At 38.3% G+C, this 248,536-nt stretch overlaps 3 protein-coding genes across 4 annotated transcripts; 1 reads left to right on the top strand and 2 right to left on the bottom strand.

Moving 5' to 3' along the window:
• Nucleotides 1-28,965: 28,965 nt before the first annotated feature.
• On the top strand, nt 28,966-49,208 carry fbxl4 (F-box and leucine-rich repeat protein 4). Of its 2 annotated transcripts, none has more exons than XM_036556397.1 (8): nt 28,966-29,031; nt 31,457-32,081; nt 32,303-32,645; nt 35,983-36,227; nt 37,155-37,368; nt 41,723-41,794; nt 43,720-44,032; nt 46,869-49,208. In XM_036556397.1, the coding sequence occupies exons 2-8, from the start codon at nt 31,573-31,575 to the stop codon at nt 47,030-47,032; spliced, it is 1,860 nt and encodes a 619-aa protein (XP_036412290.1). In that variant the 5' UTR covers nt 28,966-29,031; nt 31,457-31,572; the 3' UTR covers nt 47,033-49,208. The 2 variants fall into 2 exon arrangements, with proteins under 2 accessions (XP_036412290.1, XP_036412291.1); XM_036556398.1 differs by lacking the exon at nt 28,966-29,031 and adding an exon at nt 29,049-29,183.
• An 8,642-nt stretch (nt 49,209-57,850) lies between these two features.
• Nucleotides 57,851-59,386, bottom strand: pou3f2b (POU class 3 homeobox 2b). The gene has a single exon (XM_036556466.1). It carries the CDS (start codon nt 59,384-59,386, stop codon nt 58,319-58,321), a length of 1,068 nt encoding a protein of 355 aa, XP_036412359.1. The 3' UTR covers nt 57,851-58,318.
• A 15,131-nt stretch (nt 59,387-74,517) lies between these two features.
• LOC118797500 (PC3-like endoprotease variant B) lies at nt 74,518-245,439 on the bottom strand. The gene is made up of 20 exons (XM_036556873.1): nt 245,332-245,439; nt 239,837-240,012; nt 215,798-215,881; nt 200,125-200,206; nt 197,407-197,513; nt 189,268-189,367; nt 138,929-138,966; nt 137,077-137,156; nt 136,705-136,793; nt 135,890-136,062; nt 131,422-131,637; nt 129,661-129,764; nt 120,750-120,863; nt 95,256-95,366; nt 95,075-95,168; nt 89,785-89,970; nt 82,627-82,750; nt 78,769-78,941; nt 76,253-76,423; nt 74,518-74,709 (listed from the first exon to the last, which is right to left on the bottom strand). The coding sequence occupies exons 1-20, from the start codon at nt 245,357-245,359 to the stop codon at nt 74,518-74,520; spliced, it is 2,442 nt and encodes an 813-aa protein (XP_036412766.1). The 5' UTR covers nt 245,360-245,439.
• Between the last annotated feature and the right edge of the window lie 3,097 nt (nt 245,440-248,536).

The raw sequence follows: 248,536 nt of genomic DNA, 5'->3' as shown, positions 1-248,536 counted from the left end.
GCAGTGATATCCATCACAAAGGCATGCTGGTTTTTAATGCAGTGCCATCTGAGGAGTCGAATATCATAGGCATTAAGTTGTTTTTTTGGCGTTGCTTTTTAAGCACAGATTTTTCTGGATCCCCTGAATCTTTTGAAGTTATGATGCAAAGTAGAGGGTGAAACACCTAAAATCCTTGCAAACACTGGTTAAGGAACATTATCCTTAAACAGCTAATGCATTTTTTGGCAAGTGGAGAAACTCAAACTATCCTTGCTCATAAAGGCCTAGGCCTTTCCCGAATGTTCCTTTTATACTCAAGCATTATACCATTACATTACCTCTTTTAAAGATTTATGTTTTCTGAACATTTAACAATGTTCCTAGTCTTAAATTATTCCTTTCCCAACTTTTTGGAATCTGTTGCAGGCATCAGTTTCAAAATAAGTGTACATTTACAATGAAGTTGATAAGGTAAAACATTAAATATATTGTAATTGTATTTGTTTAAATACAGGTAAAAGTGAATTTTACAAATCACTGCTTTCTGTTTTATTTGCATTTTATGGACTCTCCGAACTTTTTTGGAATTGGGTTTGTACAAAAAGACCTGTTATGGACACTCTAGGATAAACATAAATGCAGAAAATTGAGCCCTAAATCTGGTTTTAATAAAACAATTCATGAAATTCAGGGGTTAAAGCATTAAAATTCAGGGGTTAATATCTAAAACCTGACATTTTCTCTTCTACAAAAATCAGATTTGGTGTGAATAGGCCTTTAGAAATACAGTACAGTAAATTTCCCACTGTCTCTTCTCAGGGTTTCCCAGAGGCGACATACCATCTGAGGAAAATTCACAGCATTTTTAGTACATCTTAAATGTCCTGATGGTTCAGATGAGTTCCTAATGGGAAGGAAAATATCATTATGATTATTTTTAGATTAGATTAGATTAGCACCCAGGCCTGCACTAGAGCCCTGACAGCATTATCCCAAAAAGCGACTGGGTTAGAATGCCTGCAAGAAATAAAAACATAGAAAGAAAAAGCTTAGGGCCATCTGTGCCGGTGTGCCCCATTTCTGGTGGAGACTTGTTACTACGCCTCACTAATTCACTTATCCATCTCCCACTGGAATGAACCAGACAGCTCACAAAAAATATTAAAACTAAAGTTCAGTTTCTAATTCTGAAATGTAATGGAGCTACATTTTTTGAATAACGGCACATAAAGTGTAAGTCTCAGTAGTGTTTTGTACACTTGAGACATGAACTTATCGATTTAACACATGCACACACACATACACACTTACCACATTTTTGATTCCTTTCAACCGATTCCAAACAAGATGCAGTCTCAAAATGTGCAAATAGGGAGAGACAGAATTTGTGTGCGTGGAGAAGCTGATTTATTCTTATGTTGTGTCCCAATTGTACATTGAACACTAATTCTGTTTTGAGTATATAGTATGTAAGTTCCAAAAGTGTTACTGAGTGTACTCAATAAAACCAACAAAGAAGTTAATGAAAACCCAAAACAAATTAATAAATCAGTGATAAAATTTTTATTTTGTTTAAACTCCAAAGTTCCAAAGTAGCATGCAAGGCTGCAGGTTGATATATAACATACACTGGCATAGTAATTAGTCCTGATTTTAGCCGACTATTAATTGCCATATAAATAACTGTTACTATTTGTCTTTTTTTGTTCATTTTATGCAACTATTAAAGTACAAGCATGAAGTGGCCATATTAACTTATTAGTCTCCTAGCTGTTAATATATCCCAACTGACATCAGAAAGAGCTAAAGCTCTAACAAACAGGCATCACCGCTGCCCTCTAAAGGTGGTATAGCACCAGTCAGAAGTTAGAACTTTTGTTATTTTCAGAAGACTCTTGATGTGCCTCATTTGACGTTTTCTGCTTTAGTTTATGTGCATGTATTTGCCTTAATGCATGTAATGAAAACCCAACCAATTCACTGTTTTCATGATGTAAACATATGATTTTGAAAGCTTACAACAGTGGAAAATAAGTGCAGTCAGCTTAAATAATTTTGACAGGCCTAATAGTAATATCACTTCTTCCAGTTTGCTTATGGGTATATATATGATTAATGTTTATTCAATTGGGACACGTTGTGTTTAGCTGGACTTTGTGTTCTGCTGTGGTCAGCCACATTATTGAAGCCATATTAGACTGGAATATGGATAGATGACTATGATGTGTGTGAAGATCATGATGTGTGTGTGATTTCCTGTATGTAAGAAACTCTTCATGGACTGAATCTGATATTGTGTACTTACAGTCATTTTCTCTGAGTGTGCAATAGTAATTCTGAAAAAGAGTGACTAGCAATTAAAAAAACGTGACAGTTTTAGTGTGTGTGTGTGTGTGTGTGTGTTCGATGTAATACTTTCTCTGAAACAAGAATGGTGTTTTACATTTTGAGAACTGGTGAACTACTTTTTTCCTGCTAGATGGCACCATTAATGCAGCCTTCTGCTAAACACTTTATTGTTATTGGCCTTCAGGTCCTGGAGGGCCGGCATCCAGCACCCCTGCACTACACTCTTAAAAAAATAGTTCTTCAATGGTTCTTTAGTAAAGGCAATGCTTTTATATAGAACAATGAACATTTAAAGATTTGAATACATAAATGGTTCTTTGCACGGTCAAATGGTTTTCACTATAATGAAAAAAACAGTTGTATATAGTTCTTTAAAAGAGACCTTTTAAAATGGTTCTATATAGCAGTTTCCAATCCTGGTCCTCGACATTTTAGTATTTGCCCTGCTCCTAACACACCTGATCCAACGGAAATATGCAGGGCAGGGGGTCTTCCAGGATCAGGGATGGGAGCTACTGCTATATAGCACCAAAATAGGTTCTACTGTTAGAAGCCAAAGAACCCTTTTTGCTAAGAGTCACATGATTATATATCTTTTGACAAAAGCCTTAATTACTCAGTAGATTTTTTTTTTCAGGAATCAAGAAATAATGTCTTCTCCAAACTGTTGCCACAAAGTTGGAAGCTGTAGCATTAACATTACCCTTCACTGGAACTAGGCTAATCAAAACTCTTAAAACAGATCCAGACCATTATCTCCCTTCCACTAAACTTTACTTTTAGCACTATGCATTCTGGTAGGTAGTTTTCTCCTGGCATCTGCCAAACCCAGACTCATCCATTAGACTGCCAGATAGTGAAGCGTGATTTGTCACTCCAGAGGACACGTTTCCACTTTTCCAAAGTCTGGTAACAGCCTGCTTAACGTCGCTCCAGCTGCTTGGCCATGTAAATCCGTTTCATGAAGCATCTGATGCACAATGTTGCTTCTAGAGACATTTTGGAACTATGTAGAGAGTGATGCATCAGAGCATGGTAGATTTTTTGTGCTAAACACGTCAGCACTCAGCAGTCCTGCTTTGTGAGTTTACATGGTCTACCACCTCATAGCTGAGCTGTTGTTGCTCGTAGATGGTTCTATTTCACAGTAATAGTTTTTACAGTTGACCGGTACAGATCTGATAGGGATCTGATCATTTCAAACAGGCTTCTGGGAATGTTGGCATCTTATGACAGTGTCACACTTAAAGTCACCAATTTCTTCAATACAACCTATTCTACTGCTAGTGTTTGTCTATGAAGATTGCAAGGCCACGTGCTTGCTTTTGTACACCTGTTAGAAATAGGTGTGGCTGAAACACCTGAACTCAATAATTAGGAGAGGTGTGTCCGTGTACTTTTGGCCATGTAGTGCAGCATTTGGGGTAAAATGCTCCCTTCATGTATGAGTCAAACACCTTCAAGGTACATGTACATTCAGTATTTAAACCCCTAGCCAGCTAGCTAGCATTATAGCTGTAGTTATACAGCTAACATAGTTTTCACATTGCATTTGTTGACATTCAGACATGATTTAGTGCTTCAGTGGTTTATTTTATCTTTATTCAACACAGAAGGGACACTATTGGAAAGTTCTCAGCCAGAGTAAAGGATCCAAACTGACGTAATCTATCTAGCTAGTTAGGTAACATTTCCTGTTAGTTTGTCCTCATCACTTGAGTAATCCATATTGCCTATTGTGATGATGATTTGAAGACAGCAAAGTTATACAATTGCTAAAAGATATAATACAATTGCAAACATCCAGACTGGATCCAAATAAGACTGAGACCAAGACAAGATGAAGACACAAAAAAATCGAGCCTTAACTGAAAGTAAGATCAAAGACTAAATTTGGCGAGAACAATAGCCAAGACACAGACAAGTCCAACTACAAATACATATAAATTTTTTCCTGCTGGAGCACCAGTCAACTGTAAGTGCTTCTAGGATGAAGTGGAAGTGTTAAGGAGATACAACTGCTCAGCCGTGAAGTGATAGACTTCACAAGCTCACAGAACAGGACCGGTGTTTTAACTATTTGTTCTACCCATCAAACAGTCCTACTGCATATAGAGATTTGCTACAGTAGGACAATACGACAAAATAGGACAGTTCATTAGAACAGAACACCAGCAAGTGCTGAAGTGTGTAGCGTGTAAATATCGTTTTTCATCAACACTCACTAAAGAGTTCCAAACTACCTCTAGAAGCAACATCAGCACAATAACTGTTTTTCAGGAGCTTCATGAAATGAGTTTCTATAGCTAAGCAGCTGGACACAAGCCAAAGATCTCCATGAGACATCAAGTGTCAGCTGGAGTGATGTAAAAATCGCAATTGGGCTCTGAATCATACTTGACCATCTGGCTAATCTGGGTTTGGTGTTCCGATATCTAGTGGAAGTCTTCCCATAAGAGTGGAAGCTGTTATAGCAGGAAAGGAGATACAAACTCCATATTTATGTCAATGGTTTTGTAATGAGATGGTCAACAAGCTCATACAGATGTTCTAGCGTCCAACTATTTTCCAACTAGACAAGTTTTAAAAAATGAAAGAGAAAAGAAAAGAGAGAGAGAGAGAGAGAGAGAGAGAGAGAGAGAGAGAGAGAGAGAGAGAGAGAGAGAGAGAGAGGGGGAGAGAGGGAGAAATGTTCTTCAGGGATGTAGCTGAGCAATCTCAACTGAACCTGCCTTTTATTTTCACACTCTTTATCTATCTGTCTCTCTCATACATCCCTCTTTCTTTCTCTCTATTTCTGTGTCTACTCTCTCCATCCATCCCCACTCACTATCATTGCTGTCCTTCTCTCTTTTTCTTTTCTTTTCTTTTCTTTTCTTTTCCTCACCTTCTATTTATGTCATTTCTCTCTCTGTTTTTCTCTCTCTCTCACTCTCCCTCTTGCGCTCTCACATATGCGCATCTCTCTATCTGTCTACTCTCATTCCCTCCATCCCTGACTATCTCTGTAATTTCTTTCATTTTCCTCTTTCCTTGCTTTCACAGTCATTTTTCTCTCTGCTCTCTCTCCCTCCATCCCTCCCTGTCATTTCTCTCTCTGTCATTTCTCTGCTTTTTCACTGCCTCTTTGTCTCAGTCTTTTCTCTCTCTCCTCTCTCTTCCTCCTCTCGTCTCTCACACACGTACATCTCTCTATCTCTATCTCTCACCTCTCACATACATAAATGTCTCTCTCTTTCTTTCTTTCTTTCTTTCTTTCTTTGTAATTTCACTTTTCCTCTCCCTTTCTTTCTGTCATCTCTCTGTGTCATTCCTCTATTGTCTCTCTCTCTCTCTCTCTCTCTCTCTTTCTCTCTCTCTCTCTCTCTCTCTCTCTCACACACACACACACACACACACACACACACCTTTTTCTCTCTCTGTAGCTCTTCTCTATCTTATGCTCTCGTTCTTTTTCTCTTTCTTCGCTGCTCTCTCTGCCTCCATCCCTTTCACTCTGTCATTTCCCTCCTTCTGTCTGTCCTTTTCATCTCTCTCTCTCTCTCTCTCTCTCTCTCTCTTTCCTGCTTAACGGATCTGTGCCCTGCTAAGAATGTAAACAGAGGGAGAGAAAATTAAAAAGGGAACTCCCCTGACACCCTAAAACAAATTAGAGCAAACAAATTACACAGAGTCAACACACACACACACACACACACACACACACACACACACACACACACACACACACACACACTTTGCAGCATCTGTGATTTTGCACTCAGAAAACCAAAGCTAACTCAGTCAGGCTAAAGTGCAATAAGTGGTGAGGCATGTGTTGCTTCCATGTTCTTTTGTGTACATGCTGCTAAACTCAACTCACCTAACCTAACTCAACCCTAACCCTGAATGTGAAATTTGATTATGTAAACTTACATACTCTTTACAGTGGTGGTGATAGGTACCAGGGATCTCAATGTCTACTATACAAATAATCATTCTATTTACTATCCAGAATCATTAGTGAACCTGGCATGTGTCTTGACTTTTATACATAATGCTAATAATAGTAAAATAGTGGTAAATTTGTCTTTTTTTGCTCTGCTCTACTATAACGGCCTGCATATACCTCTCCATCATGAATGTATTTTAAAAAAGCCAAATCCTTTGCAAAACTATCATAAAATTGTGTCTCAGGCACGGGGCAGTGTGCTTGTCACAATTTCATGTAATAACTTTCTGTGATGTAGTGTAGCTTTTAGAGATAATAAACTGTTTCCTAACAAAACCACTTTGTAGGTTTCTCTTGAATGGCACATTTCACATTAAACCACTCTGAATCACTTTCTTTACCTCATGACAATGAATAATACAAAAATGTAGAAACATGTGAAATCGACCTCTTAACTTCTGCAACCGAAAGATCAGCTTTAGCCTGTTTTTTACTTTACAGTTTTTTGGAAGGAAAAGCACTTTTCCCTGTGGAAAGCAGCCAAAATGTCCCCACAACTACAAAATGTTCATGTTTTCATCACTAAGATAAATACATACATAAAGAAACTTTTAAATTTTAATTTTATATGTTACATCATCAAAAAGAAATATTCGTGGAATTCCCCTTTTACACAAACCTGTAATTCTGCTGATAAAGTTATCATTTGTTCCAACAGAAGATATGAGGATGTGTATTTTAATTCTGTATGGTTTTATGAATGAATGTTGTTTGTTGGTGTTTATTTACCCATTTCTTATTGTGTGTGTGTGTGTGTGTGTGTGTGTGTGTGTGTGTGTGTGTGTATTTTTTGGCCTCATCTCATGGCCCTCTGGCCACCTGGCAGAGACTGTGACCCCTCCATCTGCCTATGTGTGTGAGTGTCTCTGAGCCCAACTCTCAGTTTGATCTGCCTCCAGGTGCGCAAAAAACAAACACCCACATGTTGGTGACTCCAGCAGGTGGCGCTGTTTTCTATTTTTTATTTTCTCTTTTCTTCATTACCGAATGCTGTTTGTCCATTGGCATGTGTCACTGCTCTCCAGATGATTTTGGCTGTACAGACTGAACCAAGACCCAGTGTGTGTGTTTATATGTGTAAATGTGTATCTTTATGTGTATATATATATATATCAGTGGCAAACTGTGACTATTAGAGCAAGGCTTTCAGTTAGGGGGCATAAATATCAAAGCTCTGTAGGAAAAATGCTAATTTCTGCTCTGATGCACATTAACATTTTTGCCACTATAGATTAAACAATGAAATTTGAAGCTTGTAAAAGACAGATTGACATATATTTGACCTTTTAGCAGTTTTACAATGACTCTTTCAATAAGGAGTCCTGACATACTGTAGGTCAGGCTGCCACACATTGGTCAGGCTGCCATTCAAGTCACAATCCTTAGAGTGCCATTTTTTCTCATGAAATTGGTCTCATCCATTGTAGATTAAAATATGATTCGTTGATTTCACTGTCTGTTCCTAATTATGTCAGTAGTTAATCTTAAACGCTAGGCGTTCAGTTCAGTTCCTGAAGTTCTAACCAATGGGGTAAAATGTTCTGAGCAAAAGTCAGAGATCACCCTTTATTTGTTTAATTTCCATGAAGAACAACCATTAAGTACAAGTTATTCATTTTTAAAGAGACATTTCTAAAGAAGTGAACAAACAGGAGTTTCCCAAATGGTAGTTTAAAACATTAATCAAAGATGGAGAAAATGGAATCACACCAAAACTGTCACCATCAGATAAACAGAAATAATCCACAGGTGTATCTGTTCATCCTTCCACTGTGAGAAGAGAACCCAACGCTATGGATCTGAAAGAATGTGTAGCTGTCAAGAAGCCCTTACTGACAAAAGGAAATAGACAAAAAAGTAGAACATCTGCAAATCAAACAAAGAAGCTGCTGGAGTTTTCGGTACAATGGGTTGACCACCCCAGAGTCCAGACCTCAAGGTCTTTGAATGTTTTTAGGATTAAACACATCCCAGTAAAACCGAAACTCCTCCCCATGCAGTATGTCATTGGACACATAATCCATGTTTGCAAGGAAGATAATCATGGAGGACGCACATAGTTGGGGACCAAAACAAAATGCTTAATAGCAGTATGGACAGACATTATTTTGCAAAACAAACTACAGATGAAGAGGCTGAATGGATAAACAATTGGTAATTGGTTGCTGCATAAAGAGCAGATTTGAATATTCTGTCCCACACAACAATCTGATTGTCTGACTGTTAGAGGTGTGGTGCCATCCCTAATGTACTTGCTGTGTGCTAAATGTACAGTAACATTTCCTTACTCTCTGCACATAATGTGTTTTGTAGCATTTTTAAATTATAAACTGTACTGTATTACTGAGCTTCTGCTGCTCTTGTAGGTTTGACCCTGTTTGTCTGGGTCTGGATTAGAGCAGGTAACGCTCTGAGGAGCAAAATGTAAGGAGTGTGTGACTGAAGGAGTGTGATATTCCTCCTTTTCTTCGCTCTTTCGCTCTGGTGCCATTATCTCCCTCCCCAAGCCACTTTCTCTCCACCTCTGGATGCTATCTGCTCGGCTTAAGGCCTAATACTCAGATTGTTGGGCTCTAAAAACAATCATTAGCAATCCCTACGAGGCCAAGAGGGAATTTAGCATCTTTTTTTCTCTTTCTCTTTATCTCTCCTTTGCTTTTTTCCCTCAAATTCCCCAAGACAGAAGGGATAGTGCCAAAGCTTCTTTAACCTCTGCTGCATTAGGCCGGATTATTCACTGCAGAGACCCCTGGATGTGGCTTTTTTCTTTTTTTCATTCCTTTTTCTATTATTTTCTTCACTTCATGGTTGAGGCTCACATGCCAGGTGTAAACACGCTGGCGTCACACTTGATTGGGTCTCTGAAATTAAAAAAGCCAGAAACAATAGTGCCAAAACCTCAGCACTGCTGGGGCTCGGGGGTGAAGGCTCGACCCTGATAGGGCAAACAATGCCCAGCCTCGTCCTTGGGCATATGTGTGTGTGTGCGTGTATCTGCACTGAGCCATCTGTCTCCCCCTTTCCTCCTTATTTGAGGCTCGATTATTCATCTGTTTCCACAAACACAACCACTGCCGCTCAGGGAGCTCTCCCAAAAGCAGTGTTCTTTGTGTGTGTGTGTGTGTGTGTGTGTGAGAGAGAGAGAGAGAGAGAGAGAGAGAGAGAGAGAGAGAGAGAGAGAGAGAGAGAGAGAGAGAGGGGTGGGGGGGGTGTAGGGTGAATGAAGAAGCCAATAGACACACTACCTTCAACTACAGCAACATTATGAGCTAACTAAAACTTTTGGGCAGGGATAGATACAATGATTTTATTGTAGGGACAATGTTAACAAAATATGACTCCATCAGTTACAGTAAGGATGTAACGGTTGACTTTACACAGTAAAACTTCCATGCAACCGTATGGAGGTTGCCAGTTGTGTGAAACACCATTTTCATAATTGCAAGTTGCGTAAAACTATTAACTATTTAAAAATAACCAGTCATTTGAAACACATTGGATTATTCGTCTGGTAGGTTAGTTTTTTCCCTTATACAAATGTGTGTCATATTTGTAATATATTTCCATATTTGTTTGACATATATGTATAATATTAAAAAACACTCATAAGCACTTTCAGGAACACAATTCCAATAACAGAAATATTCCTTTGAGATTCTGGTTCATGTTTATGTATTTTTCAGGTGCACTGGGAAGGGCACTAAGGAACACTGAACTCATTGTTATGTTCATGAAACCAGTTTGAAATTAATTTTGCTTTGTGAAATGATGCATTTATCATGCTGGAAGTTACCATTAGAAGATGGTAAATTGTTGCCATGAAGGGATGCATGTGGTCAGTAACAATACTCAAATAGGCTGTGGCATTCAATCAATGATTGATTGGTATTAATGGGCCCAAAGTGCACCAAGAAAACATTCCCCACACCATTACACCACACTCACGAGCCTGGACTATTGAAACAAGGCAGGTTGGATCCGTGGATTCATGCCATTGGTGCCAAATTCTGGGCTGACAGAAGTGAGACTCCAAATGGTTTTCTGCTGTTGTAGCCCATCCACCTCAAGGTTAAATGTGTTGTGCATTCTGAGATGCTTTTCTGCTCACCACAAGTTGTCAGAGTTACTCAGAGGGTAGCCTTTCTGTCAGCTTTAACCTGTCTGGCGGTTTTCAGTTGACCTCTCTCATCAACAAGCATTTCTGCCCATAGAAACGCCACTCGTGGATGTTTTTTTTTTAATGCTCCATTTTGAGAAAACAGTAGTGTTGTGTGTGAAAATCTTAGGAGATCATCAGTTATAAAAATGATTAAACCAGGCCGTCTGGCACCAACAATCATACCACAGTCAAAATCACTGAGATCACATTTTTCCCATTCTGATGATTGATGTGAACATTACCTAAGCTGCTGGCCTCTATCTGCATGATTTTATACACTGCACTGCTGCCAAATGATTGGCTATTTAGATAATTGCATGAATGAGTAGTTGTATAGGTGTTCCTAATACAGAGCTCTGTAAATGTGCATTTCATTTACACATGTGCATATATTTCAACATATTGACTTATGTGTGCATTTTTGTGGGCATATATTTAAGTGTTAAAATGACACATATATTCTTTCAAAAAATAGTTGAATAGTCGTTACTACCACATATAAAAATTGTGCGTATTCTGGATATCTGTGACAAGTATTTTGTTAGCAGCTTGCTAATAGGGGCTGGGGTGGGAGATTCTGCAGTTTGAGGTGTGATATATGCTCTACAGAAATGTTGTTTGTTGTATTTCAGTTCCAGCCTCAAGCATTCTTCCCATAGAAGTACACAGACTGTTTGATATAAATTGCACATTAAAATCACCACAGCATTCAGACATTCACCTCTCACAGAGCATCTAAACTGGCCGTGCACTGTCTGATGAGAAAGAAATGAATATTTTTTAAGTTAAATGCTAGCAGCATGCAGTCACATCTCTACTCACCAATAAGCCTTTTAGAGCGAGATGTATGCTGCGTTCAACTTGATTTGCAAGCGGGAAGTCAGAGCTCAGAATTACATCATATTTGATCTCCATGCGATCAAGCTTCAATCTCCTCAAAACAGTGCTGTCATAGTTTAACTCCTTACATGACCAGGGCCCAAAGTTTAAATACACACTTCTATTACCTAAGAATAGCTCAACCAGGTTGCATCAAAGTTCCTGTAGTTATTCAATAATAAGCATTAGTATGTATTAAGCCTGAGATTTTAAGGGGCTCACCAACTACTTTGTCTGTATGTTGACTGAAGCAAAATCACATTAAAAGTAGTATCACCATTGACTTTGTTGCATTGAGTAATGCAAATGCAGCATTAGGTCCAGTCACTGAATCAGGAAACATTTATGATATCCCAACGTTATTCCTGAACAGATGGCAAGTGACCGTGATATCCTCGTATGTTTGCAAAATTTGTTCGTGTTGTGCATGTGTGCGTCATGCTAATGAGTAGATCTATGACTGGATGTTTTACATTTCAGTCAAACGGCCCTTTCCTGTCACGGTTCTCAAAACCTACCCAGTCTGTCTTACTAGTCTGTATTTCAGGGCAGTCCTAGCAGGGTTCCAGTAGAATTGCTTTCATTTCATGTGCCACACTAGTGTAGTACTTTGGGCTTTGTGTTTAGCAGGAAAAAACTTGTGTTTTCTCCTCCTGTGTCTTCACTGAAGTTTTTTTTTTTTACCACTGCTGTATTTTTTTAAACACTGTCCTCGACTAGTCGTCTGCTGACTATGCAACCCCTAATGTCCACATATATTTTTCTTCCATATTGGTTATGTTGTATCACTCTGGCTATATAAAATTAACTGTGACTGTACTGGTTGCACAAAGTATTTAATGCAAGGGTGCCAATAATTGTGACACATGGTTTTGCTGAAAAAAAAAGGGCTTAGACTAAATTACTTTCAATGATATGTTATAATGATTTTCTCATATGTTCAGTGTGAGACTGAGCTTATTAACCACAGACATTTTATTCATTACCTTTTTTTCACTCATCTTGACTGACTGTATCTATGTACCAGACAAAGCAACAAGCAACAAAAGTTGCATGTATGTTTCACTATGTAAAGCCAGTCTAAGAAAGCCAGTCTAAGAAAATTATCACCATAAGCCAATATACTACAATTAATATTTTACATAAGTGCAATCAAATATGACTGGTTAGACTGAAATGTGGCTGTTAGTGTTAGTTTGGTCATCACATCTAATTTCTTCACTAGTGCTTTTGCCCTCCTCTAAAGTATCTTCTGATTTTTGATTACTTCACTGTGTGCTAGCGGACAGTGAAAAATAACGTTAACCAATATAATCATGTTTCACCTCCCCCGCCACTCCCATCCATCATCAAGCAAAGACAGTCAGCTAGCTCATAGTTGCTAAGCAAAGTAGCGTTCTTTTGTAGAGGGTGTGTTTAGAATGGTTTACTTCATTTCTGACTTGCTGTCCTGTATTGTGACATCACAAAAACAATTAATTAAAATTTTTAATTGATTTTCCATGATACAGGTCTTTTAATACTATACCTATTGTGTTGCTTAATATTAGCATTAAATAGTAAAAATATTGTAATACACTGGGAAACAAGTCATGGCCACAGCTTCCTTTGGTTGAAACACTGATATCCAGAGCTTACTTCTTATTTCTGTACTTTTAAGAGCAACAGCAGTGGTCAGTACAGTTGAGCTTTTAAACACTGTAGTGTCACTGCTGGATTGAGAATTGTCCACCAACCAAAACTATCCAGCCAGCATCCCTTCAGAGGCATCTGAATACTAGAGCCAGATGTGCTCCAGCAGTAGTGCTGTGTGCAATTCACACTAACATGCCACCACCATGTCAGTGTCATTGCATTGCTGAGAATGATCCACCACCCAAATAATACCTGCTCTGTGGGGGTCCTTACTGTTGAAGAACAGGGTAAAAACAGGGCTAACAAATTATGCACAGAAAAAGATGGACTACAGCCTGTAATTGTAGAACTACAAAGTGCTCCTATGTGGTAAATGGACCAGATAAAATGGACACTGATACCCATCAGTGTATGTTGTCAGTATATTCCAACGTATACAGAATATATTATATTAATAATATATATATTATTAATATATTATATTAATATAAATATATATAAAAATGTTTCGTATGGATATTTAAAATCTCCATTCTGGAGTTTTTTTGTTTATTCACACATACAAAACACATTTTACTCTTCACACTGCTGGTCGTAACTTTGGTCCCCCCTCCCACAGCCTGAGGCAGGCAGGCAGTGGCCCTCTGAGAGCTGATAAAGCTCATTAATCTCATTAAATATGTCTCATTGTGTGAATGAAAGGCTGAGTGGCTTTGCTGCAGGAGAAATGTGAAGGAAAAGCTTGTTCCCAGAAGACGCGTGAAACGTTGAAGTCTCTCTGAGTGCAGCACGCTTCATCACATGCTTAATCACCTACTGTTTCCCACCACTTCCTGCTGCTTTAATGAGAATTTACAGGCACTTCGATGTGATCTGAATTTTCTAATCTACTGGTCCATTACCAGGTCAAATATTACTGGTTTATTAGTAATCAGACTTTTAAACAGTGCAGATACAGCTTCCCTCAGGGAATAATCCTAATGCTAATGCTGTGACTGACTAGCTGAATTCTGATCTAGTGGAAAGAAAGAGAGAGAGTAAAGCAGAGATGGGGAAGAAGAAAGGAATAAGAAAAAATGAGGAAGGGAAAGAAAGATAATGATAAAGGAGGGGTTAAGAAAGGAGAGCAGGATTACGAAGTGAACATGAAGAAAGAAGACAGATAAAGCAGAGAAGGAGTGGGGAAGAAGAAGGGAGAGTGTGATGACAAAGCAGGGATAGAATGAAGAAAGAGGAGAAGGATGAAGAAAAGTGTAAATAAGGGAGAGAGATGAAGGGAGGGAGATGAAAGAAAAAGTGCAAAGAATGGAGAGAGATAAAGAAGGGAGAGAGAGATGAAGAATAAAGATAGAAATAAAGTGAAGAAAGATGGAGTAGGGAGAGAAAGATAAAGAAGGGAAGGAAGGGGAAAAGGATGAAGAGTGAAGGATGAAAAAAGAAGGAGAGAAGGATGGAGTAGAGACAGAAGGATGAAGAAATGAGAAAAAAGACAAAAAAGGAGTGATGAAGAATGAAGAAAGATGAAGGAGAGAAGTATAAAGAGGGAAAAGAAGAACAAAGAAGGGAGAGAGGGATGAACAAGTAAGACAAAGATGAAGGGAAGAAGGATGGAGTAGGGAGAGAAGAATAAAGAAAGGAGAAAATAATTGAAAAATTATGAAAAAGAAGGAAGTGAGGGATGACCAATGAATGCGAGATGAATAAATAAAAGGATGAAGAAATGGGTGAAATATGAAAAATGAAGAGAGAGATGCAGAAAGGAAGTCAAAAGAAGAGGGATGAAGAAAGGAGAAAAGAATAAAGAAAGGCATGAAAGATATAAAGATAGAAGGGAAAGATGATGGAGAGAAGAATCAAGAAGGAAGAGGAGAATAAAGATGCGAGAGAGGGATGAAGAAGGGAAAGAAGGATAAAGGGGTGAAGAAAGGAGAGACAGATGAAGGAAGAGGATGGAAGAATGAAAGATAAAGCAAGAGGGAGAGAATGAAGATGAAGAGAGGGATGAAGGAGGGATAGAAAAAGGAGTTGATGACTGAGTAGATGTTTGCAGTGGTGTTTTTGTGGCTAAAAATTGAGAGAGAAAGAGGAAGAGAGGGAAGAAAGAAAGAGAGACAGAGAAAAAAGGAGCTCGAGCAAGTGAGAAATCAACTGAGAGTGAAAACGAGACATTTATTTGCGTTTCAACTAATTTAGTTTGCTGTAGCTGAAGTTTTTGCACTGTTTTAAAAAGGCCTGTGACTCTGTGTGTGTGTGTGTCTGACCTGCTGCTGCTGCTGAGTAAATCTATCATCTGTTGAATTGCCATCGAGTGTCGCCGCAGAAACGGCAGCGATATATTCTCATATGAAAGTGCTGGAAGGTTAATGAGAGCCAATTGCGGAGTGAAAGCTAAATCTATTAGCCGCTCGTGGAGAAAATCAATCAACAATCGCGACGCGTGCTGATTTGTCATTCTGAAGCATTGCCTGTTTGAATTTAGCAGCACAATCATTCAAATGGCGTAATCCGTTATGATGTGATTGGCCCTTCATTAAGATTCAGTGGTGATTAAAGCACGTTATTCTGATTCTGTACAGAACTGACCTCAGACCAGCCTGAGAAACATACACAACTCAATATAGCACACAGTCAATATAGCTTACAGCAGCAGCCAGACATTCTGACCCACCTGTCTGAATGCAGTGGTGGGCGATAGGTTGAAAATATAACATCAGGATGCTTCACCACCTGCTATATGTTTCACAATATTTCACAAATAGAACATTAGAGCAGAAAAATGCATCAGCAACACAGTAGTGATTGTTTAAAAAAAAAACCTTGAAACACTTTCAAATTGAATATTCACAACCTATTTAAGAACAAGAGGAAATATTAAACAATTAGTACCAACAAATACATAAGTAAATAAATGAATAAGTAAATAAATAAGGTAATTGTATAATGGCCTACCATCCAATAAGCTACTTACTTACTGAGGAAAATGATATTTTGACATGTGAAATCTATTTAATGATGTTGACATAAAAATAATAATAATCAATAAATGTATTACATGCAAACCTTTTATTAACAATTAATTAAGCAATTAATACAATTTAAACTTATTATTATAATACAGCCCTGCGATGGACTGGCGAGCTGTCCAGGGTGTTTCCTGCCTTCCGCCCAATGACTGCTGGGATAGGCTCCAGCTTAGCAAATGTGTGTGTCTGTGTGTGTATTATAATATATAAATGATAATATAACAGTATGACAATGGAAAATGGTAGATACATTATTTTGCTTTATTTTGTAATAAGTGAAAGTGAAAAATGTCTAGCTATAGGTTGAAAAACATCAACCTATAATCTTGCCGCAATCTCATAATGAAATATTTTGTATATTCTTACACATCTATATTTAAGATGGCTTTCATTTGCAAATGATATATTCCATGATATATTCAAAAAGTGTACTGTGACATGATTTATCAAAGAATTCCACAGATTTTTAAAAATTCCTGCATAATTAAATCGTTGAGATGTAAACAAAGTCAATTAGCATGGTTGGATGTTTTCTTTGGGAACTATTTTGCCTTACAACTCCCTGCATGTGCCTATCCACCATGAATGTACTTTAAATGTTTTAGGCCAATATCTTATCTCAAAACTATTGTAATACAATGTCTGAGGCATCAGGCAGCATATTAGTAACCATTTTTGTGCAGTAACTTTCTGTGAAGGGGGCTTTTAGAGGTGGACGTCTGGTTCCTATCATCAGCGCTGTGAACAATTCTGACTCTGTAAGTTTCACAAAGCATTTCATATCAAACCACTCTGGATGACTTTGTTTACATCTTAGCAACTTAATTTTGCAGAAATTTTGAAAAATTAGTGGAATTCCCTATTAATTGAAATGTGCTTCTAGAACAAATACAAATAGTTAAGATGTTACCAATTAAATTCACTTGTGTTATATAAAGGTTCTATAAAAAGGATAAAATTCAGGTTTTAACATGGCTGGTACTGTTGTTTTGTACTTGTACCAATTTTTATAGATAACAGAATGTCATACAGGGTCATACTGCTGCTGTCAGGCAAACTTTTAGGTCAAGCCACCTGGTAGCATACAGCACTTGTATTAACAGACAAAAAATTAAAAGCACACAGAAGAGTCCATCTGAAAACATTTTATTTCTCAAAAATGAACTGGCTTTACAAGATGTTCAGTGCAGACCTACACATGACTGTAGACCAATTTTGGTCTGGTTTATGCTGGTTTATGCTGGTCTAAGCTGGTTTATGCTGATCTGGTGTTGGTTTAGCGGGTCATCCAGCATGGAAAAAAACACAAAATATGCTGGTTTAGCTAGTGACCAGTTATGCTGGTCCATGCTGTTTAGCTAGCTAACTGAACTCAACCAGTGGCACAGGCAGAAATCAATTTTTGGGTAGGCCTGGAGAAAAAGTGGGTAGGTGGTGGGTATGTCTTGCAATGTCAGAGCATCAGACTATATCCTATTCCAAGGCTTCTGCTCTATTGTGGTACAAAACGATAGCAATACTGTGTACACATCAACCAGAATGCAGGACTCACATAAACACAACCAACTCTTCATTTCACTAACCAACAGCACCCTTATCTATACAGCAGCATCTGCTCACCTCAGGCACTTTTGCCCAATGAAGATGACATAACTGAGTCAAGATCAGACATGTGAGATGTGCAAAGATGAGGAAAAACAACACAGCAAACTTACAACCTAAATCATACATGGCTAAAGCATACTGCCATGGCAAGTATGAAAAATGTTTAAGGACCGTTTACTGTTTTACCTCTGTTGACTTGCATTAAAGTAGACGTTTGCTTTAACATTTTGACACAGCCCATTTTAGCTTTTGTAGTAAAAGATTACTGTATCAAAATAGCAGCCATGTATGCAGACATGTATACAGTACGACAATGTTTTTTTATTTTGTTTTTAGATTTGGAAATGGGTAGAAAATGACATAATCTACTCTACTGGGGATGGGTTCTCACTTTTACCTGCCCCTCAAGTACATCTTTTGACCACAGCTGGAGAAAATTCAAGTGAACTGATAGCAGAGAGCAGCAGTTGCCAAGGAGGAGAAAGAAAATAAGGCGAAGCTTGGCAGAGAGCATAATGATTTTGATTGGCCATGATGCAGTGACAGCCCACAAATCAAAACATTTAGTCTTAAAAATGTACTTCAGTAAATATTCCGTCCCCATTTGGTTGGGCTGGCCTGTGATCGATTTAGGTAGGCCTGGGCTACACCTATGATCTGAAATTGCCCTTTTACAAAGCTTAATCTGAAATACATACATACATACATCAACTAAACCGCTTATCCTACTGGGATACGGTGGGGTGCTGGAGCCTATCCCAGCTGTCATTGGGCGGAAGGCAGGATACACCCTGGACAGGTCGCCAGTCCATCGCAGGGCAGACAGACAGACATACACATTCACACACACAATTTAGCATATCCAATTAGCTTAACTGCATGTTTTTGGACTGTGGGAGGAAACCGGAGTACCCAGAGGAAACCCACACAGACACGGGGAGAACACGCAAGCTCCACACAGAAACGACCCTGGTCGCCTGGCCGGGAATCTAACCCAGGCCATTCTTGCTGTGAGGCAACAGTGCTACCCACTGCGCCACCGTGATGCCCTTAATCTGAAATATCATATTAAAATTAGTGTTAGTAACCTACAGTGACCTACATAAAGTTTAGCTTAAAGCTGCTTCTTAAGTTTCAGTTTTGACATTCAGTTTGACATTAGACCCTCCAGACGGTCAGGACAGCATGTGTCTGAATCTCAACACCTTTTCAGCATCTTTTAAATTGGATTAAACTGCTGTCACTGGCTTTCTCACTCCATGTTTGTTCTGAGTTTTCTGAAACTTTTTACAGAGGAAATAATGCTTAGAGACAGTTGTGAGAAGCATATAAATTACTATTTTGCAAGCATTCAATTGCTGGGGTTTAAGCTTCGATTTCCCATTAGCTACATTAGCCTCATAGCTCCAGCATAAAACTTTAGACACCAAACATGTCTTGGATGTCTACATTTGGGATATGGGGAAAATTATTGCTTTAACGCTTTTTCCCTTTTTAAATATTAAATATTGCTTTTAAAGACTGTCTCCTGTCTTATAATATCTCCTTGTACATCAGTGAATTTATTTCTTTTGATTCTAACTTTCCAAAATTGATGATGGTATTGAATCACCACTTTCAAATCAATGCTTTACATTTGTTAGAATGCTTGATGTTTTGATTCTTCTATTCTGGAACTTTAGAAATGATTATTATTACATTTTTACACTCATTATTTTTAACAAAGTGGCTGGTGAGCATAAATCCTACAATATTTCTCGGTGTGTTGTGGTTGTTAATGTCTGATGATGCATAACAATATTGTTATCCCTCATCGCAGTTCTCTAGTCAGTTTTGACTGATCTTTGCTGATGTTAGCTGAGCTCCGCTGTGGGCCTGGTTTCATATCTCTGCCCTGCAAAATGACCTCAGACTGACAGCAGTAGAAACGCTGCCTCTGCTGGATAATGAGGGTAATTACTCAAAGTCCTGCTCTATTGTCACTAAGCCCAGGCCTGCTTCACTCACTGCTACAGATGGAAGACTGAGTTAGGAGAGAAATCACACATTTGTTTCACATTTGAGCCAGATTAAGCCCAAACCTAGACTAAACCCAGCCTAGTCTAGTCCTGCACTGCATTCTCCTGTTAATGGAGAATCTCTACTCAGAATGCTAAGTAATTCAAAATGTGAATTCAAATGCTTGATGTAGTATTTGGAAAAACACAGCTACAACTATTTAACTTCATGACTTTGTGTGGTTACTTTTTATCATATAATCATGGACTTGCTCCAGTCACACATTTCATTCCATAATTTAAAGAAGAAGCATTCCCTTAATGAGGATGTTTTCCCACTGCACAAGAACTGAACATGAGCCAACTGAACTTACAGTTCTACTTCTAGTTTGATCTGCTCAAGAGACACCTGCACTGTTTATAATAACCATGATTAATGTTTTATTGCTTTTTTGGTCATTTTATGTCACTCTAAATGTCTAATTTGGCTAGTTACTTACCTTTTTGGCTGAAATGACACAATGCACTGTTCTGCATGCACTGCATCTCAGAGATGTCTACATGTACACAGAGTCATGGGCTAGAATCAAACAAAGCTTAAATTTTCTTCTCCAAGAAAAATGTGAGTAAGATTCATTACATATCTGTTATGTTTTAATTCATTGTAAATTGTGCTGTAAACTGAATTGAATGAATGGTTTTAGTTACAGGTGTTCATTTGATATAAATCTGAGATTATATACTCTGAAAGTGTTCCTTTTAGTATTTCATTTTTGATAGATAGATAGATAGATAGATAGATAGATAGATAGATAGATAGATAGATAGATAGATAGATAGATCACATTATTAATCACAGGGAAATTCTTCAAATTCTTTGCATTATCAAAAAGATATCATTTAGGAATTGTGGGTATCAGAGTCAAGGTATCTGTTCTTCAGTGATGAACCATGACTATTATAGCTAGGCCTTAATTCAAACCTTAAATCTCAAAACCTGGTCAAAACATGAGGAAAAATCCACTTTTACAATAATACTAATTTCTGCTAGTATCCATATGGGTTATTTAGACATTTAAAGCTTCTACTGAACATTTTATTTGAAGCTTGTGACACATTAGCATATATTTTACCTTGTAACAGTTTTACAGTGATTCTTTCAGTGACATTTTTTCATGAAATTGGTCCTGCCTATTTGATTAAGTTCTCTGTCACTTTGTAATGAAGCTAATGGTTAGCACATTAGGACTTCAGTTCAGCTCTTGAAGTGCTAACCAATAGAAGAGCCCGTCTAGCTATATCTGCCAAGATACCACAGAGAAAAACTAATTTCTGATTGGCCAATTTTCCACAACATGGGTCAAGAAAATAACCCTTTTGTTTCCATCCAGAACTTAACAAGGAAACATGAGCAGTACTGTAATACTTATAGTATATAAATACAAGCATGATTCTTTTTAATAAAATGGACTAGAAATTACAGAAATATCTTTTAGTTCCCAGAAATTATTAGGTCTTCTCTTGATAGCCTAGAAGGCTTTGAGGGTTCCCCACTGCTGTAACTAAATAGATTTTTTTTTAACATATCTAGCCCTAGTAACAGGCCCTTTTTACTCAGTCACATCTATGTTAGTAAAATGCATTGATTTGTATGTTTTTAGGCATTGTATTGAATGTACTCATATTTTTATTCAACGACAAGACAAAAGGAGTTTAGTGAGAAAGCCTCAGGGTCAGTGAATCCTCTGAAGACTTCTTCTCTGTAATTAATTACTCAAACTAATCAGAAGTAGAATAAAATAATGTTTTTACCATGTGTTTCTTTTCTTTGCAAGGCTTGGAAATTTGCATGAATTTTATGAAGAAGATAAATGTTGTATCTAGGGGAAAGATCAAGGTTATGAGCTCCTGAAGCCAATTAGAGAAAGAGTCGCGCCAGAGGACAGAAAACACATACACACACACACACACATACACACACACACACACACACACACAGACACACACACACACACACCGCTATCACCGCTACGCTAATTATATTTGCAGATTCTGTCATTTAGACAAAAGCCGAAGAACTTTGGTAATCAACACAAAATATTTAACACGCTCTTTAGGCAGCAAGCGATGGCGGCTTTTCCAAATGAAGTCAACGGAAAGATAGGTGAAGCAATCAAATATCAGTGTGATAGCGCCTGATGAATTATGAATAATTAGTAATGTTTTATGGATAATTAAAGATAGGTATGATCTTTGTGGAAAAGGTAATGGGAATATTTTTCTTTTCTGCTACTTGAATGGCAAATGTATGCTGTTGGATAAACTGGTCTTTATTATTTGATTGTCATTTGAATAAATGTGAGGTCAACAAGGTCAAAAAGAAAACAGGAAAACTAGTAATGGGCTGTGGGTTCTTACAGTAGGCTCACTAGCCACTTTAATAGAAATGCTGAAATTTGTCTGGTAAAAAAGCAAAAAAAGGACACAAAAACATGAAAAAAGAATTTCGCTTCCAATAGTAGTTAATTTTATTTAATGGCGAGTTTATCCAGGTCAGGGCTGCCTAAACTGTGGCCCGCTGGTCAATGTTGGCTGGTAAGGGTGTTTGATTTGGCCTACCAACCCCAACCTACTCACCAAATGAGAGGTACTTGTATACTTCATATAGCTCTTTATAATCTGTTTTCCTTTCAAAATTGTATTTTTGAAGTGTTTAGTAACAAAATAATGTGTAAAGTTCTAAAATACATTTTTAAAAACTCGATTTGAAAAGGACCTTCTTTATTTAATTTTTACTTTTTGGCCCTTGGCTAAAACATTGCTCTAGTGTTGTAGTCTAAACCACTAGAGGCGAGTCAGAGTCAAGGTTGAGACCAGGACACATCAAGTCTGAGTCAAGACCAAGACCAGGAGTGACGAGATCAAAACAAGAACGATTTACTAGATTATGATTTTTTGAGGTTATAAAAAAAAAGGAGAAAGGCCAAAAAAACCTGAAATTAATTTGTAGTTCATTATACATTCGTTATTGAAATGATAGAGATGGTGTGGCAAGTTCAAGTTTTTATTTAAATCAGTAGCTGAGGTAAGTAGTGGAAATGTCCATTGTGAAACAGAAGAACAAAGGGAAAACAAACAGGAGTAAAACAAAACTAATCACAAAGGAAGACAAACTAAAACCCAAAACGAGACAAATGAAAGCTAGAAACACGCAACAAGAACAAAGGGGTCACATAGGCACTGCAAGACAAAGGGATTGAGCAAACACAGCGTTATAAATACACTAAGAAACAAGAAACACTTGGGACTAATGAAAGGGGGGAAAAAAAGACAGAAAACGCACAGGTGAGACAGATAACAAGAAGGCAGGACAGGGGAGGAGACAGAAACAAAAACAACAACAACAAAGGCACATGACGAGATACACGAGGGAAGGTAAAGGCAGACACAGACAGAAACAGAGCAAGTATGTTGTAATTATACATAAAATTTATTAATACATAATATTATATTTTATATTTTGTAAAATACAACTTTATATAATATATAGCCTAAATATATTATTGGTTATTACAATATTATGGTCCAAATTTGCATTGTAACTTTCAGAAGCAAATGATGGTGAGGTTATTCTTTCTCCCTTCTTCTCTAAACCTTATTTAGAATCACTACCTAAAGTGAACTGAATATAAACCAAACAACATACATTTATTTTTATTTTTACATGAAGTAATACAGAAATAATAACAGTCTTATGTTTGAACTTTAGAACCAAAAAATCAATAAACAAATACTCAGATAGACGGCCGTGATGGAAAGAATCAACGCGGTCTTCAACTGGCAGTGAACAGATTTTACTGAAACATGCAGAGATGGGACTGTTATATTCTGTTTGAAGGTTCTGGTAATATTCAATAAAGATTCCATGTTCCATTTAACTTGTGCAAAGGCATCACACTCGGCTGGTCTCGAGAACAAGTTCCTTACTCCAAATCTGAGACATGACTGGGTCCAAATGTTGTCAAGACAAGACATCATTAATTTACGAGACTGGACTACAACACTACATGGCAATTTGACCTCCTTACGGGCACCACTCATCTAAGTGAACATCAGCCCCCTGGAAGTGTGAGCCAATAGAAAACAACAGGTTAGCGCTGGTATTCTCTTATTGAGAAAAACTAAATGGAGGAACTGCTCCTCAGTGAATATCACACTGCTTGTCACTCACAGTTGCAAAAAAACAAACTTGTGAATTAGCTAATGTTCCAACTATATGTTCCATCCAGAGCCACATCACATCAAGACCACCCATATTCATCAGATTCTTGTTCCACTTCAGCAATGAAAATGGTGAGGTGACAATCTGGTGTGGCTTAAAAATGTAAAAAATGATCGATTCTAACTTTCAATGCAGTTGAATAAAATAATTCTGGAATGTTATATTTGATTATAGTTATCCCATGTCCAAAGAAAATATATTTCCATATATTTGTCAAAATATGTGTCAAGTTTGTAATATATTTCTGTGCATGTTTGAAACGTATGTAAATATAAAAAACACAGTATTACCTATATTTAATCTACATATGTGCATGTATTTCAATATATTGCCATGTATTAGCATATATTGGCGTATATTTAAATACAAAATGACACAATTAAACATATTTAGCACACATATTTTTAAAGCATCTCATGTATTATATGTATGCCATATACAACTGGTGAAAACACTTCTATTTTACATTCATTCATAATTTAATATAAGTTGTGATTACAAATGATTCCATCAGCATAATAACTTGAGTGAAAAGTATAATCTTTAAATATTCACATGAATTTCTTATTTTGTATGTTTAAGAATTTTTACAGTATATCCCTCTTTTGCTTTTGTGACAGCTGCACTTGAGCTGGCATGTACTCCACAAGTTTGTGCAAAAAAAATCTGACCTTTTTTACAGTGGCTTTAACATGACCAGTATCACAAATTTGCTTACATTTGAATAGTGACCAAATAGTAGATAAGTTTGAATATTTATTTTGTATTTTAGTTTGAATTTTTAAAATGTTCAAGATTATAAAACTTTCTGTTGTTTATTTTCAGGTTTAAATGAAAAAAAAATCAATGTGGTTTCAGAATTTTGGACTCCACTGTATGTACACTCCTGGGCAAAAAAAAAACAAAAAAACAAAAAAAATGGCCAAGCCCAAAATCACAAAACATTAAGCTTTTCATGGTCTTTAACAACCATCACTAAACAAATAGAGTAAGTAAGGTAATATGGGATAGCTTTTCCCTTTGATGTGTTTAAATGTTGAAGTTTTTTGTGCAAATTTGTAAATTTGCAGACAATTTTTTACAGAAAGAAGAGTCAGTATTTTTCCAATCAGCATTGATGGTTCCAAACATTTGAAAAACTTTGCAGAGCTAGTTTTAATTTTTTAATTAGTGTGAGACCAAATATTCTTCCCAGGGTTTAAATCTGGACTCTGACCAGGCCAAAATAATCAGAAAAAACTATTATATTTTGGGCTCGGCTATTTTTTTGCCCTGGAGTGTATTCTTCGTATGAAATATTGTTTTTGTTATTGTTTTTTGGCCAAAATAAAAAAAAAATTCAAGCATAAAATTTGGCATACAAAAATACATACATTTCTCCAGGAATATTTGTGTATTAGTCTTTAGACTTTTATTAAAATTTATTTTCCATCTGAGACAAGCATTTATTTTGCCTGGAAAATGAAATCTTTATCAAGGCTTCATGTAGACCATGTTGTTATTCAAGTCTACATGAATAATAACACAAACATTTGGAGTGTCCATGAGTGTGAATAAATGTGATGTGTATAAAGTATGTAGACTACGAAAAATGTGCCACTAACCATTCTCTTGCTATAGAAGACCCATTTTGGTTACCCAAAATAACCACGATTAAAAAAGAGATGTGTTAATGTAAAGAACCCTTTAAAGTTCAAAGAACATTCACATAACATAAAGGTTATAGTCCAATTTTAGGGATAATAATAATCATAATAATATAACAATACATTTTTATTAATGTAGCACTTTTCATGCCGGTGGCACCTGAGACAGGTGATAAACTAAACAGTTATACTAGATATTATAAGCATTAATTTAGAATAAGAATTAGAATAAGAAAACGACACAGATCAAATTAAAAGATAAATACCACAAGACGTTAAAGAGATATGTTTTTAGATGCTTCTTAAAAGTGAACACTGAGCTTCACTGTCTAATAAAAGGTGGAATTGAGTTCCACAGCTTAGAAGCATAACAACTGAACAAGGCTGTTCCATGTTTTCTGTATTTTGCAGAAGGTGTCCACATGGTGTACATAATGTATCATAAGAGTACATGTATATGAATAGTAAGCAATGAACTATACAACCTGTAACATAAGTGTATATCACTGCATTTAGTGTTATGCAGGTTCTGTAGATTACAATTAATAATGCTTATGCATTTATCCTAATTATTCTATATGTCCAGGCATCCATAATAAAACATAAATATATTATTATTGATATGTGGCATTATATTTAAAAAAAAAAAAGACTATAATATGTTTTTAATTCATTACATTCTTGTATGAGCTGTTTTATTACTGGGATATTGGCTCACCATCAACACCCAAGCAGTGCTTTTCCTGAACATATTAAATTTAAGATGGCTAAATCAAGTTGAGTAAAACAAAGATAGAAAATGAAAGTCAATCTTTGCCACCTTGTCTAGGTCTCTCTTGTGTTTTGGTTTAGCAGTTGGGTTGGTGATGGTTTAATATATGACCTCTTTTATTTCAGGCCTAGATTTATCCTGAGGTTTTAACAGCCACTGCTATTTGGATTAATGCTGCAATGAAAATGTTTAAAGGATCTATCACACTATGGAGAAATCCACACAAATGATTCAATGTCTATGAAAATTATGCATTCATGACACATAAACAGACTTTGTAGTGAGAACTAGTGTGATTTTTTTTTGCTGGTGAAAGAGAGAGATGGATTTAGTGAAAGAAAGCCCTGCTATTTAAAGACAATTATCCTGCCCTGTTCTCTTCACAGTTCGTCTGCTAATGAGTGCTTGGCCCCCCGGACAGTCACTGTGGCCTCCGCAGAGACCGGCTGCTCTTTATATGACAATGGACCCTCAATTCATCAGAGAGACAAAGTGGCTGGACAAGTCATTCAGCGTTGAAAATGCCAGCCAAAATGCTTTTTCTCCTTCAAAGCGCTGTGGCCTGGAGTGTGCCCGGGATGAACAGGCGTCCATGGAGAGCCCGGTCAGGTGGGAACGGCCATTTATGAGAAAATAAATGTCACAATTATCACATTCTCAGTTAATTCTAGTGGACAAATGTTTTATTCAGCACATCAAATAATGATATCTCTCTTCCTGGCATGTGGTGGGCCACATATTAAGCTGTTAGCATAGCCAAGAGACATTTGATTGAAAAAAGTTGTTGTTGTTGACTCTCTGTGTGTGTTTATCTACATTGCATGAACATGTTGATGTGGTGGGGACATTTGGCAGAGGATAAACCTCCAAAGGTTTTTAGATGCTGAGGTTAAATTGGCATCCCAGCCTAAAACTAGCAGTTAATGTTATTTGTCATTTTATGCAGTCTTCCGTAGCACAGCGCTATGTCCCTAAGCCTCATCTCCTGTAGGCAGAAATACATTTGTGAGTAGGCCTGTAAAAAAGTGGGTAGGCCAACTTGGCAGTCAGCATTATACTTTTTCTAGCACCTCCATCCTGATACAAAACAGCAAGACTGTGTCAACTGACATCAACCAGAATGTTCCATTCATATAAATGAAACATTTCCCTTCACTAACAAACAGCACACATCAGAATAAAGCATGGGCTCACCACAGACACAACATGTGCCCGGTGAAGATAACATAATTAGTATGTTAAAATCAGACAGCTGAGATGTACAAAGGCGATGAAAAACAACACAGCAAACTTGAACACCTAAACCTAATCATCATATGCTAAAGCAAGTTGCCACAGCAGGCATGAAAATGTTTTCTGAAATACAGAAACTGCTACTATAACTACTGAATCTGATAATATTTGCACATTTATTTTATTTACTTTTCTGCTTGTCTGTTTTTTTTTTCTCTTACTTCATGGTCTTCCTCAGTGATTACTGCAGAAGCATCAGAGTTTGTCTCTACCAAAACCCAGCTAAAGGCAAGGTAAGCTACTCATACAGTTAATGTAACATGATACAGCCTAAGTACCAGTTGGTTTCTGAATTATGTTACATTATCATGTGATAGTTAACAGTGAATCTTCTTATACTGGTTGAAACAGGTAATGTGTTGTCAACACAGTATAAAACCTTTTAACTACTATTCATTCCTCACTCAACCGCTAAAAAAGTCAACTAGAGAGCTCTGCACATTGATCTGTTAATTATTCTCATAAACTCTCATGTTTATATTTCACATCTATCTTGTATGTTTGCCTATAGTGTGCGTGCTTCATACCTGAACATCTTAAGAAGTCAAAGTCACTCTGAATGACCTTAGCGTAGTGTCTTGCACAGAGGTATAACATAGCAGGCAGTCCAGTCTGTGGTCAGATCACAGCAGTTCATTGTGTAGTCTCTTTGCTGTTACCACAATTGAATCTCAATTGAATCCTCATGCTAGTTTTGGTCAATAATGTACTGAAGGCTTGATACAACATGGATAATCAGCTTAGAGCGGTATGAAACGCTTGCTGGTCTGTGCTGTTTTTTGTGCAGGGTGTCCAACACAGTTGGGTAGTTCCCCTAATAATACACGCCTACATACATACCAGCCCTCCAGGATCTGCTCTAGAGGGTACAGCAGCACCACTATAGGATACAATGTAGCAATGATCACATTTTTCATTTTGGCTAGAGTGTACACCTTTAAGGTTATGGTTGGGCTAGATAGAGCAAAGCAGTGTTTACTTGAAGAAATACAGAAAACCATGAAAAGATCACATACACACACCAATACACACTAGAGCGAGTAGATGGCAGAAACCAACTTGAGCATTCATTTTTAAGAAGCTAGTAGCTATACATTTAAACCATGTACCATGATTAGCCTATAAAACTCCTACCAGACCGAGGAATAATTTGTCTATTTTCTTGTTTTTCTTGCTAAAACATTTCAAACTAACTAACTGTGAAATATCACCCAGATGTCAGGTTTGTTAACATTAAAGCAGACTAAAGTGCAAAGAAACCAACCGATTGATCGCTGTTTCATTTTTGTAGTCTCACGTTCTACAGATGAACTTCAATACCCACAATGCCCTGTAGCCGGATGTTGCCGTCCAGAGTAAACACACACTCCGATGGCCGCGGGACGGTTTCCTAACACACACTCGCCATCTGATCCTGTGTAAGTTGTTGTCTTGTTTCTGTAAATAGCTGTGATTTCATTCTGCCTGGTGTGAGAGGTTGTTTACTGAGATTCTGCTGTGTCTGCACTCCAAAGCTGCACAACGGAGACACAAAGGCTGCGGATATCTTATATTTTAACCTTGTAGTTAGGTTTGTTAACATTTCAGGATTCGGTCTATTCGGTTGTTTCAGTATTTCAGCAACATATCTAGCTACATGACAACATGTAGATTCGAGCCTCATCGCCGACTCCTGCAGTCTCTCTGTCTGTGTGTTTGCGGTAACGTTAACTCAGCTTAGCTTTTTTAACTAGCATAACAAGCAAGCTAAAGGTGCTGGCTGCGTTTGTATTTGTATTTTGCGCTTGACACCTTGACATCTAACCAGTCAGTCAAAGTTTTAATGCTTTTAATACACTTGCTCACCCTGTTTGGCAATGGTGGTGCTTGATGGTTTTTTAAATATTTTGAAAAAGCTCCAACAATTTCATACTAGCCAGCTGTCCTCATATCTTGATGTGTAAGGCACTTTATGCTGAGCTAGCTATGGCTAACTGATGTAACGTTAGTTAAACTAGCCACATAGTTATGTGAGCTGTTATGTGAGCTGTCTGCTTGACTGATAAATAGCCAAATAATTCCGTGTCCTTTGCGTACATAAATGACCTTAATCTAGGTAATCTAAGTATTATAAACAGTACATCATGCTGTATTGAAAATCACCTCAGAGCTTAAAGAGACTTAAAGCAACACCTTTGTTTAGCCAGCTAGATGAACATTTGCCTTTATAGCCCCAGAGTTAAGGGTGTTTTGTACCTTCTGTGGTAGTACTATAGAAATGCCACACCAGATTCTTTCTGCCATAACTAGATTATTTACTTATTAGTTTCATAGAAGGTACTGAATAGTTTCTGTTTTGTTCTTTTGATGCTCAGTAATACATATCAGCCCAGCCAGATTCAATGACATAGTTACACATAATGTATGATTGTATTACAGACATAAAAGTCTGGATGACCAATAACTTCCTCCTGATAAACTTATTATAAAACAGAAGAATTGCTGTCGGGTCCTGAAGTCCACTTCAAATAAGGCTGCAGATTTTATTATTTATCTTAATGTTTTTGAAAGTTTAAACATATTACTCCATTATTCAGTTGGCCTATTACAGTGGCTTCCTATTAAGTTTTGCATTGACTTGCTTATAACGTTTAAAGCTTTGAATGGCTCTCTATATTACTGATCTGTTGAAGCTTTAAAGCCCATTCAGACCACTGTGGTCAGCTGAGGCAGGTTTATTGCAAACTCACTAGAATCACTTATGCCTCAGTTTTTTAATCTTTCCAAAGATTTACTACCTCTTTACTTCTACTTTAAGGTAACATTTTAGTTAAGATAACTAAAATGGAAAGTGCTACATAAATTATTAGAAACTATATAAAGTATTCTTATTATTATTATAGCATAGTTTTACACATATTTGAAATTTTGAGTTTGAGATTTTGAGGTTTTCAATTTGATTTTCGATATTTTACATGTTTAAAAATGTCTTTATTCTACAGAGCGCAGTAATTATGTGCTACACAAATTGATTTCACTCCACGGCAACTGAGAGCAGTTTTCGGTTATGAAAATGCATATGAATGTGATTATTTGGCGGTTACCAAAATACAGTGCTGTGAAAAAGTATTTGCCCCCACCCATTTTGTCCTATTTTTGCAAATTTGTCACATTAAATGTTTCAGATCATCCAACAAATTTTAATATAAGATAAAGACAACACGAGTAAACACAAAATACAGCCTTTAAATGATCATTCCATTTATTGAAGATAAAGATTTATTCATAACCTATATCACCTGTGTAAAAGTAATTGCCTCCCTAAACCTAATACCTGATTGTGCCACCCTCGGCAGTAGCAGCTGCAATCAATTTCACGGATTTACGTCAGGACTCAACAGGTCTGGCAGTAATCATGCCTGAATGTGGCTAGTGAAATTGAACCCAAATAGCAAATTAATTTGGTAATTTGGTTAAGTGATTAGTAGCTAAGGGGGTATTCACTTTTTTATTGTCTCATATTGTCGCTTTTGGAACAAAACACTGCATCCCCAAAATGGTTACATTATAATAGGAAAAAACATCCTTAAATTTTAATTCAAAGCAATTTTGCACCACTTGTATTTGTCCTTTCTTTTCCTCTTGAAAGTTTCACACAGTGTGAAAGCTATACAGCATTTTCAAATGATGTAAAACTACAAAAATGGTGATACAGGGTTTTGTCACCGATGATATACAGTGTTGTTGTAAATTTGATTTTGTAGATGCAGGGTGATGCAGTAGGTACAGTTTTGCCTTTGTTTTGTTGCAATGTTTTTGCCAGTCTAACTCTGTTTTGTGTGCTTTCTCTTTTTAACCTCGCAGGTCATGCATGTGGCTCGGCCTGTAGCCTGTGTGGTGTAGAGTGCCCCATATAGTCACTAGGGAGTGCTGTCTGACCCTGAAACCTCCCCTCACCCCCACCCCGGCCCCCAGCACCTATGTTCCCTATGCTAACTCTTCTCAGCATGTTTTACTATATCTGTCTGCGGCGGCGGTGCAGGAGTGGGTCGCGAGCAGAGTCGCTGGGTGGCCGCCGTGCACTCGTCGATTTGGGCCAGCGTTCTACCTTGCCAGTCACTGTGGAGGTGGAACAGTATGCTAAAGAGGTTCTAGACTTCAGCTCGCACTATGGCAGTGAAAACAGCATGTCCTACACCATGTGGAATCTGGCCGGGGTGCCTAACGTCTACCCCAGCACGGGAGACTTCACCCAGACGGCAGTTTTTCGGACGTATGGACACTGGTGGGATCAGTGTGTTAGCACTCTAGCACCGTTCCGCCGCACACCGCCATCCTTCCACAGCCGAGACTTCCTGGAGCTGGCCTTTGAGGAGCAAGTCTACCCCACTGCTGTGGAAGTGCTGGAGACCTACCACCCCGGCGCTATCGTACAAATCCTGGCCTGCTCGCTAAATCCTTTCACACAGAATCCACCTGCTGATGTCAGGTAACCACTACAGGTCTGGGAATATGCAGGCCAACATATGTCTGTATATGGAATATATATTTAATAATATAATTTCATTAAGACAAAATGTTCTTTGAATGGAAGTTAAGTGCACAAGATTTTGTTTTGTTTTTTTAATTTGTCCATTTATCATCAAATTTTTCACATTGTTATTATTACAAATAAAATGTGTGTGTGTGTGTGTGTTTGTGTGTGTGTAGGTGGGAGGTGTTATGGTCAGGGGAGCCCACCAAAGCCCTGAGCCCCCAGGCACGTCAGTTTTCCCCCACAATCCGGCCCATTAGCTTCCCCACCAACTTGCTGCGTCTGGAAGTGAATAGCTCTATGCTGGATTATTACACTGAGCTTGACGCGGTGGTCCTGCGAGGGGTTCGCGAAAGGCCCATCCTTGCGCTTTATAAGATGCCTATGATAGACATAAGTGATCTGAGTGACGGTGAGGAGGACCTGAGTGAGACCGGGGGGGCGCTGTGCTGCAGGACGGCCACCGCTGACCACAAACACAACCTTGGCAATGGCTACTTTGATAAACTACCTTATGAGGTAAATGCAGCCTCACTCACACTAATGCCAATATAGGACTAATCACAAGTAAGGATTTTGGTAACAGTTTATTTGAGGCTGTCTGCATAGGGAATACATGCATAAGCACTGAATAATGTATTTCCAAAGTAATAATTGGATAATTATAAAAAAGATGCAATATTATATGTAACTGCAATATAATGTAAGATGTTTTGAGAAATTATGCTACATTGACATAAAGCGTCTTAAAATGAAGTGACAGACATTTGTTGTATCTATAACACTCTTATCAAGCATCATTCCCATTTTTGTTTAAACCTGAATACACTATAAGAACTTCCTATCCAAGTCTGACCCCAACCACATCTTCAAGTTTTGTTGTCCAGAGTTCTGTCCAAAACCCAAACTGGCTCATAAACATCTAAAGTTACTAATAAAATTTCACGTTTCTGAACTTGAAAGCGCAGATTAAACTGCTGTGTAGTGACATGTACAGCTGTCATTGCATCACAGATAACTACTCTAAAAATAATTTAAAATAATGATAATAATAAAACAATCAGTTGTCTCAAATGTTTTTAGTCTGGATAAACATGCTATGCAATACTGATATAGTGAGATCCTACTTCTGTTTAATCCTAAAATGCTGTCTCTACATAGAACCTAAAACATATACAGTGAGGGGAGACAAGTATTCAGAGACTTTTGTTTTTGTTATTTAATTTACTTCCAGTGTGAAAGTGTTATTTCAGATTTACACAGATCATGTTTTTTGACTTTATTTTTTATAATTGAGTTTGTCTTTTTATTTATAAATATGAACAAAACTGTATGTGTTCATAGCTCATAAAGGTTTAAAACACAAAATTGATAGAGGAAACAAGTATTCATATATGTAAAAAATAGAAATAAATCACACAAATCAGAACTCTTTTGGAAATATGTACACTGGTCTCACAGAGTTCTTCGGCAATAACTCAGCCAGTCATGTTTGGAGAAAGATGGGTGGCACTTGTGATCTGGTGGGAGCATCATGTTATGGGGATGCTTATCTGCAAACAGTATTGGGGCATCATATGTCATCGAGAATTGATTTTCATCAGCAGAAACTGAATGTTTCAACAAGACAATTACCCAAACATACAGCCAAAGTAACTTAAGACTTAAGACTAACTTAAGAACGGTTAAGGTACTTGAAGGTGCTTGAATCCCAATGAAAATTAATGGGTTTTTTTGAAGTTGTGAATCCAACAGAGGGACTCTCTTAACTTTGGGGAATTGAAGATGGTTTACCAAGAGGAACGGGCCAAAATTCAACCATAAGTGCTATCAATTTTGTGTTTTAAATCTTTGTTTATGCCTACAAATACATACTGTATTCCAACATTGAAAAAGAAAAAGCTAATTACTGCTTACTGTAGACTTCTCAAAGCTGCCAACAGCAGCTTTGCTACAAACTAATTTTATTCATTTGTAATGTCTGAGTACTTTTTTCCCCAAACAGTTTAGTTTTTTAAGCCCATCTTTACTTCTTTGCTTATACTTATTAACACATACTGTTTTTTAGTATTCATAAATACGAAGTCAAAAGACATCTTGTGTAAGTTTGACATGGATAAATGCACTGGAGGTATATTAAATAACAAAAACAAAAGTGTCTGAATACTTGTTAGCTGCGCTAACTGCATGTATACCCTTCCTTTTTCTCACAAGCATGGGCCTTGTGCTAAATTTTGTCAACAGCATGAGTGGATGATTCAATATACCACATTAAAAACCATGAATGTGAAATTTGCAGCCAACCCTAGCCTGACACCTATTTGAGAAATGATATCCAAATTTGACCAAAACCGACATGAGCAGATGGGTCCTGTTGGGTTCGGACAAATATATCAAGCTCAAAGCCGCAGTTTTTAATTGTAAACCAGTAATGTGCATGTATATGTTGTTTCTAATAAAATAAACAATGAGTGTAGGTACAAGGTAGCAATATCTAATAAAGTAGCTACTACACTGTAATATATAGTACAGCAGAATATAGTAATAAAGTAAAACTAAATATGTTACAGACTCTCATTATGCAGATCACACAGAAAAAAGAAGCCAGATCTCTTCTTTTCCCAGACAAGTATTAAAAGAGTGCCCTTGTACATCTCTCATAGATGTTTTTGACATGAAAGGAGGAATCGTGCTTAGCTTGAGCTCTTCAGATATCTTGTTTGTATAATTAGAGTGTCATTTTGTGGTAGAGTAATTTAGAAATACCTGTGTGATGTGTGATGTGTTATGCTTGCACAGCTCTGATGTCTTTGCCAAACCACTGCATCTCTACCATGTCAGTCAGACTCTGAGCGTGCGCACACGCGTGTGTGAAATGCTATACAGCCATTATCTGCCAGCTGATATTCAGTTTGACACACTCCCACTCATTTTAAAGGGGACACACACATAAACAACATAAACACTACACCTGGAGGAGATCTGAGTGTGTTCTCTCACATTGCCTCTGATTTCTCATTAATACTAAGCCATAGTGCTATAGTCAAGTTTTAGAACACCTCCATTTTTCCAGTTTTTATTGAGGTTTAAGCAGTGGTGAAGTGAATAACTTGAAATGGTACAAAGGTAAGTAGTAAACTACCAGAGGTTAAAAAACTGAAAAATAATGTATATTTCAAACGCGTTTTTCAGGGAACAAGTCATTGTTTAACAACTTTCAGGTGTTCTACAGTAATGGAAGTAAGTTAAGCTTTGAAAGTTGATGGAAACAATTCCCAACGATGTCCCAGCTTTTGTTGATCACTTACAAGCTCTCTGTGTGTATAAAAGCAGTGTTGGAACAGATTAAGCCCTTAGGGCAGTATTTGGACAACATTGCACTGCAGGATGTAGTATATTGCTATTGTAATGATGAGAAAAAGACAGATAATAAAGGAAAACAGGCAGACCATTGTAACCCTTAAAAGCGTAGGTCTTTCCCTTAGAGAAATTATGAAGAAAACCAGGGTGTCAGTGAGTACAGTTTCCTCCTCTCTCAAAAAACATGGTTCTTCAATGGTTATTTAGTAAAGATTAGAACCATGAACACTCAAAGAACCATTTACATGCTTAAATGGTTCTTTACATGGTGAAGACTTTCTTTAGATTGTTGGAGAATACATTGTATATGGTTCTATATAGCACCAAAAGGGTTCTGCTGTTGTTACGATGTCAAGCTTGTAACAAGCTGCCTCTTCTTCCCTTCTCTCCCTTCCATGTCTTTTTACCATGTCATTTACCTCTCACACTCTGTCTCTCTTTTCTCTTTCTCTCTCTCTCTCTCTCTCTCTCTCTCTCTCTCTCTCTCTGTTTGTAGTTGATTCAGTTGATTGTAAGTCACCTGGCTGTTCCTGATCTTTGTCGTTTGGGTCAGTGCTGTAAGCTCCTGCAGCAGCATTGTTCTGACCCACTGCAGTATGTCCAGCTCAGCCTACAGCCGTACTGGTCTCGCCTCAGCGATGCTGCGCTGACACACCTGCAGCCACGCTGCACACTCCTTCAGAGGCTTAACATGTCCTGGACTGGAAACAGAGGAGCTGTGACTGCTGCAGGATTCTGCAGGTGAAGGCTCGACACAATCAATGACCACCATGTATCATATGGTCATTATCGAGCATTATTAAGCACTTTTCTTTTTAAAAATACAATACAGAGATAGCAACTCACACTTGAGTCGCATGTTGACTTGCAACTCATGACTTGACTTGGACTCGCCCTTAAATGACTTGTGACTTGACTCAGCTGGCACTTAAGACTTGCAAAAAAAAAAAAATACTACAAACAAAATTGATTGAATTAGCCAATCTTAATTGAGTAAATGAATAAAACCTTTTGTTTTCAGTGTTACGTGTGTGATTTTACCTTGGAGTTTAACTGCAATCATGCGTAGGGATTTGTTGGTATTATGGGTATTGTAGTGAATTAGTGTTATTAACTTGTGTTATAACTGTAGTCACTGCTGCGATGCAAAATGTTCTACTTTTTTTTCTTGTTGGCACTCTTGTTTTTTATTTATTTACTTATTTATTTACTTTTGTTTAATAAGTGCACTAAAATAAATGCTGAATAGTTTCTCAGCATTCCAGTCCAACTCATCTTTTCAGAATTGAGAAAGTTCAAGAATCTTGGATATCGTCCCAGAGCGGCGTGAAAGTTAAACTTGCTATGGTCCTGGTGCTAGTTAAAGGCTCCACTGAGCTGTCATGACCGTGGCCTGGAGACAGAAATCAGGAAAAGTAAACAGCAGTGAGAATGTAAAGCCATTCTCTTTGCAGCTTGCATTGACGTCAGGTTGGATTATAGAAAAACCTTTAGTCTGGAGGAAAGAACGAAGAGCTACATGCAATAAGCCTATAGTTTATTATAAGTTATTACTTGAATTCACACCTATAAATCTGGTACTGGTTTATTATAGTGTCAGCGTGTGTGCATGGATCCCTGTAGTGCACAGTTAAATCAATGTGTATGTGTGTATTCTTCCTCCCGCAGCTTCATTCGGGCATGTGGGATGAGTCTGGTGTGTTTGCAGCTGTCCTGCTGTCACTTCTTGAATGAGGTGTGTTTGGAGGTTGTGTGTGTGATGTGTCCGCGCCTTCAGGAGTTGGATCTCTCCTCATGTGACCGGCTACAGCCTCAGGCCTTCACCCACATCACCAAACTCGCACACCTCCGCCGACTCATACTCTACCGCACCAAAATTGAGGTGAGAGGGCAGGGAGCTGCTACTAGTTTAGTAATCAATTTGTTTGCTGACTTATATTTGAATAATTGACTATTCTTCCAAGGCTGTCTTGGTAGTGGTTAACCAAGTTACTATGGTAACATCATTAAGAAAATGTTGTTCATTTACTGATTTTTTTTTTTTCATGTAAACCACAGCTGCTAAGATACTAAGATTCCCACACATGAACATTTTTAAATTTAAAACATGAAGGGTAGTGTGATATCTTACATTAATGTTATATTTATTGTTTATTCATATTTACTAGCAAGGAGATTGTTGTTGAAATGCAGCTCTCAAGCTGCACTAGATGAACCTGCTGAGTGCTGCAATCAGATTTAATGCCTGTACAAAAAGCCTGTAAAACAAATGCTATGATGTACATTTTACAGTATTCTCAGATTACAGTGTCAGGTTTAAGACATCGGGTTTCGGGGGGTGTCAGGGAAAACACGTCAAGTCTCAGCTCTTATATGATCAGGTTTAGTGATGGTGGTCCCTTTGTATGACATTTGCAATTCTGTTCTTCTTTTTTTCTACATTTGTTGCCCAATTAACAATGACAATATGCTACAACTTACTGATTTGAATTGTCCTGGAAAAGTCTTGGAAAACACAGTGGGAACCTGTGTTCATTTATTTGACAAAGATAAAACTTCTACTCCCTTATGATCACTGTTTGCTCCCACAGCTGCTTCAAAGTTTGAAACCATCTCAGAATTACTGGACGAAAAGTGTTGCTATTATTATTATAAATATTATTATTAGTAGTAGTAGTAATAGTAGTAGAAGTAGTATATATATAGTAATATATTATAGACTGTTAGGTTGTGTAGAGTGGGTTGTGTAGAGTGTATTGTGATTGGTATTTTTTTGTGTTATGAGTCAGTACTGTGCAAAAGTCTTTTGTGCCCCCCAACACATTGTTTAAAACCACGTATCTTGGCAATAAGTCTCATTTTGCCTGTAAAATCAATATTGAATAAATGCACATAACATAAACACAGTAAAAAGTAACAACAATTCCTTGTTTTCAAAAATGTTTTGTTTAAAGAACAAAATTTAGCTCCAGATGGCTCCTGGGCACTCCTAGCAATCCCTATATTGATTTATTTCATTCTATCTACTGCTCACTTGATTTTGTTTAATAAGGGATTAATTGAGACAAACCAGGTACTGGATGATGAATACAAATAATACTGGGCTTCCTCAAGGAGAGGTTTTGAAATGGTTAAACATATACAATGACATATGTAAAATCACTACTTATTGTAGTAAATAGCTTTTTATATGTATTTTTCTCAGGTGCCTAAAACTGACAGCGCTGGACAGTCCTATGCAAAGTTTTGAATAGTCAAATTTTTAAGAGAAGTAAGTTAACAAAGAAATTAAAAATTCCTAGCAATTCATTAAAATAAAAATTTGCTTCAGTACATAGTTTCTGTGTATTTGCTAACTTTTCCCTCAATATGTTACATTTAATCAACAAGCAGTAATTGTGCATTAAAATGTGCAGAAGTGTGTTCTCTATAGAGACTGTGTACTTATTTTCAAATCAACGAAACATGTAATTTGACCAGGGATGCCCAAACTTTTGCATATGACTCTATGTTTATTAATTGTTTCTTGGTCATTTGACTCGTTTTCTGGCATCAGGCTTTGGTCAAAGTTTTGGTGTGCCCTCCATATGACCCATTCAGGAGTTAACACACTACATTCTCTCCTAAACCTGCACAAAGAACAACACTAACGGCAATAACACCAGTAAACCCCAGTAACACTGACCGCAGTGGTGTGTCTGAGCGTGTGCTTTAGAGTGGCTCAGTGCTTTGTAGTACTGCTCCATTCTCTACTTATAGGCATAGTGTTTCACTGCAGGGAAGGATACTATTTACACACCCTCACAGCCTGTCAAATCCCCCATCCCTCTACTATTAGGCTGTCACTGACATAATTAACATGTTTCTTTTCTCACCATCAGCAGTAAGCAGAGTAAGAGGTGTGCAGTCAAAGACGTGCGCACACATGCATTTACTGAGACGTGTTTTAACTCAGCTGAGAACAATAGCTGTATTCTGTTTTAATTGAGGTGTTGAGCCTGCTGTCTTTAAGACAGCAATGATTCAGCTGTTTCTGTCAAAATGACATTTTTTCTCTGAAATTTTAAACCATCCTCTTCTTAATGTGAGCGTGCCGAGCCATGAAGTCATGTAATACTTTTATTTTGACATATCCATTTCTCTAACAGTACTGAATAACATGGCTAAGCGCACTGCTGTCTTTCCGTTCTGCTTTCCGTATTCCTGCGGCTCATTTTTCCACTGCTGGATTGTAGACAGGTCCGTTGTGGTTGGAGGCTTTGTTTTCTTTGATCATTTAATAGGAACCCGCCTTTGTTCCTTTGTCTGTGTTATTTTCAGTCTGTTGTGGGATTGACACATATTATAATACTTGCATTATTTTATTCCCTCACTAATTTGATGCTGTAAGGTTTGTCATGTTCAAGGCCACATTAAGACTAACACAGGCCCTTGGGCTATAAATCTTACAGGGCCTACACAGACACAAAGCATACACATTTACATTTGCATTTACGGCATTTAGCAGACACTCTTATCCAAAGCAACTTCCAGAAGTGCTTTGAAGGACGCATATCCTTAAACTAGTGTGAATAGGCTTTAGTCCAACCATATTTTTAAGCTAAGAGACTGCCAGAAAGAGGAGTCAGTTCTACAGTCTTAGATGCACAATTTGCAGAGATTACAACTGTTTTAGTTTGTTGTTTTTTTTTATTAAGTACATGATTATTGTTCATTTACGTACATTGCTTGTTGCTAGATTGTGATCGTTTAACAAACTGCATTCAAAACTGAAACTATAGAAAGTATCAAGGATGTACATGAGTACTCAAGTACTGTAATCAAATACTGAAATCACTGCTCTGTTTCATTTCATCACAGAAAAAACAGAGAAAACATACAGGTAAACATTTAAATGAAACATTGATATTATGTTTTAACAGGGCTGTAAGATGTTGCAAGTTCACTCACGAGTGGTTGAACGAGAGTGCATGGCCAAGAATACGTTGTTAAGGACACAGGCTTTTCACTAACTAGGTCAACTAAATTACTCTAGCTTATGTTAACTAGATCCAGAAACAGTGCAAATATATTTTTTGGACAAACTAACATGTTAGCAGATTGTCCACCTGTAAGAAGATTACAGCTCCTCATTTTCAGTGTACTGAGTAGCTCTGTTAGCTCAGTAGATCCTCTGAAGAGGTAGGCTCTTCTTTACACATCCAACATGAAAACCTGTAAAAAGTTTTAAAATGTGTGCTGTTACACCAGTGCTGTTATCTAAAAATGAAAGCCTACAGCCTTACTTTATTGTTAGCCAGTTGAACCAGTTGTTTTCTTGTTGAACCATTAAGCTGTTATCTATTTATTAAATCTTAGAGCTTCACAAATATCAAAATAAGTAGAAATGCTTGTCTCTACTAAGTACAGTTATTAATAGATCATTTGGAGATTTTGAATGTAGTACCTGGCTAGCTAAAAACTGTTAACTATCGTATGCAGCTGTAATAACTTATCTAGATTTATGGACGTGATATTAGTAAGAATATATTAGCTAGCACAGGCACGAAATTGCGGCTAATCCTGACCCGTACTCGCAGTTTTGGAACCCAGCCAAACCAGGCCTGACTGAGTTTGCACTAACAGATGTGGGTAATTGCGTATGCGTATTCGTGTACCTCATGTACAGTCAGGCTAAGCTAAGGCTAAGCTTTTTGTGGAATTGTCAATCATACCTGGCACCATTTAAACCTTCCTGTGATCAACTGCCCCACTGTGCGAAAGTTTCTCCCGCTACTGCTGTTACTGCAGCAATGCTTAATGCCTATCAAGCAGTCTTAACAACAAGGGGAAAGATCCTCTGTGACCTTTCACCAACCTAACACATCCCTCTCATCCATGGTTTCATTCATTGGCACGTTAACCCACTCTTCAAACTCCAGAGCAATTCATTCAGAATGCAGCTAACATTACGAAAAAGAGAGAGCGCTAGAGGGAGCTAGAGAGTTACAGAGAGAGAGAGAGAGAGAGAGAGAGAGAGAGAGAGAGAGAGAGAGAGAATGCACAAAATGTACTATATAAAGAAATCGCTCATTAGAAAACAAACCCAAGCCTGATGTTACATGTGAAAAATCACTTGAAACCCCTCCATGATAATTTGTTGGACAGTTTGGGGCCCCTCCCACTTGAGGGCCCTCGGCTGGAGCATTGATAAACCTGTGCACTGCTCTAGTCATATTCTCTCTTTTTTTGTATAGCAAACAGCCATGCTGAGCATCCTGACGTTCTGCACTGAGCTGAGGCATCTCAACCTTGGCAGCTGTGTAATGGTGAGTCACACACGCCACAGTATCATCACTATGTTACCTTGAGTCCACAGCTTCAAGAACAATTCCACCCATATTTCAGAATTTCAGTAGAATTAAATCACTGGGGTGTAAACAAAGTCATAGTGGTTTGATGTGAAGTGGTGCATTCAAATTACTGATTCCTGATTTCTTTACAAATTTGGTGATAGGAACCAGGGGTCACAATGTCTACAACACAACCATTTTATTTGCTATGCAAAATGACCAGTGAACCTACACATTAGTAGTGGTAGATATACCAGTTCATCTGATATACCAGTTGCAATTATGAAGTTAAGAGTATAACTTGTATACCAGTGTGCCACAAATAAGTGCAAGTAGCGTGACGTACAAGCATGCACAAACTACGCTAATATTAGCCTGTTTGGACAAATGGCTGAGCCAAGAATGTTTTAGTCACGTTTCAAATGAAAATAAAAATACAGCAGCTAGTTTATTGCATCTGAAGTAGTCCGCTTTGTTTTTTAGACAGCTGATATAAAGGAATGGCTGGTGTTTTTGGGTTAGCCTTGCCTAACATGGACACCAGAGTCCTTCTGTTTCTCATACCTGACTTGGTCAGCTGCATTACCTTATGTATGATGGCGAGAATGTCTGATAATCAGAGGCATGAGTATATGGAGCACACAAATGACTTGATAAATTTGGTGAAATTAAAGTTAGCCTCTTATTCGAAATTTCCTGTTCCACCTTCAGTGGTGCAGTAGTTACATTCAGGTGCCAGTACATGTGCTAGAATGTAACTGGTGCTCCATTTCAGGTGGAACAGAAAATTTAAACCAAAAGCTGGCAAATGCAAAGCCAACTTTGGCTTTGTAGAAATTAAGACTGAATACTAAATACTAAATATATTGTACAATTAAAAATATTTCAGATTGATTTTGGTGATTTCTGCACAGATTTGAGTGTGCAGTGCTTTATCACATTTAGATTTATTTTGATGCTTAAAAATGGTTCTTCTTGATAAGCGGAGAAACATCCAAGAATAATTAGTGACTTTTAACTTACAAAAATAGGTTTACCTAAAGGAATAGTTTGACTAAATCAAATTTACATGATTTTCCATTTACCCCGAAGGCAGTCGTTCAGCTACGACCTGTTTGGTGTCCAAATTTTGTTTGATTAGTTTAGGACTAGATCTACAAGGCTAGCAAACACTGGAATTCAAAAATCACCCAAACTGTTTCCATAAATACATCCTCAAAGCTTTTCTCAACCTGCTCAAACTGCATCATGGTCTTAATTCAGGACTTGCAGACAAATTATGGGGTAGAACACAGCATGACTCGCTTTGAATGATTAAAGAAATATTTTCTGTGTGGCTAAAAGAAGCGACAGCTAGTTTGGATAACATACTAGCATAATTAGCATAATTTGGATCATTCCACAGAAAACGATCAAAGTGGAGCTGATGGCATTCCCAACACAATAGGGTAATGCAGGTAGAGAAGCATAGCGAGTGTTCAGAAAGTCATGACTGCCTGACAGAATCTTAGTTAATTGACATACTACAAACTCTTATTTGTAACAGTGAACTAACAGACTGTTCAAACATCTAGAACAGTCTATTAGTCCTCACATTTGAAAGCTGTTTAATTAGGTGAACAGTGAAACAGCAGAATAGAGGCTCTACCTTATTCTTAGCCCCTAAGGCCAGCCACTTTGTGGTAAATTAATGAAACTCTTTGTGTTAATGAAACCTTTTATGAGAGACTTCAGTAGTTTGGATAGACGGTATGCTTTCGCCATTTAAATAGTGAATAGACTGTTAATAGACTGTTTTGTGGAGTTACAGTGCAGTGCTTAAATGAACTTGGGTTCACAACTAAAGACTTGAAACTTGACTCAGATGTATGTAAAATTACATAAACATCTCTGGTTTGTAGATAGAGGACTATGATGCAGTGGTGAGTTTGCTGGCTGCACGGTGCCGGGGCTTGGTGTCTCTGGACCTGTGGCGCTGCAGGAACCTGAGTGAGCGTGGGCTGGCAGAGCTGGTGTCCGGCTGTGCAGGGCTCGAAGAACTGGACCTGGGCTGGTGCTCCAGTCTCCACAGTAGCTCTGGCTGTTTCCAGCTGCTAGGTCGCAGACTGCATCACCTGCGCAAACTCTTCCTCACTGCAAACCGCACCGTCTGTGACAGTGACTTGGAGCAACTCGCCACAAACTGCCCTGCACTGGAGCACCTTGACATATTGGGTGAGAATTTACATAGAAAATATAAATAGTAAATATAAATATAAAACTGGGTGAGACAAGGCAGTAACACATACAAATTCATGTATTCGATCATACATTTTATCTGGTGTCGACCAGAGAAGGATGGGTTCCCCTTTTGAGTCTTTGTTCTTCTCAAGGTTTCTTCCTCTTGCTCTTAGAGAGTTTTACCTTGCCTGTCATCCTTGGCTTGCTCATGGGGGCTTGGACCCAGATTTTCTGTAACACTGCTTTGTGGCAATGTCTGTTGTGAGAAGCGCTATATAAATAAACTTGACTTTTATACCGTGTCAAAATAATATAATGTAATAATGTGATAATATGTCCCATATGTATTATATAGGGGTGGGAATCTCTAGACACCTCACGTTTCAATTCGATTACGGTTCAGAGGGCTGTGATGCGATTATAAAACGATTATTGATGCATCTTGATGCGTCTCTTTTTCTATACAGGATTTCTTTTTTCTCACTGTGTGAGGACTTGGTACTTTTAAAGCAAAATATTTGTAATGATCCATAACGAATTTACTTTCAATATCTTTTACTAATAAAACAAATGGAAGTGTTGTGACTCTCATTGTGTCAGTAAAATATCTTTTGAGACGAGATGCTCCAAAGTGTCCAACATAGCGGGAAAGCCCTGGTTCTCAACGACTTAGAACGGACGCAAATCCTTGGCAATAAAAGTTGCGATACAGTTTGTAATTCACCTCAGAGTTGGGTGGAAGCTCTGACATCGCTTCCTTGATGGTCCTCTGGTTGGCAGCAAGTGTAACCGGTCGGAAAACGGGTGGACACGTAATATGGTTTTTCATGTTTGTCATTTCCAAAATATTTTAGTTTAGTGTGAACTTGCGTAACGTACGGCTCTTATCCAGGTCCTTTTTCCCCTGGTGTGCAGACTGCAGGTCACATAGTAACGCAGTCTTGCCTAGCTAGTTGCTAACGAAAAGGCAAAGAGAGAGATTTAAGACGAAGTTTTGGAGACGAATGGACTTATTCGCATTTATAAGCAATGCAGGTTTCCTGGTACGTTTAATCTGCAACAAGAGACTGTCAAACACTAAAAAGCTGCGAAGATGAAGTCAGCTTCTCTTTCCAATTTTCCCGGTCCACCTTAAATGGTGCCGCATTTACATTCCGGCGCCTCAGGCAGAATTTAAGGTGGAACGGGAAAATTCTAACAAGAAACTGGAGAATAAGAAGCGACTTATAAAACAGTCGAACGTTGAGAGACATTTTACAATAAGCTGCTCTACTTTTGAAGAAAATGTTTTCTGGTAGAGATGGGGGGACAGTTGCTCTAGCTAAAGCTTAAAGCAGAACAAAGTAAGTCTGTAAGTAAGTTTATATTTTTTAATGTATACTAGGACATTAGCACATACTGAGACATACTGGACATTAAATGTTATGGCTCCTAAGGTGATCTGATTTTTGTTGAAAGGACAAAATGGCTCTTCTTAACATTTGGGTTGTCGACTCCTGGCCTAAACTAGCTTTTAATGATTTCTCGCTCATCCTCTTGTGTTTTTGTTATGTCACAGAATGTCCAGGTGCTGCACTTCCAAGTTCCACCTTTTGCATTCTGTCAACATTGCGTTATATTTTAAAAAATTCAGAAAATCACTTTTTGACATTTGTGAATCGATTCAGAATCGTCCACGTCCGCATCGCAATGCGTTTAAGAATCGATTTTTTCCCCCCACCCCTAGTACTATATATACCGCCATTCAAAAGTTTGGAATAACTTGATATATTAATAAGCTTTGTTATTGCTGGACGTTATCAATATATCAATAACACATTATCCTGGAAAAGCCTATGAGAGCTGATGTCTCTTACTGAGTCTCTGACTGACTGAATGGCTGACTAACTTCCATAATTGAATCATGCAAGCACTTTCCAAGAAAAACACCAATGTAAAGTTAGCTTCTGGAAGTGATCTCCGTTTTCTGCCAGACGCATGAAGGGGTACGGGGGTTTGCTCCCGGAAGATGCAAACGGAGGTCAAACATCACGACGGCTGTCGGGGCCTCTTTTGAGTGAATCTCCCTGTATATATATATATATATATATATATATATATATATATATATATATATATATATATATATATATATATAGAACAAGAAGGGAATTACCTGATAATATACTCTATTTACTTATTTTTTCAGTTATCTGCCTTGAGATTTGATCTCCACTTTCTAGATATGATGAATTCTGGATATAAATTTTTTAAAACTTCCCTTTTGATTCTGGATGTTAGATTTCATTTTAGAATCCTTTTAGAATCATTTCTGGCTCTGTTCATCATTTTGGACACATCTAACATTTCTGCTTTTTCACAGCTTCCTAGCGTCCTACTAATTATTAGAAACCTATGAAGTTACACAGGACTAACATATTAGAAAAATTTACACGTGTCTGCAACCACAATCAATTTCAAACTTTTGAACGCTAGTTTAAATGTAAGAATGTATTATGTCCCGAATGTGTTATACATAAGTATGTATATGTAGTAAGAATTTTCTCAGTCTAATTCTAAACCTAATCCTAATTTTAATCTTAAAGGAACCAGAAAGAAATGCTTTTGCTCTTTCAGTTTTAAAACATGAAACATGGAGCTTTTGTAAAAACATTTTACAAAGTCAGGACTATTTTTGTTGGTTAGCGCTGCTTTTCTCTGGGTTTATTACAGTCAGGATGAATGGAAAATGTACGCATAGTAACACAGTGTTCTTGTTGAGACTTGTCTGTCAGATATTCGGCTGTGTGTTGTGGTGTTTAATGTGTGTTTTACTGATGTGTGTGTGCAGGTACACGGATGGTCAGTCTTGCTGCTCTGAGAAGACTGCTGCAGGCGTGTCCTCAGCTGCGTCTGCTGGACGTCTCCTTCTGCTCACAGATCGACGCACGGACTGTGCAGGAGCTGAGTAGCCTCTTCCCAAACGTCTCCATCAAAAAGAGCTTCACCCAGTGACCTCTTCCACAGCCAGCCCGCAGGGGGGCACTGCCCCTAGCCTGGGGGGCACTAAGACCCTGCCCACAAGGGCTGCCTTCAGGGTTTCCTGGTGCTGCCAATGTGGCCGTTTTGCCTAAGTGTTAGCGATAAAGCAATAGCTCAGCGGACAATCAAACTTACACAATTACGCCCTTACCAATTACGCCCTTACCCCAGATGTGCTTGGTCAGCCAAGACATCTTTGGTGCCTGATGTTTGCTTCCATGCTTCGCTTACAAATCTATTCTTTTGTAGTGTGAAGTCACTACATAATGCTGAGTTTCCAGTTTAAAATGCTGCACTACTGACCACACAACATGTTGTTGTGGCTAATCAAAACAGATTGGATACAAAAATTCGCCACTACAATAACATAAGCTCCATTACATGACCCAAAAAAAACCCTACACCTAATGTTAACAGTGTGATCTTCCACACACATGGAATAAAAGTAATTATTTTTAATTAAAAACAAGTAAGGTAAGTAATTAAAAACATGCTGAATATAGGTATTTTAACTAGTGGTAACACATTAATAGCTCCCCCTCAAAACAACATGTAACATTGTAGTGTGAGAGCGAAAGGATACAATCCCAGACAAGTTAGAACATGCACCCACTGTTGGTGATGAAAATTGGAAACTGCATTCATTCTGTTATCAAGTTTACCCTACTTACATTTCATGTTCTGGTTCATGTGAAGTATAAAGTAATAAAACCAGTCTGGTGAAGCTTATTTTGTCCACTCATATAGATAAACCAAAATGCATTACTTTTTAAATAGAAAAAATTGAGCAAATAAAACATTATCAATGTCAATCATGATTCATAAATTTAACTGTTTGGGAGCTCTAATTTGAACAAAGTCCAGTTTGTGCCTTACAGTTTCTCATTAAGTTGAACGGGATTATTGCCAACATTACCTAAAACTTGTCAAACCTCACAACAGTAGCTATGTGTGGATGAAGCATGGATAGGTCAGTTAGCATTGTACAAACTGCATTGAGCTGTTAAGTAACCTTATATTATCGTAGCTCAAATGCAGAACTAACAAAGCTTTAGATACCAAACGTGTCTTGGCTGACTGATTGCATTTTGAGTAAAGGGGAAATTGTGTACCTTTGATTTCTTACTGAACTGTCGCTTTAAGGAGAGTACAGACTGAAGGACTAAGCCGAATAGGCTGAGTGTAGACTTTCTCAATGTTTCGTCACACCTGACCTCAACGATTGATCTTAATCTCAGGGTTTTATTTTCATGTTTTATTTTTTTTGCCAACACACTAATTACTCCTTCCGATGAACAAAAAGTACTGGATATACGATTTGTAATTGCCAAATTGTTTTCCTTTCTCAAGCGTGGGTGTTCATGCATATGACTGTGCAGTAATGATTGCTTTTATTCATGTGCTTGTTTTGCGTACCTGTAGAAGATTGTGCAGTGATGGCTACATCATTGGCTCACTGAATTTGGTTGTTTATCAAAATTCTGAATTATTAGCACCATTTTTTAACTTGAGACATTCAGTTGAAGCTGTCGTGCATTTCTTTAACAATCTGATTGCATCTCAAGTTAAAATGTATCCTGTAATGTGCAGAAAAGAAGCTTCTTCTTTTTTTGTTTGCGAAACCTAAAGTTTACTTTTAATAACACGCTAATTGCTAGATGATGTATACAGGTGCCTTATATAGTGAGCGACACCATTGTGTGTGTGCGTGTTGTGTGTGCGTGTGTGCTGGTAGTGTGAAGTACTGTTGAACCAAAGCTCTTCATTTGCGTTTTAATCAATGCACTACTGTTCACTCACATGTGAAGGCTGCTGGATGTTGTGTGTTTACTTGGGGCTATGATTTTATTGAAGTCCAAATTGCAACAACCAATTCATTGTATGTCACTTTTGTTTTTTTTTTGTTTTCATTTATAAAAGGACTCATGCTAACTACTCAGTAATTAACAAACCATTTCTCTGTAAAAGATGAGAAAATACTGCTGAATGCAACTGTTTTTTGTCAAAACATTTATTTATTATTGAAATTTGTAAAATATGGTTTATTTTAATGATTTTTTGTAAATACCAAATTGGTGCCATTTTCAGAATTGCTGTGTTTTGCGCAAAGGTTGTTGGTAGAAGGAATGGCTGAATAAACCCAAGCGTTAACGATACTGTGTGTCTGTTAGTGAAGACCTCATTTAGAATATTTGTTCATGAATCAAATATCTACTATAAAACAAAAAAGAATGTGCTAGGTCATTCAGTAACTACTATTAATTATTCAGTCCCTACTGTGAATTATACAATAACTAATATGAATTATTTAATCACTTATGATTATTGTCATTATGTCATTCAGTAACTGCTATAAATTATTCAGTCACTATGAATTATTCAGTAATTACTACGCATTATTCAGTCCTTACGATGAATTATTCAGTCATTACTACGCACTATTCAGTCCTTACTAAAAATTATTCAGTCACTACTATTAATTATTCAATAACTGCTATGAACTATCCAGTCACTACTATGAAATTATGAATTATTCAGTAACTACTATGAATTATTCAATAACTATTATGAATTTTTACGTATCTACTATGAATTATTCTGTGACTGCTATGAAATATTCAGTAACTACTATGAATTATTCAGTTACTACTATGAATTATTTAATAACTACTATGAATTATTCAATGACTATTATGAATTATTCAGTAACTACTATATTCAGTTATTACTATGAATTAGTCAGTGACAAATGTAAGTTATCCAATACGTACTATGAACTACTCAGTCATTACTATTAATTCTTCAGTCACGACTATGAATTATTCAATAACTGCTATATTCAGTCATTACTAATAATTATTCAGTAACTACTATGAACACTTTATGAGTTACATTAATTGATGTATAACTACAGCATGCTTATTTATTAATATCGGCTTTTAAAAAGTCCCGGTTAGCAAGACTTGCTGGCAGTCTTGGATTAATTTCAGCATAAACATAACTGGTGGATATATTAACCAAGCATAAAGGCCTTTGACTCAAAGCTGTTGTCAAGGTTTTAAATTTAGACAAAATTTGTGTCATTAGATCAGAAACAAAAACTAGAACTAAATCACTGCCTACCTTCTTGTTGAATTGGCAGTGCTTAGTTGTCAGTTTGCATGATAGACACACCTGTATTTTTAAAGGATTCCCAGTTTATCTTTTCCAATTAAGTAGGTTCAACATTTTAAAAGGTTTTGCATGGTTTGTTCTTATTCAGTTAGGTCAATTTTCATTATTTGGCCATTTTAAAAACTCTGACTTAATTAATCATCAAAATAATCAGCTCTGTGGCAGCCTGCATGAAACATCTTAAATACTTATTTTAGGTTAAACATTGAAGGGACAAATTTGCCTATACTAATGGGGTAATCATTAATCAGTAAGATGTAGAAGTCATTCAGAGTGGCAAAATACTCAGTTCCAGAAAAATGTACAGAATCAGGACTGTTCATACTGGTAGTGATTGGAACCAGACATCTGAAGCATTAAATGCCTCTCAGAAGCAGCCTCACAAAAAGTTTTCACGTGAAATTGTTTCAAATGCACTGCCTGGTGCTTGAGACATTGTTTTGCAATAAGTTTCAGATACGTTTTTGGAGTAAAAAGTTTTTTTAATCCATTCATGGTGAAGAAGTATATGCAGAGTGTTATAAGCAAAATAGTCCTCAAAGACTTTTTTTGTTTTGTAGACAATGCATCATTTCACATCAAATCACTTGACAAAGTTCACATATCAACACTTGAATTATGCAGAATTTTTGAAAGCTGATTTGAAATTGAAAATTAACTTGCCCCTTAAATGTTGCATAAAGTTACGTAGCTGTCAGTTCTCTGAGGATGTTAAGGTTAGAAAAATATCAAACTAAAGTGATTAGGCAATTTGAAAAGCTGAAGTTTTGAAGTGTGAATGTTTTAACAGGAGAATGTACCAATGTGAGTTTTTTTACGATAGAATCCTAAACCAGTGATGAAAAAGTATTGAGAGAGAACAGATTTGGCCATTGATCAGCATATCACATTGTTAACAAGTTGGAAAACAAACTTGACCATTCCACATTGTTGGTAGTCTAAATACCAGTTTTTGACCAGTTAAAATTCAGCAATTCCAGCTAATTAAAATCCCATTTAACTTAATGTCAGATGATTCTCAATAAGTTTTGGAGAATAAGGGACAGAGGATCTCAGCACCATCCAAAAGTTACAATGCAAAGTTGGACTGTAATTTAACAATAATTCAAAATAACTTTAGATTATATATTACTTAAAGTTATATTTTCCAAAAAGTCTTGGTCTTGACTCTATGTGTTCAGGTCTTTGTCTTGACTCAGGCCCGCCTCTAGTGGTCTTTGTTATATACAGCTGTCTAATTTTCATGTTTGCTGTCTTCAGTGGGGTAAATGTGCTTGTCAACAGTGGACACATTTATAAGGACTTTATAAGGATGTGTTGCATTGGTTGTTGGGTTTATGTTAACCTGTGTTATGATAAATGTATGCATATGTATTATTGATTTATACCTCTATAGGGTGTCCTGCCATAACGGGACACGGCCTGTTTAAAAAGTGTATTGTTTGGCAACTTGTTCTTGTCTTTATGCAACAAGTGCAGGTCAACATAGTTTCTTCTAAATGGCTAAAAATAAATGATGAAAAATTAAAGTTTAAATTAGGCTAGGATACTTATCAGAAACATTTAAGGTTTGTTTCTAGAACCACTCACACCTAATTTTAGTTTTTTATACCATAAGCCAGAAAGTACAACTTGGTCAGACCATTCAAAGAAAAGAGGTGCTGCACAGCCCTCATGTGACTTGCTGTGACGGCATAAAAAATTCCCTGACCACCAAAAAAGGTAGCCAAGCAGGGGCTGATAGTGTGATGATTCTGGCCTGGCTCAGAAAACACATGGACCAAAGGAAATTCAGGTATTATTGAGTTAAGTTATTATGCAAGCAGCCATTGGCCTGCATTTCATCAGCTGTTTGTTCCTGCATTCAAACACCACTACCTGAAAAGAACACTTCCTTTCTTCCTTCACCTCACCATCCCTGTGCTGGAGTCATCTCCTCAGCCCTCTGCACCCCCAAACCAAGGCGAATAAAGGAGCAGCTGACTGTTGAACTGGTGTCCCACTGCAGGGAAGCCTGTGTAGGTCTATTAGCGCAGTGACAAAAAGAAGGAACTAACATCATTTTACCCTCTTAGACTTCTTATACATGGGTTCATCATCTTGAGTCACTGGCCTATTGTTGATATGCCTAATGGGATTGATTCCTTTGATTCTGCTTTTGATGTAAAGTAGGTCAGCAAATAAACAGTAATTGTGCACAATATCACATTCATTAAAATTGACAATTAGTGTAGAATATATACAGTATATAGTCCATGTATGTGTTATCAGCTTATCGTTAAAAATCTTAAATCAGTTATTTGTAGTTTTACAATAACAAACTGTTGTCCATCTGTTTCTCTGCATACTTTGTTAGCCCCCTTTCACCCTGTTCTTCAATGGTCAGGACCCCCACAGGACCACCACAGACCAGGTACTACTTGGGTTGTGGATCATTCTGAGCACTGCAGTGATGTTAACGTGGTGGTGGTGTGTTAGTGTGTGTTGTGCTGGTATGAGTGGGTCTGACACAGCAGTGCTGCTGGAGTTTTCAAACTTGTCAGTGTCACTGCTGGACTGAGAATAGTCCACCAACCAAAAAGATCCAGCCAACAGCATCCTGTGACCACTGACAAACGACTAGAGGATGTTCAAAAAGCTGTGCAGCAGCAGATGAGCTATCATCTTTAACTTTACATCTATAAGGTGGACCAACAGGTGTGTCTAATAGAGTGGACACAGTGGACACAGGGTTTAAAACCTGCAGCAGCACCTCTGTGTCTGATCCACTCATCCACTCATCAGCGTAACACACCACCACATCAGTGTCACTGCAGTGCTGAGAATGATCCACCACCCAAATGATACCTGCTCTATGGTGGTCCTATGGAGGTGCTGATTGTTGAAGAAACAGATGTGAAAGGGGTAATATATGTAAAGGGGATAGTGTTCCAATTAGACACAGTCAAGAGGTACAGCTTTTAGCAGCTTTTCCTAATAAAAAACTAAAGTTTTTTGGTGAAAAAGCAATTTTCCTTGTAGACAGCAGCCAGATATCTCACCACAAACTGTTCCTGTTTTTATTATTACTAATTTTTTTTCATCTACATGCACATTTAAACACTTCAACTAGACAACCAGTGGTACGTTTAGATGCTGAATTCAATATTTCAAGCACTGTGGCATCATCAAGAAGTTATTCAAGGATAAATAATACACTGTGGTAATCTACTTATAGATTTTTAGTCAAGTTTTTTGCCTTCAGATGTTCTGGACAAATCTTTACAGCATGTATTTATATTATTATTAATAATTATTTAGACTTGTGAAGCTGGACATGATTAGCACTTTAGAATAACCTCCCACCATCCTGTTTTTTTATTATTAAAAAAACATTAATTCCAAGCATGAATGCATTTGTAGTACTCAGATTTGCACAGATTAACCTGCTGCTTGTTTCATTTTTAAAACAAATTTTAGGCCTATACAGTTTAAGCATGTTGTGTAATATTATTTAAATCATATTAAAGGTTTTAAGGACTATGCAGCCACAATGACATTTCTAACATTTTATTTATTTCTTGATGTATATTTGGTAATGATATACCAAATGTTTCAAAGTATAAATAGCACATTTTATTTTAAAAAGTACAGAGTGCTAATGGGGATATAAACATGTATGATGAAGATGCTCTATGGAATGCGATTATGATTTTGTGCAGAACAGTGTATTATCGGCTTATTACATTATTATGATTGCACAAGTGAAGTACGCCTGAATAATTAATGTATTATCTTATTCAGTATCATTTATTCAGTCTTATAATTGTTTGTTAAACACGGCTTATATTTTTTGTATTGGGGGATGTGTGTTTGTTTGTTTGCTGTTATGATGTGTTTCTGTATGAGTGTATGTAAACGCTGTTGTGCTCCACCTAACCCAACCCTAAAAAGAATGTTTTCCTCAAGAAAAGCCGCCAAATGTCCCTACTATTATATTTATATTTTCATCATCCTACGCTGTAAAAAATGGTTCATTAGTTCAACCTAAAAATTGATTTCATGTGGTAACAAGCACAACTTCTTTGTTCAACTCAGATAAAAACTTTGATTGAAACAGTGGATCGTTCAAATTGTGTAATTTAAGCTGAATAAACTAGTTTATTTACGTTCACTGGTTACAGCATGAAGTATTTTTTAGGTTGAACTGACAAACTTTTTTTACATTGTGGGGGGATTTGGACCCCACAAAGCAATAAAACCCATACACACATACAAAGTAATCAAGACGAATAGAACATCATGAACTTACACTGGAGTCTACAAACTGTAGCTACAGTGCTTCAAAGCCTTTAAAAAGTCCAATATTCTACATTTTTCAGTGAGGTCCACTAATGTTTGTGCAGTCTTACGTACCAAAAAAATAGCATTTTTAAAAGATCATTGTCCAACCTCTTTCTTTACCTCTTAGAATTAAACAGGTTGTTTTTGTTACTGCTCTTTTAAGAATGATATATAGTTTTTGAATACCTCTGGTTAAATTACGATTTGTTGATTTCCAAAGTGAAAACTAGTCAACACATATTATTATATAAAAAATAAAACATAAAATATAAAATGTACTAAAACTTTGCACAGGCCACATTTTGAATACATAACCAGTAACTGTCCATTAAATGTGTGGGAGTGTATTCTCTGTAGATGATGTGGTTTTTTTTTTTGAACATCAACAAAACATTCAACCAAGGGTACCCAAAAATTTGCATACCACTGTAAGTGAGCTCTGCTCTGACTGGCTGCTCTATATTGTGCCTTATTGAAAAAGTAGTCCAGGCTGAAACACTCCTTACAACTTCAGAGTGAACTGGTGGAACTAACCTGCCGTAGGCTGAATAGACGAATATGTCCAGGTGCACAAAAACAGTTCATTTAAAATGCTTAGAACTGTATGGCCTGGGGAGTTAATAGTACCTTTAACCATGTTTACATACTACACATAATACAGTTTGCTCATTTATTAAAAAAAAATGTATTTTTTCTATTAGTGTTAATCTGCTTTCAAAAAACATACTACTATAGTATACATACTGTACTAATTAATGTAATTCTAATGATGTTGACTATTTTTAACATACTATTTAGTATAGTAGTTTGCAGTGATGCACGCAGCCTCAGTCTACTGCTGCAGCACGTCAATGCACATGTTATATTCAGTCCACTGTCTGAGCTTTTGCCTGCAGTTCACAGCATTGTGCCACCAGGTGGTGCTAAAGGATCAAAATGTACTCTAGATCCAAGCTGCTCCGAAAGACATGTTCTGTTCTGCGTTACAGCAGTAGAGATGCATTGAACTGAACTACCTTAACATCACATTCATTAAAGACTATAGTTGCAATCTTAAAGGAATACTTTTTCAACACTTTCTATCTGCTGCATCTATAGCATGTGGTGGATTACAACAGACATTCATTTCATTGTGTTTAGAAAAAAGACAGAAATCCTGATGACTTGAAACTCGCTTATAATAGACCCCAATGTGCACATGCTTCAAGCTTCAAGCATTTGCCCACTGGCTTCACCAGTTATTCTGTTCTTTTCTAAGTAGTAGCTGACAGTATGCTACAGGTGCAGCAGGTTCAGATAAGGTTGAAACACAGCAGAGTATTCCTTTAAGCTCTAGAAAAGCAGCAGCTGCAGCACCTAAAGATCATCTTTCCATAAGAAAATGTACAGTGTATATATTACACTATATACTAATATGTTAAGCCTAGTTATATTTCGAAATGTACTAACACAACATTACAGTCTGCTCTATGTGGGTGTCTTGTAGCAGCCTATAAGAACAGCAGTGAACTTTTCAATAACAAATCTTGTTTAAAGGATAAAATGAGTGCAAGGATGAGGACCAGCACAATCATCTCCCGCCTCAGACCATATAGTGCAAATTAAACTAGAGACCAGAGATTACTCTGTGAAAAAATGATTCAGTGTTCTAGCTTAAAAAGTCAGCTAACCTAGCTGTCTTAAATTGTGATAAATTTGACTAACTGTAACACTACTGATTATGGTTCCGGGAACTATCTAAGGTTCAATGAACTCCAAATTTTAAGACCGACAGTTTACTTATTTTTATATAAGTTAAAACAAAGTAAAAAAAAAAAAAGATTTTGCACATTAAAACAATAATAAATTAGACAATAAAAGGCTGTTTTATAAAATGATAAACATGTTGCCCTAAATTCCCATTATATTAATCTTCCCAAGCTTTTAAAATAATGCAGCTCAATATAATATCCAACCAACAGGATGATTAGTAGTTATATTAATTATGATTAGTAACACAATATGATTCTCAACCATATTAGCAAGTGATGCATCTTGCTGTAAAACGTAAAAGGTTTTTGCACTGTACAACTCATTTTGTAATTTGGTTTAAATATAGAATAGAATAGAATAGAATAGAATAGAACAGCCTTTTCATTGTGTAACTATTCTAAAAGTTGTAGTGCCTCAAACTCAAATTCACTTTATGTTCTGAGGAGAATGAATGTAAATACACCAGGACAGAATTCTGAATGCAGAAGCAAAACTGGGTCTGATAGAAAAATCTACTAAACACACAAGAGCAGCTAAAAAAAACAGCACAATGCCGTTCTTTCTGTGCTCTCCACTTAAATAATGCAGTACTATGGAGCTAAAACCCTTATTTACACAGCCTGTTAAAGGGTTACATACAGATTTAAATAAAGATCCTTCTTAAACAGTTTGGTGGCATTTTTGACTGATTCTGTTTAAATTTCCCCAGATAAGGTGAATAAATTGAGGCCTTGATGTCCCAACCTCTGAGATTTTATTACACAAACCCATCCAGACCAAAGGCTGATAATGACAGGAAATAAAATAAAACAATAAATCCATCCACAGGACAGGGGGGATTTAAAGCTACAACAGCAAAAAAACAAGTTTACGTCAAATCATGTCCATTTTTCTGCTCTCAAAAGGACAGGGACCAAATGCCCTGGGCTTGTGTGGGAAATAAAAGATATAAAAAAGTAAAATAATCTCAGCTTTGTAGTGGTATATACATACTGGAGTCCTGTAGAGAAAGAGGCTTGCAGCTAAAAAAAATCACATAATAAAATCTCTCCATCGCTCTCACTACACATGAAACATCTTTGAAAGCTGAATTAACTGAAGACAGCAAATAATAATAATAATAATAATAATAATAATGTTAGTAATTTCGTTTGATATGCTTTCATAAATATAAATACAGAGATCTGAGTGTGAATATTCTGCAGCACTGCGGAAAGACTGAGTTTAAAAGGATTTTAAAAGCAGAGATATTTGATATAATTAAATTGCTGCAGTATAAATAGTGCTGATAGTTGGGGTTTTAGTGCACAGCTACAAAAACAAGGGTTGCAAAAATAATAACAAAAACGTGAATAAAGACGAAAACATTTTTAAATAAAAAACATGATTATTAAAGACTAGATTGTTCAAATGTCATACAAATTAACGAAATAAAATAAAAGAAAACGTGCTACCGAACAGTGTGATAAAAAACGATTGTGTTCTTTGACTCTGGTTTAAGGGAATTATTAAATATGCTTTAGATTATGTTTTTGTTTTTTGTTTTTGTTAAAGCTCGCGCTCTCTCCTCATTAATAATACTGATGAATAGAAATAAATTTTGTTCCGTTCTAGGGGGTTTAAAAAGCTGTATGAGATTAAAATAAGAAAGCATGAAACTGCAGCGAGAACTCAATGAGGATTACACACTCACACCAGAACAAAATAATAATAGTAATAATAATAATAATAATAATAATAACAACAGTAATGCAGTCCCGTGCTGCTGTAACCCCAGCGCGTGCAGCAGCAGGGCTCCTCCGTTTCCGGTTAACGCACCTTTTTTTGTTTTTTACTCCACGCGCTCTGTCCTTCGCACCGAGCCGCGCCGCGCGCTCTCCCAACGCTGCGCCGAGTGCGCGCGCGCGCGCGAGCGAGCTCTGATCCCTCTCCACCACTGCTGCTGCTTTTGTTTAATCCGTCAGAGTTTATTCTCTCTGATTTTGCTCGTTTGTTTGTTTGTTTGTTTACTCACTGCCCCCCCACGGGCGGGGTCATGCGCTTCTCCTTCTGCCTGCGGTTGCAGAACCACACGCGCACCACCTCTTTCTCGAGCCGCAGGCTGTCCGCCAGGCTCGTGATCTCCGCCGCTGCGGGTTTGGGGCATTTGAGGAAGTGGCTCTCGAGCGCGCCTTTTACGCTCACCTCGATGCTCGTGCGCTTCTTGCGCTTGCGTCCGTGCGCCGCGAGCTTGTCGAGCCCCGCGGGGCCGCTCGCGCCGCAGTCCGCCTCCTCGAGCCACTTGCCCAGCAGCGGCTTGAGCTTGCACATGTTCTTAAAGCTGAGCTGCAGCGCCTCGAAGCGGCAGATGGTTGTCTGCGAGAACACGTTGCCGTAGAGCGTGCCCAGTGCGAGCCCCACGTCCGCCTGCGTGAAGCCCAGCTTGATGCGGCGCTGCTTGAACTGGCGCGCGAACTGCTCCAAGTCGTCTGACGTGGGCACGTCCTCGTCCGAGACGCCGCCGCTGCCGCTCGTGGACTCGAGCTGATGCTGTTGGTGCTGCTGGAGCGCGTGGTGCGCGTGCTGATGGTCCTCGTGCTGGTGGTGATGGTGCTGCTCGTGCTGCTGCTGCTGCTGGTGCTCGTGCTGGTGGTGCATGCCGAACCCGGATTGCGAGTACACGAGATCGTGCCCGTTGGCGCTCGTCCTCCACGCGCTCCCGTCGTGGTTGCTGTTGCCGTTGTTGTGGTGCGCGTGATGCACCAGCTGCTGCTGCAGGTTGCTGCCTGCGTTGCTGCTTGTATTGTTGCTGTTGCCCGTGCTGCCGTTGCTGTTGCCGCTCTCTTCCCGCGCGCTCTGCACCGCGGGTTTGACCTCGCGCTCTCCGCTCGACCACGCGTCCCCGTGCGCCGCCAGCGCCGCCGTGAGCCACTGGTGCGCGTGGCTGAGCGCGTGCCCGCCAACACCGCCAACTCCGCCGCCGCCAACTCCGCCGTAGTCGCCGTGCAGCAGCAGGCCGTGCGCGTGCCGGTACGGTGGGTCGTGCTGCTGCTGCTGCTGCTGCTGCATGGCGGAGGGCGGGAGGCTGTAGGCGGCCATCGGTCCCTCCGCCACGGCGCCGCGCGCGTCTCTGCAGCAGCAGCAGCGCAGCACCGCCGCCAAAAACCCCGGGAACACAGCGCGCGGGAGCGCGCACGCGCAACGCGGCAACGCCCACAACAAGGGACCATTGGAGGGAAACCCAGTGACGGACAGAGGGTGGGGGGAAGTGTCTCTGCTGGAGACTGCCCGCGCGCACATACACACCGCAGACCACTACCCATCACTTTGCCCACAGCTGAATGTACAGCATCAGTTTATTGTTTAGCCTATTTTGACCTGAAGTACAGGGTGTCTATAAGCAGCAGTGCGGTCAGCCTGTGTAGGGATTTTGTTAACACTGTTTATAACAGAGAATATTTGAGTTTGGAAAAATAGAGCAGTTACAGAGCCACAGAGACATTATTACTTGATTTTGCTGAAAAAAAAAAACATTATATACTAAAAAAGCACAGCTTTTGCTCAGTGGTATATACTTGTTGCTGCTACCGTTATCTGCAATGCATCTGATTGCATTGTCATGCACTGCAGAGATGGAACAGTTATTTTAGTATTACTGGTTTTATTTTGCACTGATTGGGTCTCATCCACCGATCTCAGTGAAGTTGTTGCTTTACAGATTTGCGTGTGTCATTTGTTTGCGATCTATCTCTGATTCACATCTACAAGAAATATAAATACTAGTGAGCGTTACCCACACCTATATACAAAACTACACTGTTAATCTACCTTATTATGATCTATGCTAGTAGAGGTGGATAGCATTACTTAGCCTAGCAAACTAAACTGGCAGATAATAAATTTAAAATGAGCTGAAGGCAATGCTGAAGTGGGTAACCAAGAGAGTGGAGAGAATTCCTGGTGGGCTGGTTGCGTTGTTGGCCAGTTATTGTGAGCTTATGTATTGTAGTGTTCACCACTATTGAAAAAGGTACCGCTTTCACACAAGTCATGGCGCTTTGTTCCCAGCTGTTGTCGGTCACAGCCACGCCGTACATAAATGGAGTTATTCTCTAACAGCTTCTTCGCTGCTCAGCTTCCCTTCTCTATCTCTCTCTCTCAGTTCACACACACACACCTATATATACACACATCCGGTTCCTAGCCCTGCCCTCTACAATAAGAGTCCATAGCAAAACAACCACGTGCAATAAACGCTAGAGAACACATAACCCAAACACAAGCCAAAACATTTTTTGAACATGCTACACTGAGACCTCATGCATGCAAGTGCAAGAACGCTCAGACAAACTGTAGATGTCACAAGTGTATGTTTAAAGAGATTTAGGGGTTAAACAAGCAGCTCCCACCCTAAGTTAAATTTCAGTAATGTAACAGTTACTTTCGAAGTAACTTATGCACTGTTTAAAATACAGGTAATACCAGGCAGTGCTTTACAGAGTTCATTTGAATTACTGATGCAGCAATTTTCACACATATACTTGCTGGTTTGTTCACCAATGCTTAACCTATTTTTTTAGGGCAATGGGATATCTTAAATTTTTAAGTTATGTGAACATGTTTGGGCTCACAGTGTTTAACTCAGTGTTTTGATTTTTTTTATTGCGTTGTTAATGTTAATTCAGTCCAGACTCAGTTTAATAGTACTACATTTTCCCATTCTACCTTAAAAGGTGCAGCATTTATGTTCTGGTGCCTCAGGGCATTATAATCACTGCTGCATCATTTAAAATTTGAACAAGAAGCTGGCGAATAATAGGCTGACTTCAGCTTTGTAATTTAAATGCTCATAGTATTTATTATTTTTTGGATAAGTTGATTTAGGGTATCAAAATATGCTACCTAGAGGTTTTGTGTAGGGAGCTATCTATAAATATGTGCTACGGTAAGACATTTTGACAAGGTAACAGAGCTCAAGCTAAGACCAGAATCAACATTGGCTTGGCTTTTCAGAGATGGCAACAGCTCCATCACCTGAAGGGACTTATGAGTGATGCTGAATTGGCTTTTTTATTGATGGACAGATAAATAACGTAATGCAGTGTACCTCTGTAATTGTGAAGTCGTTTTAGCTATATAGCTATATAGCTATTAGCTGGCCAATTTGCTAATATTACATGAATACTTAGCTAATGGCGTCTTTTTTCCTCAGAGTTTGTTTTCTTTTTGGGAAACTTGTAATTGTGAAGTTGTTTTAGCTGAGTAGCTAATTTTAACTGGCTATTTCGCTAATATTAGCCAATTACTGTCCATCCTCTATTTTTTGATGAACGAGGCTAGCCATTTCCAGCTCAGATTTAGATCCAGCTTTAGATCATTTCCAGCGCTACCATCTGTCTCCTTTTGCAAACGCAAGCAATATAAATTTACTTTGCTAACATAAATAAATAAATATCTGATTGAGAGGAGGGTTACATAAGTAATGGACACATATCCAGCTGTCGTATTAATATTAATGTTAGTTAGCTATTAGGTATCTGTGGTGAAGCAAGTGAAATATCCATAGTTTTCCCTTCAGTTATTAAAAACAGCAGTTCACATTAATCCACTTGGAGAAGAGGACTGCACACGACCCATGTTACAAAATGTTCTTCCGCACATTTCATGCAATTACATATTTCCACCAGAGAGGTCTGAGACCTCATCTGTAAGTAAATGGACCATTCTAGTTCAAACTGTGGTCCCTCTGTAAAAAAACTGTTTAAAATACTTGTAGTCACACCTTACTGATTAGTGGATATAATATGTTCTTTTAGACCTGTCCCAGGAAGAAGTGGCTTCTAATGCCTTCAAAACACATACAGCCTTTTCCGCTTTGAGGCTAATCAACCAATTCCCCAAATTTTCCCCAAAGTGTAGCTTTAACAGAGATTTGCTTGCTGTCATATCACTTTGCTTCCTACACCTTAAAGAAGATTAACAACTGTGTTCACCTGTGTCATTGTGGAACTGTGCTAGCCCACTTGGACGATGTGGCAAAGTTTGCCCACCTGGCTAAACTGACAGGGAGTTCCTTTATGTTACTAAACTCCTAAACTAAACTACCAAACTAATAAAAAACAGATGAAATTGATTGTCAAAGTGCACGTCTATTAATATAAATCTGAGAGGAATTATTCAGAGAATATCATTTTGTCATCTGCACTATTTTCCTCATTAATGACTGTTGTCTTGGCTCATGCCGATCTGTTGAGTTTTCTGGTGAATTTTGAATTTGAAATGAGTGTGTGATTGCCGCAGGCTGTCTATATTAAGCTTAAAGGCCTAATTTATTAGATTAGGACTATTACCCACAGTGATATGTTAGGATTTTATTGAAAAAGTCAAAGCAGAATGAAAAGAGCAGACAGATTATGCTCCATTGAATCCACAGTATCTCAGATGTGTTTGTGCTGATGTCGAAGTTGTAATTGAAGTCTCAATGCTGCAATAAAACATCACTTGTTCCCCCTGAAACTGATGTTTTCAGGTACTTTTTTGCTTGCAGGACTGTGTAATGGCCTTCTGAAACTAGACTACCAGAAATTTGATTGTGTAACTGTATTTGCATAGAAGCTGTATGATTTGGTCATGGAAAATAACTGCCCATCAAAAAATTAATGTTCAGGCAAATGTCGCATCACACCCAGATTCCTACCCTTCTGTGAATGTACAAAACAAACCTCTCTTATTTTACAAAGAGGCTACAGAACAGATTTCTTTCTGTATTTATTAAGTGTCCACACTTTGCCTTTATTACAGTTTCCGTTCAAGAAATCTGCAGGGATATTTTTCCACACCTGCAAAGTTCAGTGTAAGAAATTGGTTGTGTTTCTGCTTCTCACAAGCCAAGTAATCACAAACACAGGCCTGGACTTTATGGTGGTCTGTCCACTGTTGTGATAACACCATCACCTTCTTTGCTTCATTTGCTAATGTTCTTTTTTTGTCTATTTCCTTTGCTTAGTAAGGGCTTCTTGACAGCTACACATCCTTTCAGTGTCTTTGGGGTCTTTACCTAGTGGAAGGATCGACAGAAACACCTGTAGATTTTTGTTAGATCTGAAGCTTAATTTTCTGCTATCTCTCAAAGATGAAAATTTTCAGTATTGTTTATCTGATGGTGACAACTTTGGTGATCTACCAGGTCTTGAGACGGTTGTCTCATTTTCTCTATTCATTAACTCCAGTTAATGGCTGGTTTGACCAGAAATTAAATAAACGAAAGGTGATCTCTGACTTTTGAACATACTGCATTTATATATTTTAAAAACCCAATAAATGTTTTTATTCTTTCATTTTTAAACTATGTAACAAAGAACTGACCAGTGTCCATGCTGAAGGCAGCAGTATCATCCAGAGTGGGGGAGGTCTTAGGATTTTTTCAGCCCCACTGCTGGTTGCCATAGAGAGAAATCAAACAACTGCTCTACTGCCCCCACCAAAAACTATCCTCAACTCTAAATCCCCTCTAAAACTACCCGCCACCCCACCCCCCGCAACACACGGCATCTAAAGACCCACTTACATCAGCTTTCAGACAGGACAAAGGAGAGCATAGGAGACGACAGAATGAGAGAGAGAGAGAGAGAGAGAGAGAGAGAGAGAGAGAGAGATAGTGTGATTGTGTGACAGTGTGTGCATGAGAGTGTGTGTGACCCTAAAGCTGTGTTTTAGACTATGTGTCTGTGAATGTGAGTGTGTGTGTCTGTGAGACTGTGTGCATGTGTTTCAGTGTGTGTGTGTGTTTCAACAGATGGGTTCTGGTCTCTGACTGGCTGTCGCACCTCTTTATTGTGTAAATTTCTGAAAATGAACCTGGGTATATTAAATGAAAACATTCAATTAGTTTCCAATTGACATCCAACAACACGACAACAATAACACAATTAGTGTGTAAACAATAACTCAATTTATCTATATTAATAAATCCATTTATCTCCATTTAAGGTTCCATGTTCCACATTTGCATTGTGTTTTTTTCCTCTGAATGTTCTAATTTTTGCATTAACAATAAACACAAACAACAGTAGCAACAATGGAGGCATTTAAAACTGATTTACTTTTTACCTGCTATTTGGCTTTATATGAGATTCACAAACAGTGATTCTGGCCAGCCAGTGTTTTTCTTTCCTTTCTTTTGTGGTCACCTGACTCCAGTCACACCATACGACAATTCCATGAAAAACTGTGTTTGGCCAATCAGTGATTTACACCATTAGCACTGCTTTTACATTCTGGCTCAACGCATTTGAGGGTAACCAGCACAGGCACTATTTACTTGGCAGTGGAAATGACAACAAAATGTGTGATCACGGATACCATACCACACTGCTCTGTAGAACAGGCTGTTTTTATTATTGTGCCTTTAAAACTGACAGACGCAAAAACCTTGTTTTCTGAATGGCTGCGCTGTACTGTGGCTCATTCAAAAAGCAGTCCAGGCTGAAAAAAAAATTAAATAAATAAATAAATAATGCTTGTACAATGGCACATCATGCACATCTTCTTTCCCTTACTTACACTTTAGGATATAAGCTGTCTTTTACTTTTTACAATTTACATCTTAAAGTAAATAAACATACACAAACAGTCAGAACTAAAGCGCTCCTTATAACTTCAAAGTGAATTGGCAGGGCAAAATAGGCAGATATGCCGTACTGTGCAAAAGTCACCTACACACATTGTTTCAAACCATTTATCTTGGCAGTAAGTCTTTTTCCGAGCAAATAATCACTTACTGCCCAGACAAATAGCTGTTTAATTCAAATTTTCTTAGGTGCCTAAAACTTGCATAGTATTGTACATGTGTATTTGTTTTTGTTACATGACAAAATCACTGATTTCAGAACAGGCCATTTTTGCAACAGTATTTACATACTACATCAAACTTTTAGGATAGCATACTTTAAAATATTCAATATTCCATCTTATGGGCCCTTTAATAAATAGCTCAGCACTACTTTTACCATCCTATATCACTCTTGTGCAAGCTGTGATCGGCGTAAAAGCTTCGGAAATTATCTAAATGTCATTAGGGCAGGTTGATGTCGCAAAAACAAGCGACAATTGCAAAAGTCTTACGCAGATAATCGTGTCAAAGCAAGTGGGGATTAATGAAAGGAAGAGAAAAAAACTTTAAAGATATGGTGCTGAAATCCATTGGCATAATAATGAACATCATTGTGGCGTAACAGTGAAATCACCCAAATCAAAAGAACATTTGTGGCAATTAGGGCCATAATTCGGCGCATTACGGCACGACCACAGCGGCTTAGTGAGGCGTGTGGGGAGAAAACCAAAGCACATTACTCTAATGGCGTAATATGCAAACTATGGGCTGTTCAATTACATGGCTTAACAACGCATAAACGATGCGGGGTCTGTTATTGGTGGTCCGTGCTAATTCGTTTGGAAGGGCCGGCGAGATCACACACAGAGAAGCGCTATTCTGAGCTCCGGGGGCCACTGCCAAACTACATATAAGAGAATAAAAATTAATGACGAGGAATCTGAGCGTTAAATTAACAGTAATTATATAACCCACATGCTGTAAAGATTTCATTTTTTACGATATAATTAGAGAACTGTCTCCACATGCATCAACCTGTTTCCCCTGTTTTACAAAAAACTGACACTCAGGGTCACATGCAGATGCAAAACAGTGACTTTTTTATTTTATTTTGTAAGGACATGCAAAATTAAATTTCATGCCAAATTAAAACATGACTGGTCTATAAGCATATAAGCGATCTACTTTACTGCACCAGATGAGTATAACCACATGATAAATGAGTGGATGGAAAATACAAAGAAAATATATGGGCTTCTTAAAAATTTCAAAACAAAACTTGGAATTATTATTCATTATTCATACAGAGCAGCAGCACTTTTAATGAACAAAAAAAAAACAAAACAAAACAAAAAAAAAACAAGCAACTATTTGTTTCTTTCTAGGAATTATTCATCAAATTGCAGAATAAACACATGTGCACACCCACACACACACACACCAAACCCTAAAAGCTTGTTTGCTTCTTTTACTTTTTACTATTCTTTTTCTCATCCTTTGCCTTAGTTTCTTCCTTTGTCTTAGTTTCTTCCTTTCTTTCTTTCTTTCTTTCTTTCTTTCTTTCTTTCTTTCTTTCTTTCTATATCTAATTCTGCAGTTTTGCAGTGCTTAATGTTCAGTCTCAACCTTTTTTTACAAACATTTTTAAATAATTCAGAGTGATTTAATGTGAACTGGTGCAATCTACAGAAACTGGTTCATGATGTGTACAACACAAATATAGCTATTTTTGTACTATCCAAAACCACCAGTGAACCTACATGTGTCTTTTGAGTTTTTGTGGTAAAATTAGCAGTAAATCCAAAAAAGCTACTATTTTGCCTTACAGCACCCTCAATGCCACACATGCATTTCGAAAATTATATTTCAGGCCAAAATCTTCACAATACTATTGTATAACAACATCTCAGGCAATGCATTCTTCATAACTTTTAACAACATAACTCTTTGGATGTCTGATTCCTATCACCACCACTGTGAAAAATTCTGACTCAGTAAGTGTCTCTAGAACAGAGAGAAACAAAGCAAACCACTCTGAATGACTCTTTTTACATCATAACCATTTAAAAATGCAGATATTTTGTACAAGAAGAATTCAACTTTAACAGTGCTCATGTTTTTTTACGTTTATACACTTTTAGTATTCCAAAATTTTCTGCTCTGAGCTTTGGCAATACAAATGTGGCACCACTCTCCCTTTCCCTCTTTCTCTCCTGTATAGTCTCTGGTAATCCAATGCAATTAGGCTGCACAAAAACCTTGTTAAATCTGTCCCCCTCTAAACTGGCCCGGTGATTGTTTGGGTCTATTGTGTTGGGCTGGATAACTGAAAAGACCACCCCAGTGTGTGAGTGTGTGAGAGAGAGACCGAGAGAGAAAGTGAAGAGATAGAGCAACAGAGAGAGAGAGATAGAGAGAGAGAGAGAGAGAGAGAGAGAGAGAGAGCCCCCTAGGTCTCACCACAGATGAATAGTTTGCACCCACCAGTGTGCCGGGAGGCGGTAGCAGGAGCCATGAGGGACAGTGTTGCCCCCCAGAGCCGAAGCACTGCTTCCTCCCACAATGACCAACAAACTTCATACAGAGCAGAATCAATTTGATTATCAGACATAGAATTACTTTATCAGGCAAGTACACTCACAGTTATGGTAATCTGAATTTGTTTTAGTGAAATTGGTGCTTACATAAATGGATAAAAGTAAGCAATCAGAAAATGCTGCCATATAATATGAACCATCATTTTAACATCTTTTATGTGTTAAATGATGTTTAAAGCTTCTACTCTTCTACTCATGTTACATCTGTTAAATGTGAATATGCACCATTGACTTTCTTGCCGTACATTCTGAAGCACTCTGAACTGCAGCACTCCAAAAAAAACCCAAAACAAAACAAAACACAAAATCCGATCTGACCAGTCAAAGTGAGTCACATATCCATAAATCTGATTTGTCAGATTTCACGTGAGTTTTTATTTTTAGGACTGCAGAAAGTCTGCCCTGATCAAATGAAGTATGCAGAAAAATCTGGTTGGAGTGGCCAAGTCCAAACAATATGGAGGTAATTATGTAGCAAAACTTGAGAACTTGAAGGACCTGATCTGAGAACCAGTAAAGTAAAATCTTTACTTGTATATTCGATGTGACAACTTGTAAAATAAAAATCTGAGCTTGCATCTTGAAATTTTTACTTGCAAAATATATCCTCACAACAGCACTTTAAATTTGATCATAGACAAAAAGTCCCATATTTGTGAATGAAAACAAGAATATAAAACACAAACATATATTTGTACATGTTTTCATTTTTGCCTCTACCCCTACAAATTCAAGCTCACAACCTTTTAAACATGACAGCAAAGCTTCAGATCTGCCCATCTTAACTTTTGCAACACTTCTCTAGGTAGACTTGTTGCAAAACTAATTTGTACACTTGAAAGTGCTTCATTGAGGGATCACAACTGGGGTCACTGGGGGGGGGGCAGTGGGGATGTGACATAATTTGTGACCATTGAGATGAGCTTAGTTTAGTGAGAAAAAAAAAACCCTGGGCACCTGTAGCTTTCTCATTTTGAATGCAAAATCAATCATTATTGGATTTTAACAATTAATATTGTGGGGATCAGTATGGCTGCCATACTGCATAACATTCAAAAATCTGTCCAGGATCAGTATGGCGACGATGTTCCCGAAACAGCATTAGAAAATCATTTTAGGATCAGTATGGTGATCATGTTCCTGAATTAACATTAAAAAAATCCATCCAGAAACATCATGGCGATGATGTTCCTTAATCAACATTAGAAAATCTATCCAGGATTAGCATGACGGTTGTGCTCCTGAATCAAAATCAGAAAATCTATTTAGGATCAGTATGGTGATGATGATAAAGAATCAACATTAGAAAATCTATCCAGGATAGATTGGTATGTCAGTGATGTCCCTGAATCAACATTAGAAAATCTATCCAGGATCAGTATGGTGATGATGTTTCTGAATAAACATTACAAAATCTATCCAAAATCAGTATCAATATTAGAAAATCTATCCAGGATAGATTGGTATGGCAGTGATGTTTTTTGAATCAACATCAGAAAATCTATCCAGGATCAGTATGATGATGATGTTCCCAAATCAACATAAGAAAATCTATCCAGGATAGATTGGTATGGCAGTGATGTCCCTGAATCAACATTAGAAAATCTATTCAGGATCAGTATGGCAGTGATGTCCCTGAATCAACATTAGGAAATCTATCCAGGATCAGTATGACAATGATGTTCCTGAATCAACATTAGAAAATCTATCCAGGATCAGTATGACGACGATGTTCTCGAATCAACATTAGAAAATCTATCCAGGATCAGTATGACGATGATGTTCTCGAATTAAAATTAGAAAATCTATCCAGGATAGATTGATATGGCAGTGATGTCCCTGAATCAACATTAGAAACTCTTTCCAGGATCAGTATGGCAGTGTTGTCCCTGAATCAACATAAGAAAATCTATTTAGGATCAGTATGGTGATGAAGTTCATGAATTAACATTAGAAAATCTGTCCAGGATCAGTATGGCAGTGATGTCCTGGAATCAACATTAGAAAATCTATCAAGCATAGATTGGTATGGCAGTAATTTCAATAAATCAACATTAAAAATCTATCCAGGATCAGTATAGAGGCGCATAATTACATCCACTGTCTCAGCTGATACTACTCAATGATTTAATACATGAGATTTTAGCAGAATGTGCCAAAGATCATGATCAATGATATACTTCACATCTTTTGGACATCAGTAAAAGATAGTAGAGCTTCAAAATATATGTGTTGATTAACATAGAGAACTACAAAGGAAAGTTATATTGACAGCAGTTAGCTGTTAGATCCTTCAGTCAATATTAAATGTAACTATTATTATGGTGTTTTAACACTCAAATCCTGACATGTTACTAGCTTACCTTTACTGTTAGTGTTCAGACTGTCATTAAAATGATCAGCCACTAATGTCCTGTTGAATGGATGTCCTCAGCATGAATGGCGACCAGCTCCTTCACTTCTCTACCATGTGCAAAATACAACATTTTTTCAGTTGCAAAGACTGAAAACTTTACTGGTGGTGCTGCATCAGTTTTGCACAGTAGCAGCATGCACACATGCTTAAGGGACAGATTTTACCTTATTACTTGCCCTAGAATCACATACAATATGCACTCCTGTTTTTGTTTTTTATATGATAAAACACACACACACATCCTCTAAACCACTTATCCTTCTGGGTCGCGGTGGGGTGCTGGAGCCTATCCCAGCTGTCATTGGGTGGAAGGCAGGAAACACCCTGGACAGGTCGCCAGTCCATCGCAGGGCTATGTGATAAAACTTAAAACTCTAATGTACTGCAGAAATGTTTTGCTTTGCTGATGTTACTCTCTTTCTTTAAAGTGTACTGGACTGTGTGATGACATCTTAAAACTTTTCTGCAGTACTTTTCTTTTTACAGTTGAGTTTTGTGTAAAACGTGTAGGTTTTTTACATACTTCTGGTAGCAAACTGGTCAAGAAAAGCTGTAAAGCATACTGTCACTGTTCATAAGTAACACAGCATCACCTGTGAACTTGTAGCCATATGACATCATGAATCTATATAGAACCCAGAAAACTCAAAGAACCCTTTGCATGATTCTATATAGAATCATTGTCTTTTGTAAAGAACCCTTGAAGAACCATGTTTTTTAAGTGTGTAGTACACAACTAGTTGCAGTACAAACTAAAACTTAGATGTAAACTAGTTGTGTACTCTAAATTTACTGCTCTTACACCTAAGAAGTACAAGTAAACTTTTATTAACTTTTTTAAACTAAAAAGTTGGCCAATTTAGTCCAAAGAAGTATTGAAATAGTACATTTACAAGTGCTTATAACACTTACGAGTGAACTTACAGTACACTGATATTAGTATACTTATTATATGAAGTATACTTGGGAAATGTACTTAAAAGTTTTCTTCATAAAATGAACATCAAGTATACTTAATTTTTGTAAAGGAGGGTAAAAAGCAAATTGATACTGTTACGGGAACATGTCTTACTTTCAAAAACTACCTTTACTGAGCAATCATGGGTCCAGCTTGAGACACATGTTGTTTATAATTGTATTATAAACTGTACTTTTATTATTATTATGCTGCATTACTGTCATGTCATATCATAACAATAAAGCCCCTTCCTTCAGTGTTCTACCCAAAAGACGCTAGGCTTAAAACTGGTGCTTAATTAGTTGTTTTGTTGTTGCACATTGTTATCTTCAGATGTGCGATGCAAAGTAATTACCTGCCTAGCAGATATAAACCAAGGTCGGCATCACTCTTAATGCCCTTCAACTCCTTTATCTCTCTCCAGCGTTGGAAAGCCACACCAATGATCACTTTTGTTTCCATGCTAGATCAATCATATTTTCTTTTCAATGACTGTTCTTCTGTATTTACTCAGTTTATTTGGCAGTGTCCTAGCCAGTGGCAGAACTAGTAATGTTTGTGCTATTTTCTTTGCAAATATTTATTAGAAAAACTAGCCAGCTGTCAAGGTGGGTCTTACCATAAGTCAGGTTTGTAGCTCCGTAGCTTATTGAGATAGAAACCCGCAGGGCCTTCACATAATACTGATATACACAAAGATGGGACATGATAAGCACAGTTGATCAGCTGCTGTATTACTTAAGCTTACTGGCACTGTCCTAACACAATGTGCTCATTTGGGGTATATTTAAGCTCATAAGTGTGTAATGTTGTTGTCTCCAAACATCTGCAAACAAGCTGTTAATGAACCACTAAGGCATTCCCATATCACACTCCAGATTTAGCTTATTCTGTCCCAGAGACTCCAAAAGACATCACAAACAGAAAGAAATGTGCTAATGATCAGTTATTTATAACCATCAACAAAACAATCCAATCTTTAAGTGTGTGTGTGCGATTATGTAATGTAAAGCAACCTGGGTGTGGGTTTCATCGCTTATGTGCAGCTCGATTAGCCACACACACCTCGTTCCTCACGCAGAAGTAAAGCAGATGGTGGGGGACGTGCTGAGTTACGAAGCGCCAGCGACATGTAACACTCGTCTAATTGAAACATCAATATTGCGGAAGTGATACGGCAGTTAAATCCCCAGAGAAAAGCACAGGTAAACTGAGTTTAAACTGCAGAACAGCAAAGAAGCAACTTTTAGAAGAAATGTACTTTTGTAAAGGTGCCTTTTTAACATAAATTCCCTGACTCTGCTCATTTCACTAATTTAAAATGACAGTTTGGTGGAATAAAATCTAATATTCACAGTTTTCTTCAAATATAGTTGTGTCAGAAGTTTGCTTTTGTAGTTTTGCACTGGAGCTATGAGGCTAATAGCTAAGAAGCAGTGGTTTATTAACATCAATTATAGGCATCACAAAAACTGCAGGGCTAAATTATAATACACTTGCCTTTATCCATGTGGAGCTGTTAAGTAATTTTAAATAGATTCACCTGTGTTTTTTGACACTATATGACATACTATTATATATAAAATTGGACAAAATAACTCACAAAAATCAGGCTTGAAGATCACTGCTAAGTCAGCTCAACAACATACTTTTGAATAATATGAATAATATAATGAATAATATGTAAATGCTATTTCTTAAAGGAATTATTATTTAAAGTAGTGTTTGAATATGGGTCTGAATATGAAAACACTGGAAATCCCAGACAACAGCTTGATTTTATGCAGTGGTTATGACTGTGTTGTTACTAATGACTAATGACATATTGCATTAACTTAATACATTTGGGTAATGGTGAGGGTAAACAAAATAGACCATTCTCAAATGTCCGTGTTCGTTAATGCTAAAGTGTGAATAGTAGTGTTATATGACTTCTAGTTGCATTCTAAAGAATGGCTGAGACTACTGCCTTATTAAATCCACCAATAATTCAACCAAACAGACTTACCATTCGATCATGTTGAAAATTGTTCAACTTTACTGGAAAAGCTCTGCTTATCATGTGTCACTTACTCTTACACTTACTCACTTACAGATAAAACTGAACCAGAAAGCTAACACAAGGCTGTGCAGTAGGGCAGTTTTGCTCCCATTTGTGAGTTAAAAAGGCTCAACTCAGAGAATATTAATTTACTGGCATGTGTACCTTCCTGGAAATTGTAATTATAAGGTTTGCTTAACAACTAAATGAGTCAGTGACTTAGACTGGTGAGTAGTTTACATTAGTGTAGAAATACAATGTTGTGTTTCTTTGCTAGTTGTGGCACTTGCCAATGTTGCCAATGTTCACATGGGCTGATTAGGAAGAATTAAACCTGGCGGACTTTTTCTCCTACAAAATGAAGCACAATATGTGCGTTTCTTTAGTGCTCGTCTCTTTCCTTTTACTGTGATGTGTAAAAGGAAAGAGACGTGTGAACCAGCAACCTTTCAATACTGCTCTGTTACACGTCAATAATGCTACTATTAACAGCTGGATGTGATGACTCAGTGGTTGTAAGAATAGTCTAAAGGCTAAATTGAATGTTTTTACATGGTTTCTATCAGTGTGCAAAATACCCCCTGATATTCAGGGGGTCTCATGTTGGCTTGCTACTGCAGCATTGACAGGCTGCTAACTCATTGGCTATAGCAGCACCGATGCTAGCTTCATTGAAAAATGTTTGGTTTTGGAAATGCTATTTTATAGTTTGGTTTGGTTTGGTTTCCATACTTAAACTGAGATCTTACACATTTACTCTTTTGTCTTCGGTTTGAGGAATGCATAATAATTCATGCTTTCCATCTCTTTGGGCAAGCTGTCAAACATGCTACAGCATATTGTAAAGTTTTTCAGAGGCATTCCAGGCATAGCTAGGCTATAAAGGGCCAATTGGGTGAACTAATTTGCTACAGTGCCCCCCTGAGGCAGACCAATACTGCACCTCTAATTAGTTAAGAATACCAAAGACAGAAGCTCACTGATTGTGGGTGAAGCAGCTAAACAATGATCATTCCCCTATTTCTACACCTTCAGACTGCAGACACTAATAGACATACACACTCATACATATCCAGACATGTATATAAATCAACTGACATCCCATGTTGTTTCCTGTTACCCACTGTTGTCTTTTCAGCACATATCAGCCTGTATGTTACTTTTTGGCCAAGGACATTATCACTGTTATTGCTATTGCTGTTGTCTCTTTGGTTGCCTCTTTTCATCCCTTCAAGGCTTTTGTTACTGTGCCTTTAAGAACTGTGCCTGTTCTGATTGGCTGCCTTGGACTGAGTTTTTGGTTGAACAGGCATACATGTGTAAATGTGCTGTTCTTAGTGACATCACAAAAGCTTAGTGTCAGTATATGGACTGTATCGGCTGGCTAACGAAAGGAATGTTTTGAAATTTGGTATAATGTTTATGTGGTACGTGGTATTTTAGAAAAAGCAAGGGAAATTCAGTCAATGTTACTGCAACTTTTTATTGTTTATCACTTTGTTATTTAATAAAGTGAAAAATGGAATGCCCTTTTAGCCATAGTAAGCTTCCAGTAGAAAGTAGTTTGTTACTCAGTGAGGTAGTAGCAGTTGTGTGTGCTGCCAATTTCACCCCATTTCTCTTTTCGTCTTCCATAACTGTTTCTTCGTCCTGCTCTTGCGAAATGACCTGAGGTTTTTTAACTTGTGGATGCGTACGGAGACATGGCGTTGAACACGGGTGCCACTCCGAGCAGCCAAAACAACAGCCTGATCACCAGACTGCAGGGATCTAGGCAGCGTCCTGTCTGCTCTCTGTGCCTGTGAGATGGAAACACAGTGGAGGGAACACAGTCTAAAGCAATATTTAAATACCAAGTTTGCACAATCTTACACCAAATGCAGCAGACAGTGTATGTCACTGTATGGCATAATAATCTATAAAAATGGGCAAAAGTATGTGTAAGAGTGACTGCAGGCATCATATTAACCCCTTAAAATCCCAGACTTATTATATACTTAGGTTTATTATACAGTTACTACAGGGACTTTAAAGCAAACTGACTGAGCTATTCTTAGGTTATGGAAGTGTGTAGTAAAACTTTGGACCCACTGGTGGGCCCTGGCCATTTAAGGAGTCCAGAACACTTTCAGATTGAAACAATATATTGCCCCTTTTTAATAGAAACAACAGAAACCTTGATAGCACTTTGCAGATTGGTGATAAGGGAGTATTTATATGCTAACATTATGTAATCAAATGTACTAATCTAAAAAGTGCATGCTATTTTTTAGTTGTTAATGAATAATCAGTTAGTAATTTTCACAGTACTAATGGTACCACAGTACCACAGTAAAATGGTAACGGTAACCATTTGTGCTGACCTAAAATAATGTTAGTTATTATAGCAGTAACTAGTTGGTAATACAATTCAAAATAATGCTAACAAATTCTAATTACCCCTAAATGTAATCGTAATTTTCCAGTTGATGCAAAATATTTTTTCACATTTATAGGAATAAGGTGTCAGGAAATATTTTCTGTTTAATCAGCATTTCACCCCAATTTCTTTAAATCATTGTATGGTTTTATAATATTAGGTTTATTATCCCAAAAACAATGAAGTTCTGCTGAATTGATGTGATATTAGTGCTGTAGAATAGTACTGATTTATTCATTTCTTTCTTATTTGTTATGTCTTTACATGGTCAGATTCAGCATGATAAACAGACACATGTAGAGGCTGTAATTATAGTGAAACTAAATGGTACTGGAGCTGTAAAATTCAAAGTTACTTCTTTCCATCTTGTTTCAGGTGACAGCATCAGTTCTTTGAAATATTGTTCCTAACCACTTTGAATTTATCACTGCAATTATATTATGAAAATTCATTTATTATAATCACTCTTGGATGCCCTATTACTGTTGTATGCTCACCCACAAGAACAGATGAGGTAATTATACTAAGATTACACAGAATCAGGGCTGGAAAATACATCATATGTTCCTTTTGTGTTACCTGTAACACAATACTGTTCCTCTAGTATAAAATACAGATCTAGTAAATAGCTCAGACAGCTGAGTTCAGTGATGGAAGAAATTCACTTTACTTTAAGTAGTAATTTTCTTAATTACATTTTAGGTTTGTACAACTTGTTACCACTATTCTATTATTACATATTTTTTACTGTTACAATTATTAACTTACTAGTTAATTAGTGAAATTGAAAATTAGTGTGCTGTTTTTTAATAAATACAACTTGCTACTACCAAAATATTACCACATTTTCATCATCCTGGAGAGATTTGTTCTCCACAAAGAAATAAATACCTAAACACAAACACATGCCTCAGAAGTGTTACCTGTTGTGTGTTGGCCTGTGGTAGGGTGCTGTATTGAACCCGGTCCTCCTGCACGGTATTTCTCAGGGTGTTCCACAGCTTCAGCAGGTGAGATTTGAGACCCTTTCCATCAGTGTCATCCATGTCCTTTAAGCTGAACTTGGAAGCCGGTATATTCTGCACCTCTAGTTTCTAAAGAAAATAAAAGTTAACACCCACTGTGCCTGTCATCAGAAACACCTCCTTTGTAACTCCACCTTGCTAGGGTACCATTTGCTGATGCAGATTTTTTCTTAGTTATCTTCTAGCCCCTCATCAGTGGTCAGTTTCTGACCAAACAGCTGCTCTTGGCTGGATATTATTGGGTTGTGGATCACTCTACAAAGCAGTAATGCTGAGGTAACCGTGTTTCAGTGGTCCTATGCTCAGAAACTGACCAATGCCGAATAGTGTAGATTGGCTGATGAATTATACAGCATAAGGTGAGCTGCAGTTTGTATATGTATATATCTACTCTGAAACACCTAATGTTAATTTTAAGTACATCACAGACACTTTTTGTCCAAAAGTATCCAGACACCCCTTCTAATCAGTTAATTCATCTGCTTTAAGGTACACCCATTGCTGACACAGGAACACACACAAAGCTCCTGAGTAAAGCATTGCCAATAGACTGCGATGCCCTGGAGCAGCTACACATCAGACTAAAATCACCATGCCTAATGCCAAGCATTGGCTAGATGGGTATAAAGCACTAATGAAAATCTGTCAAGTGGCATTTGTGATCCAGCATCAGTATCTGACCTCACCAACGCTTGTTAATATTTTTGATTTCAGAAGAATTGTTTGATGGTCAGGTGTCTACAATTTTTGGGACATAGTATAGCTAACTGAGCTAAAGGGAGCTAGAGGAAAAAACATCAGTCTGTGTTGGACAAGGGCTAAAGATGTGTTTACCACCCAATTGATCCTTTCATCCCTCACTCCAATTTATTCTCCAGTTTCACCCCTGAGATCTATACGTCCTGCCTTGGGGAGCAGCGCAGGACAGGCAGCATCTTACACACACACACACACACACACACACACACACACACACACACATATGTAGACACATATATAGGCTTTGTCCGGTGTTGTCAGATTTGTTGTGTCTGTTTCTATCCAGTTAGGAGCTGCTAAGAATCGACAGTGAAGAAGCAAAATGACTAGTCAGCCAATTTAGCCACTTTAGGCTTATACTTTAATAGATGCATTCAATGAATAAAAACAACAATTAAATTGTTAATTAGAATGATCCAAATGTAAGTAATTGTCAGCTTTAATTTCATGATCGTGACATGTTTCCATGAGAAAGAGTGGTCATCCATCACAAAGTGAATGGACATCAGTACCCTGCAAGTGTTTGGTAAAGTTTTAAATCTGGACTGCTGCTGTATCTGTCACTGCAAGAACACATTTCACAGACAATTCCATATCAGAGAACGCACCTGATCAGATCAGGAGTGTGTGTGTGTGCTTTTTTTTGGAGCTGAAATAAAACTCCTCCGTCATCCTCCAGCTGAGTGAGGCTCAGCGTCTCTCACTCTGATCAATGCAGATTTGTTCAGAGGAAATTGAAATCCATAGGAAATTAGGCAGCCACCAATGATTTATTGGACTTGTGTGTGTGAGTGTCCGTGTGTGATGGTGTGTGTACCTTGTGTTGGCACGGGCAGTGGGCAGAGTGAGATATCTGTAGGTCATTGTGTGTGTGTATGTGTAATTTGCAGTGTTGTGGACTGAGTGCTAAGTCCTCAGGTGTGACCTTACCACCCTTGTACCTTGTGTTGGCATGGTCTGAGTGGTAAGTCCTTAAGCTCTAGTCTGAAGTCAAAATGAATGTGCATATGTATATGTGTGTGTGATGGCCTGTGGTTGAGTGTGTGTGTGTGTGTGTGTGTGTGTGTGTGTGTGGTCTTTGCTGTGTTGCAGCCTAAGCAGGATGTCCAGAAGTGCAACTTTTTTGTCTTTCTCCAATGTGAAGGGCCAGGGGATGGACGTATGTGCAAGAGTGTGTTTGTGTAATGGTGTGTGTGTGCAACTGGGTGTATGTATGTGTACTTTGCTGTGTTGCTTTCTGTCCTCAGGTGTGATGACTGCTCCAATTTGAAGGCCAAGTAGATGTTTGTGTACATGTGCATGGTGTATCTACCTTGGTGTAGTCTGAGCAGTAAGTCCTCAGGTGTGACCTATGGTCCTGCTCCAGTCTGAAGATCCAGTCGATGTGCATAGGCGCTGTGAGGATGAGGATTTGCATGTGTGTGTATGTGTGTGTGAGTACTGTGCTATGTTGTGGCCTGTACTCTCCTGTTCTGCTGTATGTCCTTACAGCATGCGTGTGTCTGTGCCTGTGCTGATGTCTAGTGGTATGTCCTCTCGTGTGACTGTATGGCCCTGCTCCAGCCTGAAGGCCCAGTGGATGTGTGTGCATTGGTTTGTTTGTATGTATTTGTGTGTATTTCTGTGTGTATGTGTGTGTGTGTAAGTGTTTGTACCCTGCTGCGTTTCAGTCCATGCTGTATGTCCTCAGGTAAGATCTTGTTGCCCTGCTCCAGCCTGAAGGCCCGGTGGATGAGATCTTGTGGCAGGAAACGATTCCGCACATTCACTCGTTCAGAAGGAATAGCGTGGCGCTCACCCAGAGAGATAAAACCACTCAGAGGAACATCTGACAGAGAGAGTAAGACAGAGAGAGAGAGAGAGAGAGAGAGAGAGAGAGAGAGAGAGAGAGAGAAAATAAAATTAGATTACGATTAAGAACTATGTAACTAATAGTAATAAGTGATAATTACTATTATCACTGTTACTGGCTGAATTGAAGTTAAAGCCCATTAAAATGAACTGAAGTGAAGTGGGGGCAGAGAGAAGGAAACACATGGGATGTGCCATGTAATGCAAGAACCAACAACAATATTTTAGAGGAAAAAGAAACAAGTGAATGTGAGAGAGACATAGAGAGGAGAAGAAAGGTGGAAAGGGAAAGAGAGAGACACAGAGAGAGAGAAAGTGAAAGCATCTAAACTCAGTTAAAGAACAGGTTGGTAATTTTGGGGGTCCACCATTCTACCCTCACTTGCTTTGTCCAGATTTAATTGCATTTAAAAAAAAAACTGGTGTGCAAAAGAAAAAAAAAACAAGACAACAAGCTCTGAAAGTGCAGCTCGCTCTAATGGAGAGACTGTAGAGTGTAATTGTGAATGGAGGCATTCAGCTGGAGACGGCGGGTAAATTGCAGCAGACAATGATGCACATCCAACACTTAGAAACAGAGAGGTAATTGCTCCTCAACAGACAGAGAGAGAGAGAGAGAGAGAGAGAGAGAGAGAGAGAGGGGGAGAGAGAGAGAGAAAGAAAGAAAAAGAGAGAGCAGGGTATCAGTAAAAGGGGGATGGAGTAAAAAGGCTTGAAGATTGAAAGAAGAAATGGTGATAGCGTGCAAGGAGTGTGTCTGGTGTGTGTGTTCATGAGGGAGAATGAAAGTGTGGGGGAGGGAGATGAGTATGGTGGGATTGGTTCTCTCCAACAGCCTTTGCAATAAATAAATAAATAAAAAAAATATGTAAAATGCTGAAAAAAAGAATACACCAAAGGCCAGTCTCAGATCAAACATAGACTCAGATTAAAGTCTCTTCTCAGATTAAACCTAGTCACAGATTAAAGCCTTGTCTCAAATGTAACCTAGTCTAAAACTAAAAGTTTGTCTCAGAATAAACCTAGTCTCAGATTCAAGCTTGGTCTAAGACTAAAGCCTTGTCAGGTCTAGTCTCTTTTTAAAGCTTCACCTCAGACTAAGCCAAGTATCAAACTAAAGCCTAGCCTCAGAAGAAAGCCTCTTCTCAGATTAAAGTCTAGTCTTAGACTAAGATCAAACCTAGTATCAGATTAGAGTATAATCTTAGATCAAATCCTAGTCTCAGATAAACTTTTCTTAGAGCCTAGCCTCAGACTAAAGGCTAGTTTCACATTAAAGCCTTGTCTCAGAATAAAGCCTCAGCTCAGATTAAAACCTCCTCTAAATTTAAAAACTAGTCTCAGATTAAAACTTTGTCTCAGAATATAAACTAATCTCAGATTGAAGTCTAGTTTCAATTTAAAGCCTAATCTCAGATTAAAGCATAGCCTTAGATTAAATGTCTTTAGAGCCCAGCCTAGATTAAAGGCTAGGCATAGCCTTAGATTAAATTTCTTTAGAGCGCAGCCTCAGATTAAAGGGTAGTCTCAGCCTAAAGCCTTGTCTTAAAATGAAACTTCATCTCAAATTAAAGCTTAGTCTTAGTTCAAAACCTAGTTTCAGATTAAAGACCAGTTTCAGATCAACGCCTAGTCTCACTCTAACAGCTAGTTTCAGATTAAAGCCTAGACTTAGATTAAGTTTCTCTAGAGCCAACCCTCAGACCAAAGTCTACTCTCAGAATAAAACCTTGTCTCAGATTAAAGCCTTGTCTCAGTTTAAAGCTTAGTCTCAGTTTAAAGCCTAGTTTCAGTTTAAAGCCTAGTCTCAGTTTAAAGCCTATACTCAGATTAAAGCCTAGTCTCACTCTAACAGCTAGTCTCAGATTAAAGCCTAGTCTCAAAATAAAGTGTAGTCTTAGATTAAAGGCTAGCTTCATTTCGAAGCCTAGTCTCAGATTAAAGCCTAGTTTCACATTAAAGCCTTGTCTCAGAATAAAGCCTCAGCTCAGATTAAGTTTTGTCACATATTGATGCTTAGTCTCAGATGTCAGGGCAGTGGCTGGATTCAGAGGTGTGAGACACACACGTGCACTGATGCGCGCTGTGCTAGTGTGAGTGTTTGAGGGACACACACTGTGAGGGAGTGATTGGGAGACAGAAGGACTCAGCAGTCAGACTGAAGTCAGGAAAGAGAGAGAGGCTGCTACAATAACACTAATATACTGAGATAAGTAGATGTCTAGAGTTATTATTGTCATTTTGTTATGTTATTTACTTACACAATTAATTACATAGTTGCATAATAATTTACATTAACATTTGATTACAGCCTGTAATGACAGGTTTCAGTGTGCTCTTCAGACGACAACAACTTTTCGCAAAACTCAAATAAAACATCTCCTCTTCTACTTACAAACATTAATAGAGGCATGACGTTATGGATTGAAGGTTTAAAACCTGCACTAGAATTTCTCCTCTTATTTCAAATTACAACATGCTTTCATTATCAATAGCCATAACTATGCATATCAGCTCCATCTAGTTTTGGGCCAGAAAGCTTTCAGAACATGGCTGTAGAAATATTTTTCCATTCTGCCACAAGAGCATTAGTGTGGTTGGGCACTGATGTTGTGTGAGAAGGCCTGGCTTATAGTAGGCATTCAGTTTATCCCAAAGGTGTCTAGTCAGGCTAGGGTCAGGGCTCTGTGCAGACCAGTCAGGTTCTTTCACTCCAACCTTGGCAAACCATTTCTTTATGGAGCCGGCTTTGTGCTTAGGGTGTTGTCATGCTGAAACAGGAAACAGCTTTCCTCAAACTTTCCTAAATCATAAACAGCCCCAGAATATTATTCTTCCTCCTGGCATCCACCAAACCCAGATTCAGCCATCAGACTGCAGAGAATGCATTTCCATTGCTCCAGAGTCTAATAGTGGTGTGCTTTACACCAGCTGATGCTTGCCATTGCACAGTCATCATTGCATGGCTGCTTGACCATGTAAACCCAATCCATGAAACTCCTGATAAACATTTCTTGTGCTGTTTCCAGAGGCAGTTGAAATTTGGTAATGAGTGTTGAAACTGAATGCTGTGTGCTTCAGCATGGTCTTGTTGTTTGGGCTTGTTTAGTATACCACTTTATGTCTGAGCTGTTGTTGCTCCTAGACATTTCTACATCATTTACAGTAAAGTAGAAGTACAGGGAAGTGACAGAGCAGCTTTATCTTGTTGGAAAGGTGGCATCCAGCACCATGTTGTTCACTGAGCTCTACATTACAACCCATCTTACCATCAGTTTTTTGTCCATGGAGATTATGTGGATGTACACTTGTTTTTATGTACCTGTTAGCAATGTGTCACTGATGTAGCTGAACCCCCTAAAGAGTGTTCACATTCTTTTGGACATGTAATGTATATGGATCATTCTAACAAAATGGTTCAAAGTCAGAGCTGAAAACCCATTTTGGACTTTTAACCGACTTGGCCTTTGAACTAAAATGCTTTTGCTGTAAATGAGCCTAGGTTTTTATTCTGTGGGACTGCAGTTTGAACTAATTAAGTAAAATGGTCCATATGTAACCTATGACAGTGCCGCATTGAAAGTCAATAAACTCTTCAATGTAATTAATTGCGGATTGATTCTGACATTGTATAAAATCAAACATGAGTGTGTATATGTTACCGTGGTTAGTTTTGTTGGGGTTGTAGGTGCCATAGAGTGTGAGTGTAATGTTCAGCACAGCTCCCGCTGCTTCCTCAGTGTTACTTCGTCTACAGCCAGGAACCATCCCTTTATTATCCTTTACCTGCACAACACACACACACAAACACACACTGTATATCATTATCATGCAGAGCTACTTGCAGTTAAGACTTGACTTCCTGCCATAGAGGACTGTGACCCTTACCAAAACCTACTTCAACACCCGGAATACACCCACATAAAAAAGGCATATTCTGCACTTTATCATATAAACATCATGCAGCACATATTACTATTTAACATTTTCTAACATGGAAACTTTTACCTTAATAGCAGCCTATGATTATCAAAAAACACCTGTGATGATAATGTTAATTTCTGCTAACGTGTATATGAGATTTTCTATTACGTGTTCGCAATAAGCTAAGAATTTTATTTCCTAACACTGTGTTCAGTTCCACACAGCTCGAATTTATACTCAGAATATTACTGGATTCGCCTGTTAGCTCATTAGCAGTCTGCCGAACTGCCTGTTAAACAAAATTAGGCAATTCAGTGTATTCATGCTTTTTTACTTCATAAACATGCGATTTGTGATGGCAAACATACATGTATTTGTGAAAATGAGCATATTTTCCTTTCCCTAGCTGGGTGAGACAAGAGTTTTCACCTTTTGAGGGAGATAAAGTTCCCTGTCTGATCCTCCTTCTGTCGTGCTGTGGCTGCATTTGTTGTGATTGAGTGCGTTTACATGCATTCAATAATCCAATTTCTGCAGTTATCTGATCATTTAAATGGTCATGTAAACAGCATACTCTGATTTCTTAGATCGGAGTAAGGTCTAGAAATCCGATTAAGAAATCCAATAAAGAGAGCTGGATTTTAGCTCAGTATTTAGATTTCTCAGTGCATGTATATTCTTACTCGGATTTCTTTTGGATTTCTCGGTCTGTGCATGTGCAAAAACACATGGAAATAAGTGAGCAGCGTTGCTGCGAGGTGGCAATGAAACACTTTTGGAGTGACGCTGAAACCGACTACATGCTGGACAAAATGAAAGATTTGGCATGAAGTTTCATTTTTACATTACGTTTATGTCATGTCTTCTGCTCTGAGTTTATTGGCCAGTTGCAAAGCAGAAATCTGATTACTGCCTGACTCATGTAGACCCGGAGTTTTTCCATTATCTGATTACCCAAGTGCATGTAAACTGTGTTGATCAGATTACTGACAAAATCTGATTTTCTGCCGTTATCGGATTATTAAGGGCATGTAAAACAAGCTCCGCTCAGAGAAAGGACTGTATCACGTGATTGTGGATTATAGAGTATATAGTGTAAAAGGAGCTAAAAGCAGTGCTGTTCTGTATCTCTAAAAACATTATTTCCACATAATGTGCTTGTTTTAACACTGTAGAATGGAGAGGGTTCTAGATGCACTTGTTTTAACAGTTCAGAATGGAAGTTCCAAATATGTTTGTTTTAACTGTGCTGAGCGAAGAGGGCTCTAGATTAGTTTATTTTGACAGTACAGGATGGAGTGCGTCCAAATGAGTTTTACAGTACAGAATTGAGCGGGTTCTAGATTTGCTTGTTTCATGGTGTAGAATGCATGTAGCTTGTTTTAGCAGCGCTGATTGCAGAGGGTTCTCGATCAGCTTATAAGGTCCCACAGCGGAGGGCAGCATTGATTTGTTGCTGGTAAATAAGCTGCTGGACACAAGAATGAGATTGCAGAATGAACTAAATGTACTTGTTTAAATGGTGTAGAATGAATAGGGTTCTAGATGTGCTTAGGTCTAAAGCGCAGAATGAAGAGGGTTTTAGATGTACTTGATTTAACATGAAAAAAGGAATAGGATTCTAGATGTACTTGCTTTAACGGTGCACAATGAGGAATGGTTTGGATGTTCTTATTTTAATGGTGCAGAATGAAGAGGGTTCTAGATGTGCTCTTAAACACTGCAGATTGAAGAAGGTTCTAGATATACTTGATTTAACACTGCAGATAGGAATTGTTTAACAACTGCACGTTTTAAAAACAGAGAACAGAACACAGAACAACAGAACAAGTGTGCTTGTTTTAACAATGCAGAAAGAAGAAGGTTCTGGAGAGTAGAATAAAGAGGGTTCTAGATATGCTTAATCGAGAGGGTTCTAGATGTGCCTGTTTAAACAGTGCAGAGTGAAGAGCATTCTAGATGTGCTTGTTCAATTGAGTAGAGTGAAGAGGGTTCTAGATGTGCTTGTTTTAACAGTACAGAATGAAGAACATTCTAGATGTGCTCATTTTATGGTGTAGAATGAAGAGGGATCTAAATGTGCTTGTTTTAACAGTGCAGAATGAAGAGGGTTCTCGGTCAGAGTATAATGTCCCACAGCGGAGGGCAGCATCGATTTGTTGTTGGTAAATAAACTGCTGGACACCACCAGCGGTGGATCAATACTGTTTGTAGCATCACCAGGAGAGTCTTCTCTCTCTCTTCAGAAACTATCCTCACTTCCTGCAGAGTCAATAGCTTCCCTTAACAACACATATCTACAAAATTAAATTCTGCCTTCATTGCACCCATTTTCCTCTGCACTTCTAGTTAACACTTACATCCCAACACAGCTATGGACCTGCACATGCTCTCTCTGTAATGGGATTTTAATATGAAATATATAATAGGGAATATCCTGCTTTACCTCAATATTCAGGACAAACTAACAAAAAAAGCAACAGAAAATTCAGAAACAAAACAGCAAACCAAAAGTCCCTCAGTGGAAACCATAATGAAAATTAATACACTACACCACATATTAATATGTGCTCTCAAATATTTATTATCAACTTCATAAAAGAAATCCAGTAGGAACTGCTCTTCATCCATGACTTCCTTTAATTGCATGTAAGTATTTGTCTCTAGAGGTGGAGGTAGAAATATGCTATATTTTAGCAGGGTGGCAAACCAAGACATGTAGACCAGGAAATAACAACTTTCAGAGAAGGACAAAGAAAATTACACCCAGGGCATGCAATAAACAGAAAAGGACAGGGGGTAGATGTGTTATTCAGAGAGTGAGAGAGAGAGAGAGAGAGAGAGAGAGATTATGAGGGATGGATGTCTCTACACAGGGTGTGAAAAAGATTAGAGCAGGAGGAGATAGCAGGAGAGAGAGAGTGGAAAGGAGAGTGGGCAAGATGGAGAGAGATATTATGGGGTGGAGAGAGAGAGAGAAAGAGAAGGATGTTGGTGGGGCAAACAGAAAGAATCAGACTGCATGACAGTGAGCAAGGGGGAGGGGAGAAGACAGACAGAGAGAAAGAAGAGAGCAAGAAAGAGAAGGAGAGAAACAGAGAGAGAGACTTGCGGGTCTGTGCCAGTGGAGCTCATGCTGAGTGTACATATGTAGAGCAGCAGGAGAGAGTATGTTGCTGGCTGCAGGCCAAAATCCCTACATCAATCATTCACAACACAACTATTCTAAACTCCAGTACACCACACTACACCAAAACACCTCAATAATAATAAACCTTGTGTATTTTATATCTATAATAATAAAAATGCTAATAATAATTTACTGAGTGCAATTCATACAAGTAGGAGCTCTAAGTCCAACACACAACCACAATGCAGTACGTACTACCCCCACTATTATAACACAAAATATCCACTATACGCAAATACCTCTGACTATACCTCAATACAGCGCACTATGCTACTACACCCCGCAAAGCCCCTTCCAATCCACTATACCCGTAATACACCCCATCATATCTCAAAACACCCCATAGTACCTAATTATAATGAACTGACTGACTTCACTAAAAATGGTAACAAATGACGCTTCTGTTCCCTAACTGGATATTTGAGTGTTTGAAACACAGTGTTGGTCACATGAAAAATAAGGTGGATACATGCCAGTATTCAATACTGTTACCCTTCTAAACCTTGTGACACCCCATTATACCACTATATATCATACTATAGCCAATACACCCCATTATCCCACAGTATACCCCGCTATATCCCACTGTATTCTGTTATACCCTGCTATACTCCAATACACCTTACGATACTTTATTACACCCTGCTATACAATACACACCACTATACCTGTATATCCCCCTACTACACCCCATTATACTCCACTGTACCCTATTATACTGAATTACACCTCACTATACCCCATCAGACCCCCTCTTCCCAAGTCTTTTTTTGAAGTATACTGCCTGTGTTTTGTGAAGTCTAATTCTTGTGTGCTTTACAGTTTCCTGCTTTACCTCAATATTCCATAAATACACTCCACTATGCTCTAGTACATCTTACCATGGTCCTCTCTGCAAGAAGCAGACACACACACGTACCCATGCATATGCCTACAAATTGTACCACTCACTCTCAGTTCTGAAATAAAAAAAGCAACCAGAAGTATCCATACTTGATCTCTCCAAATTCATTAACCATGCAAATATATGCAGATATATGCACCTATAGAAATCTACCTTTGGGCCAGTGTGTTTCTGGAGATGTTGCTGTTCATATCAGAGTGTACGAGTAGGTCAAAATGAGCAGCACATGGAGAAATATATATATCTCTGTTGTCGGAAGAAAAACTTGCAGCTCCATTTTTGACGTTTTCAGTTTTTGACATAATTTGAAAATACCTGTTACCCTTTACATTATATGTAAATTTCATGATGAACAGACTAAAAGAAATGACCCAAAATGACTCGGAAAAAAGTCTGGTTCCACTGACTTACATTAAAAATAAAGTATGTTTTTCTTTCTCCTGTAAAGTTACCATTTTGGAGATGCGAGGCTTTCTTCCGCTAACAACAGCGATATATACATATATAATGTCAACGTGTTGCTCGGACCTTGTTCTGACCTAATAATAATAATAATAATAATAATAATAATAATAATAATAATAATGTACTTTTTCAATTTAATCTCTCCACCATGAATGGCCTTATCTAATCACAGATATTGCTTCACTTGCCTCACAATTCAATGAGCTCTTCTCATATTCACACTAAAAAATGATCATTATAGGCTTCTAACAGTAGTCATTAACATCTATGGTTTTTCACTGTCATACACCCTAACAGTAGTTGCTGGTTTTCACTGGTAACAGTGACTGATTTTCATACATTTTTTTCCCACTGTTACTCAGATTAGCCTCTACTAGTACTCATTGGTCATCATTGCTTGATCTGATAACTTATGTCCACTTATGTCCTATATTTTTGTTTGCTGTCCGGTGTTCTCCAGAAAAGTATTGGTTCCTCTCAAGGTTTCTTCCTCTTGCTCATAAGGAGTTTTTGCTTGCCACCGTCGCCCTTGGTTTGGTCACTTGGCCTTGGACACAGATTTCCTGTAAATCTGCTTTGCGACAACGGCTGTTGTAAAAAGCGCTATACAAATAAATACTGACCTTTCACTCAAGTATCAGCTCTAAGTCAAATATGCAACCACAGTGAAGTACACCTACTACTAGTAGGGAGATTCCCATTGCATTTCTCTCTCTCTCTCTCTCTCTCTTTTCAAGATGTTTGTATTTTTGTATTGTGTCATTTTACAATTGTTGGTGTTTTGAAAGTGGTCAGTAAACATAACCATCGTTAAAGGGGAATTCCACAGATTTGTCAAAATTCCTGCATAAGTCAATAGTTGACATATAAACAAAGTCATCCAGAATGGTTTGATGTGAAATGTTTACTTATACAAAAATTTGCTGTGGTGATATGAACAAGAGGTCTTCAATGCAAATACAGTGTTACGGTACAGCAAATTTTATTTACTACCCAAAACCCCCAGTAAACCTACACGTGTCTTGTTATATGTAATGCTAATGATAGTAAAATGGTGGCAAAGTTTTCTTTGGGTACTATTTTGCCTTACAATTCCCTGCATGTATCTCTCTGCCATGAAAGGCTTTAAAAAATACATTTTAGGACAAAAGCTTACCTCAAAAATTGTTGTAAAATAATGCCTCATTCATCAGGTAGCGTATCCATGTCATATAATAAAATTCTGCAAGGGATGCAAACAACTTATATTCGGTATGTTTCCCCAGAATTGAGCATTTTACATCAAACCACTCTGAAAGACTTTGAAAACATCTCAACCATTTAATTATGCAGAAAAACAAATCGGCAGGATTCCCCTTTAAGGCAGATCAGTGTAACTCTACGTCTACATCTCCTGCTATACACACAATATACCAGCACTTACCATTCTGCTTTTGGATTCGTTACATTTGCCATATTTACTTTTATCTATAGTAGACATATGACAGTTATCATTTTATTGATATACTGTGCACTGTAGTATAAAAGCAAAAGAAAATCATATCTAATCATATCTAATTACTGTAAAATGATTTCAATGTGTTTTTTTATTGTATGTTTGGATATACCAATAACATAAAAGAACATTTTAACATTATGTACTGTATGTAAGACTGTCCCAAATAACTTATACGTAATCCATCTCTGTGAGTCCATGTAAGCAGGTTTGGGTCAGATCACTAAGTCACATTATGGATCAGATTTGGGCATCAATTCCACACCCATGCAGACCTCTGTCTCTGCTAATCATGTCTGAGGCAGCTTTGTGTTTTTATTTTTCTTTAAAGTCTGCATACAGGAAACGGATATTGTTTTTGAGCATTTGTGTCTAGTATTGGGTGTGTGTTAATGATTACACTGTGTGTGTGTTTTAAAGGCAGTATTATATGTGGTGTGTTAATGACTGTGCTGTTTGTGCTGTTACAGATGCTGTGTAATTGGCCACAAAGGAGACAGTAAATCAGTAGGAGATGGTATATATGTGTGTATATGTGTCTTCAAAGCCAACTTACAGTCATTCTGTTCTCATCTCTCTGTGTCCTTTTCACTTTGTCACACACATGTACACACAGAATCTACGGTACAATCTACTGATTAATATTTGAATTTAAGATACTGTAATCATTTTTAAAATAAGAATAAAAACTGACAGAACTTCATTCAACCTTAAACATTTAAAAACATATATAATTACTGTTCACTATTACATAAATATATATATATATATATATATATATATATATATATATATGTGTGTGTGTGTGTGTGTTCGTGCACGTGTGTGGTCAGTGAGCATACGGTCAGTCTCCATGTTCCTTGTGGATGTTCCCCCCAGTTCTGTACGGTCATCAGTGTCCACCTCTTGAGTCCGGCTTCCGACCTGTCATTTCTCCGCGTGTCCAGCAGTACCGAACGCGTTTGGACTGGAGACACCAGCTCCACACTCAAATCACCACGACACACACTGCTGATGTCCACTGTCACCTGTCGAGGAGTATGTGGTAATGTGTGTATGTGTGTGTGTCAGAGAAAACAGCAGTTAGCTCAGCAGTGTGTAGGTGTAGAGTAACAATAAAATATTCTAGTAACAATATTCATCTTCAAAGAGAGCTATGTGAAATGTTCTATCATCCTGTATGTCACTTTGCATTTTATCATACCTAAAACCTAAAAGCACAAACTGCCCTTTGCACACTTCTAAAATGAAATGGCTCTTTGTTTGGAATTCCATTTCTAGGAATAGATCTTTTAATCAGTATAGTTGGTTCGTTGAACTTCATAAAATGTTCTTCACACTCTTTTAAAGAACGATTTTTGTAAAAATCATCCATTGGAAGATTCATAGTTGACCCAAAAGTGGTTCTTGCAAAGCTTCAAACTTCAAAGAACCCTTTTTGGTACCTTTATTTTTAGAGTGGACATTTCATGATGAATGGATCTATTATGGAATAAAATTTAATATAGAGACCCAAATCCAATAAAGTTTGTACAGTAGGAAAAATGTAAATAAAACAGACAGCAATGACTTGCAAATCATTTTGACTTGTATTTACTTAAAAAACAGTGCAAGATATTTAATGTTTTAACTAAATGAATAAATAGCTATGAAAATGTGCAGAAATGTACCTTTCCAGGCTGTGAAGGGGATGTTGGCACTTTTCATACCCTTCTCAAGGAACTGAACTGTCAATAGGCATGGTTGATGTTGAACTGACACTGAAGTTGGCTTCCTATTCACCAGCTTTTTCAATGAATGTTCCGTTCCACCTTAAAACCTACAACTTGTACAGGTGCCAGAATGTAACTGCAGCACCATTTAATGTGGAACAGAAAATTTGCAAAACAAGCTGTGAATCAGAAGCCAATTTTAGCTCCCACTTCTTTCACTGAATCCCAGACAACTTTAATTTAAAATTGCTTTGCTCTGCACATTTCACTTCAGACAGTTTCTCAAGCCTTGGACAATTTCGAGCAGGCTTCACTCAGTGTTTGACACTAAGAGAGGGGCAGTTCCAACTTTATTAGCATCATAACCCCAACCGGAACTTGTACATAGCTTGCCATGCTGTGTGATTTTATCCACTGTTTGACAGCTGAAACCAGATCATCTTAAATTGACAATTTCATAGTGAGCTAACAACTTTAATTTACTTTACTTTACTTACTTCGCCAGTAAAGCAGCTATCTTTTCAGAGGTCTGTGGTTTGTTTATATTTTGATTTGTCACAAACTTGTCATTTCCACTGTAGACATCCTGCAGGCCTTACGATATGATGCGATATTGCATTTAAATGCTCACTTGCTGTTAGGACATGGTGTAATTTTGTGTTACAGCTGCTCATAATCCTGATGCTCTGATGATCTTTCCTAAACATCAGCTGTCCGAACATAATTTATGTCATCTTCATTGGGGTTAATGTTTTGCTTGTCAAGAATGGAATCATGCTTTATAGGGATGTGTTGCACTGGTTGTTGGGTTTATGTTAACCTGTGCTCTCATTAATGCATAATCTTTCTACTGTTTTGTCTCCCAGTCTTATATTGCCCCATCCCAACTTTTTTGGAATGTGTTGTAGGTATTAAAGTCAGAATTAGCATGTATTTGGAGAAATCAATAAAGTTGTTAAATTAAATTATTTACAGTTTCCAAATCACTGCTTTCTGTTTTTGTCATCTCAACTTGTTAAAATATCACTGCTGTTGTATGAAACCTTTGCATCTCCATTTTTGCCATTTTCAGTTTTTGACATAATTTGAAAATGTCTGTTGGCCTTTACATTGTGTGTAAATTTCATGAAGCATGGACCAAAAGAACTGACCCAAAATGACTTGAAAAAAATTCTGGTTCCATTGACTTACATTAAAAGTAAAGTAGGTTTTTTCCTTTTCTCTTTAAAGACAAGGTTTTTTCTGACAACAGCGATATATATATAAAATTATAAAAATATAAAAATGTATAATATATATATATATATACATTTAAGACATTTTGTGTTAAAGTACAGATTCTTAACTTTTAATTCACGCCACATTCGTGTTTGTAAATAGAAGAGGAGGTAAAACAAATGCAAAAATGTAGACAGGCCTGTTGACATAGAATGTAAATTGATTGTACACCTAATTCATTATTTAACTGTGTATGTAATTTTATAAGGTTTATACATTTATGAGGTTATTAAGTTATAAATAATAATACATTATAATTATAGAACGTAATTACGAAGTTGATCAAAATGGCAATAATAACTAAATGTTAAAGAAGAGCACAAAAGGAAATTTGGTGTGTGTGCCGTAAATATGTATGTGGGTGTATGTGTGGGTGCTGAATTGTGTGTGTGTATGTATGTATGTGTGTGTGTGTGTGTGTTAAGTGTAGGAGGATTATTGACAAGACCTTAGGCCTCATTTAGCACAAACAGTCTGGCCAAATCTTTATACACTTATGAAAAATGTGCACATACTTGGCACACACACCTATAAGTAATTACTGACAACATTCACCAGCAACATTATCTGCATCAAATTATTGCACCAGAATAAACTATACATGGCTTAAAAGTGCCTTGAATGAGGTTTTGAGTAGTTGAGTAGAAACAGTAGTTTCACACTATTCCACACAAAACTAACTCAAATGAGAAATCCTACAGATAGCATAATCAATAAGGCCAAACGTATGTGGACACCTGAGCATCACAACCTAAATAAGCTTGACATCCCATTCCACAACCATGGACATTAATCTGGAGTTGCCCTCCTTTTGCGGCTATAATAGCCTCCACTCTTCCAGGAAGGTTTTCAACAAGATTTTGGAGTGTGTCTGTGGGAATGTGTGCCTATTCAGTCAAAAGAGCATTTGTGAGATCTGGCACTGATGTTGGTCAAGAAGGCCTGGCTTGCAATTAATGTTCCAGTTCATCTCAAAGGTGTTCAGTGGGGTTGGGGTCAGTGCTCTGTGCAGGCCAATGGAGTTCTTCCACATCATCTTGTCATACTTTGCATCTGCCAAACCCAGATCTGTTCACTGCCAGACAGTGAAGCGTGAATCATCAATCGAGAGAACATGTTCCCACTGAGTCTACCACTCCAGCTGGTGCTTGGCATTGCACATAGCGATCTTAGATTTGTGTGTAGCTTCTCGGCCATAGAAACTCATTTAATGAAATTCCCTTCACACTTGTGCTGATGTTGTTTCCAGAAAGAGTTCGGAACTCTGCAGTGAGAGATACAATGGAGGATAGGCGATTTTTATGTGCTACACACTTCAGGACTCTTCCCCAGTCTGAGTTTAAATGATCTACTGCTTTGTGACTGAACTGTTGTTGCTCCTAGATTCTTCCATTGCACAATGATAGTACTTACAGTTGACTAAGGCAGATCTAGCAGGGCAGAAATTTCACAAACTAACTTGTGGCAAAGGTAGAATCCTATGACAGTGCCACATTTAAAGTCACTGAGCTCTTCAGTATGACCTATTCTACTGCCAGTGTTTGTCTATGATAACATAGCTGCATGCTCATTTTTATACACCTATTAGCCATAAATATGGCTGAAACACTTGAACTCAATGATAAGGAGGAGTGTCCACATACTTTTAGCCATATAGTGTACATAGATTAAAAGCTGACTGTAGAGTGTTTTAATTCGGTATGCTGAAGAAAAACAAACTATTTTTTATAATATCATTTTTAAACAACGAAATTTAATATAAAGAATTGTCATTAACTTGGCCCAAAATTGCATTCTTTTGTAGCTACTGTTGCAAAGTTGGACAAGCTTAAGAGACAGCTAGCAAAAATCCCATGTCACTTAATGAGGAACTGCAGCAATCTCCTTTAGTAGTTACTTTATAGGGCAAGTTGGCATTACGTCACAACAACAAAGAACTTACTTCTGGATGGATAATGCTGGCAGGACTTTGTACCAATCCTCATTATTAATTGATTTTATTTATAAATTATTTATCAACAAATTAATTGATTTTATTTATAAATTAATTGAGTTATTTAACCAAAATATTGGAGAATTTTTTTTTTTTTTGCATCTTTGTTCTTGTGATGAAACATCTAAATACAGAGATAGCATGTACCTCTACATATTTGTTATTAAATACTGGCAAACTTTTTCACTGCAGCAAAATCACACTAAAGCAAAGTGGCTCCAAAGCATGGCAGCATTTATTTGCAGTTTCATGCAATGAAATTAAATTATAAAATAAGGAGAACTGGGGGAGCCATGACAGTTTGGTAACTGAAACTCTGCAGTGTGTAGTTTTTATAGTCTGACAGTGTGATGACTGTAGAGTGTTTTTAATTCGGTATGTATCTGCAGTATGTGTAGTTTTTACAAGAGTGAATGGTCTTCTGTAATTGGCTCAACCTGGAGCTCCCTCATTAATAGTATAATAGGAATAAAAAACTTTCTAAAAGAAATGGCTGTGCAGTGTTGTTATTGTTGTTGAGTGTGTCTTGTGAGGTCACTAATGTGAAAATCCAGGCTATGACTTTTCACTCTGGGTTATCTGTGTGCATTTGGGGAAATAATATAGGTACTTTACACTGAACCTATCAATCAATCAAATCAATCCTGCACATTACTTTACACTTGGAGAACTAATGCAGCAAGAATACAGTTAAAGCCATGTTTTAAATTATAGACCTATTAATTGCTGAATGTAATTTTACAGGCAATTAATATTAAAGATTGAAGAGTGTATTTGTAAATGCTGAAATTATTTAATATGTTTTATTTCAAAAAACACTGTTTAAAATAAATGTATTTAGCTTCTTAGATGATGGATATATTACTAAAGCTCCCAGACTGCACTAAAATTATTGTCCTATTTTCAATTTGAAAATAATTGAAATGAAAAGTATCTACAGACATGTATATACATACACAAACACACACACACACACACACACACACACACACACACACACACACACTCAAAAAATGAACTAAGGAGGTCATTTATTAAAATTGCTATTGCATTTTATGTTTAAAATCCATATATGCTGATGGTATTCCATCTGAATGCAAATGTGTGGCATGTGTGGATGTTTGATGTTTTTAATGTATTGTCACACACCTGCACATGTTCCAATATGTTTATCTCATTGTGCTGCCCCTTGCAGGCCTCCGACCGAATAGCCACGCTGACCTTTCCTCCAGACGGAAGGACACTGAAGAGGAGTTTAAACACTTCATCGTACACATATTCCTTCTGCCATTCTAATACACACACATTCATCTATTTTTCCGAAACCTACCGTACAGGTTGAAGGGCCACACTCTCCTCACACTTCCTCTGATCCTCTACTGACTGAAACTGCACAGCCTTCTGCACCATCAGAGCAGCATCCAGAAGACCAAATCCATACCTAGAAAGAGAGAGAGAGAGAGAGAGAGAGAGAGAGAGAGAGAGAGAGAGAGAGAGAGAGAGAGAGAGAGAGAGAGACAGAGGTTGGTCAAATTTGTGTCTTGCTTATGTTTTTTGGGCAGTGTATAAAATACAGTGATCTAAAAATGGACAACAATTCAGGTAAAGTTTAGGTTTCCCATCACTGGGAAGTTGCAAGTTTGATGCTGGGCAATGCCACAGCCATATGTGGTCAGGAATCCTAAAGAGTCTAATTGGCCTCACTCTCTTTGGGTGGATAGGATGGTGCGTAAGATTCTCCCTGCTTCATTCAGCATGATGCTAGCCATATCAGATGTCTGCTAGCCAACATAAGAAAATTAGCAGTTAAAAAGGGGCAACCTCAATGTAAATTCAACTTAACTTCATTTTTAAAATTACTGTAACCACTCCCACCAAGAGGGACGGTGCAATCATGTTTAAGAGGGAACAAAATGTTGTGTTAAGAGTTTTCTCTTTTCCAGCCAAACTAGAGGCACTTAACATGGGTTTGAACCCTACTGTGGGGATAAGCGCACCTGAGACGGATCAGTTTGAGCTGAAATCTCCCCAGGTGGTCAGAACTACACTAGGGGCGAAGCTCAAGAGCAGTAAATCTCATGGCATCCAAGTTAACCCATATGCTCTATTCCCATGATGAGACTGATCCCAAAAAGAAAAAAATAGACGCAGATGCTGACAGACGCTGAATTTCCAAAGAGGTTTCACTGTAGTTCTATAAGTCACTCAGTACTTAAGTAGTTTTTTGACCCATGACTTTTGTACATCTACTTGAGTGTTTTTTGAGTTTTTTTACTTGAATGATTATTATAGCCATGTATTAATACTTTTACTTGAGTACCGGTTTAAGGAACTCTACACACCTCTGGAAGCAACTACATACTCCATTTCAGCTGACTGACTACATTTGATGAAAGGACTAAATTTGTAAAATTAGATTTTTGGCTGAACTATTGCTTTATGTCTGTGTTACATTCACAATATCTTTCAGATCTGTCCATACCTCCATAGAGGTGCGTGTGTCTGTGTGTGTCTATGTGTGTGATGACAGGTCTCTTGAATGATACTCTGCATTTCCGTATGTAGAGGCACTAAGTTGTGGGCTGAGATGATGATGCTCCTCCGCCACAATCACTCCCTATTCTCACTTACAGCAGTAATTACACACAGAACTGATTTACACACCAGCCGAATCAGACTCTATTATTCACTCAAAGCTAAGGAGTTACACACACACCAACATGGAGTCATGACTCTGGCTAGAAAACATACACACACACACACATACTGAGGTAAGGTGTTAAGTGCATGCCAGAGACTGCTGTGTGAATGAGTTGTGATTAGGCTGAAATAAGACCCCTTGTGGCTTCCTAGTAGAAACAGATCAAACAACACCTAAAATGCAGCCTGTGAGACACTCACACACTGGATTGATCTAGAAACACTCATTCGTTCATTTCTGAATCAGTGTTCAGAATCCATGCTCCTTGATCATTGTTTCAAGATCAGTGCTCCCAGATCAGTGTTCCTGGATCAGCATTTCTGGATCAGTGTTCCTAGATCAGCACTGGAACAGTGTTTCTAGACCAGTGTTGCTATATCAAAGTCCTGAATCATTATTCACAGATCACAGTCCCTGTATCACTGTTCTTGCATCACTGTTTCTCAATTGTTTACCCTGGAACTGCATTTCTGGATCCTGGTTCACTATTCCCAGTTTAGTGATCCTGGACCAATGTTACTGGATCAGAGTACTAGAACATTGCTTCTGGACCACAGTTCCTGAATCTGTGTTCTTGGGTCAATGTTCCCAGTTTAGTATTTATGGATAAGTAGTTAAGGACCAGTGTTCCTAGATGATCAATGTTTTGGGATCAGTGTTTCTGGATTAGTGCTCCTGGTCAGTGCCCCTACATCACTGTTCCTTGATCAGTGTTGCATGATCAGAGTCCTGGATCAGTGTTCCTGCATTGATGCTCCTTGATCAGGGTTTCTGGGTCCGAGACCTGGATCAGTATTTATGGATTAGTGTTGCTGGATCAGATTTCTCTGACATTTTTTTTATTTCTAGCATTCTAACTTATTTCCTCTGGAAGATCAAAAGCTTTAAAGTGACAAAACTGCAGGAAAAGATTAGACAATTCATCAAGTGAAAAAATCAAAAATAGTGCTGTAAATGATGTAAGTCCACATAGAAGTCAAAAAATGAAAGGAAAAGAAAATGTAACGATACAATTAAAACTTTCAATAAGCAACATAGCAGCCCACCAGTCACATGGTGCGCCCTGGCTTAAAACACATGCACACAAAAACACAAAAAGAGGGGGAGAAAGAGAGGGAGTATGTGAGTGTGAAAGAGAGGGTGTGAGAGTATGTGAGAGTGTGTGTGAGAGTTGGAGTGAGGGAGTGACAGGCCCAGTGCTGTATTATCTAGCCTTCAGTCTGTAGCTGCATATATCACAACTGCAGTCTCAAATTCTCTTTTCTGACCAAAAACATCCAAAAAAAAATCCTTTAATTTCTCCCTCTCTTCTTTGTCTCTGTCTCGCCATCTCCCTCCCTTGTTCTCAGCAGGTCTTTTTCTATGGGCAGACCCTTCTCCCTCTCTGACCTCCCCCGGACCACATTCAGGAGAGTCATACACGCCATCTGCTTGTGGAGGGGGGTACTGGTACGTGTGTGTGTGCAGGGGGGTAATTTCTACCATCGGGTGGTCAAGCAGTGATACGCTACAGTTCAAATGTTGAATCAATGATTTCAGTAATATAAAACCAATCAGATTGTATATAAATAAATTAAATGATTAACATGAGGCTGCTACTTTACAACTTCAACAAATTTTTAGGAATCTGGAAAAACAATAAATACATTTTTGGTTCAGAATGATGAACAGAATTCTAGATGATTCTAAAACTGCTATTAAGGAAGTTTTGAGAAAGAATAAAGTTACAATAAAATGAATATCCAGAATAATGGTATAATCAAATTAGTATCTAGTAAAATGTTATAATAAAGTTAACCAGAATATAGGTATAATAAAATTAATATCCAGAATAACGATATAAGAAAATTTAAATTAAGTTAAAATTGATCTGAATAGAGCTGCCTATTTGAGGACCAGTGTTAATGTAATCCAAACATCTATATGCATACATTTTATATGTAGTCTTTAATAAACATTCCTAAGCTAGGAATTGTTTACATAATGTTAGCAAACGAGTTAGCTTGTACAATTTCTGTAAAATTAAAGGCTAAGTAATAACAATCACTACCACAAGTGGTGTAAATTATGTAAAAAAAAAGGCTATTTTATGTATTGACCATGAATGGATGCTAATGAATGCTGTTTGATGTTCTAATAAGTTACATTTTAGTTAGAGTTTTGATTATCTCAGTATACTCCAACAAGATTGACTGCTTCTTGTTTTCTGACCAAAAGCCAAAACAAACAAACAAACAAACAAACAAAAACAGCACAACGTCAACACCTCAAAATAAAACCAAAACATACCTTTATCTTTAGTTTTTTTTTACTCATCTTCTCCTTTCATCATCTTTCCGCTCATTACAGCATCTTATTAGACAACATCATGATAAGTTACAATAATTACCAAAAAGTTGTCAAGGAGCACCTGGTGACTACACAGCCCTAAGTAGCTGCTTATGTTGCTTATTAGGTAGGGCGTTTTCTGGTCCTTTTCTAGTGTATATGTTTGTTTATTGAAGTCATTTATGGACTAATATATCATAATCTAACATATAGGAGTGTTTATTGAGGATATTTATCAACTAATATTTCCTGTTCTAGTGTATAAGAAATTTTATAGAGGTTGTTTATGGACTAATATCACAGGCTGTAGCATATTGGAATGTTTAGTGAGGTTGCTAATGGACTAATATCTCTTATTCTAGCATGTAAGAGTGTTTATTCATGGACTAATATCTCCTATTCTAGCCTTGAGAGTGTTTATTGAAGTAGTTCATGGACTAATATTTCCTATTATAGCATACAGGAGTGTTTACTGAGGTTGTTCATGGACTAATATCTCCTATTATAGCATATAGGAGTGTCTATTGAGGTTGTTTTTGGACCAATATCACCTGTTCTAGTGTATAGGACTGTTTATTAAGGTTAATTATGGACTACTATCTCCTATACAAGCATATATGCGTGTTCATTCAGATTATTTATGGACTGATACCTCCCATTCTAGCATTGATAGTGTTGACTGAGGTTGTTTATAGACTAATATATCCTGTTCTATCTTACAGGAATGTTTACTGGGGTTGTTTATCAACTATCTGTTGTTCTAGGACAGCATAGGTGTATTTATTAAGGTTGTCTTCTAATATCTCTTATTATAGCAAACAGGAATGTTTAGTGAGGTTGTTCATGGACTAATATCTCCTAGTATAGCATACAGGAGTGTTTATTGAGGTTGTTCATTGACTAATATTTCTTAATATAGTACACAGGGCTGTTTACTGAGGTTTTATATGGACCAAACGTTCCTTTTCTAGTGTATAACAGTGTTGACTAAGCATGTTTATGGACTAATATCTCCTATTTTTTTTAAAGTGGGCATGTAAGGATTAAAAATAATTAAATAAGTCTAGCATGTAATCTGCCCTGCAGTTTCTGCTAAATACACAACACATTACAGGGCAAAAGCCTCTGACTGATTTGTACAAAATAAACCTTACAGTTCCCAATCAGGTCCTTTTTCTTACGCCCTCAGAACCTGACTATCACTGTCCCTGGTGTTGGCTCCAGCAATAACAGTATGAAATCTCCATACTTCAATCTTAAGCCCTATGTCAGAAGCACACCTAATTAGGCATATTAAGTCATTAAGAAAAGAGGGTCTTAATTAAACGCATACAGACACACATACACTGAGGCCTCGGAGGCTTTGAGACAGTATTCTTGGTTAAATTAATTCTTAAACATGGGCCTTTAAATAAGCAGATGTATTTATATCAGATCTTTATTCTTTTCCAGACTGTTATACATAACTATATGTCAATATAAAGTGCTTTATACATGTAGTTGCCATCATAATCACCGCGTTAATCAGTCTGCAAGATCTCTAAATATGGTAAGTCTCTAAACGTCTTGGTTCCAGTTTCTTAGACTATCCATGAACTTCAGTGTGTCTGCTACATATATTATAACACTGCTTCACAATTTTATGAAATGTCATGAAGTTGCAATTACAAAACTCTGCAGAGGGTTTTTAATTTCAAACAACACATACAGGAAGTGGAGACATGTGGTGATCGGTCTTCCTGTGTCTATGCACTCAACAAGAGAGAGAGAGAAATAAGGAAGACAGAGAACGGAGAGAAGAGAGAAAGGTAGATTAAACTAGCTAACGTAAAGTTAGATAGACTTTACAGTTTAAAAGAATGTTCCCAATGTAACGTTGTGTTCTATTGATGTTCATGACCAACTGTTGTTATTATTGTTATTAATAATATATCATGAAATAACAGTCCAGCTAATCTAATATTAATGTTAACAAACTCAGTGAATCATAATACCAGTAATTTTACTTCAACCAACATCAGTAAATTATTAAAGTTTTCCTATGAGATAGCTTTGGAGCTGTTTTGAAGATAAAACTCTAAGACAGACTAGAATCTTTGCCACTGAGATGAATCTATAAGTCGTGGGTCAAAGAGGCCATATATATAAATAGATGTTAATATTAATTAATATGTTCAAAAGTTCATTTTGCAGTATTGTGTCACTTTATTAAACTCTTGTGTTTCTTATTTCCTAATTTCAGTACCTTTTGAAATGGGGGGTTGGGGTTATCGATGAACTGTGATAGTGGGGGAGGGGGGGGTTGGAAAAAAATCCTCGAAGAAACACTGCAATTTAATCAGGCTACTGTATATACCGATTCACAGTGAATTCACTTTACACTGCCATGTAAACCATACCGTACCTGAGTATTGGTGCTGAATTTGGTTACCCTTCTTGCCGGGGTACTGAGCATACTGAGCCAGAAAGTATATGTAGGGCTATAAATAGTGAACACCATTGACTGGACAAATACATTCATCATAGAATCATCACACAATGTCACTTGAGTCAGACAGCTAACATTTATGACAACTAGCTACACGTCTGTGACTCTCACACAAAACAACTGCAGAGTAAACAATTTTTGTGTTTTTACTCTTAACAGCATCATGTGACCACCAGAGACCCCTGCCTACTTTCACTTTTCTGTTATTCTGTTATGTGATGGTAAATGAACATAGGCACTCGACCAAGGTGCGGATAGCACTGAGTTCCGCTTAGTAACCCTACTGTGCTGTACTGCACTGCCCAGTGGATAAACACCTTATATGTGTGTACGTTGGCTGCTGAAGTACTGAGTGTATCAGCCTGTTCTGAAATCATTCTCCACTGCCAGCGATACTGAGATATATTTGGAAAATGCAGAATTTTGACAAAACCACCCAGCACTAACTCTAATTCTGATAAGAGAATTTTGGGTCCTGTAGGGTGTCATCTATTAGAAAGATCAGAGTTTTTTCTGGCCTGGTAAGACCCTTACTGGGTCATTTTTCAGGACATGTGTGTTTCTGCGTGTGCAACTTTAGGGTATGCACACTCTGTGGCAGCTAATTGTGGAGCCATAAATTAATCAGAGAAAAGCAGCAGAAGGACAGTTTATTTACGAATTTCTTGGATTTCTCTTGCCCCCCAGCAAAACATTAAAATTGCTGCTTAACATGAATTATGCATTAGAGGGGACTGTGTGTGTGTGTGTGTGTGTGTGTGTGTGGTTCAGAACTCCTACAGAGACAGCTCCACCCCCCCGCAGGAAGTTGCATCGCTCCACTTCCTCTCCCCCTCTGGGCATGCGAGCGTGTCACATTCTCATACACACACGCTCAGCACACTTTATCAGCTAGCCTGCCAATCAAACATACACACACACACACACACACACACACACACACATACACATAAACACCTTGGTCAGGGAAAAACTGACTCTTCAAAACTACTCTCTTCACTTTCCTCAAAAACAAAGCGTAAAAAACCAATGCAAGAAAAATCATTGTATGGAGACTGAAGGAAAACAGAAGCATTGCTGAGCTAAAGTATGCTGCGTGTGAGAGCTGTGTTATTGTAACTCCTTACAATAAAGCTATTGTTGTAGTCAAGACCACTGGAGACGAGTCTGGGGTAGTGGTTGAAATCTTCCCCTACAAAATGGGACAACCTTCAAATAAAAAAAGAACATTACTTCATTAACAGGCTACTGTCAGTGCTCTGTAGGCGACCCTGCCAGTCTGCAGTGAAAGCAGAGGAGCTGTAAAGTTCAGCAACCTCGCTGCTAGGCTTTAAATTTAGGGAATCATATTCTTTCAAAGAGGGCGGATCAACAATTATTTATTATCGCCCACCCCTAATTCTTCATTGATATGAAGCTGTAGTCAGCTATTCACCAGCTTCTTGTTAGAATTTTCCCCGTTACACCTTAAATGATGCAGCAGATACATTCTGGCGCCCCAGAAGAAAGAAATGGACCTTAATACATTGGAACGACATTAAACTAAGATAATACAATGGTTATCACAATTTTTTAACTGATAAAATACTCAAACCTGTGGGTTTCTTTGGTCACTTGTGCAGCCATCTTGCCATTTTTTTTTCTCAGAACACTCTGTTTGGACTTCGCCCTGCCCCTCCATTTCAACAAAAATCGGGACACCTTACTCTTAGGCATGAAAACGGAGGAGTAAGGACTAAGTGGTAGGGGCAATAAGTGAAATGGAATTGGGCCTTTGTAGCAGTCAAGTCCAAGTCAAAACTGAGTCCAGGAATGGCTGAGACCAAAACAAGACCAAGACCAGATTAAGATTTTTTTACTGAATGAATGAATGAATGAATAAACAAACAAACAAACAAACAAACAAACAAACAAACAAACTGATACTATAAAAAGTTAATATTATACTTGTAATATGTTTTGTATAACATTAAATAACATATAGCCTAAAAAAAATTGTTTAATTATTATTATATTACAGTCTAACTTTGCATTGTAACTGGAAGCAAATGATGGTGAGGTTATTGTCTGATCTACTTCTCTTAAACTTATTTAGAATCGGTTCCCGAGCAGCGCAACCGTCTAAGCCTTGGCCCTATCATCAGGAGATCACGAGTTCGATCCCTGGTGATACTACAGCCATCCGTAGCGGGGAGTCCAAGGGAGCACAATTGGCCTCGCTCTCTCTGGGTGGGTAGGATGGCCCCTCCTTCTCCCCCCATCACTTAACGTGATGCTAGTCAGCACAGGTGTCTGTTAGCTGACGTAACAGATCTGGCAGTTGGCGCTTTCCTCCGAGTGCGTTCAGCTGTCCAATGACATTGCTTGAGCGGCAGTTCGAAAAGAAGCGGTGGCTGGTTTCACAGGTCTCGGAGGAAGCCTGTGTTAGCCTTCGCCCTCCTAGTGTTGATAGTATCATGTGATTGGGGGAGTCCTAACTAGCGGGTGGAATCGGCGATAACTAAATCAGGGAGAAAATTGGGTTAAAATCCCAAAAAAAAAAAAAGCTTATTTAGAATAAGCAATTAAAGTCAACTGAACATAAACCAAACAACATACATCCATTTTTATCATTAAATAAAAATAATAGTAATAATATCATTCCGGTTGGTTCTCAGGGGATGTTTGAATTTTGGAACCAGTGAACATCAACAAACAAATAACACCCAGTTAAGCCATCATAGAAAGATCAATCCTCAACCGGCAGTGAACAGATTTTATTTAAATGTGAAGAGAAAAGACTCTTTTATTGTGTTTGAAGGTTTTGTTGATGTTCAGTAATGACAGAAAAAAAGTTCATTTTCCAGTTACCTCAGAGAGACACACCACAATTTCTGAGTCCACCTTACCCCAAGACAAGACCAAGTCCCAATGATGTTGAGACTGAGACAAGACTGAGAGAAAGACTTCATGTACTTTGCTATGACTCCACAAATGCAGAGCTCTCATTGGAATACAGCTTTTAAATGGCAAGTTCCATTAATGGTTCTCTTGATAAAAGTTATTTCCAGCCTCAGCAGTGGTGAATTTTTTATCCCTGAAGTATCATTAGCAAGCAAAATATACTGATTCCAGCAATATTAGTATTCAGTAGACTACACTTGACAGAGCTCGCAGGAGTACTATGATCAACGAACAACAAACTTACTGGCTGGCTGCCAGGTAAGTTCCACGTTGATTATGGAATATTTCTCTTAATATATAAAGTTGCAATGGCGCTTTTTCCTTTTCTGGCACTCAACTCGATTCTACTTGACTCTACTCACTTTTGGTCCTACCTACTTTGTTTTCCACTGCAGATATAGTACCCACTCAATGTAGCTGGTCGTCATAGCGACACTACAAGAAACTGCCATGACGTAAAGGAGAAATTTTGTTCAGAAGAGGCTGATGGCCACATGATAAAAGACTGCTGAAAAAAACAGGAGAATTTGGAAAATACTACATCAGAATCCCGACAATGAGATGATTCTGGTTGCTCAAAGGTGACGCAAGAGGGTACGTTAACCTGGTGGCTAATGTTAGCATATGTGTTTAGAGTAAATCAGTAGAGTCGAGTTAAGTCGAGCCAGTACCATGCAGCGAAAAAGCGGCTTAAATTGTCATAGTGAAATGACTGAATCGTGTAACTCACAAAATACAATCAAATCAAACTGCACTGTAGTGAAATTTCATGATGCACATCATCATTTCCTAAAGAATTATAATCGAACCTAATTGTTGTATGGTCAGTGAATTACACCCCTTCCTTCCACACACACACATCTTGCCTTCTACCAAAATACACACATACACATGCACACAAACACACACACACACACAGCTGGCTCTTTAGCCTTTAATGGCCACTGCACTCGCTCTGTTTGTTTTTCATCATTAACACCAGCGTCTGCCTCTCAGGCCCAAAGCCAGGAGAGGTACCGCACCATATCTTTAATTAGCTCACACACACACACACACACACACACACACACACACAAAATCTACTATAAGCTCAAAGTAATTGGTTCAGAGAAAGAGAGAGTAAGAAAAATAGAAATTTCTTTAATTAATTTATCTGCCTGCTAGATTTACCAGGAGAGTTTATACACATGCACATACACACGCACACACACAAACCTCTGTTGTGCAGTGTAATAATAAAAAAAACAGTTGAAAAAAATACAATTGTACTAAAAGCTGCTTTTGTAGTCATCCTTACTAATATTCAACAAACTGAGATTTGTTTGTTAATCCAACATTAGGTTGTCAATAAAATTTGAAAATAAAATGTAGCCTATATTATGGCACTTGGCAGAAACTCTTATCCAGAATGGCTTCTAGTCTAATCATCATGTTAGAGAAGTAAGCTAATATCGCATTAGGAGTCTCGTTCAGGGATGTTTATTGGTACGGCATGATGTGCTTGCCTGGTCTGGGAATCAAACCCCAGACTGCTGGGTGGAGAGCAGAAGTGTTACCTGCTATGGTACAAACTGCAAGCAATACAAACTGCAAGCAAAAGATCAGAATGGTGATGTTTTTATTGTCATACACATCATGTACTTTTTATGTAAACAATTTTGTTTTAAAATTTTGAATACTATACAGAAAACAAGATGCACAATGATAGCACAGATGCTCTCCCACTAATCTCCCTCCCTTCCACCCATCCACCCTCAGCTGGTGTGTTGACACTGCAAAGTTTACATAGAAACAAAAGCTAAACACCATAAATCAAAGATAACTTAGAATGCACATGAACATACAGAAGTCCATGCATACGTAAATCCATACACAAACACACATGTGTCTACATAGTCTCAAGAAGTATTTAATAACTAAATGCTTGTCTTTGGTATACAGGTGGTATAGTGTAGTGGGTAACACCATTTCCCTCCACTCAGCTGACTCAGTGAGATTCAATTCTTTGCTTGGGACAGAACCAAGAGTTCTCCTAACACTATGTTAGTTACCTCAACATGATTAGACTGTAAGTCATTCTGGATGATGTCTTCCAACAGATGTAAATGTAATGTAGGTTGTTTCCCTTTTAAAAAGATGTTATTTTATTGCCAGCCTAATGTTAAATGAACAAACAATTTGAAATTAGTTAAACATTTTAACCTTAAGATGACTACACAACATATATGCAAGTATGTTTTTGTACAGGATTCAAGGAAGGATCTGTTGGCCATTCATGCTGAGGACGTCACGTCCTGTCTTACATGAAAAGTATGAGCACATGCATCCTGGTGAAATACCATTTAAAGTGCACTGCAAGTGTAAATGACACAAAACCAGAACATTACAGTACAGACACGGCCGCTGGGCACAATCAAGACGCAGCGACCAGAAGCTTGACAGACCAGTGGCATGCAAGTGACCTGAGCTTTGACCTCTGAAAGGTTAAAGACACCTTCACTTACAACCCAATCAGTTACTGCCACCCTTCATCAGCAGAACACAACACTGTTGTACTAAAAAAACCCTGCATAAACCTGCAGAGCAATCAAACCCCTACTGCTGTAGAGAGAGAGAGAGAGAGAGAGAGAGAAAGAGAGAAAGAGAGAGAGACTCAGTGACCACAATCTGGCCATATAAAAAATCATGGTTGCCCAGAGAGGAATGACTGTGTGGTCATACATAGAGACACAATTTCCTCTTAACTGTGCCATTAAGTACAAGTAATTCATTTTTCAGTGTCATGAAAAAATCTGAAAACATATTTAACAGATAATTACACACAGCTAAAACAAGTAAATATAATATTTCAAGTCCATATTGGGCCTTTATTACAGCTTCCATTCTTTTATTGAGACGTGCTTTCAGTTTTCAGAAAAATATGCAGTAATATTTCTCCACACCTCCAAAGTTCAGTCATAGAAGTTGCTTGCATTTTTTGCTTTTTGCAATCCAAATAGTCCCAATCACATTCAGCAATGTTAAGGTATGGACTCTAGGGTGGTCAGTTCATTGTTGTGAGAAAACCAGCAGCTTCTTTGTTTGATTTGCAATTTTCATTTTCTTGACAGCTACACATCTTGTGGAGAGTGGAACTTGATTTTCTCTTCTCTCTAAAAATGAAAGCTTTAAGCACTGTTTATCTAATGGTCACAGTTTTGGTGGTCTACCAGGTCTTCCTGTTGTTAGGAGCCTCATTTTGTGAACTTCAGTTTTGGATATTCATGTTTCTCACTTAGTCTCCTGTGACTTTCTTCTTTTTGCAAGGGTATTATCTTACATCTAATCTCCTCATAATTATCTGCTGAATAAATAAATAACTTGTACTTAATGTCCATTTTTGACTGGAAATATAATAATAAAGGTGATCTTTTGCACATTACTGTAAATCTCTTTATATTATGGTATTTTAATAACTGTTATTATTATTACAGTAACTCTGGTACTCTACAATAGGAATGCCATTGTTATCATTCTGTCATTGATTTTGTTAATGCTATGGAATGTTGGACTTGACAGTCATACAATGAAGCTGTCCTGAACTTAAAATTGAGAGAGAGAGGGAGAGGGAGAGAGAGAAAGAGAGAGAAAGAGATTCAGTAGCTCACTGATTTCTTGCTTTTTCTTTGTGTTTAGTCTCTTCATGAGCCCCTGAATGTCTGCTTTCCTCTTTCTTATATTCTCTCTCTCTCTCTCTCTCTCTCTCTCTCTCTCTCTCTCTCTCTCTCTCTCTCTCTCTCTCTCCTCAGTTGTACTGTTGTGTGTGTAATTACTGTTTCATTAGGCAGGATCATTTTTCTGAGTCTCTCTCTGATGTGGTGAGTACTACAAAAACATGATTATGTCTCCACATCTGCAATTCAGTGTTCTGGTCAGACCAGTGAGCAGTGGTGCAGTGTGATGAGTGTTTTAGAGGGTGTTTTCTGGATGTTGCTCTGCTCTATAAACACACAAGATCGGCCGAGTGAGGAGTATATTTCAGCTCACATGTTCCAAACTGTGTTCGTGTCTGTATGTGCATGTTTCTGTTTGTGTGTGTGTGTGTGTGTGTGTGTGTGTGTGCATAAATGTGAGCTGCTGCACTGTAATTGTGTCCGCTCTGAATGATGGCACACATTTACACACAATTACATAACATCAACACAGAAGGACGAGAAGAGAAGAGAAGAGAAGAGAAGAGAAGAGAAGAGAAGAGAAGAGAAGAAAACAAAAAAGGACAAGGAAAGAAAAGAATACGAGAGAAAAGAAGATGGAAGGACAAAAGGTGAAGAGAAACAAAGAATAGAAGAAATTAGTAGAAAAAAAATGAGTCGGTAAAGGGAAGAGAAGAGAAAAGAAGAGAAAAGATTTACTGCAAACCGTTTAAAGAAGAGAAGAAAAGAAATGAAAAGAGGTGAAGAGATAATAATGAGATGAGATGAGAAAAAAGTCAAAAAAGAGAAAATATGGGAAGAAAAGAAACAAGAAAAGGAGAGAAGAGAAAACAAAAGGTGAGAATTGGTGAGAAGATGTACTGCAAACTGTATACTACATTAATTCTATTACCCTATCCACCCTAACACACACACACAGGCTTTTCTGAATACCTCCCAGTCAAGGTGTGTGCTGGATTCTCACTGTAGTGATTATGATGTCTAGCGGAGACCTCCAGCTTTAGCCCGTCCTGAGTACTTAATTACATTGATTGATCTTTATTAGCACCAACAAATGAAGATGCTGAGGGAACACTGCTCCTGTCTCCAGCCTGCATTAGGGACTTAATGGCTGTAGGGACCAATACGGCTACCTGAAGCAAAGCGCTAACACTATAGCGCTAACTACGGAGGAAATCAAAATGACTTAGCAACAACTAGCGAAGCAGAGCACTTGGGAATTTATGCTAACATAACTACTATTCAAAATGTTTTCTGGACACACAAAATTACTGAATAAATCAGCCATTTTAAAGAGCTCATATCATGGAAAGACCTATGTAGTATGAAACAATGTTAAAGTTTCAAAACATACTGTGATGACTTGGCAAAGAAGGAGATGCGGGAACTATAGTGGCTATTGAACATGCAGCGGAAGAAGTCACCCAGCGCTAGTGAATGGCTGGGATAACAGGCAGGTCATCAATAAACACACACCTCTACAGCACGGTAGGCACTAACATGCTCTGCATGCGGCAGGACACTACACAACTCTCCCATTTTAAAGAGCCAACCCGGTGACCCCACAAAGTCCAAGCAGAGTTCAAGCAAAATCCAAGCAAAGTCCCTCCCTTGTAATCTCTCCACAGCAGGGGCTTTAGAACATCCGCTCTTTCAACAAACACACCATGGGCACACGCTCTCGATCGCGTGTGTCGCCAATCCTCCACCAGGGCTGTGCTCTCCTTCCTGGAGCACCAGAGCAGAGAGATTGAGCACTGTGTCCTCCTCCCCATGGCGACGGAGCTTCTCGCAGCTTGCAGCATCAACCACTGCTCTACTGGGGGCGGCGGCTACAGTCGTGGCACCTTCTCAGTTGTGCTCCGCTTCCTTCGCAGCCCACCACGTGCATTGCAAGCAAGAAAGCTGCATGTGTTTGCTGGAGATCCAGCTCACAGCCTCGCCAATCCATGTCACCGGCACCTGTTTAAAGAGTCACTGGATGGCTCCGGTCACCATCACCAGGCCACCACTACACTGCTCCATCCTCTGGCCAGACTCCTGCTGGGCCTCCCACACTGCTTCCTTCACAGTCCCTGTTGTGCTGCCTTGCAGTCTCCTTGGCTGGGGTTTGGTCCCCCTCCTCTCAGCTTGTCTTTTTCGAGTTCATATTAGCATTGCTCTTCAGTAGTCTGACGTTCTTCAGCAGTCCACCGGGAGTCATATCCGACTTCTGACAGTGTGACAACTTGGCAAAGAAGGAGATGTGGGGACTACAGTACTTCTAAGGGAAAGCTCTTTTTTGAACACGCAGAGTAAGAGACCCACTGCCCAGCGCTACTGAACAGTGGAGATAGCAGGCAGGTCATCAATAACCACACACCCCTACAGGATGGTAGGCAGGGAAACTACACTGCACTAGGTGAGCAAGTGTCTGCAAACTTTTGGGCATAAAGCATAGCTTCTACTCACATGTAGAAAATGTCAACAATATAAAGGATGATTAATTGACTTATAGATCATTGATTTTCTTGAAAGTGCAGAATCTTTTGATCAACATTTGAGTTTCGAAGTAGAAAAGCAGATATTTTACATTTTTTCTATATTTGAAATTTGATGAAAAGTTGTTGTGTGTGCAGTTTTGTTTTATGGAAAGAAAAACAACCCTTTACATTTTTTGAGATCAATACAAAGCAAACCTATCAATACAGAAAGTAAATCAAATGTTAATGTTATTTATGATGATATTACTTAATTCATGATAATATTAATTAACTAATTAGTTATTAGTTAATTAACTATTAGTTATTAGCTTAAAAATTGTATATTCAAATAACAGTAAAACAACAGTAATAACTATAGACTTCTAAGAGTTAACACTCAGATAACTGGAGAAGGGTTATCCCCTTTTCTTTCTTTCTCTCTCTCTCTCTCTCTCTCTCTCTCTCTCTCTCTCTCTCTCTCTCTTGCTCTGTGTGCCTGGGTAAAATGGAGACCTATGAAAAATAATAAATTTTCTCCGCTGCATTAACTGGGATGTAAATCGTCAGGCAATTATGTTTTAATGCCCTTTTAACAGGATGAGTAATTGGGGCTGACATTAGTGGGGTTGATCACTCTCACTGCGCCAGCTCTGGACACTGAACGTGTGTGTGTGTGTGTGTGTGCTTGTGTGTGTTATAGAGCAGAACGCAGCACACAGCTAAACCAGCTCCAGCTAATTACACCACAAAGAGAGAGAGAAAAAGAGAGAGAGGCAGAGACAGAGAGCGAGAGGCAGAGACAGAGAGAGAGAGAGAGAGAGAGAGAGAGAGAGAGAGAGAGAGAGAAAGAGAGAGAGAGAGAGAGAGAGAGAGAGATACTAGGTAATATTGATACACTACAGTTCAATGTTTGAAGTCACTTGTCATATTAATAACTTATAACTTATTTTCATGTAGAAAATCAATGAAACATGTAATTTAACTAGGGTTGCCCAAACTTTTACATATGACTGTATGTAAATGAGGAATGATCTGATTGGCTACCCTATATTGTGCCTCTTTAAAAAAAAGGCATTCTTTGCTACAAATGCCTTATAACTGAAAAGCCAGTTAAACCAATGTATGCTGAAGAGGTGGATATATGTGAATGCATTGGTTTGGTGGTACTACAAAATCAATTAATTAAAAATTACTTGTTTTTGTGCTTAATTTCTTATATGGACTGTATGGAATGGTGAGTGAATGGTTTGTTTTGAGAATTTAAAAATGTTTACGTACCACATCAAACTCTTATTTAAAAAAAAATACATTTTTCAAAGAAAATTTATTTTTTTACAGATTCCTACAAACTATAAAATCTGTAGAATACTAGCATCATATTAGAATCATTTTAAACATGCATCTGCACCAAAACTGATTTTATATTATTGAAAGAGTTTTTAACACTTTTGAATGGAAGTGTGTTTCCCATGCTTATTGTTCTATCTTTGCTCCACCTACAATTGTGTTCTTTTATAGCTACAGTTGCAAGTTTAGACAAGCTTTACAGAACACTGGCAAAAATTCCAGTCAACCTAATAAGAAACTGTAGCACATGACTCAGTTTTTGGAAAATTATGCAAATTTTAGTATTAATTGCATTGTAAATTGCATTATAAATTTTGAATAATAATTAGGTTGTATGTGTGTAGATGCGGACAGCACGGTGGCGCAGTGGGTAGCGCTGTCGCCTCACAGCAAGAATGGCCGGGGTTCGATTCCTGGCCGGGCGACCGGGGTCATTTCTGTGTGGAGTTTGCATCTTCTCCCCGTGTCTGCGTGGGTTTCCTCCTACAGTCCAAAGACATGCAGTCAGGCCGATTGGACATGCTAAATTGCCCCTAGGTGTGAGTGTGTGTGTGAATGTGTATGTCTGTCTGTCTGCCCTGTGATGGACTGGCGACCTGTCCAGGGTGTATCCTGCCTTCCGCCCAATGACAGCTGGGATAGGCTCCAGCACCCCACCGCGACCCAGAAGGATAAGCGGTTTAGATGATGGACAGATGGATGGATGGATTTGTAGATGCAAAATATGATAAATTAGGTGTTTTTGTACAAACTCTCAATGCATTTGGGGATAAACATCTGATTAGACTAAAACTAAGCGGAAAGTTCACCAGCTACAACTGTTTTAGCATTACTAGCAAAGTGAACATTGCAGCAACTGAGTGTATTAGCAACTGTAGCAAAGCTGAAATTACTGTACTTAAAGAGATTTGCTGACATTTTCCTTGTCACACTAACATATACTCTGACACTAACAGAGACAGAAAGTGCGACAATATATTGACTCAGGCTATATCAATAAAGCCCTCTATTGATAATGCTCCCTGTATTGGTGATTTGACGGTGGTGGAGAGCACACATTGGTCCAAAATCTTCTATAGGTGTTCAAATGGGTTGAGATCTGAAGGCCGTAGCATATAATTTACATAATTTTTATACTCATCAAACCATTCAGTGACCCCTCTTCTCCTGTAGATTGGGACAATGATGGGGCATCCTGGAAGAGATCACTCCCATCAAAATTGTAATGTTTCATTATAGGATAAAGGCGATCAGTCATAAAGACTTTACACTGATTTGTTGCAACACTTTCCTCTAAAGGGACAAGTGGACCATGGCACCGGACCACTTGACCTTATGGGTGAAACATAAAACCTATTCTCTTGGTGTACATCTCACATGCACTCTCCCATTTGTGGAGAATTTGGAGACTCATCTGAGCACATCATTTTTTTCCATATATCTGTGGATTTTACAAAACTGAACTCTTAATGTGCTTCCTTCTTTGTAAAAAAGGGTTTATGCACTTCAACCCTACTATCTCTCTTATTGTAGCTGTGGACGGACTATTCTTGCTGACCGTTTGATCACACCCTGCACTGACATTCTTAGTCACTTGAACTTTTGCTCTTCTGTTTTTCCTTACGTACCTATGTACTGATGTTTTTCCCATAGATATAAATGCAGATGCCACTTTGCCTCCAAGTTTTATGGAACTGTTTTGATTGCAACACTAGCCTGAAGCTCCTGCACTTCGTGCCTCAATTATGAACCATCTTAAAAAAAAAGTTTGATTTTTTTCCTTTTGCCTTCTTGATCCAAAATTGAGGTCAGCTGTGCCTGATCAGCATCTAGTACATGCCACAGAGCATCTTAGGATGTTAACAGCTTAATTGTGTAATGCAGGACTCTGGGATGTAGTCCAGAAACATCTGCACTAGTTCTCTACTCATTTTTTCAGGTTTATCCTTTAATTTGTCCCCTTGTCCGTATATACACACAGACATATTGACATACTGCCTCTCACTCTCTCTCTCACACACACTCTCTGCTCTGCTCTGTCACATGTGTCGCCTTCAGCGGAAGGGGAGCCGTTTCGCTGGATCAAAAATTTACGAGCAATTAAAAGGCGAACGACATGAGACATCCGTCAGCAGCGCGTGTGTGCCTGTATGTGTGCGTGGGAGGGGGCTGGTACTAAAATCCACACCGTATACTTTTATGTGTGTTTTCCCTCTGTAGAAGGAAGGTTATGACCAAATCCGGTTTTATGGAGCAAGGCGCGGCATGCAGGGCATTTTTCACCGGATGAGCTCAGAGGTCAGACACAGCGACAGTGGACAGCTGTGTGTCTAGAGAATATGTGTACATCATGGCCTAGAAGAAAACTGAATCAAGAAAAAAAAGATTAAATCCATAGAGGTACAGAGTTATAATGCTCATTTGATAAAGGATTCAAATTAAAATCATTCAAATTAATTTTAGTTACACAATGAATTGCCCTATGCTCCTACCACAAACATGTTCTTTCATTGCTGTATGATTGTACAAGCTTTCATGCTGAAATTGAAAACTCAGGTTTATGTCAGAATACAAAGATGCACTAGCTACACTATATGGCCAAAAATATGTGCACATCATTCCTAATTATTAAGTTCAGCCACACTTACTGCTAACAGGTGTATTAAATCAAGCACATGCCACCTTTGCCACAAGTCAATTAATGATATTTCTTCCTTGTTAGATCCGCCCCAGTAAACTGTAAGCACTATTATTTTGAAACAGTGTCAAGGAGCCACAACAGCTCAGCCACAAAATCGTAGACCATGTGAACTCGCAGAGCAGGGCCTCTAAGTCCTCAAGTGTGTATCACAAGAACAAAACGCTTCTCCTCTGTTGCATCACTCACAACTGCCTCTAAAAGTAGAATCAGCACAATATCTATGCATGAGTAGCTTCATAAAATGGGTTTTCTGGGTCAACCAGCTGCACACAAGCCCAAGATCACTATGTGCAATGCCGAGTGTTGGCTGGTGTGGTGTAAAGCATGCCACCACTGGACTCTAGAGCAGTGGAAACGTGTTCTCTGTAGTGATAAATCACGCTTCACTATCTAGCAGTCTGATGGATGAATCTGGGTTTGGCGGATGTCAGGAGAATGCTACCTTCTGGAACGCACAGTAACAACAGTAAGGTTTGGTGGAGGAGGGATAATGGTCTGGGGCTGTTTTTCAGGGTTTAGGCTAGACCCCTTAGTTCCACTGAAGGGTAATGTTAATGCTACAGCATATAAAGACATTTTAGACCACTATATTTTTCAAACTTTGTGACAATAGTTTGAGGAAGACCCCCTCCTGTTTCAGCATGACTGTGCACCCTCTGCACAAAGTGAGGTCTGTAAATGATTTGATGAGCTTGGTGTGGCCTGCACACAGCCTTGACCTCAACCCCACTGAACACCTTTGGAATGAACTGCAACATCAATTGTGAGCTAGTAAGTTAACATTGTAGCCCACTAACTATGGAGGTGTGGCTCAGTTATTCTAAAGAAATTTGATCAAAACATTTCCACATTATATTCTCTCTATATGTCACATTACAGCAAAATCAGAAACTGCTTCAAGCAGTAGTTGGATGTAAAAGTTTGGGTGCCCCTGGTCAAATTACATGTTTTGTTGATTTTTCAAGTGAAAATAAGTTAACACATTCTCTGCAGAGAACACATTTCTGCACATTTTAATGCATAATGACTTTATTTGTTGAATTTGACCTATTGAGAACCATATAAAATGCCTGCGAAAAGTAATATAAAAAAAAAGTCAATTTAAGTGTGAGGTTTGTTAAGTTTGTGCAGGAGATGTGTTAACATATTTTCACGTAGAAAATCAATAAAATATCATTAAAACAGTAATTTGACTGGGGGGGTGTTCAAACTTTTGCATAGGACTGTACATCAATAAAGTCCAGCTACCCAGTGACGTTGTTGAAGCAGTGTTGTATGTAAAATTTTTGAACTCTTAGCACTGGTGCTAGAAATTTTGCAAGTGTTTTAACATAATTTAAAATATTTTAGTTCTAAGACAAAAGGCCTATAGCAGTACTTCTAAAACACAGTTACCCCTTAAGAGAAACAAATTCTCATTTTAACTTTGGACAAAAAATAAAAAATAAAAAACAGCATGTAAAAGGTTTAAATTTTAATATAAATTTTGTGAAAAGTACAGATTTTCTCTACAACAGTTAAGATTCCCCATGGGGGGAGCTATTATTACTCAATTTTGAGTGTCATCATCATTGAAAGAGAAGAAACCAGCTTGAACCCACACCATCAGGATCTCATGAATGCATGAATGTTAACAGTCAAAACCATGGCAAAATTGTAAATTATTTTTTTCTTTGTGCAAACAAAACAGTAACTTTTCATCAAATTCAAACCATAATATCTCCTACTTACAAACACAAACATGGGGTGCATTGAAAGTTTAGAATCTGTACTTTCAACAGAATCTCTCCACTTGTTATAATGAGCAATAAATGAGAAATAATTAATATATAATTACAGCATGCCTTTGTTATAGCCGGCAGTAACCGAGACTTTTAAGGGTTATTAAGGCCGAACAAAAGAAGCTGCCAAATGAGAGAGAAATCTGATCTGCGGTTGAGTGGTAAATGACAGCCATTAAAGGCATGATAGTGTTTTTGCCTGTGGAAAAGTGTTATTAATACTGCCGTACATGAAGCTTCTTAATTGATGTTTCATTGTGAAACGTGGTATCATCAAACACAGCCACACAATGTATTACTGCTATTAGACTCTAAGCATACATATGCGAGCTAATATACGCATGCACACATTTACATTCCTCTGTGTCTGGATGAGGAAGGCCAGGACTCATTTGCTTTCTTAATTACACTGTAATGTATGCTTAATTTGCAAATGGTGGCAATTAATTATTTTGATACAGAACAAAATGCTCCGAATGTAAACATTCTAATAGTTTCTCATGAAGCCTGGATCATTTTTCAAAAAGTCATCCCAATCTTATCTCGTTTTTTATGGGTTAGGGTTGTTTTTTTTTTCCTACCGATCCTGCACTCTCCTTGATATTCACTTTGTCTTTTTGGTGAAGCGACGTTCACTTTGATCTTTTCTTCTCCTCTGATTCCTCTCCTCTTCTGAGGCCGTAATTACAAGGGGTTCACCTTTTCTTTACAAAGAGATTAAATGAAATTAAACATGTTTTTGTGATTGTTTCTGGGCCAGGTGCTGAAAGGAAGAAGTGCAGGATTTTTCAGACTAAAGAGACTGCGGGATGAATACAGAGCGATGCAGAGATGGGTGAGTAAGTGTGTGTGCTATGATACGAAACACCACGACAATGACAAATGTTTCTGTGAACTCCAAAGACTTTACTGAATCAAACAAATGTATATTCTCTCTCTCTCTCTCTCCCTCTTCCTCTCTCACTTCCTCTGCTTCACTCTTTTTCCTCTCACTCGCTCTGCTTTACTCTCTCCCCTTTTCCTCTCTCTCTCTCTCTCTCTCCCTTTTCCCCCTCTCTTCTTTTTCCTCTCTCTCCCTTTTTCCTCTTCCTCTGCTTCAATCTTTTTCCTCTCACTCTGCTTTACTCTCTCCTCTTTTCCTCTTTCTCTCTCTCTCCCTTTTCCCCCTCTCTACTTTTTCCTCTTTCTCTCTCTCCCTTTCCACTCTGTTTTCTCTCTTTCTTTTACATCTCTCTCTCTCTTTCCCTCCCTTTCTTCCTCCTCCCCTCTCTTTTTCCCCTCTCTATCTCTTTTCATCTATCACTGCTTCTGCTTTACTCTCACTGTTTTTGTCTCCCTTTCTCTCTTTCTTCTTTTGTCTCTCCTTCTATATTCCGTTTCTCTATTTTTCTGTCTTTTTCTTTCTCTTTTTCTTTTCCTCTCTCCTTTTCCTGTCTCGCTGTTCTTTTTCTGTTTTTCCTTTCTTGCTTCCTCTTGCTTATTCTCTCTCTTCTCTTCTATTCTCTGCTTTTCTTGTGTCTCTCTCTCTCTCCATGTCTCCCACCCCCACCTTACCATTTTCCTGTCTCCCTCTCTCTCTCTCTCTCTCTCTCTCTCAGTGTATTATAGGGGTTTTCAGTGACATCACAGCGAGCCTAGCAACAGCTAATAAATTATGAGTGACAAGCATTTCGGCCAATAAAAGCTCCGCCGTATTTCCTGGGCTGTAAATCTGCTCCAGATTGAGTTGGTGCGTGTGCTGGTGGTGTGTGACGCCTTTATAGCCACCGTGAGCTCGATCCGCCACACCAGCACTCCCCACACACACCCTCCTTAGAGGTCACACACACATACACACACTTATACACAAGGGATTCTGGGATATGGCCATTTTTCTCTCAGCGTCAACGAACTGTCACGACTCACAGACGCTGCCTTGCTCTTTTCAGCAGCACCATCTGTCCTTCAGCTTTTAACCGGCCAGTCCGGACATATTTCAAACACACACACCAACACTCAACCACAATTCACACACACAAATACTGACCTTTAACCCTGTAAGGTCGAAGCTGAAAAGCCGATGGCTTGGTATACCTTTAAATACTTTACTGTATTAACTTATAAGTGATATTTTACACAGTTATCACACCTTCACACCATTTTATATATATATATATATATATATATATGTATATATAGTGCAGTAAAATACTGTATTCACCATTCACCTTTACAGATATTTTCTGTAAAACACAGAAAATTACTGTGAGGTTGACAGACTCATTGCATTGATATGTCTTCTCACAATGGAAGGATGACAGAAATCCCTGAGGATTTTTTCAGATCTGAAGCAAAAGTGGAGCTTGACTTTCTCCTCTCTCTCTACGATGAATGCTTTCAGAACTGTTTATTTGTTGGGGACAGTTTTGCTGGTCTGCCAGATCTTGTGCGGTATTCTACATTTGTATATTTATTTACCTTCCACATCTTACTGTATGTCAAAAAATACACCAAACTTTAATCAACATTCATCCTTTCCCCAGCTAAGGTTTGAGTGAATTCATTTTAATTTTTTCATTCATTTTTCCAATTTCAGCATGAGATTGATTCCTAATACCCGCTCATCAGGATTTTGCCTTTCCACGATTCTCCAAAGCTACATTCAGCTTAAGACTTCACACATGCCCTGTTGAGGCCCTGTGAACGTGTATCATTATCGCCATCACATAATTAGCCTGATCTACACACATGAGAGTAGGGAGCCGAAGGCATTACCAATCCCTCTGCTGCCAGATCCAAATGGATCCCTTTCAGACAAGAATGTGCTGCTGCCACCAGAATGGTCCCAACCTGATAAAGCCATTATTCAACACAATACCCGGATTATACCAGCTTTCATTAGGAAAAAAAAGTCCATGAAGGCGGGGCACAGAGAGAGGAAGAGGATAGAAGAGAAGAGAAGTTTGTATAATAAATTACAGTTCTTTGATTATTGCAGCCAGAACTTGTGCCTTGTCGCCTGTTTATCTGACACTGTAAAAGCACTGTAAAAGCGACATAAAAGCACTGTAAAAGCATTTATACGAGCCATTGAAGAAAAGGTGCTAAAAATGCCCTTCATTTTGATTCCTGTGAAACACATAGCTCATAGTTTATGGGAGACTTCTGCCCACTCTCACTGCTATAAATCTCAATAAAGATGCCTGTACGACAAATGACTGCTGACAGACACACGCACAAATATGAATAGACCCATAGACATCCACAGACAGATACACACACAAAATTCTACTGGGTACAGGGTAGGTGGTAAAGGGTTACAAATAAAGAATGGGGTAAGGGATAATGGGTAAGGAGTACAGGGTGAGAGATAAACATTATGGGGTAAGTGGTAAGGAAATGGTGTAAGGAGTAAAGGATAAGAGATACAGGGTAAGAAGTAAGAGATACAGGTTAAAGGATATCAGGCACAAGGTTAGCAGTATAGTGTGTGGAGTAAGAGTAACAGGTTAAAGGATATAGGGTACAAGTTAAGTAGTATATAAAAAGGACTATTTATCACACAAGGTAAGAGTAAAGAATCAAGGGGTACAGGGTAAGAGGTAAAGAATCAAGGGGTATGGGGTACAAGGTAAAAGCTAAAGAGTACAATGTTAGGTGCAAGGGGTAAAGGGTAAGGAATAAAGGCTAAGAGACAAGTGGTATAGGGTAAGGGGTAAGGAATGTAGAGTAAGGGGTAAGAAATACAGGCTAAGGGGTAAGAGGTAAGGAATAAGAGAGTAAAGGGTGTAGGGTACAAGGTAAGCAGTATGCGATAAAGAATACAGCATACAGGTTAAGGGGTCAGGATAGAAGGTAAGGGACATAGAGTAAGGAATACATTGTAAGGGATAAGAGGTACAGGATACAGGGGTACAAGGTATGAAGTAAAGGGTATAGAGTACACAGCAAGGGATAGGGTACACAATAATGAGTACAGGGTAAGGGATAAAAGGGTAAAGGCGTGCAAAGATAGAGGGCAAGGGGTAAAAAGGCAAAGGCATGCAAAGATACAGAGTAAGGGATATGGGGTAATTGTGCAAGGTAAGGGGTACAAGGCAAGGGATGCAAGGTAAAAGGTATAGATATATGGTACAGGGTAGAGAGTGCAAGGGTAAGGAGTGCAGTGTAAGAGTACAGAGTACAGGGTAATGAGGTACAAATTGAGGGATAAGGGATGCACAGTATAAGGTACAGGGTAAGGGGTAGGCAGTATGGGATAAGGTCTAAAGGGTTTAGGATACAGGATAAGGAGTAGGGATGTGCATGAGGTAAGGTGGTAAAGGGTAAGGTGAATATGGATTACAGGGTACAGGGCATTAGAGTATGTGTTATGGGGTGGTCCGGTTTAGGTGTGTCCTACCTGTCATGGACATGGTATCCTGCCCCATTGATGGTCCATCCTGGTTCGTTGGGGTCTGGTATCTTTGCTGTCTTTGCGATTAGGTGCTGCACGTCTCTCCACGTTAAATCTGGGCTGCATCAAACAGAGCAAACAGCCAGCACTGGTCAGAAAGAGGGCAGAGTAAAAAACCTTTTCATCAATATATACTTTGTTATCTGTAAGCCTAGAAGTATATTGACATATAACCCTTCTAAAAGCACTAGTCAGAGAGTGTTTTCATGATGTACTTCATTCAGAAGCACATGTGGAGCTAACTATATTTATTTTTTTTGGCTTTACATCATTTAAAAGGTGCTCTTCCAGTCTATTCAGCTTTAAATAAGAGCACTGAAAACTGCCAATTTAACAGAAAGCAATTCGGCTGTAACAAAAGGAAGCTGGTAAAAATGAATGAAGCAGGCGTTTTGTACAGAGAACAGCAGCAGACCTAAGTGTCATGTCAGCCAATCCGCAGATGGAATTCAATTAAGACCTATAAGAGGCAGCAGATATTAACTCAGTTTGCTATAACAAAAGACTAAAGCTCAGTCAAGAATATATATATATATATATATATATATATATATATATATATATATATAGATATGTATATATATATATAGATATAAATATGTATGAGCACATTTTCTTGGTCCTTCAGCTCTATGTTGTACACACCAGAAACAACTGGACTTTTTTCTAACATTTTTCTAACAGTTTCATTCCATAGTTCCATAAATTCATTTTACATTATGTAATTACTTACATGTGCTTACATAACTACATAATTTAATTTAATTCAAGAGTGCACTTTGATATCATTTTTTAGGATGTTTTGTGGTCAAAAAATGACAAATTTGGCAAAAATATCAAGGGTGTCTCTTTTTCAAGAACAAAACTGTAGTCATTTTTCAGTAAGTGCAAGAGCAACTTGGCACAGTGGTTGTTGTAGAAAGCATCTCTGATCTTATAGCCCAAACATTTTATTGTGGCTATTTTAGATAAGCGCATATGTTACTGGATATTATTATACTCCAACATTCCACATTAAGTACAGCTCAGTAGGCACCTTCGGATCAATGCATTTTTCCACCCCTGAAACAAATAAAACCTCTGCACTGCTCATCACACTAAACACAGCTGAACACACCTGAACACACACTTCCATTCATGAGCTCAGATGAACATTAACACTTTTTTCAGAACACAAAATCAACTTTAGCCCTGAAACTGGCAATAATAGAAGCATTTTCATCACATGAAAAGAGCAAAAATGAATAAAAAGATGAAGAAAAGAAAATGAAAGAGGTTTCATTAGTAAAGAGAAGGAAGAAAAAAGAGGAAAAAACAGCTTGTACAGCAAACAGTGATAATAATAATGAAATAAAAAATAAACACAATTATTTTAAGCTCCAGTTTCAAAGGCGTGGAAGCGGAGGCTGGGTGATGTACTTTTGAACTGACACAAACACACACACACACAGAAAGAACCCCCCAGCCCTGGCTGGGTTTGCATAAAGCAAACAAAATTAAATTTGCTTTGCTAAATCAAAGCTTGTATGGTATTCCAAGCCGCTCTCTCTGGGACAAATTACTTGAAACGGCCTCCTTTGTATCATAACAGAATAAAAACAGAGAGAGAGAGAAAGAGTGAGAGAGAGAGAGGGAGAGATCAGGCCAATCAGTAGCTCCGCCAAACACTCGACACGGGAATTAATTACTGAACCCTGCCCGTCTCCCAGAGCAACACACCATGACACACACTGCGATTTATTTGTGAAAGGCAGTTCTGCTGTTGAACTCTACTCCTGGATAAAATTCCTCCAGTCTGTCTGCTTTGGCTCTAAAATATAAAATAAAAAATACCGCAGGATTAGGTGAAAGCCTGAGGCGAGTTTGGCTGCTACAGGTCTCTAACTGATGGTTGCAGTTCAGTGCCAGTGGCGTAAGATTTTTACACACATACACACGTTAATTTGTACTTCAGTCTTTATGACATTTCCATCGCACTGTATTGTATTACCCTATATTACTATGTATATTTACAAGATATGTCCTTGGGTATTTCCATTGCATTGTATTGTGTTACAACATCAGTACATATTATACCATATTACTATATTTTACTATATACTATTACTACATATATTCTATTTACAATCATTTTGATTGTATTACTGTATATCACACAATAATTTGTACACCTGTTTTTATGGGCTGTTTCCACAGCCTTCTGTGCAAGTCACACAAACATACTCATAGACATGCAACTATGTTCACTGACAGACACATAAAGTACATTTTATGTGTCTAAGTCCATTACTTTCCTAAAATAATTTCATGAATACATAACATACATCACATTATCCTACAATAACTCAGTTATGTGAATAGGCATTTATTCCTCCCAAACTCTAAAAACATGAAGTGATGCAACCATCCAACCATATATGTAGATTAAGTGAACTATTAAAAAGGTAGTTTAGTTATATACCATTTTAAATAAAACAGTTTGGCACAATTCCTAAACTTCTATCCATAAAGTCTGATTTCCTTAAATGTCAAGTGACACACCTGATCATGAAGGACTTTTATTTTGGCATGTTTTTGTCTCCTCTAATGGCAAGGGCCTGCCGGCAGGCCTAAAGTTTCATGACACACTTCTATAACCTAAGAATAGCCCCTTTGCATTGAAGCCCCTGTAGTAATTGAATTATAAGCTTAGTATGTAAAAAGCCTGGGATTTTAAGGGGTTAAGAAAGAATGAAGAAAATGTAAGTACATGTATGCATACACTTGAGTTCTTTATTACAGTGTCCAAGTATACATTATATATATCATACAAATCTTTGAAGTTTTTGCAGTTGTGATAAATAACTAAAATATAATGTTTTCAATTATAGTGTGTTTGCACCACATGATATTTTCTGGGTGGTAAAATTGATTATAGTTTTTAAAGACAAATTTGTACAATTGTAAAAGACAGGGAAGAAATATCAACACACTGAATAGATTCTTGCAGATACAAAAGTGTGTATTGGTTCTTTTAAAAATAATTTTAAAGTTTAATTTTAGTCATTTTTTAAAATTGAGAATTTCTAAAAAATTTCTGAACATCTTGAAATCACTTATTTATTGTTGCCCCACCTGTTATTTAATACCATGTATTACTTTGAATTCCATGATTAAATTATATATTTTACAATGTTTCGAAATAGTAACTCTATATTTCTCCTCAACCAATCATCATGAATGCTTACAAAATATTAAGGGCAGCTGCCATTTTCAAAAGAATGGAAATGTTGGAGGGTTTGATATGACAACAACAATATTAAATTACATATTATGCTTTATACAGTAATATACTTCTGTAATAAGTCTAAACTATAGTTAACTACATTAACTCTAAAAGTAACTCTAATAATTCATAGTACAAAAATAATTATAGTATATAAATAATTTATAGTATTAGCTGAATGGGTAATAGTAGTTATTAAATAATTCTTAGTAGTTAATTAATAAGAAGTCTTAAATTGAATAACTACATAATAAGCTTGCAGTTTAGGGAGTAAAAAAAGGTTAACACACACACACACACACACACACACACACACACTCCTGCTCTAGTGTCAGTGTGAGTTTGAGCAGTGTGTGTCCCTGCTTTGAGGGGATGAGGTCTGATTGAGGCTGGAGGAGGCTGGAAGAATCTATTAACCCAAAGATGGACAGATCAATATCACTCTGTTCTTCACTGCACACACCTCTTCACAGCTTTATGTCCACCTCTCTCCATCAGCTCCTCACCTTCAGTGTGTGTAAGAGAGAGACGCATGTGTGTGATTGCATATGGCTATTATGACATTGCTACGGCTATTATGAGGGAGAGAGAGAGAAAGAGAAAGAAAGAGAGAGAGAGAGAGAGAGAGAGAGAGAGAGAGAGAGAGAGAGAGAGTGAAAGTGATCAGAACACAACAGTGATACATTTTAGAGATTCTAGCATAAATTAATTACAGTAAGGTCAGAAGAGAAGTTTGAACCCTCCTCAGTTAAATAATGTTTTGTCAAGTGAAAATAAGCACACAGCCTCTACAGAGAACAAACTTAAATATGGCATTTTACTGCAAACCTTAGCACACATTTTCTATTTATTTGGGTTAATGTATTGAAAAAACATACATTTTTTAACATTTTTTATACAACCCCATTTCCAAAAAAGTTGGGACACTGTGCAAAATGTAAATAAAAATAAAATGCAATGATGTGCAAATCATTCTAACCCTATATTTAATTAGAAATAGTACAAAGACAACATATCAAATGTTGAAACTGAGAAATTGTATTATTTTTTTGAAAAATATAAGTCCAATTTGAATTTGATGCCAACAACACATTCCAAAAAAGTTGGGACAGGGACAACAAAAGGCTGGTAAAGTTGTGTAATGCTAAAAAAACCCTCTGGTGGTTGATTGAAAACAGGTCAGTATAAAAAGAGTCTTCCAGAAGTAAAGATTAAGAGGGATTCACCACTCTGTGAAAATTCAGGAATAACATTTCTTAATATAAAAAAGCAAACTTTTTTAACTTTTGCTTTTCATCATCTATGGTATATAATAAAATTAAACGATTCAGAGAATCCAGAGAAATCTCTGCATGCAAGGGACAAGGCCAAAAACAGTATTTTCTGGCCATGATCTTTGGGCCCTCAGATGGCACTGCATAAAAAACAGACATGATTCTGTAGGAAATCACTTCATGGGCTCAGAAACACTTCTGAAAACTACTGTCTGTGAAAGCAGTTCGTCGCTGCATTCACAAATGCAAGTTAAAACTCTAAAATGCAAAGAAGAAACTGTACATAAACTGAGGGGAAGTGGAGAATTGTCCTGTGGTCCAACGAATCAACATTTGAAATTCTTTTTTGAAATCATGGACACTGTGTCCCCCGAACTAAAGATCACTCAGCTTATCAGTGCACAGTTCAAAAGCCAGTATTCATGATGGTATAGGGGTGCATTAGTGCACATGGTATGGGTGACACGCACATGTGTGAAGGCACCATTAATTAAAATATATACATGTTTTGGCATTATATGCTGCCATCCAGATGATGTCTTTTTCAGGGAAGGCCTTGCTTATTTCAGCAAGACAATGTCAAATCACATTCTGCAACAGCATGGCTCTGCATTAAAAGAGTCTGGGTGATAAACTGACCTGACTTATCACCACTGAAAACATTTGGCTCATTATGAAATGAAAAATATGATTTAGGAGACCCCAAACTGATGAGCAGCTGAAATCCTATATCAAGCAAGAAAGGGAAACATTTCATTTTCAAAACTACAGCAGTTGGTCTCCTCAGTTCCCAAACACCTTTTCTTTTTAAACACACTGTTGTTAAAAGAAAAGGTGATGAAACACAGTAGCAAACATTCCCTCGTCTTTTTTGGAACATGTTGTTGGCATCAAATTCAAATTGGGCATATATTTTTCAAAAAACAATAAAATTTCTCAGTTTCAACATTTGATATGTTGTCTTTGTAGTATTTTCCTTGAAAAATACTTGCATATCATTACATCCTATTTTTATGTACATTCTATCCCAACTTTTTGGGAAATGGCATTGTAAAATAAAAAACTTCTTACAATATAACATAAAACACAACTTTTGCAGAATCCACATTTTACATTTTGCCCCAATATGTCAAATTTGCAAATAAACAGTAATAGCATATTAAAATTTGCAGGAACTTATTTTCACAAAGAAAATCAACAAAACATTTCATTTGACAGGGGGTGCCCAAACTTTGGCATACAATTGTAACCAAAAGGCAGAACTAAAATGTGAGTTAGAAGAATTTTTGATCAAGAATTTTGAGTCAAGTGAATTCTAGTGTCTTCAAGTTGAGTTAAGTCAAGATAAGCTGTGTAATCAGTTACCTTATAGATAAGTTGACTTTTCATTTTTTTACATTGAAGAGAAGAAAAGAAAGGAAAACACTTTCAGCCTTGACAAGACATTGTTCTTACAGTGATTCTATTCTATTCTATTCTATTCTATTCTATTCTATTCCTGAAGCCGCACTGAGCCCAGCAACGATTTTACAGATTCAATATCTGAATGGAATGTGTCACAAATATTATGTCTTGTAAATAATTTCAAACTGTCACTGTTTCTGTCTTCTCTCTCTCTATATATATATGTACATATAATCACACACACACACACACACACCCACACACGTACACAGACATTGATTAAGGCGAGGCTGGGTGTAGACAACAGTGTGCTTGTCGTTATTGGACAGGGTGTAATTGATAGTGGCATTAGAGCAGCCTGCAGACACACACACACACACACACACACACACACACACACACACACACGCACACACAGTGTAAACCTGCTCTTAGAGAATGGACACGTTTCACAGCCATGCTTTAAACAGCTCTAACACAATAAAATTACAGAGCTACAGTGGTGTGTGTGCCAAGTGTATGTCTGTGTGTATTAATTGTGTACATGTACTTGTCTTGCTATCCCTGTGAGGACCACATGTCCTCACAATGAAAGAACAACATAAGATTTTACACAAATGAGGACCCTTTTGCTGGTCCTCACTTAAGCATGAGCTTTTTTTCACAGAATTTTTTTGGAAAAACTAAAAGAGCAGAAAGATTGCCTTTTGGTTACTGAGGTTAACGTTATAGTTTAAAGTAGGTGCAATTACTTGGCTACAGCAATATAAAAGTAAATTTTTGGAAATTGTTGGAAGTTCCCACAAATAATATAAGACAAATGTTTTGGTGTGTGTGTGTTTGGTGCCTGTTCAGTGTGTGTCTAGTGCATCTGTGTGTGTTCAGTGTTTGTGTGTGTTCGGTGTGTGTGTGTGTGGTGTGTGTTCAGTGTGCTTGTGTGTGTGTGTGTGGTGTGTGTTCAGTGTGTGTGTGTGTGTGTGTTCCTGAGGCACTCAGTGGTGTGTTAAAAGTGATTAGGGAGGCGGAGTCTTGATCCTGCAGAGAATATACAATCAGCTACCACACTGATTAATCAGAGAGAGAGAGACAGAGAGAAAGACACAATGGTATAGTAAGAATAAGAAAGAAGCGAGAGAGACACAGGGAGAATGAGAGTAAGAAAGAAGAAAAAGGTGACAGAGAGCTAGGAGAGAAAAAAATATGAGACTAGAAAAGAGAGGGAGGAGAGAGAGAGTGAAAGAAGATCAAGAAAGAGAGAATAAACAATAAGAAAAGACAGAGAATAAGAAAGAGGAGAGAAAGAAAGTGGCTTTAAAAAAGAAATGAGAGAGAGAGAGAGACAAAAATTAAAAGGAGAAAAGAGAGTAAAATATGATCTGGCAATACATACAAAAATCTTTACAGTACATAAAGTCCTGATTATAAAACTATAATTAAATAACTCGTGAGAAAATTTTCATGAACAGAAACGTGGGGTGAGTGAGTGCAATGAGTGTGTGTGTGTGTGTGTTAGTGCTGGGGGTTGCAGGGGGCGGCGGTGGTGAGTGTGTCTCGACTGTTTATACACACACACTCACTCACTGTGAAAACACACACAGCAAACAGTAGCTCCGAGTCATCACTGCAACACAAGCAGCACCAGGCTGCCAAACACAATGTTATTCTAATTCATTCACTCATTAGCATATTCCACAGGTGTCCTCTTTAGTATGCAAACGAGCGGAGCAGCGAGGGCGGATCACGATCACCGTTTTCAAATTCTAATGGAAACTCTCAAGCAGAGTGTGTGTAGAGGATTGGGTGTTAGCAACCTGGTTGTCTTTAACACCTTTAGAAATCTAGAGTTGAAGAGTTCAATCCAAAATGCAGTGTATACATTCAGAACAATTCTGGATTTAACAAGTTTCTGAAAAGAATAACAGCTTCCATATAATACAAAGCACATTTTTATTTTTCTAATAAAGGTGGCATTAATACTTATATAGCAGAGATATTTCTTGTATGTGTAAAGCCCACTTCTAGTGTATACCACAAAAAATTCTGAAAGTGGCCTGTAAAGCACTGTGGAAAGAAGATTGTTTTCGCTACACAGTCATTACACGACTACATAATGAAATAACTAATTATTTAGTTACTTAATAAATAACTTTTACATTCAATTTACATTCTGTGCTGACTGTGTTCATGACTTCTTTACCTTTGTTTGGAGATTTTGATATTCGAGTAGCTGTAATGATAAACGGATATTCAAAAGCCAAACTTAACGTGGGGCTGTTGTTCAAATTACTGCAGGACTGTAGGCGCACTGATTACTTTTATAGCTCATTGTACTAGTTTTAGGAGGCTAACAAAATACAGCAGCACAATTATTTAGCAGTTCAACAAGAATTACATCCGAAAATACATTTTATTATCCAAAAAGAGCCAAGGGACAAGCATGAGGAGCTTCCCGTACAGCTAACATTAGAGGTGAGCAGTGCAACACTGCTGATAAGTAAGCTTACTCACTGGCTTCTACTTGAGATATTTTCTCTCCAGCAGACAAAGTGCAAGCATGTTAGTTTGTCAGAGATGAACTGGCCCAGATCTGATTCGTGACAATCAGGAAATGCAACCAATGTCTAAGACTGAACTTTGGAGGTGTGGAAAAACATCCCTGCAGATTTCTTTGAAAAACTGAAAGGAATGAAAGAATGAAAGCTGTAATAAGGGAACACTAATTACTAAAAAATGTAATGTTCTGTTTAGTTGTTAAAGCTTTTCTGTTAAAAATAAGATTTTTGCTTATTGTACTGATGCTGAAAAATGAATAAATTGTACTTAACAGCTATTGTCTGGACATTAAATAGAGGATGAGGTTTTGCACAGAACTGTATGTGTGTCAGTGTATGAATCTGTGTGAGAGTGGGCTCACTTTGCTTCCAGAACCAAAGCCAGCACTCCTGCTGCAATTGGCGCTGAACTGGATGTCCCGGCAAAGTGTGTGATACAGCCATCACCAAGGTTAGATACTGTCACCTACACACACACACACGCACACACACACACACACACACACACACACACACACACACACACAAAGAAACACACAGATGTACACACATACACACACAGAAAGACGTACAGAGACACATGCACACACACAAACACACCCACACAGAAACACACAGAGATACACATACACAGAAACACACAGAGGTACACATACACACACAGAAACACACAGATGTACACATACACACACAGAAACACACAGATGTACACACAGACATACACAAACATACATACACAGACATACACACACACACAGAGGCACACAGTGTTAGTACATCAGTAGCTCGCTTCAAATGTGCACCTGCAATGCAATCATACAGAGAGACAGAGTTTGAGAGAGGAAGTGAGAGACTGTCTGTGGATGTTCACTGTGTTTGATGTTCATTCACAGTCTATGAGCTGCCATTTCACCCTGCAGCTTCCTCACACTTCTGCACTGTGTGTTCACACATCAACAGCTCTCTTCACCCCCAATTAACACCTCACACACACACACGCACACACACACACGGACACACACGGACACACACACACATTTACTGATGTATATAAATATTGGTGTTAGGTATATAATACAGGTGTATGTATATAATGATGTATATAATATAGGTGTTAATATACAATCTCTAAAGCCTAATGAGAGTCAAATTGGAGCATCTCCACTCTTTGTGTCTTTTTCACTGTATCACTCTTTCTTTTTTATGTCTCACACACACGCACACACACACACATGGTTAACTGTAGCTGCTCATGTCCCGGTTACACAGCGGGCCACAGCAGATCATTGATGATACACGGTGAGGTGTTAATTGGCAAATCTCTCAGGATAAGCTAAATATAGCAAACTGCCTGGCAGAGAGACTCTGACTCTCTCTCTCTCTCTTTCTCTCTCGCTCTCTCTACCTTTTTCTGTCTCCTTTTTGTTTTACCTCTCTTTTTTGTTTTCTTTCTTTCTTTCTCTCTCTCTCACTGTCTTCTCTTTCTCTCCTCTCTCTATTTCCTGACTCGTCTTTCTCTCCCCACTTCTCCTTGTCTTTCTTTTCTCTCTCTTTTCCCTCTTTCCCCTCTCTCTGTTTTTTTCATTTTTCCCTTCTCTTTTCTTTCTTATTTTCGTCTTTCTCATCTCTTTCTCCCTGTCCCTTCTCTCTCTTTCCTCTTTTTGTTTCCTCATTCTTTTCATCTTTTCCCTCTTCTGCTCTCTTTCTCACTTTTTCTCTTTCTTTTCTGCCTCTGTCTTTATCCTCCCTTTTCTCTCCCTCTTTCTCACTATTTCTTTCTTATCTATCTTACTCTGCTTTCCATTCTTACATTTGCCTTTTTTAAATCTGTCTTTCTCCCTGTCTCTTTCTTCTTTCAATTTTAATCATTCCTCTATTTTCCATCTTTCTTATTCACTTTCATTTCCTCTTGTTCTTTTTCTCTTTTCTTCTTTTTTGTTCTGCTTGCTCTTTTTTATTTTCTGTTTCTCTGTTTTGCTCCTTTAAGGGTACTGTAGTAAACTATGTAGTAAACGACTATTTTCTATCTAATGCTAAAGAAAAAAAATGTTAAATGTATAAAAATGTATTAAACAAATACTTAAATATATGTCTCTCTGTGCAAGTCGCCATGGTAACCTCACCAGTGGTGGGGAGTTGATGGTGTTAGTGCCCGTAAGTGTGACGGCCATGACACCTGGGCAGGGCTCCCCAAAGGAGGCAGGGCTTCCAGTGTGAGTAACAGCTCCAATGGCGATGGTATAGATGCTGTTAACATAGCCGTCTGCTCCACAGTGATCATTCATCATCCCTCCATTACCAGCAGCCCACACAAAGATGCTGCCCTTACCACCTCGACCCTACACACATACGCACACCAGGGCTGGGATGTAATAATATGCAGGTATACATGGGAATATGTATTTAGAAAACTGAAATTACGTATGTGTTCAGTCCAAGTCACATTTTGAAAACTCAGTATTCAGAATACAGTTACCTTTTGGCCTTTAAGAGAATACTTTTAGAATACCTACCCACTAAAATAAAAAAGCACAGCATGTAGCAAACATGCTGATTAGACAAACTCAATTGACTGCTTCTTTACAAACACTGAAGTTCCTGCTAAAGCCTCAGTAGACTGATAAATCAATGTGTTGCTCAGTTATTAATTTCAGTGTTATAGAGCTGTTTTGAATGACGATCAAACTAATAATGTTACTGATTAGGTTACTTTTCTATGCATTGTACTGGAATACGTTCCTGAATACATTTAAGACAGTGTCTTCAGCATTCAGCCATCAGTACTTTTTCAAAATATTTCACCCACCACTGACACACATATGCCCAGTAGTTATTTGGTTATACTGATATTCAATCTAAAAGAGGGGAACTCTCAAGGCCTTCTAGGAGTTCCACTGAAGTCTTAAAGTTCCTACCATAATTAGGAACTGTCAGTGAAATCAACCAAGCATAGATTAATTCCCAATATGAGGGACCAATTTAGTGAGATAAAACGCCACTCTAGGCCTTTTGGAAGCCCTAGATATGTCATTGACTATCTACCAATACCAACTACCAATGCACTTCAGTCAGATGGAAAACAACTCACTACACCAGGGCTCTGAAAAAGTCACTTTGAAACTGCTACAAGGTAAAATATATGCTAATATGTCTGTTATAAGTTTTTACAAGTTTCAAATGTCAGCCAAAAATGTTCATCTGAATTGCCGTTAGTTTAGGGCTAACATATTATTAAAATCCTACAAAGGTGCTAGCAGAAAGTAACATTACTGCAGACATTTTTCCCTCCATGTTTAACCAAATTTTGTTATTTATGACCAAATTGAAGGCCTAGATGTAATAGTCACAGTTTGCCATTGCAACCTAATATTGTTCTACTTAATCAAGTATTTAAATAAACTTGGAATGGGAAATAAAATAAATGGTTCAGAGGATCTTGTAATGTTTAAATAAGTCTTTGTCTGAGTGTGTTGTGTCGAACTGCAGAGAATGTTGTGACACATCTAGTTAAACCATCTTTTGCTTGCTGAACATGATAAACTAAATCTTCCATTATGTTCTTTTCAGCCCATTTACTCCCCTACTACAGCTGCTAACACAATGTCTTTGGCCAGCTTAACAAACTTGCTGCTAATTCTGCTACAACATCATTTCCAAAAAATTGAGACACTGTGAAAAATATAAATAAAAACCGCAAAAGGCAATGATGTGAAAATCAATTAAACCCCACATTTTTCTTGAAACTAGTATAAAGACAACATATAACATGTTGAAACTACCCAAAACTGAGTTACATGTATGGGTATAAAAAGAGCATCTCAGAGAGGCTTTCATAAGTAAAGATGTTGAGGTGTTCACCACAAATAGTGCAACTATTCATTAATGTTTCTCAACATAAAATACCAAAGAACTTGGGGATTTCATCATCTATGGTACATAATATCATTAAAAGATGCAGAGAATCCAGAGAAATCTCTGCATGCAAGGGACAAGGCCGAAAACCAGTATTGGTTGGCTGTGATCTTCAGTCCCTCAGATGGCATTGCATTAAAAACAGACATGATTCTGTAGTGGATCACTGCATCCACGAATGCAAGTTAAAACTCTACCATGCAAAGAAGAAACCATATATAAACAGGATCCAGAAACACCACCACCTTCTCTAATTTAAGATGTAATGAGGCAAACTGGAAAACTGTCCTGTGGTATTCTTTTTGGAAATCATGGTCATGGTCATGGTAAAGAGGAGAGGGACCATCCAGTTTGTAATCAGTACATAGCTCAAAAGCCAGCGTCCATGATGGTATAGGGGTGCATTAGTGCACACGGCATGGATGCTTTAACATCTGTGAAGGTGCCATTAATGCTGAACAATATATACAGATTTTGGAGCAACATATGCTGCCATCCAGATGACGTCTTTTCCAGGGAAGGCCTTGCATATTTCAGCAAGACAATGCCCAAAACCATATTCTGCATGTATTACAACAGCATAGCTCTGTTGTAAAAGAGTGCAGGTGGTAAACTGGCCTGCCTGCAGTCCAGACCTATCACTCATTGAAAACATTTGGCAATTGGGCTCCACAGTTCCCAAAATCTTACAAATTGTTGTTTAAAGAAGAGCTGATGGGACCCAGCGGTAAATATGCCCTTGTCCTATTTTTTTAAGCATGTTGCTGGCATCAGATTCAAAATTTTTCAAAAAACAAAATTTCTCATGTTCAAAATTTGCTATGTTGTCTTTGTACCATTTTCAATTAAATATAGGGTTTAAATTATTTGCACATGACATGTATATTCACATTTTCACAGCGTCCCAACTTTTTTGGAAATAGGTTTGTACTTTGGCTAACAGGTGTCCACATTGACTTGCATCACACTGAGTAATGGAGGAAAGGGGAAGGCCATCCTACTCACTAAGAGAAAGCGAACACTTCCATGTTTGTTAATGCGCAAGACAATAGTTCATACTGCCTGAAGTCATTTTTGTGTTTCTAAATGCACCAATAATTCAACCAAACAGTCTTACCTGAGTTTCCACTTGATCAAGTTTAAAAATGTTCAACTTTAGCTAAAAGGTTTGCTTGTCACTTTGAAAAGCTCTGCGCGTCACTTTTAACAAGGTAACCGATCAAAAAGAGAGTAAAACTCAAGTGGAGAGCAAACATGGGCTGTACAGCAGGACAGATTTACCCACATTTGTGAAGAAAAATGCTCCTCAGCTCCAAGATAAATATTTATTCACTGGCATCTTTACAATCCTGGAGATTGTGATCACAGAGGTTTGCCTAAAATCCTTGAGAAATAGACTCCTCACCACTGTAGCTTGGTGATTAGTTTACTGTAATGCAGAAATATAAAGCTGTGTCTCAGTGTTGGTTGTGTTCAGGGCACTTGTTAATGTTGCTAATGTTTACGTGGGCTGAGTAGGAGTAATTAAACCTAGTGGGCTTTTTCTCCTCCAAAAAGAAGGGCAACAAGTGCCAATCTGTTTGGGGGTCTGTGATGTGGTGTTGAACATAAAGATCTGCTTCTTCTCCACTTTGCTAAACTTGTCTCAGGCAGATTCTTCACGGTTCAGACATATTTTTTGTGTAATATGTTCCGCCATCTAAACACAGAAGCTTTGACATGGAGATACGCTTTCAAACGTGAGATGTACGGCACAGTCGTCTGCCACAGTGTATTCCGTTTACTGGGCTCGCCCCTGAGCTCTACACAGCAGGGAGTTTTTTTTAGCACAACATGCTTCAGCCACGTCAAACTAGCCTTCCGTCCCTATTTGAGGAACTATCAGACAATATCAGCCAACAGGTTTCCTATTACTGAAGATTTTTGAGGGAGGCTAAAAACCAGCCATTGCTGCTTTGTTAAACGGTGCAGGGCGGAAGTTCGATAACGCTACTATTTACAGCTAAATAAAGGTCTATTATGCTCTCTTGGACTCCCAACCATTGATGGCTGTGGCATCTCCCTGTTTTTTTTTTATTATTATTCTTTATTCATAATAATTCAAAATCTGTCATTAGGACCTTTGAACAGTTTTCCTTTTCAAATATAGATATTTTAATAGCAAAAATGGTTAAAACATCTAATAGAAGGAAGGTAAAAATCCCTATTTTACACCCCTCGCTTGTATCTCCACCTTGCTGGTGTACAGTTAGACTTTGTAGTCCATGTGTTGCTGGACAATTTATTAGCCAAACTCTAGCCTTTCATCTGTAATCATTTTCTGGCTGCAGAGCTGTTCTTGGCTGGACATTTCTGGGAGTTGGACCACTCTCAACCTAACAGTGACACTGACACGTGTAAAAACTCCAGTAACACCGTTGTGCCTGATACACTCGTATCGTAAATGTTATCTGGTCAACAGCAGTCCTGCAGTCAGAAACTAACCAATTACGGGCAGGGTATAGGGCTTATATACTGTGCAGCAACAGGTGGGTTACAGTCTGTACCAGGACATTGTACACCTATTCAGTGGAGTTATAAGGCAGGTGAAGCTCATGAAGTGCTGAGTGAGTATAAGTAGTTCTCTTCCTAAAGTGGCTATTTAATGAATTTCGGTTTGTGTGTGTGTAGTGTGTGTACCTTGCGTGTTCCAAGGTGTAGTGCTTTCTCCGTCAGAGTGCCTGGCCCTGCCATTTCGGCCCCATTGTCCCGCGGCCCCCAGCAGCAGATGTAGATGTGGATGAAGTCATTGTTATAAGTGAGAGCCGTGGCCTCCATGGAGTCCGTCACTGATCCATCCAGCAGACGAATACCTCAACACAGCAATTGGGCCTTCAAACATCAAGGCTGTCTGAATAGGAATTGATCTATCTGTGCTCTGCCCACAAATCTAAGGCCGTTTACTGTTATAAGTTGTATAAGCTGTTGCTTAAGACTTCCATGACACAAGGGTTCATAATATTGGCAGAAAAATATCTTTTAAAGATATCTCACTGATGACTTTGCTTCCAAAAAGCACAAATGATACATTCTACTTAAACATACATTGTAATTTATTTCAATGTATTTCATATTCATTTGTATTTTTTCATTATATAGATGGTTCAGCTATTTCCAATTTAGTTGTCTATATCCCCACTATAGCTTAGTTGTGTTTACCTTAGCTTCTTTTTTCCTGATCAAAGTTAAAGAAGTATTAATTCATGGTTTTTTGCATACAAATTCAGCGATTGGTATTGTGTGCACACCTACAAGTAGGATGTCACTTAGGGCCCCAAATGTTCAGAAATGCTCATGTTCAGAAAAGTGTTCTTTTGTTACAAGGTTGGACAAACATTACAGAACCAAAGTCCTATTCAAACTTAAGAGGATTAAAACATAGAAGTTTTGTGTGTACTGTACTGTAATGTACTGTAGCATATTGCATTTACTGGACACTCCTATGCTCTATTCACCTCCTATGCGTGCGTTGAAAGCAATGCCCACTCCGCAGAAGGAGTTATTAGCTTCCATAGCAATTTCACCTGCACACTTTGTACCATGGCTGGGAAAGTATGACATTGATCACACACACAAGCACACACACACACACACACACACACACACACACACACAAATAAACAAATTAATTACTTAATAAATAATCTGGCAAATTGATTAATAAAACACCGTCTATATGGAGTACCAAGGTATTGTTAATGTTTTCCTGTCTTTCTATAAGCCAGGACAGGTAGAGCTGATTAAGAAGCTTTATCACTGAGCTGACTGGAGTAATGAAAACTAAGCTTGTCGTATGCATGTGTTCGGCTGATGGAATGTAAGAGTACCCATTCTCCTCGTCTCTCTGTGGCATTGGATCGTGTGAAAGGCCATGAGCACCACGCAGGTCAAAACTCGCAAATGCCTCCTGCAAATACAAACAACGAGCAAACTTATGAAGCCAAAACACCAGCACACTAAGGTGAGCATCTACATCTGGACGTAGATTTAGATCTACTGAATTTCTATAGGTGATCTACTAGAAACTACAAAGGATCTGTGGAGGATCTATACAGGATATATTGGGAATCTGTGTAGGACCAATTGGAATTCCATATATGGAAGATCACTGGGGAGTCTATGGGAAGACCTCTATGTGATCCATTATGGATCTAAAGGGCATTAATCAGGGATCTATGGGTGATCTATGGTGTATGTATGGGCAGTCTAGTGGTAATCTAAGGAAAATACGTGGCCAATCTAGGGGTTACCTATCGGTGATCTGTGTGAGATGTGAGAATGATGTATTAGGAATTTAAATTAATCTGTTGGTGATTTGTGGGTGATCTATGTATGATCCATGTTTATAAATGGGTCATCAAAGGAGTGTCTGTGAGGTATATTTGGGTGATCTGTGAGTGATATATGTGGTTTATATGAGAGGTCTAAGGTCTCTCCAGAGGTCTCTCCAGAGATCTATGGACGGTCCATGGGTAATCTGTGGGGGAACTGTGGATCTATTAGGATTCTAGGTTGAACAATGGGTGATCTGTATGCGATCTATCAGGAATTTATTGGGGATCTATAAGTGACCCATTGGGATCTATGGATGATCTATGGATAATCTGTGTGTTAAATGGGTGATATGTATCGCAACACTGAAATATTTATGCGGATCTATAAGCAAAATCAAAGTGATCGTTCTTAATGTGCTTAAAAGGTAATTAGTTATGGATTTTTATAGGGTTTTTATAAGGAAATTATAAAATAATTTCCTTATAAATTATAATTTACTTATAAAATTCAATTCAAAGTCAATAACATTGATGTAAACACTGCTACTAAAGGTTTGATTTGGTTGGACAGGTGAATCAACTGGGTGATTTTAGTGAAAAGCCATTTATAACTCAAGCCAACATTACTGAGAAATGGTCATACTTATATAAACAATTTAGTGAAATCTTTACACTCCCAGGTGAGGATAAAGTCAGCAAGCACTATTACATGACAACTAAGTGTACCAGAATGTAAACTAGAATGGTACATTGATATGTTGATTGTTTTGTTTTTCAGAATTATCAGTTTGTAAAGAGTTCACTGCTATGTTTGCTAGCTAGGTAGGTAACCCTAACATTATTAGCATTTATGCTAGCATCTACAGTTCCATTTCTTCCCCCTTCAATTATTAATTAGGAGTTAAGCCTTTGTTCTCCTCTCCCCCTATAGACACTGGGCAGCCATTAGTCAGCAGATTTGACTGTTCAAAGTTTATCTTCTGTTTCAATCAAATCTTGTAAACATGATGGGAAAAACATCCAAAAAACAATCACGGAACGTCCTGTCTTTGTGACAGTCTGATGTAATCAGGAGATGAGAGAGACCCCCTGCTACATGCACACACACGCTGCTGGGGTCCCTCCGTCTGTCCCCCAGTAGGAGAGATGTTTCTTTCATTAAATCAGGCAAAGCTTTTACTGAAGAGAAAAAAGAAAAACAGCCATTGCGCCATTCGCTTTGATCTGTGTAGCAGCAGCCAGATTACAGTGTGTATAGAATTCATCTAATTTCCCTCTATTCCCTCAGCTTCTCTAACAACAGATTTCACTCTAAAAGGTACAGTATGTGTGTGCATGTGTGTGTGTGTGTGTGTGTGTGTGAGTGTGTGTGTGCTTGATTTCAGAAACTATAAGAAACACTTACAAAATTCTTCCTTAAGTCCAGGTTTGAATGATCCACACCTACAAAGCAGAGAAGAGTCCAGTTAGAAACCAAATTAAGAGCTGTCTAGTCGTTGGCTTTATCATCAAGAGCTTGTGAGTTTGATGAGGTCAAGAGAGCACAGTTGGCCTCACTTTCTCTGGGTGGGCAGGATAGCCCTTCCTCTCCTCCCTATAACAGCACGATATTTAGCTGACGCAACAGAAATGGAGGTTAGTGTCCTTCAAGCACATTCCAGTTGTCCAATGGAATTGTGTTAGCGGCACTTCAAGAAGATGCGGCGGCACTTCACAAGACCCAGCGGAAGCATGTGCTGGCCTTCATCCTCTTACCACTCCTAGCATTGTGTGACTGGGGGGAGACCTAGCTAGTGGATGGAATTTTAAACGACTAAATTGGGGAGACAAATAGAAAAAAGCCTGTCGGATCAAAACCTCAGATCTCCATAATAACTTTACAGGAGAGGGAAAAACATTTTAAAATTTCAATGTACATTAATGTAGCAAGATCTTATTCCAAGCAATTCTGGACCATCTCTATTGGTTCATTCATCATGACATTTTGACAAAAAGTAAAGAGCAGCTGACATTTTCACATTGTGTCTCATTGTGTAATAAACCTAAATGTTTTATTCCTTTGTATAACACTGTTACTGATTAGAGTTGCACCTTACAATGATTTCTATAACTGATTAGTCCTTTGACTATTATCCATTTATATAACTAACTATTCTGGGTGACCTGAACTCTTCTTTTATGGACATATCATGTCCAGTTGTTTGTTTAGATGCCCCTGGTCAATCACACGTTTTGTTGATTTTCTACATTAAACACATTGTCTACAGAAAACACACTTTACTCCACAATTACTTTGTGTGCTGAATTTAGCACACTTGAAAAAAATGATAAAATATAAAATGTAGCCTCTGCAAGAGTTATGGCACATTGTACATCTTTACATCAATGTTTTACTTTTTTTAAAATGCTCAAATGTTAAATTTATCAAAAAAAAACTTTTGTGTTCAAATCTGCAGAAAATATTTACATTGGTTCCTTGTAGAGGATGTATTAACTGTATGTATTATTTTCACTTAGAAAACCAACAAAACATGTGACTTGACCAGGGGTGCTCAAACTTTTGCATATGACTGTAACAACTTTACAATCTGTCACAGTGACTGCGTATCATATTAGCATTGTAGAGTATTCAAGAGTGCCTTGTAAATAATACAATAGAAGCCATTTTGCCCCCTACACTTCCTGTTGTGCACTGCAGGCTGTCAGAATCATGGATTTAAAATTACACAGCACTGCAGTGTGCTTTTGTTTTTAAGTAAACAATGCATTGGCCAATCATTGCAGGCATATATGTCTATAAAGTCTATAAAAACAGACAAAATAAAGAAAAAATTAGGCTTTAGGATTTCTGCAACTGCTGTTTTAAGCTATATATTTTGATCCATTTTGAAATTGGTGATGAAAGCTTTCATTACTTAAGTTTATTAGCCTCAGAGCTCTAGTGCAAAATGAAAGAGGAAAACTTCAGACAGCAAGCATTGTAGTTGATGGACTACATTTGGGGTAAGGGGAGAAAGAGTAATTTGACTTTTCTTTAATAATGATGTCTCTCTCCCCTTCTCTCTCACTGTCTCTCTCTCTCCCTCTCTCTCTCTGAGAGTGTGCAGTTGATAGAAAGGAAACGAGTCGGAGATTTCTGTCTTTGTCCCACCCTGGGAGCCTGCAGGCGTTACTATAGAAACACACCCCACTCCTGCTCCGTCCCCCAGCTGTGCAGACTGGATCATACACACTCACTTACCCACACACACACACACACACACACACCCACACACACATGCACACACACATCATGAACTTTTAATGCTTTTTCTTAGAAATGATGTTAAAGTAAAAGATCTATTAAAAAGTCAAAGACCAGCTTTGTTTCATCTGTGTGTGTGTATGTGTGTGTGTGTGTGTGTGTGTAAAACAGGCTTATCTAAATGACCCGCTCTCCTGCTGATGCTCCTCGCTCCCTCATTCACACACTCCAGTAGGAGACTCTTCCACATGATTGCTTTTCTTCTCAGCTTCGGCCTCACACACACACTCTCACACACACACCAAACACCACTCAAAACACACACACCACGCTTCTCTCATTCTGACTGAGCAGTGTTCCTCAAACACCATCCTGATGGACCACAGCGGGGGTCATTTTTATCCGCTTTAACACACCTGCTTCACATCATCAGCTAATGACCAAACTTTCCATCACCCCATAATATAAAACCAGGATTTTAGCCACGTTACAAAAAGGGACATTTGTGGATTTAAAAGTTTGGAATCAGTTGCTGTATTTATCTTTTTTTTTCATTTCATTCAAAAATAACTCACACAAAGTATCTACTGTATCTTAGTAAATTGTGCTCAACTTATCCGCCTCAAAATTTGATCAGTACTTTTGAAATGAAGGATATTCTGGATATTTATTATACATTTATTGTGGATTGTTTTGTTTGATTATAGTTTCATTCTGAATATTAGCTGGATATTAATTTATGAATAAATTTATTATACAAAATAAAATATAATAAAAAGTCTTGTGGGAAAGTGTGAATACTCCCAGTAAATGTCCTGTTTTGTTGATTTTCTAAGTGAACATAAGCTAATATATCCTGTACACGGAATAAACATACATACGACTGTAATTTCATTAAGGACATTCATTTCATTATAACTATATTCTGGATATTCATTTTCATTTTATTAGAACTTCAATCTGAATAATAATTCCATTATAGCTTCATTGTTCTTGAAACTATGCTACACTAGCTCTCTGTTATTTTGGAATCGTTCATAGCTCTGTTCATGTGGACATAGCTAAAATTTCTGTATGTTTTCTTCTAATTAGTATTACAATAAATTTAGTAGAAATGATTTTTCACAAGACTAGGACATTGGTTTGTGTGCAGGGTGTGTAGCAGCAGGATTCAGGATAGATGCTGTAATGATGTTGTACTGGGGGCTGAATCACTGCACTGTGCACAGATATTGAGCAACACACACACACACTGTTATCAGTGATTCCCTTATTCTTTTGACCTCCAGTGACGGCCCTGCAGGACCAGTAACTAAGACCTCTACTGGTTTCATCTTGGACATCTACCATTCAACTACACTATCCAAAAAAATGGTACTGTACAAGTAGATTTTTGTCCCTTCAGGGTACAGAAAATGTAAATGTACCTTAAAAGCACAACAATTACCTGTGTACACAGAACAAACTTAAATTAGGCATTTTCTGCACATTTTAGTGCAAAATTTCTATATGCAAAATGTTCTAAATTGGGGGAAAATAAAGCATAAAATATAAAGTGTGCCATTACTTTTGCACAGGGCACATTTTCCCAATATGTAAAGACAGCAAATAAAAATGTGTTCTCTGTGAATGTTGCGTTAACTTATTCTCACTTAGAAAATCAATAAAACATAATTTACAGTCAACTCCAGAATTATTAGCACACCTCAAGAAACTGGGCAAAAAGAATTATATAAACTAAATGTTCCTGAAAAATGTTTGGAGAAATTTTTTAACATTTATCTAATAGATATAATTGCTACAATAGTGTTGTTTCATGTTATGAATCGTGAATTCTTTTGGAAACATAGAGGGCAAAAGTTTTGGCACCCCTACAGAACTGTTTAAATAAAACCATAGTCTCCAGGAACTCCATCGTTGGTGATGGCCATTTCCTTTTTCCCTGAGGTATAAATATGACACACATAAGTCACACACATGTAAAATCTCTTATCCATTGACATGGGTAAAACCAAAGAGCTGTCAGCTCAAATGAGACAGAAGGCTGTTGACCTGCACAAGTCAGGAAACGGTTAAAAAAGAAATTAGAAGTCAGTTAAAATTACCATTAGTACATTCAAGATGATAAAACATTTGAAAAGCATGGAACAGTTGAGAATTTGCTGCCTGTACATACAGTGAGGAGGATGATAAGAGAGGCAAAGACGAACCCAAAAGATGACAATTTCAGAACTGCACAGTTTAGTTGAAACTTTTGGTTTTCAAATTTCAAAATCCACTGTCACAGCCCACCTCCATGACCAGAAGAGTTCCATGAAAACAGCCTTCCTGCATCCCATCATCACATCTGGTGAAAAAAGGGACTGCTTACAATGAAAAACACCTGATACTTACACTGATGCTTTGGGGCTGTTTTGCTGCTAGTGATCCAGGGACTCTTGTGAAAATCTATGGCATACTGAGTTCTACTAAATACCATGAGATTGTAGCCCAAGATCTGCCCCTGCCAGAAGGTTGAAACTTGGCTGTGGGTGGACCATTCAGCAAGATCATGACAGGGTGTAGCTCAGCTGACTGAAACAAGTTCCTATAATGTTCCTGAAAAGCCACCTACATCAGTATTGACATCTTTCTCGGTTATCAACTATCAGGAGCTTACAACTATTTTAAACAAAGTAAGTTCATCCACATGTGATCATGACACTGTTCCAACTTCATTCCTTAAGATGGTTTTTGATTGTGTTCACAATGAAGTTTTAACTATTGTAAATTGTTCTCTGTCAACAGGTGTTTTTCCAGAAGCTTTTAAAACTGCCCTGGTGAAGCCTCTGCTACAAAAGAGTAGCAAGGATTCTTCTGTACTAAATAATTTTAGACCAATTTCAAACCTACCTTTTCTAAGTAAAGTCTTAGAAAAAGCTGTTTTCAAACAACTAAATGCATATCTAATAACAAACAAGTTATATGAAAAGTTTCAGTCAGGTTTTCGTTCTAACCATAGTACAGAGACAGCATTGATTTGCGTTATGAATGACCTCAGGCTCAGCGCTGATGCCCAAAATCCTTCTATTCTGGTTTTATTAGATCTTAGTGCAGCTTTTGATACAGTTGACCACAAGATTTTAATCCAGCGTCTTGAATGCTGGGTCAGCCTCTCGGGCACAGTTTTAGAATGGTTTAAATCATATTTAAGTAATAGGTAGTTCATGGTTTCACTTGGAAATCATTCATCAAAAAGATTTGCCATTTCTTGTGGAGTCCCTCAAGGTTCAGTCTTAGGGCCTTTGCTTTTCTTTTTGTACATGCTACCTCTAGGTGATGTCATTAGGAAGCATAGTATAAATTTTCATAGCTATGCTGATGATACCCATCTATACATTTCTATTCCTTCTGATGATCAAGACTCTGTAGATAGACTAATCAGCTGTGTGTCAGATATTTCTTAGTGGATGTCGCAAAATTTTCAACAATTAAATCATGAAAAAACTGAAATATTAATCGTTGGTACAGAAACTCAGAGAAAAATTATTTATGAGAAACTCGGTTATTTAGCTTCATATACCAAACCTGAAGTACTAAACCTGGGTGTGATCGTAGACTCTGAGCTCTGTTTTATCCCACATGTAAACACAGTCACTAAAGTAGCTTTTTATCATTTAAGAAATATCGCTAAAGTTCAGCCTTTTCTCTCTCAGAGCGACGCAAAGAAACCTGTTCATGCATTTGTTACAAGCAGACTTGACTACTGTACTGCTCTTCTTACTGGACTTCCTAAGAAAACTATACTCCCTTACAACTTGTACAAAATGCAGCACCGCGCATCCTAACAAAAACAAAAAAGAGAGATCATATTACTCCTGTTTTAAAAGAGCTGCACTGGCTACCTGTATCATTCAGGATAGATTTTAAGGTTCTGCTACTAGTTTTTAAATCTCAAAATGACCTAGCACCTGCTTGCATCACAGAGTGTCCGTCTGTTTATGTTCCGGCATGTAATCTAAGATCTGCAGATAGGGGCCTTCTATAGATACCCTCTGTAAAATACAGAAAACATGGAGAGGCCTCTTTCAGTTATTATGCTTCTAAACGGTGGAACTTAATTCCACCTTTTATTAGACAGTCAAGCTCAGTGCTCACTTTTAAGAAGCATCTAAAAACGTATCTCTTTAACTTAGCATTTAATTAAAACTCTACATCTCATGGTATTTATCTTCTACTTTGATCTTTCATTTTCTTCTGATTCTAAATAAATACTAATGACTTCTTGTATAAATGTTATCACCTGTCTGCCACTGGCATGAAAAGTGCTATATAAATAAAAATTATTATTATTATTATTATTATTATTATTATTATCATGACCCCAAACACATCAGAAATCCACATGGAAATGGTGGCAGGAACATAAAATCTGTTTTTTGTTTTGCTATGGCCCTCTTAGTCCCTAAATTTGAACCCAATTGAAAACCTGTGGCGTGTATTGAAGAGTGCAGTCCACAAGCGAAGACTCAAGAATATCAAGAAACTGGAAATGTTCTAGGAGTGGTCCTGGAGCCCTCAACAAGTGTTCTACAACCTTGTGAAACATACAGAAAGAGGCTCAGTGCTGTTATTCTCACCAGTGGAGGCTTCACCAAATATTGGTATCAGGATCGCCAATATATATATATTTTTATGTATGTGTTACTACACAGAACTTTCTTTTGTTCTGAAAAATAGTGTAAAAAAATGCAGTCCTACCATTTGTTTAAGCCCAAAATTTGTGGTTTATATTATATATCACTTTTAGCTCATATTCATAAGAGGTGCCAGTAATTGTGAAGATTGTATATCGTTACAGTGTTCTGAGGTAGGCTAGGGCTGTGATGCTGAGAAGGCAGTGTTTGTGTGTGTGTGTGTGTGTGTGTCTGTGTGTGTGTGCAGGGCTTCATAAAGTGGTACATTAGTATTCAGTCGGCTGGGTAAGGCCCTGCAGTGCCGATCAAGCGGCCATCAGCCTTGGACATTCCGTCTCCGTCTCTAGACCAACGATCACACACTCACTATCACACAGCACCGGCCACCGCAGCCTACACACTCTACAGTAACCTCACTCAACTCTCTCTTTCTCTCTCTTTAGATTTGAACCAGCCCTTTTTTCCTTAATCATTTACCCTTTGTTTGCAAAATTAGGTTATTACATTTTTTCCTATTTAATGGACAATGTAAAATTGTAGCCCAAAATCTGTCTGCCTCTGCCAGAAGGCTGAAACCTGGCTGTGGCTGGACCACTCAGTAAGATCATGATCCCAAACACATTCGCAGGTTCGGCGTTTTTCACTGCTATGCAGATGATACGCAACTTTACATATCTGCTAAACCAAATGAGGCTCTGAATCTAAATAAACTTGAAAAATGTGTTAAAAATATCAAAGGCTGGATGACCAACAATTTCCTTCTTCTTAATCCAAACAAAACTGAGGTCCTAGTACTTGGACCCAAAGCAGAGTGATCTCAACTCTCCAAATTTGTACTAAATTTAGACGGCCACACGGTCATTCTAAGCACTACTGTAAAAAATCTAGGCGTCATCTTCAATTCCAGTCTCTCTTTTGAAACACATGTTTGCAACATCGTTAGAACCACATTCTTTCACTTGGGTAACACGCTAAACTATGGAATTTTCTATCCCTTAAAGATGCGGAAAACTGGTGCATGCCTTTATAACCTCCAGGCTGGACTACTGTAACACCATTTTAGCTGGATGCTCCAATACATTACTAAATAAGCTCCAAATGGTAGAGATTGCAGCTGCTAGAGTCCTTACGAGGACCAAAAAGTTTGACCATATATCCCCAATCCTGCCGTCATTACACTGGCTACCTGTTAAATTTCGTGTGGAGTATAAGATCCTTCTCTTAACGTATAAATCTTTAAATGGCCTGGGCCCACAGTACCTTAGTGAATCAATTCAGTCATACAAACCCACACGTATGCTCTGCTCAGAAATTAACGGCTTGCTGACAGTTCCTCAAATTAGAAAAACCACAGCAGGTGGTTGAGCATTATCCTACATAGCCCTGAAATTGTGGAATCATCTCCCGAACTCTGTTCAGGACTCAGACACACTCTCTACATTTAAAACTAGACTCAAAACTTATCTGTTGGCACAAACATTTTGCTAATATCAGTTGTCTGCACTATTGCTCTCCAACACCTCTCCATAAACAGACTTAACTTACAAATTGTTTGCCTTTCTCTTGCACTCTCTCCTTCTATCTTCTCTATGAGCTGATGACTGTCCTCCCCGCTTGATCCTGATGGATAATTTTGGAACAAGGAGCTACCAACATCGTGGAATTATTCTCCAGGATTTACAGCCCCTGAGCAACGTTTGCCTGAGTCACCACATGGGAGCCACCAGAGCTGCTAGAGTCACCAGAGCTCTATCTCCGCTGGCTGATCACCTGTCCCTCCTGCCTGACCTGATGATGCACTCCTGCTCGTCTGCCTCCATGACTACCTATTACCATAGTGGAGCCACCAGCATCAGGCACTGATCATGAATCCTATCTCTCACTTTGACAGAAAACCTATGAGATGGTTCTAACTTTACATTACTTCTCCTGGATTAATCAGAATATTTCTGAGAGATGTTCAAGCTCTAAGCTTCTTTGTTGTATCTTGTCATCAAATTATAAAATCTCATTAGCTATGTCATTCTCTCCTCATCCGGGGTCGACCAGAGGAGGATGGGTTCTTCCCTTGAGCCTAGGTTCTCGAGGTTTCTTCCTCCTAGGGAGTTTTTCCTCGCCACTGTCGCCTCTGGCTTGCTCATGGGGGACTTGGACCCGAATTTAGTTCCTTACATCTATACATGGACTCCTTTTTTCTTTTATTTTCTTTTTATTTCTAGATTTCTATAAGTCTGTTTCACACAATATCCATGATATTCCTAAAAAAAGATGACCATCAATTTAAAAACTCCACAGCACAGCTCTCAGTACTGAAAAAAAAGGTTCAGTTTGCCTACCTTGGATGAAGCTAAAGATAGCTTCTTAGCCAACTTACTTTCGAAATTTAACCACAAATTAAGATTTTTTGAGTTTGAAACGCAGGGTGTTGTGTTAGGGGGACAAATAGGCTTTATCAGAATGTATATTTTACTTTTAATTATTCAATAATAATTTAATTTAATAAGTTATTTAATAATAACATGGTCATGAGAATCATGTGATTTCAATAGAGTGAACACAGTTTCCAATATTCATCACCAGAGTCCAGAGGGAGCAACAGTGATGGCATGTTCTAAATAATGAGTATATCATGTCCATTTTTGTCAATTTTTAGTTTTCTACATCATTTCAACACACCAGCTCTCCTTTACATTGTGTAAAAAAATTTATGATGCATGGACCAAAAGAAATTTTTAAAAATCACTTGGAACAAAATCTCTTTACACTGACATTGAAAAGTAAGAGTGCCTTTTCCTGTAAAGTGTTACCATTTTGGAGATACTTGTTTTCCATTGGACAGCGACAACATATATATATATCATACAAACTATATTTACTAATTTATACCAATTTTACAGTGAAGGATCCTTAACAGTCAACATACAGCATGTGAGCAGCTGAGCTTCAGGCTGGAACTAAAGACAGTTTGAAGGATCAAATTAAGAAAACTTAGTTTTCGCATAAAACTAATTCAAAAATAAATCTTAATAGAGAGAGAGAGAGAAAGAGAGAGATGAAAGAGACAGAAAAGGAGAGAGAGAGAGAGAGAGAGAGAGAGAGAGAGAGAGAGAGTATCATTATCAGTCTGTGTTCAGTAGCAGTGAATGCTATATTGATTGTCTTTAAATGAACCACAGAAACATTTAGGTCACATGTTTCTGCTGCCTTTTATTGGACACTCAGTTTAACTGAGCTCTGCACATGGACACACACACACACACAACACATGCAACAAACAATACACACACACACACACAAATATACCCACAATGCACACCCAGTACACACGCACACATACATAAGCTAGGCACAGAACACACACACACACACACACACACACAGATAATCTGCAGTAGCAGTGCGTTATTACTGACCTGACCCTGTGACCTCACAGAGACTATAGAGTTTGTGTGTGTGTGTGTGTGTGTATGTGGAACTTATTCATACACATATACACACACACACACACTCTTTCACACACTCTCAGGAACTCAGCACCCCGCACTTTGCTGCTTTGACGCTTCATACAGAGCCCAACAACTGTCACCATGACAACAGCGTGCCAGCCACATCACCCATGGCAGAGAAACTGAAAGAGAGAGAGGAACAGATGCGTCTCTCCATCTCTCATCCGTTCATCATACCAGGCTGAGAAAAAGAGAGAGAGAGAGAGTGAGAGAGAGAGAGAGAGAGAGAGAGAGAGAGAGATAGAGAGAGAGAGAGAAAGAGAGAGAGAGAGAGACTGGAAGGAAAGAAAAAAAGAAAAAGAAGGAAATGAGAAAGGAAAAAAGAAAAAGGGCAAGAGGTAAAGAGATAAGCAAAGATAAAGTAAGAAAAAGAGAGAGAGGGAGAGAGTAGAAGAGAAAGACAAAGAGAAAGATGGAAATGAGAGAGAGAATGAGAGAAATTGTGTGAGAGAGAGAAAGTGAAAGAGGAAGAGAGAGTGAGGGGATGAGAGAGGGAGTAATTAAAAGAATAGGAGAAAGACAGAAAGAGATTGGATGTAATCAGCAAGAGAGAGAAAGTGAGGGAGAGAGAAAAGAAGGAGAGAATAGACAGCGAGAAAGAGAGAGAGGGAGAGAGATCTCAGTACAATGGGTGTGTGAACACACACAAGCTCTTAAAACACTGACTGTGAGTTTGGGTGTGAGATGTAAATGGAATAATCAATAGGTGTGACACACACAGGCGGAGCTGTACTTTATTGATCCTGATCGGCAGCTGCTGTCGACCCCAATCCCCATAAAACAATCAGAACAACTACGGCCCAAATCACTGAGAACTGAATTTTCTCTGCTTTTTATAATGATAAAGTTTCAAAATGTATTAGACATTCCACGTATGGAAACTTAGACCCTGTTTACACCTGGTCACTTCATGCATCTTGAGTATCAGAATTATATATGGATAAGGCCAAGACACATAAGAATACAAATGTAAACGCACCCAAGATGCATTTAAAACAGATAGAAATCACTCAAACCGCTTCAAAAGGTGATCTGAAATGCATTTAAGCCACATGTTATTTTGTAATTGAGCAGCAAACCCTAACAGCTTGTAGAATCATGTTTTCTGTAATGGGAAAATACTACATCAAAAGAATTTTGATGTACTACTGAACTTAATTTTTTTTAAAAATATATAATTTAAAATAATTTTTAATGATTTTTGGGAGCACTGGGCACATAGAATTAAAATAAAAACAAGCTCAGCACTAAAACTGGCTCAGCAAACTAAAAACAGCCGCTAGTTTGAATTGAATTTAGATGTCAATAGAAACCAACATGACCAAGCTGAACAAAGTTTACAGAAAAGAAAGCAAATTTATGGCGAATGTGTTAAGCTAAAGTTGACTTTTTTCGCCAGCAGCTTCTTATTCAAATCAGCAGTTACATTCCGGTGCCCGTTTAAGATGATTCCAATATGGAGCTGGTGAATAACTGCAGAAGCTGTTTAAACCAGTCAAATAGAGAGCTGTGTTTCTTCTGTTTTGCTACCATTAGGAAAATGGTCTGTTCGGCTGGTAAGTTTCTCCAGTAACAGCACTGAGTGAGGGCTTATTGATGCTTCACTTGTTTCTAGCTTATGACGGTGAATTGAACTCTAAATGCTTCACTTGTCTTCTGAAATAAAATAAGCTGAGCATAAGCACAGTAACAGACGACGCTGCTGTATATCAATTTTACACCAGGAAACAAATCCATTAACATGAAAAGTAAGCGGCTGTGTAGAGTCCCGTCTGCAGCCAGATGCCTCTCTGTAATGTGTTTCTTCCGCTTTGGGCCTTCAGTCTTTCTGAGTCATGAGACTCAACTCCAAGTCAAAGTTCAAGTCTTTCGTGTTCAAGTCAAAGTCGAGTTGCAAGTCTTTCTCAATTTTGTTGAGTCGAGACAAGTCTAAGTCATATGACTTATGTCCACACCTCTGGTAACTGAACCAGTGATTCGGGCAATGGCCAAAAGAGAACTAGCAGAGAGCAAAAAGTGCATCAAATCACACAGATAAAGGAGCTGTTTGTTGAACACAAGCAAACAAGAGCATTCATAATGTTTATAATGTATGGATCCAGAGGTAAAGACACCCTCTTCAGAATTTTAAGTCAGCTGCCAGTTTGTAGTAAAATATTTCTCCAGCTCTCACTGTAATATCTGTGTAATATCTTTCCTCAGTTTGTGTTTTTCTTATGCATAAAAGTACAAACAGGTCCAGTTTAGTTTTGTTTGTATCACATGATAACAGGGGAGATTTAGACTTTGGGGTTTTGAGACTTTATCATCACTGGAAGCTCATTATTTGTGTAATACCTGTTCTGTAAAACACTGATGTTAAGTGTGTGGCAGAGGTCCGCAAGGGTTTGAAATTGAAGGTTAATCCATTATACATTATGGTTTTACACTGCTTTGCTTTGTTGTGCTTGAGTTGACTGACAGATAATGTCATGTTGGGATAAACAGGTAATCTTCATCTTTTTCATCTTTTTAACCCACTTGATCCAGCTAGGGTTGCGGTTGCAAGGGAAAGCAGAGAAGTCCAGACGGCCCTGGACAGGTTTTATTTGGGAATCCTTTTTTTGGCAACAAACCTCCTAAAATGCCTGTTTCTGGTGCATTTTCACAAAGAAATGTATCCTAAAAATAACTTTTACCATGATAGACTGCTATAATCAACCAATATATGTTTTAATCTAGTGAATACTCATTAAAATACTAGGATATTTCAAGAGCTGAAGGCGTGATTTTTCTTGAGCTTAACATTACCGCCTAACATTTAGGGCAGGGGTGTCCAATCTTATCCGCAAAGGGCCAGTGAGGCTGCAGGTTTTCACTCCAACAAAGCAGGAGGTCACCTGATGAAATGTATGAAGACTAAGACTAAGACAATTAATTAAACAAGTAGAGTCAGGTGTGCTCCAGGTTGTTTGGGATGAAAACCTGCAGCCACACCGGCCCTTTGCGGATAAGATAGGACACCCCTGATTTAGGGTCTGCAACCTTTTTGTTTAATCTAAAAGAACAAAAGCACTCAAATTCTGCATGTTTCCAACAACAGTACTTTTGACTGTGTACTGCAAATTAATGTATGTCTCTACAGCAGGTTTCCCCAACAGGCAGCCCATGGGCCTAATATGGCCCGCAAGAGTTAAATCGTTGGCCCGCTGCCACACATATGTTACTGGTGCCAAAAAGAACAAAACAAACCAGAACGTCATAGCAATCCACAAAGCTCACTCTGTGTACACAGCACATGTATAAAATGCTTTGTATAAAAACGACAGCCAGTTGATGACGAAAATAGATTCAGTTGGACAGATGAATTTTGTTTTATTTTACTGAACCATACTAATGCAAAGTCAGCTTGTTCGCTATGCTCTCAAACTGTAGCCGTCTGCAAGATGGCTAATATTAAGTGGCACTTTGACACACACCATAGTAACTACAATGACAACTTGCCTGCAAAATCTGAAAGCCGAAAACAAAAGATTGCAAATTTGATTGCCTCCTACAATCATTCTGCTACTACCACTCACAATACTACATCTGCAAAAGAGAATGCAACAGCAGCATCTCTGCATGTGTCATGGAACTTAGCGAAAGCTAAGAAATCTTTCACAGATGCTGAGTTGATATAGACGTGTGCAATTGATAAGGTGGAAGAAGTTTTAAGTTACAACGAAAAAACTAAGAAAACAGTTATAGGCTTGTTGAGGCAGGTGCCACTATTGGACAAAGCTGCAATGAGAAGAGCAGACGTTTTAGTGGAGGACTGCCTGTCTGATCTGCTTTCTGATATCAGAAAGCTGATTTCAGGCCACTCGCCATTGATACATCTTGTGATAGAACAGACAAAGAACAGCTGTCTGTGTTTGTGAGATTTTTTGACGGGAGAGCTTTTTGGTAAGAACTGCTTTGTTTGCTCCCCATTCAAGGACACACAACGGGCAAAATCATTTTTAATGAACTGACCCAGTTCTTTAAGAAAAATGGCCTGGATTCGGACAAAGTCATGTCTGTCATCACTGATGGTGCTCCATCCCTGGTTGGACAACACAAAGGCCTGGTAAGCAGACTAGCTGCTGTTAACCCTGTCCTGACAACATTTCACTGCATGATTCACAAATTAGTGTTGTATGCCAAACTGTGTGGGAAGACACCACGGATACAGTAATGAAGCTTGTAAACTTCATACATGAGAGTTTGAGTTTGCAGCATCGCCTCTTCATAGCTCTGCTGGAGGAAATGTCAGCAGAACATCATGATCTGTTGCCACATAACGACATGCACTGGCTTAGCAAGGGCCGAGTGTTGGACAGATTGTGCAAATTACAAGCTTTGCTCTTTTCCTGGCAACTTGCAAAGCCAAAAGGCTCGCACCTTTCTAAATTTTCTGAATGACAGCAAAGAAGTGGCATATGTGCATTTTTTATGTGACATCATATCTCACCTAAATCTGCTGAATTTGCAATTGCAATGCAAGAACCATACTGTTACAAACATGTACAAAGCAGTTGAAGTTTTCTGCTTAAAATTTGTTTGAACGAGATCTACTGCACTTTCCAAAACTGCGGCAACAAAATGCAAGAAGACTCTGTGATATGTGGGTTTATGATGACACTGCTAGAGAATGTCAAGGAGGGATTCGAGAACTTCCAGCTCCTAAGTGAAATCCTCTTTGCGACAGCCATTCTCTGTTTCTGCAGATGGCCAGTGGACTGCTGAAGACAAAATGTTACTTCCATCTCTGGACAAAGCTTCTCTTCAATTGGAGATTTTGGAAATATCAAAATCAGATTTGGTCATAGAGCAGCAGGAGCATGATAGTGTGAGTGAGTTCTGGATTAACATGGTTCCCCAGTTCAGACAAGCAAAAATAAAAATAATTGCAATGCTGCTTTTTACAGTATTTCCCTCCACCTATATCTGTGAATCATTGTTTTCTTCTTGAGACATTCAGGGGGTCCAAGAGGTTAATTTGGGGGTATTTTAAACCTTAAGTCTCTATCCAGCGTAGAAAGTTTCATTACTTTTTAATGCTCTGATTGAACAGGAATTTAGTGACACCAATTGCTAACAGGAATATAAACTCATCACATAGCTGTAGAGTCTCTATAGACAAACACTGGCAATAGTCATACTGAGGAGCTCAGTGACTTTTACTGTGGCACTGTCATAGGATGCCACAAGTTTGTTTGTGGAATTTCTACCCTGCTAGATCTGCCCCAGTCATCTGTAAGTGCTATTATTGTAAAAAGTATGGATCTTAGAGCAACAACAGCTCAGCCAGGAAGTGGTAGACCATGCAAACTCACTAAGCGGGGCTTCTAAGTGCTGAAGCATGTTGTGCATAATCACCTATCCCATGTTGCATCCCTCACTACAGAGTTCTACACCGTAAGGCTGGAATAGTGTAAAACATGCCGCCACTGGTCTTTGGAGCAGTGGAAATGTGTTTTCTGGAGTGATGAATCACGTTTCACTATCTGGTAGATGGAGGAGGGATGAGGGTCTGAGGCTGTTTTTCAGGGTTTGGGCTAGGCCCCTTAGTCCCACTGAATGGTAATATTAATACTACGGCACACTTTCCTCTTCCAGTATGACTGTGTCCGTGTGCACAAAGTGAGGTCCATAAAGAGGTTTGGTGTGGAGGAAATCGTCACAAGCATCATTCACTAAATGCCCCTAGAGCATTTTCATTCACAAAAAAGAGAATCCAGTGGCCTGCACAGGGCCCTGACCTCAGCTCCACTGAACACCTTTGGGATGAATTGGAACATCAATACTGAGCCAGGCCTTCTTGTACAACATCAGTCCCTGACCTCACAAATGTTCTTTTGACTGAATGGGCACAAATGTCCAGAGACACACACCAAATTTTTGTGGAAAGTCTTCCTAAAAGAGTGGAGGCTGTTACAGATGCAAAGGGGGGCAAGTACATATTAATATCCATGGTTTTGGAATGGAATGTCTAAGTTCAAGTAGGTGTGATGGTCACATATCCACAAACTTTGGCCAAATAGTGTATATAACGTTATTTATTTGACAAAGTTTAAAAAAGCAAGTACATTTTCTAATTTTATTAAGTGAAATTATCTCACTATATTGGCAGCTCATTTTGCTTGTTTTAAGAAACAATGATTGAGAGCTAAATTATCCGCCCACATATTGAGATAAGAGTACCATAGAAGTAGACGAGTAAGTAGAGGAGCAATAAGATCACTTTTTCCAGGAAGTAGTTAGTAATGTAATCCCATTACAGTTTGAGAGAATGGATTACTTTTTCTGAATAATTACCCCAAGACTGGAGCTATCTATGCTAACATTAATGCTAACATAATGTACGGTCTCCAGAGCCTATGCAGCACTCTGTTCTGAGTGAAAAAACAAAGTTGGTTTTAGGAGTGTAGCAGCAAACCTTTTGAGTTCCTCCCAAATTTTGTGATTCTTTGCTGCACTTGTATAACTTCATTCGATTTTCCCTCTTAGCACCCAAGAAAATCCTCTCCATAATGTAGATTATCACTTAATTATCTTTTCAGGTCTGTCTTTAGGTTTCTGCATCATCACATAACAACACAAAATAGTCCATTATAAAAATTATATTTAAAATGCATATATATATTTCAGAATAGGTTATTTAATGTCAACACAAACAATATATGTAATCTGTATTACCATGGGGCCCTTGGTTCGTGTGTGGCCCTAGGCGACTGCAAAGACCACTCCTGATTACAAGTAGCAATAATTCATTACTTTCAGTTAATTCACAGCACTGCATACACACACACACACACACACACACACACAGAGTCTGCTGTTCCATCTAGAGCCCTTCTTGTGTGATGACAGTATCAGACTGTAATTTTTCCTTTTGAAGGAGTCGCTAATGATTAGCATGAATGGAAGAAAAGCTCCAGCTCAATCCGCTAATTATCTTTAAAAGCACTTCATACAATTCCCTCCGTCAACAGAGATAGTGAGCGTGTGTGAGTGTGTGTGAGGGTAAATCCTGCCACAGGAGAGACTCTGAGAATGCTGATGCACACACACTCACTGCAGCAGGGATTTTTACTCTTCAGAGATTTTTATTAAAACAAATAATATACACATTTCCATAAACTTAATAAAAAAAATACAAAGATTCTCAAAGTTGCTGTAATGTAACACAATATTATGATGTGGAGAGTGTACTGGGGTGCCTTACACACACACACACACCCCTACAGGACCAACAAAACAGATTTTAAGCAATTTTTATATGCGTTTAAAAATCTGAATTTTTTTTAACTGAATGAGTGAAATCATTTCTTTTTTGTTTCTGAGGTTAAGGTTAGAGTTAGGCATAAACATTTGTATTACATATAGATCCTTACAAAACAATACATTTGGGACATATTATTAATACATATACACTAACATATATACAATATATATGCAACATTATTACATATAGATATTGTATTTACATATCGCTATTGTCGGAACAAAACTTTGTATCTCCAAAATGATAATTTTACAGGAGAAGGAAAAAACCTGCTTTACTTTTAATGTAAGTCAATGGAACCAGACTTTTTTCCAAGTCATTTTGGGCAGTTTCTTTTGGTCTGTTCTTCATGAACAGGCAAACAGGCATTTTCAAATTATGTCAAAAACTGAAAAACGACAAGAATGGATATGCGAGGCTGTCTTCTGACAGCAGCTATATATACATAAGGAACACCATATTAAATATAGATACTCACATATTATCACTGTCAGGACAAAAACTCATATCGCCTTTCTGACAATTTTTAAAATATCAACTACCCTTTACACTGTCAAAAATTCACGACAAATGGACCAATAAATATAAAAAAAAAATACTTACAGTCTTGTAACATGTTTTGTGTTTTGTATGTGTACTTACTTATATCCATATTACCCATGTTAAATATATATTACATATATTTGTTATTTTTTCCTTCTAAAAAGCAGTGCAGTTTGTTTTAGTTTTATGAATTATGAACAGATATTTTGTCTTTGGCGTTCTTTATGTTTTCTATAATGTTATCTTGTTTATGAATTTCAGTACGAATTTCAATTGTTTTTGGCTTACACACACACACACACACTCACTCTTACAAGAATGGACACACACCAAGACACCCTGACACGTACATGCTCATGCACACATACAAGCACTAAGACACACACACATACACACACACACACACACACACACACACACACACACACACACTACATGCATTTGAACAAAAACAGAAAATAATTATCCTCAATCTCAGCCAGCTGGATTGTTTATAAACACATAATTATGAACCCAATGCAAGCCATTAAGTAGCAGTTACTGAAGTTACACACAAACACTCTGCACACACACACATGCCCAGAACTGCTGCCCAAAGCGAAGTTGAATACAATCACTGATCTTTGCTTCTGTCTTAACAAATAAAGATATTTTACAAACAGAACCATACCTTATATATACACACTGAGGAGAAACAAGTATACAGACACTTTTGTTTTTGTTATTTATCATATTTCCAGGGCATATATACACTTCCAACTTTCATACATATTGTCTGTAGACTTATAGGTAAATAAGAACTCAGTCAATACATTTACAAAAATATATGAGCAGAACTGTATACACACAAACACATACTACGCTGCTTATCCTCCTGGGTTGCGGGGGTGCTGGAGCCTATCCAAGCACTCATTTGGGGGGTGAACACCCTGGACAGTTCACCAGTCAGAACTTTATATGTATATATAAATGTATGTTTGGAGAGGAGTCAACAAGGGCCAAGAACAGAAACATGCAGCATGGAGGATCTCTGCTTGGTGAGTGAGCTACAGCAGCACAGGACATTTAATAAAAATTTAGGGCAAGATCAATGCAGCATATATCAGAAATTCTTGGATACAGCAGTTCAGAATCTGTGTATGGGGTGCACTCAGACTTTTCACACAAGGCCAAGTTGTCCCTTCAGTGGCTGTATGTCTCTCTCTTTGCTCTCTCTTTTTTATTCTCTCTTACACTCTCTCCAGCTCTTTCACAGTATCTCTTTCTCTCTCTCTATTTCTCTCTCCTTCTTTCTGTATGTCTGCCTGTTTTTCTCTCTCTTTTTCTCTCTGCTTTCCCCCCCACCCATCTCTTTGTCTCTCAATCTCTCTTGTTCTCTCTCTCTCTTGCTCTGGTCATGAGCTCTGCAGGCCTCTGTCCATCTCCCCAGCGCTCTGCCATGATAATGATGTCGTGAATGTGTGTGTGAGTGTGTGATAAAGCAGCAGGGAGCAACACCTCAGGACTCATAGACACCAGAGAAAAGGAGAAAAAATTCCATCTCCAACGCCTGCTTAATTACTGAGAGAGAGAGAGAGAGAGAGAGAGACAGACAGAGAGAGAATGGGCCTTATTCATCAAAGTTGCATATGATCAAATCTGATTGTAAAATGAGCGCACACAGATTTCACCACCCGTTTTTCTATTCATCAGTTTCACATTTGCCGTATCTGTCCTCATGCCTGATAGGAGCGCATGTAAGTTTGAGTGTAATCCTTTTTTATCAGCCTGAAAAATGCTTAATTTGCTGTTAAATAATAATAATTATTGCTAATATCATCAGTAACAACAGGAGTCCTTGTACTGAAGTGGATATACTTTTTACATGCATACTGATATAAACAAAACGCTTACATTATACATTCCATTTGCTTCGTACTACTGATACAATAAACGACAACAAACCCTAAAACAAAAAGCTTACCTAGTACAGTAGAAGCCACCGAATATCCTGCAATATTATAGCTTTATGCAATATAAAAATGATCACACTTTATAATCACATCACTGTACCATATGAAAAAAGGTATAACATTTTGGTCATTTCACATGTTATTCTTTTCAATGGATGTAATTGTAACACTATAAAGCTATAGTGGTGGTGGGTGGCAGTACACATCATGCCCAAACTCCCCCTGTAAGGACAACCATTGGCTCATGAGCTGCTAAATACTTTTGTCTTATTGGCTCACTATCGAAATACTTGATAAAGGCTTGATAGGGCGTCCTTCATGTAAATTATGTCTATATTGGGGTAATTAGGGACACGCCCCTTGCAAATGATATGTAAATAAGATATAAGCGCATGCGCTTGTTTACACACATTGTTATTACAAACAGCACTTGTTTTGTCTCCTGAATCAGATGCGGAGTAGTTTGTATAGTACTCAAGACAGTCCAACTTGCACTTGCTTCTACACAACTCTAAATAAGGACCATTATGTGGAAATACTGCTTTGCTTCACCTACCTCAACCCTAGACCTGACCTCAGCACCCAAAAGATCAGCTTAAGCCTCTTTCATAATAAAAGCTGCAGTTTTTGGATAAAAGTTCTTTTTCTCATACAGAACAGCCACGTCCCCACAACAACAAAGTGGTCATCTATTTATCACAAAGACATAAATAAACGCACACCTTGCGCTAGTGATGGGTGACATGGCAAAATCATAACATCACAATATGCATAACATAACACACTCTGAGACATTTCATGATACTCAATATGCATCACAACAGTTTGTTTTTCTAAGGTGATCAGTTGGAACAGATGAACAAGAATCATTTTAGAAGCCCTAAAACTATGAGTACAATGATTTGTACGTTTGATATATCCTGTGCTATTATAAACCCAGTTAAATATGACTAAAGTACTAATCAGACAGCACTTTTACAGGCAACTAGTATCTGTGTTTGTTAGTGATTTGTGCCTGGGAATGTGCTTGATTTTTTCTCTTCTTAGATCTCATTTCATACTGGTAAACTTCTACAGATCTATGTTCTATCCTGAAATATTTCCGGTTAAACTTCACACTTTGCCTACCAGGGTAAACATGAGTGTGCGTGTGTGGTTTTCTATCTTTGTAACCATACGCCAGTTATAACTGTGCACTGTCTCAGTGGGAATGTGTGTATGTGTGTCATGGGAGAAAGTCTCTGCTGGAGTTCACTGTGTTCATGTGTATGGAGCTGTGCTGGTGCCATGGGGTGTGTGTGGGAGTTATTTCACGGTGGGAGGCCATGCCCAGCACTCAGCCTGCAGACGCGGAGGGCGGGCGGTGGGTGGCTGGGCACAGCATGACTCCACACAGACACACACACACACACACACACACACACACACACAAACATGCACACATACACACACTTCCACCATACAACAGTCTCAGACTCTCTACAATTGAACTCAAAGAAAATTCACACTGAAGTGAAATTCAACTCAGAGTTGATTCACACAGTAGCAAAATCAGACCTGGAGGTGATTCATACTGAAATGTAATCAGTCTCAGAGGAGATGACTGAAACATAATCAGATTCAAGAAATCAGTCTTCATGATGATTCATACTGAAACTGAAACTGGCAGAGATGATTCAGACTAGAATGAAATCAGACATGTTTGCCACTGGAATGAAACCAAATTCAACGATGATTTCATCCAAAACAAAAATCTGAACACAAATGAATGAGATGATTTATGCTGCATTGAATTAGACCCAGACCTGGTCCATTCTGTAATGAAAAACAGACTGTAATGAATTTAGATTTAAAGATCATACTCTGATGTTTGATTCATACATCAATGAAATTAGAATCAGAAATGATGCTTAATAGAATGACATCCGACTTGGTCAGAGATCATTTACACTGGAAATAGGCCTTTCATAATCAGGAAGATTTATCTGACAATTAATTGCCGTACAATGAACATGTTTTCTGCTTTGTTTTATTTTTTACAAGTATTTGCCTTAAATTCACATTCTGTTTCAATGTAAACATATTATGAAAGCTAACAACCGTGGAAAGTAATTTGGGTAAGCTTAAATAAGTGTGATAAACTCAAAAATCAGGTGATGATTGTGTAGTATTATGATTATTATCAGGTGATTATGTAGTAACTGTGACAGTCATAACAAGAACTAAACAAATTGCTGTAAAAGCTGGAATAAAATTAAACTCAGAGATGATTAATACTGGAATTAAATCACGCTAAAATGAAATAACACTCAGAGATGATTCATACTGAAATTAAATCAGATTAGAATTAAATCACACTCACAGGTGGTTCATACTGGAATTAAATCAGATTAGAATTAAATCACACTCACAGGTGGTTCATACTGGAATTAAATCAGATTAGAATTAAATCACACTCACAGGTGATCCATACTGGAATGAAATCAGACTAAAATGAAATCACACTCAGAGGTGATTCATACTAGAATGAAATCAGACTGGAATTAAATTACACTTAGAGGTGATCCATACTGGAATGAAATCAGACTAAAATGAAATCACACTCAGAGGTGATCCATACTAGAATGAAATCAGACTGGAATTAATTTACACTTATAGGGGATTCATACTGCAATGAAATCAGACTGGAATTAAATTACACTCATGGCGGATTCATACTGGAATTCAATTAAACTGGAATTAATTTACATTCAGAGAGGATTTATACTGGAATGAAATCAGACTGGACTGATAATGAAATGAAATCAAACTGGAATGAAATCAGACTGGATTGATACTGGAATGAAATCAGACTGGAAGGAAATCACTCTCAGAGGTGATTCATAGTGATTCATACCAGAAGGAAATCAGACTGGATTGAAATTATACTCAGAGGTGACTTTTACTGGAACGAGTCTTGCTGTTTCTGTTCACACACACACTTTACTCTGAACTGTCTCTACGTCTGTCTGAAGCTCTGTAAACATTGTGTCTTGTGCTGAGGCAAAAGCAAACACATCACACCAGCTACCCTAGCCCCGGTGAGTTTGATCCAGAACCCCAACAGATATGCTTTACCCATCATGCTCTCTCACACCCTCCGCCTCTCTCTCTCTCTTTCTCTTTCTGCTCTATCACCTCTCTTTCTTTCTCTCTTTCCTGGCCTGTCTACATCCTCTCTCTCTCTCTCTCTCTCTCTCTCTCTCTCTCTCTCTCTCTCTCTCTTCTCTCTCTCTCTCTCTCTCTCTCTCTCTCTCTCTCTCTCTCTCTATTCCCTGGAGATTTACACTCCTCTTCATGCTGGCTTCACTTCAAAGCTGCTGTTCTGCCCTGCATGCTGAAAGGCTACACATCCACAGGTAACCTTTTCTCTCTTTTCCCCTCTATCTCTCCCCCCTCTCTCCCTCTCCCTCTCTCTCTCCCCATGATCCTTTTCCCTCAGTTTTTTCCACTCACTCTACACTTTATTAGGAAATCCTACATTCTATCTACACTCATAGGCCATTTTATCACAAACACCTGCCATAGATGCACTTGGTTGGTATATAACTGACTGTTTCTGCACCGGACCATCACCATTTGGGTGGTGGACCATTCTCAGGGCAGCAGTGATGTAAATTATACTGTGAACAAAGCACATTAAACTGAACTGAGAGAGAAAGAAAGAGAGAGACAAAGAGAGAGATGAGAGAAAGCAAAAGAGAGAAGGACAGAGAGAGACAGGGAGGAGGGAGAGAGGGAAGAGAGACAGAGAGAAACAAAAAGAGAGAGAGAGAAAGAAAGAAGGAGGGATAAACGGGAATAAGGGGAGAGACAGAGTGAGAGAAACAGAGGAGACAGAGCAAGATAGAGAAAGAGAGGAGTGAGACAGTGGGAGAGAAAGAGAGCGAGAGCAATAGAGGAGACAGAGAGAGAAAAATGGAAAGACAAACTCACATAAACACAATCTATACTGTCTATTCTGTTTAAAGACTAAACAGCGGTTGAGCAAAAAAAGCTAAAGTACTGATGATGTTTTGTGTATGTGCGTGTAACCACACTCAGAGATTCATACTGGAATGAAATCAGACTGGAATGAAGTCACACTCAGAGGTGATTCATACTGGAATGAAATCAGACTGGAATGAACTCACTCTGGAATTAAATGGCACTCTAAGATGATTCATGCTGGAATTAAATCACACGCAGAGATTATTCATAGTGGAATAAAATCAAACTCAGAGGTGATTCATATGGGAATGAAATCAGACTGGAATAAAATCAGAACTGATTCATACTGGAATGAAATTAAACTGGAATGAAATCACATCCAGACAGTTGATTCATATTGGAATGAAGTCACACTTGGAGGTGATTCATACTGGAATGAAATCACACTCAGAGGTGATAATTACTGAAATGAAATTAGACTGATTTATACTAGAATGAAATCAGACTGGAATGAAATCTCACCCAAAGATGATTCATACTGCAAAGGTGATTCATGTTGGAATTGAATCACATCCTGGAATGAAATGAGACTGGAATAAAATTACTCTCAGAGATGATTCATACTGAAATGAAATCACATTCAGAGATGTCTTATACTGGAATGAGTCTTGTAGTTCTTAAAAATGTACACACATGCACTTCACTTTGATCTCTGGACGTCTATTTTTTATCTCTGTGTGTCTCTTAAGCTCTGCAAACACTGTATCTTGTGCTGAGACAAAAGCAAACACATCAGATTGTGTGTATTGGAGGTTAAAGAGGTTTTGATGTGTGCATCTCTCTGTTGGATGCTGAGTTACACTCTGTTACACACATTCTGGTCTCATCTCTGAAGCAGCAGGTCCAAAGGCGAGAGCGTGTGTGATTTTTTTTGACAGTGGATTTTCTCTTTCTCTTTCATCCTTCTGCTGCTGCTGTGTTCACTTATGAGGGGGCAGAGAAGGAGGTGTGTGATCCTGTCACACACACACACACACACACACACACACACACACACACACACCTTCCTGTGTAATAAGACTCATTTTTTAACAACTAAGGTAAATCTGAGATATTTTTTATTTTGCAAAATAGTAGATAAACCTATGTCAATATTGCTTTCTAACACTAGGCCCTAGGTGCCAAATTTTTGTTCATGCCTTCTCATTTGGTAGCTTTTTGTTTAAATTTTCCATTCCACCTTAAAGAGAGTGGTAGTTACATTCTGACACCTGTACATGCACCATTTAACAGCTTTGTTGAATTTCTCAAGTCATTTGTCTCATACGAGGGCTCCACACATTCGTGCCTCCAACTGTCAGATACTGCCGGAAACTGGAAACTCTCTCAATGGTTTAAAAAATCACTCTCAATGGCTACAAAAAAACATGAGTAAATTAAAAAAGGTAATGATGGAAAAAGTTTTTAAAAATATTTCTTTAGTTGGTTCTTAAAATGATATTCTGTGGTGCCTCAAGACACACACTGAGCGTGATTTATTTGTGCAATTTATTCACACTTAAAGCAACACTTTGTCAATTTGGGGACCTTGCTGGTGGAAATGAGTAACTGCATGCACTGTGTGAAAGAATATTTTGTAAGGTGGGTTGTGCTTCGGACCCCTTCCCTGAGTGGATGAAGCTGATGATTGCTAGCACACTGAACGTGAATTCAAAGAGAACTCAAACCTTGGTGAAGGACGTGTCTTCCGAGGATCTGAGTGAATTATTTACTATTGTTATTATAACTGCATCAGTGTACTGTTCATTTTGCATTTGAGGCCTTTTCTTTTTGAGCCTGTGTGTGTGACATTAATATGTAAAGATGTATGACGTGGTCAGAAAAACTCTTATGAAATCCAACCCAACACCTCTGACTTTTAAATTTTATTTTAGCGTGTTTTTTTCTCCTGACGCTACCACTGTTAGTTTTAACAAATTTTTCATAGTGCAGCTTTAAGCTTTAAGCACACTCTGTATGCTCCTTACACCTTCCTAAAATTGACCAGCCTAAGCAATCTCATTTCATATCGTCTTGTGACGAGCAAAAGACTGATACCCATTGTTTAAATGTGCATGCACAAGTGTTGCTGGTATACTCTTAGTTGAGGGAAGGAACGTCATCCCTCACATAGTCATAACCCACATGAAGGGCTAACATATAAATAATGAAAGAAAGCAGAAAATACTTTACCTGAAACGTGTGTAGGGTCCTACAAAAACAACAAAAACTCTTCCTAATAATAGGTGCAGTAACACAGCAGTGAGTACTGAGTGTTTATTGCACTTGGGCTGTGTCTGACATCAGAATAAGCAGTTCACCTCACAGTATACGCAGTGTTATTTTGTCATTTTTTACTCTTTCAGGTGAGGATGAGGTCACCAAGCACCAGAATGTAAACTGGAGCATTTTGATGTCTTGATTGCTATTTTTAGAATTATGCCTTCATAAAGAGTTCACAAGTGTAACATTAGGTAGCTTAGAAACTATAATGCCAGCACTATTAGCTTAAATGTTAGCAGCTTATATTTTTATACTCTCAAGAAAAAATGGTAAACTTGCTTGATTTTACACATAATTCTGGGTGACTGAGATAATAATAGAGTCCTCTAATTTAGACCTAGATAAAGAGCTAGCTAAATTAGTCCTGATGGATTTATTCATGACACAGCAGTAGATACAGTGTGTCAGAATTATGAAATTTACCAAGAACACAGATTTTTCATTTTCATTTTAATCTTTTATCTGATTTTTTTCATTATTGATCATATTATTAGCATTATTTTTATTGTTATGATCACTAGTAGTAGTAGTACTTTTAAAATGTTAAACACACACTCAAAAAAACAAGTACTCACAAAGGAGAAAAGGAGTATGTGTGTGTGTGTGTGTGTGTGTGTGTGTATGTGTGCATGTGTGCATGTGTGAGGTAACAAGGAAGCAAGCTTTCTGTCAAAACTGCTCCCACTCCAGTGTGTGTGATCAAAGACTCTATTGCACTGACCTGAATGCCTACAGCCACAGAAACACACACACACACACACACACACACAAGGACTGCACAGCTGTTGCACTGTTTGTTTACTGTAATATTTTATTCATTCAATTTATTTACTTGGCAAAATGGCCATTAAGTACAAGTTTTTAATTTTTTCAGCATCAGTGAAAAAGTTAAAAATATTAATAGGAAATTTCCCAGAAGCCTAAATCTAACATCATATCTACCCATTGCATTTATTAAAGCTTCCAACTCGCTTTCAATTTTTTAAGAAATCTGCAGATATTTCTTCCCACACTTCCAGAGTTGGCTGCATTTTCTGCTTCTTACAATCCAAGTAATCCAAAACACATTCAGTGATGTTGAGTGCTGGACTCTGGGGTGGTCAGTCCATTGTTGATGGTGTTGTTTGATTTGCAAGTACATTTTCTTTTCTCATTAATGGATTTTTGACAGCTACACATTCTACTCATAGCATTGAGTTCGCTTCTTACAGTGAAGGATGGATAAAAATATTGTTGTCGTCAGTGGTCTGTGAATTTGGAAAATGGTCTTTTGCTAAATCTCTAAAATGAGCTGTGTCAAAATGTGAAACAAACTTCAATGCAGTTTGTCATCAAATGTAAGACATTTTTTCATGCCTGCCATGGCAGTATGCTTTAGCCTAGGATGATTAGGTTTAGGTTTTTAAGTTTGCTGTGTTATTTTTTCCTCATTTTTGTACATCTCAGTTGTCAGATTTTAACGAAGTTATGTCATTTTCATTGGGCAAAAGTTGCAGATGCATGCTTTATAGCTAAGGGTGCTGTTGGTTAGTGATGTGTTGGTTGGGTTTATGTGAATCCAGCATTCTGTTTTATGTGTGGTCTATATCACCGCTGGATTAGGTAGAGTGACGACTAGACTGCTGTCAGGAATAGCCAGTGGCCTGATGTTATGATGCTGCAAGATACATAATGCTTGGAAAATGTATGTACCAAGTTTGTGTACTTGCTTTTTCATAGGCCTATCTAAAAATGTATTTCTGCCAATGTCACTGCTTCAGACTAGAGCACTGACATAGTTTAATATGATTGCAATTTGATTCATATTGTGCAACCCTAATGTGCATGCACATACATAACTTTCTCAGGGCTATTCCATTTCTCAATCTTTCTATTTCTCTATCATCCCTCTCTCTTCACTCCATACTCTCTCTTTATTTTCACTCCTCCACCCCTAAACCCCCCTGGTTTTCTCCTTTCTCTCTCTTTCTCTCTTAGTTGAGCTGTTGGTACTCTGTGTTAGCATTAGGCTCTGTGTGTGTGAGTCATATTCATCAGTGTAACGGTGGCTGGGCTGGATGAGGGATGGAGCTGTTGGCGCTCGGCCCTGCAGCCATGAATCACACACACACACGCACACACACACAAACACACACATACACACTTAGACACACACTCCGCCATAAAACAAAAGATGGAGATGAAAAATGCAGCAATTAAGTGATTTGATTTCTGCTCTGCCTTTCCGTCTCTTACTGCCACACACACACATATACAACGCACAGGCTCACTCTGTCAACTTCACTCTTGTGCACATTAGCTCTCTGTGAACACACACACATACAGAAACAACCTCTGTTAAGTTCATGCACACACCCAAAAATATCAACATATGCACTAGGAGAGGGCCATTCAGTCAAATTTTATATTTGATTTTTCAAAGCATTATTTAAAAATATATCAATATATTAGATTTATCATTCATTTTATTTGTTTACAAAGCATAGCAAGCTAGAACTTGTTTTCTCATCTTTCTCTCTCTTCCCTTTCTTTTTTTTTTTTTTTACAATTTACAATTTGAAACGGGGCAGTGTATTAACCATAACCATAACAATTGCAAGAAATATAACACCAGGTTAATCAGATAACTGTAACCTTTAGCTCTTTGTGTTTATGTTAACTAAACAGAACGTAAGCATTCACATCACTGTAGCCTTTCCGTTTGGAGCAACATTTCAGTATAACTTTTCTAGGCCTTACATAAACTCCACCAGTCTATAACTTAAGAAATTTAAGAAATATTAAGAATCATTAACGTGTCGATGTGCTCCAGGTCGGGTGGAAAAGGAAGCCAGGTGAGGACAAGCCCTTCTGTGAAAAACACTCTCTCTGACACATAGCACATAGCTGTTGCGCACAAGCAGGCTCTTGCTAGCTGTGCTGGCTAGCTGCGGGTTTTAGTTTCCATTTGCTTTCCACCAGTTCCGGGGATCCACGGGAAGTGGTGTACACATGGCCTCGCAGCAGTGAAGTTCTGCTAGAGTCAAATACAGTGTACAGCTTTAAAAAAGCTATAATCGAACATCCTAGTTTAGTCTTCGATTGTGTAACTGTTGTAACTATTTGAATATTCAGATATTCAGACTTTTCCCTAATACACAGACACACTTCCTATCTTTCGTCCTAAGTTAAGATCTAACAAAAGTCAAGCTAAGAGTTTTCACAAATCTTACAGAAGTTAGAATATCACTAGAGTTATCCTAAAGTTAGGATACTATTTAAAAAATATTGTCTACCGCACATGCTAGCATCAAGACAATGTTTACACGCTCAACTGTTGGTCACATATGGAAGGCATGGAAAGGCATTTTTTTCAATGTCAACATGTAAAGACAGAATAAGACTGCTCCACTGTTTCTCTTGATGATGGGAACCTAACTGAGCTGTACATTGTTCCTACAGGCTACTTATCTAGTTAGTGAGTAACAGAATGTGACGGTGGTAACCATTCGCCGCAGACATCTACACTTTGTGCTATAAAAAGTAGGACTCTGGTTAATTAGCCTTTACCCACTGTAGCGTGCTACCAGTTGTTATAGTAAGGTTAGGTAATTACATGTAAGGTAAACAATTGCATGTTTAATATTCAAAAATGTTTTTTAGCTATAATTTGATTAAGAAATTTGATTAACACCCACTAAAGCTGGTAATTGATTAGTTATTAAGCTGTCAGTCCAGGATTGCAATACTTTAACCCCTTAAAAGGCCAGTTTTATTGCACACTTCGAAAACTTAAGAATAGCAATGAGGTTGCACTAAAGTCCCTAGTAGTAGCTACTGAATAATAAGCCTTAGTATGTAATAAGCCTGGGATTTTGAGGGGTTAAATTCTAACAGAAGTCTCTCCCTTCACATGTGTACCTGCTTTTGCAATCAGTCATGTGAGGAGGACCTCTGATCAATGAGAAATCCTGGCTAATGTAATTGTCAGGGGAACCTTAGCCTTAAAAGGAGGCATTCAAGCTGACTGAAGAGAGAGGACTGCCACCACACATGTGCTGTGTTTTAGTGTCTGTTAATCTCTTGTGTTAATTTGTGTTTTTGTTTGGGTATTTTACCAGCATAACTCTAACTAGGTGTACAGGGGGTTGTGTCTCTTGTGTTAGGGGTGTGCTTTGGCTTCGGTAATCTACCAGCACGTTTTAACTTTGTTTTACAGAAGACTGCAGCTCTTGTGTTAGAGCTGTGCTTATTTTGGGTGAATCTTGCCAACAAACCCCCAAAACCATTTACAAGAGCTGCTTGATCATTTGTACCACCTGGGGTGCACCTATATATTTGTAGCATGTAGGACTCTGTCTGGTTCCCTAGGTCAGAGAGTGGGCACTGATCCTTGTGCTTTTGATTGCTGGCCAGGGAAGAGTGGAGTAGTTAGCTTTTTGGTTGGATTGTTTGGTTTTGTTTGTAGCTAAGTACTGTTTGATTAAGAGTAGACAAGTGTGGTTGTTTTTTGGTTGGTGCTGGTCACAGTTTAATTCCTCCACAGTGGAACTAGACATAACACAGTGTTTTTATTGTGCCTAGTTTTAATAAAATGGCTTCAAAAGCTCTTGTTGTCTGTTCCCCGCTCCTTTTTCCCATACTTCACTGGCTCAAGCTTTAAATGCCACTTGTCATGGATCCCATAGTGGCCTTGACAAAATGAGAGGTCCCCATTTTAACACCTTATATGTGTTATTTTCTGTTTTTAGCCCTCTAAGGTCCAAACTCGCCCGTGCATCAAATTCGATGTTTCTATATTTGTTTCTCTATCTTTGTGATAACACAGTGCGAAAATATGGTTCAAACATTTCTTGCATCTGTAGAGTCACCTTTTCTATTCCATCTTATCACGAGCACATATATGACTCACATCCAGAGTTATGAGCCTGTGAAGAGTGGTTGAGATACATGTCATCTGTCTCTCACCATGTGTAATTGGTGGAAACAGACACTCAGGAAATCACTAAGGACTGACCCATCACATCAGAAACACTTCATTCTTCATTCAGTCCACATTAGACACACATGTGAAATGGCGTGCAAAGAGTTTACAGCCACTGAAGTTGCTGCAGCAGTTTTGGAAAGTAGCGACAAAAATAACAGAGCATTTTGATATGAAACATATGAGTATCATTTTATATGCAAGTGACAAAAAAATTTAAAGAAGATATGCAAAAACTGAGAAAATGCCCTTAGACCCCAGAGGGTTAACACATTTTGTGTTAAATGTAACACAATGTGTTATCCATAACTGGGTACAAATGTATATATATTTTTTTCCTCAAAAAAAGATGGTTTTGCCCTGCAAAACTATTTTTCACAAAGTCATATTACAATATAAACATCTGCTGACTTTTGCAAGTCTCTCTGGATAAGGTTGTCTGCTCAATGCCATAAATGTACATGTAAATGTACAATACCACTACCACCCCCCCCACCAGCCCCACGCCACCCCACCCCGCTCCCCAAGATTCCACGCCCCACCAAAGGCCCCTCTCAGAAATTGATCTGGACAGGCCTGTGTATTCATAAACACCATAGTGTCTGTGAACTGTTACTTGAAAACCTTAAAAGGTCCCAGAAATGGTTCTTTGTGTGATAACCTTCTTTCCCTAAAGAAACTAAAGAAAAAATATAAAAGATGAATGAAGAATCTTCATAAACTTTAAAGCACCTCCACATACTGTAATTTTTTTAGGAAGAACACTTGAATTGGTATAGAAGCTGTACATTACATGAAGGCTCTTTAAGCCTTTGAAAGGTTTTTCACAATCATCAATCTCTTTTTTCAAATAAAATGGCTCTTTTTATTGCAATGCAATAAAACAGGGGTGCTCAGTCCTGGTCCTGGAGATTTACTCCCCTGTAGACTTTATCTCCAACACTAATCTAGCCCACCTGATCCAGGTAATGAAGACGACCAGAAGCATCTGAATATCGGAGCAAGATGTATATCGGAACTCTCCAGGGTGGTAGATCTCCAGGACCAAAATTCAGCACCCCTGTTATAGTGCATCACTAAAAGATCCCTCTGTGGCACCTTTTTTTAAAGACACACACACCTCATACACCCAGTGTTTCAGTGTTAAATTTCCTCGAGCTGTTGCTCAGTTCCTGTGATAGCAGTCCAATTTAGACCAACTTAAATATGCTCTAATTAAAACTTCCCACAGTTCTGTTCTCTGTCTGCTGGTGTTGTTGATAACAGATACATGTCTTAGTGAATATTACACAGTCAAATAAGCCCTAGAATTTATAGAAATGCAATTTTTAAAAAATGAATATTTTATTTTTGTCATCATACACTTAACAATTATACTGAGTTCAGTAAAAGTTATATAGTGATGGCTCCTCTCCAATTTACATCGGTTATGGAAGGGATTGCTACTGAACTTGACGTGCGTCCGTTCAGGTTCAGCTTAGACAGGTAGCCTACTTTCACTGGCCTGCACGCTGTGGACTTTTAGTCTAAAAAACAGCATAATTTATTTCAGCTGCAGCTTAATCCCCCTCATTATTCATTATTTTAATCTAGGCTTCAATAGTTGCAGGGACAGGTACAGCGAAGAGAAAAACTTCTGTACTGTCATAGTAGCAGGAATCAAACGGAGTAATTCAAAATCATTTTCAGTCAACTTTATTACTTTTTTAATTTACTAAAATTAAAAGATAACAAAGTGGATAATGTGATTGCTTTACACTTCTGTCATTTCTTGTGCTATTATTAGCAGGTCATATAATGGAAAATTGTGAAATTGATTCAATTAAACATGTGTCCTTAAAAATATGCTCTGAATTCATTCGAAGGATAGTGTGATCAAGTGTACATGAAAATCCGAATGTAAACACAATAAAAATGCAACAGTAAGTACAAACCTTATGCTGTACCAGCGTTTTTGTCTGCTGTAGAACACCAACGTGCCAAGCTATGGCAGAACAAGGAAAAGAACCAGCGAGTCAAATTGCACATGTGGACACCACCACCACCAGTTTCCGTTTGGCATTAGTGTTCATCCATGCTCATATTTAGTATAGTTTCCAACTGTTGAATGCAGTTTCATTACCATGGCTTTGCCCTAGGTTTAGAGGGGCACTGCCCCCCCAACTTTAGTTTTGTGCCCTCTGCACCACAGCTGCCATCTTTGTCACTAGTATTAACTAAGATATGCTGTTATATGTATTCATGTTGCAAAACAGCGGTTTCACTTATGATAGCGATTATTTTCGAAATCTGCGGTTCAAACAATGCCAGACAAACAGCTTCTATTCAGTTTAAGCACAAGTAGCATGCTGTCCCTGCACACCAGGCTATTTCTCCTAACAGCCTCCTCCTCATTATTCAAAGTAACTATTGCAGTATTTTATATGACAAATTTTTGGCAACATTAACAAACACTCACCAAGCACTTAATTAGTGACATAGCCTTGTATCTACACTCACTGTCCGTTTTGCCAGCTCCACTGAGCATATAGATGCACTTTGTAGTTCTGCAATTACAGACTGTAGTTCATCTGTTTCTCTGCATGATTTGCTAGCACCCTTCCCCCCCGTCCTTCAATGGTGAGGACCACCACTGAGCAGGTATTATTTAGGTGGTGGATCATTCTCAGCACTACAGTGACACTGATGTGGTGGTGGCATGTTAATATGCTTGTGTTGTGCTGTGTTAATATGCTTGTCTTGTGCTGGTAGATCAGACACAGTAGTGCTACTGGAGTGTTTAAACACTGTGTCCACTTATTGTCCACTCTATTAGACACTCCTACCTTGTTCGTCCACCTTGTAGATCTAAAAGTCAGAGACGATAGCTCATCTACTGCTGCACAGTTTGTGTTGGTCATCCTCTAGTCCTTCACCAGTGGTCACAAGACGCTGCCCACAGGACAGTGCTGACTGGATATTGTTGGTTGCTGGACGGTTCTCAGTCCAGCAGTGATGCTGAGGTGTTTGAAAACTCCAGCAGCACTGCTGTGTCTGATCCACTTGTACCAGCGCAACACCACACCACTACGTCAGTGTCACTGCAGTGCTGAGAACGATCTACCGCACAGATAATACCTGTTCTGTGGTGGTCCTGTGGGGGTCCTGACCATTTAAGAACATTGTGAAAAGGGGGCTAACAAAGTAACAAAAACAGACCACAGTCTGTAATTGTAAAAGTATAAAATACACCTATATGGTGAGTGGAGATGATAAAATGGACAATGAGAGTAGAAAAAATGCCCGGTGAGCGTACATTCCATGCTTGTAAACTTGTTATGCTGACTGTCACAGTTGACTAAAAAGGATAACTATCTATTTTCAACAGAACAGCTAACGATGGAAATGGAAGCTTAAAACAAAGGTTAGGACACTACTGAAGTTAGGAAGATATTTAGGAAATACCGACAAGGTAGAATTCTTCTGTAAAACACTTTTTGTATTGGTATTTGGATGAGATAATGAATGTAGGAAATTTTATTCTGTAATAGCTGGTATCCAAAATGCAGTCCTTAGTGAAATTATGGCGACTGCAGAAAATAAAAGATAAGATTTCCAAGTTAGGATGTTTCTGGACCCAGGTTGGAAAACACTGGAATCTTCTTTTAAAATCTCTTGAATTAATTATTATCTAAAAAATAGCCAATCCTCAAGTTCCACACACACCTGAGCCAGGTGAACAGGGGCAGAGGCTTTGAGAGCACAACAGGCAATCAGATAACAAGTACGTAATGTATGCACATACCACACACACTAAATAATAATAAAAAACTAAACTTTTATAACTAAAGTTATATATAATAACAAAGAATAAAACACATCAATACCCTCACTCACTCATAAATATTGAAAAAAAAAAAATGTGTGTAGTTGTGCGAAACGTGTGGGCGTGTTTGCATGAGGTGCGTGTGTACAATGTGTGTGTTCAGGTATGGTGTGTGTGTGTGTGTATGTGTGTGTGTGTGTGTGTGTGTGTGTGTGTATGCGTGTCTCTGTGCGTGTTAATAGCCCTTTGCTAAGCATGTGTAATTAAGCAGCACATTAGTAGTAGTGGCCTCTGGGGGGCAGCGGCGAGCGGCAGAGTGATATACACACACTGCTATAAATCTGCACACACACACATGCGCTCCCTCAGTTCAGGCAGTGCCATCAATCTGCCCCACTACATGCCCCACACACTTCATACCACACACATACACACACACACATACACACACTTACTCCTGGCACTGTCATTAATCTGTCTCACTACACCCCCCCCGACACACACCACCCAAATCAGCCAGTAGGTAAACACTGAGAGTGTATTATCCATCACTGAATATGAACACACACAACACACATACACAGAGCATCCAAATGATGCTATTAGTAGCACACATACTCAGTTAAATAAAATCATGTGTAAGTGCACATTGTTATACGACCACCACCCAACTGTAGTTCAATTCAATTGAGCCATCTATGCCTACAAATGCATTCTTTTGTAGCTACTGTTACACATAAAAAATAAATATCATTTTAAATAATAACATAGAATTTTCATACTGTGACAAAAATGGTGCTACAGCTTTCCCTTATGTTGAATGGGATTTTTGGTCTGTAAAGCTTGTCCAATTTTACAGACCAAAAATCCCATTCGACATAATGGAAAGCTGTAGCACCATTTTTGTCACAGCATGAAAATTCTGTGTTATTTTTTAAAATTATATTTATTTTTTTATGTGTATAGACGGTTATAATGTTTGTTTTTAGGTGTTTCTGGTCATGTAATTATTTTTTTTTCAAGATTACCCTCTGATAGATAGGCTAAACAAAGGTATACTGTTTTCCGGCTATTTGTTTTCTTCGATTGCCTTTTTCCCAATTTAGCCATTGCCAGTTCCACCCGATGCTAGCTGCGTGCTAGCTTCCCCTATGACGTGTTATCAAACGGATGGTAAAGGAGGGCCACCCAGAAAGTGAGGCAAATTACGCTTTCTTGGACTCCAGGCCACAGAAGGCTGTGGCATCGACGGGGATCTTACTCGCAATCTCCTGTCACTTGGGCCAATGAATAGACGAAGGCCAATGCATGAATGACGTCAAACAAAAAAACATTTCCTTACAATATTTTTCCTGTCATGCTTGTACCTACATTACATCAAAACTAGAAAGTGCAACAATATGTTGCCTCAAGCTATTTCAAAGCCAAACTACTTAGCGACTGGTAGACAAAAACGTTCAGATCCCAATAAAAATGGCAAGCAACACACCCTTAAAAGGAGTTCTTCATAGGTTTTTTAGTAAAGACAACAGTTCTACAAACCTCAATAAAACATACAAAACTACGCTTTGTAAGATGTGCAGAATGTGGCTTGGTGTTGTCATGTTTAAACAATCATGGACGTCCCTGAAAAAGACATTGTCTAGAAGGCACCGTATGCTGCTCCAAAAGCAACATATATTTTTCAGCATCAATGGTGCCTACACACATGTGTAGGTAACCTATGCCATGGGCACTAACACACTCATATACCATGGAAGACCCTGGCTTTTGAACTTTACACTGGTATCAATCTGGATGGTCTTCTAGCTCAGAGAACACACCGTCCATTCTTTCCAAAAGCAATTTCAAAGGTTGACTTGTCAGACCACAGTACACATTTCCACTGTACAACAGTCCATTTCAGAGGAGCTTGAGCCCAGAGAGGTCAGCTGCATACCATTGACATATGGCTTCCATTGTGCGGTTATAATTTGCATTTGTGGATGCTGTGGCAAACTATGTTTATCGACATGTATTCCCGAACCCTTGTAGTGATATCCATCAAAGAAGCATGCCAATTTCTAATGCAATGGCATCTCAGACACTGAAGGTCAGATTTATTTAGTTGTGATTTTTGGCCTTGCCCTTTACACAGAGATTTCCCCAGATTCCCAGATTCTTCTGTTGATATCATGCACTGTAGAGGGTTAAAATACCTCAAATCTGAAATCCTTGCAATCACTTCTTGAGGAACATTATTCTTAAACTGTTTGATTATTCACTTTTTTTTTTGGCAAAGTGGTGAATCTCAACCCATACTTGCTCTAGGCCGTCGCTGGATCCTGTATCACATGTTTAAGATGATTTTGAACTTTTCACAACTTTCTTCCTCCTAAATTGACCCTGCCTCAAATTTTGGAACATTTTGCAGGCATCAATGTCACAATGAGTGTATATTTACAAAAAAAACTATGAAGATAGCGAGGTTGGATAGACTTTACAAAATTCAGTTCAACCTAATGAGAAACTGTAGTGATCTTTGTTAAGAGTCATATGAGTTTCCAGTTCGGTATGGTATATCCCTGAGCTGTTGTTGTAGTTAAACAAATTTTGTCAAAGATCACAACAGTAATTATAACAGAACGCATCTGTGGGAGAAGCACAGATAGAACAATTAGCAAAATTGAATAAGTTCCGTTAAAGCAGGAGTAACCAGAGCACATGCTGAAAAGTCCAGTGATGCTGATCAATATTAATAACAGCGTATTGGGCAAATTATACGTGAAGTTTGAAAGGCTGCATCCAGAGACCCAGGAATGTCAATATATTTGCAGAAATATCAATATATATTTCTGAAAATATTGATATGTAATATTGATCTCTTTCAGGGAGATGTCTAAAGCCCTAAATTATCCATGTAAGAAAACACACACAAACACACACCCATCTGACCCACCAGCTCCCACACACCCCAGAGGTAATCAGGGGCACACATGCAGGAAAAGTGGTGCCTTACTGTTGATGGTGTGAACAGCCATGCTGATATGACAACATATATTTAAGTCAGTGTTCAGAGCACTTTACAAGTAGGAATTCCCAACGTAGGCATTTTCTTTGCTTTTTCCTTGCTGATGGTTGAAAAAATTTGAAAAAAGTTTTAAAAATTTGAAAAACGTTATGAGCTTTAGATGATGAATGCAGCATAATGCTAGAACTAACATGAGACACTAGAGCTAAGACTATAGCTAACCCTAGAGCTGACATTACTTACCCAGAGCTACCATTAGAGTTAACATTAGAGCTAACTCTGGAGCTAACATTAGAATTAACGCTGGACCTAAAATCAGAGTTAAAACTAGAGCTAATACATGCCAACACGTTAGTTGGTTACAGTAATGATGAGAACAGAGTACAACATAACAAATACCTGAACAGCGATTTCAGTATTCGAATACTGGCAGCTGGAAAAGTTAACACAGTACTTAGTTACCAATACACACCCTTAATAATGAACAGAAGGGATGATAATTCTCAAACATGAAGCACATATGTTAACACACCTACATACATAACTGCACACACCACAGTGACACACCCTGAGAGCAGGGATGGTTTGGTCAGGGAGAGAAATATCCCACTGAATCTATTCTTGAAACGTCCAGCACTTTCCCAACACCGATCTTGATAATACACTCCATTTCTGCTGAAATAAATAAAGCTTCCATTTCCATCTTATTTCATGCAAATGATGGGGAACCAAACAGGTAGTGTGTGTGTGTGTGTGTGTGTGTGTGTGTGAGAGAGAGAGAGAGAGAAAGAGAGAGAGAGAGAGAATCTGCAGGGAGGTGAGATGAATTCAAATGAGCTCCACAGGTCCCAGAGAGCGCCAACGACTCCCACGCCCCCCGCCACATGCACACACAGCTGACATGGCTCCATTCCGTTTGCTGCAGCGCTGCCAATATGCCTCAACAACACTTACCTCCAGAGTGTAGATTACCACTAGAACAGAGAGAGAGAAAGAGAGAGATTTGACTACTATTTCTCTCTTTCCTTCTATATCTGTCTCTTTCTTCTCCCTTCTCTCCTTCTTTTTCTCCTCCTCCTCTCAGCTTCCCTCTTTCTCTCTTTCTCGTTCTGTTTGTCTCTGTCTTTCGTTTTCTCCCCTTTTTCTGTGTCTGTTCTGTTTGGGGCGGGTGCAGTTGTGTAGCTCAGACAAGAAAGAGTTAAATGATTTAAGCTTTAAAGACTTTCTGACCATCTACTACATATCTAAAGACAGTCTACTCACTGTTTAATGTCAATTTAATGCCAGTCTACAAAACATCCAATGCCAGTCTAATGTCATTCTTTGGACAAGCTTCTCCCAATTTAGTACCAATCTACTCATAATCTCATGATAATCTCATGACCATTACTGCCAATCTATGGCCAATGTACTCACCATTTAATGGCAATCTAGAGGCAATCTGACTATCTAATGTAAATCCAATGCTAATCTTCTGAGTATCTAATGTCAATATAATGCTAATCTACAGATAACTAATGCCAATCTCATCACCATCTAATGCCAGTCTTTGGGAAATCTACTCACCATTTAATGCCAATCTAATGCCAGATGCCAAGCATCAAATGTAAATCTACTGAGAATCTAATGCCAGTGTACTGAGCATCTAATGCCAATCTAATGTGAATCTTGTGAAGATCTACACAAAAAATCGCTCATCAGATCAAGTTAAAAATTACTTTGTGGTAACAAGTAAATTAACAATTTTTTTTCAACCTAAATACATGAATGAAAGATTCTGTAATTTTTTTTAGTTGAGTAAAACTAGTTCAGTTGCTTGTTACTACATTTTATTAGTATTTTTTCAGGCTGGTCTGACGAGCCATTTTTTACAGTGTAGTGCCAATGTACTGAGCATCTAATGACAATCTTATGTCAATCTACAGAGCATCTAATGCCAATCTACTAAGCACCTAATGCCAATCTACTAAGTGTGTAATGTTAATCTACAGAGTATGTAATGACGTTCAAAGGGCCAATCACTCTATTCTGGAGTAAATTACAACAAGTAGCATTAAATTTGGTCCTAAATTACTCGGTCATGCAAATGCATTTGTCCTCTCTCTCTCTCTCTCTCTCTCTCTCTCTCTCTCTCTTTCTCTCTCTATCTCTCTCTCTCTCACACACACACACACACACACACAAACACACACACACACACACACACACACACACACACACCCAAGCCCTTTCCCTCTGCGGGGTGTGTGTTTAGCAGTGGAGAGGTAGGGTGCTGCAGTCTGTACAAAACCAGCATCATGCTGTGAATGTGTGTGTGTGTGTGCGTGTGTGTGTGTGTGTGTGTGTGTGTGTGTGTGTGTGTGTGTTTGCTGCCACCCACTGTGTTCACAGAAAATGATGCAAGGTGTGAGGAGGATCACGGGTCTGGAGCACAGGGCCATGACACACACACACACACACACACACTGCCAATCAGTAGGCACCCCACACTGTAGTCGGCACTAAAAATGAAGTGACCCCTCACAGTGTGACTCTCTCTCTCTCTCTCTCTCTCTCTCTCTCTCTCTCTCTCTCTCTCTCTCTCTCTCTGGCTGGTATCTGTTGCACAGGGAGGTGATTTATCAGTGATGCAAAGAGCATGCAGGAAAATCTTTATTACATCCATTTCCTGCCTGTCAGATGGCATCATGTGTGTGTTCATTAAAGCGCTGCTGGAGCAGGTGAGCAGCAGGAGTGTGAGTGTGATTGTGAGTGTGTGTGTGTGTGTGTGTGTGACAGATTAACTGCAGCACTGCCCTGACAGCACTGGATGGATAGAACAGCAGGGGGAGGAGAGAGAGAGAGAGAGAGAGGTGTGTGTGTGTGAGAGAGTGAAATTGAGAGAGACAGTAAGAGCAAGAGAGAGAGTGAGAGAAAGAGAAGGAGACTGAAAGTGAGAGACAGTGACAGTGAGAAAGAGAGAGAGGCAATGTGAGAGAGAGAAAGGGAGATGTGAGAGAGTGAATTTGAGAGAGTGAGAGTGAGAAAGACATTAAAAGTGATAGAGTGACAGTAAGAGAAAGAGTAAGAAAGTGAGAGAGAGAGAGAATGAGAGAGAGATGTGGAGAGACGTGAGTGAGAGAGAAGAGATTGAGATATGACTGAGTAAGACAAACTTTTTTACACACACTATAAGCTAAACAGCATCATTTTAGATGTTAAATTAAATCTTTCTATTTTTTGTTAACAAGATATTTAAACCGATAGAAAAATATCTTGTAATTATCTATTTATGGTAATTTCTAGTCAAGTATCAAGTTAGCTTGTCAAGTTTTACGTTAGCTGAAGACTTAATCATTACTTTTGAAATATGAGGCATTCTGGATATAGCAAGCTCATTCTTGATGTTATACAATTCAAAAGTTTGGAATCACTGTTGGATAAAGTAAAAACAGCAGAAACACAAAAAAACCCAGACCATTAATCACTGAGAAAAGAAAATATGTATACTGCTGAAGCAATGTAAGACTCTTCGAACCATGTCTACAACCTACAGTCGAGCTGCAAATAACAGATTAATATCTTATTATCTTTTACAAGCTTAATATCTGTGTTCAATCTAGAACGGCCAAAATGTTCATGTACAGCTAACGATACTATAAGAAACAGAAATTTAGCAGAAAAAGAAGCAGCAGAAATGAACATTTTATTTACATCACAGAGATACTTTTTGTTTGGTGAGTTTTGCCACTTGTGGCCTGATCTGAAGGCCTCACTCTAATATTCACAGCTCAGCATATACACTCACCTGTGCTCAGATATACACGCTCTGACATACCAGATATACACATGTGTCTGTACACACACACACACACAGATTTCCCATCTTTGCTCAATCATAGTCAGAACAGCAGTAAATTACCAATAACAGCTCCAGCTCAGTCTCTGGTATAGCGATGATTACACATTTAAATCTGAGTGATCCTGCTGCTGAACTAATACAGAGATACATTAGTGCTCACGCACGTGCAAGGACCTGGAACATGAACTAATGATCCACAGACTCACAGCTTGACAAGATACAAACGAGCAGGTGACTGCCCAATTACTACTGGTCTCATAAAATAGGAGTCTATATGTAGAATGGGCTGATTTCTACTTGGTTCACTTAATATAAAAGCAAATGCACTGAAATCTATGCTACATCTACAAATGTGTTCTTTCATAGCTACTGTTGTGAGGCTGAACAAGCTCAGCAGAACATTCACAAAAATCCCATTTGACCTAATGAGTAACTGTAGAGAGTCACTACATAACATTGAGTTTCCAGTTTAACCTGGCAGAAAATTGTGTCTATTTCTGCTATTTAATCTACTCTTCTTTGTTAATCACATGATTTCTTAGTGCCGTTGCTGCGTTTATTTGATTTGTTGATATCTGTATCTGGTAACAAGCATGATCTAGCTTTGCAGATTTGCAACAGAAACTTGCTAATTTTTATTTAGTTTGCATTTCAAAGTACTTTTTGAACAAGAAAATACAGAAAGCAGAATAAAAGTCCCCTACCAATAGCATTCTGTCATTACTCCACTTCAATAATAAGTGCTTATCGATCTGAATTTCATTGCACAAGACTTCCTCAGTAAACACGTATTACCAATTTTTTAATCAGAATAGTAATAAAACATTTTATTTCTTGTTCATTATGTTTCCTTGTTCAAAATGGTAGTTTCAAATAAAAATAAAAATAAAAATAAACACTATATGGCCAAAGCCTTTTGGTGCCTGACCATCACACCTAGTTGAGCTTTTTGAACATCCCATTCCAAAACCATGGGTATTAGTATAGGTTTGCCCCCTCTTTGTGGCTTTAACATCCTCTGGGAAGGCTTTCTTGGTGTGTGTCTACAGAAAGTTGTGCTTCTTCAGTCAAAAAAGCATTTGTGAGGTCAGACACTGATGTTGCATAAAAGGCCTTGCTCACAATCGATGTTCCAATTAATCTCAGAGGTGTTCAGAGGTCAAGGCTCTGTGCAGGCCACTGGAGTACCTCCACACCAAACTTGTCAAACCATGTGTTTATGGACCTTCCTTTGTGCACAGGAGCACAGTCATATGGGAAACCAAACTGCTGTCACAAAGTTGGACCCATATATCTAAAATGTCTTTATATGCTGTAGCATTAACATTACCCTTCATTGGAACTAAGGGGCCCCAAACCCTTATCCCTCCTCCACCAAACTATACTTGTGGCACTGTGCATTCTACCAGGCAGTGTTCCCCTGGCATCTGCCAAACCTAGATTGGTGCATCAGACTGCCAGACCGTGATTTATAACTTCAGAGTACGTTTCCACTACTTCAGAGTCCGATAGTGGCAGCTGACCAGGGAAGATCTAGCATGGTAGAAATTTCACAAAGTGAAATCAGTATGTGTTTGACTTTATGCACCTGTTAACAGTGGCTGTGGCTGAAACACCTGAACTCAATAATTAGGAGGGGTGTCCAGATACTTTTGGCCATGTAGTGTAAATATAAATAAAAAAATAAAAATAATGTGATTAATAAAGAAAGGGAGATTACGCAACAGAAATAGCCATGCTTTTACATTGGCCTTAAAGGCTTAAAAGAGTTAAAGGGGCCATTGCCAGATTTTCAGAATAGATATTGGCTTGACTGGGTTAAAATGGTACACTACTGATCTGGATTGTGCTGATGAATTCACATCTTGTAAACAACAATAACAAGTTTGCCATCATGCTAATGTTGGCAAAAAAATATACCTATACTATCCTAGCAGTGTGACTTTTCACACATATATGAAAGCAAATGTCATTACATAGATAGATAGATAGATAGATAGATAGATTTTGGAATGTGTCAAAAAGAGCATTTGGGAGGTCAGACACTGATGTAGGATCTTGTTGGGTAAAGTTGTGCTGGAACAAGAGAAGTTCTTCCCCAACTGTTGCATTAACATTACCCTTTACTAGAACTACGGGGCTTTCTGGAGATTATCTCGAGATTAATAGAGAATATCCATCCATATATAAACCAACTATATCAACAAAACCTGTCATTTCACCAGGGGTGGCCAAACTGGTAACCAGTAAAAAGTTCCATGTGGCCACCATTTTCATTCTGCTGCTGCTTAAACTGTTCGAGCGCATCTGCAATGACCAGATAACAAATCTTTTCATATAAATAACAGATAATCTTTTAATATTATTATTATTATTATTATTATTATTATTATTATTATGTTTTATTTGTGTTAAACCAAACAGATTTCAGAGTGTTCAAACCGTTCTATAATAAAGCAAACGTTGAGTCAATATCAGTGTGAGTGACGCAGAAACAGTAGCAGTGGTTGATTACATTAGCCGTATGGAGGCTGCAGGGTGAGGGTTGTGAGTGCAGGGAAAATAATTTATTTCAGTGTGATATCAAAATCAATGACCATCGATCCAGAGCAGCTAAAGGTGATGAGAGCGTGTATGATCCCTCACACAGACACACATGCGCGCACACACACACAGTCAAACGATCCAAACAAAGACAGAAAAACAGGAGAGAGAGAGAAAGAGAGAGAGAGAGAGAGATGGAGAGAGAGAGAGAGAGAGAGAGAGAGAGAGAGAGAGAGAGAGAGAGAGAGAGAGAGAAAAGACAACAAGGTGCAAATAAGGAAGTACGGGAAAGAGAGGAAGACAGAGACAGAAAGATGGAAAAAGACGGAAGAACCAACAAAGAGGAAGGGAAAAGGAAGAGAAGAGAAAGGAGAAGACAAAAATGTGAATTAGATAGGGGAGAAAAGAAAATAGAAAAATGGGATAAATTATCAACGCGGAGGAATGAATGACGACTAAAGAGGGAGAGAAAAGGAAAAAGTAAATAAAGAGAGAAATGGAATAAGATGGAAGAAGGAAAGAAAAATAGTGTGATAGAAAGATGAAGATTGAGGGGAAAGGAGGAAAGGAAGAGAGACACAGAGACAGATGGAGAGCAACAGAGACAGAGAGAGGGAGACAGAAGAAAGAACAGAGAAAGAGATGGAAACAGAGTGTTAGAGAAGAAGTGGAAGAGAAAGAAAGGAGCAAAGAGAAGATAGAAAAAGGAATAAGATGGGTAGAAAGGGAAAGAGGAACTGAAGGGAAAAAGGGTGAAGGGAGAGAGAGAGAGAGAGAGAGAGAGAGAGAGAGAGAGAATGGGGGGAATCCTGCTAGAATCAATAGAAGGTAGAATAGAACACAAAGAGCCAGTGATGCAGATCTAATACTCTCCCTCTGTCTTACTTGCTCACTTTCTCTCCCTTTCTTTCTTCCTCTGTCTCTCTCTCTCTCTCTCTCTCTCTCTCTCTCTCTCTCTCTCTCTCTCTCTGTCTCTCTCTCTCTCTCTCTCTCCTCCTCTCTCTCTCTGTCTCATCAGTATTCAGAGCATTTAGACCTCGTGTGTATCCTCCTCTGGCCAAACACTTCTCTGCCATGACGAGCAACCTTTTCCAGCAGGAAACACTTCTTAAGGAGCAGGAATCCTCCACACGCACAGACACACACTTCTCTCAGCACTCCAGAGTGCTCAGGCCTCAATTAGTTCTTGATGAATGAACTCTTAAATTGCTGTTCTCCTGCGCCCCCCCCCACCCCCCCCCCACGCCTTACCCACAAGTCCAACAGAGAGAGAGAGGGAGAGAGAGAGAGAGAGAGAGAGAGAGAGAGAGACACAGCCCACTGATCCCTTCCACTACAAAACACATGTAAAAAGTAATAAATAAATGTGCGCTAAAAGTAATGCTTTGCTATATTTTATTATTAGGAATATTACTGCAATTGTAATTGTGTGTCTTGTTATTAGGGACACTTCAATATGACAACTTTCAGAAATTTTTTACATATATAAATTTTATATATATAAATGTAGGTGTATGCCATGACTGATTGGCTTCCAACAAACAATCAATATAATTCCAATATCATTACGTATCTCTAGTTCTTATTTTTTATTATTGATGTCGCTACCATTGCTGATGTTGTTATTGTTATTGTTATTAATATTATTATTATTATACAATATTATTATACGCTATATTATCCACTTTTGCAAAAATTGTACCTGATAAATTCACACCAATAAAGCTATCGCAAGCTTGAGAGTAAAGGAAACGCAAGTACACTTAACCTCTTTTTGTAGGCCTCATAGTGACCATTCTGCCGGCACAATGGAAATCTACTTTGACAAAACAGCACTGATTGATATATACAGCATATCAGTGTTGTCAGTCTTGTGCAAAAACCTACTTAAGCAGTAAGTGTGTTTTTGCCATTAAAAATATTACGTAAAATTAGAATAAATAATAACAGAGATAAATAAGGTACAAGTAATATAACAAGTTATCGAAATACATTATTATCGTGTTAGAAGTTAGAAGAACACAAGGGAGCAAACCTCAACATCACTGAATGTGTTTGGGATTACTTGAATCATGAAAAGCAGAAAATGCAACCAATTCTGAAGTCTGAACTTTTAAAAGCGTTGCAGATTTTCCCCCAAAAGAGTGGAACCTGTAGTAAAGGCGAAGAGTGGACCCTGAAATTGAATGCTGAAATTATTGAGACTTCTGTGTAATCTTCAGGCAACTATGTTTTCTACTTCTTTTCCTTAAGCTGAAAAATGAATAAACGGATGGCCGTTTTGACTGGAAATTAAATAAATTACTTTTCCACAGTACTGTATCTAGTGCTATAAGCAGTAAATGTGTTTTTGTTTATCACCAGACACTTTACAGAAGAAGAAAACATATTAAAATCTAACATCAAAATGTTCTATTGGCCCATTAGTAATTTCTTTCTTTACAGGGTTTATACACTTTTCAAACAGTGGAATTCCATGACTTTTCCGTGACATAAATGGCTCGTCCATGCCAAATAGTTAGCATAGTGCTGGGTGATACATCATGTATTTATGTATTTATTAGGCTATTGATTTTTCTCAGTGACGTAATGTCAGTAACGTTTGAGATCATTTTTACAGTATTTAGGACATGGATGCAGTAAGAGTCAGTTCACACCTTGGAGTTACCCAGAGTACAACAGTAACTGTATATATGCATCGACAGTGAGGTACCCCAGCAGGTAGCTTTCATTCCTTAATGTAGCTATGGTAGTTAATGTTTGTTTGGGCAGCTGCAGTGCAGACTGATCGCTGTAACTTGCAGTGAAGAAACTAGTCATGCAGGCCTCGGTGTGAGCAGCAGTGTGTTTATCTCTTTCATTTGGCTGCTATTTCATCTTCTCCAGTGTTTTCAATGCTCATGTCCTGAAAGTTACCTTTGAGCTCATGTTAGTATTAAAGTTAGTCTGTGCGCAGATACGACTCTCGGGTCTCGCAGTGTTTTTTGTTATGTAGACTCCTCAGTGTTTCAATTGTGGTGACATCAGGCTCAGATCATCGTGTTATCGGCCCCTGGGCACAAATATCCAGTGGGCCCTTGCCTAGCTACCTTTTGGGTTGGTAAGTGAGTCAGCAGGTTAGACAAGGCTTATGCAGCGCCAAAGTGGCAGCATACTAACTGCACAGCACCGCTATAAACACATGCTTTTTTCAATCAGGACAGAACAACAATATTAGGCACACATTAATGAGAACACAGGTTAACATTAATCCAACAACCAATGCAACACTTCTCAATAAAGCATGCGTCTGCTTTTTTACAAGCAAAACATTTACTCAAATGAAGATGCTATCAAATGAAATTGGAGAGCTGAAAGTACACGTAAAAAATAGGTTCCTCAAGGGTTCTTTAGAAAAGAAAATGGTTCTATATAGAAACATAAACCCTTGCATAATAAAGAGTTCTTTGCATTGTGAAGGTTCTTTAGGTTGATGGAAAATGTGCTGTATATGGCTCTAGCTAGAACCTTTTTAAAAAGGGTTCTATATAGCACCAAGAAGGGTTCTTCTGTGTTACAACCTTATTTATCTTAGCTCTAATGACTTAGCGTGTGAAAGTTGATAGTTTGCAGATCACTGCTGACAAGGACACAGCATTTTTTTCTTTAACTCAGGTGGCTGACATTTTATATTTGGCTTTGGAAACCGGAAATGGAAATGAAATTGGAAATGAAAATCCTCTACTCAGTATCAGGTCTAGTTTTACAGATCCTCCAAGCCCATCTTTTGAATATCTGGAGCTTCAAATTTAAAGTACATTCAAATGAACTAGCTCACTGCTAAAAAACCTGGAAACTTGACCAAGGTAATGGCGAATGGTAAAGGTTCAAGTAATTGGAGAAGAAAATGAAGCAGGCGTTTAGGAAAGACGCGGAGAGCTTCGTGACTGTGGTCGTCTGTGACACAATGACAAATTAATACTTTTTTGCTGTTCCTCCAGTAAAGTTCCCACTGTGAGTCAAAACAGCCCCTGGCCACGCGATCATGAAATCTACTGATCCGGACCTGGATGAACCACATGGGGGGAAGTCTAAGGAAATTCCATGACTTTTCTGGGTAATTCTGCCAGTTGCAATGTTGCAAATTTGAAGTGTACTCATTAATATCCCCAAATTTTGTAACCTAAACTTTGGCAGTACAAATGTAGCACTGTTAGCTGTCTGAACTGAGAGAGATAGACAGCGCGAGAGACAGTCAGAGATCTCTCACTTTTCTCTCACTCTGCTCTTCTTCACTCTATGTGCTCCTCCATTTTCACCTCCTCGCTTCCTCTTTTTCTCCCACCTCTTAGATCTTTCTCTCTTTTCCTCCTCTTCCATTTTCCTTCCCTCGTGCCCGCTAACAGTGCTGATTTTTGGAGAGTGATGTGTGTTAATAGGCCTGGCAGGGCTCTACGGGACTATGATAGCAGGCTGTTTAGCAGATCAAATGAAACCGGCTTGCGAGAGTATTCTATCTGTGCAAACCCCGGGAAATGAAAAGACTGCATTAACAGAGCTGAGACGAACACCTTGAATTTAGAGAAAATTTTCATTTTCTCAGATGAGGAGCCTTATAGCGTTTTAAAATTGCCTCAGCTGGTTTGAATAAAGGTGTTTCCATTAGAAAGGTCCAGGCCTTAAATAAAGGCATTAATTAAATAAAAGAAGAAAGATAATACACTGTTGTGAGTGATTGTTATAATGTGATAGAGAGCAAAAGTAGAGAGTACTTTGGCTTGTTGTTCAGAACAGGCTGTGATTAAAATATTGATATGCCATCATACTGTGAATGAGCTCTTGGCGATACTTGAATCAATATGGTTATGGTTGTGTGAATTATTTGGAATCTACTGTACACAGGGCCTATATGTGGCAAACTAATTCTCTGAAATAGAAAAAACACACAGAGTAGCCGCCCCAAACTCACTTTTATCATGATACTTAACATTGCGTGAAGTTGCTGACAATACTCAGTCCTTTTTTAAACTGCATTAGTAGCATATTCCTCAGTTCAGTCACAACACAACATCGAAGGTCAAATATCACAATGTGTGAATTCCATAATGTAGCCTAACAGCAATATGACTATATGACTATAAAGGCTATGTGATCAGTGGTCATTTTGGTAATGGTAAATTTGGTCAGATTTTAATGTAAATTTGGAGTAATTTGGTAGTAGATTGGTAAGTGTTTAGGAAAGCATCTGGAAAGCATTTTTGGTAAGCATCTGGATAGACTGCGGTAAGTTTGGTCAAATTTTTGGAAAGTTTAGTTTAGTGCATTTAGTCATGATCTATAATAAGTTGGGTTAAATTTGTGGCAACTTTGGACAAAGTTTGTGGTATATCTTGGCTGAATTTTGTGGGGAGTTTGCTCATAATTTATAGTAAATTTGGTCAGTTTGTGATGCGTTTAGCTGGAGTTTGGATCTATAATAAGACTGTAAATAATCTACAGGAAGTTTAGTCAGAGTTTGTAGTACATCTGGAAAATAATTGTGTTAAGTTTAATGAGACTTTGTAGTTAAGGCAGTATGGCCAAATTGTTTGACAGAATCTTTGATAACTTTGGTTAGAGTTTGTGGTGCATTTGCTCAAAATTGGCAGTACATTTGGTCAGGATCTGAAACAAGTTGGGTATATTTGTGATATTTCGGTCAGCATTTCCAGTAATGTTGGAAGAATTTCAGGTAAGTCTCTAAACTTGTGGTAAGTTGTGGCCAGAATTTTCAATACGTTAGAGTTGAAACAGAATTTGCAATATCTTTGTCACATTGTACCAATCCCTTCCTCTTGCCAGGTATCTTATAGTCATCTATTCTGTTTTATCTCTTAAGTGCATATGTTTCTCCATACATTTCTACTGCCATGCCAACCAATAACAAAATAAAATAAATGGTTATTTTTGATAGATGCTTTGACACTTGTCTGAAAAAAATGGACGAGGTGAGGGGGTGAGGTCATGAGTCATTAGTGAACTGAGTCATGCATTTAAGGGTTAATAGCTCTGGTTTAACTGCACAGCACCTGCAGAGAGAAGGGAGCAATATGTACTCACCATCGTCTATAATGCTGACCACCACCCCTCTGCCAGTGATGTTCCTGAGCCAAACTGGCATCACGTTAAGGTCGAAGAGACTCACCTCACCACGGTTAAACTAGGGAAAAGAACACAAACAAACACACACACACACACACAAACACAAAATATATTTACACTCACACATTTGTTCAGTTTTCCTCTAATTCATCACACACGCCATGATCCACTAATACCTTTGATACCTATTGTCCTTGGATTCTTTAGAATTGTTTTGGGACTCCTTAGTCCTAAAGGCATTGTTTAGACATTCTGCTTAAATCCTATTTTTTGGCATATCCAATTTGAGCAGGAAGGATTGTCCACATTCAGAATAAGCCACATGAAATCAGATTCAAGCCACATTTGTATGTTGTTTTAAATTCAACTCCAAATCAGACCTCTGTGTCCCAGTTTGATCAGACAGCAGGCCTGGATAAACCCACAGGTTTTATGGGTGTATGGTTGAGGGTTTTTTTCAGCAGTGAGCTAGCGTTCCTATGAATGGACTTTGAATCTGAAGCTCTAGATATACAAAAGATGTGCCTAAGAGATCTATAAAAGAGACCTGATACTTTGACATGGTAGAGCCTATTTTCAAAGGCAAACACAAATAAAAATATCAGCTCAAGTTGAAGGAAAGTTGCTGCGTCGTTGTAAGCAGTGATATGCGAACCATCTTCTTCAAAAGTAAGATATAAGTGAAAAAAAAACATTTTCTATGCCTGCCGTGGCAGTATGCTTTAGCCTAGGATGCTCTACAGTTTTGGTTTTTCAGTTTGCTGGTGGTGTTTTCATCTTTGTTATGTACATCTCAACTGTCTGATTTTAGGTGGACACATGCTTTATAAGGAAGTGTTGCACTGGTTAGCCATAGTAGGGCACAGTGCATCTGGAAAACATATTGCTTGTCAACTTGCTAACGTCTTTATTCAACCAGCACAGGTCAACACAGTAACTTTCCTTCAAAACAATAACAAATAAATGACAAATAATTTTACTTTAACCCCTTAAGATTTAAGAATACTTCAGCCAGTTTGAATTGTTGTCCATGTAGTCACTGAATAATAAGCTTCAGTATGTAATGAGGGATGTTAAGGGGTTAACCCCTAAAAGTCCCAGGCTTATTAAGGCTTGTTATTCAGTAACTACAGGGACTTCAATGTAAACTGCCTGAGCTATTTCTAGGTTATAGAAGTGTGTAATACAACTTTGAGCCCACCGGTGAGCCCTGGCCTTTTAACAGGTTATGCAATCATACCTGATAGAAATATTTAATTCAAGAGATTTGTTTTCAGAACCAATTAGATAACCTGACTTTAGTTTTTGTAATCAAGCCTGCCAGGGAGGTATGACAAGACAATAAATTGCTTAAAATATACACAACAATTTTTGGATAATTAAATGTTTTAGTTGCAGGTGCTGATTTTTTTTAAGATTTTGTAAACATTTTAAGATTTGTAAACATTTCATTTTTCTGTGTTGTCCTTATATTGTGGCCAATCAAAATCATGACACTCTTCTTCTCTATAATGTGGTAGTCCAACCCAAGCCCCACCACATTTTCTTAGGACTTTAATCACTGCTTAGCAACTGTTGCTATCCGCCATTACCTCGGTCAATCTTTCAGGTCTTTAGAAGCATAAAGCATTTCTTGTGAATATATTTTTAATTTCAAGCTCCAGATATTGTAAAAAGATGGGCCTGGAAGATGCATGAAAGCGAGAGCCCATAATCTAACAAAGAAGAGTGTTTTCTACTTTTTCAAAAAGACAAATAAATATTTATATTTTACACCAAAACATGCTGATTTTTTTTCACATTACTGTTTTAATTGCACAGATAATTAGCAAAATCACATTTAAGTAGGATTCCCGATAGGACTGCTATCAGGAATAGGCTGCATCCTACCGCTTTGTATGTTCTGCCTGCTGAGTTATAAGCCACAATATCCTACAGAAAGGGTCCTGGTCTTCGTTTAGAGGTTTATTTTCAGTTTTAAAGCTCTCTATACTTATGTGTCATCGATCCCTCAGATCAATGAACGTGTTTAGAAATGTACCGTGTGTATTGTGTGTAGTTTGCGCCTCAAGATAAAATGAGCTTTTCCATTTTGATTTTTTTTTTTTTATTTTGTTGTTTTATTGCAGCATAGTTTGTCTCTAAAACCAATTTAGGAATCCATTCTCTACCTAACAGAAATACAACCCCATTTCCAAAAAAGTTGGGACTCTGCAAAAAAAACAAAATGCAATGATGTGCAAAGACAACATATCAAATGCTGAAATTGGGAAAGTTTATTGTTTTTGAAACATGAATGACCATTTCGAATTTGATGCCAACAACATGTTCCAAGGAAGTTGGGACGGGGGCAACAAAAGGCTGGTAAAGTTGTGTAATGCTAAAAAAACACCAGGTGGTTAACTGGCAACAGGTCAGTAACATGACTGGGTATAAAAAGAGCATCTTTCAGAAGTAAAGATGAGGAAGTGTTGACCACTCTGTGAAAGGCTGCACAGGCAAATAGTGCAACAATTCAAGAATAACTATTCTCAACATAAAATAACAAAGAACTTTTGGTTTTCATTATCTACAGTACATAATAACATTAAACGATTCAGAGATTCTGGAGAAATCTCTGTATGCAAGGGACAAGGCCAAAAACCAGTATTTACTGGCCATGATCTTTGGCCCTTTGGATGGCACTGCATTAAAAACGGACATGATTCTGTAGTGGAAGTCACTGCACGGGTTCAGAAAAACTTCTGAAAAACACTTTCTATGAAAATAGTTCAGCGCTGCATCCACAAATGCCAATTAAACCTCTTAAACGCAAAGAAGAAATCATATATAAACAGGATCCAGGAATGCTGCCACCTTCTCTGGGCCTGAACTCATTTAAAATGGAATAAGGGAAAGTGGAAAAGTGTCCTGTGGTCTGACGAATCAACATTTGAATTTCTTTTTGGAAATCATGGACACTGGGTTAAAAACTACTTAGCTTGTTATCAGTGCACAGCTCAAAAGCCAGTATTTATGATGGTATGGGGTGCATTAGTGCACATGGCATGGGTGACTGGCACATCTGTGAAGGCACCATCAATGCTGAATGATATACGCATGTTTTGGCAACATCTGCAGCCATCCAGATGACATCTTTTTCAGGGAAGGCCTTGGTTATTTCAGCAAGACAATGTCAAACCACATTCTGCATGTATTATAACAGCATGGCTCTGTATTAAAAGAGTCTGGGTGCTAAACTGGCTTGCCTGCAGTCCAGACCTTCACGACTGATAACATTTGGCACATTATAAAATGAAATATATGGCAAAAGACACCCCGAACTGTTGAGCAGCTGAAATCCTATGTTAAGCAAAACTGGGGAAACATTTCACTTTCAAAACTACAGCAGTTGGTCTCCTCAGTTCTCAAATGCATACAGAGTGTTGTTAAATAAAGAGGTGATAAAACACAGTGATAAATATGCCCCCATGATTAGTTGTCTTTGTACTATTTCAATGAAATACAGGGTTTAAATGATTTGCACATCATTGACATCTGTTTTTTTTACATTTTGCATAGCATTCCAACCTCTTTGGAAATGGGGTTATACAATCAAGGTCATGTTAAGTAACATTATACACAATAAGGCTGCACTGAGTTCATCCACAGAGCAATAGTTGCCCCAAGGCTTTACCCCAAATGTAGTTGAATAAGCAACACAGGTTTGGTGTTTGAAGTCTGCTTCTTTAGGTTTGCACTGGAGCTCAGAGGCTAATGCAGCTAACAAGTTGGCATAGTGACGTACAAGCATGTTTAAATCATCACACTTTCCTCAAATTGTGTCATGTTGTTGAATCAAAGAGATTTGCCTATGTGGTTTCTGGCACTACATGACACACTATCTATAAAAACGGATAAAAATATCAACACAATTCAAGCTTCAAGATGACCGCTGCTACTATTATTAGCTATACAAAGTACTTTGTTGACTGTGCAGTACTAAAACTAAATTTAGAAAATGGAGGAACAAGAGCAAGAATACAGGATTGTCAAAGATTAGTGGTGGTGGGGAAAGAAAAATTACAAAACTGAATCTGTGTGTGTGTGTGTGTGTGTGTGTGTGTGTGTGTGTGTGTGTGTGTGTGTGTGTGTGTGTGCTTGTGTGTGTTTGTGCACATAATGCCTTTAGCAAAAGAGCATGATAAACACACATTAAAGACATTGACAATGAGGAATATCTTTTAAAACAGCAGCTTGAAACACCCCATACAGAGAGAGAGAGAGAGAGAGAGAGAGAGAGAGACAGAGAGAGAGACAGAGAGAGAGAGAGAGACAGAGAGATAGCAAGGCAGAGAAAGAAAAAAGATAAGAGAACGAGAAAACACAAAAAAGGAAAAGTGAAAGAAAAAAGAGCAAAAAAGAGAAAGAGAGAGGAAAGGAGAGAAAGAAGAGAGCGACAGAGAAAAGAGAAAGAAAGAAAGAAAGAGTGAGAGAAAAAATACAAAAGACAGTGAGACAGAGAAAGAAAGAAAAAAGACAGTGGAGAGAGGAAGAGAGGAAAAATAGAAAAACAGGGAACAACAGAAAGCAATAAAGAGAAAGATGTGGAATGAGAGAGTAGGAGAGAGAGAGAGAGAATGAATGAGTGTGTGAGTGAGTGAGAGAGTGAGAGAGAGAGAGAGAGAGAGAGAGAGAGAGAGAGAGAGAGAGAGACAGAGCTCATCTGCCTGCACTTACTCTCTTGCAGCAGCAAAAAACACAGAGCAACAAAAGAAACCTTTGGAAATGCCAGCCTTTCAATTCACATCCACACAATCTGATATTTAAAAAGAGTGTTTGGCGATTTTATTTTTGTTTTGCTAGCAGAGAGAGAAAGAAAGAAAAAGAAAGTAAACACAATAGATAAAAATAGGGCTCAGCGGGAGTGCAGCTGTTTTGTATTGGAGAAGAAAAGCAGGAGCAGATGAAGCTGGACTGACCCAAAGAAATAAACACACTCACTCACACCGCACAAACCAGTGTACATGAACACAAACACACACACACTTTGCAGCAAATGCATTACATTTATACTATTTAGATACAGGTGTTCATATACTGTTTCAGCTGCCACTATTCAAATACTGAAATCACCAGAGACTATCAGAGGTGGACCTCTAACACCTCTACAATTATGCTAATTTTTGCAACTTTAGGAGTATGTTAGCACTAAGCTAACGTTAATGCATTTTAACATTTCTGGGCCATTCTAGATTAAACGCAGACATCTGAAGCTTGTAAGAGATGTTCTATTTTTTATTTGAAGCTTGTAACAGAAATATTAACATATATTTTACCTTGTAGCAGTTTCATAGTGAGAATCCTGGCACAGAGCTGCTGCTGCTGTATTCCATTTCTATCATCTGACTGAAACGCATTGGTTCAGGCCACTACTCGCAGTCAGTGATGTATCTTGGATGTACAGAAGGCTTAGAGTGACGTTTTATCTCACTGAATCCCACCCAATGGAAAATCAAAACATGACTGTTTGGTTCCACTGTCACTGTCCTAGTTGTGTTAGTGGTTAATCTAATGCATTAGGCCTTCAATTCAGCTCCTGAAGTCCTAACCAAAGGGAGCACTCGATTGACGATATCTACCTAAATACTTATCATCTTTTGTTTCCAACAAAAATTTAACAAAGAAATTAGGATATTTAAATTACATTTGCAGAGTTTAACTGTCACTAGGCCTTCTCTGTAGGCCAGTTTTCTCAACGCTGGGCCAAGATGTGCTTTGTGACCAACTCGCAGTCCAAGGCCCAGCAGTTGAGAAACTTGTTGCTATGCCATACTAGGATCTACCACTATTACATCAGTGCTGCAGAATAGAAACTAGACGCTGGTGTTTACTCTGCTTCTTTGCCAACACTGGTCTGTTCATTTTCGTCCTTCATTTATTTTGCATTTTTTACACTGCCTAACATAACTTGCTGGTGACACCTCGTCATTTCTGCTTGTAAAGAGTAATAATGATCCTTCATGATCGTTTTTCCATACACCACCTGTCAGGAACTGCACTGAATAACTTAAAGTGACAGCAAGTTTGCTTCCCTGTTGTCACATGATCTAAATATGGCATCAGCCATGGGTGTGGACCTGTGGTTACGTATAAAAAATACTGATCTTTCTTACTTTGAGGAAATATGTACGTGTAGGTAACTGACTCACATCTGCCATTAATGTAGACATAGCTGTGTTCTGAAACAACCCACATGAGCACATGCTAATCAATAACGTCAAGTGAATGAACCACGTGTGTCATGAACAACAAACTAACCAGCACAACGAGCCCTCGTCGGATATATAATTTCCTCTGATCAGCTTTCAGTTGTTTGTTATTAGAGCAAGACGAAAGCGGAAAAGGGTCGTATGCTTTTGCATCGTGTATTAGCATTAATTTCAGGTTCAGCCCTGTTGCCTTGTTAATGCTGAGCTATGGAGCATGTGCAGCGAAAGAAGACACATGAATTCCAGTCTGAGCGTTCTCATTAAGGTCATGTATCTGATCAGGACCACATATGAAAGGCAATGTTCACACTGCCAGAGTAAGTGGCACTTTACCATTTTTCTGTCTTGATGTGAGGGGTCTGATGTTTTCAAAGCTGTATGGACATTCAATTTAATCTTTTCAGATCAGATCTGAGGCACTTTGTCTATGTTCAGACTGCAGGCAAATCGGATTTGTTTCTCAAATCCAATCTTTTGAGACGACTGTCTGTACTATCATTTGTAATTATGTAGCTATGCTGGTGATACAGATTTCAAATGCGGGTGCAGGAAATATGGAGGTGCATCATCTTGCCCTCCAAAATTATCTGGCATAAGCATGAATTTTTGGTGATCTTGAATCCCAGCACTTCCATCACTCTGGATTTGACATTGTCATTGTTTGTCGTGTTGCAAGTGATGAAAAGACACTTAGAAATCCAATTTGTGCAGCCAGAGCATCCAGACTAAGATGCATATATAAAATTTCAAACCACCTTCAAATGTAGTTTTGATTTCATGTGTTTTTTTGCCCTCCAGATTATCATAAATAAATCTGGATACAATCTGGATATGCCAAAAATCAGATTTGTGCTGGCAGTCTGAGCAAGGCCTTTCATATGAGATTCTAGATCGGATGCATATCCAATTTGTGGCCATTTGACCTTAAAGAGAAAGCTCCAATAAGAATTCATGTGTCTTTTTGTGACATCATTCAGCACTAATAAGGCAACAGGGCTGAACCTGAAGTTAGTGCCAGTAAACGGTGCACAAGCATCTGGCCCTTTTTCTTTAGAAAGATTAGATCTGAGCAACAAATTGGAATTGAGCAATGAGGCTTGTAATGTGAACGCAGCCAAAGTGGCTCAGATCTGATTTGAAAAAATTACGTTTGCATGTCCACACTGCTCTGAAAACATCAAATATGTGTCAAAATCAAAATTTTGGCAAACAAATGGATTTGTGCCACTTCAGCCTAGTAAAGTGAACGTAGCCTCAAAGATAATTTTTTATGGACTTAAATATCGCCTATTGACCCCTTAAAGTCATAAAAACATAAACCCCATCAGTTTGAGACAATGCAGCCACAGGCACACGATGCAGACAGTCAGCGAGCTAGAGAGTTTTTTAGAGTGCATCTCACCTTGTCTCTCATCTTGTTCATGGGGGATCTATCAAACTTCTTCTTTAGTTCAGTCTATTTTGACAAAGGTGAACACTCCATGCATACTTGGGTCCGCTTTCAAATGATTCAATTTGCTGCTGATGGGAACGTGTTTTATGATGATCCACGCCAAAGGAGGGAATTCAGTATCACAGCATGGTTTTCTCTTCTAGCAGTCACCGCTATTCTCTGCATAGTCTGCCTATTTTAACATCTGACTCTAGACAGATATCTCTTTTTTTTAATATCATCACAAATTCTTGGTTTCTGTGTTTGACAGTCTGATCTTTTTCAGGCCGTTCTCAAGTTTTCAGTGTCAGCACTTAATATAGGAAAAAGACAATAATTATAATTCACAGTAGTTATTGAATAATGTATAGCAGTTACTGAATAAGTGAGCACGTCTCAGTGAAAGTGACGTACCAGTTCCCACTGCATGGGCCACAGAGGGTCGTTGAAATATAAGGAATCAGGAGGAGTCTCTCCAAAACCCTGCCTCCTCTGCTTCTGCCCAGGAAGCTCAGCAAACTCTGGTGAGAGAGTAAAAGATATAAAGGTGAACACACAGATTGTTTCGGGCATATATTTAATGAATATTAAAGAAATACTCTTCATAATGCTAATTATGCTAAAACATTTAGAGCAGCTGCTACTCGACGGTTAGCATCATGCTAAATGGTGCCCATTAGCTTTCATTCATTGCTAGCAACAGCATGTGTAATAGTTTCTGTCTTGCTCTGTGTGTGCGGTGCATGTGTGCGTAAGTGATCCAGAGGTGTCTCTTCTCCACCCAGTGGTGAAGGGTCTGTGTGTGTGTGTGTGTGTGTCTGTGTGTGTGTGAAGGGTCTCTGAAATCCGCTCTCCTGCTGATAGAGAACACGACTCCAAGATTAGCATCTCATTAGCATCTTATTAGCATGTGATTACCATACGCATATCCTTACCATACCAGCTCAAAGTGAGTACTGGCTCATCCAGATAACTCTCCTTCACTTAGCTCCCATTCTTTTACCCTCACCTCATACTCATCCCTCTATTACTGTACACTCATCTCTCTGTCTCTCTGTACTCATCCCTCTATTCCTTAATACTCATCTCTGTCTCTTTGTACTTATCTCTCTATTTCTCAACACTCATGTCTCTGTCTCTCTGTACTCATCCTTCTGTTTCTCTACACTAATACCTCTCTCTGTACTCTTCTTCAGTCTCTCTTTAGTCACCTTTCTATTTCTCTACATTCATCCACAGTATCACTCTATTGATCCCTCTATTTCTCTACACTAATCACTATATCTGTTCTCATCCCTCAGTCTCTTTGTATTCATCCATCTACTTCTCTACACTCTTTTCTTAGTATCTCTGTACTCTTTCCTCCATTTCTCTACACTCTTCCCTTAGTATCTCTGTACTCTTTCCTCCATTTCTCTACACTCTTCCCTTAGTCTCCCTGTACTCATCCCTTTATTTCTCTACACTTTTCCCTTAGTCTCTCTGTACTTATTCCTCTATTTTTCTACACTCTTTCCTTAGTCTCTCTGTACTCTTTCCTCTATTTCTCTATGCTATTCATTTAGTCTCTCTGTACTCATCCCTTTATTTCTCTTTACTCTTCCCTTAGTCTCTCTGTACTCTTTCCTCTATTTCTCTACACTCGTCCCTTAGTTTCTCTGTACTCATCCCTCTATTCCTCTATGCTGTTCCTTTAGTGTCTCTGTATTCATTCCTATACTTCTTTACCCCTTTAGTCCTTCCATTTCCTCTCTCCTTCCCAGTCTCTTTCTATCACTCCTTCCCCTCTCTCTCTCTCTTTCTCCCTCTCTCTCTCTCACTGTCTCTCTCTCCCTCTCTTTGAGTTGCAGATTGAAAGTGAGGCGTCATTGTGGTGAAGAGAGCACGTTTCTGTCTGTTCTGTGAAGGAGGCTCACTGCAGAGCTACGTGAGTGTTCACACACACACACACACACACACACACACACACACAGTGTTCACACACACACACGGACACACACAAAGGCACACCTCCCCCTAAAGTAACAAAATTTCTATCACTATTTAAGAACAATGGAACAACATCGAAAAAAAAACTCACACACACATTCAACTTACACACACACAGTCACTAGTAGGGATGAGTCTGAATTTTTCAATATCCAAGTATTAATAATAATTAAAGTTTAAGAGATCAAATACTTCAATTCAATGTGTGATTCTATTTATTCTCTAATTTAAGAAGCAGAGAGAGAAATGTGTCTCTCTGTTCTCCACCAGAGGGCAGTGTAGAGCTTGCATCTTACATATAGGTCAGAGTTTGTTATCTGTTTAGACCAAAGAAGGAAGCATAGAAAGACTGCTGCAGCCGGCTAAAGGCTACCGCACACTGGATGAGAAGCGCAGCAGAAAAGCACAGATACATAGCTCAAGCTAATTCTGGCCTGTATTAATATAGATTTACTGCAATATAACTCTTTACATGTTCACTGCTTTAGTCCTAAAAGGTTTGAGGTGAAATCAGTTACAGTGCAATTAGAATAGTCATGTTAGAAGAGCTAACAGACAATTGGCATTTCTCTACTTCTAAGACGTTAGATGTTCTGTCTTTCTTTATGTAAATTGAAATAAAGGGGCCTGCCAACTCTCACGCTCTGGCAGTGAGACTCATGTAATTCAGTCTAATCTCATGCCACACTCAACATTTCTCATGCATTTTTATAAAACAACCTACCAATGAATCTGGACACTCATGAAGTTTCCTACTACTGCTTAGTTTTCACTGATTAAAAACACTCTGGACCGTCAACGACGGTTTACTTGAATACAAAAAGATCACGCTAGCTAGTCATTCACTGCCGGTCTGTGTGTGTTGTAAATCAGTAGGGGCCGGTTCCCATAACAACAGAAAATCAACTAGGGAGGTGTGGTCTTCTAAAATCTCACTCTAACCAAAATATAAAATATATCAGCTCTGAAAAAAACTGTAGTTCCTATGTTGAACTTCAAAAAATTACAGACAAAAAAATATACATTTACAAATATTTATTTAGGATTTTTTTTCAATATTAACTTACAAATTTAAATACAAAATTTGACTGAAACTCCTGTCTCTGTTCACTATCATCACCCACCCACACACACTGCACTCACTGAGGAGTGTGTTGTTCTTTAGGCCTCGTAGAGCTGCTCTTTTCTCTCTGAAGTGTATATTCTGCCTCTGGACCCACTTCACCTGCAACACACACACACACACACACACACACACACACACACATTGTTAGCTTCAGTTCAAAGAGATACTGAATTAATCATTCTCTCTCACACACACAGACACACGTCCACACAGCTTTGATGTGTTAAACATGTAGTGAAATGAAAATGTTAGAACCCTTGACCTATGAGGACCACTTTTTTTTGGAATATATATCTTCTATATGTGGAATATATATCTTTTTTCTAACATAATAAACTTGGCAAATAAATTATATATATATATATATATATATATATATATATATATATATATATATATATATATATATATATGTATATATATGTACAACCCCATTTCCAAAAATGTTGGGACGCTGTGCTAAATGTGGAAAAAAAAAAACGTTGGGACTGGGGGCTGATAAAGTTGTGTAATGCTAAAAAAACACCTGGTGGTTAATTGGCAACAGGTCAGTAACGGAGAGTCTTTCAGAAGTAAAGATGAGGGGGGGTCACCACTCTGTGAAAGACTGTGCGAGCAAATGTGCGTGCAACAATCCAAGAATAACGTTTCTCAATGTAAAATAGCAAAGAACTTTTGCTTTTCATCATCTATGGTCCATAATAACATTAAAAGATTCAGAGAATCTGGAGAAATCTCTGTATGGAAGGGACAAAGCCAAAAAACAGCATCTGCTGGCCGTGATCTTTGGGCCCTCATGCGGCACTGCATTAGATATGATTTTGTAGCGGACATTAGCATGGGCTCAGGAACACTTCTGAAAAACAATGTCTACGAAAAAGCTTGTCGCTGCATCCACAAATGCTAATTAAAACTCTAAAACGCGAAGAAGAAACTGTATATAAACAGGATCCAGAAACGCCGCCACCTTCTCTGGGACCAAGCTCATTTAAAATGGACTGAGGGGAAGTGGAGAAGTGTGGTCTGACCAATCTACATTTAAAATTTTTTTGGACATCATGTACACTGTGTCCTCCGAGCCACTCAGCTTGTTATCAGTGCACAGTTCAAAAGGCAGCATTCATGATGGTATAGGGGTGAATTAGTGCATATGGCATGGATGACGTGCACATATGTGAACGCACCATTAATGCTGAACGATATATATACATATTTTGGCAACATATGCTGCCATCCAGATGACGTCTTTTCCAGCGAAGGCATTGCTTATTTCAGCAAGACAAACTCAAGAAAAAAGCACTGTCGGAAAGCCTCAATAAAGCTTATTCATGCTTATATCCAAACACTTCTAGCTCGTCTGTCTTACACACACCTCCCAGAGTGATCAACAGGAGTGATAGGGAGCTAATTCATGTGTGTGAGTGTGTGTGGCTATATAGCAGCCTGATGCTCTACTGCTGTGTGTGCTGTAGGTGTGTGTGCATGTGCGTGTGTGTGTGTGTGTGTTTTTGTGTGTGTGTGTGTGTTTGTGTATGTGTGTAGGATGCGCACGATTGACCACACTGACACTGACCCCACAGCCAAGATATTCATCATCCAGAGGAGACAGACACACACACACACACAGACACACACACAAAAGGAAGGTGACTGAGAGGTGGAGGAGGGCACAGATGGACAGACAAGCTGTCTGAGAAGGAGAGAGGGAGAGAGAATGTGTGTACATGTCTACCCAGCATAGTAAAATACATGCAATTGTGTGGAAACCTCAACTTAGCAGGTGACAGTATGTGAAATGCAAATAAAAACAGAAAGATGTGATTTGTAAATCCACTTCGACCTGTGTTTAAGTGAAAAAGAAAACATTTAATGTTTTAACTTAATATTAATATTATTTGTCAGTAAACATACGCTCATTCTGAAATCGATGTTCCAGAAAAATTTAGATAGGAGCAATTTAAGACTAGGGACATTGTGAAATGTCCATCCATCCATCCATCATCTAAACCGCTTATCCTTCTGGGTCGCGGTGGGGTGCTGGAGCCTATCCCAGCTGTCATCGGGCGGAAGGCAGGATACACCCTGGACAGGTCGCCAGTCCATCGCAGGGCAGACAAACAGACATATACATCCACACACACACTCACACCTAGGGGCAATTTAGCATGTCCAATCAGCCTGACTGCATGTTTTTGGACTGTGGGAGGAAACCGGAGTACCCGGAGGAAACCCACGCAGACACGGGGAGAACATGCAAACTCCACACAGAAACGACGCTGGTCACCCGGCCGGGAATCGAACCCAGGCCATTCTTGCTGTGAGGCGACAGCGCTACCCACTGCGCCACCGTGCCGCCATTGTGAAATGTTCAAAAAACATTTTAAACAGGTGATGCTGTCATGCTTGGGCATAAAAGTAGCATCCAGGAAAAGGCCTAGTCTTTCATGAGCAAGGATTGAGGCTTGCCACTTTGCCAAAAATAGAAAATATTCCAACAGCTTCTCAATTAACGATTGCATGTACCACAACCAAATGCCTGCTGCTTTCAACCCCTCAGATGACACAGCATTGAACACCGCCACAGTTCTGAGATGGACATCACTACATAGGATTGTGAGTTCACAGTTTTTGCCTACATCATTAAGAAGCCCCGTCACCATTTTGGTAGGCACACAGTAACTATGCTCTGATGTAGCTTGTCTCGTCACCGTTGATGCAGGTACAACCCCAAAGGTGGATCAAGACCAAGCAAAATAGATTTGAATGATCACAAAAAACACAAAAATCTTGATAAGCTTTACTGAATCCATATAACCTGCAAAGCTCTCAAGTTCAGAAAATCCCAAGCAGCACAGTAGTGCACTTTTTTAATATACTATTTAGTGTGCTAGTATGTGGTTGGGGATGCAGTAGAGGTAATGCATTGGGAAATCTCCGCCAATTAGATTCTGGCACAGTACCGGTGCTGACCTGACATGGATGTGCATCATCACCACAATGCTGAAAATCCCTGATAATAATAAGAATGCTGATAATAAAGAAAGCAACACATTGCATATTATGATTTTTTTGAACAACATCCAAACTTTAGAATTCGCTAAGGTAATTTTTTTTGTGAAAAAAAAGAAAAAAAGAAAAAAAATAGGACATAGTCACAGACAAAGTCCAAACTAGTCCACTGTACAATGAATAGGGCATAGTTTAAGATTACGTGACCCTTATTAGGTCCCACAATGGGGAAATTTCAGCTCATCTAGCTGCACAGGGAGCAGTTGGGGTTAGGTGCCTTGCTCAAGGGCACCTCAATCATGTACTGTCGGCTCAGGGGATCGAACCGGCGGCCTTCTGGTCACAAGGCTAGTTCCCTAACCTCCAGCCCCTGACTGCCTCAATTTGAGCTACACACATAGCTCAAACAAGTCCACTGTACAATGACTAGGGCACAGTCACAGATATGGCTTAAACTAGTGCACAGACATAGATCCAACTAGAGCACTGTACAGTGAATAGTGCAAAGTCACACACATAGCTCAAACTAGAGCACTGTACAGTGAATACGGCATAGTCACAAACATAGCTCTAACTAGTGTACTATACAGTGAATAGGGCAAAGTCACATATATAGCTCAAACTAGCACACTGTACTGGGAATAGGGCACAGATTCAGACATAGACATATTCAGACTTAAAGAGAGAGAGAGAGAGAGAGAGAGAGAGAGAGAGGTTAAGCAGCTGTGTCAGAGTGATAGTACCCAGCATGCACTGGGAGCGAAGCTGATATCAACGCTGACATTTCAGACTCAGATACACACACACAGACACACACAAACACACACCAGCCCTGAGACCACCAGAGTCCCCCTGTCATTCACACTGTTTATCATTCTCTCTCTCTCTCTTTCTCTCTCTCTCTCTCTCTCTCTCTCTCTCTCTCTCTCTCTCTCTCCTCATTATCAGCAGTGCATGTCCCATCCTCTGGATGGGTCAGTGATCCATATCTCCACTCCTGACCAATATACTGTCAGATAGAAAGAGAGAGAGAGACAGATAGAGAGGATGGATAGACAGGGTCAGAGGGTAGGAAATTGAGAAACAGGAAAGAGAGAATGACAGAGAAAGAAGAAAGTGAGAGAAAGAAAGAGAGAGAAGTGAAAGACAGAAAGAACACAAAGAGAAAGAGGGACCTTCTCTCTGTGAGAAGAGAAGAAACAGGAGGAAAAAAGAAAGGATGAAGAGTGTTGCACCCCACCCCCACCCCCGCCCCACTCCCCACCCCCTTGCTCCATTGAGGCGGTTTCCGTGGCGCTGATTTTGATTGGCAGCTGGTCACAGCTCAGCTGGCTCTAAAGCGTCCTGCAGGGTGTGTGTGGCAGGACAGATCTGAGCGGGTTTATCACACACAAAGGAGAAGGGAATTAAACATCTAAAGCAAACCAGAGAGCGTGAAAGCTCCTTATAGGGCCGCTGGAGCCGCGATGTGACCGGGGTTTAAAAATCAAACACCAGGTAAAATAAATAAATAAATAAATGAAAACACTCCAGAGCGGTGATGATCCGAAAAGAAGCTACAAAACATCCCACCGGCATCAAAAAACTGAGGAATTAATACAAATTAATAAATAGCTTTGACATGGAGCTGATAGGAGAAAAGCATTCCTAATAGCAATGATGTATCATTAATTAGTCTTAACATTACAATCATATACAACATTGAATCCACAAAAATCCCAACAGCATCACACGATTCATGAACAAGTAAAACACACTGACATGCAGAAGTTAGTTATCAGTGGTTGGCCACCGAAAACATTCAAATATAACAGTTTATGACCAAAGACTGCATCTATCAAATATCTTGATCAGCATTAAAGGCAAACTCACACGCATACTTCGAATTTGGCAGAAGTTTGGCTAGACGTTTCAGAGAAACAATATCAGAGAAACAATATCAGAGAACCGTTTAAGAGGTGCCAGGCCCCTTCCTGTTTCTCCCATTATTCTAAAAACTTGACTACAAAACACTAGAGGGCGTACATGAGCAATGGGAAACAGTGGCTGCAGCACTTTACCAGGCCTCTCTACTAAAAGAGTCATTGAGTGCGTTTTCATGCACTCAATAATCCGATCATAATCGGATTTCTGCAGTTATCCGATTATTAAAATGGTCATGTAAACACTATACTCCGATCTAGAAATCCGATTAAGAAATCCGCTAAAGAGAGCTGGATTTTAGTTCAGTAATCAGATTTCTCAGTGCATGTATACTTGTACTCCGATTTCTATTGGATTTCTCAGTCTGCACATGCATGTGAACAGACGGTGGATGTCGTGAGATGGCAGCAAAACACTTTTGGAGTGGCGCTGAAACCAGACACGAAATAAAGAATATTTAAATATTCTTCATCTTTTAGATGATGTTTGTTCATATTTTCAGGTAAAGCAGCGCAATGTTTTAAAAAAAATGTGGCATGAAGTTTGAATTTTATTTATGTTTACGTTACATCTTCTTCTGTGAGTTTATTGGCTGGTTGCAAAGCATAAATCTGATTACTGTCTGACTCATGTAAACCCGGAGTTTCACATTATCTGATTACTCAAGAGCATGTAAACGCATGGATCAGATTACCGACAAAATTTGATTTTCTGCAGTTATCAGACTATTAAATGCATGTAAACGCACTCACTGTGAAAGTGCTGCTAGGTAAAACATATGTTAATATGTATGTCTTAAACTTCATGCCTCAAGTAAAACATGGAATGTCTTTTAGAAGCTTCAAATGTCTTTATTCAATCTATAATGGCCGAAAAAAATCTAAATGTGAATTGCTGTTAGCTTAGTGCTAACAAAATACAAGTATAGGGGTGCTAGCACAAGTTAACATTATCATAAAGGTAGGTTTTTTCTTATGTTTTGACTGGATTTTGACATTTGTGTCCTGAAAAGGGGGGCTAGCACTAATAGTCATGGTTCTCCATTGCACTAGTATTACGGCTACAGAGTGTTGATTGGTTGGTGAGGTGATCAGCTCTTTGGCTGAATAAACCAGTTCACTGATGTCAGGAATGTACATAACACACTGTTAGAAAGCCCTTTATCTGGAGCTGAAAAGCGTTACATATCATACGACAGCAGTGTTGAAATAATTTACGTTGTTCTATGCTAAGAAAAGGAGGGCATTTGTTTAAAAAGGACAAACCATTTACAAATTATAGTATGCAACAGTAGCTCCACAGGTCCCACTATCTAAAGCTAACTGTATAAAACTGACTTTATCATGCTGAATTGAACATAGTGAAGTTAAAAATCTGCATGTATGTCCTGCTGGGGAGGTGACCTGGGTGATGGATAGTTGGGAATGGACGGTTGGGTGGCAGAGGGTGTGTGTGTGTGTGTGTGTGTGTGTGTGTGTGTGTGTGTGTGTGTGTGTTCAAAGAAAGGATTAACTATATCTTCAGGCACAAAATGCACACAGGACATAGGTAGGTAACCAGAGAGAGAGAGCAAGTCAGAGAGAGAGAGAGAGAAAGAGAGAGAGAGAGAGAGAGAGAGAGAGAGAGAAATGCAGATTCTTCAGACAGTTAGAAACAGTCCACTCGGTAAAATAACAAAACTTAAGCCCCCAGTCAGAGAAGGCAACCGCCTGCTGTGTGTGTGTGTGTGTATGTGTGTGTGCGTGTGTGTGTGTGTGTGTTTATCCTCGGTTCATCCGAGCTCATGGCAGTGTATGTCTGTAATTATGTAATTACTAGTGTCGGTGGTGTAATTAGCACAGTGGCTAAATGAGAGAGCCTGAGGGTCAGATCACCACACACAAACACTCACACACACAAACACATACAGGCTTGCTTTTATATCTTATCAGGATATGGGGTCATACATATGTGATTGTCCAGTGAACTGGACAAAAAGCAATCACACAAATCAAACAATACATACAATGATTCAAATGTTTCTCAAAATTTGGAAAAAAGTTTGGAAAAATTGTATATTCTTTCAGCACCCCAAAATAATATATTCAATAAAACCAAAGAAATTTGCATATTTTGGGGAAAATCTTTTTATTGCTTCAAGTCTTCAGGAACTCCATCATTGCCTATGATCTCCTATGATTTCCTGTTTCCCTGGGGTATAAATATGAGGTCACACACATGTAAAATATCCATCAACATGGGTAAAACCAAAGAGCTGTCAACTCAAAAGAGACAGACGGTTGTGGACCTGCACAAATCAGGAAACGGTCATAAATAAATTAGTAAGTTGAAATTACATTAAACACAATGAGGGCAATAAAAAATTTAAACCATTAAACAGTTAAAAATGTGCCAGAAAGAGGATGCATGAGCATATGTCCCCCACGTACAGTGTGGAGGATAGTAAGAGAGAAAAATAAGAACCCAAAGATCAGCTTCAGAACTGCACAGTTTAGTGGAATTTTCGAATTTCAGAGGCCACCTCCATGACCTGAAGCTTGGGAAAGGAGCATTTCCTAAGAGCAAGCCACAAAATGGCTGAGCTTTGCAAAATGTCATTGGAAACACAAAAAGAATCGTGTGATATGGGCAGATGAGAAAAAAAACTGAAGTTTTGGGCACTATCATCACATTAAATATGGTGGATCATTGATTTTTTGGGGCTGTTTTGCTGCTCATGATCCAAGGGCTCCTGTGAAAACCCAGGGCATAATGAATTCCAGTAAATTCCAGGAGATTTAAGCCCAAAATCTCTCTGCTTCTGCCAGGCTGAAACTTGGACTACCTTTCAGCAAGATAATGACCCCAAACACACATTAAGTCTTGTAATAGCCTTCTCAGTCTCCAGATTTAAACCAAGTTGAACACCTGTGGTGTGTACTGAAGAGGGAAGTCCACAAGCAAAGACCCAAACATATCAAGTGAGACGAATGTGAAAAAAATCAGATGTGTTGCTTTTCCAGCTTTTACAGGCTTTAACTTCTGCTCGTCGCTGCTGTCATGGTGCCGCTAAATAATTGCGCACACGCAGTGTAAAAAAAGCTCATGAATTCCGACCTGAGCGGTCACATTAAGGTCGCATGGCCACGAATCGAATTCATATCCGATCTAGGACCACATATGGAAGTGGCTCAGGTCGGATTTGTGTCCACACAGCCCTGAAAACATGAGATCTGAGTCACATTAGGGCAAAAAATCGGATTTGTGCCACTTCAACCTGGTAATGTGAACATAATCTTTCATATGTGGTACTGATATCTGATATGTATCCGATATGCAGCAATGCATGTTCGAAGATATTTCAAAAGAAATGGCCGAATGCGGCCGTAGGAGAACGAGGCTGCAGCAGCAAAGAACAGTTTAAGGTCAGAAAGCAAAATTGAAAGAATCCGAGGACACGAACCAGAGAAGTCACCGCGCCCTTTTTACGGCAAGCTCGAACAAATTCTAAAGCTGAACTTCCGGGAGCGACTGGCGTTCGTCGGAAGTCATGATTGTTTACCTCTGGATGAGCACACCACGTGAAGCAACATGAAGCACTGTTCTTTTGTGCATGTGGTCAGTTTAGGAGCATGATCTGTTCAGACTAATGTGGCATACAGGTCACAATTAAAAGGTATTGTGAACAGCCAAACAAAAAAATCAGATTTGGTGAGAAAATCAGATTTGGGTCACTTTTACCTGCTGTGTGAATAAAGCCTAAGTGGCTGCATAGACCATTTGCTTGTAAACTGCTGTACCACAGCTATGAGGTTGTCAGGATGAGCTGCTTGTGCAATGCCACCATAACCCTACCCTCTCACTCCATGGCTAAGGGCTGCAGAGTTTCCTGGGTAGGCCACCTGTGTGACGCTGCACTACAGTTATGTGGAGAGAAGCCTTCCCCCATGACTAAAGACTCTTTCTGGGCCACTAAAGTGGTCCCTGCCAGCTGAGGACCTGTGTGTGCGTGTTGCTGTGGGTTGTTTGTTTATTGTTGATTATGTAATTTGTTATTTCTGTAAAGCATTTATGGGTTGAAGAAAGACCTTACAAAAATTAAACTTACATTTTTTTTTAATCTCAAGAACCAAAAAGAAACATTTTTGTTCTTTTAGTTAAAAACATGAAACAACTTTAGTAAAAAACACTCTATAAAACACACTATAAATTTAGGACTTTTTTGTTCTGAAAATGTATGAAAACAAACATAGACACATGCTTAGTTTGCTGGTCTCCAGTGTATATTTGAAGGCAGACATTAATGACTGGATCCGCTCTCTCAGCGAGCCTTTGGCTGTGAGCCAGATAACACACTAACTGTGTTTACTCCACACACACGGCGGAAGCTCCAAACGCTATTACAACACACACCCGGCTCTGGCAAAGGCGCAATTAAATCTCTCATACACTGTTGCAGAAAACAACCTAATCAACACTCTTCTGGAGTTATGTTTTTAGGGTCAAGTGTAGGGGTCTGAACTGATGTAAATTGTTTTATATAAAGTGTATATATATATATATATATACACATACATGTATATATATATACATGTAAATATATATATATATATATATATATATATATATGTGTGTGTGTGTGTGTGTGTTTCTACGCTCATTGTCCATTTTATCAGCTCCACTTACTATATAGGTGCACTTTATTTCTCTGCATACTTTGTTAGCCCCCTTTTACCCTGTTCTTCAGTGGTCAGGACCCCCATGGACTGATGGACTACAATCTGTAATTGTAGAACTACAAAGTGCACTTATATAGTAAGTGGAGCTGATAAAATGGACAATGAGTGTAGAAATAAGGAGGTGGTCATAATGTTTTGCCTGATTGCTGTATATATATATATATATATATATATATATATATATATATATATTTGTTTTATATGTATATATATATATATATATATGTTTTTGCATGTATATATATATATATATATATATATATATGTATTTGTTATTGGCATGATTATGATGATAAGTATTAATGAATTATATATATTAGAAAATAGTGTAATACATTTCATGTATACAGTATATTTTATATATTTGACATACACACATGTATGTGGACACCCTTTTTAAATTTCAGCCACAGCCATTCACAAGTGTGTAAAATCAAGCATACAGCTCTGCAGTCTCCACAGTAGATAGTTCCAAACTACCTCTCGAAGAACTGTCAGCACAAGAAGTGCGTCTCAGGAGCTTCATGGATTAGGGTTTTCATGGCCGCACACAAGTCTAAGATCACCAGAAGCAACACCAAGTATCAGCTAGAGTGGTTCAAAGAACGCCACTGTTGGACTGTCGAAACAAAGGAAACACGTTTTCTGGATTGATCAATGATGCTTCACCATTAGAGAGTCTGACGGACAAATCCAAATAGAACATACTACCTGCCAAAATTCATAGTGCTAACTGTATATGTATGGTGAAGGAGGAATAATGAGCCACAGCTGTTTTGTTTCGTGGTTTGGGCTGGGCTGCTTATTTCTAGTGAAAACTTTGAGGAAGGCCCATTCCTCTTTCAGTATGACAGTGCCCCTATGCTCAAAGTGAGCTCCATAAATACATGGTTTGCCAAGTTTGGTGGGAAAGAAAATGACTGGCCCGCATGGAGCCCTCATCCTGAGTATTAACACATCTGAATCAACATGATTCCAACTGATTTAGAAAAGGAAGTGCATGGAATGTGATCATATGGATACAGTCTACACCTATCCATAAGACACTGGACTTTATAACTCAAATGCAGAAAAATGTAATAGTTGGAAATTAGCAAGATCCAAATCTGTGATTTCAGGGACTTAATGAAATCCTAAAAGCCCATATGGACTCGTTAGGGGCTGAACTAAATGAGGGTAATTAATCAGAGGTGATTTTACATGCAAGCACACACACACTTTTCCTCCTCCTCTCTCTCATTTAGAATGCTAATCAAAACAAAAATAAACCCCTAATTTGCATAAATGCACAGTTTCAAATGAAACATCACGGCAAAGTGTGAACACTTGTTTAACAGACCTGCGCTGATGTGTTTGAGTGTTTTTAACCATTCAGCACTGGGTATCACTCTGATTTACACACTGACAGATTCCACGCGGCCAAAAATTGCAAATGGTGAAATTCTTTGGTGGTGTGTTGACCTTTATGGCATTGGATCACATGAAGCAGGATGCAGAACCCCTAGAGGTGCAGATGTTGGCATCTACACTTTATTCTAGTGTTGCATTTCCAAATATTTTTGCGCTATACATTAATAGCAAAACAAAAATCCTGCATTTCAAAGTCAAAAAGAATTAGGTTTGTTTACACTGTCACCAAACAAGTGAATGCAGTGCACAGTTTTCAAGTATCATAATAACTCAAATCAGTCAGTATTGGAGGCACAAAAATGTGATATGAAACCTGTTCTGTGGTGTTTGGATCAGTAGCCGACTAGCTAACCTAGTGATCAGGCTACAGATCCAATCAGTGCCGCGCACCACAGTACAGTTTAGATTTTGACTTTTGACTAATCGACACAAATGTAGACGATGAAAAACTCTGAGTGGGTGCTTAATTTTTACTTAGGAATGCATAATGGTTTCCATCTCTGGCTATGACTGTTTTCAGGCAGACTGATCTCTGGTCTCCCTGGTCAATTTTAACTACCATTATCTTCAACAACGTAAATGAATGAAACCATTTTAAAAAAAAAGATGGATGGGAAGAATACTGCAGTTGTGCAGTTCGCTTTATCTCAGCACAGCCGTTATTGTGGAAAGGAGTGACTTATTTTCACAGTGGGGGGTTCTCACCCCTCTCCTATCACCCATCACTGCTCACTAGCAGCTCAACAGAAAGTCACAACATTTCACATACAGAGCAAAAGCAGCATGCTGGTTAATCACAGAACAGAGTTACAGGGAAGAAAGAAAAGAGGCTACAAAAAGAGTAACAATATCACAGAAAGTTGCATATCTTTCAGTGACCACCAGTCCTCCTCCTGAAGATCTACTTTCCTGCAGGTTTTGCTTCAAAACAAATCTCCAGGAGCATGGTTGTTGTTTTAACTAAAATGCTTATTAGCATGCGATATTGAAGTTTTCACTGTGACTCCACTGATTAGCTTTTCATAATAGAAATGATGGGAGAGCATAAACTGACAATTTGTACCTTTTCTCCAAGCAATGCTGAATTACAGCTGATATGTATATACTTTAAAATTGCTTATTCGTACATTTGTACAAAATGTCAATGTATTTGTAGTTACACTTGATGGTGTTAATCAGCGATAAGATAAAGTATATGTCCAAATGTTTGTAGACACCTGTTCATCTAAGTTTGCCTCAATAACAGCCCCTACTCTTCTGGGAAATTGGAAGATTGCTGTGAAGATTTGATTGCATTCAGCCACAAAAACATTAGTGAGGTCAGGTACTGATTTTTGATGATTAGTTCTGGAATACCATGCCAACTCTTTACATCCCTCTAGCTGACGCCTGGCATTGGGCATGGTGATCACGCAGGCCTATGCATGCACCTTAGCAATGGGTGCAGCTTAAAGGAGCTAATTAGTATTGTTTTGGACACATACTATATGAAGCAATGTCAAAACTTTGACTTGACCAAGTTGTTTTACATCAACATGTCTTTCCACACTCAGACCTAAGTCAGTTCCAGCCCCTCTACTCCTCTGCCCTCCGTCACTGATCGCCTGTATCTGTATCCGTGAAATTACAATCTGGATGAGCTCCAGTTTCATTAAACTCACGACAGACTAAAACAGATGTCCTATTAATTGGTCCCAAACCTCTTTTTAACACCTGTTCTGATATATTTATTGACATTGATGGAGCACAGGTAATACAGCTCACTCACTGGGACTGCCTTCTACCATTTCCATAATACTGCAGGGCCCCACCCCAATGCTCAACAGCAACAATGTAGAAATGCTAGTTCATGCTTTCATCATTTCCCAGTTTGATTACTGGAATGCCCTTCTTATTTGCCTCCCCGCTACACTTCACACTAAATTGTAATATATTATTCCTCCAAAAAAAAGTCTCACAGGACATAATCAAAAACTGGAACATTTTAAACTGTTCCAAAGTGACAACTGTATTCAAAATGTTGGCTAACTTATTATTAACTAAGAATTATTAACTACGACTACATTAATAATTGTCCCAACACACTCTGCTCTCCACAGCATGCTCTCTCCCTTCAGCAATGCTGCTCTAAGAGCTTACCTATCATAATACTCATGAGCAACCTGTGATGTGGGCAACAAATTGTGTTAACAAGAGGCTCCTCCCATCACTTAAAACACCAATGAGTGACCAGCATGGTTAAAAATCCACCAATAGGAGAGTGACATGGGATGAAGCACAACACACCATTATAAAGTGGGTGTAGCAGATGAACGACCTAAACAGACTGTGTCATTTTGCTGCACCATAGGCTGATGGTCAGATAATCTTTATCATATAACCTAGGGCTAATTTCAATTATTCAATAAAAAAAACAAAATAATAATAATAAATGTGAAAATGAATTGGCAAGTATTAGTTGTCAGTTTGCACGATTATAAAAAAGCATATTTTGCATAATTCTCCCAGTAAAGCATGTTTGGAAAGTTGCGTATGGGTCAATACTGTTCATTTATGTAAATTTCCTATTGTTGTTTTGTTTATTTCATTAATCATCAACATAATTATAGAAACCACTTGATTGATAGGGACAGCTGTAATATAATCTGGCATGCTGCACACCAGTATAAATGATATGTGTGTGACAAACAGTAAACTTATAAGATCCCTGTTATTACACAGTTTATTGTGGGATTAAGCATAGACACCAAGTTTATCCCTCCACTAAATTTCCCTCTCTCTCTCTCTCTCTCTCTCTCTCTCTCTCTCTCTCTCTCTCTCTCCCTCTCTCTTTATAGATCTGGGGAGAATGAAGATGCTGAAGTGTGTAGACCCTCAAGGGTGGGGGGAAGTGCAGAGTCAGCAGTGTTAAATGGCTTTGTGCCATCACAGAAACCATCAGAGCAACCTGATCTGCATATTAACCAGCGGAGTGCAGCAGATACAACCCGACCACAGCCCAACTGACCACTGTCCACCTACACCCTACTAACCACACTGCCTGGAGTGCTTTTTCTGCCAATAACACCTTGAACCTGCTGCACTGACATGATGTTATGTTATGGCAGATGTCACACACAGTCATGGCAAATTTTCTTCAGTAACATAACAGTGTCATGATGCCATTGCTGGTAAAACGAAAATCGGTGATGCTGTCAGAAGTTTGCACATGCACATTGTACATACGAAAAAACTTGCAACAAAAATGTATGCTCGCATGCATGGCAGTATGCCTCAACATGCGGAGGACGTGTTCCCATAGAAAGACTTTAGCTAGCTGACATGGACCAAAAAAGGGACTATTTGATTGACTTCTTAAGGTACTATTTACGTTCTAAATGTCATCCACTGAGAATCATTTTAGTCTGAGAATTGCTGTAATATTACTCTGTCTGATCTTTACAACAGCTTAATATAAATATACCTTATTTGAGCTACATTTGTGATAAATGGAAACTTTCTGATATCTCATTTATAACTAATCTGATCTTTTTTCCCTTCAATGCATAAAATACTGTGCAAATAGTAACAACATGCATAGACAGGATTGCACACCACTTCAATTTTCAGAAATATTCAGGCTGTTTTTAGCTCTTTGCAAGCTTAACACATGGTAAACGATAGCTCCATAAGTTAAAATATTTACCTGCCATATCAATTTTATGATTTTCAAAGTGTTGCTTTATTAAATGCTGTTTTCCCTTGTTTACAGATGGTTGGGTTTTTAAAAAGCAAAGGTGGCAACAGCTTGCAACTGGTCTAAGATCTTAAATTACATTTATATAATTCATATATATATATATATATATATATATATATATATATATATATGGACTATGGATATATATAGATGGACTCCAGTCTGTAATTGTAGAACTACAAAGTGCACCTATACAGTAAGTGGAGCTGATAGAATGGACAATGAGCGTAGAAAAAAGGAGGTGGTCATAATGTTATGCCTGATCGGTGTATAGTCTGAACTGTATTTGAAACCCTGAAAACAAGGCTTATTTTTGTATATGTTAAATAACAAGACAGAACATAAAACATAAATAAGTTTGAAAAACTTACATAACTCCACACGTTGTTATTTATGTCTCTTTTAAGTGCCTCTTTTTGCCGCAAACTCCTCTTGTTTCAAGCTCACAGCCTTTTTCACTCTTTATAAGCACCAGTTCTGCTAGTCTAATGTTCTGCCGGTTTGTGATGGTATGAGTAAACAGCTAGAATTCATCCTCCTCATCTAGAGTAAACACACACAGCTCGACCTAGTGGAGCTCAGGAACAGAACGGGTTAATCCATTTTATCAAAAATAGTACAAAAGCAAGCATTAATTCTATCAAAAAAGCTTGACTGCAAGAATTATGCAAAGGATTGAACACACCTGGTCAAATTATGCATTTTATTGATTTTCTAAGTGAAAATAAGTTAACACACCCACTACAGAGACACTTTGACGTTTTAATGCACAACTACAGCTTATGAGCTGAATTTGATACAATACAAACTGCAGTATGAAAATGCTTCTAGTGATTGTGAAGTTTCCCAAAGAGGTCAACGGTCAGACAGGCCATACATTTGTCCACTCACCCCAGCATGGAGAGCAAGTGTATGTTCCAGTGTTGGGCTGCTGGCGCTGCCTCTGAGAGTGTAATGCCCCTCCAGATTCCCAATCTGCCAAAACACACACACACACACACACACACACACACACACACACACACACACAGTTATTTAGTACACTAAAATATGCACTTCAATACCTTTTAAAAAGGATTTAGTGGTATATAAACATTGATAAAGTTTTGATTTCTTGTTTTTGTCATGTCACAAAAATGTATTTATCTGCCAATTAAGACTACAATAAAATAATTGACCACTATAAAGAGAAAAAAGGCTGAAATTTTATATTAAAAAAGATTAAATAAAGGTTAAATATCTAAACATTTTCAAAAATAATTTAAATGGTAAAGAAAAAGAGAAATAGTGATTAAAAACATCTGTTTTTTAACTCTCCTGTACTGGTTTGTGCAGACACATTTAAACAGTTAGAGCACCAGATCAACAGTTCAAATATCAGCTGTGTGAAACTATTTAATGGCTTCTGTATCAACAATTGGATGTGCATCAGAGTTGGGATTGCATCTGTACATTAAAATAGAGATAATAAATAAATGTGCTAAATGTACTTAATATAATTAAATAGGCCTAATTAGCTCACTTTGTAATAAGGCATGTAGTTAGTGTCAGCGTTCTTAAAGTACTGACGATGTCCATGATATGCTTAGAAAAACATTTTGTGACATGATTTATCATAACTCTAAGATATCATCATAATGCCCACCCCTAGCTGGATGGCACACCTGTTTTATTGTAGGAGAAACACTGAACGCTCAAAAACGTCCACTAAAGGTTTAAATTTCAGTTCCAGTCCTGTAGTTGGATAAACACACACACACACACACACACACACACACTTAGTTGTACTCCATAATAGAGTGGGTTTGGGGCAGTAATGTAATTGATGGTCAGTAATTAAAGTCAGAGAGGGAGCTGTCAGTGTCCATTACTTTAACCTTCACTCACCATCAACATCTCACACACACTCACACAAATCCACCTGAACTGCTCATCAATCACAGACTCCACCGCTCACACATCATCCTCACACACTGACACACACTCAGATCAGCACATCCTCCTCCGCTGCACATACATATGCTCACATTTGTCTCAGTGTTCATTATTTATCTGCTGAGTTATTAATGAAGTAATCAGCTCCTTCATCCACTCTTATTCTGTCCATCCTCCAAAGCAAAGGATTCATTCAAACACATTTTTATTCACATACAACATACTGTTCAGTAATGATGTAATCATTTCAATACAGTGATCAGGCGTGTAACGCAGGACCACTGATTGGCTGCGTTAGATTGGACCTCTGATTGGCTGATGAGATTTGTTTATTTATCGTTCACCAATCACACACACACATCAATGATTATCTTATTACACATCATTCACATCCATGGCTGTAGACTGGCTGGATTCATTCAGAGATATTTAGAGACTTTATAGATGTATTCAGAATAATGAACAGAGCTGTAGAAGATTATAAAATGACTGAGAAAGCTGTATAGTATTAATAACTAAATTGCAGTAAAATTACTACCCAGAAATCAAGCAATCATCATATTTTAAGAACATGGTTGACAACACAGTGTGTTTGGTCAATTCAGACTGACTCTTTTTCATTTTTTTCATTTTCATTATTCAGAAGGATTCAGAATCAATAATAATATTGATTCTGAATCCTTCTGAATAATTAAAATGAAAAAAAAAACATATGGATACTGTTTCTCTAGAATATCCTGTTTGGGTCTTCGGGCATCTGAATGGCTCGTTCTTGTTATCCTCTTCCTCTTTTACCTTTAGCATAATATATTTGATCCGAGTGGGCAAGAGCTGTCCATCATTTCCACATCTTCTTCATCAGTGGTAAAGTTAGTGGTCTTTCTTGTAGCCATAACCTTAGTCTTCTTCAGTTCAGCTAAAGTCCCATCCTTTCACTCTGTTCTTTATCTCTCTTTATAGGGCCTTCAGCTTTTCAAGACTTGCCACTGAGTGTTGCATCACCCACGTATCAAAGGTTATTGATGTTTCTTCCACTAGTCCTGAATCCTCGATCATCTTTTTCCAGTCCTGCTTCTCTCTTTATATGTTCTGCAAACATGCATGGTGGTAGTATGCAGCATTGTCAAACACTTTTGCTGATATTTGTCCATTTTATCAGACTTGTTGATCAGTGTAGAAATATAATATATAATTGTATAATTATATTCCTTATTAGAAATATACGATGCTCTTGTATGCCAATTTTCCTGAGAACATTCCTTAATTTTTCATGTGGTTGACACAGTCAAAGGCTTTGCTTTAGTCAAAGTGATGGCTAGCTAGCCAGATCCAACCTTCAAACACCAAACATGTTGTGGCCAATCAACGACATGTGGGGTACGAAGTAAAACTGGGTGAATTTGAATTTGCAAAGAACTATTCCTTTAACGCTGCTTAGAGTGTGTGATCTGCAGCTGTGTGTGTGTGTGTGTGTGTTCTGAATGTGGTTTAAAAGTGAGATTTTTCAAAAGAAACATTAGTTCTTCCCCACTTTCCCTCCTTGAACAATGCTGAGCTCGGCCGGCCTTTTGTCTGCCGCTGCCGCACACAGAACGCACTCTAGAGACAGCAAATGGGGAAGAAAATTACTTTTCTTTCAACTTAAGAGGTGGAACAGCCTTTTAATTTCTTTTGGAGCTGGCCTTCGATTTGTAGAGAAATATAAAATGGCTCGTTTTATTATCGTGCGATAATAAGATGCGCCTTGATGTGAGTTTAAAACTACAGTGTGTACACATAACTGGCTCTCTGTGCAAAGCACTGTGTTTCATGTTGCAAATTCATTTGCTGTCAGCAGAAAATTGCTGTGAACATGGCATACAGCGGATTTCTGTATGTTCTCTGGCACTGTGGAAAAATTACAAAGCCATAAGAGCTGCATATGGGTAGTTATAGTACAACGAAGCATCAAATACAGTCTTTTGCTGGAAATAACTGCAAAGTCAAAATCAAAGCTAACAACTCTGTCAGAAACATTTGAAAACAGGTCTTTTCAGTTCAACTTCCAGAAAAATACACTAATAGACTCTGGAGAACCATTTAGCTTTTGTTGCAAAGTCATCTTTCTATCTTTTCTATTTTTTCACAGAAACAAAGGAAACCTCAAATAGCCGGGTCTAATTTAATACATGCTGGTTGTATTCCTGTGTGTTCCTTTGAGATTGGTGAGTTGTGTATAAATATCTGGTTAGATTCCAGTGGAAAATAAACTTTTTAACCCACCTGCCATAGTGTCTCATGAATGCCCATTTTTTCCAGAAACTTTATATTAACATGTTATAACCCAGCAAGAACAGGCATTCCCTGTTTTTAGGTGCAAAGCACTCCAGCCAGTATGTCCATGTTTTAACTGGGCTATATGGGTTTTATCTGAGCATAGGCTTGGACTAGACCTTCTGATGGGTTGTGTTTAGGCCCCAGCTGGCCCAAATACAAACAAAAATTTACCAAAAATTAAATTTACTCAAATCCTGTCATTAGTCTATGAGCCAAAACATGTTTAATGTCCAAAGTTCACTTTTTTAGTTTTATACTGCAGCTAACAATATAGCTAACAATGTAGCTAACAAGTAATGAAGCTGAATAAAAGCTAACAATCAGCATCATGCTGTACATATTTGTTAAGTCATCTAAAACAGACTTGCCTAAGTGGTCTTGGTATGGTATGACATACTGTTATCTATAAAAATTGAAAAAAGCGCATTGCATAAAAACAGAAGAGAGCCCTCAACACTTTTTAGGCCTTTCAGCCTTCACAGAATGATTTCGGTGAATAAAAAAAAATATACAATTTTTCATTTTTGTTTACAAAACCAATTCCAAAAAACAGATTTGTGAATTTTTACAGGTATTTAGCTTAAAACAGCATAAACAAGAGATATTTAATATTTTACTAACTAAGTTTTTGGAAATATACACTAATTCCACTAAATATACACTAATTCCAAATTTGGTGCTTGCAGCACATTCCAAAAAAGTTGGGACAGAGACAATGTAAGACTGGAAAGTTAACCCCTTAAAACCCCAAGCTTTTTTACATACTAAGGCTTCTTATTCAGTAACTACAGGGACCTCTGCTAACTGGTTGAGCTATTCTTAGGTTATGGAAGTGTGTAATAAAACTTTTGGCCTCCCGGTGGGCCCTGCCGATTTTGGTAACAGGTGATGCTATCATGATAGCGTATAAAAGGAGCATTTACAAAAGGCTCAGTCACTACTATGCAAATAATTTTGTGCTTGAATAGTCCAACAGATTAAGAAAAATGTTTCTTAAAACAAATTTGCAAGGAATTTAGAGGTTTCTCTATCTACAATCCATAACATTAAAGATTCTGAGAATCTGGAGAATCTGTGTGTAGAGGTCAAGGCCAAAAACCTGTACTAAAAGCCCATGACCTTTGATCACTTAGACAGCACTGAATTTAAAACCAACATGCTTCTGTTATGAATACAACCACATAAGCTCAAGAATACTTCAGAAAATCCTTCTAAGTAACAGAATTTGCATCTACAAATTCAAGTTAAGACACAACCTTGCAAAGCGAAAGTGACACATACATAACTTCCAGAAACACCGCCGATTTCTCTGGGCTAAAGCTTATCTGAGATGGACTGACACAAAGTGGAAACATGTGCTTTGAGTTTATCTTTCAAATGGTTTTTGGAAATATTGGATGTTGTGTTCTCTCGGCCAAAGAGCAAAAGGACCCTCACGATTGTTAGCAACACAAAGTTTAGCATCTATCACACAAAGCATCTGTCACAGTACAGTTGTGTAACTTGCACATTTGTGATGGCACTATTAATGCTGAGGGGTTCATATGCAATTTGGACCAACATATGCTGCCAGCTAGCTAACACCTTTCTCAGGGATGTCCCTGCTTGTTTTGGTAAGCCAATGCCAAGGCACCTTCTCCACATATTACAACAATGCGGCTTGGTAGTGAGAGTGCAGGTGCTAAACTGGCCTACAGTCCAGAGCTGTCTCCTATTGAAAACGTGTGGTGCATTATAAAGCACAACATACAACAGTAGAGACCCCAGATTTTTGGGCAGCTGAAGTGTTATATCAAGCAAGAATTCCACTTTCACAAGTACAAGATTTGGTGTCCTGCGTCCCCAACAATTACTGAACATTGTTAAAAAGGGAAGATTATGTAACACAGCTATAAACATTCCCCTGTCCCAACTTTTTTAGTATTTTAACTGCTCATCAGTTCAGGGGCTAATTTGTTGTATTTTTCATTTCATAACCCTCCAAATGTTTTCAGTAGAGACAAGTCTGGAGTGAGGGCAGGCCAGTTTAGTGCCCAGACTCTTTTAATACAGAGCCATGCTGTTGTAATACATGCAGAATGTGGTTTGACACTGTCTTGCTGAAGGCCTTCCCTGAAAAAGACGTCATCTGGATGGCAGCATATGTTGCCAAAACATGTATATATTGTTCAGTATTAATGGTGCCTTCACAGATGTGCCAGTCACCCATACCATGTGCACTAATGTACATCTATATACCAATACCATCATGAATACTGGCTTTTGAACTGTGTATTGATAACAAGCTGAGTGGTCTTTAGCCCGGAGGACACAGTGTCCATGATGTCCAAAAAGAAATTCAAATGTTGATTCGTCAGCCCACAGGACACTTCTCCAATTCCCCTCAGTCCATTTTAAATGAGCTCGGGCCCAGAGAAGTTGGCAACATTTCTGGATCCTGTTTATATATGCTTTCTTATTTGCGTTTAAGTTTAATTAGCATTTGTGGATGCAGCGCTGAACTGTTTTCATAGAAAGTGGTTTTCAGACATTTTTCTGAGCCCATGCAGTGATTTCCAGTAGAGAATCATGTCTGTTTTTAATGCAGTGCTGCCTGAGATACTGGTTTTTGGCTTTGTCCCTTCCATACAGAGATTTCTCCAGATTCTCTGAATCTTTTAATGTTACTATGTACCGTAGATGATGAAAAGTAAAAGTTCTTTGCTATTTAATGTTGAGAAATGTTATTCTTGAATTGTTGAACTATTTGATCGTGCAGTCTTTCACAGAGTGGTGAACTCCTCAATATCTTTACTTCTGAAAGATTCAGCCTCTCTGGGATGCTCTTTTCATACCCAATAATTTTACTGACCTGTTGCCAATTAACCACCAGGTGTTTTTTTTAAGCATTACACAACTTTACCAGCCTTTGTTGCCCCGTCCCAACTTTTTTGGAACATGTTGTTGGGAACAAATTCAAAATGGGCATATATTTTTCAAAAAACAATAACATTTCTTAGTTTCCACATCTGATATGTTGTCTTTGAAGCATTTGCAATGATATTAGGTAATGATAATAATATAGAATTTAAATGATTTGCACATCATTGCATTTTGTTTTTATTTACATTTTCTAATGTCCCAACTTTTTTGGAAATGGGGTTGTAGTTGAAACATGAAATATCTTGTCTATGCACTTGAATTTCAATTTAAAACAGATGAAAAATTTATTTCCAAATCATTACTCCCTGTTTTAATTTACATTTTTATTACTGACCTAACTTTTTTTAAATTGGGTTTGTAATAAATCATCATACTTGTTATATTTTAACTATGCAAGTATTGTATTACTGCTCATATTTCAGGGTTAAGTTTTGGGTGGAAATATTGATTCTTGATTTTAACTTAATGGATAACTTAACTAATAGATACAGTTGAGCAAGCTCTCCCATTGATTAGGCCTTCAGCAGCTGGACTGAAAGCCTTACACATCTGATTAGTCACCAACATAATTAAGAAGTGATAGCTGAATCAATCAATCACGTTTGGGGCCAATTTTTGCAAAAAAAGAATGGCACTGTAGACCTTCTAGAGTTTTATGATTCAAACTGAAGGCCTAGCTCTAATAGTCTAATAGTTCCCCTTTGTTAAAAATAGTGGAAGCAGCCCGTCTTGAATCTTGATTTTATCCATACCTTTGTGCATTTTTATAGATCTAACATCTGACATGTCTGGCAAACCAAAGCCACTAGTTGCCCATGTTGTCATCCCGGCAGGAGGGAAGAAAATATATAAAAAATGACAAATCAAACAGAGACATCAGCACTGCAGAATTAAGAGGAGCAGGGATCCCCCCTGTAGAGAAAATATGCGTGTTTGAATGTATGGTACATGCATGTACATGTGTGTGTTATGTGCATGTGTGTGTCTAACAGCTGGTGAGTGCGTCTCTCTGTGGGAGTTTGGTGTGTCCTATCTCTGCACAGAAGCTGCAATCATAAAGCCTGTGGAGCATGATTCCCTTGGGGTTACACACACACACACACACACACACACACAATCATTATTTTTTACAACATGCTTTAATACAATGTTGGCAGTGAAGTTACACATATGTTGTCCTCATATATATTATGTATGTGAGTATCTATCAGTACGTAAGTACGTATAAGCTGCTGTCGGGAAAACTTAATTTTTGTTGTTTTTCAGTTTTTGATATAATTTGAAAATACCTGTTGCCCTTCACAATGTGTATAAATTTCATGATGAATGGAGCAACAGAAACGGACAAAAATGTCTTGGAAAAAATTCTGGTTCCATTGACTTAAATTAAAAGTAAAGTAGTTTTTCATTCTCCTGTAAAGATATCATTTTGGAGATACAAGGTTTTCTTCAGACAACAGCGATATATATACAGATATACAGACAGAAATAACCTGTCATTTGCAAAGAATACTAGGAAAGTAGCCAGCCTTTCGTATCTTTGAACATTGTAATGAGGGGGTGGAGCTTCCCAGCATTCCTTGCAGTTTTGTTAGTTTTTGTTGATTTCCTTTTATATTTTCATCTACAGTTCATTTCACAGGAGTTTTTGTTTTAACATGTTATTCTTTCCTCACAGGTATGTTTAAAAGTATTTTACACATTTTATTACATCAACCATGATGGCATTTGGTGTTTCAGTTAATAATCAGTTTTACACTGTTATATCATGTTTATTCTCTTAACTACAGCTGACTGTTTAAACAATGTTCTTCAGACAGACATTAGGGCACACACAAGCTGTGCATTAGAAATACAGGTGTGCAAAAAATGTACAAACACAGTATTCAGCTGTATGTAGAAATACAGTAAAGTACTGTAATTGTATAATACAGTATGAGTACTGTATATAATATGTCCCATATGTATGTATGTATGTGATGTCAATCTTCCAACCAACCACAACCATACAACTGATTAAGATCTAAAACAGATCCACCAAGATCCAATCCCGATCAAACACATGGAATCATAACTCTGCCCATTCATAATTGTAAAGCTGCCTTTTACACTGTGTGAACATTTTATGATGAATAGAACAGTGGATATATTCCAAAATTACTTGGACTAAAACACACTCTGGCATGAGTCACATGCCCAGAGCTACTACTCATTACAGTGTAGAGCAGAAGATCAGTAGTCTGGGAGTGAAGATGATGCCGAAAGAGAGCACTGGAGTGGGCTCAGTGTGCATGTGTGTGTTTCTGTGACAGGGCGAGAGAGTAGAAAGGGAAAGGTGTATGAAGAATTCGGACAGTGCGATGAAGAGAGGTTATAAGGCCAGGAAAAAGGAGAAATGATAAAAGTGGGGGGGGGGGGGGAACTGATATTTGAAGGAGCGAAAGAGAAAAGAGAAAAAGAGGCCTGTTTTAGGAGAGAGAGGCTGAGGATGAAGAAGTGTTACAATGAGCTCTCTCTCTCTCTCTCTCTCTCTCTCACTGTCTCTCTCTCAAGGGCAAAAGGGGAGGCTATAATGATGGCTATTATTCTCTCTCTCTCTGTTTCTGATTAAATATTCATCTGTTCCAGAGGCAGCAGAATTTATGTGCAGTGTTCCAACATTCACCAGCAAACCCACAGCCTTACAATCTGCCCAGATCCAACCCTGACCTAAGTGAGATCCACCAAATTACAAAGCAGATCCAATCTAGATTCAAAGAAGATCCAACCAGATCCAAATCAAATATTGCCCAGACCCAAAACAGGTTCATCCACTAGACCTAAACCAGATGCACTCGACCCAAACTCGATCTACCTAGATCCACCATCCCAGAAACATAACCAGGTTCAAACCCAATCCACCAGGATCCACCTACATCCAATTTATACCCAAACTGTACATCAAACTGAATCCAAGTAAAAAAAACTAGATCCATCCAAACTATATCCAAATCAGACAAAAAAAATCCCAATCAGATTAATCCAGATCCAAAAAAACTACCAAATCAGATCCACCCAGATTTAAACCAGATCCACTCAGATCTATACACATTCAAACAATTAATAGCATCCACCCACACCTAAACCGGACCCAAAGCACCGGATCTAAAGCACATTCAGATCAGATCCTGTGGTGTGTGTATGTGTGTATGAGTAGGCCTGTGTAGGCTGGTGTGTCTCAGACAGCGGCCTTAGCATGCAGGCTGTCCCTCCCTGTAGTGTGGGGGTGGTGAAGCATATGTCCGTGTGTGTGTGTGTGTGTGTATGTGTGTGTGTGTGTGTGTGTGTGTGTGTGTGTGTGTGTGTGTGGGTGGGTGGGTGGGTGGGTGGTGAGACAGTAATTTTCCTACAAAGTGCTTTAATCCATCACATGGCCAACACACTGCCTTTACAGCCATATATCATCTACACACACGCACACACATATACATATCACCATCATCATCCAGCTTCACATACACCACATGCAGCATCATTGAGCATTTCACAAATATACAGAAATCCATTCAAACTAAAGTAATTCATTGCAATTAACCACACTGTTTTGTGTTGTTAATCGTGATTAATCGCATTTGTCTTATTTGATCAAATTCAGCTCTAAAGATTTTTTTTTATAGCCATGAGAGTGGATAAGCTGAAATACAGAACGTATTTATTATACATTTACATGAACTGAACAGAAGATCACATGAATAAAGGGTGAACATAAAAAAGGGTGGCGCCTATTTTCAAGAGGAACAATAGTTTGTTAGTTTGCTGTTTGTTGATTTATTCATGGTTCTCCTTCAAGCACTGTCCAGCACAGTCTGATGAATTACTGTCACTGCCAGCACCAGTGTGCTGTGCTTGTAAATGATATTTCAAGTGTTTTTGCCAAACTGCTACCTGAAGGCATCTTGGATCAGGTGTGTCAGAATAGTTTTGGAATAAAACTCTGCTGGGTTGTAGATCTCCAGGAATTAAGCACCCCTTGTTTAAAATCAGGATTTGGTCTCAAAAGGTATATGCAGGACACTGTAAGGCAAAATAGTATGCAGAAAAACACTTATTTTTTAGCACTATTTTACCATCATCACATATAAAACTCAAAAAAGACACCTGTAGGTAGCCTTTGAAGATGGCTTTATATAGCGAATAAAATGGCTCTATTTGTGTTGTAGACTTTGCAATATGGAAGCATATAAGTAGCAAAATTAAAATGAATAGTTAATATGGAAAACGGCAATGAATACCTTTGTTTGAATTTAAATTTCCAATTCATATATGCAACTTTGAGCTCAAAAAAATCAGTTTTACCATTTTAATTTGCCATTTGGTATACTAGTTTGACAATTCATTTAGAGATTTAGACACTGTACAAGTAGCTTTATTTAATTATGCTCATGCTTAACGGGATTACACAATAACGGTGTCAAATGAAAATGAAATATAACGTATCTTATATGCATTTGCACTCTCTAATAATGCATTTGGGAACACCAAGCTACACAGATAGTAACAGGAGAAACAATGCCTGTCCTCTTTGCATGGTCATTCTGTGGCAAAATGATTTTAAAAATGCATTCAACTCAATATCCTTTTCATTTTCATACACTTCTACCAGTCAATCATCCCATCAGGGCAGGACCTGCAGCATGCTCAACGGAAAATGGCTGGGAAATTTAAATGCAACCACAGGAATACATACTATTTTACATATTACATTTTCATTTTAATTTTGCCACTGATATGCTTCCATATTGTGACTCATGGTTCCTATTACTAATACAAATTAGAAAAATCTGTGAAATTCCCCTTTAACTTTGACAAAATTAAATCATATGCATCATCATTCATCACACACCCACACAGACATTTTTGTCTTCATTCTTTATGAGAGCAGTTTGTTTCTTATAAGCTGAACTATTAAATGCACTTTAAAAGTCTGTTGGATTTGTGTGAGTGTGTGTGTGTGTGTGTGTGTGTGTGTGTGTGTATGTATGTGTGCAACAACAGCATCTCACCCCTCCCCTGCCCACACACACACACACATACCCATTACCATCCGGTACCCTCACATCACACAGTACCCCCTGCTCCCACACTCCATACACTTCAAAATTCTGGATGAAGGTCTTCGGCATCACATATTCACTTTTGATCACACAGTAGGTCAGAGTCAACTTTTAGCCAACCCCCAACTGCCCCCAACTCACCCCACCTATTCAAAACAGTGATACATAAACAGCTACACAGTTAACTCCTTAAAATCCCAGACGTCTTACATACGAGGGCGTATTATTCAGGAACTACAGGGACTTCAGTGCAAACTGTCTGAGCTATTCTTAGCTCATAGTAATGTGTCATAAAACTTTGTGCCCACCGGCAGGCCCTGGACATGTAAGGGGTTAACACAGGACACAACAAGTACTGTGAAAAAGCATCAACCCTAAGTCAGAAATTCAACTGCACCAACTGTGGAATGTTTATAATGATTATAATAATATCCAACAATCCAATATTTTTTGGCCAAAATAAAAGGCTATTTTTACACTCCAAAAAAGCAAAATGTAGTGTTTTTAATATTTATACAAGACTCAAGAATTGCCTTCTACCCTCCACCTTCTCCCACTGCTGGTTAATCTGTGACTTGTAATGCAGAATAATTGAAACTGCATAGATATACGTTGAAATAGGGCCTGTGTGGGCATCTGTGAAAAAGCCCTGTTCAGCAGCGTCAAGAGTGTAGGAGAGATGAGGGTGTGAGCAGCAGACAGGAACCCTCAGGGCCCTCTAGAAATTCAGAGAAGATCTAATGATTCCTGGGAACTAAAAAAATTGTCTACATTTTTAAGTACGTTTTTACTCAATATAATAATGCTTGCATTTAAACTCAGCAAAAATTGTAGCAATACTTTTAGTTCAATTTAGTTAAGTTTTGCTCAGAAACAAAGGGGTTCAATTCTTGGAACGCCACACAGAAACTGAAGCCGACCTGAAGGCTGAACCTGAACCGAATGCTTAAAGTTTCAGAATAACTAGTAACATCATTTGGAACTGACAGTGGAATCAAAAAATCACATTTTGATTTACAGTGGGTCAGACTAATTCTGTGAGAAAATACTCACTCTAGGCCTTCTGGAAGTCCTAGATACGGTACAGACCGCAAACAGGAGTGCTACATACATTTTACAAGCTTCAAATATCCGTGTTTAATCTAGAATGGTCAAAAAATATTTATGTGAATTTTGCTAGTTTAGTGCTAACATACTACTAGAATCCTATAGGGGTGCTATTAGATATTAACTTTCAGCTACAGGTGAAATATTTTGTGTACTTTGACATTTATGGTCCAACCTGAATGCCTTGCTTTAATGATCAAGGTTCGCCACTGGTGAAGCGTAGACGGCATATAAGTAGAGAGAGATAGAGGGATAAGTTTAAAGAAATCTAGGTACGACAATAGAATAATAGGAGGATGAAAGCAGTATACAGGAAGAGTGAGAGAGAGAAAGGTTAGTGTGAGGAGTATGAATCTGGAAAAACCGATACACGCCAACCAGAGCTGGAGTATGGTAATGAAATGCTAATAATATGCTAATGAGATGCTAATCTGGCAACAGTGTTCTCCATCAGATGGAGAGTGGGTTCCAGAGAGACCCTTCACACACACACACACACACACACACACACACACACACACACCTTACAGTATGAACATGACCACACAGAAACCACAGCACATGTCATAATGCTAAAATGTTAATACAGCCAGCAATGAATTAACAAGTTACCTTGCTAACAGACGACTAGCATTTTTTTTGTTAGAAACCCTAGCATTTCAGGGTAAGGTACTGTTTTAGAATTCTTTAAATGCTCTCACTTTCAGTTCTCATTCCTCTCCTCACTATTAAACATAAACATAAACATACACCTGTATGCATGAGCGATTAATACACAGGCATTTTGGCCCTTTTATTATTATTTATATTATTGCTATTATTATTATTATTATTATTATTATTATGTGTTTATTTCTCTTCCATCCACCCTCACATATACACCAGTGATTATTTTTTTACATATGCCACTCATATCCGTGACTGTTGCTTTTTTCAAAAGATCAGCTTTGATGCTGACTGAACGTTGTATCACATTATTTTGATTTGAAAGTTAGAGTCAGCTGCTCAGCAAAATGCAAGAGAGTGGAGCTCAAAAAAAAGTATGAGAGCAGACTTGATAAAAAATATTCCCAAAATACTGAGATTTTAAAGTTTACTACCAGTTTGCTTCCGTAGCTACGTTTACATAGCAGGTAAAAGTGGCCCAAACTGATCTTTTTCTTCATATGTGACACAGATGTGTCATCTGTGTGTCAGTGTGAACAGCAAAAAAACGCATTGAATCTGACATTTTCAATTCCGATTTGAGACGCTTTCATATGTGGTACTGAAATCCGATCCGTATCCAATCTGCGGCAATGCGACTCAGTCTGAACAGCCAGATCGGAATTCATGCAACTTTTACGTTAGGACAGCGAGGCTGCAGCGTCAAAAAAAAAGTTTTAAGAATCCGAGGACACGAACCAAAGAAGTGGAGAAGTGGCCGTGGCCGAAAAACGTGCCCTTTTTAAAATGTCAACAGCCAAAAAAAAAATCGGATTTGGTGAGAAAATCAGATTTGGGCCACTTTTACCTGCTGTGTAAAGATTTGCTGTTGTCTTCCTCGGCAAGACACCAACCAAAAACATCCAGCCAACAGCGTCCTGTGGGCAGCGTCCTGTGACCACTGATGAAGGACTAGACGATGACCAACACAAACCGTGCAGCAGCAGATGAACTATTGTATCTGACTTTACATCTACAAGGTGGACTGACAAGGTAGGAGTGTCTAATAGAGTGGACAGTGTGTGGACACAGTGTTTAAAAACTCCAGCAGCACTGCTGTGTCTGATCCACTCGTACCAGCACAAAACACACTAACACACCACCACCACCAAACGTGTTTTGTGGTGGGTGTATTGTGTATGTGTACGTATTAGGCTGGTAGCAGTTAGTCATTCTTTTGTGTAGCTTTCTTCAGTATTTTAAGCTCTGATTCAGTAGCACAGCAGATGGAAAAAGTAATCGTAAGCTGCCTTACAAGTCCACACCAGCATGGAACTGTAAGCACGGCCCTGAGATCCATTTGGCTCTATAGTGGAAAAGTGGCCATTCAGATGCCTGTACGGGCGCTAGCATGTAACTGCTGTGCTATTTAAGGTGGAACAGCAATTCGAATAAGAAGCTAACATCAGCCTCGAGAGATGAGCCTATCAAATTCAGCACAACAGTGTGAATCTGGTACTGGCTGATACAACAGTGCATCACTGCCAAGATAGCAAGCATATATCGGTCCGCTGGCTAGATACAGCAACCCGCTGACTGTTTGCCACTGCTGCTTCACCCTCGGACCACCCAGATTATTGTCCTGCATGCAAGCTCTAACTAGTTTTTAATCTCCTCAAACTGATTTAATTGCACATAGCCTTTTATTAACTAAGACAAATATTACAAACAACTGAGAGAGAAAAAATAATCACTAGGCCTAATATAAAATGATTTTTAGAAAATGTTGTTGCTGACACTGTGCCAGATTAAAATTATGTACTAATTTGCAAGGTATAACTAAAGAAATTAAGTAAGGAAAAATAAGTAAATTGGACCGTGGGTGGAAAATGAGTGATGATAAGTGGAATTTTGTCTAACACTCTGTTTAACCACCAGTGGGCCACAAGAAAAATGCTCAGCAAAACACCAGTGGGCCATCAGCTTTGCCATCAGCGACCCACTATCCTTTTGCTATAAGGGAGCGTTAGTAGTAGTAGCAGTTTTTATTCATGAATCATGTGAAGATGGACAGCAACTGCAAGCACTAAAAAAGCCCTGGTGAAAAAAAGAACCATTAGGATTAAAACCTGATGGTTTTGCTTTCTAATAGGAATTGGCTAAATGGTTACCATTACAGACCAGCAATTTCCTACAGGACATCTTTAGATCCCATTAGGAAATCATCAAATGCATCTGTTGTCTGTCCTTGAACACCTGGTAAACCATTAGAATCCTACACACTGTGATATCAACCCAACAGGAAAACACAAAATACCATTAATGACTATTGGACACCACCAGGAACCAACAGAAACATCTAATGGCTTCTATGATTTTTTTCAGCAGGGACCAAGGTGGCACTGAGAAGACAAGAAAATGCTACTGAAGAAGGATGAGGACATATACGAGCAGGTGGGCAGTGAGAAATGCTGACAGTAACTTACTTAGCTGGCATTAGCTTGTAGCATACTGACTGTTATGACATCACATTCAAGATTAAAGCTTTTGCCAGTTTTCTTTTTATCTTTAGCTAGCAACCTTGGTTATCTCTGTTTAATAACTTTAGCATGCAAATAATACATAATAAAAAATACATATACATAATAATATACATAATATTATTACATATATATGATAATATACAAATACATAATGATAATACTGTGTGTGTGTGTGTGTGTGTGTGTGTGTTGTGGTAGAGGTGGTTGTTTTTTCATGGCATTCTCTATGAAACATCATAGCTGCCATTATGCCTGTCTCCACTAAACCACATAGATTTGATTTCTTAGGAAAAATGTACAAACCGCAAGAGCATGTTCCAGCAAAACTCATTACAACACTGAGAGACAAGCATACACCTATAACGCACACACCTATAATATGCGCAATTCCTGGCAAATTACTTCACCTTCACCCACAACTATTAGAGCGCCACTTTATAGTAGTGGAGAAATTGAAAAAACAGTGCTTTGAATTGACTTGATTGACATGTTTCTCATTTCCACATGAATAAGATATACTACATCATCACGTTTATTATCAAAAGTAAGTAAACCGAAAGGCAATAATTGCATAGATATAATACATAATAGACACAATTAAAGGGATTCTTACACTGCACTACCTCGATACATTAAAACATGCCAGCTCAAATCCAAGAGTTTATTACAAAGTTTTAGCACACACTCTCTGTCTCAAGTTTCAGATGCAGAAAACCTGAAAGAAACCATCTACATGACACCACATGAGAAAAGCCCTCATCAAAACAGAAACTTCATCCTATAATTATTGTCAGTGAGAAAGCAAAAAGAGTAATGATGTTGCCACGGATAATAGAATAGTGGGGGATGTCACTCCAAAACTACAGTTAACCAGCTACTGTCCACCAAAGCAGGAGTGGGTAATGTTTTGGGCTGATTACTGTGGGCTAATAACACAATATTTATCAAAGTTTCCCAGAAGCAAATGCAGAAATGAGGATTTTACCAACTTGTATGCATTTCTCCCCATAATGGCCAGAACTCAAATAGGTATAGTGATAACTCTTTACTGCATGATGTTACCATATGGCAACAATGTATTTTTACTTTATTTATTAATTTGTTTGTTTGTTTGTTTGTTTTATTTCTGCCTGACCACAATATAAAAGTATTTTTTTTGTCTTTCCCTTTGGGAAACTGAAAGCTTTCTGAGGAACATGGTATACTTTTATCTGATCACATGCCTTCCTGTTGCATTCTGTGCTTCTTTTTTCACACACGTCACATGGTGATGCCTAGCCTCTAAAGCCCTTTCAAAGTGTGTGTATAGTTCATTCAATTTTCTGGAAAAACATGTTGAGATTTTATGGATTTTATACAAAATGTTAAAACAAGTATAGTTGTTGCAATATGGCAACAGCATGCATGCTTGTAACATGGATGGATCAACATTAATATTACAACTGCTAAAGTAGTTTTTTAGGTTCGGTTCGTACCTGCAAGGCAAGAGCTGCTTTGTCCAATTAGAAAACTATGTTTCTGAGAGCGTGCAAGTGACCTTTGGCGTCCCCACAGGGTTCGATTCTTGTGCTGCTCTATTTTGATTTATATATGCTTCCTCTTGGCCAAATCCTACAAGTCTATGGGATATCTTACCACAGCTATGCAGATGATACTCAGATTTACTTGACCCTCTCTCCAAACAATTACAGTCCCCTTGACTCACTTTATAAGTGCCTTGTTTGGTTACTATGCTGCTCTTAAATGGAACCAGTTGATAGACAGCATCAGAAGAGCTTCGACACTAGACATGTTTAAATCTGGGCTGAAAACCTTCCTGAAGTCTGGAAAAAAGCGTAACGTCTGGCTTGGCTAATCAAATCAGTCTTTGTAAGCTGCAAGTCAAGCATATCTGATCTTGACATCAGCGATGCTCTTCCAAGTTTTATGACAGTTCTCTTCAGCAATGGCAAAACAGGTCATGAGCGACACACTGCGTGACACATTAACGTTAGTACTTCAGTACTTATCACTTATCACTGCTATTATAATTTGTTGAAATACTAAGTCCTGCATATACGCGGACTACAAAGAAGTGTTACTGCTGCTAGAGCTAATTTTAATAGCCTTTAGAGCTGCTGTTAGAGATCCTTTTCTGGGTTATTACCTCTGATAGTGATACTGTCTGCTACAAGCTTTTGTGTAACATGAACATACATTTTTTCACCCGAAGATTGTAAAAAAAATTAAATTAGCAGAAAAAGAGCACAGTTTAGAGGTTTGCTGGCTCTCCAGTTAGTTAAATGTGGGCTACTTGTTCCTGCTTCAGCTAATTTGTCTGGTATAAAACAATGGAAATGTTGATTTAACATGTATAAGCCCACTTTGGCTAGCTATGTTAAATCTTATAGATTCAGGAGTTCTTTAGATTATCATTATTAAAGTATTTATGAATGGCTTATTACACCAAGGATTCTCTGGTATAATTCCACTGACCACTGGCTGCTAAATAGCAATTGTGGCCACTTCATGCTAAGAACTGCTGGAACTATAAAAACTTGTTTTTAATAAAAACATATACTTGAGGTAATGGTCTGGGGTGCAGCTTTGCTTTACTTTCTTCTTTACTTTGTAAGGTGTACTAGAACATTCAAGGTGGTGTGTTAGAGCCAATAAATCCATAGCTGTGATGATCTACTGAGACCAAATCACAGCCTTGATTATATTCACCACATCACACCACTACCAGTGTTCTGTTGCCTAAATAAAAAATGAGGCTCAGTCACCACTGAATTTACACTAGAGGGTTAGCTCTTAGAATATACAGGACCAAACAGGTGCAAATATGTTTTGAATGTATAAATAATCTTTTTTTGTGAAAAAATTTGATAATTCCTGTGGCTCAGCAATATAAAGAGGAAAATGAGACATTCTGACTCCCATTAGAACAGCGCTCAGTTCCGGTGGTGTTAACTCTGCAGCAGCAGGCGCAGCAAAGCTCAGAGGCAGAGACAAATACAATTTAGGTCATTTAAGAGCAGAATCAAGGTAAGCGGTGCCTGACATATCTGCCCTGGTTGAAGAGGGAAAAAAATCACCAGTGACACAATTAAAGTGGACTTAACGCAACAAAGGGCGATTTAATGTCAGTGACATTTGGAAGCGGCCCAAGGCGACAGGTAAAACAGAGAAGTCAGCCCTTTCAGCTCGAAAATTCAGGAAAATTTAGGTGTTTCTTTGGCTCAAAACTGCAGAACACTGGAGGATGGGGATTAATTATTGACAGTGCAGACTGAAGTTCATAATACAACATTACAACTGCTTAACTACAATGCAACATACACTATAAGCCAAATGTTTGGAAACAACACAAGCTTGGTACAAATAAGCATGATTTTCCAACATGCTTTTTAAATTTTTTTAAATTTACTTGAACAGAGGTGTCCAATCTTATCCGCAAAGGGCTGGTGTGGCTGCAGGCTTTCATTCTAAATGAGCTCAAGCTGATTCCACCTGATTCCACTTGTTTAATCAGCTGGTTTTTGTCTTCAGCAACTAATCACGTGTGCTCCTGTATTGTTGGAATGAAAACCTGCAGCCACACCGGCCCTTTGCGGATAAGTTTAGACACCACTGTCTTAGAAACAAATTTCAAGCCTTTAAACATATGCCTTCAAATCAAAATGTCTTGAGGTCATTCATGTGGACCTGCAAATGTATGCAAAAATCAAACATGGGTAAATGAAATAATGTCACATTTTCTTCATCTGAAAGGTTTTTTGGCCTGTAACAGTGGTTTCAATGTAATCCTGCTAGTAATTGATTTTTTCATCATGAAAATGTAAACTGAATACTGCATTTTTTCTCTAACTCCTTTTTTAGGGATGCACTGCTACCACTTTTTCTCTTCTGATACTGATACCTGATCCTTAAGTATCGGTTAGTACAGAGTACTGATACCGATACTAACTCTAATTACTTGGGAAAAAAAGTCTGGTTCCATTGACTTACATTAAAAGTAAAGTATATTTTTTTCTTTTCATGTAAAGTATATCTTTGTAAACACTATGACACAGAGGACAAATAAACAAACAGCAGTTGAAGAAGTGCAAGAATCAAGAGGAGAGGAGTTGGCAGTAGTTGTAGCACATTGGCAAAGAAAAATAAGGATAAGACACAGAAAACGCCATGGAAAATGTAATATCATCATACATATTATGAGTCCTACATACAGACATTAGACCAGATAAGTTTGTACTATATGTTAAATGGGAACTTGTCAAAATTTCTGCATGATTCAGTCATTCAGAGTGGTCTGATGTGAAATGATCAATTGCAGAGAAATTTAACAACTCAAGAGTTCTTTACAGCGTTGATGACAGGAGCCAGGGGTCTTAATATCTACAACACAAATATAGCCATTTTATTTACTGTCCAAAATGACCAGTGAACCTTCATGTGAATTATTTATATGTAATTAGATTTATATGTATTGTTAATAAGGGTAAAACCATGGTGGTTGTTATCAATGGGAGAAAGGTACACTGTTTTACGTGCATGTTACTCAAGATCAACTTGCAGTGGTCAAGCAGCCTACAGCCCTACAAGCAGCCTTTCTGTGCTGACAAATCAGATCAAAAGGAAAGTGGGCCTTCAGTGACATTGAGTACCCTGAACTTCACGGATCGAAATTATCGAAGATAAAAAGCAGACAAAAGCAGCTACAATGTAAAAAAAATGTTGTTTAAGAGTGTAAGATATGGACGATATGGAAACTAAGCTGCAACAACGTCCCTTTATGAATACGTATTTCTGTGATGTCACAAGAACCAACTCATTTATTTATATCCACTTATTTGGCCTACAACAGTTTAGCTCCACCCATTTATATTTAAAAAGCACATACCATAGAAAACTGAACTTTTCTCAATTTTATTTAATTGAAGAGATTGACGTAGTAAGGTTTCAGAAAGTACCGTTCAGTCTGTGAAGAACCTATATCAGAACAAGCTGCAAAAACAGCCCATTTTGAATTCACTCTTTTTGTGATGTCACGCAAGCCACACTCACATACATTCTCTGATTCAGCCAATAGCATTTTAGCCCCACCTATTCCCACTGAAGTTACAAAGAGTGTTTGAACCCAAACTGCTTTTTGAATAAGGCAATATAAAGGTCAGCCAATCAGAGCATACATACATCATCTAAATCGCTTATCCTTCTGGGTCACGGTGGGGTGCTGGAGCCTATCCCAGCTGTCACTGGGAGGAAGGCAGGATACACCCCAGTCCATCGCAGGGCAGACAGACATACATATACAATCACACACACATTCACACCTAGGGGCAATTCAGCATGTCCAATTGGCCTGACTGCATGTCTCTGGACCATGGGAGGAAACCGGAGTACCCGGAGGAAACCCACGCAGACACGGGGAGAACATGCAAACTCCACACAGAAAGGACCCCGGTCACCCAGCCGGGAACCGAACCCAGGCCCTTCTTGCTGTGAGGCGACAGCGCTACCCACTGCGCCACCGTGCTGCCCCCAATCAGAGCAGTGATAATTTATTTTGTATCAGTCTTAAAGACACAGTAGGAAAATCAGCCTGGGGGATAAAGGGATAGATAGAGATTAGAAATGGTCCTGTACAAAGGAATTACAACCAGTTTTGCCACATAAAATATTATAAGTGCATCTCATACTGAAACTATGGTCAGCTATCACAGCTGATTGACAGTTACAATGCTATAGTTGCTTGGCAACAAGGAGACAAGCAGCCAGAAGGAGCGATCCAAAAACAGTGTGAACCCCCAAGAAAGGCCAGTGCACTTCATTACTTAGACATTACTAAGCTACATTAGCCTTGTAGTTCCATCGCAAAACTAAAGAAGCAAACTTAAATACATCAAACATGCCTTAGCTGACTGACTACCCTTGAAGTAACGAGGGAAACTGGGTAAAAAAAACTGGGTACATCATATATTTAAATTTTTGAATATTAGTAAATATTTCAATATTTCAAAACTGCAGCACCTCATACTGACCTTTGGTTGAAAGCTAAACAATACGAAACAAGTTCATTTGTTACTGTTACCCTATTGGTTTTACAAACAGTTGAATATTTTTTGACTGTTTAAGATATTGCACATGCTTTATCCTTATATTCATGTCAGAGTAGATATATGTGCGCGTGCCAGTAACAGTGCTGGCCTTAAAGCCGAGTTAAACACACGACTAAAACACAGCAGGTGGTCCAGACACTTGCTGTCCACACACTCCTGAGGAAGAGTGTGTGAGGAAGAGTTGGGAGGGGGTTATAGCTCACAGCGCCAGGCAGCAAGTAGGTCAGCAGGGTGCCTTCACTGGCCAATAAGCTGAAGCAAAAGGTCAAACTCATGCACAATTCATGAGTTACAGAATCTAGGCCTGAACACTGAGGCTAAATGATAAACCTGCAGATATACACATTTTCTCATATGTATGAGAAAAGTGTCCAGACACCCCTTCTAATTAGTGAACTGAGGTAATTTAAGGTGCACCCACTGATGATACAGGTGTTCAACTGTGAACACATGGCTTATATAATCCCCATAGAAAAGCATTATCAAAAAAATGGGATGCTCTGGAGCCACCACACATGAGCCTAAGGGTACCATGTCCAATGTCAAGCATCAGCTAGAGGGGTATAAAGCCCCCAGCATTGCATTCTCTGAAGTGATAAAGACAACTCAATGCTATGAGTCTGAAAGGATGTGTGGCTGTCAAAAAGCTGTTACTGAGAAAAGAAAACAGAAATAAAGAACATTGAACAAAGAAGCTGCTGATGTTCTCACAACAACTGACTGACCACCCCAGAGTCCAGACTTCAACGTCACTGAATGTATTTGAGATTACTTGGATCATGAGAAGCATCATGAGAAGACTGAACTTTAAAGGTGTGGAAAAATATTCCTGCAAATTCCATTAAAACACTGAAAGTAAGTCTCTAAAAAGAATGGAAGCTGTAAAAAGGGGTAGGACAAAAAAGTGGACACACTAAAGACTGAAAACTGAAATACTACATTTAGGTGTTGAGGCTTTTGTGTAATTTTCCATTAAATGTATGTTTTCTACATTTTTTATACTTAATTGCTGTTTTAACTGAAAATTAAATAAATGAAGGCTGGTCTCAGCACAGTACTGTATTGACTTTTACTTAAATGCAAACTGTATTTTATAAAACTGCAGTAAATGTGTTTATTTTTTCATAATTCTATTCTTATTAGAATCATTATATCCGATATATCTGATTATAAACCATCACTTTATTATGCACATAATAAAAAAGATTTTATTCCAAATAATTTTGCACCATTTCTTTCGGTCCATTCAACATGAAGTGTTCATACAATGTATGACAGCTGATGTTTTTCAGAGATGTATTTGATTTGATTCTTTTATATGACAGTGATCACTTCATTTTACTTCTTTTTGCTGTACTCATATACTGGTGTCTATTGCTTTTACAGTCAAATGCTCAAGTATAAACACCCCTGGTCAAATTACATGTTTTTTGATTTTCTAAGTGAAGATAAGTTAGCACATCTTCTACAGGGAACAAACTTATATATGACATATATGATTTTACCACACATTTAAGTGCACTATTTCTATTTATTTCCCATGTTTAACATATTGTAAGAAAAGGATCAAATGTAAAATGTGCCATAACTTTTGCACAAACTACATTTTATGTCTTATTTTTTTCCAAACAAATTAAATTCAGCAAGTAATCAGCAATTGTGCATTGAACTGTGCAAAAGTGTGTTCTCTGTAAAGGATGTTTTTACTTTCACTTGAAGATCAATAAAACATTTGACCAGGTTGCTGAAACCTGTGCATAAGACTCTATGTAGTTTATCCTCAGTTTTATGAAATATATATACTGCTTTGTGACAACTTCAAGCTACAAAAGGTAGCTTCACAAATAAAGCTGAGTGGAGATGAACTTAAGAATATTCTATGAGTTTCTTTTCCGGTTTATCATCAGTTTTACTGTAGCACATGTTGATTAAAGCTAAACAGCTTAATTGGGTGTTGCTGGTTCATTAATGTATGATGATTTGCATTTCTTTCCTCTTTTTTCTTATTGGATTTTTTGTGAGAATCTCCTAGAGTTGCCGTTTGTAAAGGATTTTTTTAATCAAACATGGACTACATGAAATATTCAAAACCCCCCTATTGTAATTTGATGAAAGTCAGATATCCTTAAAATGGAAGTAGCGGTCAGCACTTTCTGAATTTCTGCTTATAAAAGACCCGCAGTAAACGGATTTAGAAAGGTGGAGTGAATTGGTGGGGGGTGTGGTGGGTGAGTATAATAAAAGCAGTTTGAAATAAGCGCTGACCCGTGAGATGAAGCGCAGGCCATGTTTTTGGGCCAAAGCTCCTGCAGCCCTGCTGCCTCCCTCCAGCTCCACCGCGTAGAAAACATGTGTGTTAGTCCAGCGCTGCCCCCCAGTGGCCAGGCAGAACCACCGCAACACACACAGCACAGTCAGCAGGGCTGGACGCATGACATGACCTGTAATAAAAACAATGTGGATAGTGGATAGATAGCTGGCCAGAAGGACACTACACTGTTAGTTGTGCTGTGAAACTCAATGGACTGTTAACGCAATAGTTTAAAATTTACTCAACTCCGCCACTTTAGCCCAAGTGTTGTCAATCACCCAAGACATGTTTTGTGTCTAAAGTTTGCCTCTTTAGTTTTGCACTCAAGCTACGAGGCTAATGTAGCCAAGACATAATGGAAGCTTATTAGCAGTTAGCACTGCGCAAACTGCATGACTAAATAATTACACAGTTGCCTCAAACTGTGTCGCACTATAAACTTCCTTATGTGGTTTGCAACACTGACACACTGTTGTCTATGGACAAAAGTATGCTAAAAAACAGCAATAGTAGCTATCGAGGTCATCCGTATGTTCCCAGGCCGTTTATTTGCTCATTGAAATTACCAGGAAATTTAACATTTTCCAAGTCCCTGTAATTTAAAGGCCCTGCTTTCCCTCTTTGTAATTTTCGGAAGAGCTTTCTGTTCCCAGCCTTGCCCTCTATTCCCAAGTCCATATCTTCCTTTATTCCCTTTCTGCTGATCCCTAGTGGCCATTCCACCAGCAAAATGGAAATTGACTGATATTTTGAATGAATATGATCAAATGATGTGTTTTTCCCTGTAATTCTACCACTGGATGCACAAGGACAAGAGTGTGTTTACATGTATTTAATAATCCAATCTGGTAATTCATTCAATGTGGTTACATGCACCTTGGTGATTAGACAATGGGAAAACGCAGTTATCTGATTTCTGCTTTGCAATTTGCCAATAAACATGTTTTGTAATCATGTAGTCACTTTACCAGCAAATACTAATATACATTATTTAGAACATTAAGAATTTTTAAATACGTCATTTGGTCAAGTATGTAGTAGGAAACACATCTCTCCAGAAGTGTTTTGCTGCCCTTTCGCTGGTGCTGTGTCAAACGCTGCCTGCTATATTTGGGACACCTCTACACTCTGTTTGCACATATGCCCAGACTAAGAAAAAACAAAGAAATCAGAATAAGGGTACAAATTAACTGAAAAACTGGATTACTGATCTAAAATCCGGGTCTCTATCTCAGACTTCAAGAACGACCTTAATCAACTGTGCCTGCAGCTTTCTTCATATTAAAACATTGTGTACAACTGACACAATTAAAAATAGCATTTAAACACAATAAAAACACTTTTATAAATGTTATAAAAAGACAAAAATCCAGCTCACTGCAGGTTTTGTAAATCACTTTCCATCGAAATGTAAGAAAAAATTTACAGTGCCAAAACCGAGGGACGCTCAAAACAAGTGAAAATTGCATTTCATGGCACAGTTAAAAGGAGTTATTGAAATACAGCTCTGCCCTCTCATGGCCCAGCATTTTAGTGCTACGTTTTCTGAATCATGTTCTCATAACCATGAAAAATAACACTTACATTTATACGTCTGATATATTTATAACTGTACATATTGTATTTATGGACCTGCCGCTTCTTAATACATTCCTTTATCAAAGCACACTCTGGTTGTACATGTCAGTGAACAAGAATGAGAATCTACTGAGTGATATAAAGGATTTAACAACTACACTGCAAAACACTACCAAAGTTGGCATTTGTGCTAACAATGGAATCTTTGAGCATGTCTTCAAGCAGAACATCAACCTGTCATTCCAACGCTAATTTAAAATGCCCTCGTCAATTTCCTTCACCATTTCCCATTGGGGGGAATCCCTGATGCCATTTTAAGGGCCATTCCATCATTGTACTAGCCCACTGGCGAAGAAAGGGGTCGGGTCAACACAAATGTAAACCTTTGGAGCAGATCTCACAGAATGTCCATTTTGTCCATTACTCATATTTCAAAACAATGTTATACATGTTTGCTGATGTCAGTTACTTTTTTATGTTATAAAGCTACACAACTAGCAAAAGAACTAATTCACAAAGTTTATATATGCTACATTCCTACACTTCTCTAACAATTATTTACATTATAAAGTTGACTTAGAGTACTAATTAGCTCACACAGGGCAAGAGCATGCCTGTTTAAATAACTGCTTTTTGTTGTCCCCTATATGACAATTCGTTGACCCAAGAACCCTAACATTGACCTTAGAGTCCTTTCACTGGTCCCCTTATTCCTCCGTCGCCCTGGAGGCACACTGCCCTGCACATTTTAGTGCTTTTCCTGTCTTACACACTTGCTTCAACTCAGTTATGGCTTGTTAATGAGCTGATTAGTTGGATCAGGTGTGTTGGGAGCAGGGATAACACTAAGATGTGCAGGGCAGTGTATCTCCAGGACTTGTGTTGGAAAACAATGCATTAATGTATTATATTGAGGTAAGATGTATCATCTAAAGATTTGAGGGAATTGTTAAGAACCCTAACCATGACCTTAGCAACATTTTGATTGGTTTCCTTAGTGTATTATGTTGAGGTAAGATGTATCATATAAAGGTGCTGAATGGGACAATTTCAGTAAAAGTTTGACGTCAATACAGTACTGAGAAATTAAAAAGAAATGAATGTTCAAAACAGCGTAATTATTATAACAGTGTAACAGTAGGAAATTAAAATCAGCAAAATTTTGAAAGCAAAACTCTATAATGAACTGTTGTTGATTAGTATTATTCAAAGCGCACTAAAATCTCCACAAACATACTCCTTTATCCAACAGTATATTCTGAAATCTTTAGAACATGGAACTGGTCTTAATTTGTACTTTATCCAGACCTAAATATAGAAGGGGAGGGTAAAGAGTTTTAAGTTTACCCCTTGTATACATGTTCCTATGACCAATAAATAAACCGATATATTCCTGCATATTTCTCTCCTCCCGATGTAAACTGAGATGTCCTAATCTCGGGTAACGGTTCTTTAAGCATTCCCCTTACCAATCACGAGGCTGGCGTCTGTTGACCCGCCCACACATCACAGTTTCAGAGTCGGAGAAACTAGCGAGCTAAAGCTAACACAACATAACCAAAAGCTAGCAAGCTGGAAACTCTGTCTGTAGCTGCTCGTTCAGTAGTTTACCCACACACGAACACTGTTTGTTCGTCTGTTCCTTCTTTTAGACGTTGCCTTGTCCATCCGTTTGTTCGTCTATCCGTCCATCTGCACGTCTGTTCGCCCGGTTACTGTCACATTAAAGCTGGATAACGATTTTAGTTCTGTACGAGTGGCAAAGCAGGCAAGGTGCCGTGTTTATTCAAGGCACTCTTCCATCCTTTTACAGCGGCCCTGATTATAGTGAATGCTGGTGTTAGATTCAGTGTAGATTTTGCACATATTTTGTGACATGTTTGTTCTAACAGCCTATTTTAAGGGAGGCATGCTATGGTAACTCATATTTTTGCAATGTTCATAGATTGTATTGTTCATAGATCACTGTCTTGCACAGGGACCTGCTACTTGACAACCTTTTGTTTTGAAATAAATGTTGGATTTATTTAAGGCCAAACTAATGTAGTTCGAGCTCTGTAGAATCAAGACATTTTTACCACATTAAATCAAAAATCAATCTTGACCTGAAAAGCATACTGAACCTAAAATACCTGTACACCCCTACGATTTAGATATCAAATTCATATTTAGCCGTATCTTTGATGTAGCATAAATTAACATCATAGCAAAAGAAAATGAGATTGAAGTTATAAGTTTGGAATGGAGAATGCCATCAACTGTGTGCTTTACATAAAATATTTCAACACAAGCCTTTACACATACTGCTTGGCACAATAGCTGTGCTGTAAAGATAAAGAGCAAAGATATCAACCATAAGCTTTGTTCTCTAGTGGTAATCCGCATGTGCTTTCCTTACTCTAATAGTGCTGTTAACACATGTAGATTACATGCAAAGCATAAGTAGTAGGATGTTTCAGTAACTCAGCAAAACCTTAAAAGTTTAACTGTTTTTCTGCCTTAACCTAAATGGTGTGATCAGCCAAGACGTGTTTGTCTTGCTTCTTTATTTTTCCACTGGAGCTCATCTACATGGACTGTGCCCTGACTGCTAGCTAAACACGGTAGCAGCAGTCATCCTGAAGCCCACATTTTGCTGTATGTTTTTCCATTTTTATAGAAAACAGTTTATCATACAAGTTCAAAATCCACATAAGCAGGTTTTTTTTATTACTGACGAGGCAACTGTGATCTGATTTAGGCATGCAGTTAGCATGTCTCTAATTAGTGGGTATACACTTTCAAACTTAACTGAACTAGCCTTTGGCCCCACAGCACATCTAAAGAAACAAACTACACTTGGGGTAAGTAGGGAAAGTAGGAAATTTGGTATCTGACAAAATCATCAATATGTAAAAAGATATCATGATACAATTTTATCACACAGCCCTACAAGCTGGTATAATCCCAACCTTCATAAATAAAAAAAAAGCAAAAGCATATGAGCTACGAACAGCAGCAGTTTACAGATTAGAGGCAATTTAGAGGTTATGTAAAGTACTGTGGAAAAGTCAAACCCTACTATATTTACTTAACTTCCAGTCAAAATAGCCATTAAGTACACATTATTCATTCATCAGGGCATATTTCTGAGGGGATTAGAAATAAGATAATCCTCTTGCATTAGGAAGAGGAAAGTGAAAGTAAAAAATAATGATAAACAATAAAAAAAACAGGAGTTGTTTAAAGATCTGGAGAAAATAGGACTCCTAACAACCATGTAAGACGTGGTACACCAGCAAAACTGTCACCGTCGGATAAACAGTACTTCCATCTTTGAGCTCATCCTTTCACTGTGAGAACACAGTTTAGTGATACGTGTAGCTGTCCAGAAGCCAATGATGAGAAATGGAAATAGACAAAAAAGTACATTTTCAAATCAAACAAAAAAGCAGCTGGTGTCATCAAATAATGGACTGTCCACCCCAGAGTCCAGACCTCAACATCACTGAATGTGTTTGGAATAGCTTGGATTGTGAGAAGCAGGAAATGCTACCAACTTCTAAGACTGAACTTTGGAGGTGTGGAAAAGTATCCCATTTAAAAAATTGAAAGCAAGTCTCTCAAAAAAAAAAATGGAAGTGCCAGGTGGCCACGCTGAATACTGAAAAATAAATATTCATAAAATAAAGAGTCTTCTTTGTAATTTTCTTTTAAATTTATGTTTTCTGCTTTTTTTCCCTGACTCTGAAAAATGAGTAACTTGTACATAATGGGCATTTTGACCAGAAATTTAAAAACTGAAGGATGGTGAGTTCTGCACAGTACTGTAGGTGCAGGCTCTGTGCATTTTATAATGAATGGACCAACAGAAACTGCAAAAACGACTTACAATAAAATCTTGTCCCATTAAACTCCATTGAAAGTTGAAAGGATGTTTTTTTCCTTCTTGTGTAAAGTTACCATTTTGGAGATACAAGGTTTTGCTCCGACAGTAAAATGTGTCTTTCTTTGTCAGTGGCACTAAGATGGAACCTCAAAACAAAGGATTTAACTGTGCAGTGAAATCCACTTCTTTGCACATATGGCAATAAAGAAATTGACTCGACTTGCACACTACTGAAACGCTGATAGCATCTTCTTTGCAAAAGAGATCATTCTACACCGCATGAGTCTGAAGAAATAATTTGCCACTGAACATAATGCTTCGGCAAAGACACTGAAAGCAGTTTAATATGCGTTTAGCTTTTAGCTTTGTGTAATCACATACATTACCGGTCCAGCAGAACAGGTCCGTCCCCCCGGGGCCTTCACTCTCCAGCAGCTTCTGTTCTCCTCTCCTCCTACACACACTCTCTTTCCACACTGCAATGCAAATAACCTCCAACCCGGAGACACAGCGCTTTCCTACTGTACGCTGCTATCTGCATGCAAATGACACATTTATCTAAACCCTTTCTGGCTGTATTCACAAAACACTTTACTACACGCAGAAAGCACATAGTTCAGTCCAGGAGAAGCTAGAAGGAGTGTGCAGGTTGGGATAACATCCATTAGCTTTACACCTCTGATAATGTTACACCAAAGCTGGTGTTTTTACCAGGGCTGTTTCTGAACATTCGAGGGCTATAGGTGGGATCCTACTTGGTGACACCCACCAAACCACAGTTAACACTTCATTAATTTTAGTCTGAAAAAGTTTATAAAAGGTGATAATAGTAATGCATGCTAAGGTAACCACAATGCAACAATCATTCATTATATACAGTTAAACAACTACATTATCTATATAAAAAATCCAAATACAAATAAATGCATTGCAAAACAAATAAAGGGGCCATACCATTTTCTTAGTTCTAGGCCCACATATAACTTTTGTGTTCATAATAAATTTTTTCATTATTCTTATTTCTCATAAACTTCATGAAGCACTCCTTCATGCACTTCAAGCACTCCTTCATGCAGGCATGTTGTTGTATGTCTCAAACCGGGCGAAGAAGTTGCTCATTCAGCAGAGAGGTGGAGCTGTCACGGGTCTGCGGTGGGGGCTTGTGTGATGGCCCCGCCACAGGCTCCGTGTATCTCTGCTGTCGCTGAAGCGATGGGATATCCTCCTGGAGTACTACCTCTTTGCCTTTCTGATGCCACGGGACAGGTTGGTCCTAGCTGCCCTCAGGCCCACCTCGTCTCCTGCTGAGAAGGCAGCATTCCTAGCCTTCAGTAGCCTGTAGACCTCCCCTGTCAGCCATGGCTTCTGATTGGCCCGAATCGTGATGGTCTTATAATTGCACTACTGTTTATATTTGCACTATTTATACACACAGACCTTAATCTGTATGTGCCTTATGTCACTTTAGTGTTAATTTCAGGACCTACCATATTTATATTATTTTTATTATTCTATTTTTCTACAATTAGTGTTTATTTTTACGATTACGAAATTCACACTTTTCCTGTTTACTGTCAATTTAATGTTATTGCTACACCATGGGGTCTGAGAGTAACGCAATTTCAATACTCTGTATGTCCTGTACATTGTAGTATTGACAATAAAGCTGGCTTGACTTGACTTGACTATAACTTCAGTGTGAATAGGCGGGGCTTTACTGTTGTAGGCTAAATGTGTGTAACAGTTTCAAAACAGACTGAAAACAATTCAAAACAGGCTGTTTTTTGCAGATTAGTTTCCGTAAATGGACTGTACATACACGCTCATGGGGCCTTTTGTGGCTCAGGGGCCCTAAGGAACCACTTTTACCACTTATTGCAAGAAATGTCCCTTTTTGAATTGTTTTATTAAAGCTAATTTATGCTAACTAAAATCTAATTTTAATCTAATTTACAAAACATATAAATATGTTTCTATTATCTGATTGGCTAAGCCACATAGGGTACTTTCTATTGGCAGATGGCTGTCTTAAACCCAACCCTTACATTTCAACTCGTGAAAATAATGCTCACATTTTTTTTGTTTGTTTTTGTGCTTTTTTTAAGATTTCTTTTAAAGTGAAGTTGAAAGAATTAGATTAATCATGAATTTAATTTTTGAAGAAAAAACTTCATTCAGAAAATGCCGTTCCAAGTTTTCATGTCACTACTGGAACAGAAAGCATTTTAATCAATAGGTGGGGCCTTGGCTTAGCCACACCCCTGCATTTAGCAGCAGGAATTGATACTACATCCTTGTCCCTCATGGCCACATGTTGAGCAGTTAGTTCTTATTGCTTTAAAATGTACGAAATTGTGTAACAGTAAGAATTGTCACTATCAAAACATATATTTTCTGCAGTTAAGGAAACATTTTGTGTTTTAATATATAAAAAATGATGATTTTATGTGGGTACAATTATTTAAAACTGTACCGACCACCATTTCTGAGTAACATTGTCAATAATCAAAACTGTCAGTACGGAAACTGTCACTTCCAAAACATTTGGTAAAATTTCTGCATTGTTATGATTGTTTTTTAGTGAGAATGTACAATCATTTTTTTTTAATTAAATGAACATAATTAAGGCATAAAGTCACTCAGAGCAAAATGATTTTAGTCTAAAATCAAAGTCTGTTAAAAGTCCAAAATGTGTTTTCAACTCTGACTTTGAACCAATTCAGTAGAATGATCAAGCTGAAAAAACATGCGTTTTGGGTGAAATTGTCTGTAAAAATATTCTTCATTGCATATATCTTTGATCTTTTATTCAAAATATTAACAACCTTCATCTGAAGTATAACAACTGAAAGAAAAACCTAAATCTTGTCATGAAATAAATATTTTTCTCAAATCGATGTGGGCCACAGCTGTGTGTCTATGTGTTGGCACACCTTTATTTAAAACTTTCTGCAGCCTCCATTTGCAAAGAATTCTCTTCTAATGCTTAATGAGACTGGTAAACACATGGCAAAGAATCTGAGACCATTACTCCACACATGACCTCTCCAGATCATTCAGAGGTCCACACTGTGGACTCTCCTCTTCAGCTCATCGCACAGATTTTCCATGGGGTTTAGGTCAGGGGACTGGGGTGGTCATGGCAAAACCTTGATTCTCTGGTCAGTGATCCATTTTTGTGTTGCATTTTGAGGTGTGCTTTGTATCA

Source organism: Colossoma macropomum, unplaced genomic scaffold (assembly GCF_904425465.1).
Source record: "Colossoma macropomum unplaced genomic scaffold, Colossoma_macropomum, whole genome shotgun sequence".
NCBI classification, from domain to species: domain Eukaryota; kingdom Metazoa; phylum Chordata; class Actinopteri; order Characiformes; family Serrasalmidae; genus Colossoma; species Colossoma macropomum.
The sequence above is the reverse complement of the archived record's forward strand: the minus strand, read 5'-3'. Positions and strand labels throughout refer to the sequence as shown.

Coding starts and splice junctions, on each gene's coding strand:
- fbxl4 (XM_036556397.1), top strand. CDS start 31,573: ATGTTCCCTATGCTAACTCTTCTCAGCATGTTTTACTATATCTGTCTG. Junction 32,646..35,982: donor TTGATAAACTACCTTATGAG/GTAAATGCAGCC, acceptor CTCTGTTTGTAG/TTGATTCAGTTGATTGTAAG. Junction 36,228..37,154: donor ACTGCTGCAGGATTCTGCAG/GTGAAGGCTCGA, acceptor TTCCTCCCGCAG/CTTCATTCGGGCATGTGGGA.
- pou3f2b (XM_036556466.1), bottom strand. CDS start 59,386: ATGGCCGCCTACAGCCTCCCGCCCTCCGCCATGCAGCAGCAGCAGCAG.
- LOC118797500 (XM_036556873.1), bottom strand. CDS start 245,359: ATGGAGTTTAATGGGACAAGATTTTATT. Junction 197,514..200,124: donor AAAGAACAACACACTCCTCA/GTGAGTGCAGTG, acceptor CTCTCTCACCAG/AGTTTGCTGAGCTTCCTGGG. Junction 120,864..129,660: donor GCTTTGGTTCTGGAAGCAAA/GTGAGCCCACTC, acceptor TGTTTGATGCAG/CCCAGATTTAACGTGGAGAG.